The 257,500-nt window shown below is 41.5% G+C and overlaps 2 protein-coding genes and 1 long non-coding RNA gene across 9 annotated transcripts in view; 1 reads left to right on the top strand and 2 right to left on the bottom strand.

The window, feature by feature from the left end:
• Positions 1-74,778: 74,778 nt before the first annotated feature.
• On the bottom strand, positions 74,779-94,530 carry BNIP3L (BCL2 interacting protein 3 like). Of its 2 annotated transcripts, none has more exons than XM_074285443.1 (6): positions 94,279-94,530; positions 85,705-85,894; positions 82,626-82,698; positions 79,041-79,144; positions 78,720-78,869; positions 74,779-77,566 (listed from the first exon to the last, which is right to left on the bottom strand). In XM_074285443.1, the coding sequence occupies exons 1-6, from the start codon at positions 94,511-94,513 to the stop codon at positions 77,518-77,520; spliced, it is 801 nt and encodes a 266-aa protein (XP_074141544.1). In that variant the 5' UTR covers positions 94,514-94,530; the 3' UTR covers positions 74,779-77,517. The 2 variants fall into 2 exon arrangements, with proteins under 2 accessions (XP_074141544.1, XP_074141545.1); XM_074285444.1 differs by lacking the exon at positions 94,279-94,530 and adding an exon at positions 86,667-86,813.
• Positions 94,531-113,660: 19,130 nt separating this feature from the next.
• PPP2R2A (protein phosphatase 2 regulatory subunit Balpha) lies at positions 113,661-220,389 on the bottom strand. Of its 6 annotated transcripts, none has more exons than XM_074285437.1 (10): positions 220,251-220,389; positions 195,184-195,258; positions 140,649-140,746; positions 131,677-131,842; positions 128,082-128,194; positions 125,168-125,345; positions 124,499-124,663; positions 122,920-123,089; positions 120,939-121,030; positions 113,661-114,671 (listed from the first exon to the last, which is right to left on the bottom strand). In XM_074285437.1, the coding sequence occupies exons 1-10, from the start codon at positions 220,309-220,311 to the stop codon at positions 114,392-114,394; spliced, it is 1,398 nt and encodes a 465-aa protein (XP_074141538.1). In that variant the 5' UTR covers positions 220,312-220,389; the 3' UTR covers positions 113,661-114,391. The 6 variants fall into 6 exon arrangements, with proteins under 6 accessions (XP_074141538.1, XP_074141537.1, XP_074141540.1 ...); XM_074285436.1 differs by lacking the exon at positions 220,251-220,389 and adding an exon at positions 198,391-198,520; XM_074285439.1 differs by lacking the exon at positions 220,251-220,389 and adding an exon at positions 197,505-197,730.
• A 30,828-nt stretch (positions 220,390-251,217) lies between these two features.
• LOC141553962 (uncharacterized) overlaps positions 251,218-257,500 on the top strand; it is an 11,237-nt gene continuing 4,954 nt past the window's right edge. Inside the window, exon 1 of the long non-coding RNA XR_012485741.1 lies at positions 251,218-251,395. This is a non-coding gene — a long non-coding RNA (uncharacterized LOC141553962). The remainder of the gene's footprint in view (positions 251,396-257,500) is intronic.

The following is a 257,500-nucleotide window of genomic DNA, read 5'->3' as shown; positions in this document are numbered from 1 at the left end:
TTCAAAGTCTCCCAGCAAGTTTTCTCTCCCATCCTCCCCCTTTGCACGAATCTTCCTTAGGCAAAGATCGGTTACCTCATTCTTTTGTTCAAAATTCTTCAATGGCTCCCTCAACTTGAACACAGGAAGACCAGACATCAAATTCTGCCTCAGATACTTACTGGCTATATAAACTGGGCAAGACTCTTAATTTTTCTGTGAAACTCAATTTGCTCTTCCACCAAATGGTGATAATAATAATCCCTAGCATAGAATAATAGAGAGACAGCCTCAGAGGAAGGAAGCCCCAAGTTCAAATCTCACAAATGATCTTTTGGTTATGTGAGCAAGTCACCGAACCATTCAATAGCTATTGTTGTTAAGTCATTTTTCAGTCATGTCTTATTCTCTGTGACCCTATTTGGGAGAGATATTGGAGTGATTTGCTATTTCCTTCTAGAGCTCATTTAACGGATGAGGAAACTGAGGCAAACAGTGTTAAGTGACTTGCTCAGGATCATAGTAAGTGTCTGAGGTCAGACTTGAACTCAGGAGGATGAATCTTTCTGACTCCATACCCCATATTCTATCTCCTGTGCCACATAAGCTGGTAGCCTCTGGGATATCTTCCCAATTTAGATCTCCGACCCTATAATCATACAACTTCTCTTAGACTCTAGAAAATTGGCCCTTTCGCCATCCCAGGCTCATGGTATGATCTTCCTTACCTGTGTGTCTTTTTCATGTTGTTCCCTACAGTGTCAATGACCCCCTTCTCCCTCTTGAAATCTTGCACAATCTGGCAAGCCCCAACCAAATGCCATTGAGCTTTTTATTACCTTATATCAGGCACATTAAGTGTTGGGGATAACAAGAAAAACAACTGAAAAAGGCAGTCCCTGCCCTCGAGGATCTTCTGTTTGAATTGGGATATACGATACATTGAAATTATCCTACACAAGATTTACTCAGATCTTATGGAAGGTAATATCAGGGGAGGAGGGCGCTCATATTCTTAAATCCTAAAAAGATTTCCTGCAGAAGGTGACCCTTTCAGCATAGTCACTAGTGACCCTTCCTCCTCTTCATGAAGTTCATAGAGTAGAAATTCTCTAGGAAATCCACCTCCTCCAGTTGCCATATCCTCATTAAAGCATAACCCATAGAAAGAACTTTGAAATTGGAGCCAGAAGACCCCCTTTTGAATCCCTGAGTCTTTTCTTAGTCATTTTATGACAGGAGGCAAGTCAAGCATCTCCTTGGTCTTTTTTCTTCATCTGTAAAATGATGGGGTTGACCTCAATGATCCCATGGTCCTTTCATCTCAGCCACTGACCTGAAGCCCCTGCTGGTCCAGCTCTAGCTTCTAAAAGCCTTAGCGACTACTCGCAGGCTGAAGATGAAGGAAGAAGCGCAGGCAGATCCAGTCCGGATGTGCAAAGTCGTTCTTCCCCCAAATTAGCAAATTGTGCAAGGCCATAAATAGCTCTTGTTGATGCGGCTGTCATCGAGTTTTCAGACTTCAGAAAGTTAGCATTTCTTTAACCCTTTGGGGAGCTGCCCCCAAGGTGGCTGGGCCCTCCACGAAATCAGCCTCCCTCTCTCCTCCATTAATTTCTAATCTTCCTGTGGGCTTTGGGCATCTAATCTCTCTCCCTTGTCTAATCTCCTTTATGGTGCTGGACAGTCCTCGGTTTAAGGAAGGCAGGAGGGGGTCTGACAGGCCAAGAAACAATTCCAAAGACTAACTGGTTGCCAGGGTAACCAGCTGTCAAATGCTTGTCTGCACAGGACGTGTCAAGGGTTCCACCAGGGTTTTTCCTGGGGCATGCTGAATGCATTCTCTGGCTCTGGCAAAACCAGAAATGGAGGCCAGTGACTTGGTGGAAAATGGAAGCAGGTACAGGCTGTTCTTAGTGGCCAATAGATGATGATGGGGGAAAAGGGAGAAAAGCTGGGAGAAATTGGATTCAGTTCCATGTTCTCTGTTTTTAAATGTTGGAGAGGGGACTGGCAAGTAGAAGAGAGCATTAGCCTCATTCTTCTTGGTGCCAGGGGGTAGAACCAGCAGAAGTAGTTGGATATTAAAGAGAAGCAGCTTTAAGATGGCCAGCAGCTTTCTCCCAATTGTCTTTCCATCTATCCATCCATCTATCTATGAAAGAAATAAAAAGAAAGAGGGAGGGGGGAGGAAAGAGAGGGAGAGGAAGGAATGAGAAAAAGACAGACAGGAAGGAAGGAAGGAAGGAAGGAAGGAAGGAAGGAAGGAAGGAAGGAAGGAAGGAAGGAAGGAAGGAAGGAAGGAAGGAAGGAAGGAAGGAAGGAAGGAAAAAGTGAGGAAGGAAGGAAGGAAGGAAGGAAGGAAGGAAGGAAGGAAGGAAGGAAGGAAGGAAGGAAGGAAGGAAGGAAGGAAGGAAAGAAAAAGTGAGGAAGGAAGGAAGGAAGGAAGGAAGGAAGGAAGGAAGGAAGGAAGGAAGGAAATAAAAAGTGAGGAAGGAAGGAAGGAAATAAAAAGTGAGGAAGGAAGGAAGGAAAGAAAAAGTGAGGAAGGAAGGAAGGAAGGAAGGAAGGAAGGAAGGAAGGAAGGAAGGAAGGAAGGAAGGAAGGAAGGAAGGAAGGAAGGAAGGAAAGAAAAAGTGAGGAAGGAAGGAAGGAAAGAAAAAGTGAGGAAGGAAGGAAGGAAAGAAAAAGTGAGGAAGGAAGGAAGGAAGGAAGGAAGGAAGGAAGGAAGGAAGGAAGGAAGGAAGGAAGGAAGGAAGAAAGAAAGAAAGAAAGAAAGAAAGAAAGAAAGAAAGAAAGAAAGAAAGAAAGAAAGGAAAGGAAAAAATGGTGGTACAGTGGATAGAGCACCAGCACTGAAGTCAGGAGGACCTGAATTCAATTCCAGTCTCGGACACTTAACACTTCCTAGCTGTATGACCCTGAACAAGTCATATCCCCAAGTGCCTCAGCAGAAAAAAAAAAATACATATACATATACATATACATATACATATATATATATGTATATGGATAGGTCCATATAGGTCACTAAGGTTAAGGATTGGAAATGCTGGGACTTTAGCCAGTCTACGATGAAGTCAGGGGAGCCTAAAGACAGAAAGGGGAGAACATGCCAGCATGGGAAATAACTAGTAAAAATATTCAAGAGTTGAGAGATGGAGGTTTGGGTTTGAGGAACAGTCAGGAATCCAGGGTCACTAGAGTGTATACACAGGGATAAGGTAAAGAAGACAGAAAAAGCAGGAAGGGGCCAGGTTATATTGAGCTTTAAAAGCTGAACAAAGAATTTTCTACTTGATCCTGAAGGTGATGGGAATTGAGGGGAGGGGGGAATGATCAGACTTACATTTTTAGAAGACCAATTTGGCAGTTGAGTAGAGAATATATCTGAGGCACGAAAACCACCCAAGAGGCTGTGGCAAGAGTCCAGGTGTGACATGATGGCAGCCCAAGAGAGACGATGACGGTATCAGAGAGGAGAAAGGAGCACATGGGAGAAAAGTTATAGGATGGGGAGTGGGGAAGAGAGAGGAGTTAAGAGGGATACCTGGGTCTCAGCCTTGGTGTCTGGAAGGATAGTGGGGTCCTTGACAGTAACAGGAAGGTTAATCTTTAGCACAGAATGATTTTGCATACAGCACATGCTTAATACATGCTTGTTGATTAATTGAATCTCTTGCCTTCTTTCATCTGTTATTTATTCTTTCTCTTTTGGGTGGGGAGGCAGCATGAGAACAAGCCTTTTATTGGTTATCACCATTCACACAATTGCCAGTTACAGGAGTGGAGGCAGGAGAAGGAACTCATATTCCCCTGCACGGACCACTGGCAGAACCATCCTAACTGGGCCAGAGCAAATGTTCCCGGCCCAGCTTCACTAGGAGGAGAGAACATTTCCAGCTTTATCCCTATTTTATGGATGAGGAGCTATTCAGTAAGTTCTTCCAAATCCAATTGTTAGTAAGGAGCAGATGTGAAATTTGAATCCGGGGCATTTGGCTCATCCGTTGTTATTTTTTTTCAAAAGGTCTATTTGATTTTTAATCGAAGATCCAAAGGCCTGAATTTCAAATGGTAGAATCTCTGCTCCTGTGAGACACCAGAGTGGGTCATAATTTGGGGCAAAGCCCCTGCCAGAGACCCTCACATCACAGAATGAAAGTGGCTCCTGCTTCACATGGGTCTGGCTTTTTGTTCTTGCCTAACCAAATGAGACTATGCTACATCCATATGCACAGGGTGTTAAATCAGGAAAGACTGGGCTGTGAATCCCCCCCACTGCTAAAAAAGACCTTTCAGGGATGATTATTCCCATTTTACAGATGAGGAATCCAACACTCAGGGAAATTATTGCTTCCTTAATGGTTTTGTCCCTTTTCTCCTTGAGAGACATGTTGCTTTGTGGCAAAAAAAAAAAAAAAATGCTCTTCTTGAAGACAGGTGAGCCTGAGGAACTTACTAACACTAAGCAAGTCATATTACCTCAATGAGCCTCAGTTTCCCCCACTGGGAATTGAGAATAATGATATTTGAAAGGCTTGAATCCCATAGTTGTGCATATATAGGTATAGGTATAGGTATGTAAATGTGTGTGTGAGAGACACAGAGAGAGAGACAGACAGAGACACACAGACACAAAAACAGAGAGAGAGAGAGAGAGACAGAGACAGAGAGACAGAGAGAGAAAGAGACAGAGAGAGACAGAGAGAGAGAGACAGAGAGACAGACAGAGACAGAGAGAGACAGAGACAGAGACAGAGAGAGACAGAGAGAGAGGGACAGACAGAGACACACAGATACACACACACACACACACACACACACACACACACACACACAGATCTATCAAGAAAAAAAACAAAACCGATGAGCCAAATGTTCTGGATTCAAATTTCAGATCTGCTCCTTGGATTTGGGAGAAATTACTGAGTATCTCTGAGCCTCAGTTTCCTTATCCATAAAAAAGGGATGCCACTGCAAAAATGGCAGCCATTATTACTGATGAAAATGGTGAAAACTTAAGCCTGTCATTTAAACTCTCTGATCTTGGCTTCCTTCCCCATCAAGTGAGAGGGCCAGGTTAGAAGGGGCTATTCAGCTGGGGTCTGCATCTAGACATCAGGGATCCTGGGAACGTGGGTAGGATTATTTATTTCCACTCACCTTTGCAATCCTTTGTACGTGATTCACTTAGCGAATCATTCTGAGGAAGGCCTGAGACCCTCCCGAAGGGAGCTGCAACACCAAAAGGTCAAGGGCTCTTGGAGAAGATGGCGAAGGGTCCTTCCAGGTCCAGATTCACGATCCTGTGACAGTGCTTTGATAATTGGGACATGAGGAAACACAATGGGCCCAGCGCCGGGAAGAGCACGTCGGCCTGGGTGCTCCTGAAGAAATCCCTGGATGTGCTTTTACCTCGCTCTGGTTTGTCTGGATAAACTTAAAATATTGGGAGGGAAGAGTGTTTGAAAGAGCTGATGGAGATCTGAGGCAGGAAGGAACTGCGGCAAGAGATTGTTCCAATGGCGATGAAGCAACAGTGAAGAGAGAGAAAGGAGGAGGTCGCAGGGAGACCCTGAACTTGGTTGCCAAGGGAACTCGTGAATTGGAGGGGAAGGAAAAGAGAGAGAAGCAAAGTGAACAGAAAGTGAGTGGATGATGGGAGCCATGAGCATGGGGCGTGTGTTTGCAGCTGGATTGGGCCATAAGGCCACGTTGTCACAACCGCCACATTGGTCAGTCCATCTTTGTTATAAATAAGGAAACTGAGGCTCAGAAAGATGAAGTGGCTCCTCTGGGGGCCCACAGGGAAGACCAAGAACAGGAACAACAATGAGAACAATAACACAAGCTTTTCATGAATACAGATTGTTTCATTCTTACAAATTATAGAGAGTGTGTGTATGTATACATACCCATAGTATATGTGTGCAGAGACAGAGACAGAAACAGAGACAGAGAAAGAGAGAGACTGAAAGAGACACAGAGAGATAAAAGTAAGGAGAGAGGAGAGGAGAGACAGAGACAATGTTGGGGAGAGGGGGAGACAGAGACAGAGAGACAGGGTCATACAGAGAGAGACAAAGAAAGAAACAGAGAGACAGACAGAGGGAGAGAAAGAGACACAGAGAGAGAAAGAGGGAGAGAGGAGAGGAGAGACAGAGACAGAGACAATGATGGAGACAGGAGAGGGAGAGAGAGACAGAGAGAGACAGAAGAGAGACAGGATCACAGAGAGAGACAAAGAAAGAAACAGACAAAGAGAAAGAGACCAGAGAGAGAGAAGGAAGCAGAGAGGAGAGGAGAGACAGAAACAATGATGGAGACAGAGAGAGACAGGGTCACAGAGAGAGACAAAGAAAGAAACAGAGAAAGAGGCAGAGAGAAAAGAAAGAGGAGAAAGACAAAGAGGGGAAAAGAAAGAGAGGAGGAGGAAAAGAGAGACCTAGAAAGAAGGAAGAGGGAAAAGAAAGAGGGAGGGAAGAAAAGTGGAAGAGGAAAGAGATAAGGGAGGGAGGAACCGAAGAATGGAGGAAGAGAGAGAAAAAGGGGATTGAGGAGAAAAGAGGAGAAGAAAGAAGGAGAGAGGCAGAAGCAGCATTATCCTAGAGTGCTGTCTTGGTAGGACGACCTAAGTTTGTCTGGTCTTTTGTATATACTATGTGATCCCTGGCAAGTGATTTAATCTTTCAGTGATCCCAAGTGATCCTCTAAGATTATAAATTCACAGAAGAGTTGTGGGAATGCACTGGGGAGAAAGTGTCCACTCTGGGACTTCCCTAGTTGTTGTCTGCAGCAATTGACCTCGGGTTCTCTTGTGACCTTTTCTCCCTTGTGTGATCTATTCCTTTTAGAAAATACTCAGCATGCACCAATCTTTATCTGAACTCAAAAATCTCTCATAAAAATATAAACATCAAATAAACAAGTTTTAAATACAGCAGGAAACTCCTGAGGGTGACAATTCCACATGACGGGGCAATGAAGAGGGAGGGAAAGGAGACTTGAGAGGAGTTCACTTTCCGATGTCCCAGAAAACAGCCAACAGGTACGATTTAGCTATGTAGTCATTTCTCTGCAAGCTGATCTTCCCTTAAGTGGATCACTGAGTCACTGAGTCCATTCCAGGTAGGAGGGCCCTTCTTTGCAATGGGTTCCCCACTGGTATATGTACAGCTTATAGTCTAATCAGGGGAGGATACAGGTACATAATATTCAGGTACATGCAAAATAGATTAAAAGTAATTATCTCCCCCACCTAAACTTTCCCTGTTCCCAACTTCCCTATTATTGTTTGCAGCACTGGCATTCTCCCAGATATTGGGGCTCACAACATCCTGGACTCCCCACTCTGACTCACACCCCATATCTGAGCTCTGCTATGGCCTGTTGGTTATAAACTGTTAAAAACTGCTCCAACTCACTTCCAGTGGATCAATGATGGACAGAAACAACTACACCCAGAGAAGGAACACTGGGAAGTGAATGTAAACTGTTAGCACTACTGTCTATGTACCCAGGTTACATGTACCTTCAGAATCTAATACTTAATGTGCAACAAGAAAATGGGATTTACACACATATATTGTATCTAGGTTATATTGTAACACATGTAAAATGTATGGGATTACCTGCCATCGGGGGGAGGGAGGGGATAATTTGGAAAAATGAATACAAGGGATAATGTTATTTTAAAAAATTACTCATGCATATATACTGTCAAAAAAATATATAAATAAAATTTAAAAAAATAAAAATAAAAACTGCTCATTCAATTCAATAAAATCCAGTGCCTCCTTCTGCCTACAGGAGGCAGAATATGTAAGGATATAGTCAGCATATAAGATCCTGATTGAATTTTAAAGTTGTTCATAGCTGTCCCTCTCCCGTATCACATCTACACTCCTCCCAATACTATGTGATCCATCAATCCTCTCAGGAGCCACTCCCTATCCCACCTCCAAGCATTCTCCCCGGCTGCCTGGAAGGCCCAGCCTCCTCTTCTCTGCCTCCTGACTTCCATGGCTTCTCTCGAGTCTCAACTAAAGTCTCACCTTCTACAAAAAGCCCTCCTCAGTCCCCTTGAATCTGGGTGCCTTTCCTCGGAGACTGATCCCATTCATGCTCTATGTATCTTCTTGGAGGTAGTTACGTGGGGTCCAGACTGTGTTCAGAGAAGACTGGGACATCTGACGTGAGAGTGCTCACTGAGTCCTAGTAAGGGCTGCTTTCCATGTTGGGTGTCCATCTGACCCACCTACCTCTCACCTATGGACTAAACCATTTCAGCAGAGGGGCTAAACCTGATTGAGGGTAACAGAGGGGTCTCAAGTTCTGCAGTGAGTTTATGTCTGACTCAAAAGACATCACCCATACCATTTTACTATTTTTATCTCTCCCAAAATCCTGTGGTGACAAGCTGATACACCGGGAGCTTTCATCACAACCCTGCACACAGGTGATCTAGGGTCATCTTATCACTGGAAGAGCAAGGAGGTTTGGTGGCCTGCTGGGTGTCTGAGTAACCTTTGAAGGACTAAGAGTGTGAGGAAGAAAAAAGTCTGGTTCCTAGACTCTAGCCTGTTTACCTTGGCACCTGGGGAATCCTACCCTGTGGTCAAAACATACCCCCAAAATACACCAAAGTTTCTGTAAAAAAAAAAAATGGACCCACTTTTGTATAGTGGCAAAAGTGAGTGGATGCCCATCCATTGGGGAATGGCTGAATAAGTTGTGGTATATGAAAGTAATGGAATATCAAAGTTTTATAGAAAATGATGAACAAGCTGATTTTAGAAAGGCCTGGAAAGATTTAACTAAACTGATACTGAATGAAACAAGCAGAACCAGGAATACTTTGTACACAGTAACAGCCAGAGTGTGCAATGATCCACTATGAAAGACTCGGTTCTTCTCAGCAGTCAGTATCCAAGGTAATCCCAATAAACTTTGGATAGAAAATGCCCTCTTCATCCAGAAAAAGAATTGTAGAGATTGAATGTAAATCAACACATGTTATATTCACTTGTTATTTTTTTTCCTCTTGAGGTTTTTCCTTTTTGTTTTTCTCTCCCAACATGATTCATAAAGAAATGTATTTAAAAAGTTAATATATTTAATTATATTTAATTTATATTTATATTTAATGTATTTAAAAAGTTAATATACATGGGTAACCAGAAAAAAATAAAACAATAAAAATAGAAAAGAAAAAAAAATTCTGCAAAGATGATTCTACTTACCATTAGTACAAAAAAGGTGTGCACACTTATGGACAACCCAAAATTCAGTAGACCTGAACGATTAACAGCTCTTGCAAAAGAGCTCAACAGGTCTTGCATTCAAGGAGCAGTCTTGATTGAAATAAGATTGGCAAATGAAGGCCAGCATACTGAAGTCAGGGCTGGATACGTTTTTTTTCTGGGGTAGCCCCAGTGAAGAGGAAGATCGTGAAGCTGGAGTAGGTTTTTCAATCAATATTGATCTAGTCATTAAGCCTGAATACATACCAAAAGGAATGAATGACAGGCTCATGACAATGTAGTTGCAACTTGCAGGAAAGCTTATGCTCCCACCATGATGAACCCTGCTGAGGTCAAAGAAAAATTTTATGAAGACCTGGAGACCCTTACCTTCAATGTGCCCAAAGCAGATGAGATTTTAATTCTGGATGACTTTAATGGTAGAGTAAGCACAGTCTACCAGACATGGCAAGGAGTTGAAGAAATGGAGTTTAGAAACAGCAACAGCAGTGGCCATTTATTCTTGAAAACTTGGGCATCTTATGATTTTCTCATCACCAACACTGTCTTTTGTTTGCCTAAATGCAATAAAATAAATGCACCTTTGCAACAAATATTGGCTTTTATGTGATTGTAAGGAGAAGAGACAGAATCTAAGAGTGATTAAAGCATTTGTGAGGCGCAGAGTGCTGGACTGATCATGGACTTATCCTCTCCACCCTGAAAATTTACATTCAACAAAGGCAGCAGCCCCAAAACAAAGTGACTCCCAGAAAATTTGATGTCAACAGATAGAAGCACTTCTCTGAATGGAAAGAGTTTGAAGCTAACATAAAGGAAAAGTTGAGCCAACAAACAATTAGTAACTGTGACTGAGAAAAGGAGTGGGCAGCTCTTAGAGATTTGGTGTACAGCATCGCATTTACTCATCTGGATCAGAACACTCACAGACATTAAGACTGGTCTGACAAATGATGGGACAATTCGGAAGCTGCTAAGAGAAAATTGAGAATTCACAGTTTGCCAATAGGATAGTTCATCTATCTTAAAGAAAGCAACATTTAACTTCATCTAAAGTACATGTGAAGCTTAGAGCATGCAGGATTCTTGACTCAGTAAAAAGGGAGATAAAGTTCAGTTAAAGCAGATATTGACAATCCAAAGCACGTTTGTGATGCCCTGAAAGCTATTTGTGAGCCAAAGATATAAGGTACATTTCAACTACTTAGTGCTGTTGGAGCATATTGATTAGTGATAGGGACATGATCCTAGAGAAATGGGCTGAACCACAGCATTCTCAACAAACTGCCATCAATCAATAAATCAATGCTTAAGCCATTGACTCCTCTCTATCAAATTCCCAACTGAAGAAGAGGTTTTAAATGTCATTAAGCTCCTCTCCTATGATAAACTTCCTGGTGCTGATTCTATTCCAGCTGAGATTTACAAGATAGGAAGTCCATTGCTCATAAAAGCTGACTGAAATTTTCTGGAGTAAATGGTGAGAGGAGTTTCTTCCCCAAGAATTCAAGGATGTCAAGCATTGTCCAGCTCTATAAAAGGAAATATTGTCCTGTAACAATCATAGCAGGTCTCTCTCTTAGTCACTGCAGGTAAGAGGTCTCCAGTAAGACCCTTTATGTAAAGGGCTAGAACTGAGCAATGCACTTGGATAATGAAGCACGTGAGACTAATTGCCAATTGGACAGTTCCCTATTAACTTGTTTGAAGGTTGACCCTTCCCAGCTATTCTGTGCTGACTTGATTGGTGGGACAAAGAGGGGGAAGTGACTTGTGTGGGAGGAGGAGGAGGAGGAGAAACTTGGGTCATGGAACTCACGCTCTCTCGCACTCGTGACCTGGCATTGGAGGGTGACGGTAAAAGATCAAGAATAAAGACGTTTAGTGATCCTGACTCCTGCTGATTTCTGGGAAGATAAAGTTCCAGCATCTTTATAAGGCTGGTCCTTCACCTAGAAGATGGTCATCTACCTAAGAGTCAATGTGACTTCAAAAAGGATTAAAGAACAGTCAAGATGGCACTTGCTGCCCGACAATCCCAGGAGAAATGCCAGGAACAGAACTGAGATCTGTATACAATGTTCACCCATATGACCAAGGCTTTTAATATTGTCATTCAAAAAGGCTTGGAAAAGTTGTCAAAATCTAGTTACCAGGAGAAGTTCCTCAGTTATTGTACACCAGTTTCATGATGGCAATTTCATGGCCCAGGTTCTGGACAATGCTCTTGTGCTTTCCCAGTCACCAATGGAGTGACGCAAGGCTGGGGGATTGCTTCTATGCTTTCTACATGATGTTTTCAGAAACATTGTCAGACACCTTCAATGAGGATGAACACGGCATCAAGATCAGCTACTACACTTATGGCAAATTATTTCATTTGAAAAGACTACAAGAGAGAATTTTGGGGAGATGGTGGAGTAGGCCAGAAAATTCTGAGCTCTTAAAATCTCTCCCACAAATAAAACAAACAAAAAAAACCACCTCTGGAAGAACATAGAGCAGTAAAAACAAACAAGGTTGGGCCAGGACAGTGATCCTCCTGAGACAATCAGAGAAGATCTGAAGAAAGATACCAGAATCCAGCCTCGTTCTGCTGAAACAGCCGGTGTTGAGCCCTGGAGCCAGATGGGTTGGGAGGTAGCCCAGGTCCCAACCACAAGAATTTTCAGCTCCCAGACACCAGACAGGAACAGGAATCCAGGAGCTGAAGCAGGGAAGATTAAGGAAACCTTTGCTGAAAAGAGGCACCAGGTCCAGCTGTGCTGTCATGGCCCTGGAACAGACGGAATCAGCAAGTGCCCAGTAAGTGCAGAAGTAGTGGGATAGGGACACTGCTGCCTGCAGGCACTTAGGAGATCAGAGGGGAGAACTGAAGGAAGACCTGTGGCCAGAGGTACCATCCCCCACATCTCAGGACTAAAGATGATTACACACAAACTGCTATAATTTTTTTTTAAGGAACAGGCAAAGGAGAAAGAACTATAACCATAGAAAGTTACTATGGGAATAGAGAAGGCCTGAGTTCATCTTCAGAGGATACTAAAGTAAAAAAAAAAAAAAAAAAAAAAAAAGCCCTCCTACTCCAAAGAGTAATGTCAAATTGCCACCTGTCCAAAGAGAATTCATAGAAGAACTCATAAAAGACTTAAAAAATCAAATGAGGGAGATTGAGGGGAAAGATTTTTTAAATAAGTCCAAAAAAACAAAATAAAACAAGATCATGAAAAGAAAGTCAAACAACTAGAAAAAGAGATTCAGAATCTTAAGGAAGGAAATTATTCCTTGAAAACTAGAACTGGGAAGAAACAGGCAAATTTATAAGAGACTAAAAAAAATAGAAAGAACAAAAAAATAGAAAAGAACATGAGTCGTGTGTTAAAAAAAACAACTGATCTGGAGAACAGATCAAGGAGATAAAACTGATAATTAGTCTATCTGAAAACTACAATAAAAAATGCTGGAAATAATAATTAAGGAAAATCGTCCTGAAGTGTTAAAACAAGAGGGGAAAGCAGAAATAGAAAAAAAATCCACCAGTAACCACATAAAAGAGATCCTACAAGGAAAGCCTACAGGAACACCATAGTCAAATTCCCAAATCCACAGATCAAGGAGAAAATATTATGAGCAAGAAAAAAAACCCAATTCAAATACAGTGAAGTCACAATTAGAATCACAAAACACCTACCAGCAGCTAAAGAAAAGACCACAGGTTTGGAACATTATATAGCAAGGAGCAAAAGAAATGGGATTACAGCTGAAAATATAATCAGAAAAGTTAAGAATAATCCTGAATGGAAAAACAAGAAATTCTATGAATTTATAGACTTTCAGGATTTTGTTGCAAAAAAGACCTGAACTTGATAGAAAATTGGATATCCAAGAGAAATATAAATATCCAAGACTAATTATAAGGAACTCAAAAAGGGCAAACAATTTGTGTTTTATAAGTGGAAACATAAATTGTATGAATAAGAGTGTTATTAGAGTAATTGGAGAGTTCAAAAGAAATATCAGAGCAGAGATAAATATGATATGATTCTAAAAAAAAAAAGAAAAGAAAAAAACAAGTAGAAAACATAGAGGATTTAGATTGGGGAAGAGGGCTGGTAGTTCTGGAACCCTACACTCATCAGGAATGGGTTTTACATATATATATATATATATCAGGGTATAAAAATTTTCCACATTCAGAAAGAAATAAGAAGATATAAAAAGGGATTTTTAGGTGGAACCTTCCTTACATTAGATTAGGGATAAAGACAGAACAACTTATACATTTAGAAGGGAATAAAAGTCTTCTGAATTTATAAAGAAATAAGAAATTTTTGGTAATGGGATAAGAGGAATGCTATAGAAGGGTGCATAGATTAATGGGAATGGGATGGGTTATGTAGACTGATGGGAATGGGATGAGGGTGGGAGGAGAAAATAAGGGAGGGGTCTTTGGAAGGGAAATGTTAAATAAAAGGGCAAGGTAGAAAGTAGAAAAACACAAGAGTCAGAAAGAATAGAAAAGAGCTACATACAAAAAGAAACTAGGGGCCTAGGTGGTGCAGTGGACAGAGCACCAGCTCTGAATTCAGGAGGACCCGAGTTCAAATCTGGTCTCAGACACTTCCTAGCTGTGAGACCCTGGGCAAGTCACTTAACCCCAGCCTCAGGAGGAAAAAAAAAAAAAAAGACTAAAGATCAGGAGTAGAATTTATTAGGTTAAAAGAAACAGGGGTAATAACAATTTCAGACAAAGTTAAAAATAAAATAAATTTAATCAAAAGAAAAAAACAGGGAAACTACAGTATATATCAGTCTTATTAATCGATATTATTTTATACTATTAAAAATAGCTAGACAGTGTAAGACTGGAATATTGCTATGGTATAGGAAATAAAGACTTGGAAAAATAAGGAAAGACTTGGATTTGTAAAAAATGTTACTTTCTGAGAAACAGAGGACAAACAAGCAGAGTATAGTCTTCCCTTTCTTGTGGCTCTTTCTGTTTTGGTCTATTTTTTCTTTCCCAACATATCAAATATAGAAATATGTTCAAAGTCATTGTACATATATGATCTCCATCAAAGTGCTTGTTGTCCGGGTGAGAGATGGTAAGGGAGAAAAAATTTGGAGCTCAAAATCTTACAAAAATGGATGTTGGAAACTATTTTTCCATGGAATTGGAAAAATAAAATACTATTGAGAAAATCAAGCATTCGAAACAAAATCAGTGAAGAGATCGTGAGAGTGTCGCAGGCTGTTCTTAGTGAGGTCAAGTGATGGAGATGAGCCAAGGAGCAATGGCTTTAGAACCGGAACTGTCTGATCTGATGCCTTATTTATTCATGTGAGAATGGTCAAGTTCATTCGGGCTTCTAAATCTCATTTGTTAACTATAAATAACAGCACCTGGAGTGCTGACCTCATACATGGGCTGTGAGGTTTAAATGAGAAATCTGTAAAGGAGCCGGAGACTTCCTAAACATCCATAGTTATTATCATCCTTGTTTTACCATAATCGGTTAAATCACTGAGTGTAAAGTCATTAGGAAAGATCAATGGAAGCCTTGGGCTTGGGATGGTTGTGAAATACACCAGTCTTCGCTCCTGCTCTAGTCAAGCTTTTACCAGTCCCTTCAATAAAGATATGGAGGCCATGGTTACCTCCATATTGCATCCCCATCAGACTTGGAACTCCTCGAGAGCAGAAGCTGGTTGGTTTGTAGGTTATTAAGCCTTTCTTTGCATCTTAGCATTGTGTCTGATACATTTATTAACTAATAGTTGACTCACTGGTATGTGAGAGGGGGAAATCACTAATGGGGGATGAGAAAAGGCGCCTTGTACAAGTCCTAAGCATTAAAGAATACAGGATTTCTGAGAGGCCGAGGTGGTGAGGGAGACAGGCAAAGGGACGGCCGATGCTAAGGCACAGATGGGAAACTGAGCGTTCTGCGGAGGAATAGAAGGAGAAAGGGGCCAACACGGCACCCAGTGGTGTGCGTGAAGGGAAGAGAGTGTGACCAGACTGAGCGTGTCAGAGAAAGCCAGCTTGGAAAGTGTTGGAAACGCCTCACAGAAGAATCCTGAATTTGGCAGTTTTGTACGTGAAACCTCAAATCCCTCTTACTTACAGCTTGCTTTTCCTTTTAAGTATATAATAAATTCAATGTGTAATTAAAAAGCTGTCCTGCTTGTCTGTGATTCCTTCTGGCTTTCCTTCTGTTTTCTCCTGAAAACTTTACAAATGCTTTTTAATGAACCTCTTTTTCTAATGGGGGAGGAAAGATGACAACTCTATTATCATCCACTCTTTACTACCATCCTCTAATAGGAAGAAGGAAGGAAGAAAGGAAGGAAGGGAGAGAGGGAAAGAAGGAAGGAAGGAAGGAAGGAAGGAAGGAAGGAAGGAAGGAAGGAAGGAAGGAAGGAAGGAAGGAAGGAAGGAAGGAAGGAAGGAAGGTTGGGAGGGAGGGAAGGAAGGAGGGAGGGAGGGAAGAGAGGGAAGAAAGAAGGAAGGAAGGAAGGAAGGTTGGGAGGGAGGGAAGGAAGGAGGGAAGGAAGGAGGGAGGGAGGGAAGGAAGGAAGGAGGGATGGAAGGAAGAAAGGAAGGAAAGAAGGAAGGAAGGGAGGGAGGAAGAAAGGAAGGAAAGAAGGGAGGAAGAAAGGAAGGAAGGAAGGAAGGAAGGAAGGAAGGAAGGAAGGAAGGAAGGAAGGAAGGAAGGAAGGAAGGTTGGGAGGGAGGGAAGGAAGGAGGGAGGGAGGGAAGAGAGGGAGGAAGGAAGGAAGGAAGGAAGGAAGGAAAGAAGGAAGGAAGGAAGGACGGAAGGAAGGAAGGAAGGAAGGAAGGAAGGAAGGAAGGAAGGAAGGAAGGAAGGAAGGAAGGAAGAAAGGAAAGAAGGAAGGAAGGAAGGAAGGAAGGAAGGAAGGAAGGAAGGAAGGAAGGTTGGGAGGGAGGGAAGAGAGGGAGGAAGGAAGGAAGGAAGAAAGGAAGGAAAGAAGGAAGAAAGGAAGGAAGGAAGGAAGGAAGGAAGGAAGGAAGGAAGGAAGGAAGGAAGGAAGGAAGGAAGGAAGGAAGGAAGGAAGGAAGGAAGGAAGGAAGAAAGAAAGGAAGGAAGGAAGGAAGGAAGGAAGGAAGGAAGGAAGGAAGGAAGGAAGGAAGGAAGGAAGGAAGGAAGGAAGGAAGGAAGGAAGAAGAGAGAAAGGGAGGAAGAGAGGGAGGGAGGAAGCCAAAACTTTTGCGAAAAATATGCAAGATGAAGTCATTCTTATACTGTCCATATCCCACCATATCTTGCACCTTGAGCCCATCAGTTCTTTGTCAGGAAAGGGGTGACAGGCTTCATCCTCAGTACTGGTTTTTACCTTGATCTTTAAGAAATATCTGAAGTCTTTCCAAGACTGAACTGAAGAGTTTCTACTTGATTCTGGGGGTAACAGAAAGCCACAGAGGCTCATTAACTAGGCCTTAAGTAGGGGGTTAGACTTGCCCTTTAGCAAAATCACTTTGGCAACTGACAGGAAGCTGGACTGGAGTCAGGAGAGCCAGCAATGCATCCCTTGGCTGACTCGTCACTGGATGCTCACTCATGGCCCAGGCTGGACGACCAAGCCTTTCCATCCCACCCTGCAGGGGCTTTCTGGAAGCGGTCCCTCAGCCATGCCTGGACATTGTCTCCCTGTGGAAGGCAGGTGCCCCACTTGTTTTCATTCCCAATTGAGGTTCTTGGAAGTTAAACAGAAAGCTAACTCTGTACTCAACAGGCTGGGCTCCGAAGGGAGGAACCCCAGGCCCGAAACTCTCTGGGCAAGAATCTGTTCCAACAAAAACTCCGTCTGCTTGTTCGGAGGGGGCTGCGGTTGAGGTCGCCCAGCTGAGGATGCTTGAGACAAGGAGTTATAGCACATTCCCAGCAGGGCCCTCGAGATGGCTGCCATTCCTGTGCAGGTATTAGACACAAAAGAACGACTCTGAAAATGAGTCAGCTACGTGAAGTGTGGGGCCATGGGAAACTCTCCCAGCAGATTCTTGTTGACAGTTCTGAAGCCCTGATTCTAAACACAAGGGTTTGTCTCTGACACCCACATGGTAATCAAGGGGAGATTCAAACCCAGGCCCTTGGGCCAGTTTTTTCCCCTATTCTTATCAAGCAAAAGACGTGTCTCTGGGTATAAAAGGCTTAACAGGATTAGAAAATCAGAAAAACAGGATGCTTGGGGGATGCTTGCCCTTATTTAGAGTTTCTCCTTAGGCAAAACTGGAAAGATCATTGGCTCTGGATCAGAGCTGTTGGGGCTGGTGGTTCTGGGAGTGTCCTGACCTCTGGACCACAACAGCCTTCTGTGCTCGGCTGTCTCTCACAGTCTGCCCAAGTTCACGTGCATGGTTTCCATGACATTATTTCTCCTTGTCATTCTTTTCAGTTCCCACTTCCAATGGACACCAGTTGCATGCTGGGTTCACTTCTCTCAGTTTCTTATCTGTAAAATGAGAAATTTGGGCCAGATAAGCTAGAAGGTCCTTTGCAGATCTCCCTCCATGATCCAGTGTCCTAAGCCCCTTCACTCCTCAGGGTTCCCCCTGCTCCTCCATAAAGCCACAAACCATCTTGCCTCCTTCTGGTGGGATATTCCCCTGCAGAGCCCCCTGGTGTCAGTCCCAGTGTCTTATCAGGAAAATGGCAGGCTGGATCTCCAGGGTACCTTCCAACTCTGAATCTTCAATTCTATGGACAGGAAATACATCATCTACTCCTTCGACCAAGTCATTGATACAGATATTAAGTAACATGGAGCCTAGCACAGATCTTGGGGCAGGGATTGTCCCTCCCTCTGTATCCCCAGAACGAGCAAAGCCTGGCAAACAATAAGTGTCTAATAAATGCTTATTAGCTTCACTTGATTTGCCAGCGATTGAACAAACCAGGTCACCCCAGGAGCTGTTGACTGTGGGTATTTTCTACAGCCCCTCGGACCATCTGATCTTGGCAGGAAGCCCTATCTTCTGCTTCGTAGGTCCACACAAACTGGTGTGACTAAATGAAGCAAAATTTCAGCCCTGAATCCAGCTTATTTATCTACACTAACCTACCAATTTGGTAGATTTCCACACACACACTTTTTTTTTTTCTGAGGCAATTGGGGGTAAGTGACTTGCCCAAGGTCACACAGCTAGGAAGTGTTAAATTTCTGAGACCAGATTTGAACTCAGGTCCTCCTGACTTCAGGGCTGATGCTCTATCCACTGCGCCACCTAGCTGCCCTCCACCCCACTTTTCAACTACCCATTTGTTTTGTTGTAGTATTGCCACTGACAGAGAGAAGGAAGGCGTGTGTGGGACCTTCTTGTATCCCTGAAGTCACCAGGAAATGGAATCCTCTGCCCCTTGAACAGCTGCCATTGAAACACCCACTTGGGCTGTGGGTTGGGAGAGGAAATTTTGTGGGTGATTCTAAGACCTAGAAGAGATTTCACAAGTGGAACTCTATCCAGCATCATAAGAGGATGCTCCAGATTTATAACTGGAAAGGACCTTAGCGGTCCTTTTTAATTAATTAAATTTAATTCATTTTAAAGATTAAGAAATTGCTTTGTTATTCAATTGTTTCAGTTTTGCCTGACTCTGACCCTCCTTGAGGTCTTCTTGGCAAAGATACCGGAGGGGCTGGCCATTTCCTTCTCCAGCTCATTTTACAGATGAGGAAACTGAGGCAAGCAGGGTGAAGTGACTTACCCAGAGTCCCACAGCTAGTCAGTGTCTGAGGCTGAATCTGAACTCTGGTCTTCTTGACTTTAGAATCGGCACTCAATCCAAGCTGCCCTTGTTTACATTGGGTATTTAACTGGATATAAACTCAGCTTTTATTGACTCCTGCCACGTCTTGTAGTCCAAAGTTTACATTAACAAAAGAAGTGGTATGTTAGAAAGAATTCTAGTTTTTGGAATGGGGTGGTCTGAGTTCAGATCCTGGCTCTACCACATGGGACCTTAAAACAAATCATTTCACTTTATGGAGCCTCAATTTCCCTATCTGTAAATCTGTTTTTTTAAAAAATCTGTAAAACGAGGGGCTGGACAACTGGACTAACTTGTAACTCCTAAAAGAAAAAGCACCTCTTTTGTACAATCCGGAAAATAAAGCTCCTTCCTCATTGCCTTGCTCTTTTGCCTCTTCCACCTACGTCCAAGAGGCTTTATTCCATTAGGGCAATGAAATTTCCCACAAGGCAATGCTCTGCTGTGCCCCTAGGACAGGGCAAACAGGGAGGTGAGGGAGGCAAGAACACCCTCATCTTACCAGGAATCACCTGAGGTGGAGGCAGAGGCCGAGGGCTGGGGGCTGGATTGCTTCAGGGATTCCTCCCAGCAGACAATGATGTTCAGGCTGCCATGGAGGGGCAGAATCCCGGGGCCTCTCTCCTCCTGGTACCAGCCACATGTCCCTGAGCGAGTGTGCCCACCATTCTAGACTCTGCGGGACTGAGTTTTTGATTCTATAAACAGAATAATGGTCTTTGCCTGGACTTGCAGGAGTTTCAAATGAGATAATATATGTAAAGTGCCTGGCAAATGACTACCCAGGAACAGATTTATAGCCAGAAGGAACCTTGGAGATGATCACATCCAACCCTTTCATTTCTTAGAAGAGAAAACTGAAAAGCAGAAAGGTCAAGAACTTGCCCAAGTTTCAGTGCAGAGTTGGGGCTGCACTGTCCACAGCACCACACTGCCTCAGGTGGGAGCAATCTCCCCAGATCTCTGAATCTGGGGGTTGGGAGAGATCTCAGCAGCTTCTTATTACCCAGCCCCCCTCTAGGGCTTGTGGGAGCCTGGCCAGACCACTCGCTCTCTCTGACCCGCAGCTCCCTCAGCATTCTATGAAGGGTTTGGACTAAATGGCCTCTCCTGTGGCTTCCAGGTGTTAATCTATGGCTCTATGACCCGCCAGAACCTCCGATTCCTCATCTAGAAAATGTAGAATTTGGGCTCAATGGCCCTTAAGGTCCCAATCTAGTGATCGATGACCTCACAGAGGGAGCTGGTGGTTCAATGAATAACAATAATTATTATTGTTGTTCTGTCCGTTTAGTCCTGTCTGACTCTTCGTGACCCTTTTGGGAGTCTTATTGGCAAAGATACTGGAGCAACTGGCCATTTCCTTCTTCCGTTCATTTTACAGATGAGGAGACTGAGGAACAACGTTAAGTAACTTACCCAGGATCATAGTTCTAATAACTATCAAAGGCCAGACTTGAACTCAGGTCTTCTTGACTTGAATCCAAATTAGACCCTTTCTAAATCAGTGACTCCAGGAAATTCACTTCACCTCCATTTGCCTCAATTTTCATCAATAGTAAAATGGAGATAATAATCACACCCATGGGATTGTGGGGATGCTCAGAGGTGATAACACAGAAAAAGTGCTTCAGCCCCTACTTTGCACATAGTAGGCACTATGTAAATGTTCTTCCCTTGTTCTCCCAGCTCCAATGAAGGGAGTGGAGCAAATGATCATTAAGGTCCTTTCCAACTCTGAATCCATGATCTCAGTGATCTGGTGATAGCCATCTCATGTAACTTACGTCCTAAGAGGAATCCCGACTGACAAATGGATCCCTAGCTTCTGCTTGAGGATCTCCAGGAATGAAAGAGGAATATGTGTGTGTGTGTGTGTGTGTGTGTGTGTGTGTGTACACATGTCTGAAATAATTACATACATAGATATAGAGATGCATTGTGTAATGTACACACGTGTAATAAATACATACACCTATGTACATATACATGTGTGCAATGTACATACATGCACACATACACACATTGCTCTAAACATCTCATTGGAGTTCCAAAGCCTCCCAGCGGGTTTCCCCGCCGAGCCTGCCTCCTCTCCGGTCCAGCCTCCGCACAGCTAATAAGTCAATATTTCTCCACTTTGCCCATGCTGCCCATGTCTCCTGGGTGAGCTCCCGTTTGTCTCCACAATAGAATAAACCTTCTCCCATTTCCCGTTCAGGACCCGAGACACCGCTCCGGCTGATGATCCCTTCCTCTCTCCCTCCCAGTGAGTCTGTTTGCTGTTTCACACACACACTCTACCATCTCTCTCCTCTTTGCATTTGCCCAAATTGCCCAGAAATCACCCTCCTCATCTTCCTCTCTTGGATAACTCCTAGTTTCCTTCAATACTCATTCCCTCCCGGAACTCCATCCTCACTTCCATTAGTCCCTCTTCCCCTAATGTGACCACATCAGGTGCGTGGGTTAGTGGCTGATGCCATAAAAATAATATTCACGAGAAGGGGCCAGGTGCTGCTTTCCCAAAGACCTCAGGACCACCAGGGGGCAGTCAGCCTACAGATTCTTTTTGGCTCTTTCCATCACCCGTGAATGGAACTCCAAGAGGCAGCTGATAAATACTTATGAGTCCCTCCTCAGTGCCAGTGGGAAGCTGGAGGGTGCAGGGGGTAGAGAGAAAGGAGACTCATCTCCCTGATTCAAAGCTGTCCTCAGACACTTGCTAGCTGTGTGACCCTGGGCAAGTCACTTGATTTTGTTTGTAAAATGTAAAATGAGCTGGAGAAAGAAATGGGCAAACCATTCCAGCATCACTCCGAGGAAAGGGATTTCAGAGTCAGCCGGGACTGAAACAACTGAACAACAACAACAACTCAGTGCCCGGCACCTTGCTAAGCCCTGGGGGTACAAAGAAAGGCGAAAAGTGTCCCTGACCTTGAGGAACTTGAAGACCATTGAACCAGCACATGGCACCAGAGTTCTCATCCTGGCTCCAACATACATGCAGAAGTGGGATCTAGAATAAAAAAAAGCTGGGCACTGGAATACAATTTTATTGGTGAAGGAGGCTTGTAAGTCAACATCTTCTAGTATGAGAAAATTGCCTAAAAAGTGAGAAATCAAATGACTTGCCCAGGGTCACACAGCCAGGAAGTATTAAGTGGTCTTCCTGACTTCAGGGCTGGTGTTCTATCCACTGCACACCTAGCTTCCCCTTAAGTATCTTTAAACATCAGGTGTGATCAAGAGAAATCAGATGTGGCTGAAACAACTGAACAAAAATATGGCTGACTTGACTTTGCCTGCAACGTGAGGCAGCTTGAAGTAGTTGAAAAATCATTGTCCTTAGCCCATCTGAAGAGATTTCCTAACTGTGTAAGTCTGAGGTTATCGGACCTCTATGTCCTTTCATTTGCATAAATATCTACGGATGGATTTATCTACTTCATAGTTATTTATTGTAGGGCTCCAATAATACGGCCTATAGGGGATAGGCACCTGGCACAAAGTTGGTGCTTCCAAATACTTATGGATCTCAACATAAGTGAATTAGACTTCACGGTAAGGAATCCAATGGCCACGGGACAAATCTAGAAACGATGCGTTGCAATCTTGCCCAGCGTGGTCCTCCCAAGTCCCCCAGAGAGTGAGCTCCTAGTCCTAGAAAGTCCTCTGAGAGCCATAGAAAGTCAGAACTAGAAGAAATATTCACCGTTCAGTTAGTCCAACTGCTTCATTTTTCCAAATGAGATAACTCTAAAAGTCCAGACTCCCGGGATTAGTCATCACTCAGCCAGGGGCACTCTACATGGATGTTGAGCATCCCCTGTTGTTCTCTGCTCACTGCATCCCCTGCATCCCTGAAGTTGAGGATGAGAAAGCATGGACAGCTCCCTCTCAGGAATATTATAGCAGACATTTCCAAACTTGACATGAAGCTGGAATAGGGCCCCTCCCGGGTCACTTTCTATTCCAGAGCCTGGAAAAGCCACTTAAGGACTTACCCAGCAGCCTAACTGGCCCCTGGATCATGGACTTAATTCAATTTGAGGATCACTGAGGAGGTTAATAGAGAAGCAAATATTTCTCTCCTATTTAAATTCCCATGAACTCTTAAAAGTCCTGGAGAACCGTCTTGGAAGTATGGGTCAAGTCGTCAGTGCCATTAGTAGCTGGCCCAGTGGAGTGAGAGCTTGGACCTGGAGTCATTGAATTCAAATCCTGCTCCAAGATTCTGTTTCCTCATCTGCAAACTAAGGAAACTGGCTTCTGAGATCCCTTCTGGGTCTAGTTCTCTGACTCCATCTGCCTTTTCATTGTCTTTTGGATCAACTATAATTTTTATTCTAGTGAAATCGTGATATTTCTTGACTGGTGGTCATGTAGAATCACGAAGTGTATTGTCATTTATTCATTTGTTTGTTTGTTTAGTTAGTTTTTGCTGAGACAATTTGGGTTGAGTGACTTGCCCAGAGTCACACAGCTAGGAAGTGTAAGTGTCTGAGGGAAGATTTGAACTCAGATCCTCCTGACTTCAAGGCTCTATCCACTGCACCTTTTAGCTGCCTCTAGTGTATTGTCATTTAAAAATTGGCTTTGGAAGAAAGGATGGTTGGGGATCATCAAAAGCCCTACACATCTGACCTTAGTGTAAGCCAGCCCTGCTCTTCCCCTGCTTCCATTCTTCCTTCCACAGTTGGTGGCTAGCATGAGTCTGCTCCTCGCACCTACACGGCATCATCAGAGCATCACTTGCTTCCCCTCGGCTTTTCCCGCACACACTGGCAGACTAGCCACAAGGTGCTGCAGAGGGGCAGCTGGTGCACCCAGGGCTCTGGGCATACTGCAATCAGCCCCGTGTCGCTCACAGAAAGGAACATCTGGAGGCCCTTGCCAACCCCAGGGAATGCATCTGTAGTTTGGCTTCTGGGCCGGACAGAGCCCTGGCAGTGCCGAGCATCCCTCACAACCATGTTTCTCTCCCTTCTGCCTTCCTTGCCATCCGTCATCGGTGGCTGTGATAGAAAATCTCTGCTGGGTCAGGAACTCAGGTGATCCTTTAAAAAAAAAAAATAAGTATCGCATGTGTTTCTTTTTGAAATAGATTTTTAATATTTTATGCTTGCATTGCCTAGTTATAGTTCCCTCCTAGAGAGCTACTTCTAAACAGGAAGACATTTTTAAATTGGATAACCATAGGAAGATGAGACATCTTTCAGACCTCCAAAGTTTCAAGGCCCTCCCTCCAGCCAGGTGTGTGTTGGGGAGGGAGGAACAGAATCAGAAACTGAGGTCTATAGTAGGATACTACATGTAGATGCCTAGGAGACATTCTGCCCTCGGAGTACTCCGCTTTGCTCTGTGGAACCAAATGTAGCAGACTTATTTCACAAGAAGCACAGTGAGATTTTTTATTCTCTGTAATCGATCCATAAGCATTTGTAAGTGCCAGCTTTGTGCCAGGCACTCAATTGAAGGACAATGATGATGTTATCTGCTATTAAAAAAAAACCAGACTATTGTCATCTCATAATTTTCTCCAATTATTATATGAATAAAAATAATAAAGATTTTCAATCCCTGATTTTCTTCAAGACTCAGCTCGAGCCACCTCCTACAAAAGCTGATCCTCAGCTGCTAGATCCTTCCATCCCATCCCATCTTCTCCCCCAGTTTCCTTGTTTCTCCTTTGTATCTATTCTGAATATACCTATATATATAATCATATATACATATATATATATATAATATACACATATATATAATCATATTCTCTTCCCTCTACAGTGGAAGTTCCTTCCCTTTTTGGGAAAACTGGAAAGTCATCTGGCAGAAACTAGGCTTAGATCATCACCCTGTACCGTATTCCATAATATATTCAATATATTATATTATATTGTATTGTATTATATTATATTTATTATATTGTGTTATATCATATTATATATTATATTACATTATATTTATTATATCATATTGTATTATATTATGTTATATTATGTTCTGTTATATTGTATTATATCATATTATATATTATGTTGTATTGTATATTATGTTATGTTATATTATGTTCTGTTATATTATATTGTATTGTATTATGTTATATTATATTTATTATTTTGTGTTATATCATGTCATATTATATTACATTACATTATATTATATTGTATTATATCATATTATATATTATATTATATTACATCTCATTACATTATATTGTATTATATTATGTTCTGTTATATTTTATTATATTTATTATATTGTACTGTATTATGTTATGTTATAATATATTGTATTGTATTATATCATATTATATTACATTATATTATATTTTGTTGTATTTATTATATTGCATTATATTGTATTGTATTATATCATATTATATTATATTACATTATATTATATTATCTTGTATTATATTTTATTTATTATATTGTATTATATTGTATTGTATTATGTTATGTTATATTACATTATATTGTATTGTATTATATTATATTGATTATATTGTATTGTATTATATCATATTACATTATATTATATTATATTGTATTATATTATGTTATATTATATTACATTATATTGTATTGTATTATATCATATTATATTATATTATATTATATTATATTATATTATATTATATTATATTATATTATATTATATTATATTATATTATATTATATTATATTGTATTATATTGTATCATATTTTATTTATTATATTATATTGTATTGTATTATATTATGTTATATTATATTACATTATATTGTATTGTATTATATCATATTACATTGTATTATATTATATTATATTGTATCATATTTTATTTATTATATTATATTGTATTATGTTATGTTATGTTTTATTATATTACAGTGTATTGTATTATATTATATTTATTATATTGTATTGCATTATATTATGTTATATTATATTATAGGAAAAATATATTATGTATGAATATAAATATATATTACAGAGGAAAACAGCTGATCTGCCTCTCTCAGCTCTGCACAGATGTATCTTTAACCAAGCAAGGCGTGGGGTAATCCCCAAAGGGAAGCTGGAGCCGGGTTGTGAGGGCTTTTAAATACTAAACCCTAGGTTTAATAGGGAGCCACTAGCGTTTCCTGAGCAGGGGAGTGACAAGAGCCACTTTGGCAGCTGTCTACGAGGTGGTCTTGAAGAGGAGAGATTGGAGGCAAGAAAAGCAGGAGTTTGGGGAACACGAGGAGGGTGTAGCCGTGTGTCTGGAGTGGGGGATTGGGAGAAGACACCCAGATTGCACAGACTGACTGGACAAGAGATGGCAGCTCCCCGTGAGCAGCGAGGGGAGGGAGGAGCTGGGCAGGACTCCAGGTTTGGGGAAGGGATGTGGCAAGCCTGGGAAAGGAAGTCAGAGGGGACCCTGGGCAGCCAAGATCTAGGGAGGGCCAGAGAAGCTCTGTCTGTACCAAGAGTGGAAAGAGGAAGGGAGAAAATAAGTGTGAGAAAGAGAATTAAATCAGAGCCAGGGGATCCGAGTTCAAATCTCAGCTCTCCCTACAATCTCTAAGACTTTGGTCAAAGTTCTCCTGTCTCCAGGCCGCAGTTTTCCCATCTGTAAAATGAGGGTGTCAGACTTGGAAGCCACTTCTGGCCCCAAGTCCCTGATCCACGACTCATGATCCTACGCACTGAGCACAAAAGCTGGGTCGGGGTCTCTGCAGCGGAAGAAGGGCGGGGGGGTGGACAGGCTTCCAGCCAGGGAGGGCCGGAGAAGGCCAGGACTGGGCTTGTGGCCTTTCTCTGCCAGGAGGAGATGCTCCACATTCCTGAACCCACAGTGGAGCCAGCGGGAGCCGGAAGGCCCAGACTTCCGGCCACTGTTTGTGACTCAGGACCTGGCCTCTGTCCAAGGAGGCCGAGGAGGAGCAGGAGAGGCAGAAGGAACAGCTCGGGGTCAAGCAGGCTCTGAAGCAGTATTCCTCAGAAACAGCAGGGAAATGGGAGTTCCAGCTCCTCCTTCCTTTTGCCCTTCGATAAGCATCTCAGCCAGAAGTCCCTGTACCCAGGAGCAGGAGGCACAGAACCCGGACTGAGACGTCGCCCACTCCTGCCAGTCTGGGCCCTTCTCCCACAAACCACCCGGCTGATCGGGTGCTGGTCCTTGCCCTTTGTGACTAACAGAGAGACAGGCTCTTGGGCCATTTCACACCAGAACTGCACCAGTCCTGCCCTCCCCTCTCCTCCATCCCTCCCTCAGCTCTGCCCATGGCTCTTGAACCCACTTCCTGCAGAAAACTGAGAATTTACAGATCTGGAAGGAGCCCCAGATTTCAAGCTGAAAGGGACCTTTGGGTGGTGGGGTTCAGTCTCCTAATTTTATCCCCAAAAAAGGAAACCGAGATCCCCAAAGCGGAAGGGACCTTGTCCAAAGTCACACAGGTACATTTATAGGGTCATGATTTTGGAACTGAAAGGAACCTCAGACTGACCAGCAAGTCCATCATCCACATTTTACAGATAGGGAAACTGAGTCCCAAAGACATAAAATGACTTGCCCAAGATCGCTCAAGTAACAAGTGGCAGAAGCAGGCTTTCAAACACAGGCGCTCCAAAGCCAAGTTGGGCACTCTTGTCATTGTCCACGCGGGGGTTGTTTAGTCCAATCAGTACCTGAACAAGAACCCTGCCCAAACGGTCAACAAGCATGGGGGTTTCCTCAGTAATGGCCACTTCTACATCATCTCTAATAAGCAGGAATTGAGTCTTCGCTCCAAGATCTCCAATGAAACTCTCCACCCCCAGAGACAACCCATTTTCCTTTCCCAATGATTCTACTTGTTAGGAAGTGTTTCCTGACGATTTGAATTCTCTGAGGGCCTTTAAGTCACCGTTTTGCCTTCTGGAATCAAGCAGAATAAATTTGACAGCCCTGCAACAGCGACCCTCAAATACCTGAAGACAACATGTCTCCCTTTCTCCGGAGTGTAAGCTAATACCGAAGGGCTGTCATGTATATACCAGCATTTGATATACAGTAGGCACTTAATAAATGCATGTTGATTGATAGATGAAGCCAAACTTACTATCAGGCCACACAGGTGATTCATATTGAGGCTGTAGACCACTCAGCCCCTCAGATCTTTTTTTCTAACCATGACTCCCCCACTCTGAATTTTCAAATTTTTTACTTTTCTTTTCCTACTGAATTCATTGTAATAGTTTCAGCACACAGCCCAATAGTTCCCAAGATTTTAACAACCAAAAAATAAATTAAAATTGCTGTGAACTCCCAGGGTAATTTAACATGCCTTTCATACTATTCTTGTTTTGTTCAATTGTGTCTGACTATGGGTGATCCACTTTGGGGCTTTCTTTGTCATTTCCTTCTCCATCTCATTTTACAGATAAAGAAACTGAGTGTTAAGTGACTTGCCCAGGGTCACGCAACTAGTAAATGTCTAAGGCCACACATGAGCCTTCCAGATCCCAAACCAGGACTCTTTCCACTGCGCCACCTTGCTGCCAGCTCTCCTAATATACTTTACAATTACTTGCTGCTTAAGGAAACAGTAGAGAATTTTTAATGCAAAACTCATGGACCATGATGGAGGCGAACCACTCAATGGAAAGCGCTGCAGCCTTTGAGATCTTTTTGGATCCTGTCATCCAGTGGGTTCCCTATTGCTCTCACCCAGCCCTAAGCTTCTGCCCTCTCCATCATGTGGGACTTTCATGTTTCTGAAATTCTGGAGGAAAAAAAAAAGATTGGAATGAAAGATAGGGAGGAAATCAAGAAAGAAAAGCTCATCAATAAAAAAAAAATTTAAAACGTAATGAAGAAAACTCAGAAGTTCAGAGTGGAACACAAACAAGTGATTGTACTGCTACATGGTAAAAGCTAACAGACTTTCATAAAAACAAACTGTACGTAACTAATGTTCACAAGTTTACCTACAACCCTTTCTTGTTCTTTATTTATTTATTTTGGAAGGTTTGTGTTTTGTGGTTGTTTAAATTCATAATCAAAGAAAATTTTAAAAGAAAAAGGAATCTAGGCTATTTGTTTGTCTATGGATTCTTTGAAGTCTGTATATACCGGATTATTAGATTGAAAAACCAAAGGGCAGAGGCAGCTAGTGGCGCAGTGGATAGAGCACCAGCCCTGAAGTCAGGAGGACCCGAGTTCAAATCTGGTCTCAGACACTTAACACATCCCAGCTGTGGGACCCTGGGCAAGTCAATCCCAGTTGCCTCAGCACAAAAAAAAAAGAAAAAGAAAAAGAAAAACCACAAGGCAGATGTTTAGGAGATCAAATACAAGGAAGTCCAGAATTATCCAGAGGATTTGATTCTATCGTAAGTCTCTTCCTCTTTTCTCTGGGCCCCAAAAGCTAACTCCTATAACAATGAAAAAGTTTGAGAGACATAGTTTCTGAGCAACTTAATCATTTTACTATTAAGGCCAGAAGGTGATTAGTAAAAGGATGGTCATTTGGACATCTCTCTTGGACCCTGATGGTGGCAGGGGTCAAAGTTTATGTGAACTTCAAAGAGGAAATATTCCTGAGGGATGGCAATGAACTCGGATTGTTGAATACAAAACAGGTGCGGGCTATATTAAAATGAAAGTCTTGGGGTAGGTACTTTGGTCATTCAAATCTTGGTCAGAGACATCAATTTCCCTATCATCTGTTTTGATAATAAGGAGAACCATCATTTTCCCAACCTATCTGAGCAAACACATGAGCAGAAGAAATACACCCATTTGCCAAAACTTAGAATTTCTTTACTGTCCGGTTAGATCTTGACCTGCATAAATCTCTAAGAGAAATTTCACGCACCAGTGGATTTCTGGATGAGGAAATAGAAGAGAAACTTTGGTCCTAATACAAAAATTAGTCATTTGATACAAGAGAGGAATATTTTTTTTGAGGCTGGGGTTAAGTGACTTGCCCAGGGTCACACAGCTAGGCAGTGTTAAGTGTCTGAGACCAGATTTGAACTCAGGTCCTCCTGAATTCAAGGCTGGTGCTGAGGAATATTTATTTTTGACACTGCCCTCTTCTGCTTTCAATCTGCAGCCCTGTCTTCCTTCCTCTGGAGGTAGGATGAAAGGTCTTTTTGGGAAGCTAAACTTTGTCTAATCCTTCAGTTCTAGTAGCATTCCCTAGGACTTATTCCACTGTCTTTTATTCTCAGTTATTGCCACCATGGATTATTCAGTTCTTCTTTTTCTCTTTTGATCTTTTGGATTTTCTTTCCTGGGATCTGAGCCCGCAACCTAGGACTTCATGATTCTCACTAAATGATTCCTCTTCTAGACTGGAAGATTCTCACAATCGAAAGGTTAGAAGGGATCCCAGAGGACAACTGTTCAAAAGAATACACGAAAGGCATCTCCATCATATCTTACCAAGTGGTCATGAAGATTTATCCTGAAGGCCGCCCTCTAGTGACGGGAAAACTGATTCCTCCCAAGGCAACCCCTTCCACTTTGGGGCATCTCTCATTGTGAGGAACATTTTTCTTCCCATTTGCCTCTTTGCAGCTTCCACCCATTCCTCAAAATTTCTGCTGAATCTGAGCCCTCTCGTGGCTCTCTCATGGCTCGCTGCTCGTGGTCTGAATTACATTTGGCAGGACCTACTTGGGGCCAACTGGCCCTGGACATCTCCTCACCTCAGGGCCATGAGTCATTTGCCCAAATGTGTGTTTCCCCTTGGAGATGAGCTCCCCAAACCACACCCTCACCACAATTAAAATGCAAAATATATATGGCATAATAGTAATAATGATAGAGCCGCCCCTCCAGTAATTGGGCAGGGACATTTCCTGGTGAGTGTCAAAAATAGCACCAGCACGTGACAGCCCCAGTCAATGAAGGGTGAATGAACTCCTTAAGCTCCCTAGACCTCAGATCTGGACATAACGAGGAGTGCACCGAGCTCAAGCAGGAATACTCGGCCTGCTTTTGGTCACCCTGGCTCAGTACTGAAGGACTCTGGGTGCTTTGGAAGGGCAAGTTCCTTATTGTCTCCTTAGCCTTCTGATTGGAGGGGGTTGGAGAGGGGGGTGTTTACATCTGTTTAAAAAGAAAAATGGAAGTGTTATTATCCTTCTCTGCCTTTCAACTCTCCCCTGTGGCAAGTAGTTTTCTTCCTTTAGTCTAGTGGATCCCAAAGTGTGGTCTAGGTACCCGGGTTGGGGGGGGGGTGGTCTCTGAAACTCCTTCAGGAGGTCCATCACATTAATTTCATGATAATATTAAGAATAATAATATTGATATTATTGTGAAATTAAGAAACTTCTCTTTCTACTATGGTCGATAATCTACATAAACAAAAGCTCTTGGGGAAAGGGGGCGTGTTGGATAATTCTTAGGAGTGTAAAAGGGGTCCTGAGACTAAACCACTGAGCAGCTCTGTTCTGGACTTGATGGGAGTCTAGGCAGGATGACGGCTACGTCCAGAGCCAGGCAAGCTTGAGCTTGAGCTTCTTGATGCTCGTTCCGCTCGGCTTCTTCCCTGAGAAGAAGTGACCTAAGCCGGATCTCCAGACGGACGTGTCCGGGCTTGGAGGCAGCCTTGTAAATTCCAGAGATCTGAAAACCCCGGATCAATGAGTCGGAGCTGAGTCAGGGGGGAAGCTCCTTCTCCGGCCCACTCACCGGGAGAGAATGATCTGGACAATCCATAGCCGGAGGGGAAAGGTGTCATAATTAGATCACGTTGTGACGTTCTAAATATCAACTTGCCAGAAGAGGGCAACAGTAATTATGATTCTAAGCTGTGGCTATAATTAAGTGTTAGGTGAGGGGGCACTTGGGAGTCTTATTTATTTAAGGATTCCTTTGGTCCCCAGGAACTAAATAGCTGTCCCAAACCTGATGCAGATTAAGTATGTTTTTAGTTTCCAGATCTGAGTAGTTCCCCACCACTACAGGGGTGAAGGGCATGAAGAGCCAAAATAAATGAAAAGGGAAGTCTGACCCTTTTAATGAGATGTCAGGCCTCCGAGAGTTCCAACCAACCGTTGCCTATGAGGTCCAAAGCAGAGGGACCCCTCGTGGAGAGGAAATCGGCATAAGGGCCCAGCCTCTGGGATGGTTTCAGAGTCACACAGCTAGTAAAAATCTGAGACAGGATTCGAACTCAGGTCTTCTTGACCAGAAAAGAGTAGATAGAGCACTGGGCCTGGAGTTAGCAATAAATAAATAAACAAACAAACAAACTGAAAGAACTAACAAACAATGAACGAACAAATAAACAAACAAACAAATAAATAAATGGATGGATGAATGAATGAATGAATACATAAATAAATAAACAAACAAATAAATAAATAAATAAATAAAAAATTACTGAGTTCCCATCCTGCCTCAAACACTTACTTAGCTAAGAAATCTCTGCTTGCCTCAATTTACTCATCTGTAAAATGGGGATAATAATAGTATCCACCTCCCAAGATTGTTATATCAAATAAGATAATTTTTGCCAAGCATTTGGCCACCCTTCAAACACTCCACAGATGAGACCTATAATTATTCCTCCCAATAACTCTGTAAAGCAACGGGCTCTCCCAATATCATTACCCTCATTTTACAAATGAGGACACCAAAGCTCAGAAAAGTTAAATGGCCCGAAGCTCACAAGTCTTTCTGAAATAAGATTGGAACCCAAGTCTTCTGAGGCTAAAATTGGGAATTTAATTCCTAGAATCCCATGCTGCCTTCCAAGATAAGTCCATGCTGACGCTCACGGTAGTTATGACAAAGTCATGAGCCAAAACAATGACTCAAAGTGTGGCCATCCGTGGGATATTTGTGAAATGAAGACGAGTGAAACAAGGAGGCAAAGTGGAGAGGATGAAGTACTTGGATCCATGAGTCCGTCAGGGGTTCGGTCCCGTCCGACTGTTCTTGGCAGAGACACTGGACCAGTTCGCCATTTCCTTCTCCTGTTCATTTTACAGAGAAGGAACTGAGGAAATCAGGGTTAGCTGACCTGCTTAAGGTCACACAGCTGGCGTGTCGGAGGCCACATTTGGATTCAGGTCTTCTTGTCTCCAGTCTTGACCCTCTCTCCACTGCTCCAGTAGAGCTGCCCTGGACCTTAGAGCAGAAGGGTTCAAACACTAGCCCCATCCATTTACTGGCTCTGACACTGCAGGCTAGTCCCCGAGCTTCTTCTTGTGCCTCCCTGACTCCTTGGTAAAATGGGCATAATAATGCAGTACCAACTACCTCAGAGGGTCATCAGGAGGCTCCTCCCACCAATATTTCCTTCGACCTACCAGATGCTCCCACCAAGTCCATGGACACAGAGGCAAAAACAACAGAATCTGCCTCTGAGGAGCTCCTTCCGTATGCAAAGCGTGCTGTAAATCCTCAAGCCCCTGTAAACTGGCAGCTATTTTTAGCCCATTCCTCAGGGAAGCTCTGAAGTCCTATCAGGGGAGATTTAGGGTTAAGTTAGAGAACATCTACCATTAGGATTAGGGTTAGAATAGGGAGCATTTAGGGTTAGGGTTTGAATAAGTTGTTCTTGTCTCAGGCTCTTGATTCAAATCCTCCCTCTGATATTTATTACCTTTTTGACCTTAGGCAACATTCCCACCAATCCAGACTTCTATTTTTTCATCTGTAAATTGGAGGGTTAGAAGGAGCACGAGGAGGAGGAAGAGGAGGAGGAGGAAGATGTCCAAGTTCCCTTTCATTTCTCATTTCAGCTCCTAAGACCATCTGGCCTCTTGTTATGATTCTTACAAGGTACTAAGACAGTGGAATTGATAGATATAATAGTTATCTAATTTAGCCTGGTTCAGTACGATGGATCTGCTCCTACAAGGAGAGGTTATGGGCCAGAACTTGAAACAAGGTATTAAGCAGAATTGAGAAGACAATGGTAAAATCTAGTTTAGCATGGATTTAACTTACAACAAATAATGGTTTCCTAGTGATGTAATGATTGGAGTAGACTCAGTGTACAGCATATAAGCAACAAGCTCTCAGGGCCAGACACACAAGCCCTCTCTGGGAGGCGGAGTCAGATTCATTCCGACTTTCGCCTTTGTGCTGGCTGGAGACTGAAGTACAAACCTTTAGCTTCAGAGACATTCGGAGGGAGCTAGAGACAGAAGCTGGCAGAGGCAAAGGACTAGTGGCAAGATCCGGAAGGCCTCCAGAAAACTAGCCAAGCCCCAAGAGAAGGAGATAAGACTTAAGGAACCAATAAAGGATTTGGATTAACTCCTGGCTGCGTTTGGGGTGATTACTCTGAACTGAAAGGAAGGCTGCCCCCAGAAGCTTCCCAAGAAACCTGCTCCCAGAGAACATTATATTTTAGAGAAGAACATTACACCTCTAAAGTCCCTTCCAGGTCTCAATCTTCCATCCAAAAGACATCCTAATTGCCTTTTCCAGGAGGAAGAAAAAAAAAAAAAAAAGTTCAGTGTCCTGCTCTGGATTACAGAGCCAGAAAGATGATGTGAAAATCCACATCATCCTGACCCCAAATTCGATGTTTCCCAGTCCTGCTTCCATTGTAGGAGAACTTTTGCACTTCCCCTTGAGTCCCAATGACGTTAGGAGCCATGTGGGTGAGGGATGGGAAGGCAGAAGCCAAGGACATCCCACCATCAATGTGGGCATCGAGGGAAGGGAAAAGGTATGATTACCCAGGGTCTCCTCCGAGCTATTCATGGTGCACGTTACAATTGCTTTTTCATTTGATCCCCACAACCTTGAGAGGGAGGTGCTGTCATCACTCCCATTTTACAGATAAGGAAACTGCCCAGATTAGGGGACTTGGCCAAGATCACACAGCCAGGGAGTGTTTGAGCTCAGACTTGAATTCGGGTCTTCTTGATCCCAAGTTCAGTGTCGATCCCCTAGCTATCTTCACTCACTGCCTTCAGCATCAAGCTCAGGATGTGAAAACAATGTTTCTAGGCGTGATTTTACTGGTAGAGTCCCTGGAGAGGTAGGACCTGTATTGATTTGATTGTGGATCTAGATGGACAGGGAAGGGGACTGGGCAAGGAGTCACAGAGTGGTGAAAGAATAGTGGGGAAGGAGGGAGGAATCAAGGAAAGCAGGGCTGGAATGGTTGGGTGGATACAGTGGTCACTAATCAGCACCTGGGGACCTCAAGGATAGAAAGCTGGAGCTAAGAGGGTTAAAGATCATGAGGAAGGGAAGGCAAAGACAAAGAGACACTACACAGCAACAAGCTGCTGAGGAGGCCATTGCCAGGGAGAGGAGTCGGGTGGGACTACCGAAGTAAGCAGTTGTGGGAGGAGGCAAGGGTGGCGAAGAAGAGAGCCTTCTCAATGCTTCCACTGGAATAATTTAATTATTCTTGCCAACTAATTTGTAAGCTGCACCGTTTTTAAAAATCACTTTTATATTTGCACCCTATAAATTTCGGTGCCCTGGGAGAATTCCCAATCCCTCCACCCTAGTTGTAGCTCTGAAGGAGAGTTGTAATGTTTCAGGGACTCCCCTGGAATCCACACATCTGGACTGATGTTTCAGGCCTTAGGGAAGCGGGAGTCCAGATGGAGAGCAAGGAGCAGCTTGGATGGACCATGTGTGGAGCTCTCCCTCCTGCTGTCCTTACTCCTGTCATCCTCCCGCAGGAAGCCAGCTGCTGGCCAAGCCTCCCTCCTCCCCGCACCCCCTCCCCGCAGCAGCTGGCCCGGAGCCCATCGTCGGGCAGACACTTTTCAGGGTGCTAGCTCCTCCGCAAAGGCTTCTGGGAAGGCAAAGGAGATGTTACAGGGTCATGGGGGGAGCTGGGCCAGCTACCAGCCTTCTTTCTGCCATGTTCCGCACCCTGTCGGGCCCGAGGAGGAGGAAGTGTGTCTGTGAAGTTAAAAAGGAGGCCACTGGGAGCCAAAGGAAGAGGAAGGGAGCCAGAATCCAGGCTAACACGTCCGCTCCGGTTTGAAAAATTGCTGCTCACAGACAAAGATGGAGGAGCCGAGTAATGAGAAGAGATGGATGATGTCATGGAATCACCTGCCGCAAGGGCAGCCAGCTGGAGCCTGGCAGCCCGGGGCTGGCACAGACAGGCAGATGGGGGGACGGGAGCTCTTATCACTACGGCAGGGGCCAAGGAGAGCCCCAGGGTCCCATCCCCACTCGGCTACCCCTACTTTTGTGACTCTAAGCACTTCTCCAGGTCTCAGTTTCCTCATCCCTAAAAGAGGAGTGAGCAAAACATTTTCCCTATTTTGGAAGCTATTTATGTATTAAATGTAATAATAAGTTTAAAAATAATAATTCTTATTTATTTATTTTGCTAAGGCAATTGGGGTTAAGTGACTTGCCCAGGTCACACAGCCAGGAAGTGTTAAGTGTCTGAGACCAGATTTGAACTCGGGTCCTCCTGAATTCAGGGCCGGTGCTCTATCCACTGCGCCCCCTCGCTGCCCCAATGGACAGAATTCCAAGCAGTGTTAAAAGTTGGTTAAGTTTCAAGATCAAGAGCTGGGAAATTTTAATTTATAGAACTAATTTCCCAGGGGCCTTTTAAGTTAAACTGTAGAACCATGGGCTTTCTCTAGTGGTGGCTGGCTAATGAGATGAGCTCGTAAGTTAGGATCACAGAACTTCAGAAATGAAAAGGATCTTCAAATTAGCCTCTGATTCAACTCTGTTTTGAAGATGGAGATACCAAAGCTCCAACAGAAGCAAGGATGTATTATTCGGTCGCACAGTTGATTGAGAATGTAATATCCCTCCTGATACAACAATGCAGATGATTATTTTTTGTTCGTTTGTTTTTGGCTGAGGCAAGTGGGGTTAAGTGACTCGCCCAGGGTCACACAGCCAGATCTGGGGCCAGATTTGAACTCTGGTCCTCCTGACTTCAAGGCTGAGCCACCTCCTCAAAGCAGATGATTTTAAAGATATCTATTATAAAATTTCTTCGGCTCATATCACCTCACTTCCATGAAGTGAGAGTACAGCTGGACTCTCCCATGAAAACCCTCTAAGTTTTGCCCTTGTCCAGGTGTGAGGGATGTAGAAGACCCTTACCCAAAATGACTACTCAGAGATCATTCAGTAAAAAAAAGCAGAAAAGTTGTTTATTGAAAGCCTCCGGAGGATAAGCCGTCCCATCATGAGATAAGAAAGAGAAAACTCATGGCAGGAGGGCTAAAGAAATAGTAAAGATACACAGCTTTTATACAAGAAATTACGTCAAAAGTAAGAGAGCATTGAGAAGGGGGGGTTTCTGTTTCCCCAAATCTCCTGATTTCTAGGAAACAGAAAATCAGGCCTTCAGGCTTCATCAAGCAGACTGTGATCCAGCTCATAGACTAAATATCGATAAATGTCAAATGCTGATAAATGTCATCAGCTCAGGTTAAGTAAATACGATTGTAGCTGGCCAAGGCTCAAGTAAATACGGGCCTGCACCTATCATACAGGTCATAGGGGAAATAATGAAAATAAAATACAGAAAAAGGGTTCATACATACCTGTAAGTGCTCCACCTCATCTCTCTCTATTCCACACACAGGAAAGCCTGGAAACATCGATTTCTGATTCATCTTGTTCTTACCGGTGGGTTCTTCCTTCCTCACAGGGAAATAACTCCCAAAGTCCCCACCAACGTGCTTCCCTTCTACACAAATCAGTCGCAGTGATACCGGCAATTCCTTAACATGAAGCATTCACCAAACAAGAAGGCAGGAAGAAAAATAGTTATTTCGCAGCATTTACTCAGTATGAAATAGAAGCAAAAATAATCACAACACACGTTTTGATAAAAGTGGGTCACCCTCTCACCAGTACACTTATAAAAACCTGACAGAGGGCACGTGAGTGGGGGAACCCATCTATCTGTAAAAACTCTGGACTGAGTTGAGGACCCTTTTTTTTTTATTAATTTTATAATTATAACACTTTTTTTTGACAGTACATATGCATGGGTAATTTTTTACAACATTATCCCTTGCGCTCCCTTCTGTTCTGAATTTTCCCCTCCTTCCCTCCATCCTAGATGGCAGACAGTCCCATACATGTTTAATATGTTATAGTATATCCTAGATACAATCTATGTGTGCAGAACCAAATTTCTTGTTGCTCAGGAAGAATTGGATTCAGAAGGTAGAAGTAAGCTGGGATGTAAAACAAAAATGCAAACAGTTTACACTCATTTCCCAGTGTTCCTTTTCTGGGTGTAGCTGATTCTGTCCATCATGGATCAATTGGAATTGGATTAGCTCTTCTCTATGTTGAAGATATCCACTTCCATCAGAATACATCCTCATACAGTATCGTTGTTGAAGTGTATAGTGATGAGTTGAGGACTCTTAAGAAATGCCATGAGGATTATAGATTTTAAGCTAGAAGACAGCTTACTTTGGCACATAGTAGGTCAACAAAGGAAGAGAAATTATCCCTTCATCAGGGGACAGTAAAGGGAAAGCTTCACTCGACTCATCTGGGCTCATGATACTTAATAAAACAACCAGCACCTCATTTAGGTTTATAAGTATGAGGATGATCATAGGATTTAAGACTACAAGGGGTTGTAAAGGTCATCTTCCTCTCCATCTCTGCCTCCTCAGCCCAGCCTCCGGCCTCCAAACCAGCTCCTCCCAAGGGAACCAAACTCCCTCTGGGTGCTAATTAATTCTTCAGACCTAGTCCGGCCTTAGGTAAAGGCCCAATATGTTCCCACCTGGCCATCTCCATCCCGGGTAACCACACACCTGCCTAGCCCTTCCCTGCTTTCCACCTCTGGCTCCTGGGACTATAATCCACCAGCGCTATGGCCCTGAAAAGTCTGAGTCAGAGAATCGCCTTTTTGCTCGTCTCCATCCCAGTTCCCAAAAGCCTTCTCTGGAGAATGCTTTCCTACATGTACTGTCTTCCCCTAGTACAGTAGGGACTCTCTTGCTTTTTGTACATGTGCTTTATCCAGAGCACTCTGGAAAGCAGAATAAATGCTTTTTTTTTTTTTCATTCACTCATTCATCTCTTCCAACGTCTTGTTTTCAGACATGAGAACAATTTTTTAGCAACATCTGAGAAAGTCTCAGGACAATCTTCTCTATTCGGTGGTCTAAAAAATAATCCAATAAACTCAGAGGAAGAAATCCAAGCTATTCATAGCCATGGGGGGAAAATACATTAAATCTCAATAATGAGGGAAGTGCAAATTAAAACAACTGGGATTGGTCAAGAAGACAAAAAAGGAAAATGACCAACGCTGGAGGGTCATGGGAAAGCAAGGACACGAATGTTCTGTTGATGGGACTGTGAAGTGGTCCAGCTATTCTGGAGAACAACTTGGGTCTGTGCCCCCAAAATGATTAAATTACATATACCCTTTGACCCAGGTACTGCTTGCTACTAGGTCTATATACACAGTGGGCAGACTGCTAGCCCAGAAGTCAGGAGGACTGAGTTCAAATCTAGCCTTAGACACTTACTGTGTGACCCTGGACAAGTCACTTAAGCCTGTCTGCCTCAGTTTCTTCATCTGTAAAATGAGCTGGAGAAGGAAATAGCCAACTACTACAGAATCTCTGACCCCAAATGGGGTCAAGGAGAGTCAGTGAGTTGGATGAGAATGAAATGACTCAGCAGCAACAACACAAACAAATCTATATATACATGTGTATATACAGATAAGTACCACATGTGTGTGCCAATCTATGTATATACATACATACATGTACTGTGTGCTTATGGGTATTGCTATATATATATATATATATATATACATATTATATACATGCATACATGTATATGTACATGTTGTTTTTCCTTTTTTGTTGTTTTTCTTTTAAGTTTTCTTATTGGCTTTTCAGTGATGGAAGGAAATGCAGTAAGAATGAACATAGCACCTACTGTTAAGAGTACTTTTTACAAATATCACTGATATTTACAGCACTGAGGGGGAGGAGTGCTATCATCCTCACTTTGCAGATGAGGAAACTGAGGCAGAGAGGTCGCCTCTGAGCTCAAATTTGAACTCAGATCTTCCTGACTCCAAGCCTAGTCCTCTATCCACTTTTTCACAAGGTGCCTTAAGGATAAGATGAGAAAAAGAGAGACAGAGAGACAGAAACAGAGACAGAGACAGAGAAATACTGACAGACAAAAACAGAGACAGACAAATAGACACAGAGACAGAGAGAGATAGAGACAGCTAGACAGACGGACAGAGACAGAGAAATACAGACAGACAGACAAAAACAGAGACAGACAAATAGACACAGAGACAGAGAGAGATAGAGACAGCTAGACAGATGGACAGAGACAGAGAAATACAGACAGACAAAAACAGAGACAGACAAATAGACACAGAGACAGAGAGAAATAGAGATAGCTAGATGGACGGACAGAGACAGAGAAATACAGACAGATAGACAAAAACAGACAGACAAATAGAAACAGAGACAGAGAGAGATAGAGACAGCTAGACAGATGGACAGAGACAGAGAAATACAGACAGACAGACAAAAACAGAGACAGACAAATAGATACAGAGAGACAGAGACAGACAGAGACAATTAGACAGATGGACAGAGACAGAGAAATACAGACAGACAGACAAAAACAGAGACAGACAAATAGATACAGAGAGACAGAGACAGACAGAGACAATTAGACAGATGGACAGAGACAGAGAAATACAGACGGACAAAAACAGAGACAGACAAATAGATACAGAGAGACAGAGACAGACAGAGACAATTAGACAGATGGACAGAGACAGAGAAATACAGACAGACAAACAAAAACAGAGACAGACAAATAGACACAGAGACAGAGAGAGATAGAGACAGCTAGACAGATGGACAGAGACAGAGAAATACAGACAGACAGACAAAAACAGAGACAGACAAATAGACACAGAGACAGAGAGAAATAGAGATAGCTAGATGGACGGACAGAGACAGAGAAATACAGACAGATAGACAAAAACAGACAGACAAATAGAAACAGAGACAGAGAGAGATAGAGACAGCTAGACAGATGGACAGAGACAGAGAAATACAGACAGACAGACAAAAACAGAGACAGACAAATAGATACAGAGAGACAGAGACAGACAGAGACAATTAGACAGATGGACAGAGACAGAGAAATACAGACGGACAAAAACAGAGACAGACAAATAGATACAGAGAGACAGAGACAGACAGAGACAATTAGACAGATGGACAGAGACAGAGAAATACAGACAGACAAACAAAAACAGAGAGAGACAAATAGACACAGAGACAGAGAGAGATAGAGACAGCTAGACAGATGGACAGAGACAGAGAAATACAGACAGACAGACAAAAACAGAGACAGACAAATAGACACAGAGACAGAGAGAAATAGAGATAGCTAGATGGACGGACAGAGACAGAGAAATACAGACAGATAGACAAAAACAGACAGACAAATAGAAACAGAGACAGAGAGAGATAGAGACAGCTAGACAGATGGACAGAGACAGAGAAATACAGACAGACAGACAAAAACAGAGACAGACAAATAGATACAGAGAGACAGAGACAGACAGAGACAATTAGACAGATGGACAGAGACAGAGAAATACAGACGGACAAAAACAGAGACAGACAAATAGATACAGAGAGACAGAGACAGACAGAGACAATTAGACAGATGGACAGAGACAGAGAAATACAGACAGACAGACAAAAACAGAGACAGACAAATAGACACAGAGACAGAGAGAGATAGAGACAGCTAGACAGATGGACAGAGACAGAGAAATACAGACAGACAGACAAAAACAGAGACAGACAAATAGACACAGAGACAGAGAGAGATAGAGACAGCTAGACAGATGGACAGAGACAGAGAAATACAGACAGACAGACAAAAACAGAGACAGACAAATAGACACAGAGACAGAGAGAAATAGAGATAGCTAGACAGATGGACAGAGACAGAGAAATACAGACAGATAGACAAAAACAGACAGACAAATAGAAACAGAGACAGAGAGAGATAGAGACAGCTAGACAGATGGACAGAGACAGAGAAATACAGACAGACAGACAAAAACAGAGACAGACAAATAGATACAGAGAGACAGAGACAGACAGAGACAATTAGACAGATGGACAGAGACAGAGAAATACAGACGGACAAAAACAGAGACAGACAAATAGATACAGAGAGACAGAGACAGACAGAGACAATTAGACAGATGGACAGAGACAGAGAAATACAGACAGACAAAAACAGAGACAGACAAATAGACACAGAGACAGAGAGAGATAGAGACAGCTAGACAGATGGACAGAGACAGAGAAATACAGACAGACAGACAAAAACAGAGACAGACAAATAGATACAGAGAGACAGAGACAGACAGAGACAATTAGACAGATGGACAGAGACAGAGAAATACAGACGGACAAAAACAGAGACAGACAAATAGATACAGAGAGACAGAGACAGACAGAGACAATTAGACAGATGGACAGAGACAGAGAAATACAGACAGACAGACAAAAACAGAGACAGACAAATAGACACAGAGACAGAGAGAGATAGAGACAGCTAGACAGATGGACAGAGACAGAGAAATACAGACAGACAGACAAAAACAGAGACAGACAAATAGACACAGAGACAGAGAGAAATAGAGATAGCTAGATGGACGGACAGAGACAGAGAAATACAGACAGATAGACAAAAACAGACAGACAAATAGAAACAGAGACAGAGAGAGATAGAGACAGCTAGACAGATGGACAGAGACAGAGAAATACAGACAGATAGACAAAAACAGAGACAGACAAATAGATACAGAGAGACAGAGACAGACAGAGACAATTAGACAGATGGACAGAGACAGAGAAATACAGACGGACAAAAACAGAGACAGACAAATAGATACAGAGAGACAGAGACAGACAGAGACAATTAGACAGATGGACAGAGACAGAGAAATACAGACAGACAGACAAAAACAGAGACAGACAAATAGACACAGAGACAGAGAGAGATAGAGACAGCTAGACAGATGGACAGAGACAGAGAAATACAGACAGACAGACAAAAACAGAGACAGACAAATAGACACAGAGACAGAGAGAAATAGAGATAGCTAGATGGACGGACAGAGACAGAGAAATACAGACAGATAGACAAAAACAGACAGACAAATAGAAACAGAGACAGAGAGAGATAGAGACAGCTAGACAGATGGACAGAGACAGAGAAATACAGACAGACAGACAAAAACAGAGACAGACAAATAGATACAGAGAGACAGAGACAGACAGAGACAATTAGACAGATGGACAGAGACAGAGAAATACAGACGGACAAAAACAGAGACAGACAAATAGATACAGAGAGACAGAGACAGACAGAGACAATTAGACAGATGGACAGAGACAGAGAAATACAGACAGACAGACAAAAACAGAGACAGACAAATAGACACAGAGACAGAGAGAAATAGAGATAGCTAGATGGACGGACAGAGACAGAGAAATACAGACAGATAGACAAAAACAGACAGACAAATAGAAACAGAGACAGAGAGAGATAGAGACAGCTAGACAGATGGACAGAGACAGAGAAATACAGACAGACAGACAAAAACAGAGACAGACAAATAGATACAGAGAGACAGAGACAGACAGAGACAATTAGACAGATGGACAGAGACAGAGAAATACAGACAGACAAAAACAGAGACAGACAAATAGACACAGAGACAGAGAGAGATAGAGATAGCTAGACAGATGGACAGAGACAGAGAAATACAGACAGACAGACAAAAACAGAGACAGACAAATAGACACAGAGACAGAGAGAGATAGAGACAGCTAGACAGATGGACAGAGACAGAGAAATACAGACAGACAGACAAAAACAGAGACAGACAAATAGACACAGAGACAGAGAGAGATAGAGACAGCTAGACAGATGGACAGAGACAGAGAAATACAGACAGACAGACAAAAACAGAGACAGACAAATAGACACAGAGACAGAGAGAGATAGAGACAGCTAGACAGATGGACAGAGACAGAGAAATACAGACAGACAGACAAAAACAGAGACAGACAAATAGACACAGAGACAGAGAGAAATAGAGATAGCTAGATGGACGGACAGAGACAGAGAAATACAGACAGATAGACAAAAACAGACAGACAAATAGAAACAGAGACAGAGAGAGATAGAGACAGCTAGACAGATGGACAGAGACAGAGAAATACAGACAGATAGACAAAAACAGAGACAGACAAATAGATACAGAGAGACAGAGACAGACAGAGACAATTAGACAGATGGACAGAGACAGAGAAATACAGACGGACAAAAACAGAGACAGACAAATAGATACAGAGAGACAGAGACAGACAGAGACAATTAGACAGATGGACAGAGACAGAGAAATACAGACAGACAGACAAAAACAGAGACAGACAAATAGACACAGAGACAGAGAGAGATAGAGATAGCTAGATGGACGGACAGAGACAGAGAAATACAGACAGATAGACAAAAACAGAGACAGACAAATAGACACAGAGACAGAGAGAAATAGAGATAGCTAGATGGACGGACAGAGACAGAGAAATACAGACAGATAGACAAAAACAGACAGACAAATAGAAACAGAGACAGAGAGAGATAGAGACAGCTAGACAGATGGACAGAGACAGAGAAATACAGACAGACAGACAAAAACAGAGACAGACAAATAGATACAGAGAGACAGAGACAGACAGAGACAATTAGACAGATGGACAGAGACAGAGAAATACAGACGGACAAAAACAGAGACAGACAAATAGATACAGAGAGACAGAGACAGACAGAGACAATTAGACAGATGGACAGAGACAGAGAAATACAGACAGACAAAAACAGACAGACAAATAGAAACAGAGACAGAGAGAGATAGAGACAGCTAGACAGATGGACAGAGACAGAGAAATACAGACAGACAGACAAAAACAGAGACAGACAAATAGACACAGAGACAGAGAGAGATAGAGACAGCTAGACAGATGGACAGAGACAGAGAAATACAGACAGACAGACAAAAACAGAGACAGACAAATAGATACAGAGAGACAGAGACAGACAGAGACAATTAGACAGATGGACAGAGACAGAGAAATACAGACGGACAAAAACAGAGACAGACAAATAGATACAGAGAGACAGAGACAGACAGAGACAATTAGACAGATGGACAGAGACAGAGAAATACAGACAGACAAACAAAAACAGAGACAGACAAATAGACACAGAGACAGAGAGAGATAGAGACAGCTAGACAGATGGACAGAGACAGAGAAATACAGACAGACAGACAAAAACAGAGACAGACAAATAGACACAGAGACAGAGAGAGATAGAGACAGCTAGACAGATGGACAGAGACAGAGAAATACAGACAGACAGACAAAAACAGAGACAGACAAATAGACACAGAGACAGAGAGAAATAGAGATAGCTAGATGGACGGACAGAGACAGAGAAATACAGACAGATAGACAAAAACAGACAGACAAATAGAAACAGAGACAGAGAGAGATAGAGACAGCTAGACAGATGGACAGAGACAGAGAAATACAGACAGATAGACAAAAACAGAGACAGACAAATAGATACAGAGAGACAGAGACAGACAGAGACAATTAGACAGATGGACAGAGACAGAGAAATACAGACGGACAAAAACAGAGACAGACAAATAGATACAGAGAGACAGAGACAGACAGAGACAATTAGACAGATGGACAGAGACAGAGAAATACAGACAGACAGACAAAAACAGAGACAGACAAATAGACACAGAGACAGAGAGAGATAGAGACAGCTAGACAGATGGACAGAGACAGAGAAATACAGACAGACAGACAAAAACAGAGACAGACAAATAGACACAGAGACAGAGAGAAATAGAGATAGCTAGATGGACGGACAGAGACAGAGAAATACAGACAGACAGACAAAAACAGAGACAGACAAATAGACACAGAGACAGAGAGAGATAGAGACAGCTAGACAGATGGACAGAGACAGAGAAATACAGACAGACAGACAAAAACAGAGACAGACAAATAGACACAGAGACAGAGAGAAATAGAGATAGCTAGACAGATGGACAGAGACAGAGAAATACAGACAGATAGACAAAAACAGACAGACAAATAGAAACAGAGACAGAGAGAGATAGAGACAGCTAGACAGATGGACAGAGACAGAGAAATACAGACAGACAGACAAAAACAGAGACAGACAAATAGATACAGAGAGACAGAGACAGACAGAGACAATTAGACAGATGGACAGAGACAGAGAAATACAGACGGACAAAAACAGAGACAGACAAATAGATACAGAGAGACAGAGACAGACAGAGACAATTAGACAGATGGACAGAGACAGAGAAATACAGACAGACAAAAACAGAGACAGACAAATAGACACAGAGACAGAGAGAGATAGAGATAGCTAGACAGATGGACAGAGACAGAGAAATACAGACAGACAAAAACAGACAGACAAATAGAAACAGAGACAGAGAGAGATAGAGACAGCTAGACAGATGGACAGAGACAGAGAAATACAGACAGACAGACAAAAACAGAGACAGACAAATAGACACAGAGACAGAGAGAGATAGAGACAGCTAGACAGATGGACAGAGACAGAGAAATACAGACAGACAGACAAAAACAGAGACAGACAAATAGATACAGAGAGACAGAGACAGACAGAGACAATTAGACAGATGGACAGAGACAGAGAAATACAGACGGACAAAAACAGAGACAGACAAATAGATACAGAGAGACAGAGACAGACAGAGACAATTAGACAGATGGACAGAGACAGAGAAATACAGACAGACAAACAAAAACAGAGACAGACAAATAGACACAGAGACAGAGAGAGATAGAGACAGCTAGACAGATGGACAGAGACAGAGAAATACAGACAGATAGACAAAAACAGAGACAGACAAATAGATACAGAGAGACAGAGACAGACAGAGACAATTAGACAGATGGACAGAGACAGAGAAATACAGACGGACAAAAACAGAGACAGACAAATAGATACAGAGAGACAGAGACAGACAGAGACAATTAGACAGATGGACAGAGACAGAGAAATACAGACAGACAGACAAAAACAGAGACAGACAAATAGACACAGAGACAGAGAGAAATAGAGATAGCTAGATGGACGGACAGAGACAGAGAAATACAGACGGACAAAAACAGAGACAGACAAATAGATACAGAGAGACAGAGACAGACAGAGACAATTAGACAGATGGACAGAGACAGAGAAATACAGACAGACAAACAAAAACAGAGACAGACAAATAGACACAGAGACAGAGAGAGATAGAGACAGCTAGACAGATGGACAGAGACAGAGAAATACAGACAGACAGACAAAAACAGAGACAGACAAATAGACACAGAGACAGAGAGAGATAGAGACAGCTAGACAGATGGACAGAGACAGAGAAATACAGACAGACAGACAAAAACAGAGACAGACAAATAGACACAGAGACAGAGAGAAATAGAGATAGCTAGATGGACGGACAGAGACAGAGAAATACAGACAGATAGACAAAAACAGACAGACAAATAGAAACAGAGACAGAGAGAGATAGAGACAGCTAGACAGATGGACAGAGACAGAGAAATACAGACAGATAGACAAAAACAGAGACAGACAAATAGATACAGAGAGACAGAGACAGACAGAGACAATTAGACAGATGGACAGAGACAGAGAAATACAGACGGACAAAAACAGAGACAGACAAATAGATACAGAGAGACAGAGACAGACAGAGACAATTAGACAGATGGACAGAGACAGAGAAATACAGACAGACAGACAAAAACAGAGACAGACAAATAGACACAGAGACAGAGAGAGATAGAGACAGCTAGACAGATGGACAGAGACAGAGAAATACAGACAGACAGACAAAAACAGAGACAGACAAATAGACACAGAGACAGAGAGAAATAGAGATAGCTAGATGGACGGACAGAGACAGAGAAATACAGACAGACAGACAAAAACAGAGACAGACAAATAGACACAGAGACAGAGAGAGATAGAGACAGCTAGACAGATGGACAGAGACAGAGAAATACAGACAGACAGACAAAAACAGAGACAGACAAATAGACACAGAGACAGAGAGAAATAGAGATAGCTAGACAGATGGACAGAGACAGAGAAATACAGACAGATAGACAAAAACAGACAGACAAATAGAAACAGAGACAGAGAGAGATAGAGACAGCTAGACAGATGGACAGAGACAGAGAAATACAGACAGACAGACAAAAACAGAGACAGACAAATAGATACAGAGAGACAGAGACAGACAGAGACAATTAGACAGATGGACAGAGACAGAGAAATACAGACGGACAAAAACAGAGACAGACAAATAGATACAGAGAGACAGAGACAGACAGAGACAATTAGACAGATGGACAGAGACAGAGAAATACAGACAGACAAAAACAGAGACAGACAAATAGACACAGAGACAGAGAGAGATAGAGATAGCTAGATGGACGGACAGAGACAGAGAAATACAGACAGATAGACAAAAACAGACAGACAAATAGACACAGAGACAGAGAGAGATAGAGACAGCTAGACAGATGGACAGAGACAGAGAAATACAGACAGACAGACAAAAACAGAGACAGACAAATAGATACAGAGAGACAGAGACAGACAGAGACAATTAGACAGATGGACAGAGACAGAGAAATACAGACAGACAAAAACAGAGACAGACAAATAGACACAGAGACAGAGAGAGATAGAGACAGCTAGACAGATGGACAGAGACAGAGAAATACAGACAGACAAAAACAGACAGACAAATAGAAACAGAGACAGAGAGAGATAGAGACAGCTAGACAGATGGACAGAGACAGAGAAATACAGACAGACAGACAAAAACAGAGACAGACAAATAGACACAGAGACAGAGAGAGATAGAGACAGCTAGACAGATGGACAGAGACAGAGAAATACAGACAGACAGACAAAAACAGAGACAGACAAATAGATACAGAGAGACAGAGACAGACAGAGACAATTAGACAGATGGACAGAGACAGAGAAATACAGACGGACAAAAACAGAGACAGACAAATAGATACAGAGAGACAGAGACAGACAGAGACAATTAGACAGATGGACAGAGACAGAGAAATACAGACAGACAAACAAAAACAGAGACAGACAAATAGACACAGAGACAGAGAGAGATAGAGACAGCTAGACAGATGGACAGAGACAGAGAAATACAGACAGATAGACAAAAACAGAGACAGACAAATAGATACAGAGAGACAGAGACAGACAGAGACAATTAGACAGATGGACAGAGACAGAGAAATACAGACGGACAAAAACAGAGACAGACAAATAGATACAGAGAGACAGAGACAGACAGAGACAATTAGACAGATGGACAGAGACAGAGAAATACAGACAGACAGACAAAAACAGAGACAGACAAATAGACACAGAGACAGAGAGAAATAGAGATAGCTAGATGGACGGACAGAGACAGAGAAATACAGACAGATAGACAAAAACAGACAGACAAATAGAAACAGAGACAGAGAGAGATAGAGACAGCTAGACAGATGGACAGAGACAGAGAAATACAGACAGACAGACAAAAACAGAGACAGACAAATAGATACAGAGAGACAGAGACAGACAGAGACAATTAGACAGATGGACAGAGACAGAGAAATACAGACAGACAAAAACAGAGACAGACAAATAGACACAGAGACAGAGAGAGATAGAGATAGCTAGACAGATGGACAGAGACAGAGAAATACAGACAGACAGACAAAAACAGAGACAGACAAATAGACACAGAGACAGAGAGAGATAGAGACAGCTAGACAGATGGACAGAGACAGAGAAATACAGACAGACAGACAAAAACAGAGACAGACAAATAGACACAGAGACAGAGAGAGATAGAGACAGCTAGACAGATGGACAGAGACAGAGAAATACAGACAGACAGACAAAAACAGAGACAGACAAATAGACACAGAGACAGAGAGAGATAGAGACAGCTAGACAGATGGACAGAGACAGAGAAATACAGACAGACAGACAAAAACAGAGACAGACAAATAGACACAGAGACAGAGAGAAATAGAGATAGCTAGATGGACGGACAGAGACAGAGAAATACAGACAGATAGACAAAAACAGACAGACAAATAGAAACAGAGACAGAGAGAGATAGAGACAGCTAGACAGATGGACAGAGAGAGAGAAATACAGACAGATAGACAAAAACAGAGACAGACAAATAGATACAGAGAGACAGAGACAGACAGAGACAATTAGACAGATGGACAGAGACAGAGAAATACAGACGGACAAAAACAGAGACAGACAAATAGATACAGAGAGACAGAGACAGACAGAGACAATTAGACAGATGGACAGAGACAGAGAAATACAGACAGACAGACAAAAACAGAGACAGACAAATAGACACAGAGACAGAGAGAGATAGAGATAGCTAGATGGACGGACAGAGACAGAGAAATACAGACAGATAGACAAAAACAGAGACTGACAAATAGACACAGAGACAGAGAGAAATAGAGATAGCTAGATGGACGGACAGAGACAGAGAAATACAGACAGATAGACAAAAACAGACAGACAAATAGAAACAGAGACAGAGAGAGATAGAGACAGCTAGACAGATGGACAGAGACAGAGAAATACAGACAGACAGACAAAAACAGAGACAGACAAATAGATACAGAGAGACAGAGACAGACAGAGACAATTAGACAGATGGACAGAGACAGAGAAATACAGACGGACAAAAACAGAGACAGACAAATAGATACAGAGAGACAGAGACAGACAGAGACAATTAGACAGATGGACAGAGACAGAGAAATACAGACAGACAGACAAAAACAGAGACAGACAAATAGACACAGAGACAGAGAGAGATAGAGACAGCTAGACAGATGGACAGAGACAGAGAAATACAGACAGACAGACAAAAACAGAGACAGACAAATAGACACAGAGACAGAGAGAGATAGAGATAGCTAGACAGATGGACAGAGACAGAGAAATACAGACAGACAAAAACAGACAGACAAATAGAAACAGAGACAGAGAGAGATAGAGACAGCTAGACAGATGGACAGAGACAGAGAAATACAGACAGACAGACAAAAACAGAGACAGACAAATAGACACAGAGACAGAGAGAGATAGAGACAGCTAGACAGATGGACAGAGACAGAGAAATACAGACAGACAGACAAAAACAGAGACAGACAAATAGATACAGAGAGACAGAGACAGACAGAGACAATTAGACAGATGGACAGAGACAGAGAAATACAGACGGACAAAAACAGAGACAGACAAATAGATACAGAGAGACAGAGACAGACAGAGACAATTAGACAGATGGACAGAGACAGAGAAATACAGACAGACAAACAAAAACAGAGACAGACAAATAGACACAGAGACAGAGAGAGATAGAGACAGCTAGACAGATGGACAGAGACAGAGAAATACAGACAGACAGACAAAAACAGAGACAGACAAATAGACACAGAGACAGAGAGAGATAGAGACAGCTAGACAGATGGACAGAGACAGAGAAATACAGACAGACAGACAAAAACAGAGACAGACAAATAGACACAGAGACAGAGAGAGATAGAGATAGCTAGATGGACGGACAGAGACAGAGAAATACAGACAGATAGACAAAAACAGACAGACAAATAGAAACAGAGACAGAGAGAGATAGAGACAGCTAGACAGATGGACAGAGACAGAGAAATACAGACAGATAGACAAAAACAGAGACAGACAAATAGATACAGAGAGACAGAGACAGACAGAGACAATTAGACAGATGGACAGAGACAGAGAAATACAGACGGACAAAAACAGAGACAGACAAATAGATACAGAGAGACAGAGACAGACAGAGACAATTAGACAGATGGACAGAGACAGAGAAATACAGACAGACAGACAAAAACAGAGACAGACAAATAGACACAGAGACAGAGAGAGATAGAGACAGCTAGACAGATGGACAGAGACAGAGAAATACAGACAGACAGACAAAAACAGAGACAGACAAATAGACACAGAGACAGAGAGAAATAGAGATAGCTAGATGGACGGACAGAGACAGAGAAATACAGACAGACAGACAAAAACAGAGACAGACAAATAGACACAGAGACAGAGAGAGATAGAGACAGCTAGACAGATGGACAGAGACAGAGAAATACAGACAGACAGACAAATAGACACAGAGACAGAGAGAAATAGAGATAGCTAGACAGATGGACAGAGACAGAGAAATACAGACAGATAGACAAAAACAGACAGACAAATAGAAACAGAGACAGAGAGAGATAGAGACAGCTAGACAGATGGACAGAGACAGAGAAATACAGACAGACAGACAAAAACAGAGACAGACAAATAGATACAGAGAGACAGAGACAGACAGAGACAATTAGACAGATGGACAGAGACAGAGAAATACAGACGGACAAAAACAGAGACAGACAAATAGATACAGAGAGACAGAGACAGACAGAGACAATTAGACAGATGGACAGAGACAGAGAAATACAGACAGACAGACAAAAACAGAGACAGACAAATAGACACAGAGACAGAGAGAGATAGAGACAGCTAGACAGATGGACAGAGACAGAGAAATACAGACAGACAGACAAAAACAGAGACAGACAAATAGATACAGAGAGACAGAGACAGACAGAGACAATTAGACAGATGGACAGAGACAGAGAAATACAGACGGACAAAAACAGAGACAGACAAATAGATACAGAGAGACAGAGACAGACAGAGACAATTAGACAGATGGACAGAGACAGAGAAATACAGACAGACAAACAAAAACAGAGACAGACAAATAGACACAGAGACAGAGAGAGATAGAGACAGCTAGACAGATGGACAGAGACAGAGAAATACAGACAGACAGACAAAAACAGAGACAGACAAATAGACACAGAGACAGAGAGAGATAGAGACAGCTAGACAGATGGACAGAGACAGAGAAATACAGACAGACAGACAAAAACAGAGACAGACAAATAGACACAGAGACAGAGAGAAATAGAGATAGCTAGATGGACGGACAGAGACAGAGAAATACAGACAGATAGACAAAAACAGACAGACAAATAGAAACAGAGACAGAGAGAGATAGAGACAGCTAGACAGATGGACAGAGACAGAGAAATACAGACAGATAGACAAAAACAGAGACAGACAAATAGATACAGAGAGACAGAGACAGACAGAGACAATTAGACAGATGGACAGAGACAGAGAAATACAGACGGACAAAAACAGAGACAGACAAATAGATACAGAGAGACAGAGACAGACAGAGACAATTAGACAGATGGACAGAGACAGAGAAATACAGACAGACAGACAAAAACAGAGACAGACAAATAGACACAGAGACAGAGAGAGATAGAGACAGCTAGACAGATGGACAGAGACAGAGAAATACAGACAGATAGACAAAAACAGACAGACAAATAGATACAGAGAGACAGAGACAGACAGAGACAATTAGACAGATGGACAGAGACAGAGAAATACAGACAGACAGACAAAAACAGAGACAGACAAATAGACACAGAGACAGAGAGAGATAGAGACAGCTAGACAGATGGACAGAGACAGAGAAATACAGACAGACAGACAAAAACAGAGACAGACAAATAGACACAGAGACAGAGAGAAATAGAGATAGCTAGATGGACGGACAGAGACAGAGAAATACAGACAGATAGACAAAAACAGACAGACAAATAGAAACAGAGACAGAGAGAGATAGAGACAGCTAGACAGATGGACAGAGACAGAGAAATACAGACAGACAGACAAAAACAGAGACAGACAAATAGATACAGAGAGACAGAGACAGACAGAGACAATTAGACAGATGGACAGAGACAGAGAAATACAGACAGACAGACAAAAACAGAGACAGACAAATAGACACAGAGACAGAGAGAGATAGAGACAGCTAGACAGATGGACAGAGACAGAGAAATACAGACAGACAGACAAAAACAGAGACAGACAAATAGACACAGAGACAGAGAGAAATAGAGATAGCTAGACAGATGGACAGAGACAGAGAAATACAGACAGACAGACAAAAACAGAGACAGACAAATAGATACAGAGAGACAGAGACAGACAGAGACAATTAGACAGATGGACAGAGACAGAGAAATACAGACGGACAAAAACAGAGACAGACAAATAGATACAGAGAGACAGAGACAGACAGAGACAATTAGACAGATGGACAGAGACAGAGAAATACAGACAGACAGACAAAAACAGAGACAGACAAATAGACACAGAGACAGAGAGAGATAGAGACAGCTAGACAGATGGACAGAGACAGAGAAATACAGACAGACAGACAAAAACAGAGACAGACAAATAGACACAGAGACAGAGACAGACAGAGATAGCTAGACAAACAGGCAAACAGAGAAATACAGACAGACAAAAACAGACACAGACAAATAGCCACAGAAAGACAGAGAGATAAGACAGTCAGAGACAGAGACAGACAGAAGGACAGACTGAAACAATCACAGACAGACAGACAGTCAGAGATAGACAAAGACAAGCAAACACAGAGAGACAGTCAGAGATAGATAGAAAAATAAAAGACAAAGAGACAGAAATGCAGACAAACAGAAAGACAGGCAGAGACAGAGAGATAAACAGACATTCAGAGGCAGACAGAGATAGACAGATCCCAAAGATAGTCAGAGACAGAGATAGAGGCAGAGACAAAGCAGCAGAGAGAGACAGAGACAGAATTCCAACCCTAAATCAAATTGGAATGTTTTCCACTACAAGCCGGGCTTGTCGGGCCCTTGCCCCTGCACTCACAACCCCCCTCCACTCCCCCCCCCAGGGCCAGTGTTGGAAGCGGCTCTTTCTGGATCCCTGCCCAAGCCTGAGCCAGACTGGCCCTTTGCCCTGATTTCATCTCCCCCAGCTGTGGACGCTGGGACACTCTTGGGGGAACTGGGGAGAGAAGAGAGGCTTGGAGCAGGGGAAGGGGCCAGAAGGAGAGGCCCCCCCAGGCAGGGTAGAGGTCACCCTCTTTCATTGACCAGAGACTGAATGGCGATTTCTTGACCTGCCGAGATGGCATTTTCTTGTTCAAAAGGAGAAGGAACCAAGAAGGAGTGTTCTCTCCGATTCTCACCAGGCCAGGGGAAGGGGGATGGAGGAAAAAAAGGGGAAAAATGTCTATGATCATTTTATTATACATTTAAAAGGAATAGCAAGTTGTATATAACAGAAATGAAGTTTCGTGAGGAATCACCTCTTAAAATTATATCACGTTCTGGAAATGCTTGTTTTATCCCACAAATTAAATTTTAAAAAATAAAGATAGGATCTAAGGAGTCCTGGTAGAACTTTAGGCTTTTACAACACCATCGTTTCCCAATACATTGGCTTCCCTCGTCACTAAGAACAGTGAGTGACCTTTTCTCACACATGCAACGGGCCAAGTCCTGGGTCCCCCCTCTCTAATAAGTGGCAGCAGGCTCATTTCATCAGGGGTTCTCAGGGACCCAGATGGAACTCTGCTCTGAGGTGACTTGAGCGGCCTTTGACATCACTGAAATTGTTCAGCAGATTCTTCTCCGGGGGCTGCTTTCTTTCTTTTTTTAAATTTTATTAAAGCTTTTTATTGGTAAAACATATGCATGGGTAATTTTTCAGCGCTGACCCTTGTAAAACCTTCTGTGGGGAGACTGCTTTCTTTGCTCTGCCTCGGTTTATACAAGTCTTCCCAAGTCTCTCAGAACGGGAAGCCCAGACATGGAAAGCTTTCTGATGGGAGGGACAACCTGATTCAATGGATGATTCCAGATCTGGGCTGTCAACCTGATTCAACAGATGATTCCAGATCTGGGCTGTCAACCTGATTCAATGGATGATTCCAGATCTGGGCTGTCAATCTGATTCAACGGATGATTCCAGATCTGGGCTGACAACCTGATTCAACAGATGATTCCAGATCTGGGCTGTCAATCTGATTCAACGGATGATTCCAGATCTGGGCTGACAACCTAATTTAATGATGATTCCAGAACCAAAGCACAAAGTCACATGGTAGGCGGCTATATGGGAACCGAATATAGGACCCCTGACGCCAATTACTCCATTTTCCCCACTGGACCAGGATCACTCCCTTTTTTTCCTGCTAAATACGACCACAGGGAGCTTTGTTCAATGTTCCTGTAAAGCACAAACTATTGCAATTAAATGTATTTCTCCTAACATGAGGACTGGGAACCTGACCCTCTCATTCTTGCAGTGAAACCACTGACATGGTGTCCAGTGTGGACTTCTCCCTCTCTAGGCCGGCTCACTCACCTCCATCCACACCTGTTGACATGGGCTTCATGGGAGGGGTGATGGTTCTAGAGGAGGGACTGGACCCAGCCAGAGCCAGGCTGTTACTGCTTGTTTTTAGGTCCACCATGGGGTGGAGAGATGCACTCCTACTACTCACCCCTAAAGTTTAAGTCTCCACCATATGCATCCCCTCTGTTTAAATCAGTCACAATAACCCTGTGGTCCTTAATCATGAAAAGATGGGAAATGAGCATTCTGTCCTGGAGTGTATGATAGAAAAGCATGAAAGTGGGCAGAAGCTGGTGTCCCACCTGGGCTTGGGGAAAGGAGGCTCAGAAAAAAGGATCTCCTGGAAATAACCTGGAAGGGGGAGATGCTCAACCTCCTTCTCCCCATCTCACATGAAGAAGACAGACCTTTCCACCTGTGCTTCGTCCACCCCTGCTTAAAACAGACTGCCCCATGTCCTTCCCACACTATCACAGCTCTTCAGTGCCCCCACTGACCACAAATGTTCCCCCATCTCTCATCCTCAAGCGACCTTCACTCAGATCTTGGAATTATTTGTCCAGACTTAACTTCTCTACTAACCCCCAGTCTTGGGGACATCTCAAGCCAGAGGTCTCGTAGATGAACTCCACAATCCAAAAATGAATTCATTATCATTACCCCCAAATCCTTCCCTGTTCCTGATTCTCTAATTCCTAATTGGAGCGTTGTCTGGCTAGAGTTTTGCTAAATGTTTGGTAAAGCATCTCCTACACTTCTTGTGGCAGAGACTGAACAATATGATTAGACAAAAATATAATCAGATAAAGGACTGGTCAGATGGTCAGACTCAAAAGGCAGCTATCAATAATCAACACTGAAGATCTCCGTGGGAAGGTCACAGGGATCTGTACTTGTACGTGTTGCATATTTTTATCAATGATTTAAATAAAGATATTCCAGGAGGCTCAGTAGCTATCTGAACCTCAGATGTTGAAATGATGGAAATAACTGACCCTATACAAATAATGTAGGTAAAGGGAGAGAAGAGAGGCAAAGACAGAGAGAGATGAATGAATGAATAGATAAATGACAGAAACAGATATAGAGATAGACATAGGTGTAGATATAGGTGTAGATATCTATCAATGAGTTTATTTAGCTGGTAAAGATGTAGTTGTTAAACACAGGGAAAAGATGCATCAAATAACCAATCAAGTAATTATTAAGCACCAATTAATTATTCAGATTATAAAGAATGAAATACCTTTTTACAGTGAGCTTAACTTCTAACAGAGGAGAAATTGCATACAAAATATGTATACAACATAAATATAAAATGAATAAATATATACAAAGTAGATAAATATCTTGAAACAGAGAACCCTAGCAGCTGTGGGGAATCCAGAAAAGCTTTATTCAGAAGATGCTGTATGATCATCTTGAAGAAAAGATGTAAGGCAGATCCAGACCTGGGACTGCCCTCTCTTCCATATTTCCTATTTCTCTCCAAATCTGGACATCATCTTGGACCGCCCACTTGCATTCATTTAATAACACCAACAACAAACAGGTTTGCAAAGCACTTTTCTACTTGTTATCTCACTTGATTCTCACAAAGTTATCATTATCCCCATCTTCCAGATGGGGCAAATAAAGCCAACATCCAAACAGTGGCCAAATTTTGCTCATGTGGCTTTCATTGGACCTCTTTTTTTCCACTAGCACGGCTGACACCTTGACTCAAGCTCTCATCACCTGTGATGCTCCTAATTGATTTTCCTTCCTCCAGTTGCTCAGCTATCCATCCAGTCTTGTTACCAAAGTGATTTTGTTTTAGCCAGATGTTACCTTACCCAGGGAAAAAACCGTGATCCCCCCCACACACCAGTACCATTGAGCTTGTAAAGCTTTTCACAGTTTCATCCCTATCCATCCTGTTTTTCACTCTTCTCCCCTCTCTACTTGACAACCTTGTTTAATTATTCTTAACTGGAGTGGTTACCTTGCAGGTAATTCTTAAGATTACTGTATGTAAATCCCCTCATGGGGGGTTAGTAATAATTGAGTGTGGACAAAGCCCAGGACATACTTGAATTTATCAGATGACACAAAAATGGGGCTTGGGGGCTAATAATGTGGATGCCAGAGAGAGTCGGGCTAAATCTCAAAAGAGGCAATTCATCCGGAATAAATGGAAAATCTTGGACCTGGATACAAAATGGGGAAGGAAGTATGGACTGACATCTGTTGTTCTGAAAACGATCTGAGGATTCTAGTGGACTACAGGCATATAAGTGAGTCATAGGATGTGATGGTCGGAAAAGCTAAAGAGACTATATAGGTCAAGAGACAATGTCCAGGACTAAAAGGCGACAATCCCACAGGGATGCAGATGGCTTCTGAACTCATGATGTAGGATGTTCCATTGAATGAACTAGAAATATATATACGGTGCCCATCAGTTGGGGAATGGCTGAATAAATTATTGTAATGAAGGTGATGGAATATTATTGTTCTATAAGAAATAATGGGGGCAGCTGGGGGGCGCAGTGGAGAGAGCACCAGCCCTGATTTCAGGAGGACCCAAGTTCAAATCTGGTCTCAGACACTTAACACTTCCTAGCTGTGTGACCCTGGGCAAGTCACTTAACCCCAGCCTCAGGGGAAGGAAAAAAAAAAAAAAAGAAAGAAATAATGAGCAGGCTGATTTCAGAAAAGCCTAGAAAGACTTATGTGAAGGGATGCCGAGCGAGGGAGCCAGAACCAAGAGAACCTTGTACACGGAACAAGATTATATGGCGACCACCTGTGAAGGACAAGGCTCTTTTCAACAGTGTGGCGATTCGAGGCAATTCTGATAGATTTAGGGTGGAAAATGCCAGAGAGAGAATTACGATAATAGACTGAGGATGAAAGAATAGTCTTTTTTACCTTTTTTTGTTTTCTTTCTTGTGTTTTGTTTTTTTCCTTTTGGTTTGATTTTTCTTGCACAATATGACAAACATGCAAATATGTTTAAAAGGATTGAACATATTTAACCTATATCAGATTATTTGCTAGCTTGGGGACGGAGGAAGAGAGAAAAATTTACAACACAAAGTTTTACAAAAATGAAGGTGACAACTCTCTGTAAATGTACTTGGAAAAATAAAATTTTATTTAAAAATTATATCAAAAAGACATACATATATACACACACACACACACACACACACACACACACACACACACACACACACACACATATATATATATCCTGGAGCAAAACTTTAAGAGAGACATGTTATTTCCAGGGATTTAAAGCGCTGCTGCATGGAAGAGGGATTAGCCTTTTCCTGCTGGACCACAAGGAAGTGTAACTAGCCCCACATGAGCGGAAGTAGCAAAGAAGCCAATTTAGGTTTGATAACAGGATTTACTTCATAATCATTAGTTGTTCAAAGTAGCGTGAGGGCCGGTTCCCCCTCACTGGAGGGCCTCAGGCAGAGGTCAGATGGTCATCCAGGTGAGCAGAATGAGAATTTCTTCCGGATAACGGCTGGATTCCAGGGCAGCTCACATCTCAACACAGATTCTATTTTTTTCAATGTCTCCCATTTAGCCTTTTTTATTTTTGGGGGGGGGGGGGTTGCCTGCCTCCTATGGAAATTATTTTCCTCTTTCCTTCTGTCACAGCCTGGGGGTCCTGCACAAGGGCTCCCAGATACTGTTCCCCGCAATCCAGAGGTGCCAAGAACGCTACTGGAAGCTCTTGTTTGCCATGGATGCCAGGTGCAGGACTGCTCCCCGCCACAGGGGGAGGAGTTTGAGGGCAATAAGAATAGGCCCCTCAGAAACAGTCATTTCCAAAGCTCTTGGATCGCGCCCAACTTTCTCAGCTCCCTGAGTGCTAGTTCTGGGTAGGAGTCAGCTGGCTGGCGATCTTAGTTTCCCACTCTCGATCTGATGCCGTGTAGACGTCTCTTAACTCGTCCCGGCCAGAAATGGCCTCCTTATTTTTTTCCCCCCCAAAGTCCCCGTTCTAACTTCCTATTACAGGCCGCGGTCGGCCAGGCTCCCACCCCAATTCTCTCCTCCTCTATGCCCAGTCGGGGGCGGACGCAGCCGACCGGTCTGGCTTTAGAGACCCGCTGCTGGCCAAGGCACGCGCGCCTCAGCTTCCTCCTTAGGTCCACAGGCTCCGTTTCCACCTGGAAGGACTCTGCGCTGCCACTAGCGTGGGTGCGGCTCGTGGTCATGTCAAGGCCAGACTAGGAGCCTCCTGGGTCATCTCCCCTCCTCGAGCTTTTCCAGCCCTTCCTGCACACATACACACACGCGCACACACACACACACGCGCGCGCACACTCACACACATACACACACGCACACGCATACACACTCACACACACGCACTCACACACATACACATACGCACACACATACACACACGCACACACATACACACACACGCACTCACACACACATACGCACACATACGCACACACATACACACACGCATGCACACACATACACACACGCACACGCATACACACTCACACACACGCACTCACACACATACACACACACGCATACACACGCGCACACACACTCACATACACACACGCACACACACATACACACACGTGCACACACATACACACGCACACACATACACACTCACACACACTCTCACACACGCACACACACACACGCACACACACACGCAGGCACACACGCACACACACATACACACTCACACGCACACACACGCACTCACACATACACACACACGCACACACACTCACTCACACACATACACACATGCACACGCACACACATACACACTCACACACATACACACACTCTCACACACGCACACACACACACGCACACACACACGCAGGCACACACGCACACACACATACACACTCACACGCACACACACGCACTCACACATACACACACACGCACACACACTCACTCACACACACACACTCACTCACACACATACACACGCACACACATACACACTCACACACATACACACACTCACACACGCACACACACACACGCACACACACACGCAGGCACACACGCACACACACATACACACTCACACGCACACACACGCACACACACATACACACACGCACACACACGCGCGCGCACACACACACGCGCGCACACGCACACACACACTCTCACGCTCACTCTCACACTCACACAGACACACGTTCCCTCCCCCGGTTGGAGGACGTCCTCCTTCCTCTCCCTGCCTCCCGGGCTTCCTCGCTTCCTTCCAGCTCACTGCGCCCCTTCAGCCTTTCCCGAGGCCCTTCCCTTTATTCCCCGTCTCCTTTCCCCTGCATATCTTGCTTGGACCCCGGCGCCCCCGAGCTGGCGCCCCATTAGGAGAGAGCCCCAGGACCGGCGCTGGGTAATAAGCGTTGATTGACGGGTGACCGGACCGAGATGTAAATACAGGGACGGGGCACGCCCGGGAGGGGTTTGGGGACCCCTGGAGCAGGCGCTCCTGATGGGTGAAACGGCGCAAAATCCGGGGGTCCGGAGGACGGCCCCCTGCAGCCAGCCCCCCCCCCCCATCTGTCGCCCTTCCCCACAACCTCCTCTCTCCGCTTCTAGCTCCGGGGGCTGTAAACCCCGAGCCCCTCCCCCTCCCCGGGCTCTGAGAGGGGCACGTGAGTGGTCGGTCCGGTGGCTCCTCCCCTCCCCGCCTCGGAACTGCCTCAGCTCCCCCGCCCGCCTCTGGGAGGCTTCCGCCTTTAGAAAGTGAGCTCCGGGAGCGCCGCGGACGTCCGGCTTTTGTCTTTCTCTCCCAGCGCTCAGAACACGGCCCGCACGCTTCGGGACGTGTGTGGGTTCATTCATTCATCCGCGTCCGTCCGTCTGCCCATCCACCTCCCATCCATCCCCCACCCATCCATTCATCCATCCCCCACAATCCCCTCCTTATCCATCCGTCCCCCATCAGTCCATCGGGGGATTCGGGCGGGCTCGCATTCCTTCATTCCTGCCCTGCAGGCCGCCTGGATGGCCCCCTTTCCCACGCCCCGGGCCCCCCCGCACCCTCCGGGGTGCGCAGAGAGATCCGCTCCGGCCGCTGACCCCGCGGCCTCTCCGGCGTGACCCCGACCCACACCCCCTTTCTTCTCCCCCCCCCCACCCGGGATAGAGTAGCCCAGTAAGCAGGCACTCCAGCTTACCTCCCACCCCTCCAAGGCAGGGCCTCCAGCGGGGCGGGACCCCAGCTCATACCACCGCTCGCGCAGCCAATCAGCTTCCCCCGCAGCCCTGAGTCTCCCCTTTCCCCGCCCGGGAACCTGCGGCCCGCAATCCGGCTACGTGTGTGTACGTGGGGACCGTGCGCCCCACGTGGAGGGATCGGCCCCGCGGGGGGGGGGGGGGCAGGAAGCAGAAGGCCGAGCAGCCCTCCACTTCCAGGCGCCGGGATACCCGGGCTCTGCCCGCGGGCTTCTGGCTGGGAGGGCGGCTGAGGCAGCTCCCGCAGAGCCGGCCTGGGAGGGCCGGGCCCCGGGTGTAGGTCCCGCTCCGCCCGTTAGGACTTAATGCCTCTCCGGGGTTGTGTTCCCATCTCCAAAAGCTCGGGGAGGGGCCTAGAGGCACGCTGCTGGCCAGCCCCTGCGCCTCAGTTTCCTCCTTGGGTCCGCAGACTCCCCGGAGGCTCCCGGGGCCCGAGGGGCAGCTCTAAGGCTGGGCGGGACCCCTCCTTCCCAAGCCCCACACCCAACACTGGTCCAGAACTCGTCCCAGGGAGCCTGGCCGCGGCTCCGCGTCCCCGACGTTCCCCCTACAATCCCCCAGTTCCGGTGCCCCCGTTCCCCCAGCCTGGCAGGGCGGCCTCAAAGGGCCAGGGCCGCAGACTCAGTCGGCCCCGTACAGAGCACTGGGGCTCACTGCGGTCCCTGGGCCCAGGGGAGGATGGCCCCAGCTTTAGAGCCCAACGGAAACCCCAGGATCACACATGAGGAGCGGGAAGGGACCAGAGGGGGCGGTGCCCTCGTCCCCCATCGCACAGAAGCAGCAGCAGCAGCAGCGAGGTCCGCCAGGGGAAGCTGCCAAGCCGGCTCCTCGGAGTCCGAGCCAGGGCTCTTCCCACGGAGCCCCGCCGCCCCGCCCCCAAACCAGGGCTCGGCCCGCCGAGCGGAGTTTGGCCGGGTTTCCAGTGCAACCCGAGGATGTCGATGCCCCCATCCTCCCGCGCCGGGGACAGCCTTCTGGGCCGCGCCGCCGCCGCCGCGCTTTCTTCAGCTGAGAAAACAAACCCCTCCCAGCCCCGGCCTCCGGGGCTGTGCAGTCACCCCAGAGCACCCGCAGTCCCCGCTTGCGCAAGCGCCACTTATTCGTTCCCCGAACAGCGTCAGGCGTCGGCCTCGAGCGGCCCTCTTAGATTTGACCTTTAGAGACGGCAGCCTCAGGAAGCGCGCCTCCCTGCTCCTCCCCTCCCCCTCTGCTGCCGTCCCCTCCCCCAGCCGGCTGGTACCCAGTTTCCTGGCGGCAGGGGCAGAGTGTGGGCCAGAGAGTGCCCACAGCGAACTCTCGGAGCCTCCGTTTCCCCCACGTAACAGCACGTCACGTAGGAACCCATGTTTTAGCTTTCTTGCTTTTTCCCGCGGCTGCCCCGGGGCCTGGAACACGGTCCCTCCCCTCTGGGAATCCCTGGTTTCCTTCCAGACTCACTTCAGAAACTACCTTTTCCTGCTTCTTATTTGGCCACTATGGAAGAGCGCCCTCATTCCCGCCCCCATCCCACTCCCAACACCCAAGGAGCCCTTTTGTCTGTCTTATATGTATGGGGGGTCCCTCCCCCTCCCCATGGAGCATGGGGCCATCCTTCCGGTCAAACGGAGGCAGGCCGGCCCTCTTCTCCTCCACTTCTGCCCGGACAGGGAGCCCGAGGCCCAGGGCCACTCAACGGCCCTCGGAGGGGGCTACCAGGCCCCAGGGCTCTCCCTCTGCTCCCCTAAGTATTCTTTTTAATTTAATTATTTATAATAAACAAAATAATTCAATGCACATGTTTATTTAAAATAAATCATTAAATTTGAATATTATTCATCCAGGGGATGGGGCTTTCGGAGACAGGCTAAACTTCCCATCTCTTTCTTTGATGGAGGAAGGGATCCAAGCTTTACATCCAGGAGTTGGTCCCTTCCCGACAGATCTCAATCCCACAAAATACAGACGTAAGAAATGGCAAACTAGCATTTACCCAAGCGGGAGAGAAACCAGAGAAGGCATACGCAGGAGAGTACGCAGGAAACCTGCAGTGAGCTTCTCCCAGATCCCACCCGAGGGCAGCTTCCCCAAGATGGCGCCGCCAGCTCCCCACATGCTGCCGTCTCCCGGCTCATTCTCTCTTCTGCGTCCTGAGGCAGAGCTCATTTCATTTTCTCTCTCAAAGCCGGGCGCCAGCTGCTGGAGGCCCGAAGGACACCCGGGCTTCTACCAGTGGGAGCCCCACGCCAGCAGGCTTGGGGGCCCAGCTTACAGAGGTTACCTGCGCCTGCGCGGTCTCCCGTGTTAGAATGTCCCAGAGCTTCCGTGCTTTTGTCTCTGTGTCCCCAGCAGCTGGCACTCCCATGCTGACTGGCCCCAACTGAGCATCGGCAGGACTTTTATGGGAGGGGAAATCGATTTCTTCTTTCCAGGCCCCTGATGGCTACAAGTTAGCCAGAAGAAAACAGCCAGCCGCCGGAGCTGTCCAAAAGTGGAATGAAAGAGCCGGCCTTGAGGTCACGTGTCCTCGCACAGGAAAGGCCGGATGCCGTTCGTTGGGTCTCTTTTAAAGGACATTTGGGGCTTTGGGGGGGGGGGGGGTTTCCCAGTATCCCAGTACTCTCCCAAGTCAGGCCTGAGGGTTACACAAGACTGTGCAGTCCTCATGGCCAGTGCTGTGGGTTCATCCTGAATGGGGCCTCCTGGGCTAGCCTGGGAATCTAAACCAACACTGCAAGACATGTTTCTGCAAATAGCACCAGACAACCGCCTGGGGAGCCAACTTTAGGACTATAATCCATGAGTAATTTGGAACCAGGCCCAAAGGGCGCAGACCCTTTGATCCAGCAGTGTTACTACTGGGCCTACATCCCAAAGAGATCTTAAAGGAGGGAAAGGAAACCAGGTGTGCAAAAACGTTTGTGGTGGCCAGAAACTGGAAACTGAGTGGCTGCCCATCAATCGGAGAATGGCTGAATAAACGGGTGCATATGAATATCATGGAATATTGTTCTGTCAGAAATGACCAGCAGGAGGATTTCAGAGAGGCCTGGAGAGACTTACAGGAACTGGTGCTGAGTGAAATGAACAAGACTAGGAGGTACACATGGCAACAACAAAACTACATGACGATCAATTCTGATGGATGTGGCTCTTTCCAACAATGACTGAGGCCAGTTTCAATGATCTTGTGATGAAAGAGCCAGAGAAGGGACTGTGGGAACTCAATGTGGATCATAACATAACATTCTCACTCTTTTTGTTGTTGTTCGCCTGCATTTTGTTTTCTTACTCATTTTCTTTCCTTTTTGACCTGATCTTTCTTGTGCAGCAAGGTAATTGTGCAAATATGTTTACATATATTGGATTTAACATATATTTTAATATGTATTAGACTACCTGCCATCTAAAGGAGGGGGTAGGGGATAGGGGAAAATTTGGAACAGAAGGCTATGCAAAGATCAATGTTGAAAAATTATCCATGCATATGTTTTAATAAATAAAAGCTTTAATTTTTTTTTAAAGGGAGGGGGAAATACAATGCATAGGTGAGCCAAGCCCCTCTTTGAAAGCTTCCTTGGACCTGTTTGTCTAGGACTTGGTCCTGCAGGACTTTAGGAAGCAAAGTATAATCCAATAGGTTGGGAAAGGAATAATATTCAAAGAGCAGCTTGTTAGGACAATGGAGAGAGCACAGGCCTTGGAGCAAGGAAGACAAGTTTAAATGCTGCCTAAGACACTTACAGCTGGCAAGCCACCGAGCCTCTTTGTGCTTTAGGTTCCCCGTTTGTAAAATTAGGGTGATAATAGCACCTACCTCCCAGAGTCGTTGTGAGGCTCAAATGAGTTTAATATATATAAAAGTGCTTTGCAAATCTTAAAAGCACTGTTTAAAATGCTTTTATTATTGGGGTATGGAATCCTTCAAAAGAAACTGAATAATGTATCATTTTTGTGGGCATTGACCAAATTTGAACTTCAAGGAGCTGAGAAAATATAGCTCACAAAAAAGCAAGAAAATGCATCTCCCTTCCTTTTTGGCAGAAGTGTCAAACTTGGGCGAATTTAGTTGGTTTTTAAAAAACTTTCTTTCCCTTCTTTTTCCTTTTTGCTACAAGGGATGGCTCTCTAGGAATTTTTTTTTAATTCTTTTTTTTTTTTTTTTTCTGTTAACAAGGGATGGCTCTCTGTGAATTGGTTTTTTAAAACTGTTTCTTTCCTTTTTTTTCTTTTTGTTACAAGGGATGGCTCTCTAGGAATTGTTTTTTTATTTTTGTTTTTTTTTATTCTTTTCCTTTTTTTGTTACAAGGGATGGCTCTCTGTAAATTTTTTTTTAACTGTTTCCCTTATTTTTTCTTTTTGTTACATGGGAGGAATCTCTGGGAATTGGTTTTTTAAAACTGTTTCTTTTTCCTTTTTTGTTACAAGGGATAGCTGTGATTTTTTTTTTTAAACTGTTTCTTTCCTTTTTTTTTTTTCCTTTTTGTTACAAGGGATGAATCTCTGGAAGTTGGTTTTTTAAAACTATTTCTTTTCCTTTTTTTTTTTTTTTTTGGTACAAGGGATGGCTCTCTAGGAATTTTTTAAAAATTCTTTTCCTTTTTTTTGTTACAAGGAATAGCTCTGTGAATTGGTTTTTTAAAACTGTTTCTTTCCCTTTTTATTTTTCTTTTTGTTACAAGGGATGAATCTCTGGGAATTGGGTTTTTTTTAATTAATTTTTTAATTATAAAATTTTTGACAGTATATATGCATGAGTAATTTTTTTAATAATATTATCCCTTGTATTCATTTTTCCAAATTTTCCCCTTCCTCCCTCTACTCCCTCCCCTTGATGACAGGCAATCCCATACATTTTACATGTGTTACAGGATAACCTGGATACAATATATGTGTGTAAATCCAATTTTCTTGTTGCATGTTAAGTATTGGATTCCGAAGGTATAAATAACCTGGGTAGATAGACAGTAGTGCTAACAGTTTACATTCAATTGGGAATTGGTTTTTTAAAACTCTTTCTTTCTCTTTTCTTTCCTTTTTGTTACAAGGGATGGCTCTCTGGGACAAGGATAGGGTTAAAAAGGAAGGCAGTGTGAAGGCCAGCTATCATTAAAAATGATTTGAAAAAAAAAAAAACAGAAGCTTCTAATTCCAGCCATCCTTTCTTTCTCTGACATCCCATGCATGTAAAGATAGGGTTTCCTCCTTCCAATTGGTCATGTTGGCTGACCTTTCTACGGGACAGCTGTGTGTTCCTAACACAGTGCTCAACAATTAGGAAGCACCTGATATACTCCTTTGGCCTGGAACCTGCCCTCCTGATGCTTACATCCTACTAGATCCAGATGCACTCGGATGATCAGAAATCACCCCCTTCATTGTTCTACAACTTGCTCCAGAGATACTGTGGAGATAATGCTCTTCCATGCAGGCTCTGCTCAGAACTTTGTGTTTCTCTCACACACCGGCTATCCAAGCTACCGAGTTATTGTACTGTATCAGAGGTAGGAAGGAAACCAGCGTTTGCGAAGGTCCTGCCCTTTATGATGATTCCTTTATTTGATCTTCACAACCACCCTGGAAGGAAATTAGCTTGTCACTTGAGAAGCAGGTGCTGGGCCTGTCAGGGGGGAGAATGGTATCCTGCCAGAGGAGCCCCCTTCTCTCTGGGACTGGGGACAGCGGCTCAGTCCTTTGCACTAGCTTGTAGGGATCTCTCCCTGCACTGGGCTCTATGGAATCTATTCACTAACCAGCACTGTTGTTTTCATCTTAAACGCTTTCTTTTCTCACTTCACGTATTCTCTGGCTCTCAGGGAGACCTGGCTTCCTCCTGTGGACACTGCATCCCTCAACATACTTCCTAATATTGGCTCTATTGCCATTCTTCCACTCGTCATTCTGAAGGGGAGGCCGGACTCCTCCCAGTTGCCCAAAGGCCTTTCTGCTTTCCCTCGGCCACCTGGGAACCCCTTCTTTCTTGATGTCCCCAAATTGGCTTTTGATCCGAGGTCACCCTCCCGCCTTCCTCAATGAGTTCGATGTTCAATATCTGGCTCAAGGCCTTTCTCCCTATCCCAGGCCTTATAGCAGGGGACTTCAAGCTATCAGCTGATACTACTTTTCCACTCCAGTTGCACCCAGAAATGGTCAGAGCCTGGCCTGGGCTATCATCCCCAAAGGCACCATTTTGGGGCTCACTTTTATCAGGTCCTCTCTTCTTATAATTCCATCTTTCCCCTCTACCTGACAACGCCCCCACAATTTTTTCTTTTCTGCGTGACATCTACCGCCTTCTCTCTACTCACACAGCTTCCACCCCCATTCAGGCCTTTGACACTTTTGGCCCGGATTGTTGAAATAGTCTCCTGATGTTACTTCCTCCAGTCCATCTAAGCTAAATGATATTCATAAACCAGGTTTATGGGATGTCTCCTACTCAAAAATGACTTCTAGTTGCCCTGGGGAAAACTACAAACTCCTCTGCCTGACCCAGATTCCCCATTCCAGTCTGACTGGTCTGCTGGCTGTTCCCATTATGACATTCCACCTGCCTGCGCCACCGGCTTTGTACAAGCACCTGGAACGCGTCTCTGCTTACGTCCTACCGGAAGAATCTCTGGCTTCCTTCAGATTTGGGATCAGGAGCCAGTTCCTCCCTGAGGCCTTCCTTGATCCACTTACTTATCCCCATCTCCATCCTCCTTACAAATCAGTCAGGTGTTCCTATCAAATCCCCCCTCTACAATGGAAACTTCCTGGGGGTAAGGGCAGGTTCAGAGCGTTCAGAGCTTCCTTGCCCCTTACAGTCCCAGTCTATGATGGAATTGAAACCCAGATGTGTTCAATAAACTGACTCCCTCCTCCAAAGAACAGCCGTTTTTTTTTTTTTTTTTTTGGCTGAGGAAGTGACTTGTCCAGGAAATGTTACATGTCTGAGACCTGATTTGAACTCAGATCCTCCTGACTTCGGGGCTGGTGCTCTATCCAGTGCACTACCTAGTGTCCCAAGGACAGCCTTTCTAACCACTTAGCTGACCACTAGCCTGGAGATACAAAGCTCATGGTTTCAGAACTGGAAATAGCAAATTCTGCACACAATTCTGTCCCTCTATCAATCAGCCCATAAACAATGATTAAGTACTTGCTGTGTGTGAAGCTCCAGTCACTGCTGCCAACATGGAGATTCCCAGGAGAGTCAAAGAAAGAACAAATATTTTGAAAGCCAGATCTGAATTCCAGTCCTGATTCAGTCTCTCTAGAGAAGATTCTTCAAGAGGGAGCTGGAGTGGATGTCTAAAAGAACATTCAGCTCTAGAACTCTATGACACTATCCCTGACACCAAAGCTTGGAGGAAGATAAGAAAAGCGCATTTATTAAGCACCTACTATATACCAGGCACTGCACCCTATGAGATATCTCCGATTCTGACAACAATCACGGGAGCCAAGGGATATTCTCCCCATTTCAAATTGGAGAAGCTGGGGCAGAGGTGGAGTGACTTGCCAGGATCACACAACTAATAGGTTACTGCAGTAAGTAGACCACTTCTTTCATTCACAGTTTATCTTACTGGCCTAAATACTTCCTCTGCTCATTAATACACAGAGTGGGGGTGGTTTGGTTTTGTGTTGCACCAGGAGGGTTCCTTCCTCGGATGCTATAGCTCGAATAAATCTACCACTCAGCACCCAGTGGTCAGTCTAGCATCAGGACCTGAGCATGGAGGACCCAAAGCCTTTTTATTTCAGGATGGGACACTGAGCTGAGGGTTCCCAACTCTACAGATACCCAAGCATAAATGTAAAATTCCCCCTTTTTTTTGTAAAAACCTGGTATTTTAGTAAATGGCTCTGACTTTTTGACACGAACAAACATTTCAAGATGCAACTCACCTGGTCTGAATGCCTGATCCAGCTGGAGGAAAACCCCTCTTCTCAGAGCAATCTCACTTCTGAGACGGCTAAACCCACTGTCCTATACTACTCAGAAGGGAGTAAATGATAAAAACAAGCTCCAGGACAAATATAAGGAGCATAAATAGCTGAAACAGAGTTAGTTCCCCTTTCCTATCTCTTGTGCTATATCCTAGTTCCACTATCATAAGAGAAGTTGCCCAAGAGAGATGTTTCCTATGTGACAACTCAAATTGCAAATCATATGATATTCATAAGAGGCTTTTAAGTTTTCAAAAATTCTCAAAATATTTTACATACGTGATTCCCATTTGAGCCTGACCACCACCTTGGAAGATGATCCTTTCTCCATTTTATAGATGTGGAAATTGAATGACACAGCCAGTAAATGTCACTAAAAAGTGGGATTTCCAGCAGTGTTTCTACTGGCCTTGTGTCCCAAAGAGATCTTGAAGAGAAAGGGACCTGTATGTGCAAGAATGTTTGTGGCAACCCTCTTTGTAGTGGCCAGAAACTGGAAACTGAGTGGATGCCCATCAATTGGAGATTGGCTGAATAAATTGTGATATATGAATGTTATAGAATATTATTGTTCTGTAAGAAATGACCAACAGGATGATTTCAGAAAGGCCTGGAGAGACTTACATGGACTGATGCTGAGTAAAATGAGCAGGACCAGGAGAGCATTATATACTTCAACAACAATACTATATGATGATCAATTCTGATGGACGTGGTCCTCTTCAACAATGAGATGAACCAAATCAATTCCAATAGAACAGTAATGAACTGAACCAGCTACACCCAGCGAAAGAACTCTGGGAGATGACTATAAACCACTACATAGAATTCCCAATCCCTCTACCTTTGTCCACCTGCATTTTTGATTTCCTTCACAGGCTAATTGTGCACTATTTCAAAGTCCAATTCTTTTTGTACAGAAAAATAACTGGACATGTATACATATTTAAACATATACTTTAACATATTTAACATATTTATGGTCTACCTGCCATCTGGGGGAGGGGATGGGGAGGGAAGGAAGGGAAAAGTTGGAATAAAAGGTTTTGCAATTGTCAATGCTGAAAAATTGTCCATGCATATATCTTGTAAATAAAAAGGTATAATTAAAAAAAATTTTTTTTGATAAAAAGTGGGATTTCATAGAATCACAGAACCTGGAATTAAAATTTCAGCCTCCTTCTAGCCCAATAGAAACATGGAAAGGAATCCCACTCCGACACACAAGAGGTCATCCAGTTTGCATGAAGACTTCCAAGAAGAAGAAACCTACCTGTTAAAGTAGGTCATTCTTCTTTTGGACAATTTACATTGAGAGCTATTTCATCCTTGGAGGCTTCTTTATACTTTCAATTTTCTGGTCTGTCTTCTGGAGTCTAACACTCCCAGGGCTGCTTTAGGTGAAACATTCCATACCATTCACTGTCTCCAATTTATTAAGAACCTTCTTAAACCAAGAGACCCTACTCCAAATAAGGTCTAATAAGGCAAAGTTCATTAGCACTCTGGCCAGCCTATTTCAGGAAGCTGTGCCCCTTTCAATACAGGCCAAGATTGCTGGTCGCTATACCACAAGGCAGTCTCATACTGAGATTGTCGTTCACACACACTCAGAACTTCTTCAGAACAAATGTTGTAATTCAGGCCTCTGCCACTTTACACTTGTGAAATTGATTTTTTGTGCCTACAGAGAAATCTTTACATTTATCTCTACTGAATTACATCTCACTATAGTTCAACGTTCTTTGTCAATCATCTCCCATTTGAACCATGTCTCCTGCCTCTAAGCCCAATTCTTTCCCTACTCTCTCAAATAGCTTCTCCATATCTTATTAAATTTGTTTAGACTTATTTAATAGATCAAAGGGTCCGACGAGGATACAAAGAACATCTTATTTCAAAGTTTAGATCAAGTAATAAATTAAGAGTCTTGTAATGGTTTGACTTTCAAGTAGGCCACTGATCTATTCTCTATTCACCCATCCAACCTATTCCCACTACTCTTCCCTGTTTTATGACTTTTTTAACTTCTCTTCATCCCCATCATCACCCACTCCTCAGGCCATCATGCACATACTTCCCTACTGCCTACCAATGCATCCATGTCTCCTTCATCTTTCCAACACCTCCCGCCCTCCATAACCCTGATCGATCTCTTCATGCAAACTTACCATCCTCTACTTCTCCTCCTCTGCAGAAACATTCTACCCGTTTCCTTGGCTGAACCATTACTCAGCTCATGCTGGCCAATCATGGAAATCCCCAAGCTCTTCTCAACATGAGTCTTGCCTTTGACATTACCTCTAATTTTCCCTGTACATAACTTGAATGGGCACTGCTGTTTGCATATTAAATAGCCCACCTTCCAATGGGCAGACAAGGGCATGGAGGATCTTAAAACTTTCTTTTGTATCTCCAGGGCTTAATTATGTAATGTGCCTTCCTTGGCATTTAGTAAATGCTTAAAAAAGGCTTGTTATTCACTTCACTATAGTCTTATTTACAGAAAGACTGGTCCAACAACACTGGAATTCGTTATTCAGGAGAATTCAGGAGTTCTTTCCGTTATATCTAACTCTTAGTGACCTTCATTTGAGGTTTTCTTGGCAAAGATACTGGAGTGATTTGCCATTTCCTTCTCCAGCTCATTTCACAGGAGGAAACGGAGGCACATGGAGTGAAGAGACTTGCCCAGGATCACACAGCAAGACTGGACTTGAACTACGTCTTCTCAGTTCTTCTGAACTCCAGCCCCCTCTCCCCACAATGTACAACCTTGCTGTCTTCAGACCCTCAATATATGCACTTAGTAACTGAAAAGCTACCTCCACTTTTTAAAGCATTGCTATCATTTCACAACAAACTTTCTCAGAGCGCACAACACCCCAAACTGGGACATTTTAGGAGGAGTGCGTCCTTTCCAATTCTGATGAGCACCAGCTAACCCTCAAGAGTAGTTACGTTTCTACCATGTTTAACATACATTGGACTACTTACCATCTAGGGGAGGGCTTGGGGAAGGGAGAGAGATTGGAATACAGGATTTTACAAGGACTAATGTTGGAGAATTGTCCATGCATATGTTTGGAAAAATAAAAAGCTTAGTAGTTACTAGCCGCCAAGTCTCAAACCTATTCATTCCAGGCCAGTTTTTCACTGTTCCAACTCATTTTTGTAGCCACAGGAAAGGGAAACACAACCTTTAGGTGCAATCTGTGAACATGGCAGGAGGTATTTCAAAGCTCTGCGGGGATTATGGGACACCCAGCTAGAAGGCAGCCCTCCTAGTTTTACACAAACTTCAGAACCCAAGCCCTTCTTTGCACAGTCCTGCTCGGTCTGAACCACAATGCTTTTGGATACCGACAGGTGGTCATGCTAGGGTGCCTCACAGTGGCCTGGAGTTCTCAAAAGCTGAAAATGCTGAGATTCTGCCCCAACAAAAGGCTTTGCATCTGTCATCCCAAGACAGCCTAAGGACTGCTGTGAGGCTGACTATAAAGTTAATGGCCACTGGGTGAAGAGGCTCGAGCTGTAGCTCCCACAAAGCATTCATTTGGATCATCCCCCTAACACACAGGAGGCCTTAATAGGTAGTGAGTTCTGTCTCTGGAGGTCTTCAAGCAAAGGCTGTAGGGACTAACTCAGATTCTGCCACGGGGCAGCCTAGGCCAAAGGGTGTTTGAGAAGGACCTTCCATGCAGGTCCCGGAATCTACAGCAAGGAAGGGCAGGCTGGCCAATCAGGCTAGGTCTGGACCTGGAATATTCAGTGTTCTCTGAAATGGGCCTCTGGCCCAGTTCAGAACAGCACTCCTTGGCAACCTAGTCTTGGAGACTTAGTGGGACACCAAGAGATTTGATCCCTTTAGCCAGGATTCTTTTAGGGCTTCCTTATTTCAAGGCCATGTCACGCTGCCTCCTGCAAATGGCCAGTCTTTGCTAAGTAAGAGATCAAAGACTAAAAGCAGATATACCAAACCCCCCCTCTTCTCCTTTATATCCCAGGCCCCCCCAAAAAAAGCAGGGCATAAAATGACTTACTAATAGAAAAACCCAGTTTTGTGAGAGCTTTAATGGCACAAAATGTTTATAACTACAGTTTATACACATATTGTAAACTGTATATAATGTTACAAAGTGCTAATAACTAAATCGATGAGGAATGCAGAATCACTTTGGCTCAGTTAATTCCAATCATTTCATCAAATGGTTCAATTTGCTGAAAGAATCTGAATGGTGCTCTTCAATTTTTCTTTTTTTTTCCCCCCCGAACAGTCAATGCTTTGCTACAGCAAGCTAACTTGCTCCATTTTGCCTTGTGCAAGTTTATGCAGTTTTGCTCTTGATCCTATTTACAAATATTTAAGCCAGTTTTCGTTCAACATAAATGAAGCCTGCATTTATTTCCAAAACTGTAAACAGGTATAAAGCTTTTAAAACATTTATCTTTACAAAACGTCAACTGTTGTAAGAGCCGAAACCCTTGTCAGAATACACATTGATCTGTTTGTGTTCACTCACAGTTTGGGACACCAAGACTTCCACCCCAAACCTCTAGGAGGGTTACCACTAAATACTGCCTCGTATCATCTTATGATAACAAGCTCTAGGCATTTTTATTTCAGGAAGATTCCCAAAACAGTTGATTTCACAGCTACTTGAGAAATTATAGGACAGAGGTGGATTTATTTTCAAGGGTCAAAAAGCTGTAAAGATAATCAAGTTTTAAACACACTATAGATCAAAACCAGTATTTAACTTAGAAGGGAGGGGGGGGGAGAATGCGTTTATTTCTCTTAAAAAGATGTGCCCAATTTAAAAAAGAAATCTTCTTTCCTGCCTCCCTCCCCACTCCGGCCCTGGAATTGTGCCAATTCTAAAACAAAACAAGGTGCCATTAATTAGTCCTTATGAGTAAACTAGCCTTTTCCATTTATATCACTTTTAAACCATGTGTTCACTGCCATCTTAGCCTCATCAGGCTTCTCAATCACCTCCAAAGGAAATCCAAGATCTATACTTGAAATAAATAGGTTACAGAAAGCAAATCAAGTGTTACCACATTTAGATGGAGAAGAGAAATAACAAAGACATCTAAAAAGAATTAATTGTCGCTTTTATTTTGGCCCTGGCTCACACCCTACAATGTCTACTCGAATGGTAGGAGAAAACAAATTTAAGCACAATCAAGAAGTTATTTCATACTCGCCATAGCCAGTTGTACTAATACAAACAAGTCAGTTAAGAACTGAATTCTGTGTACGGCCTGATGGTTCGTTTCTGCCATAATTCATCCACTTTATAAAATGTGATGCAGAAAAAAACAGTTTGATGAAATGTCTCTGCAAATTGGCCAAGCTGGTTATCTTAGTATTTTACTCACATCAACCTAACACGCTAATTAAATGAGAGCAAATTGCTAGTTGTCAAATTAACAATGGTTCTCTAAATAGCCAATATTAAAATCTATATCATAAACAGTAATTATTTATATAACAAACATATAGTAGTATCCTTCAGAGTCATGCTACATGTTCTGAAATCCAATAAAAGCTACTTGAGGACACGAAATCCTGATGCTTCCTAACAATTTGGTACTAAAGCTTCACATTTTGAAGAAGGAAAGTGTCACTGAAGAAGAGGCCGTGTTCCCCAAATGCAGAGTTCCATCACCTAGAAGGGGTACCCCGGAGACAGCTCAAGGGTCCCTGGCGTTGCCCTGGGAAAGACTGTAAGGTAAACAGTAACAAATGGGAGCGCTGGACCCACCACCAGAAGGAACGTCGTTTCAGGACTTGGTCAACTGCTCCCCACCCCCCAGGACGCTGCACAGAGCAGCCCCCATGCTCGGCAGAGCTCCGGAGGCCCAAGGGAGTCTTTAAAGGGCTCCAGAAGAAATGGAATTTCCAATAACAAGAAGCCTAGAAATGCACCAAACCAACTAGAATTCATCAAGCAGAACTTCTCTTTAGGGGAAAAAAGGGGAAAACCATCCTTTAAGGAAAAGAGATGAAGAACGAAACAACTTCACACACAGCAGGAAAACTCCCCCCCACCCACCCAAAGTTCCCAGCATTGTCCTCTTCCTTGTCTGGTCTAGCCTGCGGCCCTGCCTGCCAGAAGGGCGGGCTCGGCGTTCTGACAACCCTCTGGTCCTCGTTCTGCTTAGTCGCCATCGTTTATCCGTGCGGCCGACCTCCTGAACATTTCCAAAGTGCCGGTCAATACCGGGAGGCTTGGAGAGAAAATGTTCCCTAAGCTGGTTTTAAATACATTTTTTTATTGCCACAGACTACTTTTTTTCTTGTTTTTGTTACAGCTATAAATTGCGAGCTTAAGAGAGCTCGTCTTTTGTCTTGAAAAATCAAGGTTTGATAAGACGCTTGCTAACCTGCTTTCTTTTTAGAAGAATGATGGCCGTTGTCCTAAAGCAGTCAATACTTCTATGGAAATGCTGCAGCTCTAACTGAAGTGGGATGGAAAAAGAGGCAACAAACAGGGTCATGGGGGGAAAAAATCATTTGCTGGTGGCCTCTGTGTTGAAAAGAAGACTTTGCCAATTTCTAGACACCGGTAAACTCTGTGAGGAAACTGAGGGTCTTACAGGCCAGGAAGAGAACGAGGTCATGACAAGGCCTCCCAAGAGCTTGGATAAAATACTGAATCCCAAGAGGAGCTGGACCGTGGACATGTACAAAGAGGGTCGCGGACTGGGGCATGCTGAGAATGGTCTCGAGTTCCAATACACTAACGGGACGGGGAGAGCACTTCACGGGCACGTCCGGGCTCCTCCCCCTCAGTAGGAGCTAGCCGATGGGGAACTCAGCCGCTTCCCGATATAGATGCTGAAAAGAAACACAGCACGTTATGTTCCGCCTCTGAGGGCTGCGCACCCCTAATGCTGTCTCACTAAGCAGGTCACACAGATTGTCCTTCTCAGCCAAAAGACCGACCTGCCCTGCCCTCCCGGGACCTAGGGAACATCCGTGACGATTAACCGCTCGACCAGTGTCTCAATCTGGGCTTTGCTACTTACTATGGGGCCTTACGAGCTCTGGGCCTGAGTCCCCACTAGGCAGGAGATGAGGAACGGGCAGAGCGGGGAGCCCAGGGCAGCAGAGGAGGCTCCCAGGCCCTGCCCCTTCCATTTTTAGACAACCCAAGAATATTAAATGGGCAGCACTCATATGAGCTGCTGTTGTTCGGTATTCTTCTTCAGTCATGCCAGGCTCTAGAGCCCTTCTGCCCTTCCCGACAGCTCCTCAAAGGGAGTAACTCATCTTTTAGCTTATGTACAGAACCAAAACATAGCAAGTTTAATAACATAAAACAGGGGACTTTCCCTACTTCTTAGTGACGTCTTACATCTTTCACAGATTCTAGCTGATTGTTCAGACCAAGATGAAACTGATATTCCATTTATAAATAAAGGCAATTTTATAGGCAGAGCCCACTGACCCAATATGCCTAGAATATGGAGGGGCTGGACAGGAAAGTCATGGGAAATCTGCACCGTCGATATTTCTCCTTCCAATGACTGCCATGACAGAAAAGAAAGCCCATGGCTTTCAGCGGCAGGCTCCAAGGGGCATTTCAAAGACAAGGGCGTATTCTGCCATCCCTGGAAGGACACCTATATGAGTTGCTGGATTTTCTAGACACCATGATATCAGAGGTTTTCTAAATATTCCTTGACATCGAATTTGAAAACAGTCTAAGATAAAGGTAAGTATTCAGTGTGAGTTACTGACAACACTTCACCTGTGGCTGATGCATACTGTAGCAACCTAAGCCCTCTAATAATAACTCCCTGGAAATTCTCTGAAATCAAATGCAAGACACCCCAAGGTTTTTGAAAACATATTCTTTCCATTACAATCAATAAACATTTACTAAGCACCTGCTATGTGCCCAGCACTGTGGTGAGCTCTAGATTATGGGATTAACTGAAAGGGAGTAAGTGAATAATGCAAACATCCCAATTTCTCTAGGACTTACCCTAGTCCCAAAGCCAAAACGTGAGAGATGAAAAGCGATGGAATGAACACTTTAAGAAATTCTGCAGAGAAAATGCCTCCTTTCTTCATGACTCCACTTTTCCTCATACTTAAAGAAACGGAACGTTTAGGGTGCCGAAAGTGGAATTCCCTGAGGAAAGAAATACAGAGGAAGCAATGGGTTAGGAAGCCCATACCGAGAAAGACCGACAGGAGAGAAGAAAAGAAGAGGAGAGCACCAGGAATGGTCAGGTCCAACTACAGAGAATGGAGGGAACCAGTGAGCCATTAAAGCCTCTCGACGGACTGCTGGGTCACTCACTTGGGGGGGATGTTCTCAGGCCGACTGGACCAGTCCGATACCCAGTCCACACTTTTCTGCAAAGCTTCCACTTCTTTTTCTCCTTCTGCAGCTTCTTCTTCAGACTGGGAAGGAGAATTTATATTTTAATACAAGAAAAACAAAATAACACCACCTCGAATACAAGAGCAGCTAGCTTCAGGGATAGAAAGCAAAAAGGCTACCGGTTATTTTAGTGTTATTTCCATTAAGGACAATCCAAAATCATCCACTGCATAGATGCTGATGAATCTATGGCTCCTTTTTTTCCTTTTCTACACAAGTCAGGCCTGATAAATATTTAACATCTTCCTAGGAATTCAAGTCAGCTTCATGGACTTAAGTAGTTTTAGAAAGGAAAGCTGGCCAAAATAAACAGCACAGGAAGTCAAAAATCAACAGTAAAAGTGGAGATTGGTATTTTTAGACAATCGCTGCTCAAACTGGTTTAAACAGTTATTTGAAACTACCCTAAAAACTCATTTGGCTCAACCAGAAGCGATTTGGAATATTTAATTTTCCTTCTGATTTTATTCCTCATATAGCTTATTTAAGCAGGATTGTAGAGAAACGTCTTCTATTCTTTAAAATCACCATCAAGCCCAAAGCAAGCAGATGGGAATTTCCAAAGGAGCCGGAGAGGCTTCTAAGAAATCTGACATTCTGGATTCAAAGGCTTTCAAAGAGAGTTGATTTGAATCGGGTTCCAAGTTAAGACCCTCAGTGGTCAGTGAAATGGGAAGCTGGCACATCCAAACCAGAATTTAGAGCTAAAAAAAGATTTCCAAGATCTGGTCTCATGTCTTCAGTGAATTTGGACTCGGAGGAGGATTGCTGGTAAAAGAAGTGAGTCAGGAATTTGTCATGAGAAGCCTGACTGCCTGATTCCAATACATCACCCCATTTACAATTCACTGTTTTGCTCTTCTCCCTGCAAAAGTGCATTTAAAAAAATTGTTTAAAAGTTTCATTAATATGAAAACACCTTCAAATTGGGATCATGCAACCAGTTTTGTTCTACATTTAAAAATGAGCTTTTTAAACCAGGGTTTCCATAATCTCATTTTTTAATACTTTGATAACTGTATTCTAATATACTCAGTTCCCTTCATAATCCTATGTATCCTATCTACATTCTGAGAATGGCTTCAGATGGCCACGAGGTAGGAGACGAAGGGAGAGGGCTTCCCATCCATCCAAGTTAAGGAAACTTGTTCTGTTCTACTTCAGGGCTCTTGAAAAAAGGTTATGATCTGTACTTTAAAGAACACAAAAGTGGCTCACAGCCTGAGGTTCACCCAGCCCACGTCAGGCCTTGAAAAGGCAAAGTCATAGGGGGCAGCTAGGTGGCGCAGTGGATAGAGCACCAGCCTTAAATTCAGGAGTTCAAATCTGATCTCAGACACTTAACACTTCCTATCTGACTCGGGGCAAGTCACTTAACCCCAGCGGGGGGAGGGGAGTCACGTCTGCTCCTCTCCACTTCCAAAGGGAACACCCTTGTGCACAAAGCTCTCCTTAATAACCAGCTAATGGACTTAAACCATTCAACGGAAACCCTGAGATGATTTGGGTTTTGCAGTGTGCATCACTCGATTTTTACTTTTGTTCAACTTACCAACTAGGATCGAAGAAGTACCCTGAAGTTCTGGTATTCCAGAACGGAGGGGCCGTGCTCAGCTCCTCACAAGCTTACATACGACAATACTGAATTTCTTCAGATGGAAGACCCAGAGTTCCCATGTGCACACGCATGTCCCTCAGTGCCCAGAGGGCCTGAGAAGCGGCCCTGGTCAGCCCGCTGTAGGGGTGGGTGTGTAAAACAGAAGGGTGGCTACATTACTAAGATGGATCATAACCTTATTTCAAGAGCCCTGAAACAGAGCAACCTAGAACAGGCCTTCTTAACTCGTGTGGATTATGGGCCCCGCCACCATGGCCACCTGACGCCATTCTCAACCTATTCTAATACATTGAATATACAGCCTTAGGAGATTCTTTTCTAAGATCAAAATGGACAGCTTGGAATCGGCCATTCTTCGAGCAGGAGCTCTTCCTCTTCCCGCTGCCAGACATCAGCCCCTGTTTTGGACCTTCTTGGGACAGAAGAGCCTTTGAAAAGTCTCCTTCCGTGACTTTGACAAGCCCTGGACAAACATGTCCCTGAGGAGCAAGCGCTGTTCTCAATGTGGGTCCCTGAGACAGAGATGGAAGCCTAGGAATTAGGGCCAGAAGTTCCCGAATGTGGATCCAGCAGAAGTCTCCTGCTACACAGATGAGGGTCCCCTGACTGGCAGGATACTTATCAGAACTCCGTGTCCACATCCGGAGTTCTCTCCAGGAAAGGTCTGCATCTCTTCTTCTGCTTGGTTGCCCCGGTCGCTAGAGTCTCAGCGAGCTCCCTTTCTCGTTACCTCGATGGGCCGACTTGTTTAAGGAAACTGGGCGGGCTTGCTGGCCTTCTCCCCACACTCACAGAATTCCACCAGATTGCTCAAGCATCATTATTCCTTGCAGCGACAAGGCTGCCCTTCCCCCCAGAGGTTAGGCTTGTGCAAGTTCAGTCATCCTCAGCTGGCCGGGGCCCCATGACAGTCTTTCTGTGTCTGGAGATCTCCCAGCCTGGCCCTTTTGGGGTGCTCAGTGACCAGAGGCACAGCAATCTGCCTACATTTCACTTGTCACTTAGGTTGGACATGGTGTACCAACCACAGCTGAGAAGAATCCTCATTAAAAACCAAAAAGCAGAGTTCACTTAGCTTCACGCTGCTTCTTAGCCAAGGCTCCCCCGCTGTCATTTCCAGTGTCTCCTCAACAAACTGTGGATACCTGAGAAAGGATTCTCTCTCTGCCATCCGGCACTAGGACCTCCTCTTGATGGCCTCCAGGCAACCCGGGGCAGGGATCTGAAGGGAAGGCCTGAGAGATCTCACTTTTCAGGGAACGGCAGAAAAAGGAGAGGGAGCCTGAGGGAGCTCGTCTTACTTTGTCGGCTCACACCGTGGGGAATCAAACTGACCCAAGCCGAAGCAGAAGGGTGGAGACAGCATGTCGACCCAGCTGCAGGCTCCCCTAGGGATCTTCCCTCTCACATAACCCTTCTGGGGACAGGGAGGGAGGCCAGTTCTGACTGCGACTCTGAGGGAGGATGTGCTCCCCCAAAGATGACCAGCAGCCTCTATAAACCGTGGTCTCTGGAAGGATGCTCAGGGCACTGTGGGGACACAAAGTGATGTGTCCTACATTGGAGTCAGAACCTGAACCCAGACCTTCCCTATTGAGCCAGCTCTAACCACTGGACCACTCTCAGGAGATAATAATAATCTGCCCTTCTCTCCTTGGAATATCGTTGTGATAAATAGTAGATAGGAGAACTTTCGGTCTTTATACACAGTCTTTATAGAAAGGAACATTCCCAAGCTCAAAAATCAGAAACCAAACGACTCATTTATTTCAACCAAACTTTTACCCTTTTATATATTAAGCAAAATGTTTTGTGTTTTGTTTTTTATTCTGAAAAAGGAGTTACATTTTGCTAGATATCTCCCTTGGAATGAGAAAAGGTACCTGAGAGCTATGGTCCCTGCTGGTGTGCATGTCCACATCAAACATTATCTGACCATCTTCTTGTGGGGAAGGGCTGAGGGGAAAAAGGGTGCACCATTAGTTTCCATTCTGCTGGAGAGAAACTGAATGACCCAAAGCTACAGCCTATGTCCTTCCAAAAAAAACAAAACAAAACAAAAAAAAACTTCAGTAAGGAATCAAGGAACATCCCCCCAATCCCTCCACACTCCCCCCATCTCACAATGTTGACAGGAAGCTAAAGAAAAGGGGGATAAAACACAATTAGTTGGTGAGAACCATTTCTTTATAAAAATAACTGAGAGGAAATAAAATTTCATCTAAAAGCACCAAGTTCTTTCAGATCTTTCCCCCCCAAAAGTAGTTTCCCTTCTCTAAAAGAATGTGGCCTTCATTGTGTTTTTTTCTCTTTTAGATATAGTACAGAAAATCCCAGAGAAATGCCCTTTCCAAGCGGAGATTGCAGAAGCCCAACCCCTCACCCTTGGCCATGCTCTAGCCCTGCTGATTTACTCAGCAGGAATGAATGGCAGGTGGAGTTCAGGGCCTCTCTCCAAGGATGACTGGGTCAATTTAACTCCCAGTTTCTAAAGAAAGCAAATATAGCCCTAAGATGTGGAACTGCCTCTGGATGAACAGAATTAAGTCAAAATTCTGTGACCGCATTAAGATAGCTATTCCATCTACTGACACTAAGCTCAACCTCACAATGATTTAACAAAAACAACTGTTGGCACAGCACTTAAAGCTTGCAAAGGATTCTGTATACGTTACCCCAAAAAAGCCTCTACAATAACCCGGAGAAGTAGTAGACACTAGAGGGCTCATGGGCCTCCCGAAGCCTCACTGGGCTGCCCTTGGTCCAAGAGGCAGACACTTTATCACCAGGAGTGGCCTAGAACGCCAGAGCTTGTGTGCAGGCTATCTCTGTGAAAACACAAGCTCATCAGGCCATCCCTGGGCCTCGCCTGCCTCACAACTGACTGGATGACCAACTCCCAACTGAGGAAGTGCTGGCAACCCGTGCAGGAGGTAACTGGCTCTAGCACGCCATCGGAGCGGGAGCTCCTAACTCCTGCTGTTCTGGGATCCAGGTTAGGACAGGACTAGACACTGCCAAGACCTTGGACCCTTAGCCACCTGGGAGGCTCCGGCCCCCATCAGCCCCATCTGACGAGGAGGAGGCCCCTCCCCGAGCTCGGCGCTTCCTTATGCCAGCAGTCTGTTGCTTCACAGCCCAGCAACAGCAGATGGATAAGAAAGTAAAGGCAGCTCAGAAAGCCATCATCAGGCCAGTTCAAAATAAAAATGAGTGAGGTTTTCCTCTCAGTGTGACCCTAGAAATCAGCCACTTCAGGCCAGTCCTTTGGGATCTGACTTTGCTGGGTGATAAGGTGATCCCAGGAACTCAATCATTCCCGGGCTCTTCTAAAATGCTGAGAGTCCAGGCCTCGGGGAGGAGATGCAGAAGGGACTCAGCTCTATTTTACATCAGGCCTCCCACATCTAACTACATCTCTGCCCTGGGGAAAGAACCATGGGAGGTGCCTGGAAAAGAGACTAAAAGCGCCCCAGGATGGCTGCCCTCCTGAGGGGACATTCTCTTGGCCAGCTGCTGGTCACAGGGCTAGCTAGAGCATGCTCCTTGAGGGGAAGACCCTGATCTGTGGCATCAGGGTCGGCTTCCTGGTGGGGAGGCTTGTGCTGGATCTCCAAGGAAGCGAAGGACTTTTAAGAGGCTTTAGGAAAAGAATAAAGAAGTCAGGGAGGATGGAAAAGCAAAAGTTGGGAGATGGAAAACTAAATTCAGGAAGCAGCTGTAGGCCAGGGTGGCAGCAGGCGTGAAGGGCTCGACATGCCAAAAGAAGCCATTTGGCTGAATCGGGAGCCAATGTCGCTTCTGGTACAGGAGAGCATGGAGGGCAAACCAATGCTCTCCACGTTCTTGTGGCAGCCAAGTTAAAGATGAAGTGGAGGCTGAACCCAGGCAGCCCCCCCAGAGAAGAGGAAGGGGCTGGCGGTAGAAACAGAAAGAAAAGCAAGGCCCTGGAGGCCCACCTGACAGCACCTGAGGAATGGCTGGACCCAGGATGGGGAGGATCAGGGGGGATCCCTGCTCACGGATGACTTCGAGTGACCAGAGGAGCAGGAGACCTGCAGAAGGGGACAGGACCATCCTCAGGCCCTCATTTCAAGTGCGGGGGGCAGGGAGGTACACATAGGGACTGCCCTTCAGCATGACACTATCAGAACCAAATCACAGGTGATATTTATATCCTACATAGTAAATCAAAGGAAAGCTCTACAGCAGAAAACAAGGGTTAAATTTCTTCCTTTACTCAGTGAGAGCAGCTGGAGAAAAACGCCAACAGGTCCTCTGCTCCTGGGGTTCCCGAGCCACAGAATTCAATGCACAGTAAAGGTCTTATCTAGTGGTTGAGCTGAAATCCCATTTTAGATAATTCCTTATTTAAACATCATTCTGAAGCCACAGCTGATATTAAAGCCAATTTGGATAAACAGTGAACTGCTGGAGGCAGAGGCAGGAGGAGGTCACTCACTGTTAACAGAGTTTGCTTTAAGAAATAACAAAACAAAAACTAGCTGCTGACTTCTCACACAGAACAGAAATTTCTTCCTTTAAGACCCAAGGACATGTCCACACAAAACTATCTCTTGCCTCCTTCAGTGATCCTGGTAGCCCCAAACCTCTCTCTGGCTCAGGGCCAAAGAAGAATTTCAATGAACTATGAATCAGCCAAGACTTAAAAACTAGCCAGCATCCTCCTAAAAAAGGAAAAGGTGCTAAGCCAGAAGGGGCCAAGCAGTCCTCCGGCCCAGCGCCCCAGATGGCCGAAACAGCTGCTTAGTTTTCACCCGGCCCGTCAGTCTCTCCCCCACACTCAGGATCAGAAAGAGGGGCCTCTCCAATGTAGAGCTGCCTGGCATGGAAGCCGGCTTTTGGATCAGCTCAACTTCATACATGCCAGGAGTTAAACCCATAAAATGCTTTGGGCTACCCTTCATTTTATAACAGATGGCAAAAATAAGTCTCTTTTACCTGTCGCAGTGAGAACTGCCTCTGGAGCTACTCTGTCCTGATTCATGCTGGGCATCCAAAAGAATCTTCTCCATGTCTCCGTTGTGAATGGAGGACGAGGAGGGAACATGCTCGAGACCCCCATTTTTCCCATTTCCATTCCCGTCGTTGCCATTTCCATTGCCGTTCATCTGGAGCTCCACCCAGGAACCTGTTGAGCAAGCCAGATAACTTCAGTTATAACCACAGTGAGACAAACATTTGCCCTGCACAGCAAACAGATGTGAATATGCTGAATCCTGATAACAATCCAGGCCAGCCCCAAAACAAACAAAAACACTAAAGAAAAAGTGGAGAAAAGCAGACATTCATCACCCTATATATTGATTGCTAGAGTAATTATATAATCACTCAGCTCAGAGGAAATTATTTTGAGAAATTATATTGTTTTAAATAGACAAGGAGGTCAAGACTGTGTACCTTCTTGCCTTTCTGGTTTATAATACCAACTCTTAAATATATCCTAGTCACCCTATAATTCGTAGTGGGCCTCAGCTGTTAACTGCACATCTATAACATAAACCAAAACATTAGCAAAGCTCTTCAATCAAAACAGATAGCTACCAAATTTCTCAAATATTCATCAATATTACCAAATTCACTTTAGAACAAAAAGTCTTAATCTAGCCCAAAGGACTTAAACTCAACTACTCAAATGCAAAAAGCCTAAATTGGTTGAGCCTGAGGCTTCGCAAAATATAGTAGTTTCCAAAATAAAAGAGAACTAGTTTTGGAGAGAAGGAAATGAGGCTGAAGAGGTCAAGTAGCTTCCCAAGAAGAACTGGGGCTAAACCTGGTCCTCCAGATCCAGTCCAGTGATTCTCTCCTCTAAGCAGCCTCCCCAGGTAGCCCAGAAACAGGTCTAGATCACCCCCAAACTCACTTCTCTCTCCTCCCCCCTCGCCTTCCATACACAAACCTACCTTGTAATCTGCTCTTATTTCTCCTGTCCCATAAGCTCTCCTTTTTTTCTTGGTTTTCTAGGGCTGTTTTGTACACAAACTCAGCGTCTGCTCCGGCCTAACCCATCCTATTAAAAGTGGGGGAAGCTGTACAGCTGGAGGGGGTGGAGCCAATAGGGAGATGGGGAGGGACCGTGCTAATGAAAATATCTGGGAGGTTTCTGAACCCAGGGAACTTCTAACTTTCGTCACCCTTCACATGCAGGTGAATTTGAAAGTTTCTAGACTCAGTCAGGGATAGTCTTAATGAAATGGATCCCCCTTCGTCACAGTATTAAGGTGGATATCTATATTTTCCTACGCCTATGTCCTCTGTACCAAGGCAGGGAAGACTGGACAGACTCAGTTCTCCACAGAAACCTCAGGTCACAGCAATACTAACAGTTACTAACTCTGTATCACAAAGAAACCAGAGAAAAAGAAAACGGCCTACACGCACGAAATATTTAGAGCAGATACTGTGGTAGCGAAGAATTGAACATTGAGGGGATGTCCACCAATTGGGGAACGGCTGAAAAAGCACTACTGTGCTACAAGAAATGATGAGCAGGCTACTTTCAGAAAAACCTGGGAAAACTTACACAAACTGATGCAAAGTGAAGCAGGCAGAACCAGAGAACATCGTGCACAGTGACAGCTATATTGTACAATGATTAACTTAGTTATTCTCAACAATACAAAGGACTGAAAAATGCTATCTGCCCCCAGAGAAAAAACTAAGTGTCTGAATGCAGCCTGAAACCTACTTTTTAAACTGTAATATTCTTGAGTGGTTTGTTTTTTGGGGGGGCAGTGTTTTTGTTTCTGCAATATGGCTAAGATGGTAATGTCTTGCATGACTAGACATGTAAAAATTACATTAAATTGCTTGCCTTCTCAAGGCAGGGGAAAGGACGAAAGGAGAGAATTTGGAACTCAATATTTTTTAAATGAATGTTAAGAATTTTGGTTTATATGTAATTGAGAAAAAAATAAAACAAAAATTAAATGTTTCCCAAAAAAGGAATAGCAGGTCAAGGGTGGAACCATTGCCCCTTGACGAGGACCACATTCATTCAGAGCAGGAGGTCTGGGAGATAAGTAAGCCATCATCATCCAGCAAACTAGCATGCTTCCCATGAGTACCACTCAGTGAAAGGAGTTCTTCAATAATAGAGCTTTTTAAACATTACACCTTAGTGTCAATAACCTTGTGAGGTACTATTTAAAAAAAAAAAAAAAAAAGTATTTGCATTCCCATTATACAGATGAAAACAACAAAGTTCTCAGGATCACAAAAGAAACTACCTGCCTGTCAGCTTCAGGTGTATGGACTCCAAGTCCAACGCTTGTTCTATGAATCTAAAACAAAATCCTATATGGTTTCTTCCATAACTGTCCATGATTGCCCAATTTCTACCTAACATGATCTCATTTGAAATTCCTCAGTCATTGGTACTATGGATCTGTATCTGCAAGAATCTTTCCAAAGATGACATAAGCTCCCAGCAGGAAGTGACCCTGTGTCCTATCTTTCTCAGCACCCCTACCAAAGTGCATTGTATTTTTGAGTAAAAACAAACTGGGAAAACAAAGATCCTAACACAAGGATCTCCTAATCACCAAGTCTGGGCCAGATAAGCAAGCCTTTGGGGAAGAACTGACACTTGACTAGAAAGAGATTCTGGGAATGATACTGGGAAGGACACTAAATCCAGAGGCACAATTTATGATTTCTTCATTTCTTGACATTTCCAGGAAAGTTGCCTACATGCATCTGGTATGTCCAATCACAAGATCAAAGAATGAGCCCCGGGAAAACAAATAAACAACAAGTACCCGTTCAGTTTTTCAAGGCTATGATGTCTTTCTAAGTCTACATAAGACATTCTCTCTGTAGGTCCCAGTTTCTTCACATAGGAAATGAGAGATGAGACTCAGATTCAGAGTTCAAAATATTGACCCCCTTGATTTTATACAAGGAGAAATAAAAATGTAAAATTAAATAACTTTCCTGAGGTTGTATATATGCTAAATGGCAAATCAAGGCATCTGCTCGAAGGTTCTTTCTCTCTTTCAAGTCTCTTTTGTCCAAATATCCATGCCATTCCACTGGCTCATCTCAATGAGTTTTGGTTCTCATAATTTGTCTACGTGGGCAAAGACAGAAACAGCAATAACATAAGCGGTAATGTTTATCCTTCAGTGGAACTGGGCTTACAAATGTAATTATAGATATGATATTCCTAACAGTTATTAGATCTCAAATTACTTTTAGGGAACTTCAAATTAACAACTTGAAAACGAGCAATGAGAAAAGCTAATACAGCAGTGATTTTAAAAAAAAAAATCCTTGGGCAGTTATTAAGATTTTCTTCTGAGGCTAATGCTGTTTGATTTTATTTATTAAAAACCAAAATTCAAGGTATCCCTATCAACAGGAATGGCTTAATTTCACACATTCTCTTATACTAGAAAAGTGAAATTTGCCTTTAACAGGAGATGCCTCTTATCCCATTCACCTGAGGTCTTTCTTAATAACAACGTCAGAATTTTTAAATACCCTAAATAGACCCCTCAATTTTACCTAGAGAAATAATGAAAAAAAAATTATCTATGCACATGTCTAAATACACAGACAATGAAACAAATGAAACAAAGGGAAAAACCTTAAAAAGCAAACTTTATGCAATGAATGATTTTACTAGAATATCTTTAGTTCAACTGAGGACTTTAACAAATTAAAAATATGATTTGATTATTAAATGCTTCTCTTTTTAAAAATCAGTTTTATATGTATGTAAAAGAAAATGGTATTGCTTTTTCAGCAGAAACAACATTTTCCAGTCTAAGCCTCTGGGAGTGGCTGAGTTGGCATCTCAGCAGGCAAGCTACGTTCAGAACTGCACGTTTTCAGTTTGTTGAATACCACAGACATGTCCAGCTAATGACATTCACAATTATGACTACATGCACTATTAGGCGCTGCCGTGTCTCTTTCACAGTTAAGAGTAACCAACTCTTACTTTTTTTTGGGGGGGAAGGGGTATTTCAGAGCAAGAAAGGAAACAAGATTGAAGAGACATTTTCTCTTCACCAACCCTTTTAAAGATCTCTCACAGTGATCTGGCCAGGAAGACAAGGATCTTTTTACTCCAGTTTGTTATTTCCTTTCTTTAACCAAGAATGCTCCCTAATTCTTCCAGGTGGAACTTATTTTAGCGGTATTATGGTCCAAGAGCACCAGTGAGGGACTGCATCTGAAGGCTTCCTTTGAAAAATACTTAGGTTCTGGATAAAATTGGGTCAAAATAATAATAGATCCCATCTCCTTTACAAAACTCCCACACAATAACCCTATCATCGGAAGCCAAAATGTTATCCCCATTTCACATATGAAGAAACAGATGGTAAGGCAGTTGTGAATTACCTTCTATCACACAGACTAAGGATTGGGTACCAATATTTAAATCAGGTCTTGCTTCCATTCTAACCTCTGTGCTTTTTCACTATCATACAGCTTCTTCCTAAATGAGATCTCACTGACACCAAATTTCAGGAAATGTGTCAAGACCCTCCGGAAAGTGATGTCCCTAAAATGAACCTTGATGTTTCTGCAAATGCACGTGTGCTATCTGCTCGATGCTTGAAATTAAGATTCCTTCTGATCACAGCATATTAGGAACCCCAGTTAATCTGGATTTTGTAACATGGAGATTACCTCTATTAAGGTCCTTGATTGACTAGTTCAATTAAAAGCAATAGTAGGTCCTAGTAAGCTGGAAGGACTTTGAATCTAGGGAAGAATTCTAAACTTTCTATCTATTGTCTGAAGCTGCAGGTCTCAGCTCCTCAATTTTTTTTGTCCAGCAGTGAGAAGACACATGCCTGCAACATGACAACAACCAACATCAAAAATAAATAAAAGAAGAAATAAATAAATAGCAAGTTTAGGATAATTGCTATTATCTACATACAACTTTAAAATTTGAAAAGCAATCCAAAAATAACAGCCCAGTCAAGTCGCTGCTATCTTCATTTTGCAACATGTCAATGACTTTTCAATGGCCTCAAAATTGAAGGCAGAATTTGAACTCCCAAATCTAATTTGGTTTAGGATTTCTTTAGACTGCCTCAAGTAGAATGAACACAAGATCATACAGCTCAGCAATGTAATCAAATATTTCACTTTTCCTATCTACAAATAAGAAAATTGAACCTGGAGTATTGTTTTAAAAGTCTAGTTGAATATACTTTAACTTATTTAACATGTATTGGTCAACCTGCCATCTAGGGGAGGAAATGGGGGGAAGGAGGGGAAAAGTTGGAACAGAAGTTTTTGCAAGGGTCAGTGTTGAAAAATTACCCATGCATATGTTTTGTATATTAAAAAAAACTATAATAAAAATAAATTAAAGTCTAGTTGAAATATGTAAGAGATGTTTTTGGGAAAAATATTTTAAGATAAATGTCATGACCATCCCATTTAACTTGTTTGCTGAGTTCAGCATAAAAATGGGGGAGGGGGGGAGTCAAAATCAACTAATACTAAGATTCCTTTTTCTCCCTTAGAACCAAAATAAGCATTTTGTTTCTACATTAAGCCATAGCCTGATTGAAATGAATCCTTGAGAGCCACCTAATCTTGTCCCCTCACTTTTATGAAGCTCTCTAGCTGGAAACTGCCCGGCCATCACTACTGAGAGCACAGACCGACAAGAGATGCTTTGGAAAGGACCAAAAGACATAAGGGGTTTTTATCATCACCAGCGAGTTCCGTCCCAGAATCAACCTTAGATTAACTTCAGGGCAAGAAGCACGAGATTCCCAGATTTCACTGCCTTCAAGGAAGCCTCTGCTGCCAGTTCCTAGGGCGACACCTTCCAGGAAGGCAAGAAGTGGTCCTTTCTTCCAAGTGGCTCTGTCACCTGGTAGAGGTTTCCCTCCTATGCTTTGGGGAGGACTGAACTACTGGACTAAGAACTAATATATTATTTGGGGAAATCAATTTAGACATTTGTGTTCTTCACTTCAGGGCTGTGTAATATGGAAGCAAGAGGGCAAGTCATTAAAACATTATCTAGATGGCTTTTCAATAACTTTTAAAGGTTCCTCTCCTCCATTTCCTATACCTTGACGTTCTTGGTACCAAATTTCCTACAGCAGCCTTCCCATGATCTCTAGCACTTGGTTTTCTTTCCAGCACAGCATAACGTAGTTGTTTGTGATTGGCCAGTGACAGCACTCTTGAAACTGGCATAAAGGGCAACATTCACTGCAGTCTAGCCCCATTTTCTCTGCCCTGTGGTCAAAGGGAAATGAAAAATGTTTTTTTTTTTTGTGATGGAATGTACTGATCAGCTTCTTTTAAAGCAATCATAAAATCATTTTGTCATAAAGGACGAAACTGAACAACACCTTTTTTTAAGAGAAAAGTTTAGTATTGTCTCCCTTCCCGTTGTCGGGTTGCCAAATTCAAGAATGGTAGTGGTCAGTGATCCCACAGAAAACGGAGAGGTGCAAGAGGAAATCCTGCATGGTTTATCACTTTCTTCATTGTTTCTGATCACATTTTTCTTTGCTAGTAGTGAGGGAGGGATAGCAGGTGAGAATAAAGGCATAGAAGTCAGTACACAGTTTTACTTTTCTGTTCAGTCATTTGCCACATCAGACACGTATGGCCACAGTTGAGCTGGAATGACAGACCAAAAACCCCCATTTTACAGATGAGGAAACTGAGGCAAGCAGGATGGAGACTTTTCCAGGATCACCCGGCTAGCAAGTGCCTAAAGCTAGATTTAAACTCGGGTCTTCCCGGCTGCAAGCCCACATTCTGTCCACTGCTAACTCTCCTTTCTAACTCTGGCGTGTGAGGACAGGATTTGGGGAAATTATCTCGATGGAGGAAGAGCTGGGCTATAAACAAAAAAGAATTTACAGAGATTTTAATTCATATACAATAGGGTACACTTCCCTGAATCGACAGTGCAAGAATACAGCCTTAAGTATAAAATGAGTCGGGGGAGAGAAGGAAACAAGGAAGTTGTTCTGGCCCTGGAGAACGCTGCGCCCACTCTTTGCTTCCGAAGGAATCCCTCAGCCTGTCCCTAACTAATTTCCTCAATCGTGAAAAGAGGTTTTTTAATGGATGAACCAGATGACAAAGGAAAGCCACTGCCCGAAGCAGAGGGAAGTAGCTTTAGATGGATACCGTTCTAGTGGGCTCTCCAGACTCCGGAGGAGCCGTGAAGCAGCACTCACCGAGGCTTCTCTCCTATTCCTTTGCCCGGACGTGCCGCAGGTAAGGAGATCTCCAGCGGGTCAGAGCCCGGTGAGCGGCCTCTGACCCCCACATTCGGTTCCGAGATCTCCCACAGGGCGGAGGCCACGTTTAAGAAGCCCGGTGTTTAGAGCTCCTGTGACCTTTGAGCACAGTACGTGTCCAGTGGTGAAACCCCCCTCGCTCAAGGATATAAGCCCGACCCCGTGACCCCGCCGGAGAGGGAGGCTCAGGGAACCCCGGCCGGCTTCAGCCGTCTGCAGGCCGCTGCCCAGCCACAGGTGGGAAGGCTCCTCCGGGTCACCGTGAGGGGGGAGGGGGTGCCTGCTTTTGGGAAGAGGCGCCCGCTGGGACGCCGGGAGCCCCTGCCCGGGCAGCAGTACAGAAAGGGGCACCTCCAGGGTCTCGGGGAGGGCCTGGGGGCGGCAGGGCTGGCAGGGGGTTGGGAACAGAACCCGGGCCGGGCCCCAGGGGCGGACTCGGGTCCAGGACCCCTCGGCGGCTGCTCGGGCTCCAGGGTGGCTTCGGCTCCGCGTCCGACTTTTCCCTGCAGAAGGAGCTCGGACCGCAGCTCTAAACTGGACAGGGCCGGAGCTGCGCGGCTCCTCCGATCCAGCGGCTCTCCAGCCAGCGCGACCCCAGGACAGAAAGAGGGGTGGGGTCCGAGCAGGGCCCGTTCTCTCCGGCGTCCCAATCCAGAGCACCCCCAGGCCCAGCCTCTCACGGCTAAACGAGGGGGCCCGGCCCGGGCGTCCCCATCTGCGGAACACCGCCCCCCCCCCCCCCAAGCACCGGAACGCCGCCTGCCTCAGTTTCCTCCTCCGCCGGCCACCGTCCCCCACACAGTCCCTCCCGGACCCCGGGCCAGCTCGGTTCTTTTCCTTCCCCAGCCCCCGACAAGCAGCGGTCCCTCAGGCCCACTCGGGGCTGCTCTCCCCTTCCTCGCGCCCCCCCCCCCAGCCTAGCTTCTTCCTCCGTGGGCTGCTCCGGCCAAAGCCCGCCCCCCGCCGACTCGGATTGGAACGGGCCCGGCCGAGTGGCCAACCACGGGCCGCTGCGCCTGTCGCTCACGCACGCGCCCCCGCCCCGACACCAGGAGCCCCCCGAGTCCCAGACCGGACCCTCGGACGGGAATGAGGCTGAGGGTGGGATGATGAGGGGCGGGGCCGGGGAAGAGAGGCGACCGTGCCTATCAATCAGGTTGAGGACTCCAAGAGCCGGCCAATAGGTGTCCCCGAACCGCCCCCGGGGCAGAAGTGGCGGCGGCGCCAGCGGCCGAAGCTGGGTTCCTCCTCCCATCCCCCCGACACTCACTGTTGAGGCCCGCGGGCGGGGCCAGCGGCTGCTCGCCCTCGTTATTGTTGTTGTTGTTGGGCAGCGGCGGCTGCTCTACCAGCGGAGACGACATGGTCGAGAGGCTCGAGTGGCAGTGGCGGCGGCGGCGGAGGAGGAGAACTAGACTGGAAGCGGCGACGGCAGATCGGGCTCCGTCTCTGGTTCTCGGGCGGCAACACAACAAGCCCAGGCCCCCGCCCCCTCGGCTGCGCATGCGCACCCCTCACCCCCGGGCCGTGACGTCGGGGTCCGCCCCACACACGTGACCAAAACACAGCCTGCCGGCCATGTGATAGGAGCCGGACCGCACGGAGTCGCCAGGCTCAGGCCTCGGGGGCGGAGCCGGGGAGGGGGCGCCCGGCCGGTCCTAGCCTTTCCCCTCCGGCTCGGTTTGCGCCACGCCCCTTCTCCCTGGGCTTCTCGGTCGGACCCTGACCGCCCACCGCCCACCCTCGACGTCTCTCTGGCCTCTGCACCTTCGCCTTGGCCGCCGCGGCCCTTCCGAGGGCTCGTCCCCTCCCCATGCCCGCCCCACCTTCCCCCGACCCCCTCCCACACAGCGCCCTGGGCCAGGCGTGGCCACCTGGGACCCCCGTGGGGAGTTCCCGGCCACTTGCTCCTCCGGCTCCTTTACAGAGGAGGAAACTGAGGAACCCGGGTGAAGTAGCTTGTACGGGCCAGCGAGTGTCCGGGACCGGATCGGAACCCGGACCGTGCAATTCCCAGCGCCTCCGCCTCGCTCTGGGGGGTGGGCTCCATTCCAGCCGCTTTCCGGCTCCGGGCCGGACCTTCCTCGGGAGGAGGGGGAGGTCTTAGTGGGCCCGGCCTCGGGCCCCCAAAGGTGGGCTTCTGCCGGCCTGAGCAGGGATCTGACAGAGGGAGGTCGAGTGGGGGACCGCAACCCCCCCACCCCCCGCTGGGAATTCCGGAACCTGGGGGCGCCTCGGCCCCCGAGGCAGCAAAGGGGCTCTGCCCAGAGGCCCGGGCTGCGAGTGCCGCGCGCACCCGGAGCCGGCTCGCACGGGAGACGCCCGGTGCGAGGGGAGTCCGGGGCCCGGGTTTCCAGGCCTGCCCGCTGCGAGGGGAGCGACACGGAATTAGCATGAGGGGCGGGGCTCTTATTTTCATGCACCTCTAACTGAATTTCAGAATTTTCTCCAGTTGTGAATTATATTTATACACACGCACATACGCAACATAGATTATTCTGAGCAATCCAGTTTTCACAGGAGAGGAGATCCGTCCGTGTCGTACGTCAAAAAAACTTAGGATTAAGAAGTTCCAGATCGATTCGGATGGTCTCTTCCAGCTCTCAGCGCATCCTGAACATGGATTCTAGTGAAATCATTTGGGAAACAGTTTTCTTACTCGCGGGCTCCTTTACAAGGAGGAAGGAGCCCTCGGATAAATCCTGGTGAAGAGGACTCCACGCAGGCCAAGGCGGATGAATGGGCGGATCTGCCCACGAAAACCGCTGGTGTGGAGAAGCCACTTGATATTTGGGGACCTCGGACCCGTCACAGCCTCAAGGCTCAGCTCCTTCCTCTGCCCAATGGAGGAAACGCCAACGTAGAAACGTCTCCTTTTGTCTGGCTGTCCCAGCGACTCGGGGTAAAAAGGGAATTACATGGAATCAAAATGGTTACTTGAAAACTAACAGGGGATATGGGAGACTGGATTATACGTCAGCTCTCAAGGAGCCTAGTTAACTCCCAAGCTGTTCTTTTCAGGTAAAAAGTCTGTGCTGCTAAAGAAAGACAGAGACGGTAATCTCAAGTGGGTGGGAGAGGAAAGGGGACACTGACACGTGACAGAGTCCCCGGAAAGCTAAAAACAATCGGACGCTTTAGGACAGCCGAGCCTCGGTAGGGAGTTCGCTGTTGTCTTCTACCCCGGCCCGACCATACTTGATAAGCTCCTTGCATTGGGATTTGTATCTCTATGATTCAGTACCGTGCTCAGGACTTAGAAAGTTCTTGATGAATGTTTCTTCATTCATTCATCAGGGAATTACAGTACTTTAAGAAGACCATTTTGTACAAGAAATGGCAGACGGGGTGGAGGGTGGGGTGAAATAGCATAGAGCAGGGGTTCTCAAACTACCACCGGCTGAGGACGTTTATGGGCCCACGGGGTTATTGCAAATGCGCCGAGGGGCGGAGACAGAGTGTGAGCCTTTGCTTTTACTCTAGTCCGGCCTCCCCCAGTCTGAGGGACGGGGAACTGGCCCCCTAGTTAAACAGTTTGAGGACCACTACGATAGAGGGAAATACAGTCAGCAATAATAACTGAAAAAAAATTTGAAGTTTCTCTGACTTCTCAAATTTATAAAAATATAAACCATTCCCCAATTGATAAATGATCCAATATTAACAGTTTTCAGATGAAGCAATCAAAGCTCTCTATAGCTATTTTTTAAATGCGAACTATTGATGAGAGAAATGAAAATTAAAACAATTCCGAGATACTATCTCACACTTACTAGAATGGCTAATATGACAAATGATAGAGGGGATGTGGGAAAGTGAAAACAAATGCACTTTTGGAGTTGTGAAGCGATTCAACCATTCTGTAGAGCAATTTGGAACTCTATTCCCAAGAGGCTATAAAATCCTGCATATTCTTTGTTCTAGCAAAACCACCTTTAGATGTGTATTTGCCAAAAGAAATTTGTGGTTTTTCTCGAGATTTTTTTGAGGGGAGGGGAATCCTATGTTTTTCTTCCATAGTAATTACTTCTATACTTCCATAGTAAAATGAAAATGCTTTGCATGATTACACATATATAACCTATATTGAAAACGTCTTCTCGATGAAGGGAGCTTGGGGAGGAAGGAAGAGAGAAAACTTGAAACTCAAAAGTTAAAAGGATTAATGTTAAAAAGGTGTTTTTACCTGTAACTGGGAGAAAATAAAATAAATTCAAAAAGAAAAGAAAAAGCATTTGAAGACTTGATGATTATGTACAGGGCAGCTGGGAGGGGGATCAAGGTGTTAGTGGGTGTGGAAAGAGTAACCAACTGGGCAGCTATCCTTAAATTGAGAATGAAAAAAACGGGCCCGAACTTATTTGGGAATGGAGAAAAGGATATGTGTGTAAGAACTGATGAGTTTGATGACTGACTGGGTGTGGAATGTGAAGAAGAAGGAAGAGTCTAGTCACAGACAGAAATGGGGAAGTTCAGTGGAGGATCCACCTTGGTGGAAGTGACTGAGAAGGCTAGGAATTCGATTTGGGATGTGCTAAATTTGAGGTGCCAGTGTGACCGTCAAGTAGAGATTTGTTCATTCGAAACCTGGGATTTGAGAAATAGGCCAAAACTGGGGGTAGAGATTTAGCAGGTATAAACTTCAACTTAACAGTTGAAGTCATTCTAATAGTTGAAATTCAACTAAATTCAAAAATAATTTGTTAAATATAGCCTATGTAAGGTATTAAGAAAAAAAGGAAAGACTCAAGAATAATGAAGATAAACTGAAAATAAATAGCAGTCTAGAGTTATAAAAGATTTGAGCTTCATCAACAACCCCACGGGCATCGGATGCCACAAGTATTAGCTTGGGATGGAAGGGTTAAGGAGAACGGGAATACGGAATCAGCTGATGGAAGATGGGCCATGAGGTTTGGAAGATGACTAACTCAGGTGACTGATTCATGGAGAGAGCAGCCCTGGAGCTCCAGAGTGACACCTAGTGTTTGTTTCAAGAGGGAATACTCTCCTGGGATCATTTTTTCCTTTGATTTTCTTTTTACAGTATTAATGAAGTAATAATTACTCAAATTCTACAGTGCTACAAGTGTTAAATTCTGATCTTGATTTTGTCAAGAATTTTTTATATTTTTATTGATGAACATTTTGTAGCTTGAATTCGAAGTTGAAATGAGCTCAATAAATGTCTATGTAATTGATCATGTTTGAGAATTATTATGTGTTCAAAATGTGAACGCTATGCAGTTTGGACTTTTTTTTGTCTTTGGATTTTTGCTACTATTTTTTCAGATGACTTGTTTTCGAATTTTAGAGTGTTATGGTAGAAATTAATGTAAAAGTAATGTAAAAAAAAAAAAGTTCTGAGCACTTTCCATTTCTTGACAATGGCTGGGTGTCAGAATGGACGAAGTGCCTAGCTGAGAGACAGAGACTCATCTTCCTGAGTTCAAAGCTGACTTTAGACACTTACTGACCAGGTTACCCTAGGCAAGTCACTTCATCCTGTTTGCCTCAGTTTCTTCATCCATAAAATGATCAGAAGGAAACAGCAAACCACTCCAGTATCATTACAAAGAAAACCCTGAAAAGGAGTCATAACAAAGAGTCAGGAGTGAAAACAATAAGCTGCACAGCCCAAAACCCTTGACTGGAGGCCAATAAGGTCTTTTATAACAATTAGCAAGATGACAGAGCAAAATCTTGACCACCATAGATAGATAGGTCTTCTGATTGGCTGTCGATGATGTCAGAATCAAAATTACATCATTTGGAGCTCCCCTTATCAAATCATCCTCAACCCCAAGCCTTAAACTACCAAAGGCACAGGATCCTAGTTGGGGTAGGTAGGGAATTGGACTTACAGGTGATGGGATAGCTACATAACTGAGATTTGACTTTTTAAGATTACAAAGGTGGGATAATTATAAAATAAAAGTTTAAACTTTATACAAGTTTCTCTGGGAATAGGGAAATGGAGTGAAATTAACCAAAGGAATGAACTGAGAAAAGGAATCTAAGTTTAAGTCTTAGCAAAATAGAATTAAAATTAATTTTCAACTTTACATGAGCAGAACCTCTACGCCTTGGCTCAAACATGTTACTAATATTATTTAGTGTTGCCAATGAGATACCATAATTTATGAGTTTTTACTATGGCTATGGATTAGCATGTCATCTGCTACTGAATTATATTTGACTAAATTGTTTCATCAACTGACATACTACTCTTTGATGACTGGCATTACAGAATGACATGATTCTCCAATATTGTTATTAATATGAAATAACAAAAATAACACACATAGCATTTTGAGGCTTGCAAAGCACCTTACAAACATCTCATTTTATCCTCAACCATCTTGAGAGGTAACTTTACATATAAGAGAAATGACTTGCCCCAGTTACTAGCAAGTGTGTGAAGCCAGTTTTAAAATGAGGTCTTCTGTCCAGCTCCAGCACTCTCTCCACTGTTTCACCTTCCCGCCTCTGAATATTGTCATTTTGAAGACTGGTGTGCACAAGGGTTTGCTGTTAGCTGGAGAAGATCTTATGTTTTGGAATGAGGATGTCAGAAAAGTTTTGAATACTGATGTTGAAGAGAGCAGGCAGAGCAAGATTTTCCAAATAGCAATGGTTCAGCAAGACACTAAAGATGTTTTATGTGAATTACCACTGTCATGGGATTGACAAATTACTAGAAAAAATTCAGAGAGGAAACAGTTTCTGCACATGAACTTGCTGTCCCATTCTATGAGAGGTAGAGGAAGTATTTACTATAATAATGGCTCTGATGATAAAGGGGGCAAGAAAGCCCAGCAATTGAGGAGCAAGTTTTGAAATACATTTGTATTTTCCCAATTAAGGATCAGGAAAGACTTTGGCAAGAAGAAACAATTTGTTTCTAAATGTCCAGGTTGGAATACCTCTTGAGTCAGGGAATAAGGTAGTCTATCATTTAATGGGGGTTCATTAAAATGAGTGAAAGATATATCAATACCTCGAAAAAGGGCATCACCAGAGTGGAGCAGTTCACCAGAATCATACAAGTGTGAAAAAAATTAATATTATCTCTGATTACTGTTGGATTGGTTCTAATTTTATTATACTGTATTAATTTGATAACTGAGTCTGCATCCACCGGGTCTCAGTTTAGCTCAGGTTTCCAGATGAAGCTGCTTCTACCTGGCTTAAAATGAGTTTAGGAAACCAGCTGAGCTAGCTCAAAGTTAGCTCAGTTTTAGAGAAAAATTGTTCTCCCTCCTCTGTTGTCAGTATCTGCTTGGATTATTAATTGCCATCCTCAAAAGATATCATCTGTCCTTTCCTATTTTTATGTATTAAGATTATTTTTAATCATCTCTTCCAAGGAGATAGAAAGTCTGTCCCTAGCAGAGAATACAAAATATAGATGGACTACCATAAAGTAACATTCCTTAATTGTTAGAGAGGTGCATGATCTTCCACACCTGAAAGCCAACCTACCTTTCTCTTCAATGGCAGCCAATTGTGATATTCATTCTTTCCTGTATCTCAATAAAAAGTGTTTTCCCCATCCTTAGGGGAGTCCTAGCTTTGCTGAGATGCTAACCCATTTATTAATGGCCATATGTGTCACTGCTAATAAACTGTTATCTTGCCTGGAAAACTTACCTCAGTGTCCTTTTATTCAATGAACCCTCCTGTGAATATGAGAATGAAGAGAAGTTCACTGAATCAGGCAGAAAAGTTTTGCCAACAAAAAAATAGGACATGGCAGAGGAATGCCACTAGGTCAAAACAAACTTTCTTGGAACCCCACGTCCCACTTGGGAATAAGCACACAAGTGTTACTAAATTCTTTGTGAAAAACCTGACACAGTGAAGTGAATGGTGAAAGAAAAACCTCTGTGAAAAAGCCCTAGGACTTTTTGGAGGCCAGATAGATAACCAGAAACCCAGATATGAGATAGAAAATGTGTCTATAAAATTTTACAATCCTGGGGGTGAGCATTGTTCGATATTCAGGAGAGGGACTGAATAGCTTAGTCAAACATATTTGATATTAGTTGAATTTACATTTTAATGCAGAAATGAAAAATCATCTGACTTTTTTCTCCATGTGAACATATTATAAAGATTAGAAGAACTATGTAAAGCCTGACCATGAAAAATAGGATATATTGGAACAAGCATGCATAGGCCTAAAATACAATGAAATCAAGAATACAAATGGGTCATCCAAACTTCAGGCAGCCCTCAGATGATGATTTAGTAAAAAGCATGGAAAATGGGCTCCAAGACAGCCAAAAGGACACTCATTGGAGGCTCCACATGCAAATAATTCAAGACCAGATGACGAAACATGGGCTAAAGATACAAATATAAATCTCAACATCTACAGAGATGCAGATTACAACTGAAGAAAGCTTCCAAGGAAGAGTACCATGGACAGCAACAGTTCCTTTGGAAATGTTCTGGACCAACCTGATAGCTGTACAGTGAGGAGGGGAGGCCCTACTGGACTTCTATTCCAGCCATCAAAAGCACCGACACCTGTGCCGCTGAACCAGGCAGTGCTGCACCAGCAGCCTCTGTATTCCAGCCCTTTTACAAGAGGTATTTGGAAAAAAAGTCTGTTGAGCTTCTGCCGAACTTCATGTGAGTTTTTGTTGTTGCTTTTTTATATGTTCAGCACCCAGGATAGATAATGAGTGTTTAATAAGTATTTGGTGAATCCAATATAGAATTAAATGGAGGCTGGTCTGCATGAAGTACAAATAAAAAAAGGATTTTCTTTGAAGATTAAGTGACAAAAACTATCCATATTGGGATATACTGAAGTGACCCCCATACATCATGCTGAGAGCTCCAGATGACCCAGATTTCCTTTTTGGTTACTGGTGGTTTTCTATGTTGCATTTGCATAGTGCCTATTGCCAGAGTCCTTTGGCAGCAGAAGATAAAATGAAGACTAATTTATCCAATTAAATTTTATCAGTTTAAAAATGTCACCAAGACATCTCCCTATTCAAGTCTCTTCCCATTCCAGTCAATTCTCCCACTCATTTATCAAACTGATCTTCCTCAAGTACTGATCTTGTCACCTTCTCCTATTCAGTAAACTCCAGGAAGTCTCTATTACTTCCAGGAAACAAATTACTGAAATGAAGTCATACCCTGTCCCCTTTCCAGTCTTCTTATATATATTATTCCACTCTACACACGCTGGGTCCAATGCCACTGGCCTCCTCGCTATCCTGACAAGACACAGCATCTCCTGACTCTGGAACTGTCACCAGCTGTCCCCAGGCACAGAATGCTCTGTCCCTGGGAGTAACCCAGTACACAGTTCTGATCCTCTTTTGAACTGCAAGATTTTTATCATCAGTAATTAATTTCTAGGGTGAAAAAAAGCATGTATACAAGTACATCCTGATTTACTTTTCAATTCTGTCTACTGCTTTTTCATTTCTTTCTGGGGGCACTTTATCTCAGGTCTTTAGTCTCTCTGCCATATTTTGGTAAAATCTCTTGCTTCCTCCAACTGCACCTCACTGTTGCTATGTTTATTCATTTTGGTGCTATGGATAGGCACGAACCACTGTAAAAGGTATTAGTAATATGTTCTGCATTTGATTTACAGAAACAGCCTATCAGGTAATGCTTTTCTCATGCTATATTTATATTTGTGTGTGTGTGTGTGTGTGTGTGTGTGTGTGTGTGTGTGTGTGTGTATACACACACACACACACACACACACACACATATATATTATATATTTATATATATACTTTTTTCCCCCAATAAGCAAAACTCGACCTCCCGTCCCTCTTTTCATCCCTCTCTCCAACTGAGAAAGAAAAACAAAACATATGTAGTCAAAGCCAAGATGACAAAGTGAAGCCAGGAAGCTATTCGAGCTTTCCCAGTTTCCCTTGAAAACCACAAGAAACCAGCCTCTGAACAAAGTCCAATGGAACGAAACCATTCTCCTACTCAAGACAGACTGGAAAGGACTTCAATGGGTGAAAGGGGTGTTCAGTCCACCTCCAACTGTGTCCAGGAAAGCCACTCAGAGGTGCTTAATCCCAGCAGGTCAACAACTGAGACCCTTGGTCCTAGCTCAGTAGCAGATCATTGGGGCAGTCTCTAGTCCCAACACAGAAGACAAATTGCCAGCCTGGGAAAGCAGGCCGTGGCCTAGAGAGAGCAAGTAGAATGACCCTCTACAATGAAGAAGAAATTAACACAATAATTAGGAACTATTTTGTCTAATTGTATGCCAAAAAAATATGACAATCTAATTGAAATGGATGAATATTTACAAAAACACCAATTGCCAAGATTATCAGAAGAGATACCCCATTTTAGAAAAAAAAATTAAATAAGCCATCAATAAACTTCTTAAGAAAAAATCTCCAGGACCAAATGAATTTTACAAGTGAATTCTACCAAACAGTTAAAGAACAACTAATTCTAATACAATGTAAATTATTTGGGGAAATAGGCAAAGAAGGCCAAATTGTTTCTATGGCACAAATATGGTGCTGATACCTACACTAGGAAGAGCTAAAATAGAAAAAGAAAATGACAGACCAATCTCCCTAATGAATATTGATGCAAAAAATTTAAATAAAATATTAGCAAAGTCACTATAATAACTTATTTGCAAGATAATCCACTATGGCTAAGTGGAATTATACCAAGAATGTAAAGCTCATTTAATATAAAGAAAACTATTGACATAATTAACCATATCAACAACTAAACTATATCAATAATTAAACTAACAAATAATATGACAATCTCAATAGATACAGAAAAAGCTTTTGACAGCTCCCATTCCTATTAAAAAAAACCACAACAGAGTGGAAGAATAAGTAAAACTTTCCTTAAAATGATAAGCAGCATCTATCTAAAACCATCAGCAAGTGCTATTTGTAATAGGGAGAAGCTAGATGCATTCCTAACAAAATCATGGGCGACAGCTTTTGGGATAAGTACTCACTGACAAAAATTGCTGGAAAACTGGAAATTAGTATGGTAGAAACTAGGCATTGACCCACACTTAACATTATACACCAAGATAAGGTCAAAATGGGTTCATGATTTGGGCATAAAGAATGAGATTATAAATAAATTAGAAGAACAATTAGTTTCCCTCTCAGACCCGTAGAAGAGGAAGGAATTTATAACCAAAGAAGAACTAGAGATCATTATTAATTACAAAATAGAAAATTTTGATTATATCAAATTGAAAAGTTTTTGTAGAAACAAAACTAATGCAGACAAGATTAGAAGGGAAGCAATAAATTGGGAAAACATTTTTACAGTCAAAGGTCAAAGGCCTCATTTCCAAAATATATAGAGAATTGATTCTAATTTATAAGAAATCAAGCCATTCTCCAATTGATAAATGATCAAAGAATATGAACAGACAATTCTCAGATGAAGAAATTGAAACTATTTCTAGCCATATGAAAAGATGATCCAAGTCATTATTAATCAGAGAAATGCAAATTAAGGCAACTCTAAGATACCACTACACCTGTCAGATTGGCTAGAATGGAAGGTAAAGATAATGCGGAATGTTGGAGGGGATGTGAGAAAACTGGGACACTGACACATTGTTGGTGGAGTTGTGAATACATCCAGCCATTCTGGAGAGCAATTTGAAACTATGCTCAAAGAGTTATCAAACTGTGCATACCCTTTGATCCAGCATTGCTGCTATTGGGCTTATATCTTATATCCCCTTAAAGAAGGGAAAAGGACCTGTATGTACAAGAATGTTTGTAGTGGCCAGAAACTGGAAACTGAGTGGATGCCCATCAGTGGAGAATGGCTGAATAAATTGTGGTATATGAATGTTATGGAATATTATTGTTCTGTAAGAAATGACCAACAGGATGATTTCAGAAAGGCCTGGAGAGACTTACAGGAACTGATGCTGAGTGAAATGAGCAGGACCAGGAGATCATTATACACTTCAATAACAATACTGTATGATGATCAATTCTGATGGATGTGGCTCTTTTCAACAATGAGATGAACCAAATCAGCTCCCATAGAGCAGTCATGAACTGAACCAGCCACACCCAGCGAAAGAACTCTGGGAGACGACTGTGAACCACTACATAGAATTCCTTAATCCCTTTATTTTTATCCGCCTGCATTTTTTATTTCCTTCACAGGCTAATTGTATACTATTTCAAATTGTGCACTTTTTGTACAGAAAGATAATTGGACATGTATACATATGTTGTATTTAACATATACTTTAACATATATAACATGTATTGGGCAACCTGCCATCTGGGGGAGGGGATGGGGGGAAGGAGGGGGAAAATTGGAACAAAAGGTTTTGCAATTGTCAATGCTATAAAATTACCCATGCATATATCTGGCAAATAAAAAGCTATAATAAAAAAATAAAAATGGAATAAGCAAAAAAAAAAAAAAAAAAAAAAGAAACCTTGCCATCCCTTGACTCTCCTTCCGCTCCCTGCCAGTCAGTCCAACCTTCTCCCTGCCTCCATCTCTCAGCTCCCACACCTGGGCTCTCTTCCTTAGAGCAGCAGCTTTAAAAAAAACTCAGTGACAACTTGACTGGTTGTGTCTGGCCATTTGGGGTTTTCTTGCCAGGGACTTTTCCTGTGAGGAAACCTGAAGCGAGGGGGGTCCACGACTGGCCCAAGGTCACACTGGGAGCAAAGTCTGAGAACTTCCTGACTTCAGGATGGGCCCTCCCTGCCTGCTTCCCCTCTGAGCATCGTGCTCAATAAATATTTACTTCTAGAAGAAGCATTTGGATTTCCTTCAGCTGCTGCTTTCTCATCCGCACAGAGCTTTTTGTGTTTTGTTGCTTTTTGCTCCTTGAAAGCAGGGACCACACTTTGCCTTTCCTTGTATCTCTATGACTTACCATGGTGCCCAACACATAGTAGGTGCTTAGCAAATTCCTATTTTCTGAGACACCCGGCTGTTAGGGGCCCCCTCCAACTAACAGAAAGTTATTTGGAACATATTTCGGGAGGTTCTCTCCTGGATAGAAGGCAAGCTTTCTGAGGACAGGGACTGCCTCGTTTTTGCTTCACCTACTTTGCCTCTGCTCATCTGCCTGGCTTCAGCTCGGGAGAACAAGATGTCCCTGCCAAGCTCTCGAGCCTTCGGCTGGCTCCACCTCCCCCAGCCTCCTCTTCTCTCCCCAGGTTCTGAAGGGCAACCCTTGGATACTCTCTTTCACAGGGCCTAGACTGGCCATGGGCTTGCTTTTCTTGGCATCCTTTGCCCTTCCTGGCTTCACCTCCCCTGGACAAGATGCCCCTGGAACAGGAACCCTGTCCCCCTCCCCACTTTTACACCAAAACCTCTTGGAGGAGCAAGCTCTCTTTTGGCTTCAGCACAGAGCAGCCACCGAACAGATGCTTCCAACCAGACTGGATTGGCTTATAACCCCCAGCTGATCTGACCATTGCCTTGGATGGTTTCCTAAAGAGGCATTTTAACAAGGAATGCAATTTAAAGAAAAGCACTTACTACTGGGCTTATATCCCAAAGAAATACTAAAGAGGGGAAAGGGACCTGTGTGTGCCAAAATGTTTGTGGCAGCCCTTTTTGTAGTGGCTAGAAACTGGAAGATGAATGGATGCCCATAAATTGGAGAATGGTTGGGTAAATTATGGTATATGAATGTTATGGAACATTATTGCTCTGTAAGAAATGACCAGCAGGATGAATTCAGAAAGGTTTGGAGAGACTTACATCAACTGATGCTGAGTGAAATGAGCAGAACCAGAAGATCATTGTACACTTCAACAACAATGCTGTATGAAGATGTATTCTGATGGAAGTGGAAATCTTCAACATAGAGAAGATCCAACTCACTTCCAGTTGATCAATGATGGACAGAAACAGCTACACCCAGAGAAGGAACACTGGGAAGTGAATGTAAAATATTAGCACTACTGTCTATCTACCCAAGTTACTTATACCTTTGGAATCTAATACTTACCGTGCAACAAGAAAAAGGTATTTACACACATATATTGTATCTAGGTGATATTGTAACACATGTAAAATGTATAGGATTGCCTGTCATCTAGGGGAGAGAGTAGAGGGAGGGAGGGGAAAATTTAGAAAAATGAATACAAGGGATAATTTTATAAAAAAAATTACTCATGCATATATACTGTCAAAAAAATTTTATAATTATAAAATTAATTTTTAAAAAGTACTAAAAAAAAAAAAAAGAAAAGAAAAACACTGATCTCCACTCATTGATACAGGGATCAGCATCCTCATAATCAGACAAGATCAATGCGTTGGTCTGCTTTTGTTTGCAACGATGGAGGGTCGTGTATGAGATGGAACGAGATGTCAATGGGAGGTGATGGATTTTTTTTAAAGCCTTCATTTAAAGAGATGGCAGGTTCTTCATAGAGTGAGAACAAAGTTTAACAGATGGACATAAACTAAGTGTTATATTAGCAATCATGAATGAATGAATGAAATGAGTTTTACAAAATCTGACTACATCCCAAGCTATCCAGATACAAACACAAAAGCAAAAGGAGTGCCAGCCCACGAGTTTACAGGTGAGATGAGGAGACAGAAAGCGTCAGCCTGGAGATACTTACCTAATGACAATACGATGGTGTGGAGGACTTGGGTCTAAATCTTTTCAGGACCACGAAGAAAACCAATTTAATCAGGTTTTTGCTCTGGGTGGGAGAGAATCCAAGAGGTCGTAGAGGACGGTGGGAAGTGAAAGGCCTTCAGGAAGTATCCTGGGGTACATGGAAGAGAAGTACACTGGGTAAAATTTTATGAATGGTTTTACAATCTTTACTAATGGAGAATTACTTACAAGATCTGAGATCCATTAAAGTAAGCAGGATTTTGCAAGTAGCCTTTCCTCTAGCTTATTTTTTCAAAATATTTTTAGCACATTTAACAGATTCCTTCTTTCCAAAGGTCCTTCAGTATTTCAGAGGGCAGCTTGAGTGCCATCCAAACCTTGAAACAGAACGCAGTTGCAACTGTCAGAGACGAATTAGCCAATGTACCTTTCACCTACACCGGATTATTTTTATCTATAAAAATGGGTCATTGGGTTATCCGATGAAAGGTAACCCACAAAACTTCTTACCATCATGGAAAAGTATCAGAATCTACAGTCAGCATAAGGTACATTAAAGCCTTGGGTACTCGGCCCTGAGCCAGGTGCTGGGGGAAGGGTGAAGCGAAGAGAAGCTGAAGATGCCCTGGGACAGGTGCTGTGGGGAGTCCCAAAGAAAAAAGCTGCATTCTTTAGGAGGAGACATTGGCAGTAGAGCTTATGCTCAGGTCTCTAGATAGGAAATAGATTTGGGGTGCGTGGACATTCCCATTCTAGGAAAACGCAGGATGGAAGAGGGAGGGAGGGAAAAGCATCCGCTTGTCCGTGAGCAGAGTGTGGGCTGACTCGTCTCTTGTGTATTTGATGGACCTTAGGGTAGACTGAGGTATGGGCCATCCCTGGTCATCCTCATCTCTCTGACCACTGGACCCTGAGGCTCTGAGGGGAAAGTGAGGCAGGCGGCCTTGCCCAGCCCTCCCTCACTTGCATGTCCCGGCACCCCCTCCCTGATTTCCGTGATCCTCTTCAAGGACAAAGGGCTGCCCAAAAAGTCAGCTCCCTTAGAGGGTTCCCATGCAGAGAAGCAGCCAACTCAATCTGCTTTGGATGGGAAGCTTCCCCTATCAATGAATTCACAGGCCCAGCCCTTCACCCTTCAAGGAGGGAAGACAGGAATGGAAGGATGAGCCGTCACTAACTGGCCAACTGGTGGGAAAAACAATATGGAAACCAGGTCAGCCCTAAACTTCATTCTTCTTCTTTCTGCCGTTGGTAAAGGGGCCTTTTCTCCCATATTTGGCAGCTGGATGGCACAGGAGAGCCAGCACTGGACCTGGAATCAGAAGACTTGAGTTCAAACTCAACCTCACTCATTGGCTAGCTGACTTTGAGCAAATCATTTAACTCTTTTGCTTGTTTTCTCCTCTGTAAAATGGGAATAACAGCACCAACCTCACAGGGTTGGTGAGATAAAATTAGATATTTGTGAAGTCCTTTGCCAACATTAAAATAATTTATGAATATTAGTTGTCATTATTACTGCACTCCCTAAATGTACAATTTGTAAGGATTGCTTAGAGATGTCCAGACACCTGGATTATGTCATCCCTAGCCCTCAAATCTAGGCCAAGTAGGTGGCACAATAGACATAATGCCTTGAAGCAGGAGGACCCAAGTTCAAATGTGACCTCAAAACAATAGCTGTGTGATCCTAGGCAAGTCTCAGTTTCCTCACCTGTAAACGGAGCAGATGAAGGACGTGGCAAACCACTGCAAGGTCTCTGCCAGGAAAACCCAAGTGGGGTTACAGAGCCAGGAGACGGAAAAGTGACTGGACAGACACGTGTTCTCTAGAGCCTGGTGCTGCAGTCTGGTGGGCCCTCCCGAGCGAACGTTCCACTTCCCAGGTGTCATGTCTAGGATCCTGAGACAGCACAGCCCATCTCTCACTGCCCCCGGGGCAGGAAGAACCGGATCCCAATTCTGCCAACGAGGCTTCTGAGGTTTCTCTGAGCTCAAGGCTGTGAGCCTCTGGTGTCCTCCAAGTGGACTCCCACCATTAGGAAGCAGTGAGAGCCAATGAGCTCTGAGGTTCGTTCCAGCATGAGTCCCCTCGGAGCAGCAGGGCCGGACTGAACCCCATTCTGTGAGAAGAAGCGGGCAGTACTCACAGGGCCTTGTCCGGACTCCGTGGGGCCTCTCACTCCATGGCCAGGCTTTGCCACTGGGAGCTTCCCAAGAGCCCTGGACGGCGCCTCATCACCCACCTGCGAGCAAAAAATACATTTAGATGACAAAAAAGGGGACCTGACAGTGAGGCAGGGACAGCACTTTTTTCCTGCTGGGTCATTTCCAAAATCTCTCACCTAGGTGATTTTTAAGCCCCAGAAAATGTTTCACTGCCCCCTAGTGGGGGAATCCTCGAAGAAGAAATCATTTTGTGTAAGCAGGAGCTCAGATTCAGAAAGGAACTCCTCAGGTAACATTAGGAAACACCCAAACTGCAACAGAAAAACATGCAGGCAACAAACACAACTTCGCCATCTTGTTCCCTGACCCACTTACTCTGAAAAAGACTATTCATCTCCCCTTGCTAGTCCAGTCATGGAGACCCGGAAGGGCCACTGGAGACCTCCACGTTACAGACAACTGAGACCTGGATGGACCTTTGGAGATCTCCATGCTACAGAGAACTGAGACCCAGATGGGCCTTTGGAGACCTTCATGTTACAGAGAACTGAGAATTGCCCAAAGGGCCTTTGGAGACCTCCATGATACAGAAAACTGAGACTTGCCCGAAGGGCCTTTGGAGACTCCATGTTAGAGAACTGAGACTCAGAGTGACGAAGCTCTCAAGGTCACACAAGAAGCAGGGTCAGATTTTAATCACTTGACCTTAAATCCAGTATTCTTGGAACCTCATTACTTTTTATTATCAACTGTCCAACAACCTGACAAATTTCCAAAGCAGATTTAGAAATAAAGAGCACACTCTACTGATGCTTCTAGTGAAACCATACCCTTACTAACCAAAACGGGCAACAGGGAAAGCCCTTCAGTATAAACAGCTTGTTGACATATTTCGAGAGAGGCAATAGGAAAGCATAAAAGTAGTTTTAATTCTGCTCCAGAACTAATCAAGGTCACAACCTCATACTAATGGACCTTCAGAAAAAGGTCATTCTGCTGAGTGTAAACTAGCTCATATTTGTAAACTAACAGTTAAGAAGAAAAAAAAAAAAAAAAAGTAGCTTTATCTTTTCAATCAAGCAAGGACACTCAATGGACTGCCACGTCCCACTACCTCTGGTCTCTCGAATTTTTCCCCTTAATACATTTGGCCATTTCACTGTAAGCAAAAAAGTGGACAATAAAGATATGCTAAAATAGGGTTATACAAGGCACTTTGTAAGGTGAATATAGAAAATTTCGAGTTGCAGCATATATCTATAAATAATTATTGAGAAGGCAAACACATGTAAGGTATGACTGCAGCATAAAAAAATTTCGATTTCAACTTTCCAGAAAAACTCTTAGTAGTTGATCATTAACCTAAACATCACTCTTAATAATTATGTTAACACCTGACCTGAGATTTTTCACAATTCATGAATGGGTAAAGCTAGTAGATTCTACCCACCTGCCTTCTCTAATTTTTTAGTGCATGACTTGCTATTCCATATTGACAAATCCAGGTTGCTTGGCTATTTCAATTAAATGTAAAAGTCATTAAATTCATACATCCATACATGTGGATTTCTGATGTAGATCCACGAACAAGTCCTGGACTCCTTTGGCCCTAATTTTCATGTTTGGAGACATAAGGCAAGTATGCCTACAATGTCATTAAATTTATTTTTTAAAAAGCAAAATTTTAAATCCCATTCTACCAACACACACAAACACACACATACAGGCACACGCGTGCACATTTTGTTCTTACATGAAGGTGAAAAACACAAAGACAGGATGTCCTCCGGTTTCCAAGGAAAAGTTTTCTTGCATTAATTGTTTGAAAAGCTTACCGGAAAATCAGCCAGAGAAGTAGCTTCAACATAACAAATTCTATTCAGGAGCCAGAAAGTATATAGTTGTATGCATGTATAAATGAATGTATGTGTATGCATTACATATTATATGCATGTATAATTTAAGGAAATAAGAAAAATATCCATTCCTCCTGCCAAGCCAAGGAATTATCAGAAGGGATGTAAATGCAAGTCAAGTTTCCCCACCCCAACTCCCAAAAGGGGGGATAGAAAGTAGTAGAATCAATTAGTGGTTAGAGAATGGGAGATACAAAGCAACTTGACAAGACTGTTTATTCTATGTATCATTTTTATTAATAAAAATATTAATCATGACCATATAAAATGAGTGGCTGGGCTTATAATTTGTAACACCAATGAAATTTAAAAAAAAAAAAAAAATGAGTTTGTGAGAATACTGTTACAATGATTAGTCAATAGCGATCCCTGATGGAGAAATATAGTTAGATGTGGTTCAGTGAATCTGAGAATCTCTAACCCATAGGGTCATGACAGAATATCACCTCAGCTAGTGACCAATCAAAAGAAGATTCCAAAGAGCTATTGGGTGGGCTTGTCTTATGACATGCACCAGCGATTAAGGAAACCATCAGCCTTGCATAAAAATCTGGAAAGCTGCCCATTTAGCTGAGCTTAAAATGTCCCTGATTAACGCCTCTAATGCGATGGGGCAGACCCCAGCTTCCAATTCAAGTCTGAGGAGTAAATAATCTATTGGAGTTACTAATGTATCTAAGATATTCAATTACATTAGTCAAAAGTGCCCCCACCATCTTAAGATTCTAATAATTAGAAAGAAATTCAGTTTTTAAAAATACAAATGCAGAATTCTTAAATTCAAAAGATACAGGAGCATTAAATGTTACATAAAAGTACTTGTGCGTGCTCACAATCAGGCATGTAAAATTTACAAGACATTTTATTTTAATAAAAGTGTAGGGGAATTAAATTAAGGTGGAATGTTAAATAGGCAACTGTTTATAATCAAATCTTCATAATTGAAAGATTAAAAAAATAAAATAATGAGTTATGGATACATATAGAAGCACTTAAAACAATTCTCTCTACAAGTCAAGGTCAAGAGTTATAATCCTCTGAACCAAAATATACCAAGATCTCTACCAATTTAAACGCCCCCTCCCACCCCTCTCAAAATTATGTCGTTAAAATATAAAGTCCATTTTTCTTAAAGCTTCTGGCAGACGGAAGACATGTTCTACATGCTAATGACAAAAAGCAAAGGGTGACACTGTTTATCTTTGGATGAATTATTTGCTCATGAAAGTGTCATCTGTTGATAACCACCAATATTTATTTCATGGGATTCTGTGACTTAGTGAAGCACTTCCTGATCATTTTTACCTTTTAAAGTTTGTCTCGTATTGTAATAGCTTTGGAAAACCAAAAGAAAACTTGAGAAACATTCATGGTCAACTACATCTTCATTCATTACTGACAGCAATAAAATACAAGAGAAAATACCAGGTATATTTGATGCAGTGTTGTAAATTTTCTTATCTATATAAAAATCACTTGATATTTTAGACTACATTATATTGTTGAACAAGAAAAATTTAACAATATTTTTAAAAGTGAACACTGTCAGTGACTTTCTATTTGTTAGCACGGCATTAAATAAAATTGGATGAGATTATGCAATCTAAAAAGTCCCATAAAAAGGATCGAAGTTCCAGAAATCTGTTTCCCAGATACAACAGGATCTTGAGAGGAGATAAAAGGTTGTACATGTGCCCTTTATCGTTTATAGCTACGACAATTATCTACTAGCATTTTGAGGTTTGTGAAGTGAGGATGATCAATTTCTTCAAAGATTTTTTTCTAAACTCCTTCCACATGTAAAGAACAATGGTTAAAGTAATTACCACAAAAGAGGAAAAACACTCATGAAAATGATCACTTTATCTCAGTACATCTACTATAAAACATAAAAATAAAAAATTGGTATGAAGAGGTAGATTACAAAGAAAAAAACCAGATTCTCCATTCTTTGTCACTTTTATTCAGTAGTTTTTTTTTTCTCTCTCTCTTATTTTGTTTTTTTTTTTTTGGTGCCAGACACGGCAAGGAGTGATTACAGTCCAACTGTCATTAAAACATTTGTTCGCAACATAAACCCCCTTTACCATTGACCCCAAACTGACCCATTTCATGTGCTTTATTTCTTTTTCTTTCTTTTTGAATACACCACCACCAGGGCTGGGTGGAGGGGAAGTGGGTAAGAGAGGTGATGGGGAGGAGTCCAGGAGGCCAGAGGAGGAGGAATGCTACAAGCCACAGTAAGAATGAGCTGTATTTAATAAAAAAGGGCCACAAATGATACAGTAATGAGGTTACACAATTAAATCCCATAGCATGACTGAAGGCTTTCACTGTGTTTGACGTCATCACAATGGAAGGCATAAAAAGTGGAGTAAACCAATGTTGACACAGTCCAATCTAGTCCATTAGGCAAGATGGTGCAAGTAGTCATTTAAATTAAAAGTGCCCTACCCTTACCTAAATGGCTAGCAGACATGGAGAACACCACCGTGAATCATCAACAGAGCTTTCTCCATGTAGCTATAAAAATGTGTTGTCACATGGCACATTTTTAAACACTGGAAAGGGGTGCCACAATGGACCTCTCTTTCTCTCTCTCTTTTACAGGTACAAATGCTAGATTCAACTATCTCAACTATGCAAGAAGTGGACTCCTGCTAGGAATGCCAACCCTAATTCACTTTGTCTTGAAATATATACAGGTTGTTTGTAGTAGCTACAGCAATGATATTTTCCTTGGGGTGCCAAGCTGTGTGAAGGATTTTCTTGTTGAAGTCTAGGCTGTCGACACTTATTTCATCTTTCTTTCGCTTGCCACTTGCACAGACTTTGCGTGGCTTCAAAACAGTGCGTGGCTTATTGTTCTCTCGGGATGCTTCTAGGGTGATATCTCGCTTTGTGTTTCTGTCAAACATTCTGAAGAAATTATTGTAAGATCCCGTCATGACAACACTGGAAAACCAAAGAGAGAAAAGTCCGTTACTCAATACTGAAAATGACTTTCTGGCAGGAAACGGGAGGGAAGAAGGGGTGGGCACAACTAATCTTCTCAGGCAGAGTCCAACCTGCAGCCTGACCTCAAGGGAGAAGGCTTCCCAGCCCCCCACTCCCTGACTTCCCAGAAACGGCTGCCAACATGGTATGGACCCAGCTTTGGCCAAGATGGCCACCAACAAATGCTCAAGACCCAAGGCTGCCTCTCGGTCACAAGGAGGTATTTTAGAACGCTGGAGGACTAACCATTCATTATCATTATCATCATCATCATCATCATCATGATCATCATCAAGGATAGAAGGCCACATTGGTAATCCCAAATTAAAGAGCATTTATGTGCACTATAGCTATATTATTCAAAATGGCCAGTTTTGGTGGGGACAATGGCCCCACACATTGAATGCAGAGACAGAAGAACATAAATAGCAAGAGGCCTACTTCAGCAGTTCCATGTATTACGGGTTTATCAAAACTGGGACAAAAACTTCTAATTAAATGGTCTGATTAAGCAAAAGCCAGGAGAGAGAAGCTAACATGACATTTTGGAATCCCTCAAATACATCAGTGGAAGAACAGAGCTCGGGCCACTCCCATAAGGGTTCCTTCCAACCTTTGCCCCAAGACCACAGCAGCATCTGGAGAGCCTTCTTTCCTGAGACAGCTCGAAGATGCTTCACTGAAATTATATGAAGCAGCGCCATCTAGGGGAGGGGTGGGGGGAAGGAAGGGCAAAATTTGAAACTGCTATGAGGCTATGCTAGGGTCAATTGCAAAATCATCCTTGAATGTGTTTTGAAAATAAAGAGGAAAGAAAGGAAGAGAGAGGAGAGGGGATGAGAGAGAGGGGGAAGAGAGAGGGAGAGGGAGAGGGAAAGATTATAAAGCAGTCCTACATTTGGGTTCAAAAGCTCAGTTGGAGGAAAACACAGCTAGACAGTAATTTAGGTGATAACAGAACCTGAGGGAAAAGGGGTTAATGAAATGTAGGCACAAGGAAAAGTGAAGAAGTGAAGAAGCAAAAACCACCCATTCATGAAGTATTTCCTTAGTGCCAGCTAAGACAGTGACTACCTGTAAGATGCCTACATTCCAAACAGGAAAAACAAAACAGAGGGGGGATCTACAAGGGAGGAAAGTCTATGAATGTAGGAGTCTAGTTTGGGTTCAGCTCCAGGGGCAGCATCCAAGTAAGGAGGGATTGGGGGGAAGCGGGCCAGAAAGAGTATAGGGGCAGTGTGACGGCTAAAATAAGCTGATGCTCTCTTAGACTATGAAGACTTTGACTGAAATCTCATGATCTGATGCGAATACCACATTTTAGAAGGACAAAGCTATACTAGTTAGTGGGCCCAGAAAACCAACCAAGATGGTAAGGGAATCACAACTATACTGTTATAACTAGTTGAAGGAATTGGATATTTAGCCTAGAGAAGGGAAGACTGATGAGAAAAATCACCAGTGTTTTCAAATACACAATAAAAGCTTATTCCCAGCAGGCAGAAATAGATGAATGAGCAGAAGATGCAGTAGGCAGACACTGGGCAAGTCATTTAGCCTCTCCAAGTCTGCTTCCTCATCAGTAACATGGAGCTAAAAAAACAGCATCCATCTTAGGATTGGCTGTGTGAGAATGCATGAAAAAACACTATGCAAACCTGTAAGTCCAAATAAATATCAACTCCTATTACTATAAGGCAAAATAGCAACAATAAAAACTATTTTAAAGTAGATTGGAATGCTCCATATAGAAGACTGCTCAGCGAAAGAACACCGAGGAATGAGTGTGGAGCACAACATAGCATTTACACTTTCTGTTGTTTGCTTGCATTTTTGTTTTTCTTCCCAGATTATTTTTATCTTTCTAAACCCAATTTTTCTTGTGCAACAAAAGAACTGTATAAATATGTACACATATATTGTATTTAAGATATACTTTAACATGTTCAACATGTATGGGACTACCTGCTATCTGGGGGAGAGGGTGGGGGGAAGGAGGGGAAAAGTTGGAACAGAAGGTTTTGCAAGCGTCAGTGCTGAAAAATTACCTGTGCAGCACATGTTCTGTCAATAAAAAGCTATTTTAAAAAATACTTCCATTAATGATGAAGTAATCACCTAACAATTTAGAATATTTCATTTTTGAATAGATCTCACTGTTAAAGTTTTCTGTTTTGTTGACTGAAAACAAATGCCCTTATTACTTAATAAATGGATATGGAGGTGAGTGATTTAAAAAAAAAAAAAAAAAAAAAAAAAAAAAAAGTCTGCTCATCCAAGGTCCCTCAAGCTTAAGGCCAATGATTCCTGATCAAGCAGGAGTCCAACTAGATGTACAACTCTTACAACTCAGATTTTCTAAGATGCCTAATCAACTACTATGTCCCAGCCACAGTGCTATGTACAGAAAGTGTAAAGAAAGGAAAACAAAAATTCCTATTTTATAAACCAGAGTAAATATTTCTCCAATAGTCCAGGGTCAAGCCATTTCACAGATGCTGAAACTGAGCTTCAGGTAAACTAGGTGCCCTGTCCAAAGGCATCCTGTGCTGAACTGAGGGGGCCAGGTGTGGGGCCGGGTTTAGGTCCGGGCCTGATGGAGAGACACAAGGCAATAAGGCCCCTTGATCCAAAGAGCTCACACTGCCAAGGGCATTTAAAATAGACTGGCAAGAGTGGCTACCCTACAGTAGAGATACAATGAAGACATTCCCTTCCCCCTCCAAGTGCTGCCGGGTCCTGACAACCCACTCTTGGAGACAGGTCCCCCACTCCAGGCTCTTTCTCCGAGTTCCCACATTCCCAAAGCATGGCCCAACCCACATTGATCCCGATGTCCTGCACACTCCCTTCTCTACAAGGTCTAGTACCCTCCCTACTCTGGCCTTCTCTTCCCTTCAGGCTTATCACACCTCATCACGCCTCCTGCCCCACAGTGGCCCCGAGGTCCCTCAAGTAAGACTCTTGACCTCTAGACTCTCTGCCTTTTCCCTGGCTTTGCCCTAGGCCTATAAAGCCCCTACCTCAATCTTCACTTCCTGCCTTCCATTGAATCCCAGCTAGAATCCCCCCTTCTCCAGGAAGCCTTCTCTGATCCTTCCTAACCAACAGGTTTTCAGCAATCTGACTCATATCTAGCTTGTTTGTACACAGATGCTCTCCTGCTGTCTTGAGAGCAGGGAATATAGTTTTGTTTTTGTCTCTCTCTGAATCCCCAGGACTTAGTACAATACACACAACACTGGAGGCCCTTACGAAGCATCTGATTGAAAGCTAGAATGCTTAATACAAGACCGCCATCTGAACAAAAGAATAAGTGATAATAACCTGTAATAAGCCTAAAAAATATTCTGTTGTGAAAAGCTTTAAGTGGGAAATGAAACCTTGGAGTTGGCAAGTGGACCTGCCAGCTCCACCAATGGACACCTGTAGGGGCTGGGAGGTGGTCAGACAGCCCGGCCTCTGCCCTGGAGGCTGGTGGGTTAGAGTCGGTTAGATGATGTCACTGTTGGGTCCCTATGAACATCTGGGAGAGGGGAGATCTCAACTCTACAGACCTCACCTTTCCTTTGGGCTAACTCAATTCTGCTTTCCTCATGGAGCCCAGCAGCTTCTCAAGGACACGCTGGGCTGGGCGGTCCCGGGCCAGGATTTCCTGTGTCCTACAATTGATTCTAGCGTTACTAAGAGACCTTGTGGTGTCCTTGTAGCGCTTTTTCTGAACTCTCCTGTGAACACTTGCCCTGTGTGCTTTCTCCATAAAATCATGTTTCTGGCAAGTGTCCATTTGGCATTTGAGCTGTGTGGCCAGTCCAGAGGGGTTGGAACCAGCTGATCCACCTAACTTCTCACCTGACTTGGGCTTAGCACTTTTAGGCAAATGGTATATACCCTGAAGAATCAAAAAGCAGTAAAGAATACGCAGAAAAATATTTGGAGCAACATTTTTTGTTATCCCAAAAATTGCAAAGGAAGAGGGTGGCCATCAACTGAGTGATGACCAAACAAATGACTGTACATGGATGGAATATTATGGCATCAGAAGAAATAATGACAGGCTCAGAGAAACCTGGAAGGCTTGTATGACATGAGGCAGGATAAGAAATAATTTATGTAATAATTTAGCAGCAAGATTACATGATGATGAATTATGGGAGACCTGGCTCTTCTCAGCAATGCTATGATCTAACAATCCAACAGATTTAGGATGGAAAATGCCATTCACATCTAGAAAAAGAACAATGGGCATTGAAGGTAGAGCGAAACATACTATGTTAACTTTTTCCCCCTCATTTTCATCTGATTTTTCTTGTACAGCATGACAAATACTGAAATATGTTTAGAAGTTTAACCTATATGTAGTCGTTATCCTGGGCAGAAGAGAGGGAGAAAAAAAATTTGAAATTCAAAATCTTACAAAAACGAATGTTGAAAACTTTTTATATGTAACTGGAAAAATAAATGCTACTAGTGGAAAAATATTTATAAGAAAGTTTTCAAGGAATTGAAAATTGCATAAAATGCCATGATCCACCACAGTTTCACAAAATCAATATCAAAGCACACACTTTCAGATGTTCCCCTTTTCCAGATTGTTTATCAACTAAAGATACAAAACAAAATTTGTCTTTTCAGATATAGCCAACGTGTGAATGTTTTGCTTACTTCTTAAAGGGTAGTGGTTATACCAGTGGAAAAAAGAAGACAGATTTGAGACACATGCAGTTTTCCTAATAAAAAGTTCATTTTAAAGCAATTCCTCTCCAGAATCAATTCAACAAGGGTGAGAGATGAAAGAACAAGGCTCCCATAAACAGGGACAAAGAGTAATCTGATTAAAATGTTTCAGAGTTGACTCTTTTCTTTTGAAAGAGAATGAACAGTAAAAATGGGACCCTCTTAAAATAATAAAGACAAGCAAGAGCAGCCACACTGGGAAAGATCAGAGTTCATGAAGACCAAGGAAGCAGAGGTAGGATGGAAGGTTCAGATCCTTCCCACTGGCCATGAAGTCCTGGGAAAAGAGTCAAGATCCTGTCCTGGAAGATGAAGATAATTCCTCGAGTACTTTTATGTCCTAGAGCTGCTGTAGGGAGCCAGCCAGGAATGCTTTGCAATCCTACAGTAACCTATGGTTCAGGGAGCAGCAAAATCTTACAACCTTGAAGTCTGCTAAAATATTTTAGTGGGGGTAGGGATAGGGGAGAAGGTTAAGGAGGGGTTCAGCTATAAGTATTTCTGAAACTCTCAGTCAGCATGGCTTTCTGCAGCATTAGTACGAGACTTAAAATCTTACAGCTAGTTGGTTCAAGGCACTGCTGCTGCCTTTCTCCAACTTGGCCTGAGTTAATAAGACGCCATTCTGCTTAATCCCCACTGAGTACCTAAAGCCTCCTGGGAAACAAGAGGGAAGAGGGACCTTTCTGTGGTCATAGATCAGAAACAAGCACCCTGGGGACACTGCTTCACATCAATCTTGTCAGGTGCTCGAACTTGGAGGACAACTGAGGAGATTCCCCAGGCCCGCAGCACTAGCACGGGCACAAAGAACTCTTTCTAATTTACATTAGGTACTCTACAACCCTCTCTTAATATAATAATGACTACCACATGGCAGTCATTATTATAAATTTTTTGCTAGAAACTTGAAAGGTCTCAAAAGAAGCTCTTCCTCTAGTAAAACAACGCAAAAGTAATGAATAATTGAAATAAAGGAGCAATTTTATCCTAGTTCAAAATGGCCACAAATTAATCCACATATGTGATAATCCAGTAAGTAAAAGAAGATTGTTGGCTCTTTTTTTAGCCAACGATATTTTCTTAAACAGAAAAGTCCAAACTTTTATACCTAAAATATTTTATTTTATTGTATTAAGGGGCATAAAATCAGATACTTTGATGGGATCCTAGAATAAGTAAAAAAAGACATTTGAAATAATGCATTAAAATAATGGTCATCTAATGTGGCACTGGTTAGTCACATATGTTGTCACATTTTAGAATTCAATTCACAGAACAATCCTCATTAAACTAAACACTCAAGGTCAATCTTACATCCAAACAAGTGTAAGTCTTTCCTATCATTAAAAATATTGTAAACTTTACACATTTAGTGTATAGTGAGAAGCTTGGGATGGTAATCTCTTCTTTGGCCTGGAGTGACCCAAAACCCTTCCCCAAGTAGTGGTCACAATCTTATGGACCATTCAAATTAAAACTAATTACCTGTCTGATCCATTCCAACAACACTCAAATTTGTCAAAAATGCAGTCATTCTCATACAGTGAGCAAAGTTTACTTCTGAGGTATTCATGCACCTGGAAGGAAAGGAAAAGGGAAGAAGAGAATAGTTAATGACACTTTAAAGCTTACTTGTAGAAGCTGAGAAAATCATTAAAGTTTATACTCTACAAATAAGAAGATCCAAAAACTCTTCTAGAACAATATTTCAGCATTACTTATGAACCACAGCTGGCCCTCAAGTTTATCACTGGTGAAGAGACAATATAAAATCCAGCTTTGACACTTCCAGACAAAAGAATGTTCTGTAATGATGGCAGTTCCCTCATCCCTTGAGGGATGCTCCTTGTGTCCACTGGGCTGAGGGGATTGGAGTGGGAGTGGTCTGGGACCTTGGTTTTCTTAATGTGTTGATAACTTTACTTATTTTATAAATTTAAAAACATGACTCATTAGGTCAAAAGGAAAATAAAATAAAGGGCCTTGACTTAATTTAAAATAAAAATGTAAAGGTCCATTACAATTTGCTACAGATTAACTAACTATAAAGAAACCTTAATTTCTCCAATTTGCAAAAAAAAAAAAAAAAAAAAAAAAAAAAAAAAAAACAAAAAAAATCCAAGATAGGATCAAAAGATATTAGCTGTTATATAAACAGACTGACAAGATTATGCTGCTTTCCTCCTAACAACTTCACTAGTACTCTAAAACCCCATTAATCCCAAGATTTGTTTTGCTTTATGGGATCTGCCTATTACTTGAAGACAAGTCTTGAAAAGAAAAACTATGTAATAAAAGAATGAGCACTTCTGAAATTCCTAGGAAATTGAAATTCTTAAACTCAGATTCCCCAGGAGCCGTGCTAGAATGAGATGATTCGGGTTGTATGTGTGTGTAACTCATCATCAACAGACAATTTGATTAATCAGATAAAATAAGACTCATCTGGGGACCTGAATTGTTCCACCTGGGTTATGTTTCCAAAGTACAAAATAAGATAATCCTTTATATTGATATCTAAATGAGATTAAGAGTATGGTACAATGTATGAATTCAGCAATGTTCAAGCCACTGTACTTGGAGCCTAACCAAGGTTTATGAAGGTCTTTGTTTAATAAATTCTCTTAAAATTAGGGAGGGCTTCTTATACAGGTTCTACATAAAAGGTAGCAGCCCAATTAAAAGACAAGAATCATTGACAAAATGAAATAGAGCTGAGCATCCTTTTAAAAAATTTGCTGTGGGTGCTGATCTTTTCCTTTGCAGCTGTGCCTCTGGCTGCATCATTGTCCATTACATCAGCACTCCTCACAGCCCCTGAACATCTCACCTAGGATGCTCCACCTGTCACCCCTCCCTCTCCTCAGATCCAGTGGGAGTTCCACTTTGCATCTATTGCCCTGACCCAACCACTAATATTTCCCTCAGAAGAAATCCATCACATCATATCTTCCCACTATCTTGCTATCAAGGACTGACTCACCTGTCTCAGCCTCCTTCCCCTTCCCCCACTGGAAGGGGCCACTCGACTCACTCGCCCAGACCTGGGCCCTCCCCGGTTTCATTGGCCCGGTGCCTAGGAATCACCTCTTTTTGTGGGTTAAAAGCCACCTGAGAGCAGAAGCCATGCCTCTTTATTCACTGCATCCCAGAGCATGCCTTAGCACATAGGAGGGACTGACCCCATCCAAGTTCACTGGACTGAACCAGAGCATTCACAGGCTCATCACCCACCATGATCCCAGCCCTCCCTCTGGCCTGATACTGCCAGACTGCTTGACCTAGCAGACTATAAGCTGCCAAACCCCAGACAGCATTTAGGAAGGGTGCCCCAGGCCAAGGCAGACTGAAAGGACACAACCATCTTGTTCTCCAAAACACTCACTATCAAATCCACTCACACAAAGAAAAGTCCCATGCCCAGGGCACTCCTATAGGTTCAACAGTTTCTGTAAACTATAAATACCTGGTAGGTTTCCACAGGTCTGTTTTCCATGTTTAAATCCCAGATTTTTACTGACAGGTAATCTCTAGTCATCATATATCGACCACTATGGCTGAATTTGACATCCGAAATGGAAGAAATAATTTCAGAGAAAAAGGACCTGTTACTGGGATCTTCGGGTTCCTCAAACACTTAAAAGGGAAAAACAGAAAAGGGCAAGGCACAAAAAATTCAGATGGAGAAAATGTAACAATTGCTCATGATTACATCTACAAAAAAGGCTCCCACTTGGACAGCTTCACGAGGCCTCCCCCTCCCTCCAAAGATAGGCGTTTTCTACCCCACTTCATCTGAAAACTCAGGGCAATCTCTGCCAACCTCGCACCCCCAGTGTCTGAAGCCGCCTCCAGCACTCCAAGGGATCCCCGAGTTTTGAGGACACTGGCCCCGCTATCTTGGCATCGACTTAAAAAATTAGTGCCATTTTATACTGAATTTAATGCAGTGTCACATTCAAGTGGTAAAGGTACAAAAAGTGGTTTAGGGGCACCGTTTCTTAAGGCAGATCAGCTGAACATGGAGATGCCTCCACAAATAAAGAATTGAGATTAAGAGATCTCTCTTCTCTTCTATTCTAAGCTTTAATGAAAACATACAATATACTGTCCAACCTTGAGACATTTAAAAAGAAAAGGGCAGAGACCCTGAGAGCTGGATACTTGGCTAGGGCCACCCAGAGCTGCTGTGAGCCCAAGGCCCTAACATATATGGTACAGCTCTCTGCCCTAATGTTAGCCTGACTTAGCAAAGTATCTCCCTCTAGTGCAGTAGCTACAAGGGCCTCTTGCATCCTGATAGTCTTCCTAACAAAGGAAATGACACCATAAAAGGAAAGGAAGAAACTCTTAAAACTCAAAATTTAATGTGATGGCCAAATGTTGTAATTATGAAGCCAAGTGCAATGTGCAAATTACAAAAATCTTCTTCAGATGGGGAAATATGGATTATCAATAACCACCCCAAACTGTTAAAGATTAGCAAATCATCAGAGAAAAATAACCTCACACTTACCAAGTTAAGATTCTGAACAATGGTCAACATACTGAAAAAAAAATGTGGCACACAAACGTACTAGTTATGGGGCTGTGCTTTGGTTCAACCATTTGGGAGAATCATTTTTTATTACATAATAAAAGTTACTAACTTCTTTACACTCTTTGACCCAGAGATTCCACTACTGAATCACATCCCAAGGAAACTAATAGCAATAAAAAAACAATTATTTTCAGTATTATTAATGACAAGATAAAAATTATAAACAAAACATGTGCCCCAACTATTAAAGTATGGCTGAAAACATAACAAATAGGAAGACAAGTAGCCTGTATTAAATGCATATGATGTGCCAGTGGGCACTAAGAGAAGGACTAGAGAACTCAAAGAAATATGGGAAGGTCAGTATTACATGACGCTAAGTGAATGTTCAGAAAACAATGCATTGTGCCAATGACCCACGTGCACTGAGTCAAGAGAGAAGAGACAGACAATGTGAGGGCCCTGCTGCGGTGCCAGTCAGGGATGAACTCTTCATGTGACTTACATTTAGAATGCCGGTCACAGAGGGCCGAGGCCCTCATATCACACAGTCGAATTGTCCCTTTACTGCTGCTGTACACAAATGTATTACAGCTGTTGGGATGGAACTCGGCCGCCGTGATCACCTCAGTCAACTCTTCCATGTTGGCAGGCTTGATATCTACAATATCTGGTTAGCATTTTGTTAAAGAATTTCAACTTAATAATGCTGTAGTCTTACTGTTTCACATAAGCTCTTTTCTTAACTACTTTATTTCTAAATTATTTTTAAAAACACAGACTGTTTCTGTTAAATCATCAACACAAATTTCAATTCTTAAGTAGCATAAAAAGCCAAAAGAGGGGGAAGAAAAATCCCAGTATTACCCCAGTAAAGGAATGTTAAAGGCAATCCCCTCCAGCACACATTTAGGTCAATCTTAAATGCACGCAGAGAGACAGAGATCGAGACCATTTAAAAAAAACCCTCTTCTTTGTATAAACCAGAAACTTGTATAGTCTTTATATAGCATACTGTATAGTATATTATATATTATATAGTATACTGTACTAGTACACTGTAATAAGCAGTAGATAGTTAGAAAAGGGTGATTACAACAATATTCAAGAGAATTAGAAAAAATAAATCTATTACCAAATGATTTCCCATTAGATCCCACACTGAAATGGATACTAAAACTTCGGTCTGTAATTTCAAGGTGCCAAAGATTAATCCGCAAATCATCTGCAGATAAATATGTTTCATAATCACTATTGATAGAGATAGAATTGATGTGATATGTATGAGCATTGGCAAATATTCTCCTTGGACTCGCCTCAACCATCAGATCCATGGGCCTAAATACTGGCACCTGTCAATTAAATAAATGAAAATTATTAGTATTTATAAAGTAAAAACAATTTCAAGACTTCATAATATTCCCATTATACTAACCTTGTAGGAAGACAAATTAAAGCAAAGTTATTACTTACTATTTTCTAAGCACTAGATAAGTCTATATTTAAAAAGCAGGAGAAGATTCAATCAAGATAAATAAGAAATTTAGATAATTATTTAATCCATATTGGAGGAGCTGCAGACTCTTTTTTTATAATTTACAGCCAAATTAGTTTGTTGTATGACAAATTCAAGAGAATCGAGGGTTCCCATAGTACTCCAACCTTATATTTTCAAGAGAAAGTACTAATAGCTTCCAAGGATATGAGTGAGGAGGGGTTTGTCCAAAATCATCCATGTCAATTAAGAGCTGCAGATCTGGGACCAGAACTTAATGTTCCTAACAAAAGAAATGTCCAAAAAGGATGACCCTATCTAAATAAACTTATAGCTTTAATACTGTACTAATCAAATTAACAAGGAGACACTTCAAAGAATCAAGACAAAAATAATTAAATTCATACGGAGGAAGAAAAACTTTTAAAACATCAAGGGAAACAATTTTTAGAAGGAATTAAGAGGCCATCATCAAATCCCCAATTCTATTACACAGCAAAAATAACTTAAAGGCTTTGATAATAGATAAAAAAATTGAAAAGTTGTTCCCTCGCAAAGATTAGACAGGGCAGCTAGGTGGAGCACTAGGCCTTGTCAGGAAGACTCATCTTCCAAGAAAATTCCAAGAAATTCAGCCTCACACACTTACAAGCAGAGAGATTCTGGGCAAGTCACCTAAACGTGTTTGTCTCAGTTTCCCTCATCTGTAAAACAGACTACAGAAGGAAATAGTAAACCACTGCAGTATCTTGGCCAATAAAATCCTAAAAGTAATCATAAAGAGTTGGACTAATAATAAGAAAGTAAAGAAATAAGACATCAAAGCAAACCTATGTCGTAGTCTATTCATGGGTAAAGCAAAAAGACAAAACACTGTCAATCTTTTTATTCAAAATTAAATTGCTAGAAAAAATGAGAAAGCAATTTTTTAAGAAAATAGGCTCAGACTACATCTTATACTACATACTAAAATATAATCCAAATGTCCAAAATATTTGAATATAAAATGTCACCTCACACACAATATGTCATGGATAAAGTAAAAATTCTTAAAGCTGTACACATCAAAGATGATTTAAGGTAAAATAAATTGAGGCTTCTTAAACTTTTTCCACTTGTGACCTCTTTTAAAATGACCCAGGGTATGTATATAGGTAAATAAAATAGGTGCACAAACCAAACATTTACTGATAATGAATTCTAATTTTGCAACCCCCACATTCAGTTATGTAACCCCATATAGGGTCATGACCCACAGTTTAACGAACTGAAGATTACTGATAATGAAAAAAAAATTAGCTTTATATTTGACAAGGAGGTTGATGTCACCCCATCTCCCACAGATACCTACATGAATACTTGTTGCCATGCTATTTCTAGTTTAAAAAAAAAAAAAAATTAGTGAAAAAATACTGAGCCCAACAATTAAGTAATGTGACATAATAGCGACATAAGAATGCCATGAAATACTAGTGGGGAAAAAAGTGAAGCATTCAAAGAAGTACAGGAAGACTTGTATGAATAAAATTCAATCAAAGAAAACAGAATGAAAACAATAATATGTAACAACTCCAAGTGTTCAAGTGAGGAAAACAATTAAAGCCAAAAAAACTACTACTCAGTCAAAAACACACTGGATACAGCTGGTAGTAACTTGCTAAATAAATAAAGTATATGCTTTAATGAGTATGCCTTTGTTTTAAGGAACAATAAATTATAAAAGGGGAAACCAATCATTTGTTCTTCAGATTAACGAGAGAATGTGATTTGTCTGAATTTATTTGGATTTGTGTGCTGTGTTCAAACAAAATGGCAGCCACGGGGAAAGAAATAAGTCTCTCTGGTTCTTAGTCTAACAAACAGGTACAAAAACATAAAATCCTTTTAAGGATTTTAATCTCATGTTCCTAATTGAGGATGGGAGGGAGAAAAAACAAAATCTCTAAAATACACACAGTTAAACAAAATCAATTCCTATAATGACCACAGCCACATTGTGCTTCATCTTCTTGATCATGAGGTGGGCAGCACCTTTATCAAGTGGTCCTCTATAATCCTTACAGGTTACTATTCCCAGGCTTCTTTGAACTCCTAGCCCTTTCAACTTTTCTTAGGATACAATGATAACCTAATGCATTCACATGCAATAATTTGTCCAGATAGTTTGCCAACTGATGGGAACCTCCTTAGTTTCCACTTATATACCACCATGAAACAAGCTGCTACAAATATGCTTGTGCATGTGGATTCCTTTCTTTTATATCTTTGGGGCATAGCACTTTTATCACTGGGTCAAACAAACAGTGGGGCAAAGCACTTTTAGTGACTTTCAGGATTTGCTTTCTGTAACAGTTGAACCAATTCAAAGCTCCAACCAGAAGACATCAATGTGCCCATTTCCACACAGGCCTTCCAACATTTGTCATTTTGATGACTTTGATGTAGACAAGATGGAACTCAAGACTAGCTGTTATTTGGATTTCTCTAATTATTGAGATCTGGAATATCATTCCTTTTCTTTTCCTCTTCCTCCATTTTGGAATTATCTATCTGGTAACTAAGACCACTAATACAACACCTAAAATATACTTACCCGTAGTGTAGTAACTGTTGTAGGATCCCTATATCGTCCATCTTCTTCTTTTAAATTATATCCCTCTGGTCTTTTGTCCCTTTCAGATATTTTCCATAACTTTATTGTTTTATCTGGGAAGGAAAAGAAAAAATTACTTTTCTTGTAAGACCGATTTTATGACCAACAAAGCACTAAAGACATTTTAAAATAAACATCTGTCACACAGTATTCAATGTCCTAACTATCAGTATCTCCTTAATTCCTTCAAAACTATTGGTCTACTTATTAAATTTAATTTCTCCATCCACAAGCCACCAATATCACCCAATAAGCAATAACTAGACATCTCCTCCCTGAGCTCTTTATAGAATCTTCCGTTTCTTGGAAGTCAAGAAATCAGAACTGGTTGTGCAGCACACTCAACAATTTTGGGGCAACTCAGATGCTTACCCAAAGTCAGTCACTTCACCTCTGTCCTTTCTTTGCTCTGATGCAATAAAATTGGCAATAGAAGGATAAGAAAGAGCTGAAAATTTTACAAGTTTCACGAAATTCCAGCATCCCATCATCTTTCCATAAATGTTTTGTAGGACACATCCCACATGCTAGAGAAGACTTTCTGCAGTCCTTTTAAACTTCACATATGATGAAAAAATGCTATCTATCTCCAAAAAAGAACCAAATATAAACTGAAGAATACTATTTTTTACTTTTTTTTTTTTGGGGGGGGGTGTCTATTATTGCACAACATGACTAATGTGAAAATGTTTTGTATGACTGCACATGTAAAACATAAAGCAGCTTGTGTTCTCCACGAGGGGAGGGCAGGAAGAAAGAAAACTTTGAATTCAACATTTTAAAAAAAGAATGTTAAAGATACATTTTTACATGTAATTGAAACAAAATTTTAAAATAAACTTCTAAGATATTCCTAAAAACTTTTTTTTAAACAAGGAAAATGGTTAAGTTGGGGTGTTTGGGGTTTTTTGGGACAATAACAAAACAAAAACTGTCTTTGCCCAATTCAAAATATACAGCTTTGATGATCCTTCAGTGCTGCCTCTTACTTAATCTTATTAAAATTTAATTAACCTGTTCCTGGGAAATGGGGTGTTCTTATCCACCTAATGTGAAAGAAGCTGCCTAGTCCTCAGCAGCTCGGAGCCTAGGTCCCGAAATCAAAAAGGAGCAATTTGAGATGAAGAATCTGCAGGAGCATGCATCAGTCACAGTGCTCTGCAGCTCAGCTAGGTGAAGTTTCACCCTGGTTCTGTGCCTAGTACATGTTAAGGTCCCACCCAGAGTTGGCATTCTACCAATTACTATAAGAATGAAGGACAAAAAGGAGAGGGGGAAGTGTTTTCTCAGCTTAATTTCATAGATAGCATCTTTCTGAACACTTTTTCCAAATCTTCTAAACATATAGGGAAAAGATACTGATTAGGTTTAAGGAGACATTTTCTGTTTTAAAAATACAGAGAAACACAAAGCCTAAGATTTGGAGCATATGCACAATGAAAAAAGTGGGAATAAGAATCACTACAGAAGAGAAGCCTCTAATACAACTGTTGTTGAATACCAACAGAAATGAAGGCCCTACAAAAATCCCTGAAGGCACAAAATTACTTAGAAAAGCACACATAATATTATCAATGTTTTATCTATTTTGCTAAATATTTCCCAAGTACATTTGAGTCCTCAAGTTTGATTCCTCTGCTCTTATACATTCTGCTTTTGTGCACATCATTTCCTGCAATTTCCCTAGTGCATTTCCCCTAGTCAACATCAAACTTTTTTGGTTCTTCCTGAAAAATCCCTTTTGTTGATTTTCTTCAGTCATTTAGTCGTGTCCAACTCTTCTGTTCTGCAACATTTCTCAAAGTTGCTCATTTCCATGATATTTTCTATCCATTTTATCCTACCAACCCCTTTTCCTTTTGCCTTCAATCAATCTGCTCTCTCATCAAGATCTTTTTCAATGAATCCCCAGCTTCTCATTATGGGACCAAAGAATTTAAACTTCAGCATTTGGCCTTCCAATCTGAATTAATTTAAGTACTGAGTGATTTGCTCTCCTTCCTATCTAAGACTCTCAAATCTTCTCCAGTACCACAATTCAAAAGCATCAATTCCTCAGCTTACCTTACAAACTCTTCTCTTACAAACATACATTGCTACTAGAAAACCCACAGCTTCAACTATAAGGACCTTGGACTCTGCTTTTTAATCCACTGTCAGATTTGTCAGAGCTTTCCTTCTAGGAGCAACCGCCATTTAATTTCGTGGCTGCAGTCACTGCATGCTGTGTGCATTGATCTTTGAGCCCAAGAATATAAAATCTGACACTGCTTCCATCTCTTCTCCCTTTATTTGCCAGGAAGTGGTGGGACCAAATGCCCAGCTTTTAAGGTTTGTTTTCTTTTTAAAACGTGAAGCTTCAAGCCAGCTTTACACCTTTGTCTTCCACTCTCATCAAGAGGCCTCTTAACTCCAAAATGGTAACACCTGCACACTTGAGATTGTTGAAATTTATGCCAACAATTTTAATTCTGGCTTTTATTCATCCAGGCCTGCATTTCACAAGATGCATTTTGCATATAAATTAACTAAGGAGACAATATGCAGTCCTGCCATTTCCTTTTCCAAACTTAAATCAAACAGCTCATCTGGACATTTTGAAAGAAGGTCCCATAGAAATCTCAGAAACAATCTTTCTCAACTTTCCCTGAAAATGTTGAACAAAAAGTTTATTTTTACACACACACAGGAACAATGTTCACATAGGACTATTTGGGAAGATATCAGTTCTCTCATAGATCAGAGTAATAATAAGCTCCTTTTTGTGCACCATTGGGGCAGCCCATTGATAGGTGGGTGTGTGTATATATATATGTATATATACACATATATATCAATGTGTATACAACCAGGGGTTCTCAAACTACATCCCACAGACGACATTTATGAGACTCGCTGGGTTATGGCAAATGGGCTGAGGGGGCGGAGACAGTGTGAGTTTTTGTTTTTACTATAGTACGGATCTCCAACAGTCTAAGGGACACTGAACTGGCCCCCTAATTAAAAAGTTTGAGGACCGGGTGTGCACACACACACACACACACACACACACACACACACACACACACACACACACTCATAAATAGGGTGATTAAAACAAGGGCTCTTTACATATGATTGTCTAGCCATAGCAAACAAGAATTTATTAAACACATACTATATGACAATCATTATTCTGAGTGAAAAGTATGATATGCTAAAGTGAGAGAGAACTTTTAACAACTACTTACCTGTAGGCAGAGACTGTATTTAATGGGTAAACTACTACTGTTTAAAAAATAATTATGTTACAGAAAAAAATTATCTTGAGGCTTCGCCTCAACTTAGTAAGAAGTGAAAGATTTAAGAAAGAAAGAAAACAGAGAAAGTCAAAGTTATTCTAAAAGTCTGTGCCAAAATCAAATGTCTGATAGCTTTCCCAGCTTCTCCGCCACACAAATTTCCAAACTTATGGTACCTAGCCCACAGTGAATATTTAACCAAGATTCCATCCTTTTTCCTCCCAAACTGACAATATAAGAAATGTTTTGCTTACCATTGGTAGATAATAAAAATTGAGCAGCATTTTTCTGAGGCAACCACCTAATCTTGTTGATCTTTTCTTCAATTTCTAAACTTTTCAAGTAGTCAAACTCAGGTTCATGGCTCTGGAAGGTGCTGTAAACATTGTATTCTCCTCTGCTATGCGTTTGGGTTTTGTTCTAAAATGCAAACAAAGATTCTGGTGACTCTGCTGAGGAGCTTTTACAAGGTAAATTCAATGTATTTTTTCAACTACAGAAGTTTCAACAAATAGACAATGGTTTCAAAACATGCTCATGCACCACAATACTGGGACAATGTTTTGTTTTTTGTTTTGAATACGTAGAATTTTCATTTTAATGGAAATACTTTAAATACTTGAATTTTGCCTTTACATTCTGCATTAAAAAAAAAAATGACACTTTTAGTTAAAATAGAATATTTAACCTGGATGAGAAATTGGGCATTATATGTGCTATTGCTTAAACTAGCAAAAATGAAATGAGTAAATCAATCCAGAACAGATTGATTTATACTAGTATTTCCAGACAATTTTACAGTCAATTCCCCAACTATCTGGTATGAGATTTATTTTTATTCTTTTGGTCACTTTTCCATGTGTCTGCCTTTAGACTATTTATTGCACAACTAGAAAGGCTTCCTCACAACTGCTGAGAAATATGTCTGATGCAATTAATATTAGTGAAGAAAGACCTAGCAGCCAAACAGGATTTCAAATTATCCATCAGCTTTCTTTCTTAATCAATAACTATGATAATTTAAAGTGCTCACTTTATATGCATAATCATTCAAACAAGATGGATATTACTTTTTTCATTCTCAGTTAATTTAAAAGGATAGTACACTAAGTTACTGCCATAGATTATTGCATCATGTTATTCAAAATCAGCTGTTGATAAATGCTCAAAGGAAGAAATTATTTATTCAGCCATCTAATAACTAGATGATTCTGACAGCAGTGAACACATATGAAGCACAAATGGTTCAATGAAAATATAACTTGAGCCTCACAACATTATATGTCCATGAGTTATCTATCAGCTTAAGAAGATTGACTGTCTACTAAATATTGGACAGGGAGACTACACTCTTGCCACTAAACCAGCTTGTTTTTTTTTCTTTTAATTTCAAATAACACATATAAATGAAAAGACATTTACACATATACTTTATGTGAATACTGAAATGCAAACAATATATCATAAAAATCTCTTTTTTTTTTTTAATTGTGGTAAGAGTCCACACCTGGAATAACAGCAAGAAACTTGGTCAAGAAGACTTGAGCTGTGACCCTCACTAGCAAAATGATCTGATGAAATCACTTAACCTCCCTGGAAGGACTTGTCTACTAAGTCCAATACTGCTTGTGATGCTCCCTAATAAAGAGGATTTCTCATATTCAGGACTACTGTATTTTCTTTTGATATAATGGAGACTTCCCAACACTTAAGAAAATCCTTTTTAAAATGTAATGCAAACAAAACAAAACAAAACAAAACAAAACAAAACAAAACAAAAACCTCTCAACTGTTTAAAAAATAAAGGGGGGGAGGGTGGGAGAGAAGAAAGAGACCATATTCTTTTGCTGTGAAAGTCCAGTCCTAACAATGCCAGCAGTTTTAAAACCAGAGCTCGGATGATTTTTGTACTCAGTGTATACGGATCATTTGGCTTTGCATATTTCATTCTGAATCAATTTATAAGAATTATTCCTACATATATTTACCTTTAATCTTCATATACTTCACTGACTCACCACAATTTATTTCTATTCACAATTCTAAGAGTGAACTAATGTCTGCCCTTTTCGGTGTTTCCAATAATGAATAACACATTTTAGCATGTTTACATGAAGTGATGACTTGGTATTATTTTTAACCAGTTTAGCCCGAGTTTAGTCTTACAAACAGACCAAAGTGAGAATTTTAAGCATATGAATTTAAGATCAAAGTCTTATGCCTTTATCTTGGGGGAAAAATTTTTTTTTAAAGGTTAGACTAATGAAAGGCAACATAATCCAACTAAAATCCTACCAAATAGAATATAAATAAAACTTAATAACTTTCCTTCTCTTTAATCACAAAACAGTCTTTGTTTTAGGTAAAAATCCACCACCCAAAACACTGTAAAAAAAATTTAAATATTAATTCTGCGAAGCAGCCACTAGGTGGTGCTAGTAAAAAAAATCCATTACATCTTCCTTCCTCATGAGCTTGCAAAGAAAAATTCATCAACAAAATTAAATTTGGGGTGCATTTAACACCAAGTGGGAGTGAAGATAAAGGGGAAGGCCATCAGTAGGCTGCGGACTCTCACAGAGAGGCTCCCTGAGGCAGAACCTGGCAGCTTCCTCCCTGGGAAGGCCCCTGTCTGACCAAGTGTCCTCTCCCTACCCCCCCAAGAACACCTGGGGCATCTCCCAGGCTGACCAGCAGCAGCCCTGTGCACCTCTCACCATTAACTCTCAGCAGATAGCCAGAAAATGTAATAATAAGACTTAATAAGGCTAAGAATACAGGGTATCAAGAAGCTGGGTGCCAGGCTTGAGTATAAATACAAAGGAAACATGGCTCTGACCGAGCACCCATACAATTAAGAAGCAATATAGAGGAGAACATAGGGCTGAGTGCCCAAGGTGGCCTCTGCTGCCTCCTGCAAAGCCAGCAGGAAGGGCTGAGCGCAGGAATCCCCAAAGAAGGGCTGAAGAAGCTACTCTGACAGCAGCATGGAGGAAGAGAGGACATTCTGTCATTTAGGCAAAGGAGAGGAGAACCAGAACCACGTGGAGGCTAGGAGACAGAAGGGGCAAAGGCAAAGAAGGCAGCATATTTGGGCCAAGGAACAATGGGCACAACCACAGGCTGCGCTTAGGGCAAAGTCTGGGGGATCCTCTGTCAGGAGACAGGGCACAGCTAATGAGCAAGGGGCTTGGAGCTGGCAGAGAGTGCTTCATGGCTTGAGAAGCCTGGAGGCTGAGAAGAAACCATCAACCAGCTTTGTTGCTGGACAAGGAGTCAGGAAAGGACTGGGTTCCAATCTTAACTTAATTCCTCCATTTGCCCAGCTGCCACTGGGCCAGGTCACTTCAGCTCTTACCCTGTTTATTCGCCCATAAAGCAGGTTGCTGTGAGGATCAAATGAGACAGCATGTTTTTAATAAACCTCAAGTACATGAGTTGTTATTATTATTGCACTGAGGTCTCTGCACATAAATGGAAATGGAACTCTTCTGCTTTTTGTCAATACAATGCTAACTGCCAATGATGATAAAGATTCCGCCTCCTGAGCCTGTTCTGAAGTGCCTTCTGAATCAATCATCATATTCCGAATTGTTTTACTGGTGGGTTATTTATCACATGTCTATTTTGTATTTGCTATTATTTTAATTGCTATGGCATAACAAAAATCAGTCCTGGTCGACATTTGAACAAGGTAATGAAGCTAATTGGGAGAGGCAACACCAGAAATAAAACAACATAAGAAAGCATTTTTAAAAGTGATACACAGTGAAAACACAAAATGCTAAATAAAATATGTGGAAGAAAAAGAAAATAACTAGCATAGGTAGCTTACAATTTCTGGGAGAGTTTGTGTTTCCAAAACAAATGGGTCCACAGTTCTAATGTTGAAAGTAGTTTTTAGGTTCCTAAGTTAGCTCTGAAAATCAGAAATGTTTAAATACATCTATGTACACATAAAATGTTAACTTATCTTAGTGTGCACCAAATAAGGAAAAGAACAGCTTTGGTGGGGAGGCAGCAATCAGGGTGGTATAAGAGAGAAAAGTCTCAAGCAACAATCAGCCAAGACAAGATGAATGAAGCAAGTTCCTAGAGAAATAGCAGAGAAGCAGGAATGCAAGTTTGGAGAGCTGAATAATACCCTATGTAAAAAAATGTCTGATAATCTGGCATATATCTTATCTAGATTACTTATAACAAAACATTTCATCTTCATATTGGGTTAAGTACCCAAGCAGTTGTCACAACCCTGCAAAGTTTGAACCTTCAGGACTTTCTAGAATCTCTTATCAAATGCAAAATTCTCAATTGTGGCTCATTTTTCTGACCATAATAGAATCCAAGTAGAAAAGTAAAACGAGTTTTGGAGACATGTTAGACTCTAGAGCTGCTTTAGAAGACGCTTGCATTTTATGGAGTAAACGTTATTGTGACAGTCATTGAGAAGAGGTTATAAATATTATAAATATTTTATGATCACAAAAATGGTTTAAAAACAACAGATTGGCATTTAATAGACTAAACTTCAATCTCCTGGAAAATTCATTATCCAAGGATGCCAGATAAATGAAGACTTACAGAAAAGGCAGGAACTATTAAATAACCATATCTGTGTTAATATATAAATAGGACAGGAGGAGCTGGCACTTGAGTTTTGAGAAGCACCTGCACTAAGTGCCAGTTACTGCTAAGTACTGGGGGTAAAAAGGAATGCAAAAGACACTTTCCTCAGGGTGCTCACCCTCTGCAGGGGGAAAGGACCAAGATAACACACAGACTATTCAAACAAACTACAGACCGGATAGGTCAGAGGTTATCTCCCAGGGGAGGTACTAGCTTAGGATAGGCTTCTTACCGAAGGTGGAATTTGGCAGAAAGTTACAAGGTGGAGAGGAGGGAAACTATTCTAGTCATGGGGGAATGAGCCAGGAAAAATGTTTGGGAGAGAAGAGTATCATGTTAAGAGGAAAGAAGACCAACTATTACAAGAGTCTGGCTTAAACCAGGATGGCGGCAGTGTCAGAAGAAAGAAGTGGGCCCAGGTCAGAGATGTGAGGAAGATAAAAGCCAGACTGAATCCAGTGGCAGAGAGAGAGCCATCAAGAACACCTCCGTGTCCAACCTGCCCGAGTAGGAACATGCTGGCATCCTCCATAGTGACAGGGTGAGCTGGCATGCTAGCAAACAAAGAGGAAGCCTGAGGGGGGCAAAGAGAAGGGAAGAGATAGGCAACAGTTCTGCACCGATTGAGTTTAAGGTGTCTAGGGAAGATAAAGAACCTGAGGATCATCAGCATAGAAAGGCTCATTGAATCCATGGGAGCTGGTGGGACAGTCCTGGGGAGGGGGAGCCCTCACTGCCCAATCCAGAGGCAGTTCAATGGTCATTCTTCTCTTCAGTCTTTGATCCTGCCAGTCGCCCTCCTCTCCTCAATCCTTTCTTTATCACACATTTCTGGTCTCTGCACTGGAGGGTGGGTGACCACGGCCTGAAGTGGATCCAGTGCAGCAGGGGGTCTCAAACTACGGCCCGCGGGCCAGATGCGGCCTGCTGGGGACATTTATGTGGCCTGCAAGGTTATGGCAAATGGGCTAAGGGGCAGAGACAGTGTGAGTTTTTGTTTTTACTATAGTCTGGCTCTCTAATAGTCTGAGGGACAGTGAACTGGCCTCTATTTTAAAAGTTTGAAGACCACTGCAGTATAGGGTAAGCAGCCTATAGAAGAATGGGGTGGCCAGGATGAGGGAAAGGGAGCCATCAGTCTGTCATCAGTTTGTCAGGAATGAATCCAATGACAGCCATCGTGGTTCTTGGGAGAATATTAGTGACTTTCTATAGAAGAGATGAATGCAAGTGTGCCCTATTCTGTGTAGATCTGCAAGAGGATTTTGATCACCCTCTGGCAGGACTTCTTACTTATGAACTCCAGTACTAGGGCATCAGGTCCGCTCCCCCTACCCCTCATCTTCCCAAATACAAATCTCAAGACACTCACTAGCTATCTGATAAGTGGACCCATCCCTTCATGCTTTTTGCCTCAGTTTCCTCATCTATCAAATGACCTGAGAAGAGCAAATCAAAAAGGGAAAACTAGTTTTCTTTGCCAAGAAAACCCCAAATGGGGTCACAAAGAGTCAGAAATGACTGAACAATAACATATGAAGTCTTCAAGGTCAGTTTATTTGACCTCCAAAGTCACCAAGGGAGAATCAGAGACTAGATTTGATCGTAGAGACTGACTCTGTAGAAAATAGGTTTTCCTCCAAATCACTTTAGGGGAAAACAGGTTAAAAAAGAACATTTGATAAATAATTATCTGAACAACATCTTTTGGTCAGGTAGAAGGAAGCCCTACCTTGTAAAAAGATGAATGGAAGATTCAGGGGATCAGAATCTCCTTTAGGCTAGACAAGGGAATTCAACAACTTCAAATATCTTATCTGGGGTGATGGAAGGCACCAAAAACTATGGTTTCTCTTCTGGGAGACTGAAATCATTTCATTATAGCAGAAGAGAAAGGGGCCTTAGAAATCATCTACAAATCTAGTTTGAATTCTCTTGCAAGGATTGCTTTTCCACCATCTTTTATAGAAGATCTTCCAAGGCTCTCTTGGAATATGTTGAAGAATGGGGAACTTACAGTTGAAGTTCACACTGTCTAAAGGACATAAATTTAAGGAGAGCCTGAACAGAAAACAAAATACTTAGTAATGAGAATCCCAATTCCCAATATTAAATCAAAGGTTGAGAGGCTGGTGTAAGGAGAAAAATGGGTTTGTTTGTTTGTTTGTTTTGGGGGAGTTATCAGAGAGCTGAATTTTTTCAAGGTGACAGTAAAAAAGTTATTATAATCAGTCTATTAATCCTTAACACAAGATATATATTTGTTTCACAAAGTAATAGAAGTGAGGAGAACCCTCAAAGGGGAAGGAACTACCATGGACACTTATAACAAACTATATTCAGTTGATAATTTGGAGATATTCTGCCATTTTTGTCTTAAAACAGCCAGTTTATACTGCAAGCCAAGTAAAAAATAGGTTTGATTATATGATTTATTTTCAAATAAGATCTTTGTTAAAAAGGGATTTTCATTCCTTTGTCATTTGAAATGGTATGCCATTCTTCACTAGAACACAACAGAGTATTCAGAGAACCATCTTGGAGTCCATGCAAAGAGTACAAGGTCCTTGTCTACGGGTCACACAAGCAAAGAAGAAAAAAACATGATTCCAGGACTACAGAAGTTCCCCTGGAAAATCATGACTTAAAATCTACCTGAGGTGACAAACATAAGCAGTGAGATTTCAGAGCAGAGAGATATAGTCAAGTGTAACCAATGTTTTTTAACTATCATTTTTTCAAACAGACAAATGTATATTCACAATTAAGTCTAGTGTGAGTTAATCTCCACCAATGGAACTCTCTTGCAGAAAATGGTGATTTGGATTCTTTCTTTTGATCTGAGTGCCTATCATAGTATCTCTTTACAATATTTGAACAGAAAGAGGTCTAGAAAAACACAAAATAAACAACTTCTTTTACATAATATTCTGATTTTTTTCTTAAATATTCCAAGGTCTTATAAAAATGCCAATGCATCTTAATTTCAGTATAGCAGACTTGTGCAAATAGAATTAATCGTAATTTTAAAATTTAACCCATTCTTTTAAAAGAAGCAACATTTCACTAAATTCTAAGAAACCTTTGTTACAATTTCTTCCACATGTGAAAATGACCTCATTTTGATGTGAAAATGAAAATCTTCTACCCAAGCTTATAATTAGCTACTTATTTTTAAAGACAAACACAAGACCGTCATTTAAACTTCTTTTAAACTCATAAGCCTGTGTTATCCAGTGATACAGGATTCTTAAGAGAAAAATAACAAAATGAACAAGAGGAAAACATCATTAATTATACTTAGTCTCAAGATTTCAACTAATTTGAAACTCAACGCACAGAAAGAGAGGGGTAAAAAAATTAAATTAAAAATCAGCCCCTAGATACTAGCCCAAATAAAATTCTTTTTCTTTTCTTCTGCCAAGGCCAATTCAAAAGAAAATTATTAAACATCCTTGGTGTTTTGTGTATCTAATCAAACACTATCAATCATTTCTTTTAACATGGAGTTACCTACCTCACTGGGGTGTTGTGAGGATTAATTCATTAGTGTTTGTAAAGCACTTTGAGATCCTCAGGTCAAAGGCGCTATAGAAGTGCAAAGTAGTAGTATTATTACCACGTTCTTGATTTCCATAAGGAATTTCCCAAGCCTTTAAAACCTCTACTCTAGAATTTTAACTGAATCAGATTCTAGCAACTTTCAATTAACCCTTGTCCAACTTAATCAAGACCACCTAATTAAGAACCTCCAACATTAGAGTTGGACCAGCAAGAGAGAACACCCAGGGACCTTGGGGTTGTGTCAATATAGGGCTTAATAAACTGGCCAAGCTTTACTTCTGGTCTGCAAATGGGGAGGACAGGATCAAGGGGAAAAGAAGGTGAATTCAACTAAGTATATGCAACATTTCAGTGGGAAATCTTGTCAGAAAACCCCAAATCTATTAAGCATTGCACATTCTATCCACATCTTTCAGTCACAACATATAATGAATTTAATATATAATACCAAAATTGAAGAATGGTCTAATATCAAACTCTACTTTAAGAAAAATATTGGCAAAAATGGTTCTGAGTTGTGCCAGAATTAGTAAAAGAAACAGAATCCAATTTAAATGCTCCATTTTTTCCCAAGTACAAATACCAAGCAATAGGTACTTACAACACTGGTAGTCAATGGGCAGTTTAAAATGCTCAGACAGCACTAAAAGAGGCAGCCCTTTTAATTTAATCTGCAGCTTCCTTAAAGCAGATCATAGAAGAGGCTGACAATTTCCATGAGGGAAGGCCTCAAGAAGAGGGGTTCAAACAACATAGTTCTTCTAGTCAATTTTCCTAAGATAATTCTAAAAACAAAATAATTTAAAAAGCAACGGTAGACAAAAATGCTAAGCCACCTGCTTGAAATGTTTGGTCTAGGCCAAACAGAGCAAAGGATTCAATCTATACAAAGGGCTTTGCAAATCTTAAGGCATCCTGTGATATTGTTAATGGTGTTATTTGCTCTTTCAGACAAATCTCTTGCCAATAGATCTAAGTGGATCTACTGGTAACAGCTCTAATCCAGGGGATTCAAGGTCAAACTTGAAGGACTCACCTCCTGCTCCTGTTGGAAGATGACGACTCTACCTCCTTTATCTCCTGTTGCTAGCAATTCTCCAGAATGGTTAAATTCTACTGTAGAAATTATATCTGCTGTATAACCAAAAAGAAATAAAATGTCAGTGCTTCTTTCCTGAATCAAGCCACACATCTCTCAGTCATAGAAAGTACTTTAAAAAAGAAAAACATTTACTCACAATCCAATATCAAGAAGCAATTACAAAGAGATTCTGATGCTCTAAGTTTAGGTAGAAACTGTCAACTCCAACCATCAAAAACATTCTCCCCAAGTAAATCATCTTATGATTCTGTTTGTAACTAAAAACATAAATAATGTATGTTACATAAACTTATTTCTAAATGTCTGATCTGTATGAATAAAGTTTAAAAAAAAAAAAAAACCTTTGTATTTAGAAGAACTAAGAATTCAAGTTGTGTTTTATGTTCATGGAAATAAAGGATGCTATTTTACACTTTAAAATCTTGCTGTTCAATTATGTCCAAATCTTCATGACCCCTTAAGAGGTTTTCTTGGCAGAGACTGGAGTTTGCCACTCCCTCTCCAGACCTACTGCTGTAGCCACTGTGCCACCTAGCTATCTACCTTCTGACTCCTTTTCCCTACATTCATATGAATTCAGTAAAATTCTATAAGGGAAAACCCAAGGAAATTTCTAATTTACTGACTCAATCAGAAATCAGAAAAGGTCATCAGAATCCAAGGCAATCAATCGATCATTTAGGTGGGCTCTCTCCTACTGTGCAAGTGCACAAATCAGGGGCTGATGGTAGTGGTAGTCAAATTACACCCAAAAGAAATAGCCAATTTCAGAGCTAAATTCACAAAGGTAATTAATTGTTGCTTTCTTCCCCCAAGTAACAGTTAATCTCATAATGAAGGAAATTCTAAGGCAAAGAACCAAGTATCACCATGAAAAAAATTATTACTGAAGGCTAGACACACTTATTCACTAGATGCTATTTAAACAAATTCTCTAGGAAAAAGTATTCATACAAAAAAGAAATGTGCTAGTGAGTCCTATAAAAACCAATACAAACACCGTTCTCTATATTTCTAGCAGGAAATAATTTTGGGGGCAATTTTCATATTTTCTGTCAAATATATGTTTAGTGTAATGGGGAAGGGGGAGATGGCAAACACTGCAAAAGGGGACTTTTCCTACATTGCCAGGTAATCAATATCATTGTGGAATGCTTAATTGAATACATTTCTAACTTGATACCACCACACAAAATCCTGTTAAGGAGCAGTATTTTAACCAAACTCAGTTCTGAGATACCAGTTTATGTCTTCCAACACAAGCCTATTAAGGACTATTTTATCTTTTTCTTTTTATGCCATAGTCATCAATCAACAAGCATTTATAAGCACCCACTGTGTACCCGGCACAATTAAGCACTAAGTATATAAAGAAAGGCCAAAAAAAGAAGTCCTTCCTGTGTTATATGGGACATTCAAGCAGGGAAGGCACAAACATCTTAGGGATCAGGCAGACGGGATTTTAGCCAGAAGCCAGCAGAAAGCAAGAAGAGTACCGCAAGCACAGAGGCCAGGCAGAGAGACAGGTTGGCTCCTCCTCACTTCCTTCCCAAAGTTCCATTTTTGATGGGGGGGGGGGGGGGGGGGAAATCGATCTCTAGCAAAAGCTAGGGTTTGATTTGCCTGGACAGGGTGTGAAGTGGCTAGAGTGCTGAATCAGGTGGCAAGAAATCCAGATCAAATTCAACATCAAAATTTCCTATCTGTGTGACCCTGAACAACATTTAACCTTTACACCTCAATGTACTCATCTATATACAACAGGGAAATAATAGCATTTACCTCCAAGGATGGCTATAAAGACCAAATGAAACATGAAGGTAACCAACAAGGCCAAAAGGCTGCTGTGAGAATGAGATAAACCATTATTACTGGGTGAGGGCAAGAGGTGTGCCTTAACTGATTTCCTTATTTAAGAAAGAGTCCTATATAAAACCACCACATGAGTGAGATGCAGATCAGTATTTTTTTTAACTAAAGGCAAACCAAGTCCTACCTGGACAGCTATCCTACCATCCCCCCTCATCCCCTGAAAGCGCCCCCTGGTCCAGACTCAGCCCTAGCGCTCACCCCCGGGGAGATAGCTATCAGCTGCGTCTGTCAGGTTAAGGCGATGGCTCCCATTCCTTTGGCCTCTACCAAGAAACCAACACTTGCCCAGGCCCTGTCACTCTGGACCCCCTCTACCGCCCCCACTACAAGTCGCTCCTCCCCATTCCTATCTCTTGCTGTGAAAACACCCTGCAAGATAGTGCTGCATTGCCCCAGCTGCCTAGGGTTCCACTCATTATTCAGGTGAATTTCTGCCACAAAATTCCCTTCTCTGGCCATCTGTTGCTGCTGCCTCCCTTTATTACAAGACCCGGGGTCTGTGAATTTTTTTGTCTTGTTTTGGTTTTCAGTATTTTGATATCCATCTCTCAATGTAATTGGTTTCCTTTGTAATCTCATGTATTTCATTCTATAAAAACATTGTTCTGATATGTCCATAGGTTTCACTAGACTGTTGAAGGGGTCCAAGTCCAAAAGAGTTATTATTTTCTGTCCTATTAGCTACTTGAGTTTGCAATGGTATTTGGCACCATGTCTAGAACAAAGTCGGAGCTGGATAAATGTTTTCTCATCTATCAATTTGAATAAAAGATGGTTGTATATAACAAGTGGTATAAAATACTTCATCTGGAAAATGTATGACTTGGAAAAGGTGATGAACTAGCCTCAAGAGCAAGGAAAATGGCTAGCTAGTTCAAAGTTACACTGGCATAGTGCCCTTGGATTAATGTAAAGGGTTGAAACTCTGAGTTGATGCATTGAGTGTGGACAACCAAGCACTTATGGCTAATTATCTGTTGGCCAATACTCTATTGGTTTATACAGAATTGTAGGAGGGACTAGGGGGTGGAGTAAGACTACCCAGAGTCACTTTTAGAGGTAGAGGAAGTGAGGAAAGGTCGTAGAAATCCTGTGTCCACTCCATTCACTTCTATCCCTAAAGATCAAGAATAAAGACCAAGGACTTTTGTTTATCCTGACTCCTGCTGATTTTAAGGTATCCAGGGTGCTAACTCGGTCTTCACAGATTAACAGTAATATATGGTTCTGAGATTCTGCACTATTCTGCAGAATCTCACACTGAGAGAACTTCTTGGAAGAACTTAAGGGAAAAGAATGAAGAAGCTCAGTAGGCTGCTCTCTGAAGATGCCATGGGAAGTATTTGGAAGGGGAGGAGAAAGGAGGGCAGGTCTCTATTAATGAGATCCATAAGCATTTATTAAGGACCTGACAGTTCCAGGCACTGTGCTAGGATTTAAAGATGAATGGAAACAGACCCCAACTTGGGTTAAACAACAACAACAACAACAACAACAACAACAACAACAACAACAACAACAACAACAACAACAACAACAACAACAACAACAACAACAACAAAGAAACTGCAAAATGGCAGAAGCTCCACAGGTGATGTTTTCTTATTGCAGTAGAGGCAGTATGAGGGGCCACAAGAGAAAGGAGGGGAAGGCCCTAGGCGGGATGACAGAACTGAGTGAAAAAGAGAAGTGAGAGGCAGCATCCTGACTGTGGGACAGTCAACACAAAGAGGAAAGTCCGGCAGATGGAAAGAAAGATGAGGGTGAGAGATAAAGATTCAGGGCTTTCAACATATTGCTTTATGCAGAGAAATACAGGCAGAAAAGTTCAAACAATTGCTAGAGGGAATAGTTGAGAAAAGAATCAAAAGTTTTCACAGATAATCAAACACATGGCATTAATGTCACTGAGCAAGAAAGTGTCAAGACAGAGCTCGGTATCACAGGATCACCAAGGTTGAGTCGAGCCCTCTCATTTACTCCTGAAGAAATGGAGGCATTGGGAGGAGACCCGCCATCATGCAGTGCAGTGGGTTTCATTGCTGGGATTTCATACCAGCTCCTCCTGATTTTGAGTCTGAAATCGCTTTGCCACCAGCCCATAAATAAGGGGCCCATATTAAACCCAAGAGACATGGGGAAAACATTCACCAACCGAGGGAAAGGCAAGGCTTCGGGAGGAAAGCAGTCCTCCTGTTCCAGGTACAGACTGCATACAGGGCACGAACCACAAGGTAAGAAATGGCCAGGACAAAGATGGGCAAGGAAGGTGCCCAGGGGCAAGAAACAGACAGGACACAAACTGCATGGAGAAGTCTGATTGCCAGGCTAAGGCAATAAAAAGCCATTAAAGGATTCTGAACACAGAGGAGATCTGCCAAATCTGTACATAAAATACTTAAGTGGTTGACTGAGGAGCACAGTGTAAAAGGAAGAGAAAAGAACGGATTGGAAGCCTATTTGGCAATAGTTTAAGGAAGAAGTAATGAATAGGATTTGGGAAATGATAAGAGGGTGTGTGTGTGTGTGTGTGTGTGTGTGTGTGTGTGTGTGTGTGTGTGAGAGAGAGAGAGAGAGAGAGAGAGAGAGAGAGAGAGAGAGAGAGAGAGAGAGAGAGAGTCATATTTTAATAATATTAGATTATGACTTGTAACATATTTGAACTATTTGCTCCCAGAAATACTAAAAAATATCCAGCAAGTTAAATGTAAGGACAACAGTTATTTTGTTTCCATATAAAGTTCAAACATATACCAAATACATCTCATTATTTTTGTGAATTTTCTTGAGGTTGAACTATTAAACAGCAATTCTGACTATTATTTTCTGTCTATTCTATCTACAAACATTGAAAAACGATTCTGAATCATGTTCCTTTGGGACAGAAAGATCCCTGTGCCTACCCTTAATTATTAGTTCAGCTGATCAACAACTGTGAGCTTTGCCTACACGAGCTGTTCTCCTTCCCGGCAACTACCTTCTTCAAAGTGTCATGTCTTCCCCATTCTAGGCACTCATATTCCAAAACTGATTCCTGGACACACAGGACTCTTTTCTTCACTATACTCTTGAACATCACCCAATGGCACAAGAAGATCAGATCCCAAGTCTTCTCTGTGGCCAGAATGCCTCCGGTTCTCTTTGGCCCATTCTAATTCGAGTTCCTCTTGGCCCAATACATTGGATCTGAGCTGCTCAAAGCTCCCCAGGAATTCTTACTAGACCTAGACCATCCACCTTAGTGAGTTTCAGGGATTGGGGTTAAACTGAGGAGATCAGATGGGTAATCAGCCTCTGGAAGCTGGAGAATAGTTATGGGCCAAGCCATTCCAACCCTGGGGGGGTTACTGCCCCTGGGGCCCCGAGCCACTCCCAACACTCCCAGGATCAGCTGGAGAGTTCAATCTAAGACATGTGAACACAACTCTTCTTTCACTAATACAGAATCCGAATTAAGTCTCAACATGGAAGACAAAACTATACAGACACCTGCATGGAGATGTTAGTACCTACTCTATGGTCTCTTCCTTATTGATGGAAGCTCCAGCTTCAACCTTATAAACTTTAGCATATTTTATCCAAACAACAATCATGGGAGGTTAGTGCTATTATTACTCCAGTTTTGTAAATATTTAATATTAAATATAAATATTTAATAAATATTTGTAAACATTTATAGAGTCCCTATTCAGTCAAGTACTTTATCCTGAGTTTAAGATAAAGCCTAATAGGGGCTTCAAAAACCCAATTACAGGGCAGCTAGGTGGGGCAGTGGATAGAGCACCAGCTCTGAAATCAGGAGAACCCGAGTTCAAATGTGACCTCAGACACTTAACACTTCCTAGATGTGTGACTCTAGACAAGTCACTTAACCTCAATTGCCTCAGCAAAAAACAAAAACAAAAACCAATTACAATGTGCTAGAGAGAAAAGAACATAAAAGACTTGGGGAATTGGGAAGGTCTTAATATTTATTTTATAAATGAAGACAATAAAGCACAGAAATTACCAAAATTAGTTATATAGTTATTAGTGACAAAACCTTGTTTTAGGTTTCCTGACTCTCAGCTAGGGTAAAATTAAATAAAAAACAAAAATGAAGTAATCATTGAAGGAAGTAATTCGTATCAGGCAGTAACTAGACAATTTACAATATAATTGATATTATATTTTTCTTCTTTTTAAAAAAAGCAAGGAGCAGGAAGAAAATAATATAGCAGTCAAAAACAGGGGAAAATGAAGATACAAACTATTTAAATTATAATTCAGATAAAGGGAAGAAAAAGATTATTCCTGAAGATTTCTTCTAAAATATTAAATCCAAGATATTAGATATGCAAATTTTAGTTATTATTTTTAGTTATCATCCTATCTCTATTTTATTTTTGTGTATATCTGAGCTTAAGGCCAAACAATTTAATAGGGCAATGAAAATCTGTGGCAATATCACTTGTAGTAATTTCTATAGCAAATACATGCCTCTGGAAGCACAAAGCCAGACCTGCCTACCAAGGCAAATTAACTGCTAAAACAATAACTTCTTACCATTCTACACTGTTGAACTGCAGCAGACTAAGGTGTACTCAGGTGGGTAGAGCGGCCTCACTAAAAGACACTGTTATAACAGCAGTTGCCAGAGTAAAGCTTAAACTGTACACATATTTAATTTCGAATTCAAGGTTTCTACACTAACTTTTTTTCCACTAATTCAGTTAGAAGATATTGCAGCAGCCCCTGGGATTTAGGTTTCTGGATACTTCTAAATTGTCAGATGACTGACAATCCTGACATAAGAGGCATATATATGTAAGAAAACCCTTTTCTCATCCCCTGTCCCAATACCATGGCAGAAGACTTGCAGCCAGCACTTTGCAATAAGAGAAAGAATAGTATATTGATGAGGTAGGAGTCAAAATACTAGTTTGTTGCCTACTCGATTTTTATATATTCAGCTTTCTATCCAACTTTAATTCGTACAACATTTGTTCGAATACTTCTTACTGTGGTCTTTTGCTAAGTATTGACCAAGCTACGGTCCCTGCTTTTCAAACAAGTAGAAGAATATGTATGACATACACAACACAAGTAAAGTACAAAACAAAATGTTATAAATTTAGAGGAAAGAGGAGTCCAGGAGAGAGAAGACAATCAAAGAACTCTTCATTGAAAGGCCATTTGAGTTTGGTATTAAAGATGGCCTAAGATTAGGGGAAGAGTTAAGGAGACTATTCCAAGCAGGAATGAGCATCATGGGATGTGAAAGGGCTGTTGGGGTGTTGGGTAGGAATGGGGAGGAAGAATACAATTTTAAAGGAATGTGAGAACAGTTAAGAATGAGTAGCATGGCAGATGGGAGCTAGTCCATGCCAAGCTAAGAAAGCTGAAGATAAGTCTGGAAAAACAAGATAACTAGTTTCATTCATGAAAACTCCAGTGTGAACAAGGTGAGATGTAAATTGTAGAATAGACATATCTGTTGGCATCGGATACTTTTGGGGCAAAGACAATTCTACTTTCTTTTCTAATTTTATCAGTTTATCGTCTAAGAAAGATATCAGGACAAGTGAAAAGTTTGAGTCAGAAGCTGGAAGATGTTCTCAGGCAGGGAGGAGAAGGGGAAGTATATAGCTACCTTCCTCCTTCCCATCTGTCAAGAAAATAAAAAGTTGGAAAGAAGCAATTCTCTTCAACAGATAAGATATCCAGGGATGACTTTCAACCATCTGAAATATAAAAAGACAAAGGAAAAGTAGAAAACAGATCATTATTAGACATGGAAACAAAAAGAATGGAACACAATCTATGTTCCTAAAGACGCCAGAATCAAAGTTAAGTCTTTAGCCAACGTTCCTTAATAAGAGGTCCAACTGATGCTTTTAAGCTTTCCATTGGCAGCATTCATCCTCAAACAACTAGGAAAGCTTTATGCTGCAATGATTCAGCTAATGAAATGACCATAATGTAACATTGTATGTTATAGTAGACATTAAAATACCATATGTAATATAAATACATAAGAGGGACAGTTTCCAAGTGGATCTATTTTAATACACAGCATACCCTCACACTAATAAATCTTTATCAAGCAAACCAAAAACAAAGTATATTGTTCATTGCAGCCCTTAAAATTTTTAGTTTATCTCCTACATTATTAAAGTTATTATATATACAAAACCAAAACTTACAAATACTTAGATCCAATATTTCTGACTAAAAACAGAAACTCATTGGCCATCTTATTTGTCCTAAAAGAGTTGGGTGCTAGTGACCACTTTCTATATGGGCAGATTCTCTAATTTTACAGTTTAACCCCAGGAAATCCAAGTCAAGATTCAGACTGAAGTTGCTGGCCCAAAGGCCTTCCCCCTTGAAATCCTAAGACTTTCATTTCTTTTGCTGCACTGCAGGGCAGTGTGTGGGGGCTATGCTCTATGTTAGCAGTTGTCACAGCTTTTAACCTTTGTTATATATCAACTATATGAATGAACTACTAGTTTGTTTCTCCATATCCCCAAAATGGAATAACCATTTTTCTCCCATACTGTCAAACTAAAAATAGCAACTCAAATTTTATTTTTTCAATCGACGAGTATATGGTATGCACATACACATATATACACACCTACATACATATAATGTACCAATTTCATAGCTACAAAAACATATCGATGAGATATAAAATCAAAATATGCTATTCAAAAATTGGCAACTAGACAGTTTTAGTAACATCATTTCAAATAACCTTTTCCAATCAAAAAGGTCAAAATCCAATTGAGTTAATTTTATTAGCTGAGAAATAAAATATATTAGCAAACATTTTTTTTGGAGGGGGGAGGGGTCAGAACTATATGTTACGGAAAATAACCCAAGCAGCTTATTATCCTTTGAAAAAAATCAAAGAACTCACCGTTAAGAATACTGTTATTCCCATACCTTGGTCAAAGAAACAAGCAGACATCAAAACACTGCTGTTGGACTGGGTAGATTTAACATTATGTGAGAATTGACAGGGGAAGCATTTCATCTTCTGGGAACACTGATTCACTTGTGTATTTTCATCTGTGTTAACACCCCAGTTGCCAAACAAAACGAATGCTGGTCTTTTCTTTGTATTTGTAAATAGAATCCCAATGCTAATTACAGGCAGGGTTATGCGGCACTGGGTGGCAGGAAGAGCTTTAGCTTGGCTGCTGCTGCTGCCTCCTCCCTCTCCTCCCTCCTCCCTCCCCACTTCAGTGCAGGCTATTTTTTGCCAATCTCTAGGAGGTGGACTTGCAAACAGAGAAGGTGATATGCACTGGTCAGAAGTCTGCAAATCCTCCATAGTTAAACACTGAAGGCTTAGAGCTTGAGAAAAAATACATTTTTAAAAGCTGAGACAATCACACTATAATCTAAAAATGGAATAGCTCTGAACACTCTCAAAATAGAAAAAAAGAGAGAGAAAACGTTTCAAGTGCATTGAGTGAAAGTGTTTGCCTTTACTCAATGTCACAGAATATAAGATTCACATAAATCTGTAGACATTCAATTTCAAGATAATTTGATAAAATCAACAATTCTGGGTGCATTCAAGAACAAATCTTTACGTGACTTAATATTTAATGTACTTTTAAAAATGCATACATATATTGAGCTCTCCAATATCAATGGATAGTTGTATTCAGGATATTTGGGGGACTTAACCTCTCTGCTGTGAGGCTCTGCAAATCCTTTACCTGTGACTCCAAGAAGCTGCACAACCACACACCGGTAAAACCAACTCAACAGATAAGCCACACTGGTTTCAGGTAGCTGACCAGCCTAAACCACTGGAGTTCTATAGCATGGGTGCTAGAGAAGAATAAGCTGTCCCAAGGGCCTTGAAGGGGGCTGCAGCCTGTGCTCTGGAGTCCTTACACCTGGGCAGGCGTCCGAGATGCCAAGGTCATCCACTAGCCAGTTACTTTGGCCTTAGCATTGACACTGGACAATGACGCAGGAAGAGGGTGAGGCAGGTGACTTTGGACAACATCAAGACATCTTTAAAAATGAAAAATAAAAAACAAAACTTCAAAATCCATTGTTGCTAGATTCTGCAAAATCTTCCCCCCTTTTGGGGGGATGGGGTAAAGTGGCCTGTGAAAGTCACATAAGCTTAACCTGGTAATCCTGGGTATGAAGGACAGCTCTATTATTAACTACCTATATAATAGTGGGGGAAAAAAACTCCACTGGGGGTGAGGGACTTCCCCTTCAAATTTCTCTTCTGTAATATGGAGACTTGGTACACTGCAGTAGCTCTGGCTAGAGTCCGCAGCCTCCGACTTGGTCAGTCACTTTCTGAATGACCTTGACCCGTCACTTACTATTATGGATCTCTAACCCTTCAGATGCTCACTGAATTGGTACAAAGGGGTCTTCTGAAGACACCTCCAACTCAAAAGCTATCATCATCATCACATGACCTTGTAAGGGAACTTGACTAGAGTTAACAAGGTTTTTCTTTCTTTTCTTTAGGTTCCAAGGAACCTAAAAGCAATTCTATTAAGCACATACTTGAACGTGTTACTGTACCAAAGAATCCAAAGCTTCTCCTTGTTGGTATTCTTCCCATGGGTGCAGATTGGCTTCCCAACCTGGACTAGAAATTCATACCCATGTAAACCCTCAGACTAAAAATTCTCCCAAGAGAAGAGGCTGGACTGCTAGGCCTGTGGGTACCACTGCCATCCATCTCTCACTCCTCCTCCTTTTCCCACGAGAAGTCAGCTGTATCTAGTGTCCTAAACTGATAGCTTTAAAGCTCACATGGACCTTAGAAATTCTAAGGTCTAATTCTTCATTTTTATAGATGAGGAAATGGAAACCATAATATATAAAGGGACTTGCTCAGGACACTTAGGATGCAAGTGAAAAAAGCTAAGTTCTAAATCAAGATCCCTTTGCATTGTAGCCTCTGTGTTCATTTTGATCATTTAACCAAAAAACAGTAGGAACAGGTAGTTCCTACTTCAACTTTCAAATTGGCTACCGCAAATCCCCAGCATATAATTGTATAAGTCTCAAACTAGCCCACCATAAATGTGGCAGATAAGGAATGAATAAGTAAAGAGTGATTTCTGCAATACTTATAATTAAGGAAATACAAATATTTAAAATACTTGTTTTTTGAATATTTACGCTTAAAGAAAAACAGGTATAATGGAGGATGAAGAGGCCCATGGAGACTTTTCTGGAATTATTTAAAGAACTTCAATCATGTCCAAGTGGCTTTAAAGGATCGTGGCATTACTTCTTTATGATGTCCAATATATTTCTTTTTCACTGCAACAAGTTTTAGCATCAAATAAATTTATAACAGTTACAATTAAAGCGACTCTTAGAGGAAGGGGCTAAAATGAAATAGAAGGGAAAAGAGATGGGAAATGTTCAGTTTTCACAGCATCTCATCTAATATATATCCTTTTGGATATGCTCTTCTTTACAAAATTCACAATTAGCTCCTGACCTAGCCTGCTTCTATTTGTCCAGTGAATAAGGTTGCCCACTCTGTAACATACTCCATGTTCCCAAGAAGGGCGAGACAGCTGTAGCACAGTGGAAGGACTACAGAATTTTGTTGACAAAAGATCTTTAGTCTGAATTCTACCTTTTCCCCTTGTTACCTGTGTCATAGTAAGTTAAGTAACTCAATCTCTCTGCCTTGATTATTTCATCTATACATTGAGGAGTTTGACTAGATAGCCTCTAAATTCCTTTCCATCTCTAAATCATTCTATGTCATTCTAGGATAGTTGGGTTGAACATAAATGCAGAAAATCCTTGATTCCTACCCCTACCCATCCCACACCCCCCAAGGAAAGAGAAGCATAGAATCAGATAGTTCCCAGTGCTGACCGCCAGATGGTGCTGTCGGTCCAAAACAGTTTTGGTCACTTTCTTAGGCACATGTACTGTAAGCAAATATCTAGCCACCACCTACAAAAGTGTTCTCAATATGAACCAGAAATCTCTGACCACAATCTATTCTTCTATATTTTCCCATGCCTCACCTCTCCTAAACCCATTCTTCCTCAACCAACTTTCCACCTTTAGTTCTATGTCAATTCCATCTGACAAATGACTTTTATATGGTTCAGTACTATTTCTTCTTCTAAGAGGCCTTTTTTGATCGCTCCAATTATCTTATGCTTAACTGTTTACTGTTTACTTGTTTAAATCACCACAGACCCTTAAAACTCTGTTAAGCTACAATACAGAATCTTGTCTTTATATTCTTGGGGGGCCAAGGACAAAAAATGTTCAATTTCTGAAGTGAATCTCAACTAGGATTTGAGTCTATGAACTGAACGAAAGCAGGCCCCGGCTCATACTTATTAAAGCTTACCAAAGTAAACTAGAGTATCTTTATTTTGGGAACTCTTCTTAGCATAATCCTTTGGATTCTATGAGCATTTTTAGAAATGTTTGTTGAATTGTTTTTGTCAAATTTCAAGGAGGACAAGTATAGCTGACAAGAAGATCAAACACAACTTTTTGTTACCTTCTTAATGACTCCAAACACAATAGATACCAAGGTATCTATTGAGAAAATACATCTCTCTCTTCACTTGTCTTAGTTTCCTCATTTGTAAGATAAGAATAGTAGCACCCTATCTACCCGGGTTATTATGAGGATCAAATGAGAAATATCTGCAACGTGATTAGAATTACCTTAAAGAATCACATAAATTAGCTATTATTATTAGGAAATCATGGTGGATCATAAATTGAAAATTAAAAAACTTCATACCCTATCATTAAGATGTTATAGAACATAGGGTCTATATAATGTATTTCTATGTAAGGTTCAAAATGCTATTTTATTACTTAACCTGCCCTTTTTCAGTTTGGGGGGAGGAGGGAAAGACATCTGCTCATGCATACTATGGAGAAGGCATGACATGCATATGAAAAAAATGCTCTCAATCACTACTGCTAAGAGAAATGCAAACTACGACAACACTGAGGTATTACTGCACACCTCTCAGATTGCCTAAGATGACAGGAAGAGATAATGAAAAACTAATACATTGCTGGTGGAGTTGTTAACTGATCTACCCATTGTGGGAAGCAATTTGGAACTTTGCCCAAAGACTATCACACTCTGCGTACCCTTTGATCCAGCAGTGTTTCTACTGGTCCTGTATCCCAAAAAGATATTAAAAGAGGGAAAAGGATCCACATGTACAAAAATGTTTGTAGTAGCAAGAAACTGGAAACTGAGTGGATGCTCATGAGTTAAGGAATGACTGAATAAGTGATGGTATATGAATGTTATAGAATATTATTGTTCTGTAATAAAGGATCAGCAGGATGATCTCAGAAAGGCAGGGAGAGACTTTGATGAACTGATGCTGAGTGAAGTGAGTAGAACCAAGAGACACTGTACATAAGATTATGTGATGATCAACTATGATGGATGTGGTTCTTTTCAAAAATGAGGGGATTCAAGATAATTCCAATAGACTTGTGATGGAAAGAGCCATCTGCCTCCATAAAGAGGACTATGGGGCCTGAATATGGATCACAACATAGCATATTCACCTTTTTTATTCTTGCTTGGGTTTTCCCCCCATTTTTTCCCTTCTTGATCTGATTTTTCTTGTGCAGCATATGTTCAGAAGAATTGCACATGTTTAATCTATATTGAATTAATTGTTTCTAGGGAAGGGGGTGAGGGGAAAGGAGAAAGAAAAAATTGGTACACAAGATTTTGCAAGGTGAATGTTGAAAACTATCTTTGCATGTATTTTGAAAATAAAAAAGCTATTATTAAAAAGGAGACAGAAAGAATGACATGGTCAGACTTGTGCTTTAGAAACATGGAATGGAGGATGGACTGCATCTTCCAGACTCCAGACTTATCATTGTGCACAATGATATTACCTAGCTGCCAAAGGCTTAATGAAAATGACTTGGAGAACAAGGAAAAAAAGATGGAATTCTTCACCAAATGAAATGTTTCAAATGAAATACTAGATAAAGTTCTACTCTGACAATGGAGGAGGAAGAGAGATTGAGAGTCTTGAGGAAGGATGAAAAAAGTTTGGAAGTTTTTTTTTGCTGTGGTGAATGAAAGAATGAATTAATACAGGCTTCAAAAGATAGCCCTGCCCCAGTTGAAGGCCCAATTCAACCTCTCTTTCAGTCCTTGTCTGACTCTTCAAGATTCTATTTCTTGACAAAAAAAACTGGGATTGGCTCTTTCCTTCTACACTTTTTTTTTTAACAAATGAGGGAAACTGAGGCAAACAAGATGAAGTGACTTGCCCAGGGTCACACGGCTATTAAGTGTCTGAGGCTAGATTTGAACTCAGAAAGAAGGGTCAGTATTCCTCACTCCAAAGTCAGCACTCTAACCACCTAGTTCAGCTTAAGTAACAAACTCATAGTGGGCCTAGTAAGTGGTTTTGGGACTTTATGCAGCAGCAGATATTGTGAATGATCCAAGGCTAAGGTTTGGAAAGTAAAATTAGGGGTAAGAATGGGGAGAAAGGAACTGGAGAGAATCACGTAGAACTGAACTGCTTGAGAGTTTTGCCAATGCAGGAGGGATGACTTGGAAAGCATCAACTGGAGTTGTGGGAGAGAGAGCACAGAAGAAGAACAGGAGGGAAGGGAGAGAAGAAGGTGGAGCTGTGACAGACCCCAGTCCAACTGCCAGGCACCAAGTGGCCTGGTTTATGGGAATCCAAAAAAGGCTCAGAAAGGACAGTCCTACCCTCCTTGACAACGAACAAGGCCAATGAGACAATGAGGGACCATTACTGGGGCCTCAAACATTTAGTCAGAGCAAATGAAGAAAATGCCTGGCAGATCCATATGATCATTTCGGGCAAGATGATTATTTAAAAGAGAGCTTACTGTATATGGTTATTATACAACATATTTACAAATTGAGAAGCAAAACAAAAACATACAAACAGGCAAAGTGCTATCACCAAGATCCCTTCAGACCCTTGCAATGAGTTGTGTAATAAATGTAACATATTGAGCTATCTGATTTTATAGGCCATAGCCCAAAATACACAGTAAACTGTAAAAGGCAAAAACATGAAACAAATAAGTAGGCACTAAGGAACAGAACTCTCAAAAAAAAAAAAAAAAAAAAAAAAAAAAAAAAAAAAAAAAAAAAAAAGAAAAACCCCACAACCAAGGCACAAATTTATTTCCAATCAATAAACAAGTGTTTATATAAAGCACCTGCCACGTAAGTGTGGAGGGAAGAGAACTAGTATTCTATCAGGGTTGATAAACCACACCTAGTTTAAGTATCTATAAAATAAATACTAAGGAATTTCTTCCCTCCACCCCCAAGCTAAGGGGCCAGAAAAAGAGTATGTATGATGAGCATATTTTGGAAAGGCTTTCTAAAAATTAAGGAGAATATATTTCTGGTTAGGAGGAAGCCTGTGCAAAGAAAGAGATGAACATCCAAATCAGAAGGGGAGTAATGGTTGACAGCTAGAAAAGTGGGTGGGAATTAACTAGGCTTGGAATGACAAATGGAAGAGCTTCTATTAGAATCCTAACAATAACAGGGGGACAATGGAAGGCTAATTCCCTTTCCACAGAGTTCATCAACAGAGTCAGACCAACCACTTTAGCAGCTGTATAGAGGGGTGGACTGGAATGGAGAAATCACCATATTTAAACCATATTTAACTGAGAAGGATTGGTGAGAAACATTAAGGGGAACTGAGGTGAGAGATAGTGGAGGTGGAATCGGTAAGAACTGGCACCTGACTAGATTATGTGGGATGAACAAAACTGAAGAACATACCTCAGTACCTCAGAAGATATTAGTTATCACAGCACAGTATAACTGAGGTTCACAATGACAGCAATGAGTCATAAAGAAAATCTTAAATTCAATAGATGGAAAAAGGAATATAACAGATCTCAGAAAAAACATTATGTGAAGTATTTTAAAAGAACATTTAAAGTGACAAACTTTGCATATGTAAAATGTATATGAAATTCCTCAAAAAATAAGTACTTTATAAATAACCTCTTAAAATACTAGGTATACAGTCTTATAATACTGTGTATATTTTAAGAGGTTAAAATGTGTACACCATTTCAAACATTCTGAGTAACTTCCTACCAGGAGCTCAGGACCTCAAATCAAATTAATAATTGTTGAAATGAATAATTCAACTAAGCATTTTAAAAGCATTTACTATATACAAGTTATACTTTTCCAATACCAAAGGAAGATCACAAACTGTGGATATCTCCACATTCCTAGAGCTAAGTCTAATCTAGAACTATTAAATTCTATTCTGACACTTTCAAGAACACATTCAAAGAGATGGGGCACTTTACAGGAAGTGTTTCTGAATTTTTGGATCTTCCCTCTCCCAAATTATCCAGGATTTATGTATTGTACAGGTACTTTTGTATGATTATGTCATCTCCTGTAATGATGTGAGCTTCTGGAAAGAAAGAAATAGGGAAAAGAAATGGCCCTATCTCCAGTGCATTACATGGTATCAGGCATGTGATGGCACTTAAATACTTTCTCACCCCATTTGTTAATAAAAGCGGTGACAGGTGAAGTGAAGGAGCCATTACAGAGAATTGTTTTTTATTCTTTTCTGTTTCTAGTCAATTTCTAGAGACAAGACAACTTGTCACCTGCAAATAACATCAAAATTTCAAATGCCAGGAGCATGGAGAAGCTCCAGGAAGACATGAACAAGAGTTACTTATAGCAGGCTGCTCTCTACACTGCTGGAAGGAACAGGAGTCAGGAACAGGAGTCATGTCAAGCCCAGAACCTCAGCAGTGTTTGGGCAGTGGTTTAGCAGGGCTTTCCATGGTAAGTGCAGATATCCAGCCATTGGTCATTCTTACTATCCTCTCTCACACCTCTTTAGCCTAGAAGCATGTAAAGTACAGGACCAAAAAAGGGACACTTTCTGGCCTTGGAATCCAAAGATCTGGATTCATTATATCATAATGGATGTATTATATCATAATCCATTAAAAAAGAAAAACAACTGTTTAGGTCTTCTAAAATTTTCTGTTTAGGGACTTTTGAAGACAGTCTTCTTGTTTTACCACTAATGCCAAAAATTAGTGTCTGCTAGTAATCTTACTTAACTGGCAGAACTCTAGATTGCTCTACCAACAGAATGAAATCTTCCTCAGAATCAATCATAAGGTCATCAAAAATTATCAGAATCCTTGGAACACTAAGGTTAAGATGGGGCTCCCAAAATGGGAGGGACAATGCATTCCTATATACAAGTAATTCTTAAATGGTGACGCCTATAACAATTGCAGTTTTGTTATGGGGGCACCACTACAAGTGGGCAGAGGACTAGGCTTGAATCAGGAAGACTTCACTCCTCCAGTTCAAATCAGAGTTCAGACACTAATTGGCAGTGTGACCTTCCTCATCTGTCAACTGAGTCAGATAAGAAAAAGGCAAATCATTGCAGTACTTTTGACAAGAAAACCTCAAACAGGATCAAAAACAATTTAACAACGATGCAAAATTAATAATTTCTTTTCCAGGAAACGCCAAAGGTCATTTGATTTACCCTAAAATAATTAGGACCAGAAAAATTGAAAAGACTAGGTTATTCCAGAGAATTATTTGCTAATATATAGGAAGAAATAAGAGCAAGGGGATCACAACTAGTCAACTGCACATAACATTAAAATCCCTAAGTCTAAACCTTATGAATAAGGTTTATTAGGATAACAGTTGTTTTGCAAAGGACTCAAGTGGAGGCCCATCTATATTCACCCCTTAATAATTTGACTCTACCTCCAGCACCTTACAAAGAACCCTCCCTCTTGAGGTGTCAATTTCTATAAATGAGGCCCCTAAGTGATCTCAGGCAGGATCAGTAATTCCTCTCTCTCACTGGATAAATTAGATAATAGATCTATAAATCACTGATTAGGACCAACTATGTTCTAGGAACTATGCTAAGTACTAGCGACACAACCATCCCTCTCCCTAAGGAGTTTACCTCCTAAGAAAAGGTGAGCAAGGAGAGATTCTGCCCAAAACTATTCTACAGAACTTGCAGCAAGTGGCAACATCATGCACCCAGAAGGCCTGAGGGGTAGGGGAGGTCAGCTTTCTAATGGGGAGTGGGAGTGGAGGTAAAGTGTCCAAGAGCAAGGCTGTGGGGAGGAAACCTGCAGCAAGTGACAACCAAGAATAACTTACCCAGCAAAGCTGAGTATAATTCTGGCCAGTCCTAAGGCTGTTCCTATTTGTGGTGTTCAGAACAAGAACTTTTTTCTTGTTGCTGCTTCCAAATCAAGACCACTGTGTCCTCCAATGCCAGTGCTAGTAGCCCGGTCCAACATTGGGAGCTCTTCAGTAGCACTTCCAATCAACTGTCAAGTCCTTCTCCAGGACCCCTTCCTTTCCCATCAGAGGGAGCTGGCACCACAGTGGGCAGAACTTCTGAATTCATATCCCACCTCAGAAAATCCCTCAACCCTTATCTACCTCCATTCCCTCATCTGTAAGATGGAAGAAATAGCATCTCTACACCAAGGTTGTCGTGAGGATCAAATGAAATCATATTTATAAAAGAAACTTAGCACAATGCCTGGTACATAGTAGACACCACAGAAATGAATATTCCCTTCCTTCCCCACTCCCTGACTTAGGTGACAATACACCTTCTGTATTTATTTATTTGTGTTCAGGCAAGCAAAGATATCCTGAATACTGGAAAGGACATTCAAGGTACTCTAGACAGGTAATTTACTAGCCCACCCTAGGAGAGCAAGTGCCCATCTGGGAGCTCTGTCCAATCCCCAAGGTCCTGCATCTCACTCCTAATACTAGTCCAAGGCCCTCCTTTTATCCTTTGAAGGTCGGGGAGGGTACAAATAATCATTAAAAATGATAACAATGGTGCCATCATTTCCTGCTAGCCCCTCAGACCCCCTGAATTTCTATTTCTTGCTAGGCGCAGTGGGTCCCCTGAAAAAAAATGCTAAATTGGCTGAGTCAATTATCTTCCAATCTCCCAACTGGGATGCAGAGAACGCTGGGGCAAAGAAGAACCAGGCACCCCCTCCTCCTCTGAGGGGAGGGGAAGTGATGCTCTCCACTCTACTCAATGGCAAACATCCCCCTTCTTTCCCCTCATACCCTTCACATCCCAGATGAATCCCTGTGGACCCTGTCCAAACCCCATTCTCGCCCTCTACTGCCTAGGTCCACATTCCTGTTCCCCTTAACCCTGACTGCAAACTAACAACTTCAGACCTTCTTGCCCTGTATCCTAAATCTCCCAGCATCTTAAATTTTTACTTCTCCCTCTCCTTCCATCTCCTTGTTCCTAGGAAATCTGGCTTTCTCAGCTGACAAGCCTCCTTGGCCACCCTTTATACTACTGTCACAGCCCTTTCCCTCCTCCTCCTCCTCAGCTCACTGGCCAAAGCAGGTGAATTAAGACTATTCCTTGCCACCCTCCCCCTGGTCACTTTCCCATCTCTCCTTCCTCCTTCACTCAGTAAGCTCTCTTCTTGAGATTCATATGTACCAACCCAGGCAAAATCCTAGTAGCAGCAGGTCCTAGACCAACCCCCCCCCCCTACCCCCATCAGTGAGTTCAATACTTGGCTTTTCTCTCCTCTCTATTTTCTGCCTTCATATTAGGGGACTTCAGCATACATATTGATTTTTTCTAAAAACACCTCACCTCAGTCACACACAAAACATGATCATAGCATTGATACTGCCATCAGTCACAAATGAATCACTTCTTTGTTCAAGAATTTTGAATTCCCTGTTCCAATCATCATCTACTGGTTTTTCATTTTTCTCCCTCTCCATCTGTATTCATTCATTCATTCATATTCCCTCTCCCCCTTCCCCACCCCAGCCCACCCACATCCTTCCTTACAAAGCCCTACTCTTCATCCTTACCATGACTCTGAGCAAAGTTCTCTTTAAGAAAGGTAACTTTATTGACAGGGTGCAGAATCTATCAGTAAAGAAGTTAATTGAATTCCTTGACTTCTGCCAAAGACCCCAAGAGAGAGAGATTTAAATCAATTTTTAAAGTATAGAACAAAAGAATAGAACAGGGAAGGTGACAAAAGAGGAGAGAATGTGAGGGACTTGGTAGCTGAGGCTCTGTAACCCTGATTGGTTGGAGTGAGGCACCAAGGGGCCAGTCACAACCTCCCCCCCCCCCCCCCCCCCGCCCTTGCCTCCTGTGACTGAGCTGCATTTGTTATTTGAAGACCCCTGCAAGGTCAGAGAGTGGCCCAGACTTCTTGGGACAGCAAACCAGACATGCTAGAAGTACAGCTCAACGGAGGACAGAGACACTGGCCCTGTCCACCCACAGGCCCAAGGACAGCAGAATTCCTTGAGGCGAGAATAGAATAGTGATTAACAAGAGAACTGGATTTCTAAACTTAACCCCCTACAGGCCAGCTTCATTTCGGCACTAAGTTTAGAGACAAAGAACCGAGAGTAGGCAGGTACAGAGTAAAATCAAATACAAAATTAATGTTTTTCTCAAATCCCTTATCTCCTCAATTCTCTCCCAGATCATTTCTTCATCCATCTCCGCCCCCTCCCCATTTCTGTCCAGCCTGACGCTTCTTGATGGAACAGCCCAATTCTGCACTGTCCACTGCTTTTCATCTCTGGCCCTTTTATCACCTTGCAAGACTTGGCCATAGAACACCCCCAGCCTTCATAGCTCTCCCTCCTCCATATGTGCAGCTAAATGACAAGGAAGAGAAATCACAGAAATGCTCTGATGGATCCACTTACAAACTGGTGTTCCGTTATCTTAAGGGTGCCTTCAGTGCTCCAAGGCAGTCCTACTAAAGGCCTCCCTTACACACTCTCTCTCTACCCCCATTCTTCCTCCATCCATTCACTGAGCAATTCCTTCCTATCTGGGGTGTGCTCTGCCCTGCAGTTAGGTGCTCAGGATGAAACAAATAGGAAAAGACAGACTCTTCCATTACCCCGATCTTCTCACTTCCCTAGCTTAAAAAGGCTTCGTTGGCCTCCAGCTGCCTACTCTGTAACATAAAACCTACAAATTCCTTTACTGATTGGGACCAAAGGTGCAAGAATACAAAACTCGAGGACTTCTTTTTCTCATCAATAACATAATACTAATATTTAGGAATATAGTGAAATGTTCTTGACCCAAGTTCCTGGGTCTCTCTATACAGATGACTGACTACAGATCGAGATTAGAACTCCAATCTCAGATCACCAGCTCTTTTTTGGCCATTTCAAACAATGATCCGTGGGCATCTCAAATTCATTTTCCTTCAAAGCCCATTCCTCTCACCAAGTCCCCCTTTCTAGAGGAGGCACTAACACTAACACCTTCCCAGTCACCAGGTCCAGACCCTGGTGTCAAGCTCAACTCCTCCCTCTTACCACCATAGCCACATGCCAAGACCTCTCTTACAGATTATTTTGTCACGCTCTATCCAGTCACCAAAGCTCTTTTCCTAAAGTGATGGTCTCACCAAAGCAACTTCTTACACAAATTCCTCTGTTTCAGTCACATGGCATTTATTTAAAAATCCTGCTATGTACCAGGTATTTTGCTAAGTACTGGGGATAGAGTCAGTTCTTTCCTTTAAGCTCAGTCTAATGGGGGAAATAATAAAGAACTACATAGCAAAAGTATAAAGGAAAAATTGGGAGTAATAAATGTCATTTAAAATCCTCTGCAATCTGACTCCCACTTATCTCTCAGCTTTATTCATGACTCCCCCTTGCATACTTTACAATTCAGATGAAGTGATCTTGCAGTCCCATCTGAATCCACTTTCCAACTCTCTGCCTTTAAAGGCCTCTTACCTTGTTGTTCTTACCTAGTCACTCACTTTGACCTCTTGGAATTCTTAGTCTCTCCCAATAATCAGCTCAAGTACCATATTTTGTACAAGGCCTTTGTGACCATCTCTCTCTGTCCCCAGTGCCTTCCCCTCCAAGGCTAACTTGGATCTACTTTGCAGGTGTTTTCTGTGTGCATATAGTCTTCCCTAGAAGAATTCAGTCTTTGGTTTTTATTTCCTTTCTCAGAAATTCAATTTCCTCATCTGTCAAACAAAGGGGTAAGACTAGATGGAGACCTAAGCTAAGATTGTCACTTGTTTTGTGTCATGTGGTCCACAAGGTAAGAATAGTTTTAGTTTTAAACAAAGAAAGTAAGTATAGGGGCTACTAAGAGTAGCTCTTACAGGAAGAGCTGTAACCCTAGCTCTTAGTCACTCTATCTATCCAACCATTGGGAGTTTAATAAATTTTTACTGAGTGACAGATCAAGGAGAGAGTTGGTACTAAAAATCCTATTATTTACCCCTAGGAAGTGTTGACCTCTTTTACATCATGGACACTCGGGCAGATGACAAGCTTACAGATGAATCCCTTTTGACAAAGTTTTGAAAGGCAAAAATACACCTTATAACAAAAGAAATCAAACATTACTTAAAATAAGGATGTAAATTTTTCTTTTTCAAGTCCATGGACCTTCTATGATCTATCTCCAGTCTGTTGACCTCAGATTAGGTATGCACTCATTTAATTGCTGACACATTTAACTTGATCATTGTACATCTCTCCTTCCTAATCCCCCCACCCAACTAATTCATTCTCTATTTCAGAAGCTAAACCACACTTTTACAGAGTCCCAGTTGGTAATTAATATCTTTACAGGCAGGATAAAACCAAGAAGCATCATCTAATAGGACAGCCATCTCACTATGCCACAGTGACATTAAAATGAAGCAGATGATCATGCAACGTAAATGTGCCCGGCCAGCAAGCATCATCCGCTTCTCAAAGGGAGCAGAATAGATGCTACTGGACATACAGTAAGGAAGAGAGTTCAAATCCAGTCTCAGAAACTAAATTGTGCTACTTATATCTGCCAAGGTGGTTCAGAATGAGCTAATATATCGAAAGCAGTTTACAACAAAGTTCTGTATAAATGCTCTTATTGTCAAATGCTTATCACTTTAGAGCAACATTAGTCACAAAATAGTGAAAAGATGACAATATTATAAACTGTACAACCTCAAAAACAGTAAGAAAACAAGCCTTCCTGGAAAGACTTCCATGAACTGATGCTGAGTGACTTGAGCAGAACCAAAAGAACACTATACACAGCAACAAGATTATGTGATGATCAACTCTGATGGATGGAACTCTTTTTAACAGACAATTCCATTAGATTTGGGATGGAAAATAGCATCTGTATTTGGAAAGGGAATTATGGAGACTGAATATGGATCTAAACATAATATTCTCACCTTTTTTGTTGTTTGCTTATGCTGTTTCTCATGTTTTCCCCCTTTTGTTCTGATTTTTCTTGTACAACATGACAAATATGGATTTTTTTTAAAGAATTGCACATATTTGGTCTTAAAGAAAAGAAAATGAGCTTTCATCAAGCTCTGTAAGTTATTTCTGCAGAGAACATTTATAGGAGGAAGAAGTGGCATCTAAAAAGTTGGGTCTGACTAAAGGCATGGAGAACTTCCAAAGCAGAGAAAAGTGTCACCTATTCAGCTACAGACAAAAAATATAAGAGTGATGAAAAAATTCCCAATATTACAAAGAGAAATAGATTCCAAAAAGAACTGAAAATCTATGAGGAGAGGAAGGGTTGTTACCAAAAAGATACCCTCAAGCCTCTGTTCTCACATCTATAAAATGGAACTGGATTCATGAGAATGGCCAAATTCTCCCAAGAGAACTGGAAGGTTTTGGCATTTGATTGCCTATAAAGAATTATTTTTCAGTCACTAAACTGAATGAAAAATACAGTGTTTAAAAAAGCCTGTAGGAATTCTGATTTTTAAATAGCATTTGACTATATCACTTCAAAGTTAGTTTGAAACCTTAGTTAAGGTATTCCCTGCATACATTTAACAAATATTATTAAGATGCTACTATAGAAGCAGCTTTGTTCAACAATCTGTGAAATACTGATGTAAAACAAAAAAAAGAGTCCCATGCTTGCTTTCAGGCACATAATCCATAAGTATGGCCCCCAAGTGAAGAATGCTTTTTTTTACATTTTCAATGTATACAAAAATTTTATTTAAAACCATAATAACCATTCTTACCTTGAGGGCTGTGCATCCCCAAATAATATAGGTCTCCATTTAAGTCAACTTCCTTGACCCAAATAAAGAGGTTCTAAATGAGACCAGAAATGTCCTAAATATCAATACAGGCTTCACCCCTCCACTTCATGGGTGACTCCACTCATATAATTCAAACAAGAAAATTGACACTTTATTCACATCAAGTTCTCAAACTTCTGTTCCCATAATATATAAGCTTGTCCTAATAGCATCAAGCTTTCTAGGTACAAAGCTTCCTATGAAATCTGCAGGAATGAGTAAGGTAATGAGCTAAGTCCAGAATCAAGTAGAAGACTGGGCTGGAGCAAACTGGGGTTCTTGCAGAACTTATACTCAACGACTTTAAACATACACTATTAAACAAGTCCCTCTCAGTGCCATTAATATTTTCCTGATGTTACTTTCAGTATTGGGAAAGCTCAAAATTGGGAATGAACCAGAACTTTAAAAGGCCAGAAACAACCAGTCTATCTTCATATCCCCACTACTTAGCGAGTGCCTTGCACAAAGTAATTAAATAATTGCCGATTTTTAGATATGTGCATCAGAAATGGAAAAATTAAAGACATATGTGCCTGATAACAAAGGAGATGAGGTTGTTACATAGCAAACATGAGAGAAACAACCTCACAATTACCCAAGTTATTTGAAGCTCTTTGAAGACATCTAAAAAGAGGATTTACATAACCACATGGACAAGAATCGCACAGTATCATCATGAAGGTATGGAGGCTAGACTATGTGTTTTCCTATTTGTAATTTCACCATTTACACTATACTCTGAACGTAACAACTTGCTAAATATGGCAATTCTGATGGCCTAGCCTGAATTACCTAAAAGATATTTTATGGAGAACTTGCCCAAGGCAAACTCTCATGTGATCAGAAGAAACTGTACACGGACACTCTCAAGGTCTCTCTGAAGAACTTTAGTATCAATTGTTAGACATGGAAGATGCTGGCACAGGACCACCCACACCAAACAGGCACTGTGCTCTGTTGAGCAGAATCTGGGATGCACAAAAGGAAACATGAGATGTGCAAAAGTAGAAGCATCTCCAATCCTGATGTCCAAAGGCATTATTTGTGCCTGAGCTGTGATAGGGCCTTCTCAGCTCACATTGGACTGGTCAAGCCACAAGAGAATACAAGGGACTCTGACCACAACACCATGATGAATATGAAGGAAAAAAACAGGTGATATATATATATATATATATATATATATATATATATATATATATATGGTTTAAAAAGGAGAGGGCAGGAAGCACAAGTACTCATTGGGTGACATCTTCAAGACCTTCCTCATTTCTAGGGGATGTTTCAGTTTACTGACATCATTTCTAAAATAGGCCCCCCAACTGAACACATCCTTAGATGAGGAAGACAGGCAAAAGTTCAGGAGGGAGCAGTAGATGAGAGGGGAGGGGCCAGTGTCAGAGCAGCTTCAGGAGGCAAGGCAGCACTAGTAGCCAACCCATTTCTTCCACTACCTTTAATTCAGTTAAAGTCCTTCCTAATTTCCTTATTGAAACTTGACTACTACATTCCCTTTACAATGTGTTCTCTGGTATCCTTTTCTATTGTTAAACTACCCTAAATCTTTTCCATTCTTTTTCCATCTTCCAGGGTTCGATGAAGGAATCAAGGAATATCAAAACTAAGAGAGGAAAAGTCAAATTCAGCAGCTAAGACAATGGCTTACCTTTCAGAAGGGTAGTTAAATGAGGAAAGTCAGATTGCCAAGGATTAAGAAGTGAGTAGCTAGTGAAGCAGAAGAAAAATTCTAAGAGATTAGCAGTAAATGGGAGGAAAGCTAAAAGTGTATTAAGAGTGTGGCAGACAGAACAAAAACAGAGATTTTACACTATTCTTTCAAAGTGGTTTGGTCTGACTGACAAATATCTGAAGATCTCACAAGCTAATAACAAGTAACTGCTCTCCCACCTTTGATTTCTTTTTAAATTTACTATAAGATAAATATGATGTTAGGCTTTATATTTAGCCCTAATAGATTTAATCTTAAAAGATGTGACCCAAAACTTTAATCTGTCAACTTCCTTCATATTCTTCACCAGTGAATTAAGTTCTCCTTTTCTCTCAAGTCTCACCATCTACAAATGTGGTCATTACACCATTTAAGCAGTTATCCAGATTAATGACAAAATATTCAACAGCAGAGTCAATTACAAATCCAACGCTCAATTCCTTCTAAATACACTGACGTATCCTAACCTATACAAAACACACTTCTACTCAACACAAAGATGCAAAGAGGCTGTTAAATACTCGGCAGCAATTGAGTCTATCAAGAGCGTCCAAAATCTTTCCCCTTTTACTTTAGCTAAATTAGACTGTTTTGTTTTACAAGGCAACCGGGGTTAAATGATTTGACCAGGGTCACACAATTAGTGTTAAGTGTCTGAGTGGGGATTAGAACTCAAGTCTTCCTGATTCCAGGCCGAGTGCTCTTTGCTCTTTCCACTTCATCATGTAGCTGCCCCAGACAGATCATTTGTCTTTCCCAAATAGAAACATAATTTGTAATCCCCCTTCCAAGGTCTTGGCTTAGAGTTACAAGGCCTTAATTCCAGTTCTGTGTGTGTGTGTGTACGTACACACACAGTGGTTTTCTGATTTGAGCCTGAAACTCTAACAAGTACGTTTAACTATTCTCCTTCTACAGATAAGTAAAGTGTGGCTCAGAGCCTGCTATGACTCCATTAGAAAATCGTCACCACAGCACTCTGCCTCTAAGACCCACAGACAACAATCCAAACTGAACTGGATTCTGCTTAGTTCTTAATTTACAGAAATGTACTGTTTAACTACCTGTTCTAATAGTTACTTTTTAAACTCAATGTTTTAGACATGTTTTGATAAACTGGTAACTATGACAGGAAATGCGTGTTTGCTTTAGGAAAAGCATAATTCATAATACTTCAGTTTTATTATTGTGTAATACAACAAAAGGTCTTTCGATCCAGATCTATTTCTAGAGCATGACACTAGTTTATTAGAATCACAGATATAAGAAATCTAGTGTCACTCTTCACTGATTATATTATTAAATAACTTTATAAACATAAAATTCAACAGAAATGGATTTCATAATTTAAAATGTTTTCACAAATTTAACATGCCTTCAATCAACGAGTTCACAAATATACTGAAATAAGGTTTTATTAAATTAATCACTAACCAAAGCATGTTCTGAATTCTAAGGAACTAAAACAATGCTAGTAAATCCTTTACTTATATAGTTTGATTTTTAAAATCTAGTAACTTGGTAGGCACTTTCCTTGTTCCACCAAAACCTGACCTATAAAGTCACTAAGTAATGACCAGGGAACCTATGCTCACCACTATGTAACTATGCAACTTGGCACTTAGAAATGTCTTTTACTAAAGACTAAGTACAAAGTACAGATTTTATTCACATCACACTGTAAATTAAAAATTGTATAGAACCAAATTTACTTAATTCACCAATTTAATGCTTCCTAGACTCTCAAAGTTAGAGGAGTCTCCAGAGACCACCTGACCTAATATATATATATATATATATATATATATATATATCCCCAATAGAATTTTCACTGCAACATACCTGATCAGCTGTCATCCAGGCTTTCTTTCGATTTTAATGAACAGAAACAAAGATCCCAACCCCAATGAAAAATGTGAGCAAGACTCAACCTGTTTTCTGAAACACTACTGAGTGCAAATGGTGTGTAGAATCACCAAAAAATAAACCTCATCTACTTCAGGTTTGTATTTCCTGGTGATCTCTTTATAGCCTGCCACATAACATAATATATTCCATTTGAAGAATAAAAATTAATAAAACAATTCATAGGAATGGAAAAGCTGGTATCCAGTAGGTAAGTAGCCTTGGTGTTGCCATCTGGTTCTAGCTTGTTTTCTGCTCAATTGCTACAATGAAGGCTTAGGACTGAGACTGGATCTCAGTGTGACTTTACCAAGCAGACATCAGTTTTAAAATACAGTGCTCAACAGACTTCTCACCAAATACTTCCCATCCCCCCCACTTCTGAGCTATCAAGTAATGAGCCACATAGGTACAGACCTGATTGGAGAGCTAAGTCGAAGGGCATCCTTTCTGCTGAGCATGGCAGTATATAATATAACACCCTATGAACCAACAGCAGGAGCTGACAGGATGTAGAAGGTAGCATCTCAAAAAACGGATTTAAAATCCCAGAAGTAAAATGAAATCTTTTACAACAGTTTATACTATAAGAGCTGTGCTTAATCACCCTCATCCCTAACTCCCCCACACACCTAGGACACTCCAGCTTCCTGTCCCTTCTTTCAGAGTGACCCTTATTTACCTGACCCACCCTCCCAACACAGTAAATAGAGTGGTGGCCGTGGCACACGAAATTCATGGTTGGGTAGTCCTAATGCTACTATTTACTATTTAGGGGCAACTTTTCTAAGTCTTAGTTTTCTCATCTGAAAAATAAGGCTGACAACATTTCACCTAATTTCCAAAAGAAGGAAGGCTCTTTGAAGACAACAAGGCACCACACAAATATGAATACTATGACCATGAGGTACATGAAATCAATGGTACCTGAGGGAAAAGGGATAAATTGGCCTTACTATGATAGAATGCATACAAGGTCTTCACTGCCAGGATCTGTGGGACAGATGATAATCAATGGCTCAGCAATTAATGCTAGTTCCTTAGACTAAAGTTCACTTACTACACCCTTCAGATCAAATAAGCACTTAAGTGTTTACTATATATGTGCTTTCAGTGAGGCCAGGACTAATCCCATTTATCTCAGTTTCCTCACCTGTAAAACAAGCTGGGGGAGGAATGGCGAACCACTCCACTACTATCTTTGCCAAGAAAGCCCTACAAACAAGGTCACATGTAGTGAGATATGACCCAAACAAGTGAATGACAAAATAGGAGATGTAATTGTGTCCCACCAATCTAAAAAAAGGCTCTGGACTTCAAGGAAATCACAGGTCAAGAACCACCTCTACAACTAATTACAGTATCCCTCACATACAGTGTGCTAGATATGCCATCACACAGAGCAGGGGGGCAAAACCAAGAAAAGCCTCTTGCAAAAAGTAGGATTTCAGCTGAATCTTGACAAAGGTCAAGGAAGCCAAGTGGTAAGCAGGGAGAATATTCCAGAACCGGGGAATAGAGAATGAAAAGGCTTTCAATTAGGAAATGTGATGCTGAATTCCAGAAACAATAATAAGCAGGCTGATTTTTGCTAGATCACAGTGCATGGAAAGGAATTGAACCAAAGAAGATGGGAAAGGGAGGAAGGAGAAGAGTTGTAAAGGGCTTTAAATGCCAAGCAGAGGATTTTATATGGGATCCTGACAAGAACAGGAAGCCTTTGGGGCAGATGGCAGAAAGGTTTCGGAAAGCACTCTACAAGTTTAGAAATTTCTGCCTGACCGATGATCCCACTTTTGTGATGATCTACCTTCCATGTTCTGAATGTCATTTGAAAATTAAAATTAGTTGGTATGTCTTCAGAAAAACTCTCTTTTCTACTTGATAGTTTTCTCTTTGTGATTTATTTTTAAAATACTTTTTCTTCCTTAATGTATAGACTATTTTTTGCAGTTCAACTCACACTATGTCCTGGGGCAAGTGGATTCCCAGATATTTAACATATTCTTTATTATGTTTGAATAAATTTTATTTTTCTATCTCTTTCTGATGGGTAATATACATAAAGTGCTAATGAATTCTACAGATTTTATACCTTATTGTTTCTATGAGAAACTAAGAATCATCATATTATCTTCAAAAACTGATCATTTTGTTTCTTCCTTGCACTCACTAGGCCAACTGTCATGACTTTCAATCTTGGCAACTTGTTACAACTGTGACTTTGGAACAACTTATGTGTCACCAGTGCGGCACGGTATAAAAGCTCTAGAAGGTCCCCTATGCATCACCAAAGAGCCTACATTAATCAAATCTAGTTTCTTACTCTCTATCAGCACTGGGAAGACTTCCCCTAAATCTGCCCTATGCCCAGCTGGCCCACTAGACGCCAAGATGTTCAATTTCTTCCCCACCTCACATCAGTTTGGCACTTTCAAGTTTTACATCAACGTGTTCAGCTTTTCACCTCACAATGATGAAATTCTATAAAAATAGCTTTGCAATTTTTAGCTTCAAAGTCCTAAACTATCAGCCAGCCAATAAAGTTTCATTAGTTTTGTCAAAGGCCTTTGACTTTAATTTTTAGCTTCAAGAAGGAACTCCAACAATCGTTTCTTTTCTGCTATACTGTCAACTCAGTTTATATTTATTTTTATAGTTATCAAAACACATTTTCCTAAAACTTAACTGTGTATGGTAAAAAAATAACACAATAACAATGGGAAGTCAAAGGCCCTGCTTTTAAATTCTCCTACAGCTCCTGGGCTTCAGTTAGCATTCATATGTTAAATAAAAAGGCTGGATTTCAAGGTTCCTTTAAAGTCTATATTTAGCTTGTCATTTTCCATTTTTAAGCAGGATTTCTGCCCAAATATTTTTGGAGACTAGTCTCCATTTCAGAAAAGTTTCTTCTTTTAGAAAAAAGTGATTTTCACTATTCCAACAGAAGCACCCCTGGCAAAAGATGATATATGTTGGAGGGGATGTGGGAAAACTGGGCCACTAATGCATTGTTTTGAAATCCAATCAATCTGGAGAGCAATTTGGAACTATGCCCAAAGGGTTATAAAACTGTGCACATAAATGAAGAGAGTAAAATCAAGAGATTATTGTAGACAGCAACAGCAAGATTATACAATGATCAGTTCTGGTGGTTGTAACTCTTCAACAGTGAGGTGATTCAGGTCATTTCCAACAGTCTTGGGATGGAGAAAACCATCTGCACCCAGAGAGAGGACTGTGGGGACTGAGTGTGGATCACAAGATAACATTTTCACTTTTTTTTGTTGTTTGCTTGCATTTTGCTTTCTCTTTTTTTTCCCTTCCTGATCTGATTTTTCTCATACATCATATTTGTGGAAATATATATAGAAGAATTGCATATATTGGATGATCTGCCACCCTAGGGGAGAGGGGAAGAGGAAAGAAAGGAAACAAAATTTGGAATACTAGGTTTTTTGCAAAGGTGAATGCTGACAATTACCAATGCTTGTTTTGAAAGTAAAAAGCTTTAATCAAAAAAACAAAAACAAACAACTGTCATTGAGTGTATGTTCCATTGAGATCATGAAGGAAAAAGATCCCAAAAAAATGTTTGTAGCAATTCTTTCTGCAGTGGTAGGGAACTGGAAATTGAATACATGTCTACCAGTTGGGGAATAGCTAAATGAGTTAACAATATATGAATTTAAGAAATAATAAGTGGGATGATTTCAGAAAAGCATGGAAAGACTTACATGAACTGGCACTGAGTGAATGAAGTAAGCAGAACCAGAAGAACATTGTACACAGTAACAGCAAGACTGTAATGATCGATTATGATAGACTTAGCTCCTCTCAGCAGTGTAGTGGTCAAAGACAAGAGATTTGGGAAGGAAAATGACATGTTATCCAGAGAAAAAATTATGGAGGTTGAATGTGAATAGATGCATAGTATTTTCAATTTTTTTGTTTGTTTGCTTATGTCACCCCCCACACACACCTTTTTTGGTCTTATGTTTCTTGCAGAATATGGCAACTATGGAAAAGTTTAAAATGATTGTACCTGTATAAACTATATGAGATTGCTTTCTGTCTTGGGGACAGGGGAAATTAAGGGAAGGAGGGGAGAAGTCTAAATTTTAATTCCTCTTTAACCAACCCAAGAGAAATTACAAAATGTCTTCCTATTTTATTATAACATACCACAATGCAAAACTGCATTACTCTAGTAATACAAAACTAATTTTTAAAAATTTGCATACAAGTATTAAACAATTTAGTATTACACAATTTCATTCAGCCTATTTCTACTGTTCATTGAAGGTGTGAAATTCAGGTCTTGATGCAGATACCATAAATATAAAAAATATCTTATAGTTTCATCTTTTAAAGGTCTGACTTTTACTGTTTAGAATTCTGGCTACCAGGGTAAAGGAAAACTGAGCTATTTATGGAAAAACTGCCGCAGACAAGATAGTTAGAATCTCCAAAGATGGAATCACATTGGAAAACAAGTAGTTATAAATGCTGAACTGTGTGAAGCTACAGTAATAAAATATTTCGATTTGTAAATTATACAATTTGAGTTAATTGCCTATTCGCACATTTTAAAACTATAAACAAAAACTAGAAAATAACTTGTTTATCAAGATAACATTTTAATGAACATTTGCACCAACTAAGATGTGACTGAATCAAGGTTACCCTAGAGAAATAGTATTCTTACCTGTCATCATGGGGAAAGAGAAGCGCTGTGAGTGATGAAATGGGAACCAAAAATGGAGTGAGACAGATCACAGAAGGGGATACAAGAAAAACACCATCTAGCTGAAAAGACACTTGAAGGTCACAAATACAACTTAAACTAGACTTGTTTCCTAACAAATCAGAAAATTATGAGTGATTTCTAATTTGTTTACCAACTTATTTGAAAACAAAATCTAGAAAATAAGCAACTAATGAAATAAAAAACTTCTGTTTCATATGTCTCAACTTAAAATATTAACTCAGCACAAAATAACATGGTTCATTTTATCTTTGTTAAGAGTTAAAGCTAATATGATAATGTACTTCTATAGCAACTTTCCCCCACAATAACCTAACTTCTATAGATGTTATCAGATATAAGGGCACCCCATTTTGCAAATATATATATGCCAAAGGAAATGTAACAACCCAATTAAACAATCTTCTCTGAAACTTGAAAGACTTTTACAATCTGACAGTTTAATGAAGGTCTAATAGCAGTTTTGTTTCACTAGTCACCAGCAGGTCATCAAGATACATAGATTCTCAGAGACTAGAACACTGACTTGGGAGTCAAGGAGGCCCAAGTTCAGGTCCTCTCAAGCACTGGGTGACCCCAAGCAAGTTACTTAATCTCCATTTGCCTCAGTTTCTTCAATTGTAAAATGGGAAGAACACACCACCACTTACCTCATCTAGTCAAGTTGTGATTTAGCTCAGTGCCAGCACTTATTCCCTCACCTCAACCCTTATAGCCTCAACTTCCTCACAGGTAAAACAGCACCTACTTCTCAGGGTTATTGTGGGGGCCAAATGAGAGAATGTATTAAAAGCATTCTGCAAACCTTCACATACTCAGTGATCATCATCATGGTTCACAATAAAGATCAGACTCATTTTCCCAAGAGTAGAGAGACCACATTTCTAAAGACATTTTCCCATGCTTGCGGCAGAGAAGCTTGGCCCTTGGCCTTCCCTGCTGGCTGCCTCCATTCCGTTTGGGTCTCCCCAAAAAGGCATTTACTTTTTCTGATTAGTGTTCCTAGATGTGCTGGTAAAGGGACCGAAGATGAGCTGCTAACTTGCCTTTCAGCAGGATTTCTGACAATGAATGAGAATGAGGAGGAAAGAGGCTTATGAAGGAATGGTGGCTCTAAGTGACTGAAGTGTCCCGTGAGACTGGCCATGGGACCAAGGGCAAGCCTCCCCCCTCTAGCCCTGAAGGCTCTCCAAGGCTCTCCAGCCTCAAGTCCAGGTGCTGCTCTACATGTGGAAGGAGAAACTAGAGCCGAGGTCCCTGCATGGGTCCAGACCAAGACGGTCTCCTGTCAAAGTCCACCTACCAAATCCTAGCTCAATAACCATGGGCCAGCACAAGCTCTCTGGACCTCAGTTTCTTTGTCTGCCAATAAAGAATGTATTAGATAATCTCTCAAGACACAGCTGTAATCATGTGATTTGAAAGAAAAAGATCTTCATACAAGGTCAGGCCTTAGGTCTCACCTTAGTCAATGATTTTAGCAACACTTTGGAGAGGGTATGTTTATTCTGTCTCACCCTAGTCAACACCTTAGATTCTCACCTTGTCAACAATTTTAGCAACACTTTACAGAGGGTATATTTATTATATATGTCAATGACAAAGCAGAAAAAGATCATTAATACAACGGATGACTGAATCATTCAAAATAATTGCCAGCAATTACCGAAATGCTTTGGTGATTTGCTCATGGTCATAGAGCAGGTAACTATCAAAGGCAGAATTTATACCCAGATTTTTCATGACTTCAAATGAAGTACTCTTTCTGCTATACCATATAGTCTCTCAAAATCTTAGTAGATTAGAAAAAAATCCCAAGCCAGTAAGAGACATTTATTCCTATTAAGTTTAAGTAACATTTACTCACTTTTTTTAATCACTGATCAAGCTGAAGATAGGAGAAACCTAACTTAACATAACTTTGTATAGTAAAAACTAGAGTGTTCACAGGTTCAATATGACCATAAGTATGTCAATACAGCTAAAAAAACTAATGAAACTTCGGAAAAAGTGTCTCCATCAATGGAACTAACAACCCCAGGATATTGTTAGTCTTAGGACACACACCTAGCTACACTTAGGATAGCACAATCAGTTCTGGACACCACTGTAAAAGGGGTGTGGGCAAATCAGAACGTGTCCTAGCCAGTACAGGAAGGGGACTCTCAATCATGCCTCCAGAGAATCAGTTGAAAGAACCAATGTCTTCAAATACCTGAAGGTTTATCATTGGGAGGAGGGGTATAGGAGGTGTAACGAATAGAATGCAAACCCTCCTATAGCCTAATATTTTTACACTGTCCAAAAACAAATCCCAGCGTGCCTTAGTCACCTTATTCTTCGAATTCTCCCTTCAAAACCCAGCCCAACCCAGAAAGTCTTCTCTAGGCATCTATTGCATTTTTGTGGCATTGATGAACAAGTCACTGAAAGAAGAGTTAAAACAAAGAAACAGAAAGTAACAATTTGAGAAATCACAAAAATGTTTACCAGATTTTTATAAATTATATTTATGACCTAAATACACCGCGAAAAGACAAGCCTCATGGAACAGTTCAATTACAAAGCTTACCAATTTTACTCTTGTACAACTCATGTGGCCACTGTTGCTTAGTAGCAAGGATGAAGAAAATCAATAGTCTCCAAGCCAGATCTTAGGCTTACTCAGGACCAGGCCAACCCCTTCATTTTTCACACATGAGGAACCAAAGAACCTAAAATGACAAAGTGGGCTCCAAAAGCAGCCTTCAAATCCAGGCCCATGACTAGTCCATGCTCTCTCCCACTTCTCCAAGTCATCTAGCCCCATTTTACTTTGCTCTCCCCTCACCTCTCTGCCTCTCCTCCTCTCCATATGGTCCTTTCCAGCTGCCAGAGCACCCCCAATTCTCTTTCTGTTATCCTATCCAGGAGGCAGCAGAGTACAGTGTATGGTCAGAGCCAGGAAGACCGACCTGGGACATCACCAGGCTTCATTACAGCCATCAGAAAGGCTTTTCAGCTCTCCGCAGGGCTCCCAGACAATCCTCTAAAACTATTTAAGTGGCAGAGAAAAATAAGTAGATATTTGCCCATCAAAGGTTTCCCTATGTCAATTAAAGCACAGGCCCGGTCTTCCAGGGCAACAAATCTCTGTTCCTCCCTAAAGAATGTGAACTCCTTGAAGCTAGGGTCTGGTTCCCCTCTGCTTCTTCCTCTCTGGAATAATAAACACTGAGTGATTCACATTCATTTCACTGCTTGCACTTATAAAACCTTAGCTCCCCCCAGATAACCATTGGAGGGGGGGAAGGGAGCCACACACCGTTTATCCAGTACTAATGCTCAATAATTTCTTTTCCTCTGGGGTTCCAGCAGTCTCTGGATCACCCCACTGAGATCCTGTTTTGACATTCATTCTTGACCACAACGCACAGAATCCCAAATTTAGAGCCAAAAAGACCTGAGAACTTCTAGCATAAGCATTCATTTTCCTGAACAGAGTCCTAGGAAGGTAACCGGACTTAACAGAGAGCAGCAAAGTATGAGCAGGAGCCAGAAGAAGGCAAGAATCCAGGGCTTCAGAGCAGCTTTGACCTCTTCTGTCCCTCTTTGGACACCTCCCTCTAAAACAAGGCTCTGTCCTTCTCCCGACCTCCTCTCCTCCCCTTCCTGTTCTTCCAAGGCATCCATCACCCCATTTTGCCCTCCTTCCTCCCTGTGAGTTCACAAGCTGTCCTCTCTGCCCAGTCCCTTTCCAGCTTCTCCTATTACCATTCAAGCTTTGCAAAGGACATAAGTAGAAAGGCTGGCTGGCCTTAAGTGCTTCAATATGCTTGGGTCCACTCTAAATATGCAATCTAGGTTTCCTTGGTATCAGCTGGGCCTTCGATGCTAATACTTGTATTTTTCCTGAGTAAAGTATATACTGCCTATGGAATTTAAGCTTTCTTCTGACAGCCCAGAGCCTTTCCCTTAATCCTTAGGTTGATAATTTGGAGACGGATCATCTCTTGCTCCTGCTTGGCTTTGATCCAATCTCAGCAAGTCTCCAGGGCTTGCACCTCACTCTCTCTCTTCCCAAAAAACAAAGCTTGTTCAGTGCTTCACCTCCACTAGAGATTCTACTTGTTCTCTATGCCTCCAATCTACCCTTTAGACAAATGCTAAAATAGTCTAAAAAAAAAAAAAAAAAAAAAAAAAAAAAAACACAAAAAACCCTCAAGTCACTTTCCTTCTTGAGAAGGTTCAGTGATAATCCAATCTTTCTGAAAAACAATTTGAAATCATACTCCAAAAGTCACTAATTAGATCCTTGATCCAGTCATGCTGCTACTAGGCATAAACCCAGGAAAGTCAGGCAGAAAAGGACACACACATAATGTAGTTTTTTGTTACAACATAGCAAAGAATTCATAGAAACTAGGGTCGATTTATATGAATTGACAGAGTGAATGAATAAAGCCAGAGAACAATTTAAAGGATTACTCAAATGTTTTAAAACATCTTGGAAAGAATGTGTAACTGATAGATGCACTGACCAAGGAGGATTCCAAGCCCACCTCCCACCTCTCAGCAATGCAGTAATGGGACATAATGAGACACACAGTTGTCAAGCATAGTTGATGTTTTGATTTATTTTGCTCAACTTTATATATTTGCTGGTGGGAAGGAGGGAGAAGAAAGCAGTCCCACTTTCAGTGGGAAGTGAGAGAGATGTAAAGCAAAAGAAAGTTACAAAAGAGACAAAACATGTTAACAGTGTTCTCTTATTATCCAAGTGTACACAATTGAAAACCTGTACATAGACTTCACAGTTTTGCATATAGTTCTCTTAGGTTTTCTATGCTGACATATTTGTGCTAGTTGATGATTAAGTGTATAATAAAAAAGAATCTCTTTTACACACACACACAATTCTGCTGGTAGGTTAAAATGCCAGTTCTTCCATTGGGCACATCAAGTCCTTCCCTTTTCCCAATAAATCAAACTGAATTCTCCCAACCCAACTCACAGCTTCTCCCACTCCCCCACTCCCAGTGAACTAACCCCACACAATTGCCTTCCTCTGAGTTCCTGCCACAGCTCATCCCCAAAATCCTTAACCACGTTTAAGTCACCACTACAGCACTCCCTCCTCTTCCATGAAAGCTTGGTAAAAACTGCTTATTTATCTTTCTCAAATGACTGATAGTCCATTTACTTGACCTCACCTGCATCCCCAACAGATCTCCACCATGCACTAAAGTACTATTAAAAATAGACCAGCATGTCTGATAATACTTTTTTCTGCCAATACAAGGTATTCCAAAGTTTCAATAGCTTGAAATGCACTAAGACTTGTGGGAAACCTTGTATATTAGACACTGCTGAAAGAGGTAGGGAATCTGCTTCCTCCTCAGGCTGCTGAAGTAGTGATAAGAATCACCATTATCTTCTGATTCCTTAGCTATTATTAATGGTCTCTCAAGTCCTAATTTCCTTCAAATTTGCCCTGCACTATACATATTATTCTCTCCCAATAGAACGAATGTAAAACTCATTGATGCAAGAAAGAGAAGAATTGTCTTGTCCCAGTATGTTCAATGCTTTTAATTCAGTTATTCCAAGGTGAATGTTTTGGAACTCAAAAATGTATGGTAACTCCTTAATCTAAACCAGTAGGCTCTAGTTTAAAAAAGGATTTAGGGGCAGCTAGGTGGCACAGTGGATAGAGCACCAGCCCTGAAATCAGGAGGACCTGAGTTCAAATCTGGTCTCAGACACTTAACACTTCCTAGCTGTGTGACCCTGGGCTAGTCACTTAACTCCAGCCTCAGGAGGAAAAAAAAAAAAAAAGAAAAGAAAAAAGAAAGAAAGAAAAAGGATTTAAACCAGGAGACAGGCAGATCCAATGGTAGTCCACCAGGCTAAAGACTAAATGGTTTCTGAAGGCTATGATTCTTTCACTTAAATATTTAACAAGATCACCCTGTGTACAAAACACTTGATGTCCATTTATCCACTTTCTTCGCCAACTTCTCCAGAGCATTTGTACAGTACTTAAGACTTGAAAAGCACTTTACAAACTAATCTCTCAAGTGATCCTTAGAAAAATTCTGAAAAAGGGATTGTTATCATTCTTAGTCTGCAGATGAGAAAAAGATGAGAAAAGGTAGGTAAAGTGACTTGCCCAGGATCACACACAAGTAGTAAATAATCTTAGGCAGGAAATGAACTGGGCTCTTCCCAACTCTAGACCCAGGACTGTATCAATAGCATCTTTATGGGTAGGAACTCATCTCCAGCAGCAGCATCGCCTCCCCACCCAAAAAAAGTACCATAAGTGAGAATCAGTGTTTTGCACTAAAAATCCTTCTCTTCAAATAAATGGTTGACTCAGGCTATTCAGGCTACCTCCAATTCCTACTGGCCTTTTGACAGTCACCAGCTGAGATGGAATGTGATTTCAGTCCCTCTTAAAATTCAAGGAAGTTTCCCTTTGGGCGACAAAGCTGCTAAAGGTTCTAATATAAGCATTACTAATCATATCAACAGCTGCGGTAGGAAAAAAAATAAAAGTGCAATGAACAGAGAAAAAAATCTAAATACCCTTCTCAATATTCAATTATTAGTTTCTAAGAATCCAAAGCAAATTATGAACTGCAGAGGAAAAGAAATCAATTTGTTTTTTGTGATTTTCTTTTTTGTCTTTCAATTCAGATATATTAAGCATCTTCTATGTGCAAAATAGTGAGGGAGGAAGGGAAGCTGCGGGTGGAGGAGAGAAGAGGAGAGGATGCTCCAGGTTTTATTCCTGGGCTCAAAAAGGTACCAAGGGGATTAAGAAAATGCTATTGAAAGGTAGTTTCTAGTATGCACCACACCTAAACTCCTGGTACAGTAGAATAACCCTAGGGAGCAATGCTACAAAATAGAATAGATGAGAATGTCTGAAGTGGAAATTCTTAGAAGATCAGCCTTGGGGAAAGAGAGAGGGCAGTAAGAGGATTTAGAGATAAAAAGATCAAAGAACAAAAACTTAAGCTCAAACCCTCCAATGCCAAAGCCTACATAGGTTTTCATTTAGGAAAGGACAAATAGCCCCAGACTGGAAGGAGACTTCAGTCTAATCCTGGCTCTGACTTCATAATCAAGAATCTCTCGCTTCCCATTCCAGCTTCCCTCCTTAGTTTTCCCAATTCCCTGGGCCAGATTCCTGAAAGTGTCCATGACCGACAGCAGTGGATTCACAAGTCTCACCCACTCAACAAGAGCTCACAAATATTTGCTGAAAAGACATGAATGGAAGATAAGTTTCAGGAGGAACAGAAAGAAATGGGGAAAAATGGTCATAACAAGATAATTTTTCCTTTTCTGTCCTATCCTCCCATGTTTATATTGAGCCGAGGTTTTTAAAGAAATCCCTAAATACTTAAGTCCCAAGACTAGCCATTTATGATTATATTTTTATATATAATTTTATATTTATATATATACATATTTTTTTTTCATATTATATCCGTAAATTTGTATTGGGAGACAGAGGGAAGCCAGTATGCCTACCCCACCCTTCTCTTCTCTGACCAAAGCATCCCAATGGATTGTTGATTTATTTTTCAATCTTGTCCGACTCTTTGTGATCTTAGTTGGGGTTTTCTTGGCAAAGATAGTGGAGTGGTTCACCATTCCTTCTCCAGCTCATTTTACAGATGAGGAAACTGAGACAAAGAGGGCTGAGTGGCTTGCCCAGGGTCACAACACATCCACTAAGATAAAACTTCCCGACTTCAGGCCAGGCACTGTCTACTTCACCAGCTAACTGTCCAGAGGGTTGGTGATCAGAGAAGACTGGCCACTGAGCCTGGAAAAAAGCATTTATAAGGAGGAGTCAGAGGGAGCATAAGCTCCAGAACACTGGGGTACCCTCCATGCTGAATACACTCTGCAAATGGAGTGAGATGTCCACCCCAGTGAACCCACATCAGATCTCTCAGGGTGCCCTTGCTTTTGAAGGGGGGGAAGGGGATTTCCTGCCAGCCTGGGGAAGTGATTTTGTGGATTGGAGACCCCAGAAGCCATCTCAGTGCAGGAGAAAGTCTGCAGCCTTCTGGGGAGATGGTGCCCTCCAAAGAGGACCTTGCTTTGCCCAGCTTGCCAGGAGACCTGGAGTTTTAAAATAATGAAAACAGGAGGTATAGCTGAAATGCCTTTTTAATAGGCCCACATAATATCCTGTGTTTTAATCATCGACTTCCAAGGTAAGTTTTACAGAAGGCAGGTATAAATAACTTCGGTCTGCATCGACATATACCTATATTTCTTTTCCATGGAGACAATAATTATGCTATACCTCCCAGTTTCTTAAAACTGGTTTGTGGTCCCATGTGGGGTTTCTTAACAGAATGGTGACATCATTTTATGTCACAAAATTATGATTTGTTTTCAGTATATGTTTAATTTGTATACCTATATATTCTGGGTCATATAAAAATTTCTTGAGCGAAAAGGGTTGGCAAGTGGGAAAAAGTTTAAGAAGTCCTATTGCACCTAACACCATTAATTGAGAATTTTTCTACTGTGTTTTGAAGACCCTGGACATGGGCCACATACCACTAACTAGAAGAACAGCCTCCCCCAGAACTGAACCCAGATCCAATATGCATGGGCCAGCAGCTAAGGATCCCTCCATGAGAAAGGGAGAGGGTCCCACACTGGCTAGGGCCGATCTATGGTTTGCACATTTATAATGACTAGATTTGTTATTAACTTGATTGTTCTAAACCATGATTATGTCTTATCACTTCACTTGGTAGTTCCCAAAAGGAAAAGAATCTTTATAAAACATTTTTGACCAGGTTAATAGTATTACATATTTTACTATTATGAATAAGTCAGAAAAATAAAAGCTCTTGAAGCAGTTCTGTTTACAACTGAATTAGCTTCTGGACACACTGGAGGATTTGCTAATACAGTAAATATTTTATTAAAAATCCCAAAGGAAAGCTCCAGAAAGTGGTATTTCTGTTCTCTCAATACCAATTTAAACAGAGGGTGTGGGTGTAGGATGATTATACACTTGTTAAAGGCTTATTTATTGTTCCATTTGTTTGTACACAAAGTTAAGACTTTTTCCTTCCGGGCTTTACACAGACTATGAGCACAAGAGAGGGAATGCACCCTGTCTGGCTGTGCATTTTCACAATATACTGTCATTAATTTCATAAGTAAACTTCCTCATCATGTCCCAAGTTTTAACAGGGTCTGTTTAAGAACACTTTGCCTTTAATTGTTGGGTCTTTCTTGAATAATTTTTTGCAAGATAGATGTATAAATTGAAAAGTCAATATAAAAATAAGCAAAATAGGAGAGGGTAGGTTTCAGGTAGTGTTTGGTAAAATTTTGAAGAATGAGGTTCTGATAAAGGCCTCATTTCCAAAATATATAGAGAACTGACTAATTTATAAGAAATTAAACCATTCTCCAATTAATAAATGGTCAAAGGATATGAACAGACAATTTTCAGATGATGAAATTGAAACTATATCCACTCATATGAAAGTATGTTCCAAATCACTACTGATCAGAGAAATACAAATTAAGATAACTCTTAGATACCACTACACACTCGTCAGATTGGCTAGAATGACAGGAACAAATAATGATGAATGTTGGAGGGGATGTGGGAAAACTGGGACACTAATACATTGTTGGTGGAGTTGTGAAAGAATCCAGCCATTCTGGAGAGCAATTTGGAACTATGCCCAAAAAGTTATCAAATTGTCCATGCCCTTTGATCCAGCAGTGCTACTACTGGGCTTATATCCCAAAGAAATACTAAAGAAGGGAAAGGGACCTGTATATGCCAAAATGTTTGCGGCAGCTCTTTTTGTAGTGGCTAGAAACTGGAAAATGAATGGATGCCCATCAACTGGAGAATGGTTGAGTAAATTATGGTATATGAATGTTATGGAACATTATTGCTCTGTAAGAAATGACCAGCAAGAGGAATACAGAAAGGCTTGGAGAGATTTGCATCAATTGATGCTGAGTGAAATGAGCAGAACCAGGAGATCACTATACACTTCAACAACGATAATGTATGAACATATATTCTAATTGAAGTGGATATCTTCAACATAGAGAAGATCCAATTCAATTCCAGTTGATCAATGATGGACAGAAACAGCTACACCCAGAGAAGGAACACTGGGAAAGGAGTGTAAAATATTTGTACTATTGTCTTTCTACCCAAGTTACTTATACCTTCAGAATCCAATTCTTACAGTGCAACAAGAAATTTGGTTTTACACACATATATTGTATCTAGGTTATACTGTAACACATTTAATATGTATGGGATTGCCTGTCATCTAGGGGAGGGAGTAGAGGGAGAGAGGGGAAAATTTGGAAAAGTGAATACAAGGGATAATGTAAAAAAAAAAAAAAAAAAAAAAAAAATATATATATATATATATATATATATATATATGTACTGTCAAAAAAATTATAATTATAAAATTAATAAATTTTAAAAAATTCTGAAGAATGTACTTAAAAACATAAAATCAAATATATGGGATTATAAAAGAAACCAATTATATTGAAATGGTTATCAAAAATATTTTTCAAATAATAAATTCACAGACTTCAGGTTAATAATACCTGCTTTATAAAGAGTCCTATACATTTCACAACTAAATCTTCCAGATCAAGAATCAGCAGGAGAGGACTGGTCCAAAAGTCACACAAAATTAAGTATATATAGTACACTTTCATTGTACTTTCATTTCAAGAGAAAACATAAGAATAATAACTTCAGTAAGTCTTCCTATCCCCTTTTCTAGATAGATTTTTTTTTCTTTATAAATCATCTGGGGGAATATCTCATATTCTTTAGGATAATCCTTCATTATGAATAGTAGTGACTCTTTTAATACAATTACAAAGGCAAACAAGTCAGAGATTCATGTACTAGATAGAAGATCAAAGGAGACCTGAAATCCAAAGGGACCAAATGCCTTATACGTTAAAAAATGGTTCCCTGTCATGGACCCTATATTTTTATTCAGACTCAAGACCCAGCCAGCAGGCTCTTTAAAGAGGTATAGGTAGCTGTGTGACCCTGGGCAAGTCACTTAACCCCAGTCTCAGGGAATAAAAAATAAAAAAATAAAAAATAAAAAGAGGTATAGGAATGATAAATAAAGGCAGAGAATGGTATAAAGAAGTTAGACTGTTCCCTTTAGCTCAGGACTCTCCATCTCCTATCTGCTTTCTCCAGCCTATCTTCCCCATAGTTTCCAAAGATTTTTCTCCAGCACAGCTTGGACCCCCCCCCCCCCACTCCTCCACTCAAGTGCTCCAGGAGCTTCTCCTACCACTGCCTCAAGGAAAAAACTCCTTTCTCTGACCCTTCCACACACTTGAATCTCCCATGCAGTCTTAATTACAGGCACCATCCCTTCCTGCTCCTCCTCCAAACGATTCTACCTCTTGGGCAGGTGACTGTGACAGTCCTGGAAAATACAAGCTCCACCGCTTCTCCTCCCACAACTTTCAGGTTCTTTCAAAGTTAAAGTCCCAGTCACCTCCTACAGAAAGCCCTACCAACATCTCCCAAATGTTGATTCCTAATTGACAGTGACAGGTTGGGTATCAGTATTAACAGGTCAGTATTAGCCTGGAGTCAGAACTCCAGAGCTTTGCTCTGGGCCCCGGGGACTCAATATTTTAGTCACTGATTTTGCCAATCACATGGGAAGTTTGTCAAATTCAAGGGTGAAGCTGGAAGAGATAAGTGAATATCAGGTGCCATATTCAAAAAGATCTCAATAAGTAAGCTGAAACAAAATATAATAAAAATGTAAACACCTGTACTTTACTTAAATAAATAACATACAAATCCAACTATAAGATTGTAAGGCAATGCCAAAATTAAGAGTAGTTTAATAAAGAAAAAAATAAAAGAGCATTTTGGTATTAGGAAAGCACTTATTAGTCTGCAAGTCATTTAGCAGTAGTCAGGACTCTTTTCCCTAAAATGAAAGAGGGGTCTTTGAACTAGGTCTCAGAGGTGCTCTGTAGCTCTTTATCAATGATCTGTTCTTATCATTGGCCACAAGTATATGCAGGATCACATGGCTAGGAGACATCTTAAGAGATGGTTTCATTTGTCCCGAGAACTTCAATTGAGGAAAGTCCTTCTCCCAAAGCAGGAAGCCCTCTCCTCTGCATCTGTGCTCAATGCAAGGACAACTGGGAATGATCTAGTCAGCACAAGTGACAGAACCCAGCCATTCTGGCCTTGAGACCAACTCTTTGCCCCTAGACAATGCTGCTTTAAAATTTTAAGTGGCATTAATATGTTAAAATGTAATTGTTTAAATTAAAATGTTTATTAAATTAAATACTGTGTATAAGGCACAGATACCCTCCTAGCTACTAAAAGATAGAAAAAGAAATAGGAGGCAGTACCTGTCCGGTCTCCTAACATGAAGGATAATAACACTTTTTTGATTAACTTAAATTTTTGTTTATGCTGTTTCTTCACAGCCTATTATTTCCCCCTTTCCCTTAATTAATCCTAAATGTGTACTCATTTCCATAAAACCTTCTCTAAGAAGTGGATATCTTCAACAGAGAGAAGAGCTAATCCAATTCCAATTGATCAATGATGGGCAGAATCAGCTACACCCAGAGAAGGAACACTGGGAAATGAGTGTAAACTGTGAGCATTTTTTGTTTTTCTCCCCAGTTATTTTTACCTTCCGAATCCAATTCTTCCTTTGCAACAACAACAACAAAATTCGGTTCTACATATATATATTGTACCTAGGATATACTATAACATATTTAATATGTATGGGAATGCCTGCCATCTAGGAGAGGGGGTGGAGGGAATGAGGGGAAAAATTCGGAACAGAAGGGAGTACAAGGGATAATGTAAAAATTTACCTATGCATATGTACTGTCAAAAAATGTTATAATTATAAAATTAATTTTTAAAAAATTAAAAAAAAACAAACAAACAACCCAACCTTCTCCAAGCCAGCTTCATTTTTCCCATTCTGCACTACCATTAAGGATACAGTTATTCCTTCCACATTGTACAGGTTAGGGGCACGATAAGGAAAATCTTGTGTAAAAAAAATTTGGCCCTTCCTTCATACAAGAAAAGAAGTCTGAATTCTTATAGTATTAAAAGATAAAATGTTTTTATACAATTACTATACAGATATTTTATGTAACTGATTTTCCAAACTTTTTTGGGTGTCATTTGCTGACCTTCAGGTGTCATCTTCAGCTTCCAAAAAACTCCTCCAAAATTCCCATTTGATTTCTTATACCAACCTGGAATATATCAAAACCAAAATGGGGAAAATCATGATGTGAAAGGGATAACTGTAAACAGGACCTTTCAGGTCACTCTCCTTTCCCCAGGTAAAGTATAAATAAAAGTCTCTTGATATATAGGGACTATATTACAATTCTGTGTGAATATGGTTAAGTACCATACTAACTACACAGCAAAATGCCACCAGTCAGGTCAACACAATCTCTCTTCCAAATGAGTCTCGAACTTTGGCTCATACTATGTCATAATATCGCAGCACTATCTAGGGGTCTGTGATTTCCTAACCATCCCTGAAGGCCAAGCTCAAACAACAGATACTCCACAAAGCTTTTTGATCCCAACAGCAAGGGAGTTCTCCCTCATTTGATCTCCTATAAAGGAGAGTACTTTATACTCACAGAAGCATAGAATTTGAGATTTGAAAGGGGACTAGATCTAATCCAGCCCATACAAGACAGAATCCCCAGGGTACAGACCTGAGCTGGAGCTATTCAGCCTCTTTCAGGAGATCTCTAAGAAAGGGGAGCTCACCCAGTCCCAAGTAGCTCTTTTTACAACTTCTACTGCTCTAGTCCAGCTCCACAAGCCAACTCTTCCTACACTTGAAAACAGCCACCATCGCTGTTCCCCAGTTTTCTCTTCTTTGAGCCACGCATGACCAGGGCCTTCAACTCATGCCAAAAACTAGATTGGGTCCACTCAACACCCTGCAGCTGACCAGTCCTCCTCCAGGGAAGCAGAAACAATGTATAGGAGAAGGAGCAGCAGGGCAGAGTACAGAGGGATGAGCGGTCCCTCTTCCCAGAAATCTCATATCCCTGGACAAAGCCCAAGTCTGCAATGGCTTTTTTGGCTGCCTCATTAAAGGCTGACTCATCCTGAACTTGTAGTCCACTAACATTCTCAGATCCTTTTCAGGATAACTGCTGCCTATACATGTCCTTCCATCTACTTCTCCTGGTGTTGAGTTATTTCTACAGTAGTGAGTGCCAGGCTCCTCTCCTCAAGCTGACAGTCTCAGAGCAGAAATGACAAATAGGTAACCAGGTATATACAAGATCTATGTGATACTCCATGGAGGGAGGAAGAAAATCCTACTCTAAGAAGTGGAGACTTGAAGGCCAAAGAAGGGGTCATGAATCCCAGAACTCCTTCTGTCTAATGTACCCTCCCCCTTTTAAGGATAAAGAAACTGAAGTCCACAGGTAGTAAAGCTTTACCTTCAAGGTTAACTAGGTAAAGGTTAAAAAAAAAAAAAAAAAAGTCAGAAAAGGTAGGATATACACCCGGGCCCCTCTGAATCAAAATCAGATAATTCTCCAATAAACCATAAAGGTAGATTACAAAAGGCCTCCAGGGTCTTTTATTAATGGGGCAGAATCCAGGGCCTAGGCCAAGGACCAGAGCCCTTCAGAAGCATGGGCCAGCAGCTCTTCTTTGCAAAGGAACATGAAGAAATCGGTAACACAGACATACACAAAACTAAGGTGATCTCTTCCCTTTCAATTGCAGAGAAATTTAAATAAAATTCTTACTTGACTTTCCTTTCCCACTTCTTCCCAGCTTGTGTTCGTCTGATACGTAATAAATGCTTGCTGACTATGATAACTAATTCTGGAAGCCAAAGTAAATTTTAATAGTCCTAATAATAGGAGAAAATCCTCAGCACCAATGGCTTTTGATAATGAACTAGGAGCAAAGTTCAAAGTCAAGTTTATCACAGAACCTCTTCTGAGGTCATGCTCTTCATCTGTAAAATCAATACTACAAATTTAGTAGTGCAAATACTACAATACTACAAAATTACATTAGATCGATGTCTTAATGTGCCTTTCACGCTACTATATCTCTAATTTCTTTGAATGGAATATTTTAAAATTGAATTCAGAATTCTAAAGTTTCCTCCCTCTTCAACCTCACCAGATCTAATAGTGTAAAGCAGATCTAATTTCAGTACCAAAAATATAGCGCTGAGAGTAATCTAAACCAAATTCTAAGACTCGCGTTAGCAGTTTTAATAAAGTTAGAGAAATCAACTTTCAGAACACTCATATGTTTCCTGTCTGGCTCTTTTTCCAACATGTATGCATAATGGTACATTTTAAGAAATGGTAGAATATAATGAAAGTGGGAATGGCCAAGCAGATCTAGTTATATTCTATAACTACCCAAAAAACCTCCAATCCAATTCAAACCAACTGAATGAGCCTTCATGAGAGTGTTTAAAGACATCAGAATCCAGCAAACCACGAAAGATTAGCCCCCAAAAGAAAGATTGTGAAAATTTGTCTAGATAGCTACCCTGGGCAACAAAATTTTCAGGGATTGTTAAGTGAATCATTCAGATCCCGGCCTCTATATTTCTATGTGCCCAACTTTTTGCCACTAAAGTGACACTAGCACAATTTCCACCACAGTTAAGTAGGAGAACAAGGAAGAAATGATACTGAAATAAAGCCAGCCAATTCTGCTTATTAGCAACCTGGTTTTTAAAAATCAGAGTGGATAACATGAACCTATTGGACAAAGCAATATGTGAAACTTCTCTAGCAAACCCTGTGGCAAAATAATTCAGATCACAGGGTCATAGATTTGGAACTGGAAGAGGCCCCTCATTTTACAGAAGGAAACTGAGGAGCCCAGAGGTTAAGGGACTTGTCCAGAATCACCCAAATGAAACAGACATGTGTAAACTCAGGTCCTTTGTTGATAAAAAGCTCACTCCCTTTCCATAATCATGTTGCTTTCTAAATAATGAATGGCATCAACATAGCTCGTCTCAGCTATGACACCATTTTACTGATCAGAAAAATGAAGATGTGGCAAGTTAAGTAACAGGACAGAAGCTGTCTGATGTAAGATTTGAACCCAGGTCTTTTAGACATATCCAGGTATCTTTAAAAGAAAAAAACAATAAATAACCATAAAAAATTATCTTGCCTTTCCTTCTTGTTATTCATCTTAAAGATAAAACAGGAAAACAGTCTCAGTTAATTAAATAAGTTAAGAACCCTTTTACAGAACTACTCAATGGCTCAGTGGAGAGAGAACGGGACCTGGAATCAGGAGGATTTCAGACATTATTTCCTAGCTGTGTGATCCTGGGCAAGTCACTTAACCACAATGGGGGAGGGGATAATACTTTTACTGAGTTTTCTGTAACAAAAGTATTTTGATCGAATTTAACACTGCTTGACAAGAGAAATCTGTGATTCTGTGGGCCATCTTGAGGTAAAACAGCACACAAGATAAGAGGTCAGCACTATCTTCTTACTTTTCACAAAGACCAATGAAATTGATGTGAGGTAATAAAATTGGTCCCTTATTCCAGCTTTAAAAAAGAAAATGAGTAAGTTATCTGCCATTTTCACATTATGTTAAAACAAATAAACAGACCCTCTCTTGCTCCAACTATTTATATGTAACCAGTTGTAGTTAAATAACCTCAAGTTTGTACTTCTTAAAAGTTAACAAAAATGTGAGATATCAACAAATAGACCAAATACTTTCGCCACATTATGCCTTTAACCCTAGTTAAGTACTGAGAGGAGATCTAAAGAAAACTTAGATCTGTAATCTAAGTTCACAAGATCAGGAGATCAGGAGTTCTATGTTTTCTTTTAAATTCATTTTTCATTAAAAAGACTTCCTATTTATTACAACAACAAAAATTCATGTTTTATATCAACATTAAATCTTACCCAAAACAAGTAGAAAAAGCAAATGCTGAAGAAATGCAATGCAACTGATTATATTGTAAAATTGTAACTATCACTAAAAAAAATGACAAAATTTATCTAATAATTTATTTCCCTGAATAGGCAATTTATTTCCCTTTTAGTGGCAAGGAAGAGAAAATATTAAGACTATTAAAACCATGACAGCAAGGGGAAAGATTTTTTAAAAGGGGAATTCATTTTTAATATTTCCTCCAAAATTTATTAAAATTATAATTTTCATAGGCAAAATTCCAAGAAGCATTTCAAATTAACAAATGAGAACTTTGTATTTATAAGAGGAAAGTAGATGGGTAGAAAAATCAAATTATTGGGTACTGGAACAAGTTACCACTCATTTTTAAAAAACAACAAATCAGAACACTGCTATTCTTATACCCTGATCTTTGGGAAACTGTCCAGATCCTTATTATCCAGTCCCTAATTTTCCCATTTCTGGCTTCAGCTCTCCTTTCTTTGTTTTAAACTTTTCCTGTAAGGGATCTGTGTAATTCTTGGAATTAATCGCCAAACATTAAACATTTAAGGATATGTCAAGCACTGTGCTAGGTACCCGGGAGAAGGTGAGTGAGAAGACATTCTCCAGGCCAGAAATATACCTTCAGAAGCTATTTCACATTGTTCATACTTAGGGGAGGGGAGAGGGGAAACACCTCAATTACAAAGATAACCTGACAAGTGGTTTTACAGGTGAGAAGGAACCCCCTCCCTGGGGTGGTCCTGTCCATCCTGGGGCAGCTTTAATGTTAGAGCTCCTTGAGCCTTGGGTTGCCTCTTGCCAACTTCACTGCTGCTGATTCTTTCCTCAAAAGCCTGTCTAGTCCTCCTCTCCCCATCAGGCCATCAGCTACTTCACATTATCAGGGGCTCCTAGGTCTTCTCTTCCACAGGCTTGAATGATGCTCAAGATCCCAAGTACTCAACTCTCTCAGATGTGCCAACTTCTACATGTTCTCCAGTTTAGCCATTAAACTGCACAATTATTAAATTCTCCCCACAACTAAGTGCTGGATATTCAAAAGCAAAAAAAAAAAAAAAAACCAGCTCTTGCTTGGAGAGACTTCCATGGGAGGTAAGAATGGGGATCACATACAAGGAATGTTCACATGTTTCCTGAAGCACTTCCTAAAGCCTTTTCTCCTCCTTGCCCTTCCTTGACCTCCTGAAAGATTTGCACACTAGACCCTCACCCCTGCTCTCTCCTGTTTCTCCTTCGTCCCTGGCATCTCCCCGAGTCCACGGTCCCCTATCTCATTGTCTCCCTTGGGTTCGGTTATCTTTTATTCAATGATTCCCAGATCTACAAATTCAGGCCAACACCTCTTCTCTCCAGCTGCCTCTGGAACACTTCCAAGGAGATGACTTAGTCACCTCAAACTCATTAGGTTCAAAACAGAACCCCACCCACCCCTTCCCTCTTCCCAACTCCCCCATGACTCTCCAGGGCATCCTTCTCCTCCCAGGCTTCTCCTTCTCTCTTGTAGTCTGTATTCCTTCCTCTTCCCTCCTAACCCACCAGCACCTTGGGGCAGGCTCTCCATCACCTTCTAATAATTGCTGCCACGGTTTTCCTAAAGCAGAGCTCTGACCCTGTCAATAACACTCAGGGATTCCCCTATTACCTCCAGGATCAGATGCGAAATCCTCTTGGGCATTCAAAGCCCTTCTGGACACAGCGGCTTTCCAGGCTTTAACCCTTGGCAAACCCGTCCTCCAGCCTCTACAGAGGCGCTCTCCTCTGTGCCTGGAGAACTGCTCTTCTCCTGACTCCCATCTTCTTACAGATGAAGCTCTCCTTCATCCCCCTGCATTTACCTGGTCCAGTTTCTGCATATTTCACCCCTCAGTATAAAGGGGATTCCGAGTGTGAATGCTTCTCTTTGTGTCCTAAGGCAAAGGGATTCTCTGACAGTGCCCAGCCTATGGTGGGCAGACACGCTTGCTACCCGATCCCCGACTGGAGACAGAAATACAAGGAGAAGGAGCAGGAAAGGCACCCGCCGCCCTATGGCCTCAGTCCTTGGCACTTACTAGCAGTGATCCTGAACAGGTCACTTAACCACCCACTGCCTCCCACCAAACAGAAGAGGCTCTCTGCCTCCAAGGAGTTTATGTTACAATTTGGGAATCTACCACATCAAGGGGAGTTGGAGGAAGGAATGGGAAGGGAGGGCACATCACCACAATGTAGCATGGTTAGAAAATGGGGAGAATATACGAAATATATGCAGGGAAATGGGGCTGAGGGAAGAGAAATCAGGAAAGCCCTTAGGTCACATGTGAGCTGAGGTTTGAAGGAAGCCACCATGAAGAGGAGTTAGGAGAAAACATTCCAGCCCCAAGAGACAGCCTGTCAGTGCAATCTTATGTGAATACAGTGGGAACAGGGAGCCACTGGACTTTATTAAGCAGGAATAAAATTTTAACTTGTAATTTCAGATGAACAGTAATTTGGTGACATGTATCCTCCTGCATACAAATACACAATTATTGTGTATTGCTTTAAGACTATCAAAAAATATTATCTTTTCAAAAGAAGCCAATATTCTGAAGAAAAAATTCTGAGACTAAAGAAGCTCAATAAGAGGGTATCTCCTCAGATTCAAAGAAAGACGTATTGTACATGGCTTTAGTTTGAAAATATGCGAGAAATGAGATTACTATGAAAATCTTAATTCATTAAGTCTATCAGAAAAATAAAGGCATGTTTTATTGCTTCATATTGTTTTAGAAATCTAATTTCTTGTAAAAGTTTGCAATATTACATGAATGTGAGCTATTATTTAGTATTAAGACAGTAGAAAAGATTTTCTACTCCAACCTCCTCATTGAATTCATGAGGAAGCTCCCCCAAGGTTACACAGCAAGTGGCAGAACCAAAAATAGACAGCCTTCTAACTTCTTCACATAAGCAGTATCAATCCAGTTTTAAACCTAACCAGTGGCTGACAGTCCCACATACTAACAAATCCATGACTCCCAGAAAGTAGAGTAAGAAAAAATTAGAATCCAACTTCAAAATAAAGAGAAAGGTGTATTAAATATGACCTTGATTAAAGTTGTTGGTTTTGCTGGCAAATTGTTTTGATATGGGAGAAACCACCCAATCAAGACCTAAATGACCCCTTCAGAAAACACCGTCCCTTAAAACAGTGAAGTTAAAAAGCTTGATATTCTTCTTTATTTTCAAAAGAAAATGATGATTGAAAATGAGGCAAAATCCTTAGGCATAGAAATGGCTCAACAGACACATAAAGGACATCGATTTTAAAAGGGGGGGGGAGAGGACAAACAGCAACCATTTGAAAAAAAGGAAAAATAGAAATTATATTTTTACCTTAATATTATATTATTAGTATTAGAACAAGACAACATAAGGCTTTCTAAATATTCATTCTCAGTTCTCACAACATAAAGGTTAAGTAATATGTTATATACACGTACACATATAATATTTAACTCAAATTCAAATGAAATAATTCATTTATTTTAGACAGGTGTTTCTGATCTATAATAGCCCCATTCATTCCATTATTATCACTCCACCTTCCAACAACCCATAGACACACAGTGTCTTCTTTACAGGAAGATCAAACCTCTGCTCTAATAACTCCCTACTACTTGCCAAATCTAATCCAAATTCCTTACCCTGGCTCCTGAAAAACTACACAAATGAACACGGCACCAGCCCTTTTCCAGCCCCAACTCAGTCAGGGGCATTTTCTGGACAAGACTTCCCTTCCCTACCTTTCACTCGAGCTGCTAAGACCCATTCAAATGTCTCCTCCCCCATGAAAGCTTCCTTGAAGGCAAAGCCCACTTCAAAGCCTCAGCATTCTTAAGTTTACCTGGGTGCCAATAATAGAGATGCCAGTTGGCTTCCGGGAAATAAAAATCCATTTCATGATCAGGGCTCCACCTAACTCTGGCCAATCACATCATTAATGCATGCCCTGATGATACAACTTGATAGGAAAAGATCTGTGGCGGGCTCACCACCAATCTCTGACAATTCCTGGGAGTATCACTCAAGTAAATATCTTCTGTAAAAAGGTCTATTAATACCCTTTTTCTACAGAGACAGAACCTTAGAGTAGAAAATGATTCAGGATAGACACAAATGGTTTGCCAATTTCTTGCACTTCATTCAAAAAAAAAATTAAATTTCAAATGAGAAAAAGTTTACATAAATGTATAACAAATGAGTAACAAAACTCACTATTACAAGCCACTTTCTACATGCCCTTAAATGTCAGGCTTCAATTTATAACTTCTGATAGCCCATAAATACTTTTTTACTTTCCAGAGACAAATGAAAACTTTGAGCTTTGAAACATTTACTTTTTGAGAATTCAGGATTGATATGAAAACTTAGTTTCCAAAACAAATAAGTCAGCAATATTTAAATCTTCCTGTAATGACAGGAAAGGAAAGGAAAGGAAAAAAATTTAAAAGGGAAGAGGGGAACCCTTTCCTGGAACATGTATGAAATAGAGTCCATCTTCAAAAGTATAGCTTTCACACTTGTTTAAGCTAAAACCTTCAAGATGAGTACAATGTATCATGAAGAAAACCAGGCAGCAAAAAGCCAGGCTGCTGAGCTCCCAAATCTTCTGAAAGGGCAAAAAAGTCAAGACCTCCCCTTTGCAAGCCTGCAATCACCTTAACATGAAGGTCCATAAGATTTGTCTCAACCGAACCAGGCAGATGAGTGGGGGGATGACAAGGAAGCAACCCAAAGCAGGGCTATCTTCAGGGTGGGAGTCAAGAGTTTCCTTCACACTTGTGCTGCTGCCCTCAAAACAAGCCCCAACCAGAGAGTCTCTCTGGTTCTCACACGACCAAAGCTTTACTAGCCATCTTCTACAAAGAAGTATTTCCAGAATCAAAATGTAACAGATTCCAGCTTAGTTTACATGCAACTTTTTTTCATTATTAAAAAATATTCTTACCTTCTGCTACATCATCATCGACTGCCCCTTTCACCTGAGAAAAACACCACTGAATATCATTTCCTCCTCCAGCTCCTAAAAGGAAAACACAATCCCCATTAACAGCATGTCTGAGTTTTATTCACTTTCCCTCCCTTGTAAACAGCCTGTTTTTGAAGATTAGCATAGCACCATTAGGACTGCCCACTCGGAGAATCTCTGCCCCCAAATCTCCAACTTGGAGAAAGTTCTGATAAAATATCATTAGGACATTTTTCTACTACTGTGATCAGGTCTAGATTGAATATCAAGAAAAAAAGTTATTAACTATTCAATTCCAGTTACTTACAAAGAAAAAGTTGTTGAGATTAAGTTAGTTAACCCAGTTCTTGAACTATTCTGTGACTTTGGGCCCTTAAGAAAATACTCAAAAAAAAAAAAAAAAAAAAAAGGTTTGACTTCAAGGTTATTTTTTTTGCTTGTTTTCTCATGTTGGAGTTTAGTGTGATGTTTTTTTTTCCCCCCAAAGCACTGGCTGATCACTAACAGCACTTCTGTTCAAAACTTTTCTTTCATCTTCACCCCCTCTCCAAAAACCACGCTGACTACTGTTGTTGAGAAATCAGAAACCAGCACCAGAAGTTAAACGGTTTTTAAAAGTAGTTTTTCCTTTAAATCTGAGCAAAAACCGGATCTTGTGTTACAGTTAATGAACTAAAACTACCATGAAACACTGCTCGAATCGACAGCTTCAGGAACATCACTGGCTTGGAGAAGGATGGTGATTCATTTGAACCTTGCTACCAACGCTCCCCTCCCCCCAAAATCACCACCCATTTTTCTACATTTCACTGCCAGCCAATCATTCATTACATACAGGAAAAGTAATTGAAGTGAATGCTGCGAACCAGGCTGTCAAAAGGAAGTTTCTTTCTTCCTTCACCCCACCCCTCAGAATCCAAAGGGCCAAGCAACAGATGTAATTTACCATCTTGTGCAACAGTTTTAATTTTACTAGATTAACAAGGCCAAAAAGCAACGTGCTTTTAGCAAAATCTCAAATTCAGTCCAAAACATTAAAAAAATAGAAATACAAGCTGAAGTGCAAAAATCCATCTGGATTTCAGGATGAAGAATTAGTTCAGTCTGTGATATTTCCATCTTTCACGTTGCTATAGATGGAAGAACAGTGAACAAAATTTGTGAAGGCAGAGAAAGCAACCAAATTAAATGCTCTATTCCCATTCTCTTAAGTGAGAGAAATCCTTCAGACCCAGGAAATTTACTGGGGGAAAAAATGTAGTTTCCTTTTTTCTCTGAACTTTTGTTAAAAAATGTGCCCCATATCTAGGTCCTCTCAGTTCTCCGAGCGGGTCGGAACGGACTGGAATCAACCCCCGGTGCTTTCCGACCCTCCTGGACGGAACTCCCGGCCCCGGCTCCTCAGCTGCGACCCTCCCTCCGACCTTGCAAAGATAAGTTTCCCATGGCTTTCACCCTCCCACTCCCGGTCCCGGGGGCTTGGCCTCGGCTTCTCCCCTCTCCCACCGAGGCACGGGAGCGTCCACGGCAGCGGGCAGCCGGGGACCCCGGGGCCTGCACGCGCCGCCCCCCGCCAAACAGAGCCTCTTCCCTGCTCCCGGCGGGAGGCCGGGCTCCCTCCCCGCTCCGGGGTCCGCGGCGGCTCTGCACGCACGCCGCCGTCGGGCACTTAGTAAGCGCCGGCGGTGTGCCGGCGGCGGGCCGGGCGATGGGCTCGCGGACGGCGTGGAGGCGGCTGCGGGACCCTCGGCTCGGGAGGGGCATGCACGACCTCGACGTGCAGACAGGCCACCCGGGCACGCGCTCCGGGGCGCTTTCTGCGCCTCAGTTTCTTCCTCTGCAAAACGAAAGGTCCCGGGGGACACTACCCGGCCTCAGTCTCCGCGTCTGTAAAATGACCCACGACCTCTTCCGGGCGCTCGGGAGTGGTAAAGGGGAGGGGAGCGGAGCGGAAGGCCCGGAAGCCGCGGCAGACAGCCCCCCACGCCCATTCGTGCCTCCAGGCCGGGCCCCCGCGTGTCCCGCTCCCACTCCCCCTCCTCTTCCTCTTCCTCCCAGACTAGCTACGGGCGCGGACAGGGCTGGGGGGAGGGGAGCACACCCCAGGGGGTCCCCCTCCCTTCACCCCTCCCCCTCCTCTCGGGCCGGGCGGGGTGGGGGAGGGGCGGGGGCCGGCGCAGCCCGGGGGGTCCCCCGCGGCCGGGCCCGAGCCTGAGAAGCGGCGGCGCCGGTCGGTCCCGTCAGGTCCCCGCCCCTGAGAGGTCTCGGGGGGCCCCGGGGCGCCCCGCTCCCGCTCTCACCTGCCATGGCGCGCGGGCGATGGAGGCCCCGCCGGGCTACTCAGGCTCTCCGGGCCGAGGCCGCCGCCCTCCCCGGGCGCGGGGGGCCCCTGCGGGCGCGGGCGCAAAGCGGGGGGCGGCGAGGCCGGGGGGCGGCGGGGCAGGAAGGCGGGGCGGCGCTCCGGGGCTTCCCGGCTCTCCTTCTTCCCCCCGGCGACGGCACCGGCGGCTGCGGCGGCGGCGGCGGGCGGCGAGCGGCTCCACTTTCAAAATGGCGCCGGCTGGCCTGGGTGCTTACGTCACTCGGGGGCGGGGCCGGGAGGGCGGGAAGAGGCGGGGCTAGCGGCGTGCGGAGCTTCCCCTATCCGCCCCTCACGGCTGACGCACGCACGCACACGCTCAGCCGCTTCTCCCCCCTCCCCGGGGGCCCAGCTCTGCCCCGCCCCCTCTGCCCGGCCGGTGAGGCGGCTCCCGGGGGGTGGGCGAACTGGCGCCACGTCTGGCCCGGAATGAGGGTGCAGCTCCGGGAGCTCGGGCTCCTACCCCCTGCGGGCCCGCCGGGCCCTGGCACGGCGCCAAGCTCCTGCTGTGCCGCGGAGGATTGGAGACCGAGCCTGCCCTCCAGGCGCTTCCAGTCTAATGGGGCCCTGCTTATCTACGGCTGGGTGCAAACAGCTGGCTATGCCCACGGGGGGGGGGGGGGGGGAGAGAGGGAGAGAGAAAGTTTAGTCGGGACTGCAGGACACCGGGAGAGGAAGGAGGGGGACGGCTAAGAGTCTGGCCGCAGCGTGCTGGCTTCCCGGGAGGCTCCGCTTTCCGGCCCCCCCCTTCACACGGGCCGCCGCCTCCTTCCCCAGGCAGGCCCCTGGCTTCCGGGGCCGCCGCCCCCTCCCGGGCTGAAACTTACCGCGGTCTCGCCCCTCCGGGCCTCGGTCCGGCCGGTGCAGAAAGAGGGGCGCGGGATGCACCGCCCCCGGGCCTCTGAGCCGACACGGGCCCCAAAATCCGTCTGCCTCCTCCATACAACCCCGCCGACCTTCTGGTCCCGGACAGCCCCAAGTGAGCCGGCAGGGCCTCGGCCCGGGGTGGGGGCGAGTCACTGCCCCCTCCCCAACCCCCAAGTGCCCGCTGCGTGACCCTGGGCCCGTCACTGCACCTTTGCCTTAGTTACCTCAAACGTAACACGTGAGGATCACACGACGCCGTATGTGTAAAAGCGCTAGAATAAGCTGGTGTATAACAGGTGCTGAACTGCTGGTGGTAGGAGTGATGCTGGCAATGGCAGTGACGGTGGTGACCATGGTGCCAGCGGTAGCTACTGATACTAGCACTTGTCTGGCCGTTGCCGTCCGTGCATTGGAGCCCAGTCCCGGCGAGTCAGGCGCGGCTGACCGACATCGGGGCTCGGAGCGCCTGCCCCGGTCCGGCACAGAGTCCGCAGGACCACTTGGGGCCTCGTTCTGAGCTAACTCCCAGCGCCCTCTCCCATGAGGGGGCCCTGCTGGGCAGCCCGGGCCAGGTCTCCCTGGGGTGAATTCTAAAGTCCCCGAGAGACCCTGAGCGTCCTCGCACCGCTGCAGCGGCGGGAGTAATAAGCCTTGAGGTCACAGACAATTCCCACTTTACATTCCACCAGGGCATGTGTCGCTAACGTTATTCCTTAATTCTGACTGCGGCCTTCCTGCTGGATCTTAAACGAATCCAGGTTCCGTGAGGGCAGAGCCCGCTCGTAGGCCGGACTGGATTTAGAGCCAGAGAAGCGGCCGTAGCACCCCCCTCCTGGGGGGCCTTGCCGCGAGCGCCCCAAGATCCTCCTCCGCTGAACAAGTACAGAATCTCCCCTTCGCCGGGCAGCTTCAGCAGGCTCTGGCCAGGCTGCCCGGAATGGGCTGGCAGGACCGGTCACCTCTTATTTTTGTTTCTGAGGCAGTCCGGGGGAAGCGACTTGCCCAGATTCACACATCTCACAAGTCCTGCCCACTCCAGGGCCACGTTGCTGCCCAGAATGTCACCTTTTTAAAACAAAAACAAACCAGGAGGTGTGCGGCAGCCCCCCAGGGAGCGGGGCTGGGCTTCAGCTAGAGGAGGAAAACACTGGGAGCCCGGCAGACTGCTGATGGGAGGGTGAAAGGTCAGGGGCTGAGAAAAGAGCCGCCGCCTCCGTGGATCGTAGAACGAGAGCCCACGGTGGCTGCAAAGCCCAGGCACGGCCGCCCAGGAAGACAGAAGAAATGGAACAGAGGGGGGGGAGAGGGGGAGGTAAACCCCCCCCACACTTTCATGTGGAACAGCCTCCCTGTCCGTGAAGACTCAGACCTTCAGAAGGCACTGCTGGCCCAGCGGGTAAGGCATGGGCATCGGCCGGAAATCTGGAAGCTCGAGCCGCCTGCCCATGGGTGTGGCGAGGGGTGTCTGCGGAGCCGGCGCTCGGCTTGGCACTTCTGCTCCGGACCGTCCCACTACAAAACAAGTCTGGGAGAAGTTACACAATCCCCTCCCTCACCTGAGCGCCTTCCACACCTCCCTCTCGCATCACCTCGTTCGGCAGCTCCCTCAGACTCATTTTAAACAGCCTTGAATCAGAACAGCTACAGGATCACACCTTAAGCCGGGTTATTTTTTCCCCTACTTCTACATTATCATTCCTCACCTTAAAAACAACCCAAAAAAGCCCAAGTCTGCACATTCAGCACAGAAAAGGGAAAAATCAAAAGCCCCTGCCTCTCCCTCTCCTCCCCTCCCCCCCCTGCAATTACTGTACTTCCTAGGGTGGCTCCCGGGATGTCTCCCTATCCTTTCTCCTCAGCCAATCTCAGTCGGTCTATTCCAAATCCAGCTCCACTCATAATAGATCATAACCTAATTTCAGAGACAGGATAATCCGGTCCTTAATTTTTTTTTTAATGATTAACAACGTTTTCCCGTGACAGTGGTCATCATCTCATTCAGTCCTAACAGGGAAAGGTAGAGCAGCCAGTCTCCCACTGCAGAGGTGAATGATATTCTTGAGCTACATACTGTCACTACTGCCCCTTCAGCCATGTTCCGCGGTTCCCTGTCGTCAGTCACCGTCCCTAAGCTAAACAATATAGGTCTTTCTGGCTTGCACCCACCCATCCCCACCAATATCCCTTTCCTACAAGAAATGTTTAGTTCCACTGGGAAGTGAATGTAAATTGTTAGCACTAATGTCTATGTACCCAGGTTACTCATACCTTCGGAAGGTAATAATTAATGTGCAACAAGAAAATTGGATTTACACACATATATTATATCTAGGTTATACTGTAACACATGTAAAATGTATGGGATTGCCTGCCATTGGGGGCAGGGAGTGGAGGGAGGGGGGGATAATGTGGAAAAATGAATAAAAAAAAATTAAAAAAAAAAAAAAAAGAAATGTTTAGTTCCAATCCCAGAGGGTGCATCCTCTTCTCTAAAACTTTTCCTGTCCCATCCGAGCTTCTAATAACCCTCTTCCCTTCCCCCCCCCAAAAAAAACAAACCCTCCATGTTACTTCATATTTGCTTCAAATAATCTCTTTACGGTATGTGCGCATTGTTCCTGGAGAGAACACAACACCCCCCCCTTTGTATAAGAAGGGATTTCTACCCCACAACAATGAACAATCACAGAAAGCCCAGACATCCCCCCTGAATGTTCAAAATGTCAACTAGTCGTGAACAGCTACATAATACATTTGAGAAGTTGGTGATGTTTCGGACATTAGAGGAAAAGCATATGAGACCGCCCAGAAAACCTCTGGAGCAGATTGAGTCCAATTAAGCCACGAACCAGGGTGGAAGAATTCCAGTTTGGGGGATTCTAGCCAGGCCCCTGAGAGGAAATAGCTTGACTTTCATCAGAGATACAGCCATCTCAATGAGACGGGAGAAGTTGGACCAGTAGGAGACAAGGAAGCGAGCCAGAAGCAATCTTCACCCAAAGAAAAGAGAATTCCAAGAAGTGTTCCCCTTCCCCCTGAGAAGGAGGCTCTATGTCTAAGACATAAAGCACTGAGTTCAGTCTTGCCATGATCTTGTGAGGATTGTAGAAGGGTCCGCCAAGCTTTGAGAACTGGGGCATTTTTGAACTGAGTAAATCGTTTGCCGAAAGCAAATTAGAAAGAGCACTGAACTTGGAATCAGGAAGACATCTTCACAAGTTCAAATCCAATTTCAGATGCCAGCTGTGTGGCCCTGAACAGGTCACTTAACTGCCTCGGTTTCTTCATCTGTAAAATGAGCTAGAGAAGGAAATGGCAAATCACTCCATTATCTTTACCAGGAAAAGACTAATTTGACATCATAAAGAGTCATGCATGGCTGAAATGAATGAACAACATGAGATATTATTAGAAGAAACCCAACTCCTTCGGGTTACTCCTAGAATCCCAGCCCTAAGAGTAATAGCCAACCATCATCCAAAGACCCAGCTTATCAGTACAAGTGGGAATGGGCAACATGTGACCAAAGATGATGCTACATTTGTTTTCCCAGGCTTAAAATGGTGCCTGGAACAAAATAAATGCTGGAAATACTCAAGTTCATATTTAATGGCTTCCACAAAAGTCTGGTTCCCAATCAGTCTTTCCAGTTTTACTTCATATAACTCCTCAAATACACTCTCCCTTCTAGTTACATTAACCATGAAGCATTGGCTATATAGTATTTTCTATCTCTGACCTTTATATTAAGTGGTCCCTATATCCGGCATTCCCTCTCTTTTCTCGTCAACTAGTTTCCCTCAAAAGCCCAGATTAGCAGCCATCCCATACTTCTTACCCAAAGCTTTTCCCAATCCTAGGATCCCCATTAACTAGAAAGTTAGCACTCTTTCCTTCATTGTGTATTACTTTGTATTTAGTTACATACATAAATTATCTGAGAGTCAATCTACCAAGGTATATTCAAAAACGATAAATATATAATTATAAAACTCAATGATTGGAATAGTTGGAGGAATATTCTTGATCATAACAGTATAATAAAAATATTATTATCTAAACACCATATCAAATGACTAAGGAGATACTTTATAGAGATAGACAAAATAATTATAAAATTTGTCCTGAGAAACAAAAGGCTTAGATTAATGTATAAGTTAAGTCTGCCAAAAAGTTAAAGAACAATTAATTCCAATGTTATATGAACTATTTGGGTAAATAAGCAAATAAGAATCCCTACCAGATTCCTCTTATGACACAGAAGCTGACACCTAAGCCAGGAAGAGCCAAAACAGAGAAAGAAAATTATAAACCAATTTCCCTAATAAGTATTGAGAACCAAAAGGCCTAGAATTGGAAGAGAAACAACAGCTATGAGAGGAGGGTAGTAGAAATAGTAAAGGAATAGTATTTCCAAATCCAAGATCATAGTATAGTTATCTCCAAAATTCATTGGCACTGATTAAAAAAAAAAAAGAAAGAAAGAAAGAAAGAAAGAAAACTAGGTCATTAGAGAAAGAGGCAAGAGAGACAGAAAGAGAGAGTTAGTGAATCACAGTTTTAGCTGAAGAATAGTTTTAACTAAACACGTGATCATGTGATCACAAAAGATTAAGTAAATACTTCTGATTACATCAAAATTTAAAGTTTTTGCAAAATCAAAGTCAATGCAACTTGAATAAGATGGGAAGTTTTGTTTATAATTTACCTGCTTGTGTGCAGATTATGTCCACCTAGTAAAATGCAAATTCTGTGAGTTCAGGGACTGCATCATATGTTATGTGCCTAGGACTATATTATGAACCCAGAAGTCACTTAATAAGTTATATTCTTTCCACGCTATTCCTTTGTTTCTTTTTACACTAGCCTTGGCTAAGGAACAAAAAGGAAAGCTCCTTACATAGATTATGTATATACATATACACATACATATACGCATGTTATACCTGTGTGATGCTAAATGAATCACAATCTTTCTGGGCCAGTTTCTTCCTTTCCAAAGTTAAAAGAGTCTAGCACTTAAATCCATGCTCCTACAGAGCTAGGAACTGTAGGAACTGATACTTGCAGTCTTCTAGCAATTGTCCAAGGCTATGCCCAGACTAGGGCTCCCTGAGATGATCATTATATATTATGAACTTAGCCAGCTAGGTAGTTTAATGGATTAAGGGCCAGGCCAAAGGTCAGGAAGATTTATCTTCCCAAGTTTAAATCTGGCTTCAGATATTTACTAGCTATGTGACCTTGGGCAAGTCACTTCACCTTATTTGCTTCAGTTTCCTCATCTGTAAAATAAGCTGGAGAAAGAAATGGAAAACCACTCTATTATCTTTGCTGGGGAAAAAAACAAATGAGGTCATGACATGAAGAGTGAACACACCTGAAAATCAACTGAATAATACTAATTATTACCTTAGTTAGGTAGCATTTTATAATTTGCAAAAGATCTTTTTTCCTATTATACAAATATTTCCATTTTACAAAGGATGGGATTAAATCTGAAAGATGATCCGATTTCTCTCTGAAGAAGTAATGGACCCAGTCTTTCCTATCTTTTAAATCCAGTCTTCTTTCTCTCAGATTTAATTGCCTAGCCTTGGCTAAGGAACAAAAAGGAATGCTCCTTACATAGATAAACTCCAGAGTCTCTGCTGCCACACCCAGAGGAAAGTTCCCTTTGGTAAAATCCTTCCCAGCAATCTCTAAGGTTTCTGGATTCCAAAGAGGCAAATCCAAGATTGCACACAGAGTGGTTCACCCCTTCCCCCTAACACACACACACACACACACACACACACACACACACACACACACACACACACTTTTTGCTGAGGGCTTAGCCCAGATCTACTTGAATCTATGAGAAGACAGACCAGAAAGGTGAGCCTGAACTAGAGCTACCAGAGACTGAAATGATAAAGATAATGGCAAGACTGAGACAAACTAGACTTCGATTCCACTTAATAAGCATTTATTTAAGCACTAGGGCTAGGGTCTTTGTAAAGACACTTGAAACAAGGGCCGAGTCCTGGGCTTTGGAAGAACCCAGGGGAGGTCCAGTTGTTCAAAGAAACGTATTTGGTGAGCTCCCTCTCCCACATCCGTAACAACAATCCCTGACTTTCACCCAATATCTCACCATTTTCTCCGAGTGTCCTTTGGAGATGTGGAGAAGCTTCTCAGAATCGGGCTTTTAAACACAAAGGAAACTAAACAGTACTAAAAAAATAAATGTCGCCTTTTCTCTCTCTGAAATGAGGCTTCCTTCCATTGAGTCAAACAGCTTCTCACCTTGTCTTTCATATCTGCCTTCTCTGCAATGACAACAATCGACTACCATCACTTCTATTCCATATGAGTGTAGAACCGGGGCAAAATTCTTTTCAAAAAGACTCCTGGCTTTGCCTTTGCAAAGTCCAGGGTCCAGAAGTCTTAACTGCTTTTGGCATTTGTGCAATGGAAAGAATGAGTTGATATCCAAACCAAGGAGCCCATGTTTTTAAATTAAGAACTCCTGATCTTTACAATATTGTTGTTCAGTCGAGTCAAACTCTTTGTGACCCTATTTGTTTTTTTTTTTGTTTGTTTGTTTGCCCTTTCTTTCTCCAGCTCATTTTACAGAGGAGAAGACTGAGGCAAACAGAGTGAAGTAACTTGGCCAGGGTCACACAGCTATTAAGTGTCTAAAGCCATATTTGAACTCAGGAAGAGGAGTCTTCCTGACTTATGAACTGGTACACTATCCACTGTACCTCCTAGCTACCTTTGTAATAACTTATAATTTTGGGAACATTTCGTTTTCTTTTTCATTTTTTTTTCCTTTTTGAGGTGATTTTTCTTGCGCAACAAGATAATTGTATAAATATGTATACATATATTGGATTAGACATATATTTTATCATGAAAAATAAAGCATAAATCATACACACACCAAAAAAAAGGGATATAGAATCCATTTTACAAAGGACGTATAGTGAGATGAAGTGATTTCCTTAAGGTCACACACTTTAATAAGTTCCGAGTGCAGTACCAGTGTACTAGTGATGAGAGATTAAAGAGACCTCAACCCCTATCACTGGCACTGACTTCAAGTCGCATCTATGGTTAAAATCCCCCTGGGGCCCACAACCAGAAAGGAAAGTGGAATTGGAGATGAAACTGGGAGCTGTAGGTAGATTAAAGAGGCAAAGTGATAAGGCAAACCCATAATCAAAGCCATAATTATTCTGGCATACATGGTGGGACTCGCCAGGGCAGGGCAATGGCATGGGCAGTTTTCCATCCAGATTTTCTATGGAGATCTTCACATTTACCACTTATGTTCCCTAAAAATTACTTCAGGATTTGGTGAACAGTGAAAACCCAGCCTAAAGTACTACAACAGTGATACAGGACACCGACAACATTTGTGTTATGGACTTCTTGCATGATACTATGAGTTGTTCTCTTTGTTTTGATCCAAAGGGATGGGATTTGACCCACAGATCCTTCCTCGATGGTACTCCTTCCTCTTTTCCCGAGTCCCCTCTGCCCAATCATACCATGCTCTTCTATGTAGTCTACGTATGTGTCTCAAGTATGATATCTCTCCTATTAATTCAATTCCAGAAAGAAATTTAGCATATAGCGAGCCTTGGGCTTGAGGTCAGGAAGATATGACTTCAAATCTGGTACCAGATGCCTACTCGCTGTGTAGTCCCAAGCAAGTCACTTAAGCTTAGTCTGCCTCGGTTTCCTCATCTGTAAAATGGGGATAATAATTTTTACTTGCCAGGGTTGTTGTGAGGATTAAATAAAGTATTCAACAATTCTTTTTGCACACCTTAAAGTGCTGTGTAAATGATAGTATGATAGAGTACGCTAGGGCTCCCACCTTCTGGTGCCCACCACCCAACCAGAAATTTCTTGCCAACTCCTGCCAATTTTACTTTTGCCATATTTCTTCAATATGACTCCCTTGACTGCAATCACCTGGGTACAGGCCCTTATTTCCCCCACATCTGTACTACTGCAATAGCCCGACAATTGGTGACCCTGTCTCAAGTCTCCCCATCCCCACTCCACTCCACTCCTTCCTCCCTAACTCTAAAACTGATCATCCTAAAGCACAGAGAAGACCATGTCACCTCCATGCAATTAATTGCATTGGGTCCCTGGCAAATATAAAAGCTCTCTTTCCATGCTTCTCCCCCCTGGGACACTAGCTTCTTTGCCCCCCCCCCTTTTTTTTTTTTTTTTTTTTGCTGCACAAGACACTTCATTTCCTGATTCTGGGCATTTTCTCTGGTTGTCCTCAATGTCTGGAATGTTTTCCCCTCCCATCTTTGCCGCCTGACTAGTCTGGCTTCCTTCAGTTTCCAGCTAAAATCCCACCTTCAATACGGAGTTTTTCCTGATTCCCTTTAATGTTAGTACTATTGCTCAATGAATTATCTCCAAGTGGACCCACACACATCTTGCCTGTAACAGTCCTTTCACGTTGCCTCCCCTATCAGGCTGTGAACTCCCTCAAAGCATAGACTGTTCTGTGTTTATCAGCTATTTTTTGTATTTCTAGCATGTAACACAGTGTCTGGCACATAGTAGGTGCTTAATAAAAGTTTCCTAGATAACACATTTCCTAGATAACACCCTTTATGTCATCTCCTATTCATAGATCATTGGAAATATATATATACATATATATATATATATAAAACATACTGGAATGAATCAGGCTTCTCACTGATAAAAATGCAATACTTCCTTCAGTGTTGCTTATTGCATTGATACCTGTCCATCCTGGGTCACTTCTGTCCCTCCCTGGGCCTCCAAATGTGCCACGAACTTCACCTAAAATGCTGGGGAAACCACTTTGGATACTAATGCTTTAGTATCCTGAAGGTATTGATGTTCAAGGTTAAATAATGAACCAAGATGCCATGGGAGAGTGGTTCCATTTACTGCTTATTGAATAATAATAATATCTGTAAAGTTTCGTGTGTGTGTATGTGTGTGTGTGTGTGTGTGTGTGTGTGTGTGTGTGTGGTGTGTGTGTGTGGCGTTGTCAACCATAAAAGAACTATGGAAATGTTAGCCATTATTATTACTGTCCTAAACTCTTATACAACTTCCATTTTCGGAGACTTCCTTCTTTGGTAGATTACTGACTGCTCTTAAATAGAATGTATTAATATTCTTTTCCTCCCTACAGGTTAAGTTCAATAGTTTTTCTTTCTAGTATAAAAATTATCTAGTGTAATCTTTAATTTGCTTGTTAAAAGTTCAACAGAGTTTCCCCGACTTTGTAAGAAGTCTTAGCGTATAAGTTGTTGTTTCCTGCTTTTCTTAAGGTCATACCCTCGTGGGATGTTCTACTGACACCTCAAATTCTAACTTATAACCTCTCCTCCTAAACTCATACTTCTCTCTAACTTTTTCTATTGATGAGAAGGGATATCATTTTCAGTAATCAAGGTGCAAAACAATATTCAGTTTGACTCACCATTCCATTTATATCATATACTTAATTACCTGTGAATGTATTATACCCTCCAGGAGAAAGTAAGCTCAAAGAGGGCAGGTACGATTTCATATTCACAGTGCTGAGCACATAAAAAAGTACTTTTACCAAATGCTTGTTGGTACATTCTGGATAATCATAGATCTAAACTTGGGAGAAATCTCAGAAGCTCTCTAATTCAATCCTCTCATTTTAAAAATGAGGAAATTGAGGCTCTGGGGGTTAAATGACTTTTCCCAAAGTCAGGTAATAAATGCCCAGGGATAGGATTTGAACTGAAGTCTTCTGAATTGGGAATCAGTGAATTCTCCACTGTATAAGAATCAACACTGAGCAAAACTGTCCTCCTTGAGATAATAGCTGCCTCCCAAGGTTGTTGACTATATGCCAAGACCAAGCTGCCCAACAGACTGATCAAGAGTTAAGACAAACCTATACTCTGGCCAATCGATGCTCACAAATTTCAAGGCTAGTTAGCCCCTGGCCAATTAGTGTCCCCCTAACTTTCAAGGACCGACCTTAGTGCTAAGCAGTAAACTTTCTCTGTATAAAGAGAACCAAAAGCTTTGAAGCAAATTCCCAAGAAACATGAATCTTCAGTGACTGGGGCAGGGAGGCTTCAAGGAACGTTAAAGTTAGTTTGTGGTTCAGTCTTTTTTCCTGATCATTTTTTCATAATTTGAAGGTTTTGTTTGGGACTTCCTATCATCTTAGGATGATGGCACCTGGGTAGGTCATATTCTTTATGAAACCCCATTCAGACACAGAAATTATGGATTGGCCTCTTCACCATTTGCTTGCAGGGGGTGGTGATTATTGCCACATAATAGGGATTGAACAGAAAAAGACTTTCCCAGGCTCTGATTATCTCCCTGGCCCCAGGACTGGATCCCTAGTTCTTTTGACATTGAATGACTAGAACAGACCATAGTGATGGAGATTGTACAAATGTGCTTTCAAAAGAGCTAGAGGATGTTACTTTCCATTTTCTCAGAAGGCAGAAATAGGCTCAGAAAAATAAAGGGATTTGCTTAAACTCATGTGACTAACAAAAGGATAGAATGTGATTCCACTTGTCTCAGAACAAGTCCCAGTAATCCATCCCCCACACAGCGCTGACTTTTCTACACACAAGGGATGCTGATCCAACCAACAAGAATGTATTATATGCTTGCTATGTGCAAGATACCATGCTAGGAATACAAAGATTGAAGCAAGAGAGAGAGGGAAGGAGAGAGGAGGAAGGGAAGGAAGGGGAGAGAAGGGAGGGTGAGAGATAGGGAGGGAAAGGGGAAAAGAAGAAAAGGAGGGGACAAAGGGAGGGAGGGAAGGAAAGGAAGGAAAAAGGGAAAGAGGAAGGAGGGGGGAAAGGAGGGAAGAGAAGAAAAAAGGAGGGAAGGAGAGTAAAGAAGGGAAGTCATGTTTCTGCCTTCAGGGAGCTTACATTCTATTTGAAGAAAAACAAGTACAGAGAACAAGTACATATATTATAAAAATAATATATATATACATACAAACACACACACACACACACACACACACACAAAGTAAATACAAAATAATTTGGGGGAAATAGAAAATGGGTGAAAGAGGAGATATTAGTGTAATTTTCTTTAGGATTAAAGCACCCGAATTGAACCTTGAAATTAGACAAGGGGGGAGGGAGTGGAGGGAGGGAGGGGATAATTTGGAAAAATGAATTTAAAATAAATAAATAAAAATAAAAAATATTCTGAGTTAAAAAAAAAAAAAAGAAAGAAATTAGACAAGGATTCCATTACACAGAGGTTAAGGAGTATATTTTCAAGCATGAGGTCAGACTATGCAAAGACTTTGGAGTATGAGATGGTATGTCATTTTTGGGGTATGACAAGTAGGCCAGGATGATTGAATTGTTGAATGAGTGAGTGGAAGTAATGAAGAATAAGCCTGGAATGGGAGCTGGAGCCAGACTGTAAAAGGTTCTAAGAACTTAAGGTCAGGGGGGAATTTTGCATCAAATATTTCTGATAAGGGTTGGATATCCAAGCTAAAAAGGGAACTAATAAATATATAAGGTGGAAAACCACTCTCCAATAGATAAGTAGCCAAAAGATGTGAGTGAACAAAGGAAGAAATGCAAGTTATTAAGAGTTGTGAAAGATGGCTCCATCATTAAAAATGAAATTAGAATAAAAAACAAAACCCTGAGGTTTTATCTCACATCCAACAAATTGGCAAAGATGACAAAAGAGGTGAATGATGTGTTTTGGAAAGGTTGTAAAAAGAAAGGTACACTAACATATTATTAGTGAAACTGTGACTTGGTCCAACTATCCTGGAAAAGCAACTTGAAATTCAGCCAATAAAGTGATTAAACATGTTCACACCCTTTGACCCAAAGATCCCACTGATAAGTACACACCTCAATGAGGTCAATGATAAAAATACCTATGCCATCATGTTTATAGGAACAATTTTTTAGTAGTAAAAGAACTGGAAACAAAGTAGGTGCCTGTTCATTAGGGAATGTTTTGTATAGTTGTGTCCGACTATGACCCCTTTGGGGGCTTTCTTGGCAAAAATACTAGAGTGATTTGCCATTTTCTTCTCTAGCTCACTTTACAAATGAGAAAGCTAAAATAAACAGGATTAAGTGACTTGTCCAGGATCACATAGTAAGTTTGAGATTGGAATTCAACTCTGGTCCTGCTAACCTCAGAGCTGGTGCTCCTTAATGCCCCTTATCAGGAACAGCTAATCTAATCATTGTGTTGGGATATAAAGGAATATTTTAAAATAATGAATATGAAGAATACAGAGAAAGATATGAAGCCAATCAAACTGATTCAAAACCGAATGAGCATACAAAGAACAATGTAAACCAAAAGAGCAACAACACAATGGAGCCAGAATGCCATAAAAGCATTATGGGAAAAGCTTAGTTTCAAAGAAAAGACATGTGAAATCAGTTTTCTCTTTTCTTTGTGGAGATAGGGAATTCTAAGTGTATAATTAAACACATCAGACTTGGTAGATTGTTGCTCAGTTTTGCCAAATTGTTTCTCCCTCATATTTTTGTTAAAAGAGATGATTCCTTTTGAAAAAAGAGGAGGGAAATATTGGGAAATCGAGGTGATGTAAAAAAGAAAGGTGATGTATCAAAACATTTAAAAAAAAAACAATTCCTTCCCTCCTTTCCAAAAACCAAACAGAGGAATTCCTAGGTAATCAAAGAGCTAAGAAGGATTCTGGGAGTTTCTTGGGTAGGGGAGCGAGTGTCAGATCTTTAGGAAGATCAGTTGGATAATGGAAGGGACGCACCGTACCACCATTGGAGATGGGCCGATCTTTGCCCTCACTCACACACGATCACAGCATGGCCACATGGAATGAACATCCTTTGATTCGCAGTGGTGGCTGTCATCTCGTGCTACTAGAAACTCTGCAGCCCACTCTCAGGGTCAGCTCAAAGGCTTTCATCGGACTTGTCCGACCGCTCTTTCCCAGCGGCGCACCCAGGTGGTCTATGGGCTGCCACTTCCTAGCAGTCTGACCGGTGAATGCCGTGCCAGCAGGTCACTTGCAGCACTTCCTGAAGTGGTTTTCTGGGTTCTCTTTATTTAATTGCCCTCTCCTCAGCCCGATATTCAAACACTAAAGCTAGAGTTCTTCAAGAGTTTGCCATACCAGCACTGACCCCTGACAAAGCTCTGTATTAGGTACTGGGAAGAGACAGAGTTTAGCTAAGACACAATGTCTACTTACTGTCTAATAGCAGGATAAGAGTTAGGATTTAGAATTGTCAGGGGGGAATTTAAGGGTCATTTCATCCAACATAGGAAAAAAAAAAAAACAACTCAGAAAAGTTATTCAAGAGATTCACTCACTACAATCCAGGGTCTTCTCAATAAGGTCAGAACTGGGCTTTGCCCCAAGGTACCAAATTGGAAACAATGGGTTGGTGGGGCAGGAAGGCTGGTCTCAAAGCTCCAGTGAACAAAACTGAGAGCAATGGATTTAAGAGTCAGAATGGGTAAATATTTATTAAGTGCTTATTCTGTGCCAGCTCTGCCCTCAAGGACCTCATAATCTAATTGAAGAATAAAGCCACCTAAAGTGAGGTGAGGGAAACAAGAGTGGATTCTGGGTTCGGAAGAGGGCAAGTCCTACACCTGGATGAGAAATGATGAGGTGAATACCCTGGGCAGTCTCATCAAATGGTGGAGGATCTGAGAGGAGCTCTCCAAGGTCCATCCCCTCCCTTCCTCAATCAGAGAGGGTGGGGGTGGGCAGCCCAAGGGCAAGAGGTTCGATTTAATCTTGCCAGATGATGAGTTTCTGGAGATCATAAAGTGCAGAAGAGCAGCCAAGTGGGAAATGAACATGCAGAGAGAACTGGTCTCATTAGAAAGAGTTTCCTAATAAGGCTGGGCACAAGAGGACAAGAAGGGGAGACACGAGCCCTGCCCCTAGCCCCAATCCCAGGTCTACAAACTGAAGCTAGAGGAGTTTGTGTCTGGCATATTGGTGGGGGACAATGATTCACACATGGGTTGGTCTAAATAACCTTGTGATTCAGAGAATATTGGATTATACAGCTCAATAATAATAATAATAGTTAACACTTACATGGCACTTAAATATGCTCTTGCTTAATCCTCCTAATAATCCTGTGAAGGAAGTGCTGTTATTATCCTCATTTTACAGATAAGGAAACTGAGGCAAATGATTGAGAGGGCAAATGACTAGAAAAGTATCTGAGACAAGATTTAAATTCAGATCTATATTCCAGAGCCAGCATTTTATCTACTACCCTATCTAGTTTGTGGGCAGGAATGTTGCTTTGTCATTTAATTATCAGCTAGTGACCAGGCAGCTCACTTAATCCTGTTTGCCTCAGTCTCCTCATCTGTAAAATGAGCTGGGGGAAAGAAAGGAAAAAGCAGTGCAGTGCCTCTGCCAAGAAACCCCCCAAGGGGGTCACAAATAGTCCAATGACTGAAATGACTGAACAGGAAATGATTCAGCTGTGGCAATGTTAAAAAGTTAAAGCCTTCACGTAGCCACTCTGACACATGCTCGTCTATCCTTGATGGGAGTCAGTGTGGTGCTAAATTTTAAGTCAAAAGATCTGGGTTCAAATAATGGCTCTTTCACTAACTACTTATAAGTGTACAACTTGATTTCCACCATGATACTTCCAAGGGCCTTAGTTTCTTCAACTAGAGGGTTAGATTAGAAGCATTTGAGCAGAAAGATGGAGAGAGCTCTGGACTGGAATCATAAAGAACTTCCTTGCTTTGTGACCTTGGACAGATTTTACCTCTTCTGCCTCAGTTTCCTCAAATGTAAAATGGGAATAATAATAGTACTTCCAAGGGTTGTAGTGAGGACCAAATGGCGTGGAAATGCCAGCGATTATTATTAGATACAAATCCCTTTGGTGTCAAAAGCTGGGATTCCAACGCAAGCTCTCTGATTCCAAACCCAGGGTCCTCGGCACCCCTGCCATGCTGTTCTGCTCAGCCCCAGATGGCGAAACAGGGGCCGACGGCCTGAAGTTGCTGGAGGGGCGGGCTCAATCCAAGGAACCTCTGCCAAGCCTCCTCTTCACCATCAGTCAGCTAGTTATCTAGGCTCACTGCCCAGTTTTACTGCCTCCAAATCCAGTCCCAACCCGTTGGCCACCTGTAGTTTTAGAACAAAACAAGAAATGCCTCTCTGCTGCCTCAGCACTTGGAAGACATCCAGATAAGAACCCCAAGTTCAGGATCAGGAGGTCTGGGTTCAAATCCTGGATCGACCATTTAAATAGTACATGTGACCTTGGGTTAGCCAGTCACCTGACTCAGGAAAATGAGGCATTTGATCTAAGAAGCCTAGTCTAGGTCCATTCTAAGTCCAAAGTCCACGACAGCAAGGAGAAGGGCGACCGACTGTACAGGACCGATGCTGGGCCTGGCGTCAGGAAGTCCAGAGTTCAAATCGAGCTTCAGGTACTTATTAGTATTTACCTACTTATTAGTACCAGTAAAAACTAGTAGCATTTACTAGTACTAGTACATACTATTAGTACTTACTAATATTACCATTAATTTACTAGTACTTACTAGTACTCAGTAACTGAGCGATCCTGGGCACTTAATCTCTGTTTGTCAGAGTTTGCCAACTACGGAGATAATAGCAGCACCTATTTCCCAGGGTTGGTATGCAGATCAAATGAGATAATCATTGCAAAAAAGTCTCTAGTCGAATGTCTGGCACTCAGTAGGTGCTATATAAATGCTTATTCTCTCTTCTCCTATGAGGGATGTATGTGTGTGTGTGTGTGTGTGTGTGAGAGAGAGAGAGACAATTTTGTGATAGCTTATGAATGTAAACTGATAAATATTTTCATCCCTTATGGTTATTTTATAATAATAATTATTATATTTGCTATTATTGTTGTTCAGGGGCAGGCCAGAAAGAGCACAGCAGAGCTGATCCGGAAAGGCTTTGCATCAGAGGTTATTTTCATCTTTCTTTGTGTCATGGACCCCTTTGATAGTGTGGGCACACCTAGAAATCCTTTCTCAAAATAATGATTTTAAATGTATAAAAGAAAATATGTGCTTATAAAGGAAACATTGAAATAAATAATATTGCAATTATAAAGGACCTTCCTTGCTATGTTACTTTGGACTTCTGCCTCAGTTTCCTCAAAGGTAAAATGGGAATAATAATAATACTTCCAAGGATTGTTGTGAGGATCAAATGGCATAATTTGAATGCCATGGAAATGCCAGCGATTATTATTAGATGCGAGTCCCATTTTTATCCAAGCTGACAGATTCCCCTTGATATCTAAGCCTCCACCCTGTGGTAAACACAACTATGGCATATCGTCACAGCCTCCCCAACAATTAATGACGGGCTCAGAACAAAGGGACCTTCAAGATGCAGAAAAGCTGTGTAACTATGCCCACTTGACCGCAGAAGGGATTCCTGGGATTATCTCCTTGTTAGGAGACAGGCATTTCCCAGACAACGAGGAATATTGCCTTCTGGACAGAGAAGAGAGAATTCCTGGGCAGCGCCAACCGTAGAAATTGCATTGAAAGGAAGCCTAGTGACTAGTTTCATTAAAAAATAAATTAAGAGTAACCCCAAATTTGAGAATTTTACCATTTAATCTTCTAGAGAGGAGAGTTCCTGGCCATGTGCCTACTGGAGAAAGGAGGCTCTTCCCAATTCTCCTCTTCTCTCTCTTTACTTCTAACTCAAACCAAGGCACTAGATTTGTGCCAGGGCAGTAATAATCCAAGCCAATATTTTTCCTCCTCCCATTGCAATTAGAAGGTTAAGGAATTGTTGATAAAGTTGATTAGTGGGTGGAAAGAACTGGCGAAACAGATAGGAGATTGGCAATATTCCCAAGGGAGGGCTGTGTGGCCAGGGAGTTAATGAGACAAAAGAAAGGAATTGGAGCGATGTAGTCAAGTAGGTGATCATTTTTAAGAGGAAATAATTGTCCATAAAAGTTTAATAGCTTATTAGGGTTAAGGTACAAATACTCATAAGTAGTTCAAGAAAACTAGTATTTATTTGAAAAGAATCCAGGGTTTTTAGTGGACTGCAAGCTTGATCTGAATCAGTAGTAGGATATACATTTTTTTTTTTTTTTTTTTTTTAAAGCCAATGCGGCCTTGGATTGCATAGCTTCCCAGAAAAGGGAATATAGTATACTATATACTGCTCTCTCTGCTATTTCCTCCCTTCCCTTTTCTTTTTTCCCTTTCTTTCTTTCTCTCTCTCCTTTCCTCCCTTTCTTCTTCCTTTCATTACTTTCTTCCCCTCTCTCCCTTTCCTCCTTTCTTACTCCCAGTCTTTCCTTCGTTCCTCTCTCTTTTCTTTCTTCCTCTTTCCTTCTTCCTTCCTCGCTTCCACCCTCCATTTTTCTTGCTTCCTTTCACCCTTCTTTGTTTTTTCCTTCCTTCCTCCTCTTCCTCAAACGAATCCCATAAGGTTTTGAATCAGACCTGTGATTTCAATGAAATTAAGAACTCCTTAGTGAGGAAATTGCCTCCACCCATGCAAGTCAGCTCCTGCTTTACAGCTTACCTACTTAGAGGTGCCTGGGGACACCTCAGAGAAAATAAAGCAACTAACTTGAGTCACAGTTAATATGTGACAGTTAATATGTGTTTAGACTTGAACCCAGGCCTTCCTGACTCCTGGGCTGGCCCTCTCTCTACTGTAGCATCATAATAGTGCACTTAGACGTTGCTTCATCATTTGCAAAACCCTCTCTCAAAGTCATCTCATTTGCTCTTCACCACAACCCCATGAGGCAGGTACCACTATATCCCTGTTTTACAGAGAGAAAACTGGACAGAGGCTAAGTGACTTTGTCCTGGGTCACAAAGCTAAGAGATGTCTGAGATTGTGTTTGAACTCGGGCTTTTCCGCTTCCAGGACCATCTTGTGGCCTCTCCTGAATATTCTTAGTCATGTTCTTATAGACAAGGTAAGGAATGAGGAAAGGTCAAGTTTAATTTGCTCGAGGGGCTCTCCTGAAAAGTTGGTCCATGTCAGTGGGAAGTTTCTGTGTCCAGGTGGACCTCCATTGCATCATTGTTCCTTGGAGTAGACTACTGAGGCCTGGTAATGTTCTTTCTCTAAGCACCGAACATTAAAAACCGAATTAAAGCCTAATAAATAGAATCTCTTTCATCCTTAACTGAGCTGTTGCAGCTCTCTGACATAACAATGCCTCAGCATCACTTCAAATCAAGTTTTAAAAGTAATAATCTTTCTGTGGAAAGCAAATTTCATAATAGCTTTAAGCAAGGGAAATTAGATAAGGTGCTCTTCTCCTAGTCAAAGCTCTTGCCTTCAGCATCTGAACCTCCTCCACTCATCAGTCCCAAGCAAGTCGAACAAAAGAAAATGAGGATCATGTGGAATGGCCCTTGTCTTTGGTGTGGTCTGTGTGCTAACTCATCCCCAACCCCTCTCCTACCTCTGAGCCTTTGCTTTGCTGGACCATGCTCCTTCTCCTCCTTCTCCTTCAGGACCTCTTCCCTCCCCCTACTTTCTGTTTGTGTCTCTCTCTCACACTCACACACACTCTCACACACTCTCTCTTTCACTTTCTCACACACACACACACACACACACACACACACACACACACACACTAAAGTGCTCTTCAATAATTAACTCAGGTACCAACTCCTATGTGAAACCTTCTTTGACTCCCTTCTCTTATCTCCTTAGTGTCCTGGCCCTAAAATTTCTCTCAGTTGACCCCTTTCCCCCTCAGTAGAATGTAAGTTCCTTGAAGACGTCACATGTTTTGTCTTATTTTCTGGCACACAGTAGACATTTAAATGTTTGATCTATCCCCAAATGTGGAGATACACCTTTCTCTGGAAGATTGTAACAAGTTTATAGAGCACTTCAAGGATCGCAACACTCTATAGATAAAGTATCTCAATTAATCCTCACAACAATTCTCTAACACTGGCCTCATTATCAGGAGGAAATTGAACTGAGACAAGTTATCAGACCCTCAGCAGCAGCGTCAGTAGGTGCTTGGGCAGAATTTGAACTCTGATCTCTGACTTCCGATTCTGAGCTCTGGCACAGAATGCTGTATGTACTTTCAGACTCAGTTAAGATGTTAGTTTATGCTGAATGTTTGTTTATTTATTTATTTATGTATTGTTATAGGAGATCCCTTGTTGGCTAGGAGACTGGGGAGGGATATATTTGGAAACGAAGGCAATATAAAAACAAAAGATAGCAATGTTTAAAAAGAAAGAAAGAAAGAAAGAAAGAAAGAAAGAAAGAAAGAAAGAAAGAAAGAAAGAAAGAAAGAAAGAAAGAAAGAAAGAAGAAAGAAAGAAAGAAAGAAAGAAAGAAAGAAAAGAAAGAAAGAAAGAAAGAAAGAAAGAAAGAAAAAGAAAGAAAGAAAGAAAGAAAGAAAGAAAGAAAGAAAGAAAAAGAAAGAAAGAAAGAAAGAAAGAAAGAAAGAAAGAAAGAAAGAAAGAAAGAAAGAAAGAAAGAAAGAAAGAAAGAAAGAGAGAGAGAAGAAAGAGAGAGAAAGAAAGAAAAGAAAAGAAAAGAAAAGAAAAGAAAAGAAAAGAAAAGAAAAGAAAAGAAAAGAAAAGAAAAGAAAAGAAAAGAAAAAGAAAAAAAAAAAGAAATCTAAGTGGCTGCTGAAATGATTTATTGAATTTCTTTTTCCTGGTATAAATGGATTCCCAACCTCTATTTCTAGACACTCCAGTGTATTTCACTTAACTACTATGAATACTGAGAAAAATTTCCAAACAAATCTGAATTTAATTCCCATTCATTGATCTGTGCCAGGCAGCTTTTTCTCGTGTGAGGAGGGCTCATGACATACAAATACATCCATACGGTACCAGGATGCCGAAAGAATTGGGTAGCAATGGGCGATCTCAAAGACCAACAATCAAATGGAATTAACTAAACCCGTCATCTTTCCTCCTGCCAAAACTTAGAGTGATGGGAGACCTTAGATAATACCAGCAGCTTCTGGGAGGCTACAAAGAACTTAAACAGCTATAATTAGGTTGGGAGAGACTGCAGCACCAAAAGGAGAAGTCGACAAGGAGGAAAGATCTTGTCAGCCCGGCACAAGCCCTGTCTTTTTGCCCTGAATTTGTAAAAGTGAAACCAAAACAAATGTTTGTTTGCCCAAGAGATTTTCCCAGACTGCTTCTCTCTGTCCACTCGGGCTCCATGGCATTTCTAACCCTTATCTTTCACCTGATCTGTTCCATAACCTCCTAAATGATCTCCCTGCCTGCAGAACCTTCCCTCTCCAATCCACCCTTGACTCAGAAGTCACACTAACCAAGCTATTATGGAAAAGGTGACCATACCAGTCTCTACACTTAAAAGGCTTAAGTGGCTCAAGTTGCCTGTGCCATAAGACGCAGGCTCCTTATCCCAGTGATCTTGTCTTTTTTAGACGTATTGCATATTATTTTCTTTCACACATTATACATTCAGGCCACAGTGAATGACTACCTGTCCTTCAAAAGCAGTATCTCATTTTCCCTCCTGGTGTGTTCCTACATTTCTCTTATCTGGAAGAACCTCCTATTTTTCCTTTATTACACAGTAAGATGGGAGTCTGAGAACCAGGAGGACCTGGATTCAAATTCTGCCAGTGTGAGATGCTAGGTAAGTCACAACCTTTCCAGGCCTCAGTTACCTTATATATAAAATGAGGATTTACACTTAAACATCTCTGGGGTCTTTTCTTGATTCATAGCCATGATTTTATGATCTATTTGTTAAAATCCTTATTTTCTTTCAAGGCTCACATACTATTTGCTCCAGAAAGACCACCCCGACCATCTTCTCCTGGAACTGCACTCTCCTCTCCCCATTCTTTTTTTTTTTTTTTTCCCTGAGGCTGGGGTTGTGACTTGCCCAGGATCACACAGCTAGGAATCCTCTCCCCATTCTTGATCCCAGTTGAAGGGATTTTGCTCAGATTTTCCTAGAGAACTTTGTCCAGATGTTTGTTCCAGAGATGGAACTCTTATCTCCATAAAAATAAATTCTCTCCTACCAGAATGAAATGAGTTCAGGAATGGGGGATGTCATTTTTTCACTTTTGTATCCCCAAGACTCAAACAGAACTAAATTGGGCCAGATTTGGGGTTTTATTAATACAGGGAACTTCCATCGCCAAAGACTGTTGCCTACTCAGTCTTAGTTACCTGGTGCATTTATCAGTCAACAAATAGATAATAAGCTCCTACTATGTGCTAGGCACTGGAGAGCTAGTACTTGTCAGAGGGAGGACCTTAGGTTCAGATATTCACTAGTTGAGTAACCTATGAGATATTACTTAACTTTAAAAAACTCTTTTTTCTCCAAATCTGTAATCTTCTTGACTCCAAGGTCAACTTTCTATCCAATAGATGCTTATTAAACACCTACTGTGTGTAGTACCTGCCCACTGTCTAACATAGAATATGCGCTTAATAGCATCTATTAAATGAAATAACCAAGATTCAGCTTCTGGCTGGTCTCAAGGTATCAGATTTCAAGTAACAGGACTCCCCACCCACCTCTCCACCCAAAAGCAGTTACCATTAAGCTATCATGTGGAATAGGAAAGCTGTAAATAAGAAAGTGACAACAGACTCCCTCGGCCTCGAGGAAGCTGCTGCTGGGTCTGATGTGTCTCCAGAGAACATACTCAGAGCCCAAGAATACCACGAGCACCAGAACAGGGAAGCCGGAGCCTTCTGAGTTCCCCAATTTCGAATCTTGCTTTCTGTATGGAGGAGAATGCTAAGGACTCACCTGAGAAGCAACACCGCATCTTGGGGCAAAAGGGAACGACACATAGATGGATGGACACCATTCATCTTAGGAAGGGAAACCAGGTGCCCAACAAGAAGGAGCCTTTTCAGAGGCCCAAGGGCTTATGGATGAAGCTGTTCCTGGAAGGACTTGCCAAAGGCTAGACTGCAAAGGCAAGGGAGAGAAGCCACAGGTGGGGCTCAGAGCCAACTAACTATTGATTGGCAGAGCTTAATTGGCATTTAAATCCAGTGTGCTGAAGGGTGCTGGGATATTTCTAGAGAACAATGAAAATGTCTCCCTCTTCCTCATTATAAGGGGTAGGTTGTAATGTGGAGAGCCAGCAGTAAAGAGAATAATGGCTTCAGAGTCAGGGAGACCCGAGTTCTAAACCTGCCTTTGACATAGGTTGGAGGCATGGATGGGTTTTGACAAATCACTTAACCTTTTAGGGTCTCAAGCAATTCTCTAGAGGCTGACCTGCTTTGGAGGCTAGTTGTGTCAGGACTTGGAATCAAGAAGTCCTACCTTTGAGTCCTGCCTCGGACTACCTCTCTGATCCTGGGCAAGTCCCTGAATCATCTGGATCTCAGTTTCCTCATCTGTAAAATGAGGGATTCGGTTTTGGTCTGTAACAAAGTCTCTTCTGGAGCTTAATCAATTATTCTAAAGTTCCAGTTTCCCTCAGCAGGAGTTGAGATGCCCTCAATGGGAGTTCCCTGCACTGATGAAATCCTGGCTCAGCTCTGAAACAATAGAATAGATGACAGAATGTCAAGTCCTTAAAGATAATTTTATTTTTATCTTTGTGTCTCCAGTATCAAGACTGTCACCTGGCACACAGCAGGAGCTTAATAAATGCTTGTTGAAAGAATGAATGAATGAATGTAAGTGAAGTGAGAGAAAATTTAAAAAGAACACAGCCTCCCCACCCCCTTCCACCCACAAACTTGAAACACTGTGTGGGCTCAGACACTTAGGTTGCAGAAAGAGCCAATTAGGTAAGTAGGGCAAAGTGGTTTAATGACTTAGTTTGATTTCTTCAGCTTATTGGGTCTTTGCTAATCTACTAGGAGAGTTCTCCTCAGTGGAGTGGGGGTGTCCTAGCAGTGGCTTGGGAGCAAGGAGACCCCAAGATCTATTTCTGGCTCAGCCATCGACAAGCTCTTCACTGGATCTTATTAGCTTTATCTGTAAAATGAGGATTTTTAGTGAAATAGTATAAGTTTAGAGAATTATATTTTTCAAAGCAGGAAAGAACCTTAGCATCCCTCCAGCCCACCTCCTTCATTTTATGGATGAGGAAACTGAATCACAGAGAGATAACATGACGTCCAAAATCACAGGCATGACAGTGAGTGACAGAATTGGGATTGAAGGACCTTTCTAAGCTGTATTTGGATTCTCCTAGAAGATGGAGGAGGGAAGGAAAGAAAAGGTTTTTTTTTCTTCCTTGCCTACTCAATGCCACCTGCTCCATCTTAATCTTTATTAGTGTGCCTCCCACAATCAAGCAAGAATTACTCCATCAGTGCAGCTCTGCCTGCTTTCCTTATTTGTTCAGAGCTGAGTCATCTGCCTCTGAAAAAGGAAGATTGCTTCCTTGCTTCCTGCTTCTCTTCCTTGCTTCCTTCTTTCCTCTCTTTCTCCTTTTCTCCTTCTTCCCCCTTTCCTCTTTATCCATTGCTCCATTGAGAAAGTATGGACAGAGTATAGATATAGAGGTTTGGTGGGCAGTTTAATTAAGTTAGGTATCCATAGTCCCTTCCTCCTTCTCTCCTTCCTTTCCTCCCTTCCCCTTTCATTCCTTCTTTTTCTCTTTTTTCCTTCCTTCTCTTGTTTTTTCTTTCTTTTTTTCCTCCCTCCCCTCCCTTCCTTCCATTCTTTCCTTTCCTCTCTCCCTACTTCACTTTCTTCCTCCCTCCGTCTCTCTCTCCCTTCTTCTCTCCTTCCCTCTTTCCCTTTCCTTCCTCTATAAATGAGGCTTATTGTGATGGCAGTATAACAAAAGAAGGAGATGTTAAGTGATATTAAAAGAAATAAGAGTCAGTTGATGAAGGGAGTGAATAAGCATTTCACTCAGAGAGGAGACCCTGGAGGCAAAGAGTAGAGAGATGACTAATGTTATGGAAGGTCCAGGCGAGTAAGATTACTTTCTGAATCATGGAAAGACAATATTGGGAGCTAGAGAAAAGCTTCAAAGGGGCCAGCCTTGTTTAATGGCTGCTTCAGTTCAAGTCCTGGGGTCTCTGAGAGTTCCCAAAGAAATAGGGGAGTCCCAGAAAGAGGGGGCAGAGGACAAGGGAGGAATGCTCAGTTTACAGTGACAATGTGTGTAATTCCAAGTTCTAACTTAGAAGTTAACTTCCCAATTCTTCCACACCTCAATTTCCCTTTTTGTTCAACCAATAAAATAATCCAAGAGTTTGCCTGAAATGTCTATTAATGGATGTAAGTAGAATGTAAGCTTCTTCAGGACAGGGTCTAAGATTATTTGTTTCTCTTTGTCACCTAATAGGCTGGGATTGTCCAGAAGCTAGCTGCTTGGGGGATATCCTGCACTGGTAGGAGGTGTCCATCCTGTGTGGTATATGGCAGCCAGCAGAAAGTATAAATGCCATTCCACCTTACTCCGAGTCCTGACCCCTCTGGTAAAAAAAAAAAAAAAAAAAAAGATATAATCGTGTCATTTAATTAGTGCCTGGCCAGGGAGTCAACTTCCCTGGAGGAGGAACCTCTGTGACAATGCATTGCACAGGAGAGGGAACAAACATTTATTATGTACCTACTATGTCTCAGACACCATGTCAAGCACTTTGCAAACATTATTTCATTTGATCATCCTATAAATCCTAGAAGATAGGTCCTATTACTCTTCCCATTTTACAGTTGAGGAAACTGAGGCAGCACTTAAGTGACTTGCCCAGGGAGTAAATGCTTGACCCCTGACTCTGACTCAGTACTCTATTTTGCCATTCATCTGTCTCAAAATTAATTTCTATTTTCAGACCTTAATTATAGATTATAGTCAGTGAAAAACCATAACATGCTTGTTTAAATATCAGAGCATATGAGGATGGTAGAATATAAGTTCCTTGAGGCCAGGGACTTATTTTTGTGTCTCTCTTCAGTGCCCAGCATATTGTCTGCCAATAATATATTAAGAATATAAGTGGGATTAAATCAAAAGTCATAGAATCAAGGTACTTGGAGCTGGAAGGACCTCAAAAATCATTTAATGAAACTCTCACTTTACAGAGGAGAAACTGAGTCCCTGCAAGGGATTAATCTGACTGAGGTCTCCATGTGTGTAACTGGGTTGAGCCAGGTGACCCCCTTGAGCTCCAATTGAGCAGATGGGGGTCCTGATTCCTTGGTTCCTCATATTTGGGGGCACAGTTCAGACTTGAATGTCTTAGCCAAGAGCAAGGATAAAACCATCCAAATCTCTTTCCCCAGTTCCTGCTCACTGGAGTCCCCTCCACTCATCTTCACATGTGTCTTCTTAGCAGGAAGGAAATGGAAGATGAAGAAAAGATTGGGGGGGGGGACATGGAGATGGGGGAACACACATTTGTGCCTAAAGGGCAATCCTGTGGAAGAGGGGCAAGGTCTGAAGTGAGACTGGCAAAGAGACAAATTTCATCTTATTATGAGGAAAGACTTCCTAACGATTAGAGCTGTCCCAGAGAGAAATGACTTAGCTGGGGGTTATGGGAGACTGGCTTGACTTCCCGCCTACTGAAGGACACTGAAGATGTCCACTTGTCAGAGATGTCACTAGCAATTATAGTGCTCCATAAAGTTTACCAAAAGCTTTACTCGTGTTGTTTCATTTGAGTCTCACACCCACTTTATGGGGATTTTTATCTCCATCTTTGAGGCCTGGAAAAGTCAAATGTCTTCAGAATCCTATTTGAGGCAGAATTACAATCCAGATTCTAATTGTGCCATTGTGCCACAAGCTACAGGACGTTCCCTTTTCAGGTATGGACTGGATCTCTGGCTAGATGAAAGCCAACATCTTTTTTTAAAAATTATTTTTATTTTGACTTTTTAAGGAAAGGACAAACCCCAGAATATAAAAGCCAGACAGAATAGTAGCTGGAGTGAGTCCCATCCAGAGCTTGATTTAGTTGTGGTTAGTGATTGCTTCTGGGCTCTCCCTCCCACAAACCCATTCTGTCTGGTTCAAGAGTAGTTCTCTGGTCACATGAAGAGTTCAGTTTTGATTTGGCAGATGCTGAGTCAGTCCTTTCCCTCATAAATGTTATAATGCTGTTTCTTCTTCAGACTTTGGGATGAATGATTGGCTCTTCTCACAGGTGTACCAAATGAATCACGAAGGTAATTCTTTTTCACACCAAGCAGGTATACTAGGTATCACAGCGAATAAAAGCTGACATTTACGTGATCTTATTTCATCCTTACAATAACCCTGGGAGGAAGGTGCTATTATTATCCTCATTTTACAGGGGAGGAAGTTGAGATAGAGAGGCAGGAAGATGACTTGTCCAAAGTCATGTAGCTAATAAAGGATTCAAACCTTGCAAAATCCAACTCTTGGAAAGTTTCCATGCTCCTCATCTCCCACTCACTGCTCCAGCTCTTTGTAATCTGGCTTTAAACCCATTGCCCCCACTTTCTCACATCCCACTCACTTCTCCACCCTTTTGTAATCTGGCTTCAACTCAGCTGAAACTTGTGTCTTCAAGGTCCCTAGTGGACTCTTAATTGTTCAACTCATTACCATTTTCATAGGCTTCCTTCTCCTTGGCCACTAAATGTTGATTCCTACTCACTTGTCTCCCCACCTCCCACTTCCCCCAATAGACTCTTAGGCTCTCTCCTCAGCTAGGATTTCATAACACTGCTCTTTTCTGCTTTTTTCTTTCTAATTCTTTTCATTCTCCTTCACAGAATTATCATAGAAATACAAATGTTTGTGTGTGTATTCCACAGTTTGATTAGAGCCCCTTCCCCTCTCTTTCCTTCCTCCCTTTTTCTTTTCTGCCAGCTCCCAGGGATTCAGCCCTTATCTTCATACAAGGAATCCCCAAATCTATACACCCACTTTTTTCTCTCCCTCTAAAGCACCAGTCCCATATTTCAGACTGGATATCCCCAATACATCTCAAACTTAAAAGATCCAAAACAGAACTTAAACCCTTCTTCCTTATTTCTATCTAGATTAGCTCCAATTTTCTGTAAACCAAGTTTAAAACCCAGGAGCCATTCTCAACTTTTCACTTTCATTCATCTCTACTCCCACCTCCTTCCCTCATCCAAGGTTGATTTTTTTTTTTTTTTAACCACCCCCAACTATTTTGCATATGATTCCTCTCCATGGCTATTATCACAATTCACACCCTCATTGAGTCAACTTTATTTGGACTATTCTTATAGTCCACTAATTGCTCTATTTGCAAAACCATCAAATGAGTACATCTGTTGAACATATCTAATGTGGTCACTGCTTAAGCTTCTCTCGCTTATTTTTAGGATACAAATTGGAGACACAGGACTTAGTGTAGGAGTTTGAAGTACTATAGTTAAGTATCCTACAAAACTTCAAAAAGATAGAAAAAAAAAACACTTTCCCAATAGGAAAAGCCAAAACAAAACAAATCACAGTGAGTCATTTTTCCAACACCATGTTGACAGAGGAAGACAGACTCAACATACTTCAGACACTGGTGATAGGGTCTGACCAGGACCAATTACTTGGAGCACTCTACCACTCAAAGACAGACCAGAGACGGTACTCTAGACTAGCTGTCTTCAAACTCTTATTAGGCAATAGGTGCCACCTGGTAGCTTTGCCACTACCTTGTTATAGGTCACAGATTCAGGGTAGACTTAGGAGAAGAGCTTCTTCCCTATTCAGGCCCTGGGCTCTGTGTACTAAGGGAGAAGGGAGTTCAGAAGCAGCAACAACAGCGTTGTCAGGCTCCCACACTAGAACAAGGTCTCAGTTCCAGTTTTGAACCCAGCCCCTATCCTGAAGAGGAATATCCAGGGCACGAATCCCAGACTAAAGGTGAAGCTTACAACTCTCTCCTGAACTAGCAGCGCTTCCCAGCTGCCTAGTAGCAGATGAAGCCAGCAGCAGAATATTTTTGTGCAGTTCCAAATTGTAATCATGAACTTCTAGCGCTCAGACCAAGGAATCAGAATTTACCCTGATCAGGGAGCCCCGAAAGTTTGCAGGTCTCCAGCCTGAGCTGTCCTTAAGATCACAAAACAACCAACACCCTTCTTCCCAAGGAAACAGCAGCAGGACCAGCCCAGAAGTGCCCAGAACCTAGCCCTAACATGAATCTGGAGGCTGGAATAACGAGCAGTTAAAAATAAGAATCCTACCATAATAAAAGCTATTATGGTGACAGCAATACTCAAGATATGAACTCATAAAAAGATAATGATTCAAAAACACCAGCAAGTTTCAAAGGAAAACACATTGTGGGCATAAATTCAAGTAGAATTTCTGGAAGAAATGAAGCAAGAATTAAAAAAATAATGAAATGAGAGCAATAGATGAAAAAAATTGGAAAAGAAATAAGAAATGAAAGAAAGAATTAAAAAGGAAATTTACAATTTGGCACTTAAAGTACAAAATCTTGTTCAAGCAACAGATTCCCGAAAATTATAATGGACCAAATAGAAGTCAATGCTTCTGGGAAGCAATATTAAAATAATGTTAAAAGACTGCAAACAGAAGAAAATTGATCTGGACCCAGGGCAAGAGTGATTGGTTATGTGACTCTGGGCAAGCCATTTACCTTCTCAGTGCCCTGGATAAATGAAGGTGCCAGCTTGTATTGGCAGAGGAAGTTTCCCGACCAAAGAGGTCACAGTCCCTGCACCTATCTATGTAGCCGGTATTTTCCTCCTCGTGTGGGCAGTCTATCTAGTTTTTGTGATTGTATTCCTAAGAACCTAGCAGTTGCATCATAAGTGTTAAATAAATCTTTGTTGAATTAACCTGAAACCTAGATCTTCGTTGACTAGAGTTTAGGCCTCTATCCCCTGCACCATAAAATGCTTAATAATAAAATTACAAAGTATAACGAACACATTGTATGACCCTAAGGATCTCAGAAGATCTTGTCAGGAAAGAGCATTAGATTGAGTATAAGCCGATGAAACCCAGTAGGAATAAATGTAAAGTCTTACATTGTGGTCCAAAAAATCAATTTTACAAGTGAGAGATGGGAGAAGTAGATGGTTTTTTTAAATCTTTTTTTCTTTTCTTTTCTTTTCTTTTCTTTTCTTTTTTTTTTAAGTAGATGCTTTGACAACACAGCCGATGTTCTGAAAAAGAGCTGGGGCTTTTAGCAGCCTGCAAGGGCACTATGTGAGTCAGCACTGGCATGTGTGAACCTCAAAAGCTGATTTAACCTTGGATCACACTGGAAAGTATGGCTTTGGGGAATAAGACAGAGATGGCACCTCTGTCATTTGCCCTGCTCAGACTACATCTAGAAGATTATGTGGTTCTAAGTGCCATAGTTGAGGAGGGACATCAATAAAACCAAAAAAGATAAAGAACAGCAACCAGCATGGGTACAGGGCCTCAAATCCATGTCCCCTGGGAATCAGCCAAGGCCCTTATAATGATCAGCAGGAGAAAAAGAATTTAGGGATGAGGAGGACATGAGAGCCACATTCAAATATGTAAAAGGGTGTCAGGTGGAAGACAGTAATTAGATTTCTTCTTCTCTGCCCCAGAATTAGAGGTGATGGTTGGAAATTGCAATTTTATGCTTCAAAAATAATTTGATTGATATACTTTATTTTTTTGTCACTTACAATGTTGACAATATTTAACCTTGAGGTTAGGGAAAGGTTCCTACCTGAGCTATCCCAAAATGCAATAGCATAAAGCTGCCATATTCAAGGGGTCCCTTCCAATTCTGAGATTCTTTGTATAATAAGATGGAAGGCTAAGCAAATGCTTATCAAGAGATGCTAGATTGGGTCCACTAGGGTCTGTGGGAGCTTTCATAAATTGAAAAATGCTACCCACCCAAAAGAGGCATTGATGTCTGTGGGTATTACGGAGAAAATTGTGGGTGGTGATTTAGAAAGATGAGTACTCCATGTCTTAGAAATGGGGGTGACAGTGCTAATAGTCAACCTTCCTCATTTTAGCTTTCCCTGAAGGCTAACTATTGGGAGGCTCACTTCTCTGGAAGAACAGGGCAGAGAGCCTCCCAGCAGGGGGATGCTACCATTTGCATGACTGCTAGTGGCAAACCACTCCCCTTTCTTTGCCAAGGAAACTCCAAATGGGATCATAAAGGGTCAGATAGCACTAAAAGTGACAGAATGGCAACAACAAAGAGCTAAGGACTTGATGACCAAGCAGCATGCTGATCTAGGCAAAAGAGGGCTCCATTTGGAGCCAGAAGACTGGCAGGGAGTTCAGATCTCAGCTTGATCATCTCACAAGGGTTTTTGTTGTTATCTGTGACCTACTCTCCATGACCATATGGGGATTTCTTGGCAAAGGTACTATAGTGGTTTTCCATTTCCTTCTCTAGCTCACTTCACACTTGAGAAAACCGAGGCAAATAAAGCGAAGTGATTTTTCCAGTCACCCAGGTAGTGAGTGTCTGAGGCAAGTTGTTGTAATATTAATCAATCAAGAATTTATTAAATACCCATTATGTCCTAGGCACTGAGCCTGAAAGGAAAAATGAAACAATTCCGACTTTTAGAACTTATACTACAAATTTGGAAAAATGAATACAAGGGATAATATTATAAATATATATATATAATAAAAAATTATTAATAAAAAAAAAAAAGAACTTATACTACATCTGGGAGATAAAATGTGAACTACAAGAATACACAAACTACCAGGTAATCTTGGGAGCAAAAGAAGGCCCTAGCAGCTGGGAATTATTGGGTGTTATTAGCTTTAGCATACAATCTTACATAAAAGGTGGTAGTGGAGTGGAATTTCTGAAGGAAAAATGGTATTCCAGGAGGTGGAATTGAGAGAAAATTCCATCCTTGGTCCAGGAGACAGGGCATGCAAAGGGTATAGAAGAAAAGTCACAAGGGAGGAGCCACGAGAAGTCCAGGGTATTAATGTCTAAAAAGCCTAGAGAGTTAGGTTGGAGTCAGGTCATGAATGGCTTTAAATGTCAAACAGAGGGGTGTGTATTTGGTGCTAAAGGTAATAGAGAGCCACTGCATTTTATTGAGCTTATGAGTATCACAATCAGAGTATAGTATTATCTGTGTTGTGTCGGACCCATCCCTGTAGAATGTAAGGTCTTTGAGGGCAGCAATTACTTTTATCTTTGGGGTGTCTAGGACTAACTCGGGGCCAGGCACAGGAAATAATAGTCTCGGTGAACTGATCTTGAGAATTTTATGAATGAAAAAGCTGATGTGAGCGTGTAAGTGATTTTGCCAATTTGCCACAGCGAGGAGGCATCTGGGAAAGAACTGGAAAGGACACGAGACTCCCCAATGTAAATCCTGCTCCTTCTCCACTCTGACGTCCCTTTCTGATCAAAGTCTTGGCTCCTTCTCTGGGTCTCAGTTTTCTAGAAAACGAGGGGTCGGTCTCAGTGGCCTCCAAGGTCGTTTCTGCTGTCTGGTTGTAATCCTAGTGGACATCACTCTGGTCAGACTCGGGCTGAGTGCAGAGCAGGGCCCAGGAAGCCAGTGGCCTGTGATGGACAGAACCAGATAAGCTTGGGGACCAACGTGGAGGCTGCTGCTACTTCAGGCTTTTGCATTCAAGAGGGAAAACATGTCACTTCCTTCCGAGTTCCCAGCTGTCTCACTCCAGCAATGGGGGAGGAGGCAGAGTCTGAGCCTGATTCAAAGCGGGGGCCTTTTGAATGGGCCTGGGAGGAAGCCTCCCTGGCTGAGCATCTGGGCGAGGGGAAAGGGGAGGGGCTTGGAGGGGGACAGGGGGAGCCCTGTGCTTGTACCTGCTCTGGCCAGCACTCCCCCCACCCCAGACCTGGTCTCTGCTCATTCTCCAGGAGGTCTGAGCATCCTTACTTTTCATTCCTTGCTGGGGACTCCGAACGTTCCCTCCTCCTCTCCACCCCCTCCTCACATGCACAAGCCTGCTCTCCTCCTCTTCCCCTGTTGTTCCCTCCTTCTGTCTCTCCCTCCTTCCTTTCCTGTCTCTCTCTCTTTCTCCATGTGCCTCTTTTTCTCCACTCCTCTCTCTCTTTCTCTCCTTTTCTTTTTCTCTCTCTGTGTGTGTCTATCTCTCTCCCTCCACTCCTCTCTCTCTCTCTCTTTTTTTCTCTCTGTGTGTCTGTCTCTCTCCCTCCACTCCTCTCTCTCTCTTTCTCTCTTTTTCTGTCTGTCTCTATCTTTCTGTCTCTCTTTCTGTCTATTCCTGTCTCTCTGTTTCTCTCTCTCTCTTCCCCTCTCTTTCCCATCCTCTCCATTTCTTTCACTCTCTTCTCTGTCTGTCTTCCCCAGCTCCTCTCTCTTTCTGTCTCTGTCTTTTCTTTCTCTGTCTGTGTGTGTGTGTGTCTGTCTCTCTCCCTCCCCCTCTAACTCCTCCCTTTCTCTTTTTTTCTGTCTCTGTCTCTATCTTTCTGTCTCTCTTTCTCTGTCTCTATTCCTGTCTCTCTGTTTCTCTCTCTCTCTTTCCCTCCCCCTTCCTTTCCTTCTCCCTCCCTCCTCTCGGTTTCTCTCTTCCTTCCCCCCTTTCATCCCCCTCCCAAACTAATCTCAAGGTATGCTGGCAGTCCTAAGTTACTCCTGCATTCGAAGCTATCTTTCTCCCCTTCCTTTCCTCCATCTCTCTTAAAGAATTGGAGGAAATGTGCCTGAGTTAATGGGAAAAAAAACCCCAAACAAAGAGTTGTTAAACAGAATGAGAATTCTGAAGCCATACAGGTTATTCTTGACTAGGCATTTCTGTCTAACCTTGAGGAACAGCTGCTGGGCCCACAGATTAAGACACCGAGCCGCTCCCTGTTCTGATCCAGTGGTTTGGACTAGGCTCAGGGTTAGAAGCTTGCCTCAAATGTTTTGTGTGTGTGCATGGACTCCTTTTTTCAATTTGGTAAAACTATGGACCCTTTCTTATAATATTTTTAAATGAAGAAAGTAAAATATACAAGATTACAGAGGAAACCAAGGGTTAGTGGAAATAAAGATATAATTCTCTTTGCCCACATGCACAGAGTCCCAGAGATCCTTTCATAGAGCCTGACCCAATGGGGACACCAGGCAAAAACCTCCACGCTAATGTTAGGCTGCCTTTTCTAACACTCTACATTAAAATTTCCACTCAGTCCCCTGGAGGATTTTTATCTGGATCTTAACTTGTCCCCCAAAAAAGGGAAAGTAAAAAAATACTTAGTATATCATGAGATAGGTTAAATTGTTCCATCAAGTCCAACTTTTCATTACTCTGTAAGGGTTTTTTCCATTTTATTTATTTATTTACTCATTTATTTATTTATTTATTCATTCATTTATTCATTCATTCATTTATTTATTTGTTCATTCATTTATTTATTTATCTGTTTGCTTGCTTATTTATCTATTCATTTGCTTACTTTTTTATTTACTTACTTATTTACTCATTTATTTATTTATTTACTTATTGATTGATTGGCAAGAATACACAGAGGCTTGCCATTTCCTTCTCCAGTGTAAGGTTAAGTGACATGCCCAGGATCACACAGCTGGTGCGTGTCTGAAGCTGGCTTTGAATTCAAGTTTCCTTGACTCCAGACTTGGCTCTCTAGTCATCACCTACCTTCCCCTTCAGTAAGTTACAGGTAGTTTATTTTGACACACAAAAGAAAGACAAAGAACAAAAGACTCACAATCATGCATTTGAGAACAACAACAAACAACAGCAACTTTAAAAGAGGAGATTCACTAACCACTTAAGAGGGGATTCAGTAACAATTTTTACTGAGAAGCTGTCACTTAAGTCATAAAAAAAAAAAAAAAAAAAAGCAATTTTGATCATGCTGACTTTGGTGTTTGACATTTCATCAACTCTGCACTGTCCAAAAAAACCATGTGTCTACAGTCCCATTTGGGTCAACCCCTTCGGTGCTGCCTTCTCCAAGAACACTGGAGGGACTGCCAGGGAGCTCTCCCTGCCTCCCAGCCCCTACGTAATGAAATCCAGGGTTTCTGGACCTCTGTTATCACGAAGGTCATCACCAAGCCTGGACATGTCTGTCTCAGGACACACTCATCCACCTAAGATCAGAACACAAAGTATGCTGACAAAAACAACAGAAAAGGGGGACACAAATCCAGGTCCAATCTCCCCTAATCAAAGTTCCTGGCACTAGCTTCCAGCTTGTGTTTGCCATGATGCTGGAGTGGAAAAAAGCCAGCCCACCTCTACCCCTCAACAAAGAACTCTCAAAGTTATATTTTGCCACTTGGAGAATCAAAGGAAGATAGCAGGCAATGGAATCTCTCCTCTCCTCTGCCCCCTCCCCTCCTCTCTTCTTCTCTCCTTTATCCTCCCTTTCCTTCCCTCCTTTCCCTTCCTCTCCCCTCTTCCTCTCCCTCTTTCTCTCTCTCTCTGTCTCTCTCTGTCTCTGTCTCTGTCTCTGTCTCTGTCTCTGTCTCTCTCTCTCTCTCTCTCTCTCTCTCTCTCTCTCTCTCTCTCTCTCTCTCTCTCTCTCTCTGTCTCTCTGTCTCTCTCTGTCTTTGTCTCTCTGTCTCTTTGTCTCTCTCTCTCTCTCTCTCTCTCTCTCTCTCTCTCTCTCTCTCTCTCTCTCTCTCACACACACACACACACACACACACACACACACACACACACACAGACATCTGTCCCACCCTGTCACTTCCAGCAGAGAAAGCCAAGGGACCACTGAAAGTTTATCACAAAGGCCTTTCGGCATTGGGCCAAAAGCAGCCTCCCCCAAAAAATCCCACATTCTCTTCTTCCTACAAGGAGGAGCAACTCGGAATTAGCTCATGAGGTGGTCCCTACAGGCCACTTCAGCCTCTGCTCTGGATGGATCCCAGAATTTTGAGCCAGATGGAATTTTAGATGTCATCTATTTCAACATTTTCACTTCAAAGAATAGGAAACTAAAGGAATAACTGAATGAATGAATGAAAGGTGAGTATGAAGTGCTTTCTGTTTGACAAATTAAATGCAGACTATACAAAGACAAGCAAGGCAATTCTCTGCCTTCAAAGAGTTTTCATGCTAATGAGAGAAAACTATATGTAAAGGGAAGCTAGAAGGGCAGCTGTTTGGCTCAATGGATAGAATTCTGCTTCTGGAGTCAGGAACTCATCTTCCTGAGATCAGATTGGCCTCAGACACTTACTAGCTGTGTGATCCTGGGCAACCCTTGTTGCTTAATCCTTGTTGCCTCAGTTTCTTCTCCTGCTTTCTCCTTTCCAGAACCTTGAACTCTTTCCTGGAGATGTTTTTATTTAAATATTTGTCTTTACCCCAAAGAAGGATTTAATCTGGAGGAATTATAATGAGAGGAATTCAAAAATCATAATAACATGGTTTAAATAATGAAATGAGTTGGACTGTGCTGCATTTTGCTCTGGTTAGAACATATCTATGTACTGGGCTTGGTTCTGAGTGCCATAATGGAAAGAAGGATATGGTTAAATTGAAGAACATCAGGACAAACAGGATGGGGAAGAGATGCAAGTTCATGTCATAATCAAAGGGACTGGGGATGTTTGTTCTAGAGGAAAAAAAGACTCCTGGGGAACACGATAGCTGAATTGGATTGTTTTAAGGACCTCACGTGGAGGTGGGACTGCCCTCCTGCTTGATGCCAGAGGGAAGAACAAGGAGCCTGGGTGGAAGTTGTGAAGAAGCCAATTTGAGTTTGATATCAAGAGAAATTAATTGAGTCAGGATTGTCTTCAAAGTAAGGTGTCTTGATTTAGGAGGCCCTGGGGTCTTCCTCACTGTAGGTGCTTAGGCAGGGGTAGGTGGTCACTTGTAGGGTGTATGGTAGAGAGGACTTGAGTTTTTTTGGGTGCAATTTGAATTAAAAGGCCACAGAGGTGTCTTCCAACTCCAAAATATATCGTTAAGGATCCTTTTGAGTCTAAACCAAGGAGCTTGTGGAGGTTAGGGGGAGATTCCTTTTTAGGTTCCTTCTCTTGTAGCCCCCATTTTTCTTTTTTTTATTAAAGCTTTTTGTTTTCAAAATTTTCAGCATTCACCCTTGCAAAACCTTGTGTTCCAAGTTTTTTCCTTCCCTTCTCTCCTCCCCCTTCTTAGATGTTTATATATGTTAAACATATGCAATTCTTTTATATATATATTTCCACAATTATCATGCTGCACAAGAAAAACAATGAAAACAAAAACAAGGTGCAAGCAAACAAAGCAGAAAGAGTGAAAATGTTATTGATTATTGATCCCTTTGATTATGACATGAACTTGCATCTCTTCCCCATCCATTTGTCCTGTTCTTCAATTTAACCATGTCCTTTTTTCCATCATGGCACTCAGAACCAAGTCCAGCATATAGATATGTTCTAACCAGAGCAAAATACAGCACAGTCCAACTCATTTCATTATTTAAACCACTTTATTGATGGTTTTTGAATTCCTATCATTATATAACTCCTCCAGATTAAATCCTTCTTTGAAATAAAGAAAAACAATTCAATAATGCCAGTGTCCTCAGAGAGAGGCTCTCTTCATCACAAGACCACTGGAACTTGTAGCCCCATTTTTCAAGGGGCTGCTGGGTACCCAGAGTCCTCTGCTACCCCTTTCCATGCCCAGTCATCTAGACATTGACAACAGCCACCAAGTTCCTTCTCTGCCCTGTTCCTTATTTGGAAGTGGCTGAGTTTTCCACAAAACATGTTGGAACAATTCAGTTTGGCAAGTTGCATGTCAACATTTCTCAACTCACAGGTCAATTGCATTGTTCAGTTCTTGGAGTGGCTTGGAGCTAGGAGCTTAAGACCTGCTCCCTCTCCTACCCCTGATACCACACACCCACAGAACAGAAGCAAGGAGAATTTCCTGCTTGGCTGATTCATCTTCCAGAAATGCAGCCTTACAGCTGCTCAGGGCTGCTCTGGAAATGGGGAGGGTGCTCCTAAAATCGGGTCCCTTTGAGATGAGACGGAAGGCTAACCTCTGCAAAGGCTAATTTAGCCAAGGGGCCACTTGGAATGGCAGATTTGGGAGATCTGGGGGATGGAGAATTGTGGCAAAGGATGCTGGGTCAGCCAGAAATTCAAAGGCACTTTTTGTGTGACTAAAGGCAGCCTGGGTGGGGATGCCTGTCCAAACTACAAGTGTGGCTGGGTGAACATTCAGAATGGTAGCCAGGGAAATACACATAGGGATAATCGGAAATTCGAGTTGTAAGGGACCTCGGAGGGAAACTTAACCTTTCCTGTGTCCTGGACCCTTTCGCAGGCAATAGTCAAGAAACACTTATTAAGCACCTTCCATGTGCTGACACTGGGAATACAGTCTGCTGAAACCTCTGGACTTCTTAGAATGCTGCTTTTAAAGGCTGAAAACAAAATGCATAGGATTACAAAGGAAATCAATTGAATTCCAAATTATGTTGAAATATAGATAATAAAATATATTGAAAAGTGCACGGGCCCCAGGTTCTTAATCCTGATTCAGTCCAACTTTACCATTTTACAGATGAAGAAACTGAGTTCTGGAGAAGTTGTGACTTGCTAATCATCACCATGCTGAGACTTAAAACTGGTTATAGATCTGAAGGATCTGGTGCTAGAAGAAACTCTAGAGATTAAGTAATCCTTTTCCTTCCCCCCTCACTTTATTATCTACACAACTTCTTTAAGGACACATAGCAGAACCAGGTTTGGAATCCAGATTCTTTGCCTCCCAGTTCAGTGCTTTCCCACCATTTCACAATAACTAGTTACTATTACCTGCCAGGGTCAAGTTCAAGGTCAGGCCAGGGTTGGTCCCTCGAGGCCCAGACAGGATACCCCTTATAGACTTAGAACAAAGGCTTTCCTTTCCCTAAACTTAATCCTAAATCAAAGGAAGGATGATTCAACCCACAGTTGAGAACAATAGAGAACCATTCTATAGCCTTCCCTTTGGAGAGGCAAAGTCGGGATGGGTGCCGGAGGGGACTTGGGGGAACCATATGCTATTCCTCATTCTTACTTGTCATGTAATGTTGCTCTGTGACATTTCTTTCTGCACCTCAGTGCTTGAGTTCAGATCCGGTCTTAGAAACATACCAGGTATGACCCTGGGCAAGTCACTTAATTTCTGCCCCCTTCCCTTTCCTCAGCTGTGAAATGGGGATAATAACCTCACCTACCCTGAAGCACCATGGTGAGTTTCAAATGAGATAATAACTATAGAAAGCTTAGCACAGGGCCTGGCACACCGTAGGCGCTACATAAATGCTTATGCCTTTCCCTTTTCATCCACAAAATGGGGAGATAGAGCAGAGAGAGCTAGACTTGGAGTGAAGATTTGAGACTAATACTCACTAAGGGTGCTGACTAGGGCAAGCCAGGGGAGCACACATCTAAGGCTAGATGGTCCCCAAGGCCTCCTTCTTTTCATTTACAGTTGAAGAAACTGACCTGGAGATAGTTTACACTGGAGGCAGAACCAGGAATGAATCCAAATCCTCTCACTTCAGCTCCATGGGTCTTTTCCCTGTAACACATAGCTGCTTAGTTCCTCATCTGTGAAAGAAGGAATATAATAATATCTGCCTTTTTATGACACCTTAGGCTCTGCAAAACATTTTACAGATATATGTAAAATATATAGATTTACATATATATGTAGACCACAATGCACATGTACAGTCTCATTTGATGCTTTATCTCATACATATAAAACATATGTTTTCATGTATCTAAAAACACATATAATCTCATTTGATCCTATATTTTCATGTATATTTAAAATACGCACTTCTATAGTCTCATTTGATCCTATTTCTTACACGTGTAAACAAAACATACATATCTGTGTATACATGTACATATAATCTCATTTGATCCTATATTACACATATGTATATAAAATATTCACTTATGTGTATATGTATGTGTGTATATATACACACATATATAATCTCATTGAATCCTATATTTTCATATATGTAAAACATACACATATAATCCAGTTTGAGCCTTCATTTTCATATATACGTAAAATATGCATATAATTTCATTTTGTTCTATACTTACAAATGCATAAAAATATACACATATGTGTGTATATATACACACATATAATATAATTTAATCTACATTTTTATTATATGTAAAACATACACATATAATCCAGTTTGATCCTTTATTTTCATATATACATAAAATATACATATAATTTTATTTTGTCCTATACTTACAAATGTATAAAAATATACATATATATGTGTATATATATACATATACATATATACACACATATAATCTCATTGAATCTACATTTTCACTATATATGTAAAACATACACATATTAATCCAGTTTGATCCTTTATTTTCATATATACATAAAATATACATATAATTTTATTTTGTCCTATACTTACAAATGTATAAAAATATATACATATGTGTGTATATATACACACACATATAATCTCATTGAATCTACATTTTCATTATATATGTAAAACATACACATATAATCCAGTTTGATCCTTTATTTTCATATATACATAAAATATACATATAATTTTATTTTGTCCTATACTTACAAATGTATAAAAATATATACATATGTGTGTATATATACACACACATATAATCTCATTGAATCTACATTTTCATTATATATGTAAAACATACACATATAATCCAGTTTGATCCTTTATTTTCATATATACATAAAATATACATATAATTTCATTTTGTCCTATACTTAACAAATGTATAAAAATATACACACACATACATATATATATATATATATATATATATATATATATGCACACATAATCTCATTTTATCCTATATTTTCAAGTATATGTAAAATACACACAGTTATTATCCCATTTGATTGTCACAACTGTGAGGTGGGAATGTCAGTATCCCATCTTATAGATGGTGAAGGAAGCCTGAGCTGTATAGAGTCACCTAATTACTAAATGCTTGGAGCAGGATCTGAATTCATGTCTTGGACCTTGTCCTTTCATGGCCTTGAACTATGGTGAGACCCAAATGTGTGTAAAGCTCTTTGCAAAGTGTATTTTATGAAGTACTTTCTAGGGACTAGAACTGGTATTTTATTGGTATAGAGAACTCCCAGGTGAGGGAACTCCCATCAAAGCAGATAGGGGGGCTTTCTCTGAGACTTAAGAGTGTCGAAAAATCAGTGAGGGATGGAGGGATTTGTTCACAATCACTCAGCCCCTCTTAAGGTTAGTGCCTTCCCTCCAGGACTACGCCAATTTACCCTGTAAATTTGAGGTCCATATAGCAGCCTGTTTTCGGGTTACCTTCCTCATTAGAACGCGAGCTCCTTGAGATCCAGGACTGCCTTTTGCCTTTTTTTGAGTCTTTCCACTTAGCACAGTGCCTGGCACACAACACGAGCTTAATGGATATTTGTAGACAAAACGCCTGACACAGTTACTATTTAATAACTGTTTGTTGATGGCTCGATTTCCTGGCTCTGAGGCTCAATCTCCATTATTTTTGGTTCCCTCTCTGGGCTCTGGGGCTCTTCATGCACTTTAGGGTGTTTGGAAAGCAATTTGAATTTGGATAGTATTTTGCATCTTCTGTGGGAGGAGGGCCAGGAATGACTGAATGGATGAATGGATGAGCAGCAGGTAAGCTTTAGCCCATTTTCCTAGAGTCAGCTTGGTTATATTTATCCCTCAGGATTTTAGGGGTTCCCAAAAGTTGGGATATTGTTATTTTTGGAGGGTGTCGTTATTTAGTCTTCAGCTGTCAGATTCTTTGTTACCCCATTAGGGTTTTCTTGGTAAAGATACTGGTGTGGTTTGCCATTTCCTTCTCTAGCTTATTTTACAAATGAGGAAACTGAGGCAATCAGGATCAAATGGACCTCCCAAGATCCCACAGCTAGGAAGTGTCTGAGGTCAAGTTTGAACTCAAATCTTAACTGCAGGCCTGGAACTCTCTCCACCACACCACTTAGCTGCCCTGGGGGATTTCGATTGTCTTTTCTCTAAAGCCTTTGACTCAGGAGGCCTCTGTCTGAGTTCCCACTGCTGTTAGGTGAAAGTGAGTAGGCTCTCTAGCTCCATTTAACTACTTAACATCAATTAGCTTTTAACACAGGGATTTTTACTTCAAAGATATATGAACACAATTGCAAATGTTCCTCACAGAGAGGACATACTCTCCCCAAGTCTAATTTAGTCTTTGGGGAAAATGCTCTTTTAAAAAATTCATTTTTTACATTTATTACATGTTTAAAACATGCTGATGCAAAAATTATAATACAATCTTAATTTCATTTGAATAGAATAAAATATGCACTTTATTTGAAAATATAGTTTTATGAAAAGGGAGGGACACACTTTTAAAAATTTCATTTTTTACTTAATTTTTATTTTTTTCTGGCGGAGGAGTCACTTACCATTTTCTAGATAGTATTACTCTCACCAAAATCCCATGTAAAGGTAGCACACAGCCTATTGAATCCTAGTCTCATATTTAGCAGGGCTAGATTCTCGAAACTCATTCCTTGCTTCTTGGGGATTGATGCTGAACTGGCCACAACATGGCATGGACTCAGTATCCCAGAGATTCATCGGCCGAGTTTCAATACTCATGAGGTCGAAGGCTCTAAAATGGAAAAGAACTAAGAGTGAGACAAGTAAAAATTGAGACCCCTATTCATAGGGAAAAAAAAAAAAAAAAAAAAAAAAAAAAAAAACCAAACACTCAGAGCTTTTCATTTTACAGTTTGTTTGTTTGTTTGTTTTTGGTACCAGACTCCACCATTGAAGGAGAGAGAGCAAGAGAGAGGAATCAAAAAGAATGAACATTCAAAACGAAAAACACTAAAGACTCAGATTGTTGGTGTCAAACACAAAGATATATAACTAATTAGAATATAAATTAACATTATCTATGTTGTATTGCATCTTAGTTTATTTTTGTTAAACATTTCCCAATTACTTTTTAATCTGATTAGGCCATATTGGGTTGGACCTTAGGTTTGACACACCTACTGGAGCTGATAGTTCATTTTAAATGTTTCCAAATCCAATCAAAGATCCTCTTATTTACCACCTGGTTAGCCAACCATAACTAGAAACAGAATATCTACACATGCTCCAGTTTCTACAAAGCACTTCCATTGCATGTCATTATGACTGTCCTGAAACAGCCTCCTCTACCTTGGAAGATGCCATCAGAGATAGTGCTGTCCCCTTATCTTTGTATAAAAGAATGAATTGGAAAACATACAGTAAACACTTATGCGCTTGACACAGGGTTAAGCCTTCAAGATATGAAAATTAAAAGAGACCACCTCTCCTCCCAGGGAATTTATATTCCTTTTTTTCTTCTCCCTGAGGCAATTGGGATTAAGTGACTTGCCCAGGATCACACAGCCAGGAAGGATTAAGTGTCTGAGATTAAATTTCAACTCAGATCCTTCTAATTCAGGGATGCCACCTCGCTGCCCCTGGGCACACATATCTAAATCCTAAAGTGATCCAGGGATGTAGTTTTATTCTGGGGGAGAGGAAGCTGGTGATCTTTTGGGTCACCAGTTGGAACATTTGGTGTCCTCAGTGGGCTGGTTTAGATATAGTCAGTCATTAATCAATTGGTTTGGTCCCAAAGGCGGGAGCTCTAAGGATGGACTGATGAAGTTCCCCAAGGATTAGGAACGTGGATTTAGGAAGCTCTATATGTGAAGGTTGGGAAGGAATAGTTAATTACAGCCTAATAAAGAGAAAAGACCCAGGTGGAGAGCCCTAAGGCTATCTGGGAAGATGTAAATCTGAAACAGACAATAGAATGATGCTTCAAAATGGAGGTCATAAATCCAGTAATCCTGTTTTTACATTCACTTGGGCCAAATGTTGGTCAAGAAACCAATATTTGGAAAGCAATATTGAAAATGCTTCCAGGCAGCCAACCACAATCCTCTAGATGCAATTCTAAATTGCATCCCTTCTGATTCAGGGATCTTGGGAACTGAGGTCCAGCTTCCCCCACTTACATCCCCAATCCTCACTCCCTTCATTCTCTTAGGGGAAAGATAACAATCTTTAAAACTGGCCAGCTGGTGTCTCCCAGATGTGAAACCAGCCTTCTGCTTCTCTTACCACTGACTGAATCGCCCTAGTTTCCTTGGCCCATCTGCACCAGCTGCTAATCACTGGAAACCTTTTGGCCCTCCCACTTTAGCCTTTTGTGAGCTAAAATTGTACTCCCCACATTGATTTTTCTGGCCTTTAGGGGAGAAGAGGACCCTGTTTGATTATGTATTGATTAATGTCAAGGGAAATAGTAAAACAGACACCTTCCTTTTCTCCTTGGGAAAGCCTCTGTTGCAATAATTAATCATGGAGAAAAAAGATCGGTTATTGCAGAAAAAGTGGCCTGTAAAACATTGATTTGAGAGCTTTACCTTTTTGCTTTTCATTTTGGTTTTATAGCCAAAGCATACACAGTTTCATGTATAACCTTCAAATCCCTTTTCAAGGAAAGTGAAAAATCCAAATTTAAACAAAGAAGTCCAGGATAAATTGGGTTTTTATTGAGAAAAGTTTCCTGGAGACAAACTTTGTTTTAGATTAATGGGCAGAAAAAAAATTGCACCAATTTACATGAGCATCATTTTTGTATTTTTTATTTATTCTTAAAAATTATACATTATTATTATTATTATTATTATTTTGTCATTAATTAAAAAACCTATTTTTCCCTTCCTATCTTCCTTCATTAGGAAAGAAAACCATTTTTTTTTTTTTTTACAAAGATGCATAGTCAGACAAAATAATTTCTGTATACAAAAACATTTGTGTATTGTTTACCATGATTTTATTACCTCTCTGACAGAATTCATCATCAGCCAGCTGGAAGTGTGGTTAGATATTGTGATGGTTAGAGTTTTTAAGTCTTTCAAAATTATTTGTTTTAACAGTATTGTCATTATTGTATAAATTGTTCTCCTGGTTTGGCTCATTTTACTCTGTGTAAGTTCATATGAGTCTTTCCAGGTTTCTTTGGAAACATCTTCATCATTTCTTCCAGCACAATAATATTTTTTTTTTCTTTGAGGCTGGGGTTAAGTGACTTGCCCAGGGTCACACAGCTAGGAAGTGTTAAGTGTCTGAGACCAGATTTGAACTCAGGCCTGAATTTCAGGGCTGGTGCTCTATCCACTGTGCCACCTAACTGCCCCAGTACAATAATATTTCATCATATTTATTGCCTATATCTTGGTCAGCCATTCTTAAAATGTTGAAGGGCATTTTTTCAGATTCCTATTCTTTGTCACCTTAAAAAGAGTTTAAAAAATCGTTATACATCCTTAAGATCAGGATTTCTCCTTTAGGATTAGAACAAATCCCTTCAATCTACCTTCCCTCAAACCTGTTGATGAGTTAGGGGGTTGTCTACCTCAAGGCTTTCCCTGGCAAAATGGGTAGAGGAAAACAGTTTGTTCCAATAGCCCTGAAGGCTGCTGCAGCAAATGCAGTAGAGTGCTTATAGTTTGGTGAGACATTGAAAATGCCAGGACACCCACTGTCTCCTGGGTCATCTGTCCCTAGATGGTTTGACTTTTGTCCTGCTGCTGGACTTCACTGACTTGGGAAGAGATGCTCTGTCTCACTTAAACCCAATTTACAGCTAAGTCAAGAAATCACCCGGATGTTGTCATGGGATAGCTCTGAAAACAAAGAATGAACAACCTTCCTTCTGATTCTGCTGTTTCTCCTCTGTTTCCCTTCTACTTCCTAGTAGCTAGTATCTAGCTATGTCCTGTGTGCATTTCTTCCTTCCTTTGATGAGTCCACAGAGAAATGAAGTTTAAATCAGCTGCTTCCCTATCCCCACCTCCTTGTTTTATAGATCTATTTGTATATTCTGATAATGTGAGATTATTTCCCCTAAACTTTTTTCAAAGTGATTTGTATTTACAATGTTATTATATTCACATATATAACATTCATTCATATATAATATTCATATAAATATATATTATATTTACAATTTACAATATTATTATATTCATTTATGTTAACTTTTTATTACATTTCTCTCTCACAATATTTGTAACAACTTTCTATTACATTCATCTGCCACAGTTTATTCTGCCATTTCCTAAATCGTGAAGAACTCCAATTCGTTTGCATTCTTTGCTATCAGAAAAGAGCTACAGGGGACATTTTGGCATATGTTGAACTTTTCTTTCTGTTTGACTTTCCTGATGATATTCTTTCTTCCTTCCTTCCTTCCTTCCTTCCTTCCTTCCTTCCTTCCTTCCTTCCTTCCTTCCTTCCTTCCTTCCTTCCTTCCTTCCTTCCTTCCTTCCTTCCTTCCTTCCTTCCTTTCTTTCTTTCTTCCTTTCTTTCTTCCTTTCTTCCTTCCTTCCTTCTCTTTCTTTCTTTCTTTCTTTCTTTCTTTCTTTCTTTCTTTCTTTCTTTCTTTCTTTCTTTCTTTCTTTCTTTCTTTCTTTCTTTCTTTCTTTCTTTCTTTCTTTCTTTCTTTCTTTCTTTCTTTCTTTCTTTCTTTCTTTCTTTCTTTCTTTCTTTCTTTCTTTCTTTCTTCTTTCTCTCTCTCTCTTTCTTTGTTTCTTTTTTTTATTAAAGCTTTTTATTTTCAAAATATATGTCTGGATAATTTTTCAACATCGATCCTTGCAAAACCTTGTGCTCCGAATTTTCTCCTCCTTCTTCCCACTCCCTCCCCTAGATGGCAAATAATTAACTATATTTTGCACATGTTAAAATATATGTTAAATTCAGTATATGTATATTCCTACAATTATCATGCTGCACAAGAAAAATCTGATCAAAAAGGAAAAATAATGAGAAAGAAAGCAAAATGCAAACAAACAACGACAAAAAGAGTGAAAAAGCTATGTTGTGATCCACACTCAGTTCCCACAGTCCTCTCTCTGGATGCAGATGGCTCTCTTCATCACAAAATCAATGGAACTGGCCTCATCTCATTGTTGGAAAAGCCACGTCCATCAGAACTGATCATCTTATAATATTGCTATCTCCTGGCTCTGCTCCTGATATATTTTCAATGAAGGATCTCTATTTTAAAATGTACATGCTTTTAGTCACTTTCTTACATAACTATAAAAATAATTTTCAAAACGATTGTTCCAGTTCATATTGGATTTATTATACTTCAGTTCAGCCGAGCCAACATTTACTAAATAACTATTCTAAATGAAGCAATGTATTGCATGCTGTGAAGGAAAGAAAAATGATTAGACATTCATGGAGGTTATTGACTGGGAGCTATAATTAGCCACCTACACAAATAGCTACAAAACAATGAAAAACAAAAAGTAAATGTCAAAAGAGAAGCTCATATGAAGCCCACTAGGAGGGAGAGCTTACTTCTGCCTGGTGTGTTGGAGAAGGAAGGCTTAAGGAGGGAAAGATGGATCTTGGAGGACCAGTCAACCGTCAACATTTATTAAGAGTCTACTATATGTCCGATACTCTGCTAAATTCTAGGGATACAAAAAGGGGCAGGAGACAGTCCACAGCCTCCCATTATAAGCTAATGGGATGACCAGTATTTCCAAAGGTAGAAATGCAGGCAGAGGTGAAAGGAAAGAAAGGAGAGCTGATAATTTAGGCCATAGGTTCCCAAGTGGTAGTCTTGGGGCTGAAGGGAGGGTATCCCCTGAGACCTTTTCAGGGAATTCATGAAGTCAAAGCTATTATCACACAATTTTCTAATTTTAAATTTTCTAATATGGTAAATATCATCAGCTATATCACACACATAAACAAAAGTCTTTGAGGGTTCACAATAATGTTTAAGATTTGTAAAATGGTCCCGAGACGCAAAAGTTTGAGAATCAATGGTTTGTGGGGATTAAAATTGTCCAACCTACAATAAAAGAGATTGAGACAGAGCTCTGAAGCAATGACACTTTATTAAAGGATCCACAGGCCCTCCTAATGAAGCAGACCTCAGATCTTCATGTTCTAAGATGCCCCCTGTTATATTTATCTTTTGATACCTAAATATGCAAAAGAGACATGGTAAAAATATAGACTCTCATTGGTTGATAGACCTCGCTCTTGAGGCCCAAAAATGACATATTAGCAGGGCTGTCACAGATTGGCTGAAGCATGGGACAGTTCCCCTAGTTGGTATAACATGATGAACTCCTCCTTAGATTAGATAGAAGGAGATGGTATAAGCTTTACCTCCAAGAACCTATTGGGGGTGACTTTCCAAATCACGCCACCACCCATGCTTGGTTTGGTCATGGAATTTGAACAAAACAGGATGGAGATATCTATGTCAGCATTTTTATGCTTACGCAAGTGAGCTCCAAGTTGGTAAACAAGTAGCGAACATTACATTAAGGTTTGAAGTCTATCGTAGGGCCTTTTATTAGGATCTTATACAAAATATAGATTAATATGCTACTTATTCTTATGCCTATTATTAGGTGTTTGACTATATATGCATAAATGTGAAACTTTAGGAATATATTAAAATAATTACTAAGTCATTACTCCTTATAAAATCATAATGAACTAATATTGATTAAAATTTGAGTAGGGATCCTCAAGAATGACTTTTCTCAAGTTTAGGTTTAGGGAAGGGTTTTCACCAAGGTACAGTTAGGAAAATGACATATGAATTGGAGGAACAGAAAGTAATCAACTTTGGTTTGAGTATAGGATTCCTCCTAGAAAGAATTCCTTAAATGGAGGAATAGATTAGATAAAATAGATTAGGACTATATTTTAACAGCTTTGAATGCCAGGCCAAGAAATTAATTATTATTCAATGGGAATAAGAGATCCATTGAAGATTTTGGAGTAGAGGAGGTAAAGAAGCAAAAGAGTCCTTCTGAAATTAGACTAAAAGTTCCTTCAGGGTAGGGCTGCCTTTTGCGTGATCTTATATTCCTAGTGCTTAATACAAAGTAAGAAAACATGTAGTAAATATTAATAAATATTCATGGACTGGTTAATGGATAGAATGGATAGAGAGGGGAATAACCAGTCAAAGAAATGAGTAATGCATTGTTGGTGGAATTATAAACTAATCTAACCATTCTGGAGAGCAATTTGGAACTGGGCCCAAAGGGCTCTCAAACTGTGCATACTTTTTGATCCAACATCTACTGAGTCTTTATCCCAAAGAGTGATCCCAAAGAGGAAAAGGACCTGTGTGTGCAAAAATGTTTGAGGCAGCCCTTTTTATAGTGTCAAGAAACTGCAAACTGAGTGGCTGCCCATCAATTGGAGAATGGCTGAAAAGTGATGGTATATGAATGTAATGGAATATTATTGTACTATAAGAAACTATCAGCAGGACGCTTTCAGAGACTTACATGAACTGATGCTAAGGGAAGTGAGTAGAGCCAAGAGAACATTGTACACAGTAACAAGATTATATGATGATCAATTCTGATAAACTTGGCTCTTTTCAGCAATGAGACGATTCAGGACAATTTCAATAGACTTATGATGGAGAAAGCCATCTGCATCCAGAGAGAGATTTGTGGGGACTGAATGTAGATCACAAAATGATATTTTCACCTTTTTTGTTATGTTTGCTTGCTTTTTTTTTTTCCTTTCTCATTTTTTCCTGTTTTGATCTGATTTTTCTTGTTCGGCACGGTAAATGTATTTTGAAATTTAAAAAATATTAATGAAAAATAATAAAACCAACAACAAATGAGTTTGGGGGAAACTGTAAGAGTCCAAGGAAGGAGTTTTGAGTTCTAGAACTAGAATGGGGGCAGTGGTAGGGGAAAGGCACCGACAGATCGGAGCACTGTTTTAAAGGAAGTGGGAAGGGACTTTGAGGTTTTGGGCTGACCAAAATATGTCCTCCCTTTTTTTGTGGTGGTTGATATAAAAATATATGCCAGCAATAGCAAGCTGCCATTTTTTGGTGCTATATTCTGGTCAGTCTAAAACTTCAAAGGCTTTCCCATATTTCCTTTCCAATATTGTGCCAATCTGTTCTTGCTTTTCTTGTACCACTCCCTTCATTCTAACTCTGGGACACAAAATCCCTTCCCTGGATTTACACTTTCCCCTTAATTCATTTCTTAGGTGTTTCTTCCCTCCATTTATATGGTATGTATGTGTACAGGTATGTATGTATATGTTATTGTTCGGTCTTGCTCAACTCTTTGTGATCCCTTTTAGGGATTTTCTTGACAAAGATACTGGAACGATTTTCCATAAATCCAGCAGGATAACGTGACTTGCCCAGGATCACACATCTAGTAAGAGGGATTGGCCTGATTTGAATTTATGAAGATGAGTCTTCCTGATTTTGAGCCAGTGCTCTATCCACTACAAGGTCACCTAGCTGCCTCCAAAAGAACATGAAGACCTCAATTCAAATCTTGCCTTTGATTCTTATTTTGTGTAAAAGTGGCAGCAGCCAATTAGTTAACTAGCTTCATTGAGCTTCATGTTCTTCATCTGTAAAATTAAGGAGTTAGACTAGAAAGCACTTGAAATCCCTTCCAGATATGGAATTATGATCATATTTGGCCTGGTAGGATGGAAAGCATTTATCTTGCCTTCTTCACTTAGCTTTTTCCTTTATTTTGTTTGCATGCAAGAGAGGATCTTGGTAAATGATCAAAGAATTCAAGCCCACAGTTTTGAGACAAAGAAATCAAAGCTTTGTTGTATAAAAATATTCTAGGTCATGATTGATTAAAGATATGCAAATAAAAACAGCTTAAGTTCCACCTTATATCTATCAGATGGGATAATGTGACAAAAAAAGGAAAATGATGGATATTGGAGGGGATGTAGTCCACTAATGAATTGTTGATAGAGTTGTGAACTGATCCAACCATTCTGGAGAACCATCTGAAACTATGCCCCAAAGGGTGTTATGCCCTTTGATCCAGCAATACCATTGTTATCCCAAAGACATAAAAAAAAAGGGGAAAGTACCTATTTGTACCAATTTTTCGCAGCTTTTTCTGTGGTGGCTAAGAATTGCAAATCAAAGGGATTCCCATCAGTTGGGGAATGGCTAAACAAGCTGTGGAAAGATGCATATGAACTGATGCATAGAAAAGTGCAAAGAACCTGGAGAACATTGCACACAGAAATAGCAATATCCTAGGATGAAAAATTCTCCACAATATAGATCTAAGAAAATCCCCAAAGAGTATCCACTTCCAACAGACTATCCACTTCCAAAAAAAGAACTGATGTCAACTGAACATAGATTGAAACATGCTATTTTTCACTTTCTTTCATTTTGTCCTTTCTTTGAGGTTTTTAATGAAAAATGACTAATATGTAAATGTTTGACATAATTGCACACATATAACCTGTATCTGATTGTTCATCCTCTCAGGGAGAGGAATTTGGAACTTGAAACTTCAAATAAAAATGTTTAAAAACAAGTAGAGGATCTTGGGAGGACAAGGGGTTTCATAGCCCTATACTACATATAGTCCTAAGTCTTTGAAATAGATTTTCCAACCTTAAGGTGGTTGGTTATCTGGGATCTGGGCTTTGAATCAGCACTAGACAAAATCAGGCAAAACAATAAGCTTACCACTTTATCCTTATGGCAATTGGGATGGCTTTTGTTCAGTCTCTTTAATTAAATGGGGTTTAATTAGATAATCTAATCTAATTAGATTAGATTTCTAGGCTCAGTTATTGGCTTAAGGTAAGCATTTCACCCATTCTGGGGAGCTCCTTTCTGGCTACCAGTCTTTAAGGGATCAGAGGAAAGAACCAAAAGAGAGCCCTCAAGATCAGAAGATGTTTACAGGTGATGGTGAAACTAAGAGGCAACTTGATGCCCTGAGGAGACAATGTGCCCATCAGGACACAGAAAGAGAGCAGAGAGCATCAGAAAAAAGAGTGGTGATTAATACTCGAATGGCCTTTGCTATTGCTTCTGAGTTTCTGTGATTGTCAGAAGGTACTGAAAATCAACACAATTCCAATTTGGAACCCATCTTTCTCAACAAGGCCTTGGTTCATGTCAGGCTTGGGGAAAAAAATAACTTTTAATTGCTATCACTTTTAATCAAAGATAGTTAATTAGGAGGGTGTGGCTTAAGCTGTTTAAACATATAGATATACATAAATATATATACATATACACACATATATATATATATTGAGAGAGTGAAAAAGTGAGAGGAAAAGAGTGAACTGTATTTCAATATAATTTGCTTTCTTTGTAACTTTAACAGATTTTTTCAAATGTTTATGCATTTTATGTATGTATATTTTGAGAAGATGCTTTTAGGCTCACCTGATTGCCTAAGGGGAGCTGGCACAAAAAGGGTTAAGAACTGACCTGATGATCTCTAAAGGATCCTTCAAAAGTGTGATATATGAAAAGTTCAAGAGATAATTTCTGGGTAATTAACCATTTTATTCATTATGACTAATGGGTAATGAAAGGATGGCCATTTGGCTGTCTCTGGTAAGCCAAAGATGAAACATAACAGGCTTCTTAACACTTAATATGCCCTTGGAAAAGTGAGTGATTTCCAACACAATCAACTCTGACTAACAATTAATGAGAATGTGAATATTGTAATGAGAGGCAAGCTCATTTTAGAGGGTTTGGGGAACATGACACTGATCATTTAGTCCTAGATTTAGCTCTTCCCAAACCATCCCAATCTAGGGCACTCTAGACAACAGGAGAATCCACTTCTACAGCAATTCACCTAAACTAGAATTGGTTTTCCTTTTTGCTCAAATCTAAATTTCCCCATTAGGTAAATTTTGCCCAAAATTTCATCTCATTATCAGCTGTACTTCAGCTGTACTTCAAAGCCTGTATGAATAACCTACAGAGATTGATTTCTGAATGAGGAATTATAAAGGGGGAAAAACCATAGTTCTAATTCAATAATTGTTTCTTTATATGAGAGAGAAATTAATCATTTCTCTCAGAAAAAATTCTCCCAAATGATCTCCCCAGGAAAAAAAAAATCAAAGCACCTCCCAAATCTGAGCCTTGGCTTGAGGCCATCCCTTACACCTAGAAATGCACTCTGTCTTCTTCTCTGTGACAGACAGGGGGTTGTTTGACTGATTCAGGGTCACATAGTTCCTTACATCTAGGGTCACATTTAAACTCAGGAAGATGAGTTTTCCAGATTCAGACTCAGCACTCTGTGCATGATGGCTCTCCCTAGCTGTCCATCTTTTCTGTGTGAAGCTTTGCTTAATTCTAGGGTAACGGGACAGGGAGCCCATTTCACTCCACAGAGAAAGCAATTCCTTCGAATTTTGTCTTTGGTTTTCAGTCACTGTCCAAACTTCAAAGCATGAATTATCTACAATGCTAATTGTCCCTGTTGTTAGTAATCTTGGGAATATTATAAAACTAGTAGGTATTGGGATAGAAGACAAGAGATTAGATTCTCCTTTAGAAATCTCCTTAGAAGAAATAAAGATGACTCAATAATTTGCCTTTATTCTCTCCTTCTGGATTATACATATTTATGAATAGCTAAAAGGCCTCCATTTTTTTGGCTAGATGACTCCATATACAGAGGTTTGGCCAGTTTTTACCTCTAAAACAAAGATGAATTGATTGTAGGTTATACTTTCCTACTTAGAAAAGGAACATGGGTTTGACTGGTGCTCCAGAACCAACACAGAATCCAATTTGGAATAGACTCTTTAAGCAGCTAACTTTAATCCCACTTTTATAGACAAAAAATTCAGACACATATAGGTTTAATTTAAAAAAATTATTATATTTTATTTGGATATAATTGACACTTCCTAACTGGTGAAACAGCTGTTGTTTGTCCTTTATGACATCAGGGAGGTGATACTATGACCTACAGATGAATTGGATAGAAGCGAGGGAGAATTGGACAGCCTCTCTTGCTCCTCTACAGCCATCTGGATAAAGAGCAGGATGACTGGAAATGGTCTTGGATGCAGTGGAAGATCTTAAACTAAGGTCTTTAACAGGTCTCAGTTTGACTGAGGCATCTCCCAACCAGGAATGAAGGCTAGGTAAGAAATGAGGCAGAGAATGGCTTCTTTTACCTATTAAAAAAATCAATCTGGAAGGGGAAGACCCTCAGGATTTTGGGCCCAAACAGAAACAATTGCTATTTATGTTTACTCTGAACAATCAGGGCCCAAATAATGATCAGGTGGGGCTTGGTCCCATTGTCTATTGCCAACAGCACAAGATGGTAGAAAGAAGCTGCTTTTAAATCTTGGCTATGCCCCTTATTATCTGGGTGACATTTTGGGAAGTCACAGGAACAAGATGACTTTTGAAATTCTTTCCTCTTCTAAATATGATCTTCAGATAAATATCTTTTCATTCAGACAAAAATGAGATAACAAAAAGTGCTTTACACTACTCCCTACCTATAGGCTAGCTATCATTTTTTAGATGAGGTTAAGATTATTCGGTTTATTATTATTAAATAAGATTATTATTTTAAAATATATTTAGCTTTCTATATAACACAAACTCCTTTAACTTGCCTTTAAAGCCTCTCACAATTTGGTTCAAGCAGAGTTTTCTAAGTTGATTTCACAGACTACATTTCTACCAAACTGACCAATGGACTCTTCTCATGGACTTGTTATTCCATTGGCCACCTCTTTGCCTTTGTGGGAGTTGCCGCCCATGTCTAAAAGATGCCCCTTTCTTTCCTCCACCTCTTGGAATGGCAAACTGATCAACTCATTGCTATATCCTGTGGGGAGCTTTGATTAATGTATCTCATTGTTCAGACTCTCTCCCTCCTTATATTGTCTTGTACTTGATTATCTGTATATATTATATTCTCCAGGAGAATATAAGCTCCATCAGGACAGCAACTTTTTCATTAAAACAAAGCCCAGTGCTTTGTCCATAGCAATTGTTAAAATTATATTTGCCAAGTTAAAATATTAAATATTAAATTATTAAATATGAAAATATATGAAAATGCAATCTTGCCTACAAAACAATGACAATTCTACATTTGGGATAATGTGTTGTTAATATTTTTCAAACTGAATGGGCTGCAGAACACTTTTGGACTTGAATTATGTGAGCAGAGAGCTAGTCTAGGAGTCTTGAGGATATAGCACAGATTGGGTCAAAGGTGGGTTAGGGAAATCAGAATCAAAATAGAGATAGTTAAGCTTATTTTCCTATTGACAATTTGTTGTAGATATTTTTAATGTCCCTATAATTTTCTTTTTCTTTATGTCTTTTTTCTTGGAGGGAGGAGCAACCAATTGGGGTTAAATGACTTGCCCAGGATCACACAGCTAGTAAGTATAAAGTGCATCTGAGGCTGGATTTGAACTCAGGTCCAGATTCCAGAGCTGTTGTTGCTCTAACTACTATACCATCTCACTGCCTCTGTATACTTTCCAGTTAATATTGTAATGGAGGAATGAAAATAGAAGAGCAACAAGTAGTTGAAAGAGGTAAAGGATTACAAGGATTTTTTTTTAAATTATAAATTATTTTCAAAGGTAGTATATGCACTTCATTTGGACTCTAAGATCCTAGCCCCAGACGTGCTTCCGGAGAAGGAAGAAACAGTCCTGAAAAAAGCAAAGAAAGGAAAGGCAAGTAGAACAGACTAGGAAGAAAGGGAAGATAACAAATGTATGGGGAGGGGTAACCCTCTAACCTCATTAATTCTGGAAACAGGTAACCAAGAGAACATCAGCAGCTTGAAAGGATAAGCTTACTTCCTCAATTATATACCAGTTTTAAGAGAGTCAGTCACATGTACATCAAGGACATCCTGGACAAAGTTAACAGCAGGGAACACGCAGACTTTTGTAGCTGATATTCCACCATGGAGCACCTCATTTCCATCACATGATTAAATGAAAGATGCAGCAATTACACATCCCACTGAGCTTATTGTTTAGTGATAAAAATGTAGTTGAATCAGTAAAACAAAATGCTGCCTTAAAAGCAAGAAGTTCCTACAAGATCCCTGCTATCTATGCATCCATCCATCCATCCATCCATCCATCCAAAATAATTAAGATCTTCGAAAGATATAAGAACAAAGATAATCTTATTCAACAGTTTTCTAATCAAAAATATCAGGAGATGCATAAAACCGGTAAATGTCTGCTTGATATAAGGATTTTGTTACGGTCATGGAGAAGATCCAGTCTCTCATTCAAGTTGAAAAGGGATTCCCTGAGTATGATGAAGTGATCTAGATGATGGTCCTGGTTATAAATGGAATAATGCTGTTGCACCAAGCCCTGGATTATTGAAGATCCTCCTAGAAGAGATCTGTAACCAGTCAGAAGAATTTAACCTACTTAGGTAACAATAACAACAGGTATTATGATATACGATACAGTCTAATTCTAATAATTAAATCAGGCATGATATAGTAATAATAATGAGAGCGAGGATGTATATTGTGTTTCAAAGTTTACAAAGTGCTTTATGAATATTATCTTATTTCAGCAACTCTGTGAAAGAGATGCTATTCTATTTTATAGGTGAGGAAATTGAGTCTGAAAGACCTTAAGTAACTTGCCCGAGACAAACAGTTGGAAGTTTCTCTGCTGAGACTTGAATTCAGGTTTTCCTGATTCTAGGTCTAATGATTTGTGCAATTGTGATACCTAAATGTCAATGTACACTTACAAAACAAAGTGGATGAAAATGCTGGTTGTTTATATTATGACATGCTGTGAGATGGACAACCCATAGAGATCGATAATCAGTATGTAAATGTATATATGTATATATACACATACATATATTTATGTACACACATATATGTTTACATATATGTAGACACACACACATACGGATAGTTTATCTTGATGAGAAATTGAGCCCGGATTTCAACAGCAGGAAGATAGTAGGTTGACTTGCCTTTGGGAAATTGCCAAGCTCTTTTAAAAATCCCAAACTTCACCCAGAAACAGAGACCAATTTTAAAAATATGGACATTTAGCTGGTGTTGCAGGTCTGTGAGTCATGGAACAGCATATTCTCTGAATAATTAATGATTGGTAACACCCAGAGGGCAAGGGAGAAGTACAGGGTGGTTATGAGCAGGCAGTAACACATTACAGGGACAGAATTAGGAAGAACCTAAATAAAGGATATCATTAAAGAAAAGTTGAGCAAAATAATGGCTTGGCCGTGTGACAAGACTGAGTAATAATCTTAGGATAAGCCTGGGTGTTCTTCCACTATCCTTGAAATGCCAAAAGAAATGGAGGAAGTTCTCCAGTGACTGGAAAAGTTCGTTCATGCTTCTTCCCTCCTGCAAAATGGATTTGCTTTTCCTAAAAAGAGACACCGCTGCCCCCAGGACCTGTTTGGTCCGACACAGCTTCCAAGTCCCTTAATGGTATATAAATCCAGCCAAGTTCTGTCTAAATCCCTTGGACTTAGGCTGTGTCTGAGATTACAGGAGGGGGCACTTCTTTTCTTGTTCTGCTGTCCTGCTGACCATGAAGAAGGGAGGGAAGTCATCCCTCTCAGAGCTGTACCTAAGAGCCTTTGGATCCTTGATGTATTATCCATGCTATAAATGGATAATGGAAAGCTCCATTTGGTTAGTCATTCAGTGATAGGTGAATGCCTCATTTTTCTCCAAGTTGAATTTGAATGTGGAGAGCAATAGCACTAGATCTACCCCTTCCACTTCCCCTCCAAAACACTGGGGGTGCACCTCTGGTCATGAATTTAGGAGAGAATATGAACCAGACTTCCAAGGGATGGGAAGGCTTGTTGTAGTCCTTAATGACCTCAAACAGTTACCTCTTTGTGCTAAATTTCAAGTTTGTGCTGCCATTTGGGAAGCCCTAATGCAAGAGTTCTTAACTCAAGCCCCCAAGGGATGGGTGGGTAGATTTCAAGGGCTTCCTGGAATTTTGATGGGGAAAATGTATCTCTAATTCAATATAATTGGTTTCCTTTGCAATCTTGTGTATTTTATTGGATACATTTCAAAATGAGATTCTAGGAAGGATTCTATTGACTTCATCAGACTGTAGCCAAAGGAGTCTAGGACATAGACAAGATTAAGAAGCCCTTCTTTGTGATAACCGTTTTCCAGTTCGTCCAAATGAATGAAACTTTTCAAGAAATATTTATTAAGTACTTATTTTGGTTATGGTTTCTGCTAGACATGCTCTCGAACACATTATGCTCTAATTGTGGAAGGATAAGATGGATTGAAAACAAAGTGCTTTAGGAAAACAAAATATGAAGGAAGATATCATTTTAGTAGTATTCATAAGAACAAACTCCTAAATCTGAGTTTTAGAAAGAAATTTATTCGGTCCTTTGGTAGAGGGAGAGAGAGGCAGGAAGAAGAGATGGCTTCTTCTCCAGGTCTTTGTGAACTTATGTTCTCTAGAGTTCAGACAATGGCATAAGAACTTTGGACTTGTTGACTTCATGTAGGCAGTAAGATATCCAAGAATAGGGCAGTTTGAGACATATATCAATTATTTTCAAGATTTGTTCACAAACAGAGATGTGAATGGCAACCTTGACTGATATACACATTGAACATTGAAGCATGGAAGAATATGACAGAAATATGATGGGAAGGACCAGCAAGCATTTGGAGTAGAATAAAAAGTATAAGGAAGGTCTGAGAGGAGCTGGACCATTCCAGAAGAAGGTAGCTCTTGGTCTTCCAAGGAACGATGAAATGTATCCGCAGGTAATAGAGGTAGGAGGTCATCTAATAACAGAGGAAAAGTAATGGGTCTCAGTGATTCCCTGATGAGAGACACATTTGTTGACCTGACATAAACAATAGAGATATCTTTCGTCCTGCTTGGGCAACAACCTGGGATAATGAAGAGAGTCCCCAGTTACTTGTCAAAGCTGACAGTCACTACACATTCTTTGTGTGTATAGTGACTCATAGGAGGAAAGGAGGAGGGAACAAATAGCAGCAGAAGGAACCCAGATTCTATTACTGTTAAGGAATATGAAGTCCTGGGCAAAAACAGAAGACTCAGGAGCACAGGTGGTGTATTCATGGCTGCTGCCAAATGAAAGCGAAGAATGAGGTAGTCTGTTGGGAAAGAACAGTTGGCTACAAAATGGTGTCTGAGCCTGGGATTTGCATTTCTGGACTGCAGTTTAAAATAGAGAACTGAGAAGATGTTCGTCAGAGATGGAGTTCAGTTTGGGAATCTGATCACAGTCGAAAATGGAAGGAAAAATGGGTCCTACAGATCTGCCAAGCCAATTACCATGGAGAGCAGTGGGAACTACATCTCTCCAAAAAGGGAAGCACTGACAAGTTCCAGGCTTTCAGACATCTTTACACAAATGCACAAAAACCATATATAATGAAAGGTTGACTTAGAGCTTTTGGAGTTTATTGTACATCACCTACCAAAAACACCCCTTGGGTCATTGTTACCTCTCCCTCCCCTCTGGGAAAAAATGTACTCTGCCTCTAAAAGCACCCTTTGGCTTTATCTTATAGATTTCCAGCCTTCACAGCACTTCCTGAAAATTCCAGCTGTCCTATATTCCACTCCACTTTCCAGCACTCCTTTTTGTGCTGTCTTCCCTCATTACAAGGTGAACTCCTTGTTAGAAACCATCTTGCTGGCTTGTATTTGTAGTCCTAATTTTTAGCTCAGTGCCTGATATTTAAAGTCTCCTTCCCTCCCCTTCCCTTCTCAAAATGAAAATATTAAATTCTTCAGGAGAGGAAATAGAAGAAAAGACAAGAAGAGAAGGTAGAAATAGGATGCATAAAAATAACAGTTTTTTCCCTAAAGTTATTTAATATTCTCTTTGCTTCTCTCTCTAAAAAGGCAAATTTGACCTGTGACATTTCATTTATATAAGCAACAACACAGGTTAGAAAAAAGGCAAAAGGTAATCTAAAATCTATCCATCCATCTAACTATCCATCTGTCTATCAATGTATTCAAAAATCAAGATCAATCTACCCTTTTTTCTCAAATTTTGGGTTTTATTTGGGAGGACATTCATTCACTTAGAGATAAGTGTGTGATAACACACACACACACACACACACACACACACACACACACACACACACGCTTTTTATAGCCTCAAATGTTTATGGAGTGCCTGATCTCACACCAGCCCTTCTAAGCTCAGCCCTGCAG

Source organism: Sminthopsis crassicaudata, chromosome 2 (assembly GCF_048593235.1).
Source record: "Sminthopsis crassicaudata isolate SCR6 chromosome 2, ASM4859323v1, whole genome shotgun sequence".
NCBI classification, from domain to species: domain Eukaryota; kingdom Metazoa; phylum Chordata; class Mammalia; order Dasyuromorphia; family Dasyuridae; genus Sminthopsis; species Sminthopsis crassicaudata.
The sequence above is the reverse complement of the archived record's forward strand: the minus strand, read 5'-3'. Positions and strand labels throughout refer to the sequence as shown.

Coding starts and splice junctions, on each gene's coding strand:
- BNIP3L (XM_074285443.1), bottom strand. CDS start 94,513: ATGCGCAGCCGAGGGGGCGGGGGCCTGGGCTTGTTGTGTTGCCGCCCG. Junction 82,699..85,704: donor GGCAGTTCTCACTGCGACAG/GTAAAAGAGACT, acceptor TTTTCCCCTCAG/CCCTTCCCCACAAGAAGATG. Junction 79,145..82,625: donor GCAGGGACCATAGCTCTCAG/GTACCTTTTCTC, acceptor TCTCCTTCCCAG/TCTGAAGAAGAAGCTGCAGA.
- PPP2R2A (XM_074285436.1), bottom strand. CDS start 198,505: ATGGAGGAGGCAGACGGATTTTGGGGCCCGTGTCGGCTCAGAGGCCCG. Junction 140,747..195,183: donor CGATGATGATGTAGCAGAAG/GTAAGAATATTT, acceptor TTGGTTATACAG/CAGATATAATTTCTACAGTA. Junction 123,090..124,498: donor CTGTGACCGGCATTCTAAAT/GTAAGTCACATG, acceptor TTCCCTTTTAAG/TGTTTGAGGAACCCGAAGAT.